The 215,325-nt window shown below is 42.9% G+C and overlaps 16 protein-coding genes and 1 long non-coding RNA gene across 30 annotated transcripts; 9 read left to right on the top strand and 8 right to left on the bottom strand.

Moving 5' to 3' along the window:
- The first annotated feature begins 28,722 nt into the window (after window positions 1–28,722).
- Window positions 28,723–30,564, top strand: LOC120741558 (golgin subfamily A member 6-like protein 22). The gene has a single exon (XM_040044542.1). It carries the CDS (start codon window positions 28,794–28,796, stop codon window positions 30,462–30,464), a length of 1,671 nt encoding a protein of 556 aa, XP_039900476.1. The 5' UTR covers window positions 28,723–28,793; the 3' UTR covers window positions 30,465–30,564.
- A 2,686-nt stretch (window positions 30,565–33,250) lies between these two features.
- spice1 (spindle and centriole associated protein 1) lies at window positions 33,251–38,736 on the bottom strand. 2 transcript variants are annotated; one of them, XM_040043907.1, is made up of 18 exons: window positions 38,594–38,736; window positions 38,260–38,355; window positions 37,890–37,937; window positions 37,658–37,798; window positions 37,420–37,522; window positions 37,104–37,222; window positions 36,761–36,849; window positions 36,531–36,673; window positions 36,269–36,394; window positions 35,901–36,175; window positions 35,279–35,410; window positions 35,078–35,204; window positions 34,892–34,987; window positions 34,358–34,791; window positions 33,935–34,124; window positions 33,779–33,857; window positions 33,552–33,615; window positions 33,251–33,410 (listed from the first exon to the last, which is right to left on the bottom strand). In XM_040043907.1, exons 2-18 carry the CDS (start codon window positions 38,353–38,355, stop codon window positions 33,354–33,356), a joined length of 2,319 nt encoding a protein of 772 aa, XP_039899841.1. In that variant the 5' UTR covers window positions 38,594–38,736; the 3' UTR covers window positions 33,251–33,353. The 2 variants fall into 2 exon arrangements, with proteins under 2 accessions (XP_039899841.1, XP_039899840.1); XM_040043906.1 differs by having other exon boundaries at window positions 38,551–38,735.
- Window positions 38,737–39,997: 1,261 nt separating this feature from the next.
- On the top strand, window positions 39,998–47,344 carry LOC120741184 (protein shisa-2). The gene is made up of 2 exons (XM_040043908.1): window positions 39,998–41,148; window positions 45,720–47,344. Exons 1-2 carry the CDS (start codon window positions 40,845–40,847, stop codon window positions 46,286–46,288), a joined length of 873 nt encoding a protein of 290 aa, XP_039899842.1. The 5' UTR covers window positions 39,998–40,844; the 3' UTR covers window positions 46,289–47,344.
- A 1,261-nt stretch (window positions 47,345–48,605) lies between these two features.
- atp8a2 (ATPase phospholipid transporting 8A2) lies at window positions 48,606–97,854 on the bottom strand. 6 transcript variants are annotated; one of them, XM_040043902.1, is made up of 37 exons: window positions 97,576–97,854; window positions 95,237–95,344; window positions 90,651–90,795; window positions 87,080–87,179; window positions 86,760–86,858; window positions 86,609–86,654; window positions 86,338–86,378; window positions 84,680–84,753; window positions 84,231–84,300; window positions 83,851–83,978; window positions 83,483–83,594; window positions 82,975–83,143; window positions 82,745–82,872; window positions 82,578–82,655; window positions 82,406–82,494; window positions 82,146–82,190; window positions 81,858–81,933; window positions 81,578–81,766; window positions 81,450–81,499; window positions 81,289–81,358; window positions 81,117–81,201; window positions 80,812–80,951; window positions 78,604–78,742; window positions 77,945–78,009; window positions 69,048–69,220; window positions 63,107–63,290; window positions 61,781–61,891; window positions 60,411–60,485; window positions 59,913–60,035; window positions 59,374–59,452; window positions 59,238–59,299; window positions 58,714–58,770; window positions 57,207–57,314; window positions 55,455–55,543; window positions 55,174–55,278; window positions 51,300–51,391; window positions 48,606–50,090 (listed from the first exon to the last, which is right to left on the bottom strand). In XM_040043902.1, the coding sequence occupies exons 1-37, from the start codon at window positions 97,616–97,618 to the stop codon at window positions 49,996–49,998; spliced, it is 3,642 nt and encodes a 1,213-aa protein (XP_039899836.1). In that variant the 5' UTR covers window positions 97,619–97,854; the 3' UTR covers window positions 48,606–49,995. The 6 variants fall into 6 exon arrangements, with proteins under 6 accessions (XP_039899836.1, XP_039899837.1, XP_039899838.1 ...); XM_040043903.1 differs by lacking the exon at window positions 95,237–95,344 and having other exon boundaries at window positions 90,651–90,828; XM_040043904.1 differs by lacking the exon at window positions 95,237–95,344.
- Window positions 95,301–98,157, top strand: LOC120741185. Its single transcript, XR_005697569.1, has 2 exons — window positions 95,301–95,409; window positions 95,496–98,157. It is a non-coding gene; the product is annotated as an uncharacterized LOC120741185 (long non-coding RNA).
- A 1,809-nt stretch (window positions 98,158–99,966) lies between these two features.
- On the bottom strand, window positions 99,967–106,665 carry rnf6 (ring finger protein (C3H2C3 type) 6). Of its 2 annotated transcripts, none has more exons than XM_040043717.1 (4): window positions 106,545–106,665; window positions 105,356–105,511; window positions 105,086–105,250; window positions 99,967–103,623 (listed from the first exon to the last, which is right to left on the bottom strand). In XM_040043717.1, the coding sequence occupies exons 2-4, from the start codon at window positions 105,495–105,497 to the stop codon at window positions 101,777–101,779; spliced, it is 2,154 nt and encodes a 717-aa protein (XP_039899651.1). In that variant the 5' UTR covers window positions 105,498–105,511; window positions 106,545–106,665; the 3' UTR covers window positions 99,967–101,776. The 2 variants fall into 2 exon arrangements, with proteins under 2 accessions (XP_039899651.1, XP_039899652.1); XM_040043718.1 differs by lacking the exon at window positions 106,545–106,665 and adding an exon at window positions 105,923–106,531.
- A 1,118-nt stretch (window positions 106,666–107,783) lies between these two features.
- Window positions 107,784–117,328, top strand: cdk8 (cyclin-dependent kinase 8). Its single transcript, XM_040043722.1, has 13 exons — window positions 107,784–108,306; window positions 109,648–109,723; window positions 110,184–110,294; window positions 110,973–111,113; window positions 111,554–111,611; window positions 111,694–111,825; window positions 111,913–112,056; window positions 112,756–112,825; window positions 113,005–113,077; window positions 114,760–114,857; window positions 115,066–115,144; window positions 115,339–115,497; window positions 116,260–117,328. The coding sequence occupies exons 1-13, from the start codon at window positions 108,179–108,181 to the stop codon at window positions 116,383–116,385; spliced, it is 1,395 nt and encodes a 464-aa protein (XP_039899656.1). The 5' UTR covers window positions 107,784–108,178; the 3' UTR covers window positions 116,386–117,328.
- A 1,809-nt stretch (window positions 117,329–119,137) lies between these two features.
- Window positions 119,138–130,773, top strand: wasf3b (WASP family member 3b). 2 transcript variants are annotated; one of them, XM_040043719.1, is made up of 9 exons: window positions 119,138–119,259; window positions 123,248–123,406; window positions 127,203–127,337; window positions 127,506–127,659; window positions 128,300–128,417; window positions 128,692–128,873; window positions 128,959–129,234; window positions 130,110–130,423; window positions 130,593–130,750. In XM_040043719.1, exons 2-9 carry the CDS (start codon window positions 123,274–123,276, stop codon window positions 130,748–130,750), a joined length of 1,470 nt encoding a protein of 489 aa, XP_039899653.1. In that variant the 5' UTR covers window positions 119,138–119,259; window positions 123,248–123,273. The 2 variants fall into 2 exon arrangements, with proteins under 2 accessions (XP_039899653.1, XP_039899655.1); XM_040043721.1 differs by lacking the exon at window positions 119,138–119,259 and having other exon boundaries at window positions 123,274–123,406; window positions 130,593–130,773.
- A 4,197-nt stretch (window positions 130,774–134,970) lies between these two features.
- On the bottom strand, window positions 134,971–140,016 carry gpr12 (G protein-coupled receptor 12). The gene is made up of 2 exons (XM_040043724.1): window positions 139,152–140,016; window positions 134,971–138,323 (listed from the first exon to the last, which is right to left on the bottom strand). The coding sequence occupies exon 2, from the start codon at window positions 138,309–138,311 to the stop codon at window positions 137,283–137,285; it is 1,029 nt and encodes a 342-aa protein (XP_039899658.1). The 5' UTR covers window positions 138,312–138,323; window positions 139,152–140,016; the 3' UTR covers window positions 134,971–137,282.
- A 190-nt stretch (window positions 140,017–140,206) lies between these two features.
- usp12a (ubiquitin specific peptidase 12a) lies at window positions 140,207–148,406 on the bottom strand. Its single transcript, XM_040043723.1, has 9 exons — window positions 148,044–148,406; window positions 146,981–147,061; window positions 146,690–146,903; window positions 145,122–145,357; window positions 144,812–144,888; window positions 144,254–144,337; window positions 143,964–144,161; window positions 141,112–141,190; window positions 140,207–141,019 (listed from the first exon to the last, which is right to left on the bottom strand). Exons 1-9 carry the CDS (start codon window positions 148,089–148,091, stop codon window positions 140,918–140,920), a joined length of 1,119 nt encoding a protein of 372 aa, XP_039899657.1. The 5' UTR covers window positions 148,092–148,406; the 3' UTR covers window positions 140,207–140,917.
- A 1,036-nt stretch (window positions 148,407–149,442) lies between these two features.
- rpl21 (ribosomal protein L21) lies at window positions 149,443–151,782 on the top strand. Its single transcript, XM_040043725.1, has 6 exons — window positions 149,443–149,541; window positions 150,276–150,354; window positions 150,438–150,499; window positions 150,752–150,864; window positions 151,348–151,498; window positions 151,657–151,782. Exons 2-6 carry the CDS (start codon window positions 150,288–150,290, stop codon window positions 151,744–151,746), a joined length of 483 nt encoding a protein of 160 aa, XP_039899659.1. The 5' UTR covers window positions 149,443–149,541; window positions 150,276–150,287; the 3' UTR covers window positions 151,747–151,782.
- A 7,258-nt stretch (window positions 151,783–159,040) lies between these two features.
- Window positions 159,041–160,980, top strand: gtf3ab (general transcription factor IIIA, b). Its single transcript, XM_040044298.1, has 9 exons — window positions 159,041–159,242; window positions 159,355–159,449; window positions 159,552–159,648; window positions 159,723–159,811; window positions 159,900–159,973; window positions 160,047–160,127; window positions 160,210–160,442; window positions 160,619–160,672; window positions 160,766–160,980. Exons 1-9 carry the CDS (start codon window positions 159,129–159,131, stop codon window positions 160,892–160,894), a joined length of 966 nt encoding a protein of 321 aa, XP_039900232.1. The 5' UTR covers window positions 159,041–159,128; the 3' UTR covers window positions 160,895–160,980.
- A 341-nt stretch (window positions 160,981–161,321) lies between these two features.
- Window positions 161,322–172,133, bottom strand: lnx2a (ligand of numb-protein X 2a). Of its 2 annotated transcripts, XM_040044297.1 has the most exons (12): window positions 171,888–172,133; window positions 170,460–170,900; window positions 169,109–169,670; window positions 166,308–166,543; window positions 166,087–166,224; window positions 165,683–165,882; window positions 164,533–164,946; window positions 164,239–164,412; window positions 163,888–164,065; window positions 163,579–163,804; window positions 163,058–163,216; window positions 161,322–161,866 (listed from the first exon to the last, which is right to left on the bottom strand). In XM_040044297.1, the coding sequence occupies exons 3-12, from the start codon at window positions 169,510–169,512 to the stop codon at window positions 161,731–161,733; spliced, it is 2,265 nt and encodes a 754-aa protein (XP_039900231.1). In that variant the 5' UTR covers window positions 169,513–169,670; window positions 170,460–170,900; window positions 171,888–172,133; the 3' UTR covers window positions 161,322–161,730. The 2 variants fall into 2 exon arrangements, with proteins under 2 accessions (XP_039900231.1, XP_039900230.1); XM_040044296.1 differs by lacking the exon at window positions 170,460–170,900.
- A 977-nt stretch (window positions 172,134–173,110) lies between these two features.
- si:ch211-140b10.6 (protein POLR1D-like) lies at window positions 173,111–178,704 on the top strand. 2 transcript variants are annotated; one of them, XM_040043851.1, is made up of 3 exons: window positions 173,111–173,158; window positions 173,699–173,773; window positions 178,170–178,704. In XM_040043851.1, exons 2-3 carry the CDS (start codon window positions 173,757–173,759, stop codon window positions 178,516–178,518), a joined length of 366 nt encoding a protein of 121 aa, XP_039899785.1. In that variant the 5' UTR covers window positions 173,111–173,158; window positions 173,699–173,756; the 3' UTR covers window positions 178,519–178,704. The 2 variants fall into 2 exon arrangements, with proteins under 2 accessions (XP_039899785.1, XP_039899784.1); XM_040043850.1 differs by having other exon boundaries at window positions 173,120–173,257.
- Window positions 178,705–179,372: 668 nt separating this feature from the next.
- Window positions 179,373–183,379, top strand: pdx1 (pancreatic and duodenal homeobox 1). The gene is made up of 2 exons (XM_040043848.1): window positions 179,373–180,992; window positions 182,973–183,379. The coding sequence occupies exons 1-2, from the start codon at window positions 180,602–180,604 to the stop codon at window positions 183,350–183,352; spliced, it is 771 nt and encodes a 256-aa protein (XP_039899782.1). The 5' UTR covers window positions 179,373–180,601; the 3' UTR covers window positions 183,353–183,379.
- Window positions 183,380–183,911: 532 nt separating this feature from the next.
- Window positions 183,912–185,181, bottom strand: urad (ureidoimidazoline (2-oxo-4-hydroxy-4-carboxy-5-) decarboxylase). Its single transcript, XM_040043849.1, has 2 exons — window positions 184,420–185,181; window positions 183,912–184,289 (listed from the first exon to the last, which is right to left on the bottom strand). Exons 1-2 carry the CDS (start codon window positions 184,592–184,594, stop codon window positions 183,940–183,942), a joined length of 525 nt encoding a protein of 174 aa, XP_039899783.1. The 5' UTR covers window positions 184,595–185,181; the 3' UTR covers window positions 183,912–183,939.
- A 4,551-nt stretch (window positions 185,182–189,732) lies between these two features.
- LOC120741153 (receptor-type tyrosine-protein kinase FLT3-like) lies at window positions 189,733–204,013 on the bottom strand. 4 transcript variants are annotated; one of them, XM_040043843.1, is made up of 25 exons: window positions 203,820–204,013; window positions 203,276–203,359; window positions 203,024–203,162; window positions 202,525–202,601; window positions 202,303–202,369; window positions 201,778–202,119; window positions 201,574–201,695; window positions 201,351–201,462; window positions 200,463–200,611; window positions 194,299–194,326; window positions 194,108–194,149; window positions 193,673–193,749; window positions 193,311–193,387; window positions 192,561–192,712; window positions 192,355–192,482; window positions 192,132–192,243; window positions 191,781–191,923; window positions 191,400–191,581; window positions 191,101–191,239; window positions 190,842–191,019; window positions 190,594–190,694; window positions 190,378–190,492; window positions 190,092–190,297; window positions 189,916–190,000; window positions 189,733–189,821 (listed from the first exon to the last, which is right to left on the bottom strand). In XM_040043843.1, the coding sequence occupies exons 6-24, from the start codon at window positions 201,783–201,785 to the stop codon at window positions 189,918–189,920; spliced, it is 2,154 nt and encodes a 717-aa protein (XP_039899777.1). In that variant the 5' UTR covers window positions 201,786–202,119; window positions 202,303–202,369; window positions 202,525–202,601; window positions 203,024–203,162; window positions 203,276–203,359; window positions 203,820–204,013; the 3' UTR covers window positions 189,733–189,821; window positions 189,916–189,917. The 4 variants fall into 4 exon arrangements, with proteins under 4 accessions (XP_039899777.1, XP_039899778.1, XP_039899780.1 ...); XM_040043844.1 differs by having other exon boundaries at window positions 203,276–203,356; XM_040043846.1 differs by having other exon boundaries at window positions 201,778–202,116; window positions 203,276–204,013.
- Window positions 204,014–215,325: the final 11,312 nt, after the last annotated feature.

Here is a 215,325-nt window from a genome sequence, read left to right as displayed (position 1 = left end):
TGTATAAAACTGTAACAACAGCGTAAAAAACACGGAGCGCACGAAGCGGTCAAACTTACCAAAACTGCACTGCTCGGCGCTCGCACCTCGTTTTAACCAGGCGATCCTCTCTTCGAGTCTCTCCTGCGTTTAAGTCCCCCAAGGAAAAAAACACAACAGTTTTCGCTTCTCTTTTCCCTCTAAAGCCTTTGCTGCTTTAGTAATTTACTGCGATGCCACCGACATTTTCTTCGGCTCCCCCAAGTTCTCACATTGAAAGGCCGTTTTTGGATGACTGAGCTCTCAAACAATTCTCCCTTTTGCGACGCCTTTTCGGGTCCTCCCACTTCCCAAGCAGGAGGAGGGATCTGAACAATAGGGACTGGCTCCCAAACTCACAGAGCTGGGTAGGTACTGCACCGCCGTTTGCCCCTACAGAGCGTATGCACAGCGTATGAGGACTTTGCAGAGATTGTGCTTAAAAGTAAAATGTGTAGGGGTGTTTTTAAAATGCAGATGGAGATAACTGTGAATAGAAAATATTTTTAAAAAATGAAGTTTTCTTTAAACTTTGGTGATCTTTAGGAGGAAAGTGCGCCCCCTCCCCCTCCTCCTGCTCTGTTCCCCCTGATTTGCTATGCCTCGGTCCCCACAGGGTTTGTATTGACCCCCGTCCATTGAGGCCTGTAGGCCCTCCAGTGCAGCTGTGTAAGTGCTGTGCTGTTGTTGTGTTGTTGTGGACGGGACAAGTGTAGTCAGGTCTGTGCAGCACTCACACACACACACTCACTCTCATACTACAGTGATCACAGCTCGAACCCCCCCTGTGCTCACTCTGGAATTCTCTTCTTCACTTCAGTCAGCACACTTTGAAACGAGGGGAACCATTCCTGTCCAGTTCATTAATAACTGGGTATTCCCAGATCACAGGGTTTGATAGAGGGGTCTGCTGGTGGGAAGCCTTGCCTCTCTGAATCCAGGAACTCCCACCATGATGTACCTGAGGAGTTGCCGCATCCCTGCAGGCCTTCACTGTCTGACAGCCTGTGGTATTTCATGACACCTGTTGTTCTTGTTCAGGTGAGAGTATGTATGTGTGCACACCCGGTTTGTCTCATTTGGAGATGCTGTGTGTTAAACTTTTATTGGATGCCCAAAAATAAATAAATAAATAAATAAATAAATAATCACAAATCCCAGCAGAATGTTTCAGGTCCAGGATGTCTTCAAGGAGTCATTAATCGTGGGTGTTTTCCAGTGTTGTGCTGCAGTTTGCCAGCACTTTGCAGGTCCTGCCAATGTTTTGCTGTTGTTGCTACTGAGCAAGGCTCTGTTTGTATGTGGTTCCTTCACACTAGCGCCACCCTGCACTACAAGGCAGAGAAGAGAGAGAGAGTAGAAAAAGGGGGGGACTCCCATCGCCTCAAAAACCCCTCCATGTTCTCCCCCCCTCCATCTCTCCATGCTGGGCAGGATGAATTAGCCCAGGGACAAAAGGCTTTGTGGGCTGGCCATGAAAGGCCTATTAACCATACTGCATCCCCCAGAGGCCCTGCCCGCAGGACACCGCCTCCCAGAATGCCACTCTCTCAGCAGGCCGCAATCCCAGCATGCACCGCTTCCCTTCAGCACTAACCCCTGTCACCCCTGAGCCTCGCTGTAGAGCCCCACATAGATTGTCATGTAGATGATAATAAATGCTGTTATGAAAGTAATGGAGGGTGAGAAGCAGAGAAGGGGGCTGTCAGCGGTGGGTGAGCATGCGGTGTGATTTGTGCAGTTTACCCACAAAGACTCTGTGCTGGATGGAGCAAGAGCACCGGGTGAGTTTTGGGTGTCGGCTGTCAGGTGTGAATCCATCCAGTGTCATTACTGAAAGGTGCATTGTTCATTAGCGAGGGGATTTTTCTTTTTCCTCAAGGGTCTCAGCTTTGCAGTGGCTCCTCTTCGCCCTATTGTTTACCCGGGATCCATGACAACGACCCGCTCTCTCCCTCCGTCTCTGTATCCTGCTGACCTTAGCAGCTGTGTCACTTCCTTGGTTTGACAAAACCGGAATGAATCGCACACACTTGTGCTTTGTGGTGCAAAGGTGTACTAAATCAATGCACTTAATCTCACATTAATGGGGAAAAAAAGCAGAAGAGGACTCACGTCTGCTCTCTTTTTTTCACTCTTAGTGGGTGGTTATCGATTAGCTGTCATCAACAGAACTTTGCTCACGTCAAAAATGGCGATGAGGCTCTCTGCTCTCCTCACCTTTGGTCTCTGTTATAAGCCATTAACCTCTCCTCGTTTCTTTCTCAAGATTTCCTCACTGTCTCCTTCTTTTAGAGTTGTGTGTTTGCTAATCCTTTCGATCATGCCAAGTGTGTTTTGTTGTATTAGATGTTGTGTTGTTTCATCTCTCTACGCCTGTCTGTCTCTCTATACTTTCCCCTTAGTCCTACCTGTAATACCGGAAAATAAAGCTGACTGTTCCGTTTCTGAAACAACATAAGCGCCATGACATGACCATGGGTGCAAATTGTGGGGGAAATCATTAATTTATTCCATGGCGAATTCCTAAGCTTGCTCACTTAAAAACAAACAAACAGTCTCCAGTTTTTATGGTAGTTTCATTTCAATGGCGAGAGACAGAATATCAACTGAAAGTCCAGAAAAAACACATTACATAAAAGTTATGAAACGATGTGAATGTCATTGAGTGTCATTGAGTGAAATAAGTATTTGATCCCCTACAACCAAACCCGAATTCTGGTGCTTATTGGCTTTGTGCCCATGTGGCACACAGATTACTATCAGTCAAGTCAATCAATTACAGATTCTCCTCATTTTAAATCAGTATGTGTATAAAGCTCAAATCAGTTTCTCCCATTCCGACCTCTCCAACACCATGGGCGAAATCAAAGAGCTGTCAAAGGTCGGAAGGTTGGTTGGACTGAGATACAAGACCATCAGCAAGAAGTTTGGAACGTTCCCATTACTCCAACCAGTAAGGCCGATTGCAAGACTCCCTGCCGGAAGTTCCTTCTTAACAAAAACGAGACATTTTTACCTCCAAGTGGGATCATTTGATTATTTGTTTTCTCTTTGTAACAACATAAATTCTTATAAATTCCCATCCCTACTGAATCCAGAGAAGCTTCTGGATCCACTCAGTTTTCTCATATCCAATTTGATGTCTCTTCCAAAAGGTGGGCAAAGCCACACAATTCCATCCATAACTTCTAACAAACCAACCGACACACAGGCTAACCAAACCAATCACATAAATCCACATAAAAACAATCCTTGGCAGACATAGAAAGAGACAAAAACACCAAAAACAAAACCTAAAATGGGGAATATAATAACATGTGTTCAATAATATTTAATCTGTTTAAGCTAAGATCTAATAAAATTCTAGGATCCATTAAGTCCATCATGCCTATCCTCAGCTTGGAGAATTAAAGCAGACTGGTGCACTGATAGCGAGTCCATCAAATCTTGATGCAGTTCTCCATGCTGAAAGCGTTTGGCTTGCATTGTTTCGGTCTGGTTTGTTGTTTGTTCCATTTGGCTGAGGGTAAGGCCAACATTATAAATGCAGACTCTGTATTAATTTCAAATGGGCCATTGCACGAGCGCAGCCGAGGTGCTGGTGCAGGGGTGAAACAAAACAAATGCACCATTGTCCGCGCTCCAAACAAACCAGTTTGTACGGCAAGTTGTCCGACCCTGTCTGGAGGCTAAAGGGTTTCTGTATGAATTGAAAAGCCGCCCTCATAAGGCAAGTCCTCAGGGAGAAGAGAGATGTGATGGGGATAACAGCTCGGGCTTTCAGTCCCACTGCGAAAACATTCAGTGTCTAGCACAGAGACATGCATAGTGGATGAAATGGGAAGCAAGGATACTAGTGCATTAAATCTGCCATGCAGTGTATTCTTTAGTGTATTCTGCTCAAGTCTGCCAATCAGAATATGAAATGAGAGGCTGGAGAAAACAACGGCGCACAAATGTTGTCTTCATTATTCAAATAATCTTAAAAAAGGGAATAATTTTTACTCGTGCCGCTGTGGGAACTCTCTCGTGTCTATCAGCCAAAGCTTGTTTTTCATTTTACTGCAGTGTAAAAACATGACAGCGGGGCAGACGTATGATGCGGGTTGATGGCATGTTTCTGCTTGCAAATAACCTTTTTGCACCACAGTTTAATCATTCCTCCAGATTCAGCGAGATCACTGTTATTGCACAGTGTAAGATTCAAAGGTTCACCGTTTCATGTCTGTTAAAGAAACGGGGAGCGATAACGCGGACCGCAGATTTGTTATCGTGCATGCGGATACTGTATTAAGATATATTTGAAAGTAATCCATTCCTTTTCAGTGAAAACAGCAACGAGCCAGAGCTCAGCCGGAGTTTCGGGGCTCATCTGAGCTTCACAGGACCAACTGGTGTCTGCGTGAGCGCCCTCGGTCATGGTTCATATCGTTACAATAACCCTCACATTCAAACAACAGGTGCTTCTGTGCAGTCCAGTGTCATCATAAAAGGCCTTTCTGTCCATGACACATTATCCCATTACAGTGCCCAAATAAAAGATTTGATGAAGCACGACGGGAGGTAAAGTCAACAGTACAGTGACAGCAGTTGTACTTTCCGGCATTTTCTTCATATATAGGGCTAAAAATAAACTCATGCGAGCTGAAAAACTGCAGACTGCATGTCAGAGCTGTCTGAGAGGGAGTTTTTTTTCCACGAGTACTTTTTCTAACTTTCATTCCTCTGCTCCTAAATTAAAAAAGAAAAAAAAAAAAATCACAGACAGAGCTCATGGGAACATGTCTTCATGGAGAAGTAAATGATGTTATTTTATGACCTTTCAACTGTAACTCTATGCATGTGATTTATTCAAAATCCTGAGGAGGATAAAGTGCACAAATCCTTTATGTAAGAGTCATATTTTGGCAGAGAGCCGGTAATGATATTAATACCACTGTTACATCCGTTAGTCTGCTTTAGTATAAAAAAAGAAATTCTTCCTCCTCCATTCATCTGCAGCCGAAGAAAACATATTAAAACAGTAAATGTCTCACAAACTTCGACAGGTGTGGTTAGATTTGGTGTATGCGTAAACACATTTGGGGCTAGTTTACATAATGTAAACACCTTCAAAGTGCCCTGTAGCCGCCACAATGTGAGTGAGGAACAGCATGATGAATGTGAACTGAAAACTTTATTTTCACCTGGACGATGAGGAGTCTCAGAGACATAATCAGCCTTAAATAAACCAGCACATAAAATGTCTTCATGTCTCCTCCATCATCACTGACCTCATTCAGTCTTTCAGGCCCCTTAAAAATGGCTGCACATCACACTCTGAAGTTATCATGCAGTCTCTCTCTAAATAAGGGGTGTCAACATAAGGCCAGGGGGCCTGGATCAGCTCGGCAGAGACTCAAATCTGGCCCACGGGATGGTTCAGTAAAAAACCATTTTGATTGCAGGAGGCAATTTTCACATCATATGATTGTCATCCGTCCTCAGTATAGCATCTAAATATTTCTTCGCAGAACAGGTATTTGGCCCGGTGCCACTGTGATGCGTATCCACAGCCACACAAAGGAAGCAATCAGTTGTTAATATTCAGCCGCTCACCGCACTCGCATAAATCAGACATGAGGTTTCACTCTCCCACATCATTCGCGCATTTTAGTTCGTTTGCAGTCACTGATGTTACAAAGCAAACATTTAGTTTGTTTGGTTTAGTTAATTTGTGTCATTCGTCTCAACGCACTTTATGACACCACAGTGTTTTCTAAATGATGGTGTGCACATTTGTCTGCCTCAGTCCGTCCTGGTTTGAGGAAATGAGGACGCTGAAGGAGGAGGTGGGTGAAATACAGAGACCAACCAACTGGACTGAACCATCTGCTGTGATGGAAAAGAAAGACTACTATCCCTGTGGTTCCCCCTATGGCCACTTAAAATAGCTTACTCCACTACCATATAGCCTGAGTCTTATTTGTCCAGGTCAGTTTATTGAGTTAGCTGCTTGTTTTTGTGTGTAGAGTTCTGTTTAGCTGACCTCTTTTATGGGCCCAGCTATTTCTTAAAATTGCCTATTTTCATTGCTGTGCACTTTAGAGATCATTTTACTTTTTTGGGTACACCCTTTGCAAATTAAAATCACCTGTGCCTGTTTGTCTTTTGAGTGCTTGTTCTCTTGCAGCTGCCTTTCATGCAATACCATCTGTAAGGCCAGTGTTTTCTAAGCTAATTATCAACATTATGGTTTAGTTCTGATCAGCTTTTATTTCTCATGAGGGCCTCCTGCCTGTTTTTTTGGGAGGGGGGTGTCTCACCTCCTATTTAAAACAGCCAAAATATAAGGAATTGTATGTATCAGCATGTAGTTGTTGACTTTTTTTACTGGAAATAATAAAAAGGAGACAGCGGGACTCTCCCAAATGGGAACAAAAATCTGTACAATATGATATTTTATGACTTTCTTTGTTTTGCATGAAATTTGATTGTGCAAAAGTTTACTTTCATCTGTCGGTAACCACAGCTGCCAATTAAATGTAATGAAGCGCAATAAAACTGAAAATATAACAGTACCAGTACACGAGCGGGACAAACACACTCCCCTGTTTCTGAGCTTGCCTCAGCCTTTCAGAAACATGCTGAAGTGTGCCTTTCGGCTTCTTCTCCAGACGTTCAGTCAAACTTCTCATCAAAACTGAGAGAGAATAGATTTATGGTGTCTCTTGTTTTCTTTTTTAGACATCTCCTCCGCACAGATGGAGCATCTTATAGTTTAGATGTGCATTGCCGCCTCGAGTGTTTTTCATATCCGGAGATTTTACTGTTCTTTTCCATTCTTTCTAACCCAAAGCTTACCCTTTTGGGGTGTGTGTGTGTGTGTGGATGAGGAGGTTAACAGGCTGTTATTGGGTCTCATTCCAGTGCGATTGTGCTGTTGAGACGGAGATCCAGGCTCAGGTGGGGTCGGACCTCAGGCTGTCTGTGTGTCATGATGTGGAATGTGCTGTGTGACTGCTCTGATTGGATATTGGTTTTCTTCACAGAGGTAACTCATATCTGCACTGAGACTAAAACACTATAATTTTCTGCAACTGTTTTTTTTTTTTTTAAATAGTACCAAGCCAATAGTGATGACATTTGTTTGCCGAGTCTAATTTGGTTTATTTTATTTACCGTGTTTACTTATTTGTTCCAGAGTTTGAAACCTTTTCCAATCTGTAAGTCATTTCCACAGTGGAAAAGTTTATGAAGCAGTTTTCTTTCTTCTATTTAAGTCATTTTAAGTTTGATTATTGCTTACTTCCTGGCATTGATTTGTAAAAAAAAACAAAAAAAAAAAAACAAATCTGGGATTTTCGGATGCAGGAAGGCTTTGCTTTCCTTCATTCTAAATGGGAACTGTGAGCAAAGAAAGTGTGAAATAATGAGGTGAATTTAATATAAAAGTCACAAGCTGCTAAGATAAATGAACGAAAAACCAACCTAATAGAGTTTTACAGTGCAACCGTATCTGCCTTTTGCCCGTGTCAGTACATTTAATAGATGTTTGAATTAAAACTCTGAGCTTTGTTAGTCCAGAGATTTTGATCTTGCGATTTTTCCAGTAATTGTTTTCCCTCAACAAACCCTCAAACATAACCAGTGTTGCAACACGGAAAGAATCCTCTTACTGACACAATCTGACAGCAGCACGCCGGGCTCTCGCCGTCTCACACTGCCGTCCCCTCTCTCGAGTTTTATCAGCGTGGCTGTGCAGTGACTGGTTCAGGGCTGTAAATATCGGCCCGGCTCTTTGTGGTATTAAAGCTTAAGTGGCCTGTAGTCTCAAAGTTGTGACTTTATATCCCTATTGGAGTGAAGTGTGAGTTTTGACTCGAACTCTTAACTGTGTCCAGATGCGGCAGACACTCCTAATTGGACCTGGAGCCAGTTAAATCCAAGAGCCTCTCGGCTCTGCTCAGCTCATATAACTGCTTGGCCCAAGGTTGGCCTGAGCTGCCCCTGCCATACTTCTCTTTTTGAACAACAAACATTAATGTCTGAATAGGCGTGCTATTCTGTTGCTCCATCTGCCTCTTCTTCTTTTTGCTCTCTGGTTTTGTCTTGAGAGACTCAGATGAATAACAGCCCATCGGAGGAGCTTCGTGGTACAGAAGCTTGAATAGTAAAGTTAAGTTATAGGCACAAGCGGTGCTGCTGGAAAGGTCAAAAGGTTGAGTGGCAGCCAGGGTCAGAGAGTGTACGGTGTATATCGGAGGTTGGGGAGCAAAGAGCAAAGCAGGGAGGAGAAAACCCTGACGTGGGTGAAAGTCTGACATTCCACCTTTTATCAAGCACCTGGTTTAATCATCCAAATCCTCCCTGCATATGGTTTTATTTGAATTCGTCTCTCTGTCACTCCCCCATCGTTTCTTAGACGTCTCTCATTCCTCCCATCATCCATCTTGGCTTTTGCTTCTCCTCCCTTATTTTGACTCACTCCCTCCCTCATCCCCTCCCCCCTGCCTCCTATCATCTATCTGCCATACCTCCCTCTTTCCATCGCTCCCTCTCTCTGACTTCCTGCCTTCCAGTCTGCCAGACGGTCATAATTAACGAGGAAAGCGATAGTCCCCCTGGCCCTCGGGAGCCCTCTCCACTCACTGCCCTTAGAGAGAGAAATGCTTGGTGTGTGTGTGCGCGGGTACACACATACACACACACACACACACACACACAGATCCCTGTTTCACCCCGTACCTCCAGACTTGGCCTATAGTCCCACTCCACTCAATGCGTCTTTATGTTCAGCGTCAGCAGTGAAGCATGATCTCACCCCCTCCAAAAGACACACCAAATGACTTACAGAGACTCCCAAACACAGGCCGCAAACATGGAATGACCTACTATCCAAGAGCAATAACACACACACACACACACACACACACACTCACAATCACAAGCTGTCCACTGGCAGCTGCTCTTATTATGACTAATTCTGATGAGGAAGCTGGAAAAAGTAAAGAAAATTAACTAAGGCTGCCTGGTTCACTGTGCTTTTTCTCAGCGTTAAGTGATTTTGTGTGTCTGACTCACGTGTTGCAATAAATCACAAGACAGACTTTCCTTTATAGCCCTACCTGTGCATACATTTATATTACTGCATGTGTATGTGTGTGTCTATTTATGCGCCACTGCCCTCTTGCCTTGGCATGTCCCCCCACCCCTCCACCCTCAGTTCTTGGAGGCAGATCCCAGATCAGAGGGCAGGGAGCTGATAAGGAGCAGCACTGATGCTATCTGTCAGTCACCGCTGGAGGGCGGGGCCCAGAGCCAGGCGGTCAGGGCTCTCCGTCCCTCTGCTCTCCCCTCCTTTCTTATCTAAACAAACAAGATGCTTTCACATACTGGCACACAGGGGGTGGACACAATAACAGGAACACCTTGTACATTAGGTCAGCACAACAAGCTGCACGATGCTAACAAGCCGATGAAGATCATTACACTCTTATGCTTTTGTGGTGGTTTGAGTGAGACAGCAATTTATAGGTTTGATTTTCTGACTCTCATCTGCTGTGGAGCAAAAACTGGCTGTAAAGTTTTATCTCCACAAACCACAGTTCACTCAACAACTGCACAGATTTAAGGTTTCGCCTCTGTTTCCACTCCTCAGACCCAAATCTGCATTAATTTTAAAGGTAAATGGCAGAAAAACAAGTTTCATAATCAAACGTTGCATGAATTATTTTGAAGATTAAAATGAATAAAGGCTGTCATATAATAAATAAAAGGAACAGAGGCAGGTGGATCCATATTCTTCGGACATCACAGTGAGTAAACTACACACAATCTCTATTGTTTGCACAGCTACAATTACGTTTTTCAAATACTGTTTTCATCCTAGCACCTGTTTCCTCTCTGAGCATGTATATGCACACACACCTCAGTGTTTGTTCAGCCCTAAATGTGTGCAGGTACATGTGCCGGCGAGTGTCTGTGTGTGTGTTGGTCCAAGAGTGTAAATATTGTGTTGTGCTCTAGTAACAGCTCTTCCTCTGACTCTCCAGTAGCAGCACGCTCTGCTGTTTATTTTCCTTCCTGACGGACGACTTCTTATCAAATAAGCAGACACTGCCTTCTAGCCTGCTGTCCAACCATGCGCTCCCAGAGGATATCCCGCCCCCCTTTTTCCTCCAGGCTGTCGTACAGTGGAGCCTCTGCTCACTCATGATGACTGACAACCAGATGAACCACTCACACCGCTGTCAGGCCGTGTGAGCTGTACCAGCAGTGACTGGTGGTCTCTCAGCTCACCTTGCGTGAGGGGGATGTGCCTGATGCTGTGTGATGAGCAGATCCAGGGCTCACATATGTGTTTCTCCAGAGATACCCACGTAATCACATCCAGAGCAGATGTGACTGTGTTTTCTCTCTGTTCCCATGGCAGCCCCCTCAGTTATGACAGAGAGATAAGGGCTGATGGTGGCTCCCACAATGTGGGCTTTTGTGAGTCAATATGGGTCTGGAGAGTCACTGCAGATGCTTGAAGCAGAGCTGCAGAGTGAGTAAATGACTCTTTCACAAGATAACAAATATGTAGGGTTGAATTTTGCTTGTAAAAACAGCTGTAACTGTCTTTTATAGCTCTCTATAAAAATCCCCAGTAGACAGTATATAAGGGCTGGATGTAGCAACAATGATATCACCCAGTAGTTTGTGGACTGCCATTCTGGATTCTCAGGTTTGGCTTTTCTGGCTGTTGTTGCCTTGTTTCTTTTAATACAAATGAACACTGAACAGACAAGCCGTGGCTCTGGCTGACAACTCATGTAAACTCTATGCCATTGTAGTAGCTACTTATAAATCCCCCACCTTAATGCATTCTCTTAGTTATTATATTTTACTCTAAATGGGACCACAGGAAATGCATATTGTGCAATACTAATGAGCTTGAAACAAGCAATTTAGGCCTTAAAAATATTAGAAAATGTGTTTGCCAAGGTCGTAAATGAAGAGAGAAGTATGGTCATTTTCTCGTAGACTTCTATGCAATCTGACATATTGCTGCAACCACAGGAGTTGCCCCCTGCTGGCTATAAGGAAGAATACACTTAACACTTACTTTCTTTTTCGGACTCAAAGAACGCAGGTCTATGAACCAGACACAGAGGATCCAACAAATGGCATCTGGTAGCATTTTTGTTTAGTTTAGTTTTTTAACATATGGTGTAGGGGAAAGGTTACAGGTGTGCTGATTTGTACTAGAAACAAAAAGTTGGGATTTCTCAAGAATTTTTTGAGCTTTCCTTTTACGTCTTTCTCGACTTTATGCACAGTAATAAACCCCCGAGAACCCCTTTAAAGGGCATAGAAGTTAGTACTCCATCTCTAAAATCTGGACTATGAACCTTACTTTTTCCAATTTTTCATAATTTTTTACTGTAACACATGAGAACCACCCACGTTGAATATTTTGGAAACTTACATAGCCAAGAAAACTAATTCACTGTCTTTTTCTTTACACTCTCAGGTAGAACACATCCTAACTGAAACCACCTGGCTATTATGAGCCCCCTCTCCCCCGTCAAGCCTCCTCCCACCTGCATGCATACGTGTGTGTGTGTGTGTGTGTCAGGAAAAACAGGAGTGAGTAACCACTGGCCGTATGAACGATGCATGGTTGTGATTACATGTTTATGTCCATATTTGTAAGTTTGCTGGAAGGCGTCTGTGTGTGTGTGTGTGTGTGTGTGTGTGTGTGTGTGTGTGTGTGTGTGTGTGTAGGGGCTGACGACAGAGTTTGTGTACATGTGTATGTGTGAGAATGAAAGTGTGTACACTGCAAGTTGTGAGAGTAAATAAACGCAGTGCAGCGGGGGCTCACGTGGCGTTATTATCAGAGCTCAGAGAAAAGACAAACTGTTTTTTCACTCCGGTTTAATTCACACCACCTTCTGCTGCCTTCTCCCTTTCCCCACGACCCACCACAGTATACACATGCACACATGCATGCGCGCAATCGCAGCCCCCACCACCCCAAATTCAACACATGGCTCCAATCAGGGAATTATTTTTAGCACCTCATGTTTCCGTGCAAGAATTCTAATCACTTGTATTGTGATTTTTTTTTTTTTGTCAGTTTGTACTCTCGCAGGCTGTGTGTATGAATGAACTTCACAGTCCGAATTCCATAAACGGACCCTTTATAGCCTCACTGAGGTGAAGCCGGGAGTGTTTGAGCACTTTGGCTTTTTCCTTTTTCTGCATATGCCTGCCGCTTGATTGCAATTGTATCCCAGCAGCTTTGTGAGTGGGGAATTTTTCAAAATGGCCCAGAAAAAGGCCAGTCTTCTGCGGAATCGCTTACTTTGATGATTGCAAAAAAAAAAATTCCACAAAATAAAGTTTGGCTTGGAAACCACAGATCAAACACGCACACACACAAGGACTAGTACAGTATGCAAACTCACACACTCACAATTTGCGGTACACTGAGGCATTCTTTCTCCCTCGTTCTCTCTCACACACACATGCACACACACTGACTTACACTCATTAATCTGGGTAGACTCAGGAAACCACTCCAGCGAGCTGGCTGGAGGCCCCGGGAGAGGTGGAGGGGTGGAAGGGGGAGAAAGGGGGGGGGATCAAAGTGAGGACGAGAGGAGCAGGCTCGCTGAAAAGAAACAGCAGAAGAGGGAAGAAAGGAGAAAAGAAAGTTTGGAGAGGGAAGAAAAGAGAAAGGAAAATTTCCTTTGCTCTTGAGCTATGAGAATACAGGAAGGAGAGAGGATCTGAAACCCCTCGATTTAATGAACTAGGAAGGTAGTGACTGTGTTTGTGTGTGCGAGATCGTGTGTATGTGTCCATCCATACCTTGGGGATGTGACTGAGGTGCACGTGAAAGTATGTAAGACAAGAAACGGGCAGTGTTTTAAACATAAAATGAACTTTCGAACAAAAAAGTAAAAACCGTGAAATAAAAAAACACACTCCGTTTTACTCATACACACACACTGTACACACACACACTGTACACACAGGTCAAGACATAAGTGTACGTGCACACACTCGCACACATGTGTGCACGCTTCTCCCCCCTAAAAGCTCCACAGGGAGGGTCGACAGTCCTTAAGAAAATATTCCCCAAAGCACTAATTAGAAAAACGATGGTGCTCGTTAATAGCCAGTCCCCCCTCAGACACGCACACACACACACTCATGCACACATCCCCCTACATCTAAACACTATCCTGGCTGCTCCCCTCCCCTCTCCACCCTACCTCACCCCCCAAGTCTGGCAGAAGAAGAAGAAAAAAACAGAAAATACAAAAACAAAACAAAAAAGATTCTGGCAGAAGGAGAAGAGAGCGTTCCACTGGCAGGCCTGGGTCAGGGCCCTATTTACCTACCGCAGCACTGCTCCTTCTCCCTCACAGCACCGAGCACCTCCCCTCGACACAGAAACCTGACCCTCTGTCTCCTTCTGAATCACACACGAACATATATCCATACACATAAACCAGCCCAGAAGTAAAGTGGCACATGGTCTTCGTTAAAAGGTTCTGGGCTTCCAGTGAAACTCAATCTCACGTCAGAATTATTCCTCCTCATTTCTTAAACTTGACTTCAGTAAATGTAAAAAGAGGAGGAGTTGTATTTTTTCCCCCCCTTTTCTGTCCTCCTCGATCATTCCCTTTTCTCCCCCTCCGTTCTCTTATCCTGATTAAGTTGCGGAGTGGAAAAAAAGACGCTGAGTGAAACAGCCAAAGGATTTCTCGAGCCTTTATTATCCATCACTGGAACCAGTTCAGGAAAACTGAGAGCAAGGGAGAAGAACAATAGCTTGGACTTTCTCAGACGAAGCAGGGCAGTGTAGTTACACACACGCACGATACATACAAAGCTTCCTCACCCATGGCTCAATAAAAGCAGGTGAGGTTGCAATTTCAGGGAATCAATTTGTTTTCTCTCCGCTCTCTTAGCTCTCTATCTGTTGCTGACATTTCCTCCCCGTACCATAGCGGAGCCCAACCGCCTATTACCACACCACACAGGCCCTTATTAAATGTATATATAGTCACGCTTCAGACCAGGAGACACTTTCTCACACAAAGACTGAGAAGAGAGAACACAGGGTCATACAACAAACTCCTCTCATGAAAGAATACAGGCGCAGGCAGGGAGGGAAACTGAAGCTTGACCAAGATCCAAAATGGCCTCAGCTTGTGTGGGCGGATGAAGACAGTCAAATCCAACACGCCTGCGTCTTGTTTCATGGTGTGTGCCCCCCCCAAAAAAGTGTGTGCCTCTCTGTCACGCACCTCTCCAGCACTCATTAGAAACATCTCACTTAGGGTAACAGTGTTATTTCAGTGTTTGTAGCTCGTTATGGGAGTGTTTTTCCTGTGGCGTGTGTGTGTGTGTGTGTGTGTGTGTGTGTGTGTGTGTGTGTGTGTGTGTGTGTGTGTGAGAGAGAGAGAGAGAGAGGAGAAAGGGAAGGGAGGAGGGTGAGGTAGGGGGAGAGAAGGGGAGACTTCTAAAACATGGGGTGAGAGCATAGGAACGTAGAGTGTGATTCCAGATGTGTTTTTTACTGCTCTGGCTGGGATGACAGGGCTGTAAAGAAACTCTCTCGAGTAGCCTGAAGGGGGAGAGAGAAGGGGGGAGAAGGAGGAGTGAAATGCTCGGTGGCTTAAGGCCCTCGGGGGCGAAGTCTGAGAAGATTTGGGGAACAGGAGAAAGGTTGAGGAGAGGGTGATGGTGAACATTGAGGGGTTTGGAAGAAGTTAAGTGTGGGGCAGTTTTTAGGGCCTCTGGGACTCAAATGGTGGAGGCTCAGGAAGGGGGAGGAAAGGGGGCAGGCGAGAGGGCGAGCGCAAAGACCGAGTGTAATATGTTTTCCTGGCAAAAACGATATACTTTATTGGCTCAGGTGTGCAGAGCCAAGAGTCTGGAACTGCACACGGTGACTGGGGAGTAGTGGATGTCATAGTGAGCTGTGTAGTTGTGTGTTCATATTCAAATGCAGTGTGTCTATGAGTAAAGAAAATGGAGAAGGACCAAGAAAAACAGAGAGAAGGGAAAGAAAGGAGAAGGCCTGGTAGGTAGCGTCTGCTTGTGTGGAAAATGGATAGGAAAAAACATAAGAATTTCCTGTTCCCTGTAGTAAATGTTTATGATTTCTGAATAACTAAAAAAAAAAACTGAAAAACTGAAACAGACCAAAGAGCTGAATCTCAGGCCTCAGTTAGCATGTTAAATGTTAAAGGTCATGACAGTACAATTAGAAAAACAGTGAATAAGTATGGCTTGTTTGGAAGGATTGCCAAGAGAAAGCCTGAAACATGGCAGCACAGCTTAAAATTTAAAAAGACTTCTGGGGCAATGTCCTCTGGACAGATGAGGCCAAAGTGGAGATGTTTGGTCATAATGCACAGCACCAAATCTGATGAAAACCAAACAGCACATCAGCACAAACACCTCATGCCAGCTGTCAGTCACAGTGGCGGAGGGGTCATAATATGGTCTTGTTTTACAGCCAGAGAATCGAAGCACCTTGCAGTCACTGAGTCGACCATAAACTCCTTTGTACACCAAATTATTCTACAGTCAAATATGAGGCCATCTGTTTGATTTGTGCCTGAAGTTTGGCCCAAACTGAATCATGCAACAGGACAATGATCCCACAATGAAGTGCCACACCACTCCCATGTTAGGAAAGAATAGTAAGAAACTGGGGAAACTGGAACAGGGGGAGGCAAGTTAGCGATGGCTGTAATAAAAATAATAAAATTTTAACCCCATTGACTAAGAAAAAGGTTTAGCACATAACCCCGCTACACCACAACACATCACTTTTCATTGTTTTTGTACGTATCAAACTAATTAGAAATGCTCCGTTAGTGAGCCGTGGAGGCGCTCGGGTTTTTTGACTTTTGAACAGAGCCGGGCTGTTTCCCCGTTACACTTTTCTAATCTAACAATTAAAGACGTCTGACTACTGTACTAGCATTAAAGTGATATACCACACTACCAGCTAAGTCTATGTCCAAAATGTCTAAATATTGCTTTAAGTCGGAGCCCTGAGAAGGACTTTAATCTAGACTACATAACTTCATCTGAACAGAAGCCAGTGTGGCCTCAAGTGACAATTATGGGATAAGAGTAAAAGCAAAAACATGTTGCAACAGTAGCAAAGAAGAAAGGAGCCATAAAGACATAGTAGTCGCCTACTATCTGAAAGGGGGGGATGATTAACTGAGTCAGTAGCATAACAGTATCTAACATCAGCCCCCATAAACTACTGGCCATGCCAAACCTAGTAGGGGTAGAAGTCCTGAAAGGAGTTGAGTTTAGGCCTCAACTTTTTAGCTGAAAGAGGAAGACTGGAGAAGAGTGTCATCTTCTACTTCTTCTTTTAAAAGTAGTTAAAGAGTCTCACATTAAGACTTAGTAAACTGTCTGCTGTTTCAGCTTTCACCTCTCATACTTACTGTTCAATCCTGATCACTGTCAAATAATTTTGTGAGCTCACTTTCGGTTTCAAATAAAGCAGTTTAGATCATTTCGCTTGTTTATACCCGGCGTAATCGTCTGACCAATCATCTTTCTCGCAAGACTCCATTGTTGACTCAGTGCTCCCAAATCTCAGTAATTACTTCGGTGAGTCACCTAAAATCTTTTCGCAACTGAGACAAACTATGGCCACGACTGCAAAAATAAGACCCAGGTTGAATTATCCTCTGACACAACTTTGAAAGAAAAAAAAAAAAAAATCACATGATTTAAAAACAGGTCTGGTTTATTTCAAGCATGAAATGGGTGTGGAAAAAAGGAAAAAGGTGTGACTGAGAAACAAAAAAGGAAGACTTGAAAGGAAGGGAAACGGTATCACGATGGAGAAATGTGTGCAGTGTGTGTGTTTAGTGTGATCCAGTGCAGCTATTCCTGCAGCTTGTTAGTCATGCTCGTTAATACACGCCTGTTTTATGGGATCTCTTCAAAGGCTGATGTGGTGTTTCATCTCAACCTTACCTTTTCCACGCAGACGCGGACAGAGTGGGGATGAGGAAGAAAGGAGGTGGAAGGGCCCGGGATTAACGGAAGAAGACATTTTCATGAGTTGTGGCTTCAGAAAATAGTGTAAAAAAAAAACAAAACAAAGGAAGAGAAGAAGAAAATACAAGAATTAAAAAGATAAAGAGACAGAAAGAGAAAATGCAGAGTACCTGAAGGTTTAACAAAAGGCGACTAATTACACGGACTTACCATTTTATTTGGTACACACTTTCAACTGTTCCTTAACGCAAATCTCTAATCAACCAATCAAATGATAGCAACTCAATCCACTTAGGCATAGATACATGGTGAAGACGACCTGCTGAAGCACCAGAATGGGGAAGAAAAGTCATTCAAGTGATTTTGAATGTTCATGGTTGTCATTGCCAGACAGGCTGGTCTGAATACTCTGAATCTGATCAAATAACAACCTGTTACAACTGAGAACGCAGAAGACCACCTTCGAACGCACAAATGTTGAAGCATGAAGCAGACGGGCTATGGTAGCAGAAGACAATGGGTCTCTTAGTATTAACTGAGCACTGCCTTTATGACCGTGGAACAGGAAAGTCACCTCATGGATGTACCGCTGACAAACCTGCAGCAACTGTGTGATGCTATCATGTCCGTATGGACCAAAATCTCTAAGAAATTATTCCAGCGCCTTGGTGAATCTATGCTGGTGAATTAAAGCAGTTCTGAGGACAAAAAGGGGTCCAACCTGGTACTAGCAAGATGTACCTAATAAAGTGTCCAGTGAGTGTAGAAGAGCTACTGTCCTCAATTCCCAGGACAAGCAGCAATGGGAAGATTTGACCCTTGTGCTGTTCAGCCAAACACACATCAAACTTTATTTTAAATAAGAAAACTTGCCTTTATGGGGGTGTTGTTTTAGAATATATGCATCTTCCAGAATAGTGCAGCTTTAAAAATCATCTTGGTTTTTGGATGATTATATTTAACCCAAACAGCCAGGGGTTAAAAAAAGAAATAAAGAAAGCTACGGCAAAAGAGTGAAAACCAGGTGAGCAGTGGAATATTTAGCAACTTCTTGCTCACAGTTATGAAAAAAATACCACAAATAACCGCATAAAAGCACAACATATCGGTTAGTAACACCTTAGCTTTAGTACAAATAACACGAACAAGATTTAGCATTTGAATTTACAGATACAGGAGAGGGTGTACATTTTATGCTGAGCTAAGTCAGCCGTTTTCTAGCTTTATACCTAAAAATAAAAAGACATGAGTGTATTTTAAGTTTTCCTCCTTCATGCAAGTTTCATGCGAGTTTTTAAGACTTTGGACGTAGAATTTAAGTCTTAAAGTGGTTCAGCTGTGCATATATATTTAAATCGATATAAGCTCTGTAACATGTAGGGATATTTCAGGTCTCGCAGGCATTCTGAAAATATAAAAAGAGGCCGCAGGGTAAGAAAGTGAAGGAAGAGTTGGTGGTAAAACAGGCCACATCGCACCACGTTGTACCCGACACATACTGTGTGACCGCTCACTTGCCCCCCCGCTCCCGCTCCGTGCTCCACAGGCACGCCAGCACCTCCAGGTCCGGAGAGCAAAGCTTTCTGTGGGGATCAGAAACAGATGTGCCTTCTGCCCTCTTCTCTTAACTCACACAAAAACACACATGCTGTCTTGTACACACACACACATGCTGGCGGCAATTCAGAACCGGCACCAGGACCCAGCCGGAGCACCGGGCCAGCGTGACCCCAGGCTTGACCCCGGCCCGCAGCGCCTCAGACAGGAAAGGGATGCAATTGGCTTCAGCTGTGACCCTCCGCCCCCTCTATTCTGCGTACATCCCCCCTTCTCATTAAGACAAACTATTTTTAAAGGCAAAGCAGCTTTCATTACCACTAAAGCCAGCACCCTGGAGCACGGAGAAAAGGATGGAGGAGTGGAAATATGGAGGAAAGGTATAAAGAACAAGAAACAAATGGAGGCTGGGACACCAGGGGCACAAAGGAGATATTAAAAAAAAAAAAAAAAAAAGCGGGATGAAAGAAAACGAGAGAAAAAGGGCAGAGTGTAAGAAAATCCAGACTTAGGGGAGACGGGAAAGTCAGGCATATCACTTGCAGCTGTTGCAAGCTAATGTTCCCAGAATCCACTGCAACTTGGCATGGCTTTTCTAATAAGAAAGGGTGGTGTCATGGTTACATTCATATCAAAACATCCAAAACAACTGCTCTGAATGGGGGGGGGAAAGACGCAGAGAGAAAAGAAAAGGAGATGAAGTCACTTGATAATAATGACAATTAAAGCGCAGTAATTATAAACAGCAGCGAGACACATTTGTCTTAGAGACAGGCTGCTAAAGCGAACAAACAACATATTTATTTGTTTAGGGATGTACAGCAAAGACATATGGAAGAAATTGGACTGCTTTCACTCACATTTGAAAAAAAATCTACTCTTTATTTTGCTTGCCTCTGATTTTTTTCTGTCCTTTGTAACCCATAAACCAACAAAACACCAACATGTCTCTGCTATTTTCCTCCATAAGAGAGCCCTTTGTTCAGACTAGCTGGGAACTGTGCATGTGTCAGATTACCTACTCCAGGTTTTAATGTCTGCAAAACTGCTGAAAACATTTGAATATTTCATGTTTGGCGACCTGCAATGGCCAAAACCTGGAGTAAAGAAAACAAACTCTCCAGATCTGTGTTGAGTGTGGGCGTATGTAAGTGAGAGTGGCAGGGCATGCTGAGGTAGATTAATACCGCTCCACAGAGGAGGAGGAGGGGGTGTTCTTCTTCTATTCAGGGCTGACTGATGTGCGTCCCAAATTGATTTATGAAAACGGGACCTTAATCAATTATGTGTGGAGAAAGAGGGAAAGAGAGAGAAAAGGAGAGAAGAAGAAAGAGAGGATCTGGTGATGGTGGGGGGGAGAAGAGTGGGAATTAAAGAGGATGAAGCTGCAGAGGGGATAGGGTATGAATGCCGCTGCTCTGCTGAGGAATGCGTCTAGTAGACGTCAGTGTATGCCACAGGTGTCCAGCATGGTGGACGTGATGGTTTGTCAAGGAGAATAATGCGCCGAGGCTGATCCTGATGTATGCGGCCAATTCCTCAGGCAACACACTGAGCGTGCTGCATCTATAACATTCATGTCCATCTATGGCATTCATAAAATCTGCAAAGGATCTGACGGATATCAAGGGGTGGGGTGGGGGGTGGATGCACACACGCTCAGTCACTAGCAGAAGTGGTAAAGGTTGTATTTGTGCAGCAGTATAATGTGGTTTTTGTGGTAATAATAGCCCAGTTTTTGGACCGGGGAGGGGAGCAGTGGAGGAGAGTGAAGCTGCAGTTGTTTAAAAAGTCCTTCCCCTGCTTTGCCCATTGTGCCGAAGACAGGGGTGTGTGGTGGGGGGGAAGAGAAGAGGGTCACGCTGGGAGCTCGTTTCTCCTGCCTGTCAGAACTCTATCTGGGATCCAGCCGGAACTAATCAACTCCAATAGGCCTCCCCATTACCCAGGGTGCAATGGGCCACGGGCCGGGGGCTGGCCGGTGGGAAACACAGGAGGAGGAGAAGGGGGGAAAATATCCTCCCGACCCCTTACCCCCTCAGTCCTTTCCTACCACTACTCCTCCACACACACACACACACAAACACACACACACACACACACACACACACACACACTCCGTACTCCACCAACCCGTGCAGCACACACAACACTCCCACTGTTTCACACTGAAGCAATAATAAACACTTGCAATAATATTTTCACAGCAAGCAATAGCCTGCTTCAGATCAGGACCTCGCACAGCTGTGGAGTACTTTCCTGCACACGTGGGCATCCACTCACATGCACACACACACACACACAAACACTCACACACACATATACACATGCAGTTTCCTCGTCACGCTGTGCTGATAAGCTTTGAGACATGTTTAAAAGCACTCTGGGTGACAAAGCAGTAAAAAGTATTCAGATAATATTTTCTAAACACAACTAAATATCTGCATCAAAACAGACTAACTGTGAAAATTGGATTCTTCTTCCTTTGTTATTTGCGTGTTTAGAAAGTTGGAAAAACAGATTCTTTGCTACTATTACATTTCTTTAAAGAATAAAACCATTGTTTTCTGCTTCTTTAAATATTTTCCCAACTGTATTTTTTTTTAATTCATAAAACTCTGTGTGAGAAAGTCAGAAGGTTTGAGAAGTAATTCCACATAAACTCCCCAAATATGATCTGTAGCAACACAACTATATTGCCCTCTAGTGGCCATTTAAATACACTGCGACAGTTAAGGGGATTTACAGAATTTTAAAAAACAGAAAGTTTCCTTAACTTCTGAGAAGTCCTGTTACTGTGAGAAGCTTTCATAGGCTTACTAAAGAAAAAAATATTTTTTTAAAGGAGATCAATCTTAACATTTGAAAAGAAATCTAATCTATATAATTACACAAAATTATATTTTTTTAAATAAATCAGTGCCTGTACTCTAGAGTCCATGTTACAATTAGATAACACTTTGTGGTTTAAGGGCAACATCAAAGCCAACCCTACGAGTGTGTGCACCAGCTTTAGTGTGCATGTTTTTATGAATGACTTCAAACTCCTTCATGAAGCTGAAGTGGGGGCAGATTTAAATTGAGTGAAGAAAACACCAAACACCCCCACTTTACATGCCCTGATGCACCCCTCAACTATGTATGTGTATTTGCCAGTTTCTTGTTCCAGCCTTATTGCATACACTTTTTTTTTTTTACTGAATACCCCTCTAATTAATTGCAATCGAACTCTCTCTATCCCCCTGCTACAACTTGCTGCATGCATGTGTGAATATATGTTTGTGAAGAGCTGAAGAGGTGATCCGAGCACTGCTGAGAGGCCCGGATAAAGGCGGTTGTCACATGGGAACCTTCCCCGAGGCCTTGTGGTGGAGGAGGGGGTATTGATGGGCACTGGGGTGGGGTTAATCCCCATTCACCTCGTCATTCACTCATCCAGGCCACTCACAATGAGCCCTGCCCGCCTCCCCCTTCGTCCCCACCGTGACATCTGACCCCACGTTTACGGCTGCTGTTCCCGTAGCCTTTATGCTTCCATCCTGTTATTATCTGCAATATTTACTCCTTTTGATTTCTCTGCTGACCGCTGCCGTCGCCCACACAGCTCTCTTGACTGAGTGAAAAAAACTCAAGTGCTCTTTTTACTCCTTCAGTGTCACCCCAGAAACCTTAAAACCAACAGCAAACACTACCTGAAGTGGAAGTAAGTCAGCTTACAACCATTTATTTATGACTATCTGATTTAGGGCACAGGAAGCAGCACTGCCACTTGAGTGGATGGGGTCAAAGAAGAGGGCTCTTCATAAGTAAATTAAGTGAGTGTAGTTATTATAAAATGACTGAACATTGATGTTATTAATAAGGCATAAACTGTATTAAAAATGATGATATAATATAAGTACAATCAAAAATATCAACACAATCCAAGTATTTAGGAGGAGGTGACACTGTCTTAAACGAAATCATATTTTTGAAAAAATGTGTAATTTTAAACTATTACAAAAATATTACAAATACAGAATAATTGAAACTACATAAGGATGCAATACATAACCCATGAAACCATTAAATTATCATTCGAACACTACGGCAAATTCAATAGAATATCCACCCATCTCTCCCCTCGCAGTCTAAACAGAGAGCACAACTCCCTCTCCCCAGCCACCTCTTCCGGCTCTTCCAGGGGTACACCAAGGTGCTTACAAGCCATCTGAGATCTGTAATCTCTACAGCATGTCCTGAGTCTGCCCGGGCCTCCTCAGCAAAACCAAATCCCCTGGGAGGTGCCCAGGAGGCAAACTGGTCAGATGCCTCCTGTTTCCAGGGAGGTCCTTGCCTAATCTTGTTGATGATTAGCTGAGATGGGAGGGTTGTCAGCTGAAGCAGTTTGCCTGGGCCTTCAAGGCTATAAAAGGTGGCCCAGAAGAACTGCTCAGTCCTTTGTAGTGTTTAATAAAACTATTTTTGAGTGAACACCCTTCTTGTAACGTGGCTTGTTCCAGTTTGTGCCAAACTGTGGCAAATCTGGGATGTGCTGGAAAAGAAACAACTATTTGGTTGTGAACAAATCAAAACTCGGGACCAACACTGTTCTCTTCTAACATCAGTCAAAGTCAGCAAAAGCAGATAAAAACAGTCCAACCAAAACACCACCCTGTGTGGTACTCCCAAAAAAATCTTGGCCGCAGTATTACATCTCAAAATTCAGCTCTGAGCAAACCGCAGGCTAAGTTGGCCATCAACAATGACTAAATCTCTACCACGCACCAAACTGGTTTGAATATCCCAGTGGCGTCACTCTCGTCCGGGGGAGACTTTGATAGTTCTTTACTCTAAAAGGCCTTAAAGAAAAAGCACAGATGTTATCATGGCTCACTTATATTAAGTCCCACCCACAATGACCACTAATAATTACACACGTGCTTTCCCTACTTTGATCACTCAAAACATGTGCTTTAAAAAGAAGAGACTATCAGCCGTAACCAGTGTTGGGTAAGTTGCTTTAAATTAGTAACTTAGTTACATTGCTAGTTACTTCTATCAAAAGTAACTCAGTTATTTCAAGTTACTCGTTACTTTCAAAGTAACTAGTTACTAGGGAAAATAACTTTGGTTTTACTCAGAATTCTCCTATTAATGTGTTGCTTCCCTAACTGGATACCAGCAAGGATGCCAGTCTTCTATCTTGCTTACATGTTAGCACTATCCTCCCACAAGTGCACTGTGCCACCTAATGGCCTGAACCTAAAATGGCAGTGTAGTAGTGTGAGTGCAAGTTAATGATGAAATGAATAAAACTAAATTAGAAATGAACAATGTTTGTTTTATGCGTCACTTTTTTATGTGTCTGTTTCAATCTATTTCTCAGTGCCAACATTAAACTGTGCCTCAGACCATTTAGGAGCTGTAGGTATCAAAATAGTACAAAAAATGTAGTGCAAAAATGGTTCAACATAAACACAGTGAGGTTTGTCCATTCTTAACTGAAAACAGCTGAACTGCAGAAACTGTAGACAACATGTTAAGTAAACTTAAAAGTATTTTCAGCCTCACAAAGAAAAATAAAATAAATAATAAGTATTTTCAGCCTCTTAAATAGTCAATATTTAACCAAAATAATATTTTGGGCCAATCAGGATTTGGCCCTGATTGATCCAGCATGCCACAGAGAGTTGCAAACATTTCAAATAAGAAGGATCAACACTATAAATACAGACTCTCTGGATAAATTTGATGAAATGACTCTTTTTGTGGACAAGGACTGAAGCTGTCTGAGGAGGAGAAGTCAAGAGGGATGGGATATCTAATAAGTTAAAATGTTACTGCTGTAAATATAAAGGCCACAGAGAGAGCTTCTGTACCTTGTGTGAATGTGGTAATGGGGTTCCCAGGTTTCAGCTTGCTCTCCAGGAAGCCGTGCTTTGGTTCTGTGGTGATTTCATAAACCAGCTGTCCATCATCTGTGTCCGGGTCCATGGTCAGCAGCTCCTTCTTGGTGATCAGATTGGTGGCCTGACAGACATCAGAAATCATCTTTGCTTTAAAGCGGGACTCTCACAGTGCAAGAATTCATTACTGGGTATTTCATTCACAATGTCACACTATGATTCAGCTGAGCAGGAAGTTTTTCTTTTCAATTTCAGCGTCCCTGATGAAGCCATCATAGCAAAAATACAGCTGTTAAGAAGCATCGCCTCACTACTGGCTCAAAACACAGAAATCAGCATATCCAACATCACAGCGCCAACTAAAAAAAACGTGTTTACCTCTGTATCTCATCTCGACATTGAGATTCAGCCAACAAAAGTAAGGGAAAGTAGTTAACTTGTCTATTCTGTTAATGGACAGCATCAGTTTTCCAAAGTTTAAAACCACCACCTTTCACATCTGGAACATGTGAAAAATAAATCCACTGGTGTTGAGAACCGTTTGTTTCTCAAACAGATAAATTCACCACAGAAGGTGATGCGATGGCTTAAAATGTTTTTTGGTGTGTCTTGTATATTTTAAAGATGATTCATTTATGATTATTTCAAATAAGTTTCAATGTATCCAACAAAAAAAGTTCATATCAGCTGTGTTTTTTAAGCTGTTTCTTCTGCAAACCACTTTGCAACCAACCTTCTTTTTCAATTTGCCAATAACTTCTATGTGGACGCTGGGTTAGAAACTACAGTTCTGGGAATCCTTGATTTGAACATTTTAAGGTTCAGGTATTTTATTTGTAACTGTAGGTAGATTTAGATCAGGACATCACGTCTGACACTGTGGTCAGCAGCACAGGAGCACCACAGGGAACTGTGCTGTCCCCTCTTCTCTTCACCCTGTACACCTCTGACTTCTGCTACATCTCTGAATTATGCCACATTCAGAAGTTTGCAGATGACACAGCCATCATGGGGTGTATCTGGGATGATCAGGAAGAGGAGTACAGAAGTCTGGTGAGGAACTTTGTCGCATGGAGTCACACAAACCACCTGCAACTCAACACCTCAAAGACTAAGGAACTGGTTGTGGACTTCGGGAGGTCCAGAGAAGGTCCACTGCCGGTTCAGATAGAGGGGGAGGAGGTGGAGGTGGTCAACAAGTACAAGTACCTCGGGCTGTGGGTGGACAATAAACTGGACTGGTCATGCAACACAGAGCACCTGTATAAAAAAAAGCCCAAAGCCGACTGTACTTCCTCAGGAGGCTGAGGTCTTTTAACATCTGCAGGAAGCTCCTGAGGGTGTTTTACCAGTCAGTGGTTGCTGGAGTACTTTTCTATGCTGTGGTGTGCTGGGGGAGCAGCACAGCAAAGGAGGACTCATCCAGGCTGGAGAAACTGATCAGGAAGGCTAGCTCTGTGGTCGGCATGAAGCTGGACACTCTGGTGACAGTGGCAGAGAAAAGGACACTAAAAAAACTGCTGGACATTATGAACAATGCTGGGCATCCTCTGCACACGGCCATTAACAACCAGAAGAGTCTGTTCAGTGACAGGTTGCTTCTCCCCAAGACAAGAACTAACAGACTTAAAAACTCCTTTGTCCCACACGCCATCAGACTGTTTAACTCCTCTCTGGAGGGGAGAGGGAGGGGAAACAGGAGGACAAAGGAGGGGGGAACAACTAAGCTGTAGTGCCTCTTCACTTCACTGTGCAATACCTTTTGTGCAATACTTTTGTTAATAGTCAATGGTGCAATAGACCTCAATACTTGAAATGTGCAATTCACTTGTATTTTTATTTTTATTCCTATTTATCCCCTTCGTATATTTTATTATAATATTATATATAATCTTATATATATATATATATATGTATATGTAGTATATGTATATATATAGTAGTATAGTATAGTAGTATATATATGTGTGTGTGTGTGTGTGTGTGTGTGTGTGTGTGTGTGTATATAATATTCTGTAACTCTGTAACTTCTGTCGGTGCTATGCTTTTGGAAACCGAATTTCCCAGAGGAACCCACCCGAGGGATTAATAAAGTTTTATCTTATCTTATCTCTTATTTGTTCTCGTGAATTGAAGAAACAACAGAAAACAAAACCTTGTCGTTTTACAGTTTGGGACCAGAAACCTTTGTCCGGGAGGAAGAAAACGATTCTCACTATGTAAAGGATCATCAAGAAAAATTAAACCAGCTGACCGCTGTAACTGTCTGGTGCACAGGAAAATTCAGTTGTGGTTCTCCAATCAGCCTGTTAGACCACTTAACAATCTGAGAGAGTTTCTGCTCTTTTCAGATAACTATCCAAACCACAACACCAAGAAAAAGGACAAAACAGATTCAATAAAAGCATGATAACCATCATGGTTTTATCAACGTGGAAACAAGAAAGCCTTCTTAAACACAAGAGCCGCTGGGGCCCCTTTCTGCACACAGCTTCAGTGTTTGCTTTGAAATTCAGCTTTGAATCAAAAGGGAGATATTTATTACACTGAACACTTTCCACATTTTGACTGCACACTCCTAAGTTAGAGGCAGGGTAACGATGCTGTAAGGCATGGCCCACTTTACCTAAATAACTAAAAAAAAAAGACCACAATTAGTGACCGAAACATAGTGTTGTAATAAATGAAACTCAGTAAGAAATTGTTTGGAAATTGCCTCCCCCTGCAGGCCATAACAAAAACTGCACTATCATGGGACCACCGTCTTGCTCCTTTCTTAACCTCAGGCTATCCATGTTTGCGCATGGAAGTGTAGGATATCCCAGGACACAGCTGTACCTCCAAATATTAATGAGTTCAGATGGATTAATAATTGTCTTTGACCAAAGGTCTCCTGCCTATATGATAAATTGGTAATGGTCAGGTTTTGCTTTCCCCTCCAGCACTCAGGAGAAGATACAGGAGTGTAACAGTATGATAATTTGGCTCAATGATAAAACACCCAGGACTTAATTACCTGCAGCGCAAACACATATGCGACGGACACCAGGTTTTATGAGTGCAGTGTGTCCAATACCAAATCAAATGCCTGCGTCAGTGCATCACTACATGCTGCATTTCGGTTTGCTGGCTAGTAGCAGCAGCAGCTACACTCAGATGATCAAGCTAAATTTCTGACACTATCACAGTGTTATTCCACACCACACACTGTGATGCAGGACCAGGACTAAATTATAGGAGAGATGACAAAGCTTTGAGAGCAGCTCCATGAAAATATAAAAATATCAGTGTTATCCTTCAGCCTCTTAGTAGCTGCACATATAGAATAAATTTCAAAATCCTGCATCACCTCAATCTCCAGTGACAAGACTTGGCATCAGACCTTGAGGTCAAGGTCACGAAGATTCAAACTTTTTCGAGTCTTGTGCTAGATGTATCTATGGTATCAATTTGAAAATACAACATTGCTTCGTTTTCAAGTTACTGTATTTGCAAAAGTCCTCATTCAAAAGTCATGTAAGAACCTCATTGGCTCACGGAATGTTGATGTTATTTTAAAAAATTCATACAAAACTATAACCTCATTCAAAAATGTCATGTGACAACCTCATTGGCTTATGGAATTCTGATGTCACAGGCTTCTAAAGCATTAATCCTTTGAAGCTTTGATCCTCATGAATTCTTAAGTAGGGGTGAGGATGTAGAACTTTCAGTCCGTTATTTGCAGCACTTGTGTTAGCAGCATTCAAACGTTCACCAGTAAAGCATTTTCAAACATTTGGATCCTTCTCGTACTCACGGTATACAGACTCCAACATGTCTCAGAAACAGCAAGAAAGACAAGAAGTTGACCCCAGCTCTATTCCATGGTATGAGTCCCTAGACCCTTATATCAGCTCTCTTCCTTGGGATGAACAGGTAGAGTTAGAGGAAAAGCGACTGGAAGAAATGGAGAAAGAAAATCTCATGAACAGAGAGAAGATTAAGATCCTGACGGAAGAAAATGAGAGAAAGAGCGCTGAATTAGAAGAATTATCCTACCAGCTTCAAGAAAAACAGGGTATTATTGAGGAGAAACAATGGGCTCTCCAAGACGAGAAGAATCAGGAGCTCCAAGAAAAGCTTGATGGAGCTCTGGAAAAAATTAAAGAGCTGCTCCAAAATGAGACAAAACAGAGCATTAAAGGGGATCAAATGCTCAAGAAGAATCAGGAGCTCCAAGAGAAGCTTGACGAAGCTCTGGAAAAAAATAAAGATCTGCTCCAAAAGGAGAAAAAAGAGAGCATAAAACAGGAAAACATGCTCAAGAAGAATCAGGAGCTCCAAGAGAAGCTTGACGAAGCTCTGGAAAAACTGAAAGAAATCCACCAAGAACAGAAACAACAGTCCACACAGCAGAGAGACATGCAGCGCAAACTCCAAGCCATGGAGGAAAAATACAAAGCGCTGCAGGTGAAACATGATAAAACTCTGCACAAAAATCAACAGTTGCTTCAAGACAAGAAGCAAATGGAAATGGAAAAGAAAGAAATGGACTCCAATGTTGACGAGATGGAGGAAAAACACAGATTGCTCCAAATCAGGCTCGAGAAAACAATGCACAGAAATAAAGAGTTCATTCAAGAGAGAGAGCAACAAGAAATGCTCGAGAAAGAAACGGACTCCAAGCTTGAAGTCTTGGAGGAAGAACTGAAAATGCTGCAAATGACTCTTGAGGAAACACTCATCAAAAATAAAGAGTTGCTTCATGAGAAAGACCAACAGCAAATACATCAGGAAGAAATGTATTGCAAGCTGAGGAACATCGAGAAACAAAATGAAGGCTTGCAAGTTATGTTTGATGAAGCTCTGGAAAGAAATAAAGAGTTGGTTCACGAGAAAGACCAACAGAAAATACAAAAGGAAGAAATGGATTGCAAGCTGAAGAACATCAAGACACAGAATGAAGGCTTGCAAGTTATGTTTGATGAAGCTCTGGAAAGAAATAAAGAGTTGGTTCACGAGAAAGACCAACAGAAAATACAAAAGGAAGAAATGTATTGCAAGCTGAAGAACATCAAGACACAAAATGAAGGCTTGAAAGTTATGCTTGATGAAGCTCTGGAAAGAAATAAGGAGATCCTCCAAGACAAGAAACAAGAGCCCGTAGAGCAGAGAGACCTGCAGAGCAAACTCCAAGCCATGGAGAAAAAATACAAAGCTCTGCAGGTGAAACATGACAAAACTCTGCACAAAAATCAACAGTTGCATCAAGACAAGAAGCAAATGGAAATTAAACTTAAACAAATGGGCTCCAATGTTGACGAGATGGAGGAAAAACACAGATTGCTCCAAATCAGGCTCGATAAAAAAGTGCACGGAAATAACCAGCTGCTTCAAGAAAAAGACCAACAGAAAATACAACTGGAAGAAGAAAAACTTACTCTTCAGAGGAAAAATGAAGAACTCCAAGAACTGTATAATGAAACGAAGTACAAAACAACTGTACTGGAAGGAGAAAAGAAAGAACTGGAAAATCAATGCTCAGCGATGCAGAGTAGCATCAATGAAATGCTGAGAAAAAATACAGAACTTGAAGAACTTTCTAAGACCTTGAAGCACAAAAACACTGAAATCCAGGCACAAAAGCAAGAACAACAGAAAACACATAAAGACCTGCAGTGTAGACTTCAAGATATCCAGAAGAGAAACCAGCAGCTGGAAGACATGCACACAGATGTGCACAAGGCAAAGCAAATAGAGGAGGCAACAGTTAAAGAACTGAAAGACCATCTTAAAGAAAAACAAGAACAATTAGAAGACATGGTGAAAAGATGCAACAAACTTGAGAAAGAAAACACAGAAACAATGGATGAGCTGAAAACCCTCATCATTGAGAAAAAAGTGCTGGTGGAAGAATATCTAAAAAAGAAGAGAAAACGTTTCCACTGGTTCTGGAGGAGGGACACTGCTGCTTCTCACCTGATGTAACCTCGTCTTCCTCCACCTCTATTCCATCTTCATTTTCCCCCTTCCCCTCCCTCCTTTTTCTTTTTTCACCCTCACCCCCCGACCAGTCCCGGCAGTTGACTGCCCCCTCCTGAGCCTGGTTCTGCCATAGGTTTCTCCTTTAGGTTTCTTTCACTTTAAAAGGAGTTTTTCCTATCCACTGTCGCCTGGTGCTTGCTCAGAGGGGATTGTTGGGGTTTTCTCTCCTCTCTCTTTCCTTCTTTCTATCCTCCCTTTTCCTTTACCCAATAAATACAATTGGCCACATTTTACATGTGTTTGAAAAATGTCTTCATTCAACAATAATTCATCTTAGGTATAAAAACAAGAAATGGGTAATAGCAGCATGTGTGTTTGTGTGTGTGCATAATATACATACTTGTATCCCAGAAGGAATTAATACTAGATGGGTAGAGAGAGGTTTTAAAGACTAGAAATGAAAACATGTGAGTCCTGTCTTTAAATAAAAATATAGAATTCCCTATATTCCTATCTATTCCAAACAACGGTAGTAAGTAACAAAGTTTCAAATTTGTCTTTCCCTTTGACTCTTAATTTATTAACCATGAACAAGAGGTCAGAGGTCAAATGTGGCACGATACCTTAAATCTTTCTATGATACTTTCTGTATTTGGACCAGAGATGGGCAACACCGCATAGTCTGATTACTTTTTTCAAGTAACGAGTAAAGTAAGGGATTACTATTGCAAAAAAAGGTAATTAGATTACTGTTACTTTCCCATAAGCAGGCTACATTACTGCGTTACTAATCCTCATCATTTTCTTCGCGAGAGTGTCTCATGACAATGACGTACAAGCGTGCGACGTCCGTGGCAACAACAGACGTGTGTAGATCAACAAAGGATAATATGGAGTGCAGGAGAGAGTACGACCATGCAGGGTTTAAAGCTTGGAAGTACTGACATTACTTTGACTTTGATTCTGTAAAAAGTGACAAAAACATTGAAAACATACGGTAGTGAAGTCAAGTTTTTGTGATTAAGTTCTTAGCTCCCTGTTTTAGTTTTGTTGTCGTCCTCCCCGGTGTTCCCCTGACACTCTTGGTATTTGATGCATGAAGGCTTCCTCGGCTCAGCTCCCGTCTCCACACCCTGCTGTCACTTTTTTAAATACTTCCATCACACCAACAGGCACTTTAGAATCACCAATTGACAAGCATGTCTTTGGACAGGCTCAAACCGGAGAGGTGATCAATCGACCACAGCGCTGCACACCCCTGGCAACTTTGGGGGTAAAGCCACTGGTTTGTGGTGGTTGCCAGGTGAAATCAGGGTCTGCTGCACCAAAAACATAATTGTGATTGCTTTGGTTGCAATCAGATTGCCATAGTCATCTGCAGTTTGCATGTAGGATGCCAACTACTCACCAAGCGGTGGGAAAAGTTTGGTTTGGTTTAGTTTGGCGTTCATCTTTACTTTTCCGTCCTTTCTAAAAACACTGACATATAGGTCTGGTCTACCTGGACTGGCAGCATGCTCGAGGTGTCCCAGGCTCGTCTGTTTGGTGACGCGGTAGATGAGCTCGCCCGGCTCGCTGTCCTGGTTGCTGGCTGACAGCTGCAGCGTGGTCAGCTTCTGAAAAATTACATTTTCTTATGTTGCAAGTCTCAAATCTTGATTGCCTAGATCCATTTAGTGTTTTATCATATGTGCTTTAAGCGGTAAATCTCAGGTAAAATGAACTGTTCTATCTGCCAGGAAGGACTCAAACACAGACCCAAGATAAACAAAGACTGGATACAGTCTCTATATTATCTGCATGTCGTTTGAAATCTACAAGACATGCTGACTCCATGTCTGTGTAGGTTCCTAGTCAATCAGGTCATGGTCGTCTTAAGAGAGGCAGCTGGACTCCTTTAAAACATTTCACTTCTCATCCAAGAGGTTTGTTCAGCTTGAAAAACAAAAAGGTGGAGAGTCCCAGCTATTTAAACCCTAGTGGAGGTTGTTCTCTATGGAGGTGGTAGCTGACCTACCTACTATTAATCATGAGCTAAGGTTTGAAAAACCGCACGTGTCATTACCAACAGGGGTTCCAAGTAAAACCACTGGCATCATGGGAGAGTGTCTGCATCTAAATTTCACTCTTTCATGGATTCCAGCATATGCTTGTCAAATAAAGCCTGATTTTAGTTTAGTTTTCCTTCTATAAACAGAGATATTTCTAAACTGGAAATGTTCAAACTTTCAAACTGGCGCAGAAAAAAAAATTCAAAGGGTATTAAGTGTCTGATGGTTCAAATTTCCTGGAAGGACGATCATTACAGTATACTGTAAAATGAAACAGTGCATGTACATATTATACTAGAGACTACATAACCACCGCACCAGAGGTGTAAGCACATTTTGCAAGGCACTCATTATACATTAAGACAGTTTTATAAACCTTCGTATATGCGAGATAAGGAAACCAATGAACAGCCTCAAACATAAACAAACAGATGGAGATGCAGACTGTATTTGCAGATTACAGCTCCACCACAAATCAAACTTCCATATTAAAGCGAGACTGCTCAGCAAGGAAAAACAGTCAAGTAAGTAAGACTGAATGAAGACAGATTAAAAATTAATTGAATCTGCTCACACATTACTCAGTTGTAGGGTTTTCTAAGTACTCAGATGTGACACTGAGGAGGAAAACCCAAAGAAATGGCAAACAGAAGTTCATTCTAATAAATTGGAAATGTGGGTCACGTCCGTCAAATGGAGAAAGAAACTTGTCACAGTGAAGACCAAAAAAACAATGTATAAAAGTAAAAACATTTTAATTCAATCATTAATAAAACAGATAAAAATAGTAGGAACATTCTGCGTAATAAACATCTTCAGGTATGCTGGGTTGTCCTTCTTGTCACCTCACGTGAGCAGACAATGCAAACCAGCCTTCTCGAGCTCTCTCCTTGTCCATCTATTGACAATGAAGAAAGTTTTTTTCAAATCCAAGCAACGACATGTAAATAATGCACATTGTGTGTGTGTGTGTGTGTGTGTGTGTGTGTGTGTGTGTGTGTGTGTGTGTGTGTGTGTGTGTGTGTGTGTGTGTGTGTACCTGTGTTTTGCCATCCCTGGTTTCTCTTTCAAAACTGTGAGAAGATGCATCAGAGCCAGCAAACCTGCAGCAAAGATAATTAATCATCTACATCATGTGATCTTCAGTCAGTTCTTCTTCCTGACATCATCACTTTGTGTCTGTTTAAGGTGCTGGAAAAGAAATGGTAAAAAGAACCTTGCTGTTATTTGTCATAACATCCCTCTCTGAGCCGATCTGATACTCACCTCCTCTCACCCTCACCGCCACCACTGTGTGACCGGAGCTCCCGCTCGGGCAGCAGCTCTGATGCCTCCAGGCGTTTCGCTGCAAAAGATGAGGTGTAATGATTTTAAACTGTCATGTGTGCGCCAAACAGACAGCGACATGTTGCTTTTACCCACTGGATTCTGGATTCGGGCTGAAGGCAGAAGCTGGGATCGGGGAGATAGAGGGAGAGACTCTGGCTGAAACACTTTGCTTCTGTTGCTCAATTATTTCCAGCAGTCGACCTCGGGCTGCAGCGCTCTGCCTGTTCAGCTCCAGGAGGCGTTGCTCCACGCTGTTTGCACTGAAAGTGTTGGGTGATGTTGCCTAAGCAAAAAAAAAACCCCAACAAAGAACGAGACACACACCGCATGTGAATCATTACTAAATCTGAATGAGGAGGCCACCTAAAGGCTCAGCGCAGTTCATTCCTCGACACACCTGTCCCATCACGCTATGAAGGGAGGGTCAGAAAGTTAGGCGGAGTCAGGGGAGCCACTACTCCACCTCTAAAAGGTGAGCTGCTCTCAGAGAGCTTCAAACAACCTCTTAAATCTCACCTGTTGAGTCAGCTGTTGTTCTTCAGGAGTCCACACATGCTGGCTCCGCCTCTCTTTACAGCTGGACCCAGACATCCTGCTCTCTGCAGCGCTCTGAGGTGTTACTCTCCCGGTGCTGCTGCAGCTCGACCCTCTTCTCTCATTGCCACTGTCGAGCGATTCTCTGACCCCTGACCCGAGGCCCTTTGCCTGGTTGAGTTGAGCCCTGATAAGATCGGTCTCTCTGCTCAGCTGAGCAATCTCAGCTAGCACTGTGCCCGGAGACCTCTGTGAGCGAAGAGGGTCAGAGGTCAGCGATAGCGAGGAAGCAGAGGGAAGCTGAACTAGGGGCAGACTGCTGAGACTAGAGTCTGAGCTGTGAGCGCGGAGGTCCCCATAGGAGCGCAGGAGATCCGCAGCAGGAAGCTGCTGGTGCGGTGGCGCAGGACAAGTTGCTGTGGAAGAACGAGAAACAAAAATTAGCTGCCTCAAGGTGAATCATTTCTGGTCTGAATATTTGAAATCAGATAATAATTTTGGAAGTGAGAAAGTTACCAGGAACATGCTGAAAGTGGTCCCGCTGTTGAGGTGGTGAGAGGAGGACGGCAGAAGAAACAGGTACTCGCTCAGCACCCGTCGCAGACTGACAGCCTGTATACCAACAGTTCACCAAAATATAAACCATTTTCACCATTTACCAAATTCCTCTGGACAGAATATACACAGACAGACTGCACAAACCTGCAACTTTAACCTCAGAGTGTGGGGTTTGGCCACTGTGTTCACTCAGCAGTCCGAGCCCTCCCATCGCCAACACCACTGTGTCCAACTTCCGCTCCAGCTCTGCTGTCCGCTGCTGTAACCCTGCCTGAGAGGCACATCGTCATCAACTCATGATTTATCAGCATAGATGGAGTAACAATAACCTAAGCCCAGTCCCACCTGCAGGGCTGTAGCCTCCTCTCTCAGAGTCATGGTTTCAGCAGTGAGAGCATCAATGAGCCTCTGCTGCTCTTTCAGCTCCTCCTCCAGTTTTCTCCTCTCCTGTGCCGCCTCCTGAGCTTCATCTCCCCTCTAACACATTACAGGCAGACAGTGATTTAAACACATATAGCAGACTGCAAATATTTGCATCAAAGCAAACCTGCCCTACAATTTAAAAACTAATTCTATTTATTAATGTGAAGACCCCTGAAAAAGATAAGAACTGTGCTTCAGCATATTTACATGAGACTTTCAGCATTAGTGATGCTAAATCAGTAATAGTAACAAACATTTTACAGATCAAGCATTTCTAAAATGTGGTTTTGCTGCTATCTAAAGATTTCAAACTAGGAATTCATGTCTCCTTGCATCCCCATCGATGACATGACTTTTTAAATAAAACCAACATTTAATAAGAAATGAATGTATCCTATATCCTATAAACTAAAAGATGCAGTGACAATGGTACCACGCTCTTATTTTTTGTTTATGCGAGTAAAGCCTGCATGGATTATCTTTAGTTTGAATAATAATCTCCACAAGCTTGTGTGACAAAACCTTTTTTGATATCCGGCAGTACCTTTTTAAGGAGGTGCACCAAACGTCCCAGTGTAGAGACCAAGGCCACAGAAAATCCAGTAAGGCTTTGTGTTCTGTGCTTTTTGGGACTCTGTGCAGATGTTGGTGCTGTATCAGGGCTCAGTGCGTCCAAATCCGACTCCACCTGACCCAACATGGCCTGCAGCAGGCCCAGACTGGACTGATCCCCGCTGAGAGAGGCAACAGAGGAGCCGTCCAGCTCTGAACCCTGGGAAACACACTTCCTGCCTCTGCTGGTGTGATTACCGATCCAGTCTGTTCAGCATATAAAAGAAGAACAACAGACATGATCTCATCTCCAAACAGAGTATTTCATTTTGGAGAAAATCCATCCCTTGCAGATATTACCTGACTTGCTCTGAGGCGGTTCAGAATTAAGAACCTGAGAAACCAGGACTGATGTTTCCTCTCTGGCGTCCTCCGACTGACTCTGTCTGGACCGAACACGCTGAACAGCCACGGTGGCATTGAGAGCTGAAATGACATTAGATAAGTGTTTATGTTGACCTCTAATGCCAGATTGTAATAAATGATTTCTTGATTACTACCTAAAATAAATATAACACACTTCTAATGGCACTAAGACCTTCTGATTATCTGTTTATCTTACCTGTCTGAGCTGGTGCCCTGTCTGATGTACAGGGTGTCATGGGACTATTATCCTTGTCTCCACGGTGACGGCTGTGATGATGACCTTTGTGTTGCTGTGACACTCTAGCCCGAGGCTGCGCCTTCATTTTTTGTACATTGACCCTGCAAAAAAGCGTTATGAGCAATCTAATAGTGACAGCAGCATCTCTGTCACTGTTGTAGTGTATAACAGTTAGCAGGGATTAGCACCTTCGGATTACATGATACTCTGAACTGGTTGAAGGACGGGCATCATCGTCTCTGTGGTCGTCCTCTGAAGCTTCCAGTTCATTAAGAGCCTGAAATAAATCATTGTAATTGTGTAAAATGCAAATAAAAACTCAAAATGGTGTATAGTATTTAAAAATACACTTTTTTTAATCAGTGTAAGCATTGGATATGTTACCTCTGGAGTGTTTTCTGTTAAATATAGGGTTTAGATCATTAAAAGAAATAAAATAAACTAATAAGCATAGTTGTTGTTCTTTAGATTATACACTGCACATGCTGTATTATGAAGCTAATAATGACAGTCTCAATAACACATACACACCTCTTGATCCATCATTGACTGGCTGAGGAGAGACAGATGAGTTGGACGATCTGGTCTTTGAAGAACAGGCAGTTCTGAGTCAGAGTCACAGTTTGGAGCCACAGTCACTCTGGGGTGTCCTGAGGAAAAACATTTAGACATAAAGCAATACTTCTGCAACCATCAGAGAGAATTTGTGGCTCTTCAAAATGAAAATACTGGGACAAACACCCAATGTTCAACAATCGGGTATCTCAATGACAAAGCAATGGACAAGAAGTTATTCTATCTAGTCACTGCATCTGTTTATCTGCACACAAAACAAGTTGCCAGATACCGGTGTGCCTGCGTGGAGCATCTCCAAACAGGTCTTTGACCACAGCCAGGGCTTTGTCAGAACGGGCCAACACATCCTGCAGCAGCAGCTGATCAGAGAAAACCTGCAGCAACGCCACACAACTGAGTTTAACTCAACACTGTAAGAGCCACTAAAAAGATACAGATACACGTGCAATGCTGAAACTGAAAAATCAGGAACACAGCAAATATATATATTCTCACAGCACTGTACTTACCTCCCTGATGATGCTGAGACTGGCCTGGTCCAGGGGTGCAGGGCTCCCTGCGTGCCTGAGACGTCGTTTCAGGGCTTTCTCTTTCAGCTCCCACTGAGCTGCTGCTTTGTTGTGAGACTTGTGGAGCTCATGCCGATGACTCTGAACCAGAAGAACAATCAGACAATCTTGAGACCAAGGTACAGTAAATAACACTTAAAAAATAAAAAGTGCAAATGTTCTTGCACCTTACCAGCTCCGCAGGTGTCAGCTTGTGCACAGAGAGGTCGTTGACAGTGCTCTGAAACCAAAACGCTGAGAAGTTAGACAGGCTAAATAAAGGAACTTATAAAAGGTTAGCTTGAATGTTTGTTTTTTTACACCATGAACATGTTTCTTTAGTTTAGCAAGAAATTAGATTCCTTGATGATCTGAGTAACCTCTAGAAAACAAATAATCTCTCCTCATACCTTTCTATTTCAGATTATGGTAGAGAAGATTCACAGCAAGCAAGAGTAGACTGTCTTCTAATTGCACAGAAATATGTACAAGTACAAGACTGCCTGCTTAGTTGTGACTGGCCTTCATATGTCTCTAGTATTTGTTCAGCTGTCAATACTCACCACCCACTCTCTTCTTTGAGCTGCTGCCTTCTTGGGGCGAACAGGCCTTTTTCCTTTGGCGTGCTGCTGTGGACGCCCCACTCTCACAAACGACATCTGCTCACAAACAATACGACAAGGAGACTTCGTTAAGGCTGCACACGTTTCATTTACCAAAAGTGTCTAGTATGTAACAACAAGCTAGCTGTTAACTCTCATTCCCATGGCGAAGCTTCTGTAACTTTCACTAAACTAGGATGTACGGCTGAGCTATCTTAGGCTAAAAGGCAAGTTAAAACTGAAAAAACATACTTTTTACAACGTGGAGCTCCGGTTAATAAAGAGAAACGCCCACCAAGCTGTCTTTAGACGCCGTTTTAAAGGCTGGTGACAAATAATGGCATCAAAACCACCTCTTCAGTTTGTTGTGAGACATTTTTCAACAGTTGCGCGCCACTTCCTGTGCCGTTTCCACGGATACCGCTTCAAACAGTGGAGCATGACGGGAAATGAAGTGCTGCTGGGAAAGGTGGCGAATCCTTTTCATTAGGCGGCAAAAAATGCCCCCTGTCGGTGATTTAGGGTCAATGTGAGATACTTTATCATTATTACTGGTTAGTTTATATCTGAGGTTTTTATTTTGAGTGATAAAATTGCTTTTACATCGTAAATCCCTGAGACTAATTTCCACCCATTTACCCTGTTTGCACTCTCTTCTTCACCTCTCGTGTGTTCTCGCTGTTGCTTTGGATGATTGATCGTAAGTATTTAAACTCATCCACCTTCACTACCTCTGCTCCCCACTCACACATACAGATTACAATGTCGTTTGTGAACATCATGGTTCGGAGCAGATCCCCGATGCAATCCCAGAAATAAGCTTTAAAGAAGACCACAACAATTTTCTTTGAATGTTCCAGACATGCTGGTAAAATAAAAATTAAAAACTAGGCTAAAAATATACATATGAAATTATATCGTGCACTTTTAAAACAGTTAAAATTCAATCAGAAATATTGATGTGATTTTAATTTCTTTGTCAGTCTGATCAAAAAAAATTGCCTTTGATAAATACGTTCATATCGCAATAAAAATACAATGATAGTAAACTGAATTTTAAAAAACTCATTCAAAATTAAATAGAAATAAAAATCTTAGAGATGTTTTCTGAATGAAGGTGAGGTTCTTGAAAAATCTTGTCTAAGGCTATTTGTCTCGGCCTTATGAGAACATCCCCGCTCTTCAAATGTTATTTAAATTAACCTTCAGAGAAAAAAAAAAACTTATGGGAACTTTCACTAGTTGTTGCTAACTTTCCCAAATAACCGCCATACAAAAAATAAAAACTTTGCATTAATATCTGGAATCACCACTAGATGGCAATGTCACTATTTAAATGTCTGCTGGTGTTGGCACAGACGTGTCCAACTGTCAAATGTTTCATCTGCTCTTAACCAGAGAGGAACTGATAGGGTTTATTTATTTATTTTTATATCGCACAAGGCTCAGACTGAACTGGTTTAGGTTGCACTGTGGGGTAAGTTCACTCAAAAAATTAACGCTGTAGGATAGCCTGACAATTGCGACAAACCAACAACAATATTTAACTGGACACATGGTGTCTTTCCTTCAAGGTAGTAGCATTTTAATAGTAGTTTATAGTATAATAATAATAACAACAAATTCAAATAGTCTATCTGTATACCTGGAAATCGGTGTAACATATGAATAATGTATTTTAAGCCAAACTGTACATTTGTTTTTCACTGAGAAAAATCCCTCTGACCTCAAGTTAAAAATTTAAGATCCAATCTGGACGACTGTTGCCAAAAAAGACGGTCGGATGATATATCTTCTTATTTTACTTTTTTAAAAATATCAACTAAATTGCAGCATTTTGACCAGTGGTATGTAGTTTGTTGGTATTCCCTGTATATCTACTCTGGTTGTTACAGTGAGGTGTGGATTTGCATCTGACTTTTTACACGCCCCTCTCACTCTGACACAGGGTGGGTTAGACTCTGTGGGCTTCAGTTCAAGACTGACACAGATTTGGTTGACTGACTTCTGACACTCAACAATGCAAGCCAAGCCACAAAAGTTTGAAACGTTATCTTTACGCACGGAGCTGGCTGTGAGAGGACTCGAGGGTGACAGCAGCTGCGCGCCCATGGATCAGGCTACAAGTGTTAGTTTCTCTGGATCCCCGAGGAAAGTCATTTGAAGAGTTCAGCCTCGCTGCAGTGCCAAAGGAAATCCATTAGTTTCTCTACACTGGATTTACCAGACCTCCGAGGGTTTGCAACTGGAATATCAGTCAAACTTATAAATTCATATATTTTCTGACTTTTTTTTTAGTAGTAGTATCCATTTGGTTTTTGTGCATCTCCTGAATAACCGGAGTCACTTTTGGAGAATTACGCACGCGATTTCTCTAACAAATGACAGCCTCTAAGTGGTTTGTGGCTCCTGCATTGCATCCCCTCTGCTCCCTTCATCGGACCGACCCAGCGTATCACCCCCCTCACCAGCTTAGACGCGGGGAGTAAAAGCCTCTCAGTCTCTTCCAGTGCGCCAGCGTGCGGCCGCGGGCCACCTGGCCGAGAATGTGGGGAGGAGGTTTTCCGATGTCTGTCACCGCGATTGTGACTCTGCTGTTGGTCATTATTGACGTGAAAGCGAGCGGGGAGTTTTGCCACGGCTGGCGGGACTCCCAGGGTGTCTGGAAAGAGGGCTTTCAGTGCCCGGAGAAGATAGACGGAGTGGACGCGATAATCTGCTGCGGGAAATGCGAGCTGCGCTACTGCTGCTCCAGCACGGATGCGCGGCTTGATCAGGGGAGCTGCGATAACGACCGACAGTCACCAGAACCCGGGACAAACAACAAGGAGAACAAGGACTCCGGTGCAGGTACAAGCCCATAACTTGCACTCACTCTCGCTTCTGATAATCCCACTAATATTATGAGTAGTACTGAAAGAAGAGCGCTTAAACATGTGAAGAGCAAAGCGCAAACAGAATAAAAACTAAATGTTTGGGGGGGGGTTCTTTAAGTTAAACTCTTGTATAGGAAGTTTCATAGTTAAATCCCCTGTGTTCTGTAGACTTACGTGTGATTCATATGAGAGAGACACTGAGATAACGTCGGTGCACTAAAACTGCCTGACCTGTTGCTTCAGTGGGGAGAGTGCAGTCTTTGTTCACTTCAGAATTTACAGTCTCAGTAAAACCTTTTTGATTTTATTCATTCCATATAAATCTTACCATACTGTATCCCATAAGCCAACCTCATACACACCCCACTGCTTATGTACAGGATGCCTTGAATTTGATATTGTAAATATCATTTAATATGACCTGCTGGGAGCTTTGGTTTCCTCTCATAAACCCAGCAGACTCACAGTATCTCCCTGTTAAAAGCTGCATCTGCTGGCTGGCAAGCGACAGCTGCACGGACACAGCAGACTCCTCCAAAAAAACGGTTAACTGCCCTCACAAATGGCAAACTGTGCCGTGCTGCTGCACTTTATAAATAGCCGTGTTTGTTCTTTAACAGTGCAAGAGAGGGGCCGGGCTCAGATCACGCCGTCCCCACGGGGATCAAGTTTGGACTTGACCGGATCTTGGACAGTGTAGCTCACGAAGGGTGCTGACAGCTCTGTTCATTAAAAAGAAGAAAAAACACACGCAATTTGCGTTATTTCCTCTCAGCAGGCTCGTGGAGTCTCTTTCTGTTGGCCAAGCTGCTACTGTAATCTAACCACTCCATGTCTCTGTGGTATCTGTGGGCTTTGAGGCCCTCACACTCAGGCCATGCTTCAAACTAGAAGCTCACATATAAGAGGCATCATTGCCAAAACCAGAGGCAAAGTATGACCCACATTTTCCAACTTTTACCGTGGATTGGGTGACAGACCTCTCCCCCTCTGGCCCCTCATTCATCACTGCTTACATTCCCATAAGTTAATCTACTGTAAAGTCTCTTGAAAGTGCACCATATCACGAAAGAAACATACTAGACATGAGAGAAAAGTGCAATACATGTTTCCTCAGAGGATACCCTGCCCTCTCCAGCTACAATCTGTCATTTGCTAATACTGTCACAGCTTATCACTACAGGAAGCAATATATACATTTCATTCATAGGCCTCCAGCCAAAATTACTTAAAGGAAAACCTTTTTTTCTTACAAAAAGAAGAAGTGTTTTTATTCATCCACAGCCCAGTTCACTTTGTGCATTTTACACATTTTTCATGTGCGTGCAGCCTATTCATCATCTCAAAGAGATACACATAGTGCAGTGTTGGGGGAATAACACGCAGGAAATTATTAATGTGCTGAACATGAAGGAACATATGGTATTTGGGAACAGGAGAAAGCCCATGGGATAGGCTGAAGGAGGGGTCCAATCAGCCAGCCAGCCACGAAGAATCTGCCCAAAACAAGAGCTTAGCAGAGGGGGCTGCCACAGCTCGACTACAGCAACAGGTGTGGACGAATGACAGGGAACAATAGGAGGATGGGGGACAACTGCCATGTGCACAAAAAAATGCCTCAAAAGAAAGAAGTAAAGAATAAAGTTAGTTTTTTTCAAATTTATGTGAGTACTAGGTGGGGTTTAGTGCTCAGTGTCCACATGAAGTGGCTTAAAATTAAAAGTGTTTCAGCAGGAAATACTTGTAAATATTACAACCAGTAAGGAGGCTCTGTGGATCCTCTATCAAATGTTATTTAGTAACTGGTGAATTCTTAGCTTTTTTATTTAACCGCCTAAGACCCGAACTCTTCCATGGCATGCATTTTTAATTTCTCTTTGATATTTGGGCTGATTGGGACCTGATGAATGTAAAAACAAAGAATTGCCAGATTTATTTTTTTTACCTGATTTTTGTTTCTGACAAAAATGAGATGCACATATGAGGATATTTGTTTAAAATTTTAATTGAACAGTGGCAGTATAATGGCCTCATAAGTGGATATCAGGCCCTTGTAGAGCGAAATTTAGTACTTTGGTCAAGACAACACAAAATGTGATGTCCACATATGTGGTCGCCTGGTCCTAGGAGGTTAAAGCTGCACTTCACTTTATCTGTTGCTTTGGATATCTGCAAAGCCAATCACACACAGCCTCTGCTGCACTTTGTGTCAACTGGTATGCTAAGAAGCTAAAGTAACATTAGTTAACTCTATACCTGACAAAAATCACCATGTGGCCATGTCAGCATCACGAAATCAGCCTTTAGCTCAATGCTCAAAGCACAGCTGTGCCTCTGCACCGACTGACTGAGCTGCAAGCATGGAAACATGCTCTCAGTCTTGTTTCTTCTTTTCCACTCCATTAATCATCTCTTGACCTTCCAGATTTATCTTGTGACCCCCTTCAGGGGGTAACGACCCCTATGATAGGACCCAAAGGCCTAAACTCCCTGACTCTACAGATTCAGTTTCAGCAGCTACAACAACCACAAGATTCAAACTGATCCATTACCAGCGATGTAATAATGAAATATACAAAAAGTGAGGCTCATATGGTAGCTGATTTTTTGATTGCTGTGTACAGTAAAGAGCTTATTTACTACTGTGCATTAACTTTTTAGGACCTTTATTCACTCCATTAATGATTTACCATATAGTGTTTGGGAAAGTAGCTCTAATAGCAGTGAAGTCAGGGGTAAAGCAACACAAGGAGAAAGTCCTTGAAATGACTGCTCCTCATTAGCATTGCATAAAAAGGGAGTGGAGGTAGAGATGTTGAGGTGGAGGCCATATAAGTACAGGAAAGATGGCACAGAGAGGCTCCCTGGTACATTTCTGCTCTTGTAACTTATACTGTAAATGTTCCTTTTACAACCTGTTTACTGTAAGGTGTGCAGCTGTGTGGTGCAGAAGCCTCTTAAGTTAACACCACTTCTTGTCGAAAGGAAATGGGTCAAGGTCCTGGTTTGTTTCATGTCGGCGTGCCTCTGCCTCTGCTCTTGTTACCAAGACCTTGCTGCCTCTGTCCATGAGTGATCTCCTGCTCTTAACAGCTTCCATGCAGTAATCCTTTTAATACCTTGCCACGTTTGATGAGCATTTTGGAAAAAAAAAATCAAAGTCCCATGGATGCATTTCAAAGAGCTCACAGACAAAAGGAAACTAGAGCCAGTTTGCCACCTCTCTCCCTCTCTTTCTCTCTCTCTCCGGCATACAGTTACACCTCGTAATACACGGACACATTCAAAGTGAAAAATAACTACACCCAGTGGGAACAATAAAACACAACTAATCACTTGTAATGTAACATGGTCGTTATTGTGCTTTGAAAGGTGTTTGTGGTAGTGAGCATGGGAATGAGCAACTGAGGGAAACACCTCATCGGCGGTGACCTCATCTTGAATGTCGCCCTGTTTCAGCCTTCAATGCTTTACCGAAAACGAAGAGTCAGGAAAAACTGTTCCTACTGTTGATCGCGCTTTAGGCTTGTTTTTGGAGCTTTTCCTGCTCACTTCACAAAATTTACAGACTGACACTGAGTCCTTCTCGCATAATAACGTGCCAAAGCTTCTACCTGCTCACACAGACATCTCCTATTTGACCCAGCAATTTATAGTCTGATTGGTGGAACTGTGAGAGTTACACAAATACGTAGTTGTTGAGAGTATGATTTGCTGCGTTAAGCACAAACAAAGAAAAGGTCAGTGAGAAGGAGCTGGTTTATTCCTCTGATTTAAAGAGCTGAATAACCTCCCATTCAGCTACATTAACTCAGTCCACTTTAATACCTTTCTTTAAGCAGATGCCAAGTACTGTACTTCAACTTGAGTAACTTATTTTCAGAGGATTAGTAAAAAAAAAAAAAAAAAAATAAGGGTAAGAGGAAAAAAATGAGAGAGCGAGAAAAGGGTCACAAATGTTGGCTGGCAGCGAGGCTTAAGAATGTCACCAGTACAAATGCACACAGGTCTGTGGGGTTGAAGAGGCCGGGGACACAGTGGGGTGTGCAGGATTAAAACAGATCAAAACAAAGTTAATAACTGCTAATGAGACTCTGGGACTCCCTGGGGACTCAAATCCAGTGTACCTTCTATTTTTCTGCTCCAGTCCTTTGTTTCACTGTCTCATTCAATCACCACTCACATCAAGGAGCCCCTGTGCAGATAAGCAAGACATGTGAGCATGCAAGGCAGCACAGCTTAACAGGCAATAGTTTTTTTCACTAATCGAATGTTTTACAGCTGTTTTACATCTGCTCCGATGGCCGCCCCTCCCTGAGCCTGGTTCTGCCGGAGTTTTCTTCCTGTTAAAAGGGAGTTTTTCCTTCCCACCGTTGCCAAAGTGCTTGCTCATAGGGGGTCATATGATTGTTGGGTTTTTCTCTGTATGTATTATTGTAGGGTCTACCTTACAATATAAAGTGACAAATTGGTGCTGTAGAAATAAAAACGAATTGGATTAATGTCAGTTTAATGGCAATGTCTCTTCTTCTTTTCTGTCTGTAGTTCCCATCTACGTGCCATTCCTCATCGTGGGCTCAGTGTTCGTGGCTTTCATCGTGGTGGGCTCTGTGGTCGCTGTGTGCTGCTGCCGGTGTCTCCGACCCAAGCAGGAACTGTCCTCTGGAGGCACGACAGGAGGTGGGGCCGGCGGTGGTGGGCGCCTCCTGGAAACCATCCCTATGATGGCGAGCACCTCCAGGGGTTCCTCATCCCGCCAGTCCAGCACAGCCACCTCATCCAGCTCGTCCGCTCCAGCCGCTGTCCCCCGCACTGGCCTTCCTCCAGTCATGCGGGCTCAGGCCTCCTGCTGCCTGCCCCCTGATGCCAGCGTCTTTGTCAACATGCCCACCAACTTCTCCGTACTCAACTGTCAGCAGGCCACCCAAATCATGCCTCACCAGGGACAGTTCCTGCATCCGCAGTACATCGGCTATGCCCACCCCATGTCCTCTACCGCAGCCTACTTGGACCCCACTCAGGGGGGCTACAGACCCCTCCAGTCACCCTGCCCTCCTCCCACTGCTGGCTCCAGTGTCACCAGTGATCAGAAACACCCTCCAGTGACAGTGTGACGAGGGCCCAACCAGCAGACCACTCTACCACTTTATTTTCAAAGATTAACTTGTGAAGTTTAACCTGTGAGGGCTGCGGCAGACAGACCTTTGGGCACACTGCCAGAGTGGGGGGGGTTAAAAAAAAAAAAAAAAAAAAGAAGGCAAGGAGTCAGACTCACATGAAGGACTCATAAAGCTGTTCCTGGTAGCTGGACCTGCCCTGTAACTGTGTGTGGTTTGTGTCTGTTTTGTATGAAAGGTGGAACGAGCTAGGCTCAGCCTGCGATGCGTAAGGCAGATGCATAAATATCCTATCACTGGATGCAAAGACAAAACTGCATCTCGGAGGATTGTGCAGCCCTGATGAGTAATAATGCACAGTTCACTGCAGCCCGGAGATCAAGTAAAGGCTGCATGTGTTTGTGTTTGCATGGATGTGTGTGAGAAAAAGATTTGCAGGCTTATATGTACAGGAATGAGCGATGACTGGATGATTTATAGCAGCGGACTGTATGAAAAATGGACATTCAAGCAAAAACAATATATGACCACATGCTGTGTTTATGCCATGTGCACATCTGTGCTTGTGAATGATTGTGAGTGGTTTATATAATACAGTATATTTTTGTTTGCGCTGAAAGTACGAGGAAAGAAAGCATGTGGATAGATATTTGTACTGTTCGTGTGCGAGTCCGAGAGAGTGTGAAGTGTGGAGGGATGCGGTGGCCTTGTGAGTAACTGTGAGTGTAACTGTGTGTAATGGGAAATGCAGGTGGTGTGATGTGAAAGGCAGTCGCGATCTCCCTGTAGGCCATTTAAAATCTAATGAAGTGAGCACAGGACACAGACTGTGACGCTCCACCCTACTATCCAACCCCCCCGCCTGCCACCCAGAAAGCAAAAAAAAGAAACAAAGAAATACAAAACCCCCAGAAACACATTCAGAAATCCCCCCAAAATTAGATCTATTCACAAGGCAGGCCGTTAATGTTCCTTGGACGTGTGAGTGTGCGACAGAGAAGTGAGAGGAAGTTCTCTGAGCATTACAGTTAATTATATAGCAAACCCCCCCCCAAAAAAACCCCAAAAATGCCAGCTGCCCCCTTCACTTCTCTCCCGCGAGGTGTGTGTGTACTTCACACCACCACAGTTCAGTGCATTAGCACGGGCAGCTCCGGGGCAGCTCTGAGTCATTATTTTCCACTTAGGAAGGGCAAGGAAGTGGCCGCTTTGGTTGTTAATCTGTAAAAATAAGCGAAAGTTGCTGAATTTTCTGCCGCTCTGTGTAGCGGTGTAAAGCTGTGCCACTGTAACCGAGGAACGTGCAGCTCGAGGAATGTGCTGCTCCACCGAGCGTGCAGCCCGACATGTCCTTTAGTACCGAAACTGGTTTGCTTGCGCACCTCATCTGTACTCCAAGCACAATGTCTGTAAGATTCATTGGGGAAATTGTGGAATTATTTTAGATCAAATGCATTTGCTCCACCTGAAATACAGTGATTTAATGCAGGAGAGACACTTTTTCATATGAAACTGAAAAAAATAAACATATTTTAAAACTGAAAATAGGCTTGCTGTGAGTTTTCTAATAACCGGGAAGGTGAGTGATACTCAAAGCACAGACGCACACATTTGGAAACAAAGCCCTGGCTAACAAAAACAAATATGACTGGTCGACTGGGTTGTTTTAATCTCCTTAAAACACTCACGCACTTAAACTACTAGAAACACATTCACAGACTGGTCTACCTCCCACAGAGGACGTCATCCGACACACACACACACACGCACACACACACAGGAGAAATAATAAACCACAACAATGGACAGTTTAAGAATATGATGATGTGAAAGTGCAGTTTTGGCAAGCTCCTCCAGAAACTCAGCTACAGTAATGTGGAAAGCATATCGTCCCGTTGGAGAGTCACTGGGGAGGAGTTGAAAAGCATAAAGCAGCACCCCGATGGATTCTCCATACTGTAGCAGCTGTAGTTTTTCGGGCTGGGCCACATCCAGGAAGGTGGGTGGGAAAGGGATCTCCAGTTGGGGAGGGTGGTGGTGGGGAATTAATCGGCTAATGGTCTGTCTACAGTCACTCCCTTGGGATTAAAGAAGGAGCGTGGGAGAGGTTTGATTTGGCCAATTTATAAAATGCTAAGCTTTTAATGTTCACATTGACATTTTCTATATTTTCCTTTCCTTTCCATCCTCTGTGTGAAATGTAAACCAAGACTCCTCCAGCTTCCCGGGAGCTACAGTTGGACTCAAAAACCCCTCGCTTTGATTGCAAGAGCACACAGCGCGCAGCCAAAACACAAAGACATTTAGTCAGGCCATGGATTGATTAGATTTAATGATTAGGACAACCCCTCTCGCCCATCCCCTTTCAGTTTTGCATTCCTGAACCAGAGTGTCCTCAACACAGAGCTCACAGACAATGGACTCTACATTCAGACAAACCCCAAAGCTAGAAAAAACAAAACAAAACATGTGAGCGTCTCAATCAAATCCCTTCTGGTTGGGTGCCTTTTAGGGCAACTTCAAGTAAAATACTCCCGCTAAGACATGTTTTCACATATGAGTACAAAAGAAACAGGCATTAATGAAAAGAGAAAAAAATAGAAACAAATACACATTGATGTTTGCTTTAATTTAAAAAAGAGAGAGAGACAGAGAGAAAGAAACAGTCCAGTAAAGAGTGGAAATGCAACAGAAATAAAAGAGGAAGCGCTAATGCAGGTCATGCTGCTTCCACATCAGCTGACGGTGGTAGACGGGCGGCGTCTGGAGTCACGGGAGAGGTCAGAAAATAAAACAAAATGGATTTCTTTAAACTTGTGAAAAGGAGGAGAGGGACACGGAGGCTGCAAAGCGGCTATGAGATGGAGAGATAAGGAAGGAATGAAGGGAGAGCTAAAGCAAGAGGAGGTCTCAGTGGGGTAGGAGGGGCTGTGGCAGGGTTGTGGTCCGGTTTGGTGAGCGTTCTGCCTCAGTGGCATCTCTATGGTGTTTGGCAGTGAGGCTCGATGCTGAGATGTTACGAGAGAGAGAGAGGGGGGCCTGTAGCTGGGGGTGCAGGGCTCTGGCGGGTCCTCGGTATATGCTTCCCACCCTCTAATTTTAAGGAATTCTTCGCGCCTGTATGCGTGTGAGCGAGCGAGCGAGTGCGACTATTTTGACGTCCCCTTCCACATCGGCGCGTGATGACAGACGGGAAATGAGAGGGAACCGTGGATGCGAACGCACATGGATCGACACACGCATGCACACGAACACGGGAGCGCCAATGCGTGCAGACACACATGCACAGGCAGACAGAGACGCACTGGAACGCGCACACACACACACACGCTTGCGTGCACACACGTAGGCATAAAGCAAACTCAGTCTGAGGGATATACAGATATGAGTAGCAGTCTCTGAGTTTGACTTGTCACGTCTGTGCATGGATATGATTGCTCATGCCTGTGCAGCCTTTGTGAGTTATAACAATGGTTAGTCCGTATATCCGGCCTGGTCCCTTCTCCCGAGTCAGTCCTCCAAGCGCCAGCGACGGCCTCCATGCCTGACCATGACTTCCGTCCCCGGCAAGGGGTCAGGTCACTGTCCAGTAAGGCCACAGCAGGGGTCGGTCACCCGGCGTGAGGGTGTCACTTAAGTCTATCTCCGCTGTCACCTTGACAAATTCTTGCTTCAGTGAGCCAAAGCTTTGATCCGGGATGGGGCTAGAGGCTGGGGCGCTGGCGGGTGGTGTCATAAGAGCGCACTACCTGGGATTGAGACACCACACCATGCTCCTCCTGAGAGAAGGCATAGCCATCTGCAGAGAGACAGAGGAGGAGAAGTCTTACTTGTTAAGCCTGTGTGCTGAGTGACAACAAAACTGTGAACACAGAGATGACACAGTGAGACTGTTGGCTTCTATCAGTCTTATGGCTCAGTCACATAAACTCCTTACAACTAGGAAAAATTGAGATTTTTTTCCTGTGATTTTTTTTGCATTTAAAAACAACCTCAAGTAGTGCTGGTGATAAACTGGTAGCCCAGAGGCTGAGCATGCATCACCCTCAACCTCTGGGCTACCACTTTTGATTGCAGTGCAAATACGTATGTTACATAGCACTTTTCTACTCTGCTGGAGCACTCACAGTGCTTTATACAATATTCATTCAGCCATTTACACAAGCACTGTGATCTTCTATTCAAACTCCAACACATACATCAGAGAGCAACTCGGTTCAGTATCTTTGGCATGCAAACAGGAGCAACAGGACCAAACATCCAACCTTTGAATTAGTGAATGATCTGCTCTAACTGCTGAGCTGCAGTGATCGTACGGGAAACCTGTCTTCAAACAATTGCAGACCAATTCAGACTGACCACCATCTAATTTGCCATCTAATTAATAAACAGACACAGGTTGCCAACACGTTGCAATCAATCGCTGTTTGCACTGATAAGCACAACTCGTTTGCAACAGGGAACTTAGCTGTTTGTTTTCTGGTTATTTGCCTATATAAATGCATATAAAAGTAGCTGAGGGGTTATGGCACTTAGGCATCCTGCAGCAACTCTGTCACTATTTTTGGAGGAATTTCTGCTTTATATCTATGAGGTTCTTGCTGGTACTTAATCTTGTGAGTACTTAATCGTTAAGCCGTTACAAAGCCTTCCTTGCCAAGGATTTGCAACAGATTTGCAATTTTTGCTCTTTATCACAGTTAATTGCTGGATTATCGCAAACAGGTTGCACATAATTGCCACCTTGATCCCAATCAACAGTAAACTGATAGCAGACTGACTCTGTCTTACTGGTGTTTTATCACCATTTTGACGCACTGAAGTTGCTTTGAAGACAGCAGCTGGTTGTTTTGTCTTTGAACCATTTCAAAAGTCAACAAGATCACAAATCAGTTGCGCACAGTCGCAATAACTTTGGCCTCCAGCCACCGTTCGCCTTACTGTGACTGGAGCATTAAAGCAAGACTTGGTTTACATGATAGCATCTCTTATTGGAAAGAGCACTCACGTGACACAGTCTGCTGCACAGAGTTTGAGCGTCCTACACTTGAAGGTGTTTTCCTAAAGACTCTTGTCAGCAGATGGGCCCGTTCGTTTAGACTGCAAGATAAAAAGAAGGAAAGGTAAGGAAGAACATTTACTCCAAAGCAGCACAACATAATCACTATAATAACACATAATTATACAAATGAGAGAATCTCTGCTACTCCCACAACTACATAACACCCTTACTAACAACCAGTCTACAGACTTTCAGGATCTTTGCCTCTAATTTTTCTATGACTATGATTTTTAATCTTAGCTGCTCTTCAGTAAAACACTGCAGCATAACAGAAAAGCAAAGCACTTGTTTAGGGTGTAACATAGAAACACACAGATCAATAAGTAAACAAAATCTCAGCAGATTTAGGACCAGAAAGTTTGTTAGAGGTGGATTAGACAGCGACTGCTTTTCACATTCACTTTAACAGTAAGTCATAAACTGCCTGCAGGGTAACAGGACATCCACAGTAAACTGTTCCTCATCCCCACTCCACTCCACTCTCCCCCCCATTCCAAGAAGAAGACTGGACCCTCTGTTCTGAGACCACACGCCGTCACGGCTCCTCTCCTCCGGTGACCAAAAATAACCAAGCCCATTCCAGATACTGCGCACTAACACAGGCCGGCTCGAATGCATACATACACACATATATTCATACATTTGTCTCCCGTGTCATCGCCATTATTACAGCCAATAAAGTGCAGACGTCGAATGTAAACGTAAGGGGCGCCTCGGGAAGTTAACTTCTGCCATATTTATTTGAAGGAATACGTTTTGTGCAGTTATCTTCCAGTGGAGCATTAAATTCACACACAAGGGTTTTCCCTGGCACTTAGAGTACACAGAGGTGATGATGATCAGTGGAGTAATTATGGAGTCGACCCAGCCTTCCCAAGGCTAACATTTGGAACAAGCGGTTAGGAAATTTTCATAACTGTCTAAGACCGCTGGGAATCTTTCACTGGTGTGAAAAAAAGAGAGCTCTCGAGCTTGCTCAAAGACTTTCTGTTATGTCTGTTAAAATAATGTCTGTTACAAGGATGACGGCACTGTGAGGTCGATAAAATTACTAAACAGTGGCTGGACAAATAAATGAACGGCTTGTGCATCAGTATGACTTAAGCTGTCCTCGCTCCTGCCGTGAAGTTTCTCTGTGGGTACTTTCTGATTCAAAAGGGCCTGAGGATGTACGCTATTTGAACTCTTCCCCCCGAGACACTCCCGTACTGTACCTTTCCACCTTTTCCCATGCCTACCCTCCCCAAAAACTACAAACACAGATGTGCTCTTTTCCATTTTGCTCCATTGCTTCTCAGCTCACCCTTACTTTCTTTCTCTTATTCTGAATGGAAAGCACTCAAGGATGTGTTCCTGCCTCCCGGCGTTTAAAAGCAGGGTCAGTCAAGGACGGAGCTCTGTTTAAGGGTCAAGAGGAGCAATGTGGTTTTACACTCACCCCCCCCCAGACTTCTTCTGCTCACTTCAAGAAACAAGAACCACCTCTAATGTACTTTCTCTTGGTGAAACCTTTAACTCAACCTCCTCATAAAATGAGAAAACTGTGGAACTCACTGTAACACAGGGAGATAAGTATTCACACTCCTCATGTGAGTATACGTTATGCAAACTTAACTTCTAATTTAAGTTGTCAAATATGAAGTAAAAGTAGAATACTTGTGTTGTTCTTGGTATTGTTCTTTATCATCTAACACCGCACTGTATGTTATAAGCTTATAGTGAGTTTTTACAATAAAAGCTAGCAGCCACAGTATAGCCGTCAAATAATAAATATGGAGATATAGTCAGATGTGTCCTACAGAGATGTTTGGGGGCATTAAACTAAAGTAGCAAAATGGAAATTTCCTGAATCTCTTTGTGCCACAGCTAGTAAATCACTAAACGTCTACAAACTAGGTTTTCCAAAATACTTTGGATGCTGTATCAAATGTAATTATATGAACTATGTTTGATTTATTTCAAATTAATTAAAAAAATCAACATACCATATCTTAGAACGGAGAAATATTGGGTTTTTTTTGGACAAATATAAGGTTGTTTCTAAATTGTTTCCAGCATAACACTCCAACAAAGATGAGACAAGGGCAACATTAGACTGTTAAAGTTGTGGACTTGCTAAAAATAACACCTACAGTTAGGGGAACATCTCACAGCTGACTAGGGTTAATTGGACAGACACCGTTACATGGACAAAAGTACCGGGACACTTACACGAGCTGCCCATGCCATGAAGCTCCCAGCACACAGCTTTGGTGCTGATGTTAAAGCCAGAGGAGGTTTTTAGGGCAGTTATTGAGTCAGCAGAGCGTTGGCAACTTTTACGCACCTCAGGAGTCAGCAACCACGCTCTGTAACTTTCTGTAGTCTGAGTTCCTGTGGCTTCTAAACACTTGCACTTTGCAATAATACCACAGACATTTCTGGAAAAATTACCTCTTGGTTCAAAATCTCTGCACCTCCAGAATGGATGAAAGGGGCGTCGGAGGAAAAAGCTCAAGAAACAAATACAACAAACCTGCATGGTGAGGTGTTTGATTTTATCCAGCTAGACTGAAAACACCTAAATTTAAAGATTAAGAGGTTTGGCCCAATACTTTTGTCCATACAGGTAAGAATAAAGCTTCAAGTTGGGGATTGAAATCGTGTGCAGTGCAAAAAAAATATTCATAATTTAGACAATCCAAGACTGGCAACCAAATCTAAATGGCTGAGATCTTTGGCCTCTTAGCCGTCATTGGTGAGCACAGTTTGTCACTACATCCACACATGCAACCCCCCCCCGTCACCCATAAAACACAAATAAACATCATTAAATTGAGTGATGTTGAAAGCTGTCATTGGGTTTGCCCAATCAAAACCTTAAATTCTTTTTGGAAGTCATGGACATCAACATTCACGTTGGTATTAGGGTGCATTAGGCACATGGGTTGGGTAACTTAGTAGCTTAGCCCCCAGTGATGCTGGATGACGTGTGCAACATTTGAAGCAATATATGCTGTCAGGTGATGGAAAACTGTTCATGTTGAAACTTTTATAAATCATTTTGTTGGCATCAAATTCAAAAATATGTAAATGTCTCTGTTTCGATGTTATTTTTACAGTTTCCAGTGAAATACAGACTTTAAATGATTTTCAACTCCCTGCTTTTTGTTAGTTCATTTACATTTTAACCAGCATCCCAGTGATTTTGGAAAAGGGGTCGTGTACTGAATCTATAATTTGTACAATTTCCCTCAAAATTAGCCAAAGATCTTTATTCTAATGCAATACTGAGCACAACACTAAGTCACAGCCTTTGAAGCTACAGGCAAACGTTAAACACACCAGATCAGTACAGCAGTTTAAATTGGTCCACCTATGAAGAAAAAGAACGATCGCATTTAAAGAAATAAGGAGAGGAAAAAAACGTGAGAACAATACAACATTAAAAGATACAAAGAGAGGGAGATGTGAACTTGGTTAATGGAAAACAAGCAGGAGTCACTCCAAAGCAGCTTGCAATGGGGCACACAGGTCATTTGAGGTCACAGGTCACACAGTGGGACAGTGCAAACCCAGAAACTACCTCTGTGAGCAGTTCTGGCTCTACGGGACCTCAGCCTTGGCCTCAGCCCTGTGGACGTTGCCACAGGGGGGACAGAAATAGTTTATTTTCACACATAAAAAATATAATAAAGACACTAGCAGGCCGTTATTAAAACTGCAGACATTTGGGACATGGTAGCACAGGACAAATATAATTTTTGAAAAATCTACTTGATGATAAAAAGATGTATATGTATGATGTGATATCCCAAGATGCTTTGTAGCGTTTCAATACCTGCGGCTGCTGGCATCTCTAAGGACAGCTGCGCCTGGGTCAACGGACCGCGCCTCCAGCTCCTGCACCTCCTCGAGAAGAGACTTCCTCACAGAGCGGCGTGCGCTGCACGGCAGAAAAAAAGCTCATCAGCCCAATGAAGGAAACTGAGCGTTTCACCTCGTAGACACGTGTAATTCATTGTAAGAAGTGCTCAGTACGGGTTATGTAAACGCTTCAGTTAAGTTGAATAACGTCTGTATGGATCCCCCAAGTATTTATATTAAACGGATACTACTTACGCCGTCCAAGCGAAGTCTTTGAGTAAACACGCAGCAGGCACCAAGACCAGGCCCAGCCAGAAGTGCCAGCACTGCATCACCTTGCCAGCCTGAGGTGACAACACACAGGGCCCATTTATTTCCACTCATATATGAATCCACGTTGAGCATTAAGTCATTTTTCTCAGCAGCGAGCACACGGGTGGAGGTGGAGGAGAGGGGGGAGGACGCATACGGTAACGGCTGGAGGAAATGTGACTCAAAAGTCATAAAGAGCATAAAGGGAGTTAGCCAAAGTTGAACATCTCGAATGTTAGGCAGAAATATTTAACAGCTTTCTCACCGCTTTTAACTACAACTCAAACAACATCACAGAAGCTGTGTGAACGTGCTAAGTGGCAGAGATGCTGGCGTCCCACCCCTCCACCCACTACCTGTCTATCCAGTCCAGCCTCAGTGACCTTTGCCTCCCTTCTTACTCTGTCTCCCAGGATTAATCACGCATCTGACTACTGTCTCCATTTGTCAGCCTGTATGTCTCTCTGATACTTACTCCCACACAACTCTTACTCCTCTGATTCCCTCCAATCTCACTCTTTCACAACTTCCTTTCATTATTAGTGACTGCATCGTTTGTTGCCTGTCCTCACTCGTTTTGGTAAATCCCTGCAGTTTCTCTCCGCTTCGGTTATCTCACTGCACGAGCTTGTGTTTTGCTTTGCACGTCTTTGTCTCTAGGTGTCAAAATCGCATGCACCGTGTCCTCTTTAGCTTTGAATACTTTATTGCCCGTATCACATGTTTCTTGCGTCTTGTTTTTGCATTTGTAAGGACGATTTGGGTTCCCACAGAAAGATGATAAACTGGGAAAATGAATCAGAGAGCAGCTGGAATCCCAACCAAGGCACGGACGATCCAAATGGACTCACACATAATCAGCGTTTCTGTCTGTGACAAATGCCTCCACACAAAGACTCACAGTATATCACATAATCTCTGTGGACGGCGAGGATGCAGGCATGAAAACATGAATTTCTCTGCTTTGTTATATCCATAGAAACAGACTGTTGGTCTGAGCCGCTACATGGATCTGGACACACATGTCACACGTAACTATTCTGAGCAGACGTACAAAACTCTTTTTTTCATCCTGTGTCCCACATGGACAGATCGAAATATAGATAGAGCGAGCGAGGGAAATAAGAGAGGCAATAGTGCAGTTGGGTGGGGGGGCTGTCTTTGACCATTCCCCAGTTAGGCTGAGCAGCTGCAGAGATATTTGACCGCATTCCTGATTTCTGACACAAATTGAATTAATGGGCTGCGGGGAGTTGAGAAGGCCCTATTCCCTTCCCCTGCCACTCAGCGGGGCACCTCATCTCACCCATGCCTTCATGCCCAGACTCTAAAATGAGTCTCTTAATTAAGGGGTCCCACACATCACATCACCCCCCACTGGACCCTCATCACCACCACCAGCAGCGGCAGCGGCAGCAGCCCACCCTGTTGAGTCAACACCTCCACAGAGGGCAGTAAAAGACTGGAGCTCGGGTGACACGCAGCAGGTGTGGGAAGCCAGGGGGGCTCCAGCAGTGTCGCCGTGGAACACCCAAGAGGTGAGTCTTTTAGGCGCCATGTAACAGCAACCAAAACGGAAGGGAGGGGCAGGTGATTTTGCAGAGAAGAGATGTAGTAGGAAGGGCCTTTTTCTAACCTCCACAATTGCACCTTGTTATAAAAATGAATGACGCGTGTTTATGGCGAGAGACTTGCCTGGCCCAGCATGTCAGGAGCAATAGGGATGGTGGGCCAGATGGCGGAGTAGACACCGAAGAAGACGATCCAGAGCACCATGCTTCCCCATACCGCCAGGTGGGAGAACTACAATAGAGAGACGGGGAGATAGAGAGAAGAAAGAAGGGCGGTGAGAGTTAAGGAGAGATTAAGAGAGAGAAAAGAGAGACAGCATGAGGTCAAATGCTTTATATGCAGCTCATCCCAATATAGACAACCTTCCCCTCCCTCCTTTCCCTGTGTGTGATCCACTGTAAGGGGACTCTGTGTGAATTCCAGTGGGACCCGGGCTTCATTACCGCCACACTGTTGTGCGGACAGCTGAATGGACAGAGGTGTCAGTCCCTTTCTGTCCATCCTGCCAGTCTCTCCTTCCTCTCCAACCACAGGAAAAAAAGAAAGCAAACGATGTGGCTGTCATGGCTGGAGCTGCTGTTATCCTAAACTCCATCTCCACTTTGGCTTCTGTTATTTTAGAACTGAAAGTTGAAGCCACATGCTCAGCTTTCTCTATGTCTTTTTTCAGAATTTCCCCTCTTTAAGCCCACTTGTTTCTTTCCTTTGTTTTATGTCTATTTACTAAGGCAGAGTTCAGGAACAGTCTTTGGAGCAGTGCTCCAAGTTTTGCCTGTGTAGAATACTGTTGTGTAATGTCACGAGCTGCTGCATTCTCTTATGACAGCTGGTATATTTTGACGATCAACAGCAGGATTATTTTTTTAAATCACGTTAACACGACTATTATCAGTCCCTTTCACCACCCTGCCTGTCAGTGACCTGTGAAGTAAATCAGTTAATGTCTCACGAATGGCAAGACCTTACTTTGTTTTGCATCATCACTGCCGTATTTCATTGGTATTCCAGCTAAGAATTGCTCGACAGCCACGCTTCCACTGAGACCGCTTCTGATGAGGCTTCAGTAGATGGATCAACTGAAAGGCATAATGCATCTTTCAGGTATGCATCATGTATCAGATTTCTGATGAACTTTTTAATATCTGTACGCCTCACTATGCACGGCCTGAGCTCCATTTGTTGCTTACAAGCTGAACGTCTTCAAGCACATTTGGCTGTTCCTGCAGCTGCTCTGCAGTTAAGTATCTCTGCTTGAGTTGAATGCTTAGTAGTGATTTCTTTGTCAAGATCTGGCACTTTCCAGACCTTTTTGTTTGTTTTTTTAAACGGCTACATCTGAAAAACCGAGTAAAGGAAAAAGCTGCAGAGGAACTAGTTGGAAGAAAAGGTGCAAGCAACTGCAGTTTGAGAAACCTCCACCACAACATCAAGGTAGACCACATCTTCTGCCATGCTTTTCCTGACTATGAAGCATTTAGACCAGGTCGTATGGAAAACTTACACTGAAAGGCTCACAGAGTACCCCATCCCCCCACCCCACCCTACCCCAACCCTCCCCTTTATTTGTCAACACTGGAGTAAAATACAGCACATGTTGTGTGGTGTATTAAGAGTGTGTTAATGCTCCTACCCTGGTCCAAGCTGTGGTCTCCATTCCAGCTTTCAGACACACTGTAACGACCACATACTGCACGCACACACACACACACACGCACAGAGGAGCGGGTGGGCAAATAAAAAAAAAAGAAACAGGATTAGTTGACTGGCGACTGTGGAGATAATAAACAATAATGTTATACGGTAAACTCAGCAATGTCTGTTAAAATACTCTGGAGTCCCACAATCCCTCGCAGTCCACACACACACACAACAAATAAACACCACCGACATCCACATGAGACTCCAAGGGAGTAAAATGATAGAGAGTGTGTGACGCCGAAGCGAAAAGAGAAAATAGACGGACGAATGTCAGGGGAGACAGGCTGGCTAGACGGGACTAGATTGACTGGAGACTCATAAGGGCTCTGAGGAAGCAGCAACACTGTGCTGTGTACACAAACACTGTGCAGGTGAAAAAAAAAAGCACAAATCTGCGCCAAAAAGCAGAAATCAAAACAAAAGCAGACACGTATAAATTTCCAGTACGACACTTACTGTGTAGACCATGTTTCCTGCAAACAGGTAGTCGTTTCCCTGACCGTTACTGAAGGGAGAGTCTGCGGAGAGCATGCGAGTGTCAGCAAACCAAACTCATCGCTTGCAGAAGGATGATCTGGGCAGGCTTACTTACCGTGCTCTAACATTTTGAGTGGAAACCAAAAGAGAATAATTGAATGAATCAGTGCATTGATGCAGTGTCCCCAGAACACCTGAAAGAAGGAGAAAGACACAGAAAGAGAGGAGGTGGAGGTGGAGGAGAGGGACAGTGGAAAACAAGTCAGTGTAAATTAATGCCAAAACACATAAATGCTCCATCCCCCTAAACTTCTAAACACACAAAAACATACAAAAACAGCAATTCCTCACAAGAGCACACAACTCCCACTGTTCTAGTGCCATCAAAAGTGAGCTCTGGTACACACACACACACGCACACAGAGTAGGTTAAGCTGCTGGTGTACCCTGTAAAATGAAAGACTTCCTTATTCTCGCATTATGAATCTCATTATGGTTTGCAATGGAAACATCCCAGACTCCATAGCCCCCCCCCCCCCCCCCCCGTTTACTTGCCAAAGTCCCAAACAAACAGCTGGCATCACTCATCGAATCCTGAAGCCAAAAGGACAGATCTAAATGTGCGTGTGTGTCTGCGAACATCTGCGCACGTACTTTGGTGTTGAAGCCCTCGGCATTCTGGGTTATTCGGTAGAGCTGCGGGAAGCGGAGCATGTTCTGCTGGCTGCACGGCCGGTCAAATATCCCCAGAGTGAACGGAGGCAGAGCGGTAAATATCTGCAGCACACAGAGGTCACACATGCGCAGCCTTTAAAACGCTTAATGACAAATACAGTGCCTGCACATATTCTTTATTTATATCAGACTATGAGCATCAAAACGGCTTCACCTCTGCACACAACACCTGCTTTGTAAGTAAAAGTGCTCTGCATTTCCCCTGAAGTAATTCGCAGTCACCAGAACACATGCATACACTTTCAAACCAAATGCATGCAAGAAAGAGCTGTGAGGAGAAGACAAAGCAGAGTGCTACTCATACTGAGAGATAGAGTGAAAGATAACAATCGATATCCAGCAAGTGGAAAGTGTAACAGCGAAGGAGGGTGAGTGGGGTAATGGAAAATTGTCAGATAGTGAAGGGTGGATACTCACCACGTTGTAGAGGCCTATGCACCAGCGTTCAAAGAGGATCTGGCCAGAGAACCCGTTCACAAAGGCAAACCAGAGCTGGGACACAAAGAGAGGGATGAGAGGAACAATAGTGAAGGGTAAAACTGCCTTAGGGAGGTCCTCACAGTGAAAGCAGCAGGGGGAAAATGACAAAATGAGGTAGTGGTGTTAGAAAAACGTCCTTTTTTAAGACTTAATTATTCAGATGGCAACAGTATGTTTTTATATGTATATAATAAAAATCCTCGTACAACAGTTAAACTTGCTTTGCCGCTAACAAGCATTAAAACCCCCTCTTAATGCCGGTTTTGTCTGGACCTCAAAATCAATTTCAGCTAATTCACCGAAACACTGTAACTGAATGCGCCTCGGGTAAACCCTCATTAGCTCTTTAATACACACACACACACACACACACACACACACACACCGACAGCAGACACAGGCAGATCTGTGGACAGATAAAGAAAATGTTTGGGGCCGCTGGTGGGAGTTGTGGCATTCCTGGGGCATACAGTGGAGAATACAGCCTAAGGGTGAGGCCTGATACACAAAAACCTCTCTCTTATACATACACACACACACACACACACACACACACGCACACACGCACACGCATGTGCGCACCATCCCCCTATGCTGTCTCCACTAAGTGGACAGAGACAGTCTATAACCTTTGGCCTAAAGAGCTCTGCTGGAAGCCAGCTATGTGAGATAATTGTGGAAACACACAAACGCACACACAGAGTGGTGGTGTGAGTGGGACCGTGGGCTACATGAGGACCTGCACCTGCTGGCATCCTTAATGTCAGACAGAGGGGTAAGAGGGGTTGGAGAGAGCACAGCTGTCAAATACCCCTCATAGCAGCCCCTTCATCACTCACACGCAAACGCAGTCATGTTTCACATCTGATGACAACAAACTGATTTAAGTTCATTTCCTTAAGACTTTTACTATAACAACAACTACACCTTTCAACCCTTAAACCAAGTCTTCATTGTGAAATTTAATGATTTATTAGGATTTTCTGTCCTCAAAAGGCCCTGTGGCCCCAGCTATGTGACTGTGTAAATAGATACGTGTCCCAACTTCATGAGCAATACAAGTACACACACAGAGAGACAACAGTCGACCTTTGGAGCCAAGGTCTCGTCAGTGCTACACAGTTTTTTAAGTGTGTGTGTTTGTGTGTGTTTGTGTGTGTTCGCAAACGCAAGCAGGACAGAAAGCAGACACCAGAAGGGCACCTCGTTCATCACTGTCAGCCGTGTCGACAAACAGCTGCAAAATGTCTCTGTTAATGTAACTGTGTGTGTGTAAAAGAGACAGGGTGTGGTGGCGACGCTCTTACCTCTATTATGTAGAGGACCACATTCTTGTAGAAACAGTAGAGGATGCACTTTGTGACGCGGTTATAGCTCCACGCCCCGTGGACCAGCAGAAGCTTCTCCAAGTAGGAGAACTACCGAATCAGAGAGGAGACAAAGACAGACACTCGTCTATCACTCGGAGGGAAAACAAAACGCTAGAAAGCAAAAACTTGAGGCAGTAATGGAGCACAGGGTATGTATCAAGAATGCGACCGGGAGAAAGGAAAGCTGAGGCAAGAGGAGGCCTGCTGATAAAGATAAGCAAAGAGACAGGCAACGCAGACAGTGAAAGTGGCAGAATGTGTCTGTGTGAGAGATACAGATACAAAGAAGACTCCAGAGTAACTAGGACACAGAGAGAGTTTTTTCATCCTTCAAAGGGAACAACGGATACACATAACAGAGGTTTTATTTACACAAAAGAGAGATTTGGGGAATTATATCTAGGAAAGCCTGAATTTATGCAGGTTAAAGTCTCACTGAGATTAAAGCTCTCTCTTAGCCAGGAGGGTGGCACTTATGGTAACAGCTGCTGGCATAAACAATCGCAGTAAAGTACGAGTGGGTGAACAGAACCAGATCCAGATCATACGCCACAAAATATCAACACAAAAGGGTCCAATTTCAAATGAATATAAGTGCAACTTTTAGAGCAATCACACCGACCATGAGAGCTATTTTCACAATCCTTTAAAACTGAACTACCCTCCATAGCTTCAACTCCTTCTTGACAATTTTAAGCAAATAATTAAAAGTATAATAACAGATACTTATGCCTTCCTCTAACATTCCTTTAGAGTTTTTGTAAGGTTTTAAGACTGCGACATCAACAGTGATTTTTTTTCCTCCATGAAAAACTTACATGAATTGCACAATAAATAAATAAAATGTTGTATGTAGCAAATATGATACAAATAAAACTTTACAGGGCTAAACAATGTGCATACAAGTGGACAATGAAACCTTCTCTGAAATGAAAAAGCATCAAAAACAGAAAAAAAAGAGGAATTTCAGCTCATAGTTTGACTAGGTTTTATTTTAGGACGCAGATGTTTGTGATGAGCAGCGTTCGGATCGATAACATGATCCTACACAGATCCGTGTAAGTCAGCTGTCCCCTGAGGGAAGGTTAAAGATCAACACGAGCTGAACGGTGAGCGGGTCAGCAGTCAGCGCCTTTCCCTTTGCAGGGGTTTCAAGCCGAACGAGCGTCCCTTCCTTATCTGTGTTCGAGTAAAGCCTGTAAACATTTTCATAAGAACCTAGCCGTGCACGTCTGTTTGTCTCCGCGCTACGTTTCTACCCACCTGTGCGATGGAGTAGTCGGAGGAGTTGGTGGCCTGCATGCCCTCGTTGCCGCTGATCCCCACTCCAACGTGAGCCGTCTGAATCATCCCCACGTCGTTCGCGCCGTCGCCGATCGCCAGCGTGATGGCTTTCACGTGTTTCTTCACCATATCCACGATCTCAGACTTCTGCAGCGGAGACACCCTGCAGACGCAACAAGAAAAAAAAAAGAGGCGATATTAAATGTGTTGGAGGAAACTGGAGGCAGGGCGATGGAAAGATTAAAGTGTGTTTTGAGGAGAAAGCAAAGAAGCGAGCCACTGCGTAAGAAGAATAAAGCCTGGGAAGCACAGGTTGGGAAACAGTTGGAAGGGAAGAAGAAAGAGATGGATGAGAGGCTGAAACACACACACACACACACACACACACAGACATGCACAAACCCATGTAAGTGCACATTTGTATAAACAGATCAAAAGCAAGTTACCCCACATCTTATTAGCAGCACAGTGAATCATTGTTTCCTAATACCTGTTAAAGTGCAGTAAACACAGCACTGCAAAGTGCTCTAAAGTGTGTGTGTGTGTGTGTGTGTGTGTGTGTGTGTGTGTGTGTGTGTGTGTGTGTGTGTGTGTGTGTGTGTGTGTGTGCAGGGAGCTTCCAGCAGTACTCCACCCTCTTGACCTGTATCACTGATCCTCAGTCTACAACCGGTTCTGTCTCCTCAGTGACAATGGAGACGTGCAGAGATCCGATTACAGACGCCTCCCTCAGGGCCACAGAGAGTGGATAAGTGTCATGCTGCATTTGCTAAAGAGATGGGTATATTTTGTCAAATTTTATGGTGCCGTGTAATTCATCTGCAGACAAATAAGAAGAAGCCCCATCCAGGGCCGTGGCTAATTTTCCTTCTGTTGTGCTGGATTTCTGTTTGGCTTTAATAAAAAACTTTGGGATCTGATGGGGGTTTTTTTTGTTTTGTTTTTACCCCTAGTAATCATTTGTTTTCCCTACCAGTGAAAGAAACTGTGAACGCTTTAAATCAGAAAGCACAAACTAGCATGTGAATTTAACCCGCTGAAGAAGATGAGGATACTTCCCTTTCTGACAAAGATCAGATCTATTAATGTGTGAAGAAAGATGTTGGGAGATCTTCTACCAGTCTGCGGTAGCATCGGTGCCAGCAGGATCAACAAACTCATTCACAAGGCTGGGACCATCAGTTTCCAGAATCAGGAGGCCTTTGAGTGAGTGACGGACAGGAGGTCGCTGAACAAACTGCTCTCCATCATGGACAGTCTACCTCACCCGCTCCAGGCAGCAGAGCTCCTTCTCCCTCAGACTTTATTCAGCACAGCTGCCGAAACAACGCCTCAGGAAATCATTCCTGCAGTTCTCTGTGAAACTGTACAATAACTCCTCTTTCTGTGACAGGTGAGCACACTTGTCGGGCATTCGATTCCACACACATATATTTCTGTATTAAACCTTCTTGCAGCTGTTTCTCAGATTTATAGCGCACATATTATTTATTACTGCAATTTGCACTACTCTCTTTTACAGTCTCACTCTTCTTTTTTTACTTTAACTTAACATCATTTTATTTTAATAAAATAAATGTAATCACCGTTCTACATATCAAATGTTGTATTTCTCTCAGTTTCAGGCTCTTACTATCCGCCTGTGTCACTTTTACTTTAACTGTGTCGGTTTTTTATTGTAGACTACTGTTAATCTTTAACCTGCTGCTGTAGCAGAGTAATTACCCTTGCAGGGGTCAATAAAGTATTTATGTTATGTGTAGTATGAATGTGTGCGAATGTCAGATAGAAAAAGCACTTAAATGTGGAAAAAAAGTGGTGATGAGGGTGAATGATGGATGTTGTATAATAAGCCTAAAGATTTCTATTAGAACGTGATTATTAGAATGTTTAGAGGAAATTATTATCTTTAGCTAATTTAAAGGGGGATATTCTAAGAAAAACACAAGTAACAGTTCAGTTTTATAAACATATATTCAGCTGCTGTTCTGATGCAGTTTTCCCCTTTAAAGTCAGAGAAATACGATATTCCTTCGTTTCTGGTGGGGTACTGGTTATGCCAGGACTTAATACACGTGGTGAATTATGCATTTAGATATGTAAGAGGAGTTTCTTTTTTCTGGGCCATTTAAAGAATTCAATACTAGCAGGACGGTGTAACGAGGGACAGAGCGTGCCTCATGGCTGGCGAGCTTAGACGGAGATTGTGTGGGAAAGCAATCCAGCCACACACACACACTGTTTACATTTTCAGTGCTTGCATTCTGGACACAGCAGCTAAGACTGAATTTGTCTTCTGTTTGCAAAACCTGCTTCGTATGAGGAGGCATTCCCACTGCGTGCCGTTCACATGCACGCTGCTTACACGAGTCTTGTCATTACTACCTGCATGTCGTACGGTGAAAGCAAATATGTCTCCAAAGGACGAGACGTGGGAGAAAAGTGATACTGGGGCTGGGATTAAAGCCACTCCCTACAGTACAGTATGAAACAAAAACATCGTACAGCATCTTAAGACAGGATGTTTGTGTTTTTTATAAAAAACGTGGCACTGTTCTAAGTACAGATTCATCCAATAAATCATCCTCACTTGGAGTTAAAAAGTGGCTTTGAGAGTTATCAGGCAGCAGAAAGTAGCTACTGGCTGCATTACAAGAGATTAGTCCAAATCCAGTTATTAAATATTTATATTACATTTCACTGATTATAGTTATTACCTGAGCCTCTGTGATGCATTAGGTGATGGGAATTTGAGAATCAACACTGGACTTAAAAGTGTGCCCAATACTTTTCCTAGAAAGAGGAGGAGTCACCCTCACAATGACTGTTTGTATGGTACGAACAGGCCTAACTCCTGGGAGCTCAGCACAAGCAGTGACTCACCACCTCATTCATCAGTGCTGCAGTAATCATATTAGAAAAAATGAAGTTATGTGCAGCTGTATGAGCCATCACATGGAAGCAGAGCAAAATATGATGCTTTTATAAGGGTATGGGAAAATGAAATTACGTGCGCGTGCATGCACGCATCCGGCTGAGGTCTGCAGGTCATAAAGACGGTCTGTCCTCTATGAATATGTAAAGAGCATGTCCCAGTCGAGCTGGAATCACAGAACCGGGAGGTCTGCTTGGCATGCTTATGAAGCAAAAATCAGACCAGCGCACACACACGCCTCACACCCTGCACCACAGGATATTTGAGGGGGGAAACCTCAAAGAGAGCTACTGCTGAATGATGGGATCAACCTCTGCTCTTTGTTTTTTCCTGTTTCTGCATCCAAAGTGTGTGTGTGTGTGTGTGTGCGCACAAGTCCGCCTTTGCGTCTCTTGGCCTCAAACCGCAAATCTCTCCTCGTCGCGCTCTCTGTCTCACTCTACCTTTCCCCTAAACACCGCTAACAGTGTCTGCGATTGTGTAAAGTGAAGTCGGGGGAGATGAAAGGCTCCCAGCGCTCTTCAAGGTGGAACTGAGCAGAAAATAAGCAGCCACCGAGTCCTCCTATAAACAAACGCGCAGTGGAGTCGGGAACCCAAGCGTATGAGTGCGCTCGGCTCCTCGGGCCCCTGAGACGCGCACGCATTCCCGCGTGGTGAAACATCGCACACATACAGTAGGTGAGAAACAACTTAACTGACAATCCGGCTCTTTAACGTCAAAGCTATGGCACTCGGTGCAGCAACCTCACCGTAACCACTCATTAAAGGAGTATTGGTTCTCAGCATAGGACCTCCCAGGGGGACATAAGATAAATGGCGTCATGGTAAGATTACAAGACAACAAAACAGGACAAAGTGAGCTGCGTTTTTGCCTTTGAACGTTTTCTAATCTATGTTGTTTTTGTGATATCCAGGAACCTTGAAATTAGACACTATTACACCAAAGCAGTTGGCAAACCTACCATGTTTTTTGTTTTGTTAAAAAAAACAACCCAACAACACCCAAATATTGATCAGAATCAGTCATTTCTTTGCAGTTTTTGGATAAATTATAATATATTTTCAGTGCAGCTGTTTTCAAAGAGGGCCTGCTTATTCAAATGTGTTTTAAAACCAGACAAGGGCTCAGCAGATGTGCTTAAACTAATTATGATGCTGTTCAGTCTAGTCTGCTAACGTTTAACATGTCTTAGCCAGAGGAAGAAGGAGTCGAGAAACCGAACGAGGGAGGGAGGAAGGTAGAGAGAGATGCAGGGAGAGAGGCAAGGGTATAGCAAGTAAAGGATGCAGGAAAGGAAGCTTGAGGCTGTTTGCAAGGCCTGTGAGACCTGAGTCCGGATATGGCTTGTAAGTGCAAGGAAGAGTCAATTACGTGCCTCCCGGCTAACACATGCTCACACGCACACGCACGTCTGCACTCACACACACACATGCAGAGAGACAAAAAGACGAGTGGAAACTCTTTTTTTAAACATCACAGCTGCTGCTGAGTGAAACATACCCAAAAAAGGGAACATGCTGTAAACATTCATTGAACAGACCACACTTTGTATCAATGGAAATATATAACGGTCATGACTAGGTGTGTGTGTGTCTGTGTGTGTGTTGGTGCCCATTCCAGGGGTACCGGCAGTAAGTGAGTCATGACTTTGACATTTCCAAGCAGCCTAGTGTATTACATCGTCCCTGCTGTGCAACAGGACAGGCTTTTATCGTCCTCATTCATTTGCTGACTGTGGGCAACCGGTAACCTTTGCAAACTGGCACATGTGCAGGTAATGAAGTCCTCCACATGGACACTTTATCCACAACTTAAAAACCCGCCTGTGTGAAGTGGATCTTTTTCTTAAGTGCTTGTGTATATTTTTTTTCTTTCACAGATGATTGAATTCTAATGAAGTTCATTAGATTCAAAGGAGCTGTTTGGGCATTTAAAACGTCACAGATTAATGTGTCTTTACAGCACGCAGCCTCAGAAATCACCTGAGGAGGAACAGCTGTGTTCACGCAGGTATCGACCCTGCGAACCAAATAAATCTGCGAGCACGTGTTTTAACATCTCTGGCACGAAGCGTCTGGCCTGCTTAAACAGATTTTCACTCGACCGTGCCCGTGCCAGGCCGGGCCGGGCCGGGCCAGGCCAATCACAGCTGTTTAATATCAGCCGGCTGCAGCACGACGATTGACGTCTCTGCACGCTGTAGTGTGTTTACATTTTTCTGTCTGTTCAGCTGTGGCCAGATGCATTCAGACTGATTCACATTTCCACACTAGGCAATGCAACACTAGTTGTGTCTAAGTAGAAAAGATAATGAGGTAGAAGCCTGTCTTTATATTTAGTTTTTTTCTTTTGTTGCTGCCTTTGTGTTTGGATAGTCTACATATTTGACCCCAGCTGAGTAGAGGTATTGAAATAAAGAAAACCAAAGACTTCAGGTAGAAACTTTTGCATTAAAGCAAATATAAGTTTGTGGAAAAGCTTTCATTTTTCATTCTCACACTGGGACTTTCCCATAGCAGCACAATGACGTTGTGTATCTGTAAAACAGTTTGGTACAGAGCGTCATTGTTTTCCTCACAGAAAAAAATGACTTTTTGCAGAGTAATTTGTAAACTTTGTCCAAAGTGTTACGGACAAAGCGCTGTTGAAACACACGTTTCAACAGGATTATCAGCGATCATGCCCTTTTTATGAGAAACCCATTTTTTCTAAGATTTAAACAAAGACAATCTGGCATTTCGCTTTCCATTTCTTTGATTATTTCTTTGGGCTTTTTCTGTTTGTTAGATTGGGCAGTGAAGCAGAGACAGGGAGAGATTGGGGAAAGATACACAGGTCAGAGTCAAACCCAGGCTGCTGCATTTAGAGATGAATACCTGTGATTTTATTTGTAAATTACTTCAGGCATTTATGAGTAATTGCAGATAACCAATAATACCTGTGTGTATATGTATATGCATTTGATAAATGAGCTTTCCCTACCGGCAGCAGATGACGGCTTTGCAGGACAATGCCAAATCAAGGAAGGCCTGGCGGAGCTCAAAGGACAGGGCGTATTTCAATGTCTGGCCATCGATGATCAACGCCAGCTCGTTTTCCTTCTTCAGAGACTCGCCGAGGGAGGAGCAGTGAGCTGTCAGCGTGTCACGAGTAGCCTGCAAGAGGGCAAACACACAGAAGGGAGGACTGAGTTTGCCATTAAAGTCAGCAACTAACTCATAGCTACCCTGTAACCATGAACTCACTACTAATCGCCAAACATCTTGGATCTTTATCTGCGCCATAACCAGTAATAGCTCTAAATCAGACTCGGTGTTACGCGATCTTGCTGCAGAGCTTTCAAACAACCGCATTTCCAGGTTTTTTACGTTTTTGTGGCCTCGCAAAGTAGTAAAAAAATGTAAATCGCACACATCAAAAAACACAGAGACCAATTTGTTGAAAGGTCAAAACCGCTGGCAGTAAATTGAAGACATACGCTGCATGCGCTGGTCGCGCAGTTCGCTTTCATCTGGAGAAACTATTTGCTTCTGTGTACACCAAACAATTAACAACGCCAATATAAAGTTCACAGTTGCTCTAGACTTCATCACTACATGCTGATGGTATGAAGTCCTGGAGGCATTTTCATCGTGTAATTAAATCCTAAAGCTTCTCCTCACAAAGCAGCAACAAAAGAGAGAGAGAAAGAGAGAGAGAGGCACATAACAAGAGGGGAAAAGGTAACAAAGACAGATGAGGTAAACTAATGTCGAGACGGGGCTAAATGCTTCACATGTATGTGTACATGTGTTTGTGTTAATGCCAGCTCGCCTGCAGGCCAGTAGTTTGGGGCAGTTTTGATGGAGCTCCTGATAATAGAGGAACAGGGATTAATAGAGAAAATAAACATCCCACCGGGATGTAATGAATTCCATGTGGAGAGGCAGACGTGCTACAAGCCTTCCTGCTCGCCACCACACGCACACATCCTATTGTTAACTGCGCCTTTAGCTTCCAAATAGAAGCTGATTAACCGGTGAGAAATGAATCCATAATCATCCAACAAACAGAGACGGCTAAGACAAATCAGAGTCGCAGCTCTGACTTTGTGGCGACTTGTTTTACATTCAGGATTTTGCCAGGTGGACTCGGAAAAGCGGAAAGCCAATCAAAACCACTCCAGCGTTAAACAGATGGAGCTTGAATGTTTTATCCATCAAGTGGAGCAAACAGCTCGCTAGCTCTACCTGGGGACAGTTTTGGTAGTTTTACATGTGGAATTCAGATTATTCCCGTAATAAACGAGGAATGACGTAAAATGAAATGACCTATAACAAGAAGTGTTTGTGGAAACATGAGTAACAGAGCTGAATACATGGCGAGCTGCTACACAAGACAAAAACTCTAGACACAAAAGTGCGCAAACACTTGAAGATTTGGCGCCGGTAAGAATCCGCTCGGGCCCTCGCAGCGGGTTATTGGCACCCGTCTGACCTCAGAGGATCCCGTGACTGACAGAGAGACGACCCCTCTGTCCACTGATCAGCATGCGCTAGAGACGACGCAGATAACACGCTCACATATACATGCATGTAACGCAATCATCTGAACAATGCCGCCTCTCTTCTTCTCGCCAAATAGCGATGCACACGTGCGTACCCTCGGCACACAAGCGTCCCTCCTCTCCCCAAAAATTCCCTGCTCTTGTTTTCTCAGCCTGAGGCTGTGTGTTTTTCTTTGTATGCCGGAATTCCTGTTTGCATTCACCTTTTTTTTCCCCAAACAGGGGGAAAGGAAAACAAAAGCATAATGAAAGGATTAAAGGAGATTATAGGTTGTCTGAGTTCTGAATCTAAAAGGTGGCTCTCGTGTGTGTCTGGCTGTGTGTGTGTTTGTGTGTCTGGCTGTGTCTTTGCATCTTGTTTTTAGGGGAGAAAACCATGTGTATGCATGCATGAGAGTATATGATTGCATGTAGGCACGTGTACGCATGCAGTCTGTGAAAAAGAGATGGAGACTGGACAAAAACGTTTCCCTCAGCTCATCACAGCATGAGGACAGGAAGTAAACCCCCTCTCCCTACTTCTAATGTTATATTAAAATAATTTATTACTGTTATTAAAAAAAAAGCACAACAGTCATTTATTTTTATTTTAAAAAGTCAACAATGTCTGTTTCTGATGAAAAAAAGTGACTAATTACAGCACTGTGGAAAAAATCTTGAGCCACTCCCTCATTTCTTTACGTTTTGCTTCCAAGGATCTCGGATGGAATTTTATGAAGTGGTCTTGAGCAACAGCTCTCCTGCCATGTTTTTCTTTGGACACTGGCTGCTTTTTCACTCACTTTCAGTCCAGTCCTTGAACCTAATCATTTTCTTGGGAATCGTTTTTGTTTGTTTAAGCCACTTAACACTGACCACTGACCTGTGAATCACTCAACCATAAAAAAAAGACACCCAACTCAAGGGATGAACCAGTGTTCTGTCTGCACATTTGTTCCAATTTCTTTCTTTGAATCTCTGAAAAATAACAAAATAACACACTTTGACAGGCACAAAATAGCATTTTTAAACAAACAAGGTGATTCACAGGTCAGGACAGTACAACAGTGTGTGTTTACAGGCCAGCGGGGATGGAGATCTTATTAAAAACTACTGAAGTTACGAACACAGAAAACTACCATCAGAATTTGATCTACCATGTAATATCATCTGGAAAACATCTGATCTACAACAACTTCATTTTAATGATCACAAACACACTGCCAATGCAGTTAAACCATGCCTTGATATAAAAAACACAATGAAACACTATCAGTCATGGATCGGCCTCCCCAGAACTCAGCATTATTGAAGCAGTGTTGGATCATTTTCACAGAAAACAAAAGGCAGCCAAAATCCAAAGCAGAGCTTTGAAGGTCCTTTAAAAAACCTGGAGAACTATTCCTGAAGTCTACATGAAGAAATGACGAGAAAGCTTCCAAAGACAGTTCAGGCTGCGTTGGAAAATAAAGGTGGTCATAGCAAATATCGACTTTCAAGCTCATTAGAATTGTACAACCTCTAGTTTTGCCTTATATACTGTGTCTCCATGTATGTTTGCATGTTTCAATAAATCACTGCGCGTCTCTCCTGTTTCCTCTCCCTGAGCCACCCCTCAAAACGTTTGCACAGTTCTGTCACTATATTAGATATAAATTGCACAGATTTCTGTCTAATCAGCACTATCAGACTCACTGCCTTTGCTGTACATATGGATCATGCTTACTGCACGAGGTCCATTCTGAGCCAGGGGTGGACAGGCACAATGCAAAGTAAAACACCAACCAATGACGTCTTGCAGAACGGTTTGTGGGCTTGATTTTTGAGGATTTCCTCAACATGACATGATCGAATGTGTTTGGAGACAGTCTACATTTTCTCATTCATGTTCCAGTTTACTTAGTGGAAGCAAAAACATCCAGATTATACACCGTATCTGACATTTATCATTGCCTTAACCAGATTAAGTATCAGATCATGAAGGTGGGAGGGATGGGAGGTGGTGGGGTGGGGGTGTTAAGCGTTACTAGTACAGCACATTGACTTGTCACAGCAGGTTTAGCCAACATTTCACTGGCAGTTAAAACAGGACATAATGAACAGACAGGTCCTGCAAAGAGTCGTAGAAGTTTAAAAAGGCGACTAAGGTACGGTAGCTAGCTTCTAAAGCTAAAAAGTATCCGTTTCCAGAACAGAAAGCTACAATAAAAATGTTTTCTTCCTGACTAAACATTGTTATGGATCCTTTTGAGCTGTTTTTGTGTTAAGACAATCTTCTAACACTTTCCCAAAGGAAAGAAAAAATCCTGGAGGAAAAATAATGCAATATGTTGTAGTTTCTCTATTTCTCACGCTAAAATGTTCTATCTTTGGAGACCCTGGAGGAAAAAAAGTGTAATTCTTTGATTGCACCACTTGCAAAATGACAGATCTCATTAGCAAGCATTTTAGATTCCAAACTAAATGTTTATTTTTCATATGCATCTGGTCTGGAAGAAACCAGACACTCTCTAACCTCTAAACACACACACACACTCCATGCGCACACTCTTTGCACACTATGCTCACAGGCCCTTCTGCGTGGAATTTTATCAGGTTTATATTTGGATCGCAAAATGAGCAGAATCATAGAGGCGGTTTGAGATATCGCAGGTCGCCTTCCCTTATTGCACACTTTACCGCAGACAGCGCACGCAGAAACAAACGTGCACGTCTCTCCCTTTATATAAATGAACGCAAGGAGGACGCTTGAATTTGATTCATTCCAGGCCACCTACTCCAAAGATGGCGTAATCACTCGCCCCGTCATGATAAATGTCCTTCGAGTGTAAAATATACAAAACAAAGGCGACTAAAGAGAGAAGAAGTTTAAAAAAAAAAAATACAAGGAAAGAAGGAAAGACAGAAGGCGAGGAGTGTGAAGCAGACGCAGGGGAAAACTCAAACACAGAGAGCCGCTGAGTGAAAAGAAGGCGGAGAAGGATGTGCTCGTTTTTGCAGTGCACAGTCTGTCACCGGTAAGATTTAATACACCGTTTAATTATCATATTGTGCATCTGTGCAAACATCCACATCCTCTGCTGCTGGAGCTGGAAGCACACACACACACGGGAACACATGTTAGGCTTTAACAAAAAGGCGCCTGCTGTTTAAAAACTTCTACAACCTTAAAAAAAAAAGTAAAAAACATTTAAAAGAAATGTCGGAACGACAGAGAATGCAAGTTGAGGCACAACAAAATGTGCGTGTCTGCATTTGCACGCGTGCATAAAAATGATGAATGAGCAGAAGACAGGCGTTGTTTGTTTAGGAGTTGTACTGCGGGCAGTGTGACGAGGGCCTGGGGATTGTGGGAAAGCTGGATGAAATTTATGTTCAGGACTAACAAGGTGATGAGGGCAACATGTGCCACTGCTTCTTGGGTAGACTGTGCAAAGTATGTGTGTGGATTCAAAGTCAGATGTATGGAGGTAATAAGAACGAGACTTCTCTAATGACTGCACAGAAACAGCCAGGGCAAAGATGTGTGTCAGGCTGTGTGTGTGTGGCATGTGATTTTAAGGTGACAGATGGCGCTTGTCACAGCTTCAGTGCTCGCAAACCGTTTACCCAGGAGGCATTGCTCACAGGGTTTGTTTTGATGAGGAGGAGGACCAAAAGGAGATCGCGTTACCACTCACTCATCGCCCTCACATGGTTCAAGCCAAACTCCTCGCCCCCTCTTTTTTTTCTAAGTCTCGTCCTCCGGTCGCTTCCAGATTGTCTATATCATACATAAAGTACAATAAACACACTCTCATGTTTGCGCAAAGATGGACACAGATTTTGCCGCTCTTCTTGACTCTCTGTCTAAAACACACGCACATATTTGCTGTTACAAAATCACACAGGGTGTGTGGTCAAATCCTGTGCGAAGAGAGAGCGCTGACAGATGTGGAGGCAGCAGCGCGAAGCAGACGAAACGGAGAACGGGGCTCGGTGGGGAAGAAGGGGAGAGGAGAGGGTGTCGCATCTGCTGGCCTAGATCCACTGCAAAGATCATCCTGCCTACGGATAAGAGAGGGTGTGAAAGACGTGAGACTTTTTAAAAAAAAAATGAGAATAAGCGACACAGCTTCTGCATTCACTCATGTCCAAGTCGCACTTTTGAGTTATTTTAAGTGTCAGAGAAGTGTCGCCGAAGACGGCGGTGCTTTCATCTGCGTCATTCACGACCAGAGCTCTCTGAGGCTGTCCCGATAAGAAGGCACGACTGTCATCAGCGCGCGCACTCGCATGTTTCTCGTCTTGCAAACATGTGAAGATTAATTAGATGTTTACGGGATGAGTAAACAGCGATGACAAAGGGATGTCATCCTGTGTCGTTTTTTTGCTGCGTTGCATTTACAACCACTTTAAAGTGCGTCCGTCCTGCAAACACCGCAAGCTTGAAGGCATATTTTATATCGCTACACGTGGCGCTTCATTTATGTTTCACGTCAGCCAGCTGTGACTCTTCCTGCCTATGTGTGTAAGTTGCATTTTTGACCTGCAGCCAAATGAAATGTGTTTGTTCAACCAACAAACAAGTCCATCTGAATCAAAACAGTATCTTTTTCCTTTTTTAAACTCAGACTTATGAGATTCTGCCTTTTGTCCTGACCCTGCTGCACAAGAAAGTTGGAACAAACTACAGAAGAGCCTCCCCAGAGCTGGTGAACATTTGAAATCTTGCTCAAGGACACATCAGCAGGGTGAATTGTCCCCATTAAAGTGAACGGAGGCCAAACTTTGAAGCTGAAAAATAGATTTCCTGCTATGTTGTTTTAATTTATTATCAAAAGAAAAACACTGAATCATATTGAAGATCACTTCCTGGCATGTTTCAGGTTTTACTTTGAAATATATCCAGTGGCTGCTTACGTGTTTATATCAGACTTTTTCTCCTTAGTTTTAGCTGCAATGTGATTTTATTTAATAATAATAATGGATTGGATTTATATAGCGTTTTTCAAGGCACCCAAAGCGCTTTACAATGCCACTATTCATTCACTCTCACATTCATACACTGGTGGAGGCAGCTACAGTTGTAGCCACAGCTGCCCTGGGGCAGACTGACAGAAGCGAGGCTGCCATATCGCGCCATCGGCCCCTCTGGCCAACACCAGTAGGCAAGTAGGGTAAAGTGTCTTGCCCAAGGACACAACGACCAGGACAGAGAGCCCGGGGATTGAACCGGCGACCTTCCGGTTACAGATACACTTCCCAACCCCCTGAGCCACGGTCGCCACGACCGTGGCGCCACGTTAACTCTCATGTATAGAAAAATTTAACTTCTGTATGAATACAAAGTTTTCTTTTCTGACCTGCAGCCCCACATAAAATGAACCTTTAACTTAGATGATACTGAGCCTACCTCAGCCTATTCATTATTTGTGTAGAGCAATTTTATAAGGAAGATGGGCTTAAAATTCCACTGAAAATCAGTTGCAACGGGTCTTACAGAGTGGCAGAAGGTTGATTCTCTTAATCTGGACTTCTTCTGTCTCAGCTGACTTACAGGTTTCCCCAATCCTATAAACATTACATTTGCACAATGACTGAAACCAGCCCACTGAATGAACAATGGGCTGTGAGGCCAGTTCCTTGATCATTAAAATGTAAAAATGTTCTTACGGAGTAATTAATCCAAATTTAAAGCTTTTTGGTTTGAATCATCGTCAGTATGTAGCCATAGATCGGCCTCCCCAGAGCAGAGACCTCAGCATTATTAAAGCAGTGTGGGATCATCTTGACAGAAAACAGAACGAAAGGCAGCCAACATCTGAAGAAGAGCTTTGAATGTCCTTCAAGAAGCCTGGAGAACTATTCCTGAAGACTACTTAAAGAATTTACAAGAAAGCTGTTTAAGAGAGTTCAGACTGTGTTGAAAAATTAAGGTGGTCACACCAAATATTAACCTTTAAGCTTGTTAGAACTGTACAAACTCCTTCCTTTATTTACTATATTTCCATGTATAAATGCACATGTTTTAAGAAATCGCTGCACTAATTTCCAATTTTCCTAGCCCTAAAAAACCTTTTGATAATTACATTTAGTCCAAGTGAAAGTTCAGTTCTCTAAGATGGAGTACCACAAACCCATCAGGCTTGAAACTGTACACGATCAGCGTGGGAGACAGTCTGCTAAAATATATTTTACAAACCAGTTTAGGATTGATCCGCTTACAGCGCTAAGATTAGTTTTCACCCTTTTGTCCTAATAGGCAATTCCCAGTGTAGAGTACCCTCGTTACCTTAACGTTAAATGCTTACCCCATCAAATTCAATTGATTTAGCATCTAAGTGGCCTGCATGTTATCTGACCAGCAGTTCCCCCAAATCTAAGAGCTTTCAGACATCACTTTGCTAATTTTGACAGAGTAAAGTTTACCAGTCAGAGCTTTACAATTCAGCATAATGCAAGAATCCAAAACAATTAAAAGTGCACAGCTTTACACTTAAATTCATAATCGTCACCAACAATAAAATCCATTCAGACCAGTAAACCATATTATGGAGGGATCATGCCGGAGACAAATCCAATTACTCTACAAACCCACAGTCCAGGAAACACACCATCTGCACACTGACTTATATGAGGCTAGAAAATTCTGAATGTAAACACAGAGATCTCTTTATGAATGTTTACCACACAATACACACATATAAACAAATAAACTAATACAAGGGCACACACAGATTGCTTAAACTTGAAATTTACGAGTCATAATCTCCCGTGTCTTCCATAAAAACAAACCGAGTAATGGTGATTATATTTGTGCGAGCGCACACGTGGGACTCAGGGAGACTGTCTGAAAGACAGGGACACATGACAGCAATCAAGCCACTTAGGTGAAGCAGTCACACAAGGAGGTTGAATGCAAAGAACACATAACTGGGGTTAGAAAATCTAATCGAGAGTAAAGGAACGTCTCAGATCTCAAAATAGCAACAGGATCATAAAGTGACTGAACACATCAGCTTTGTTCATTCTTCTGGGATTTAGCTTGAAATAGGAAATGATAAAAGAAGGAGAGACCACTGTAAGAGCACTGAAAGCGCTGTATGTGGAAGAGACCGAGGGGCAAAGAAGCGATAGCGCAGTGTTCGTCTCTTTTCATCCCTTTCTCCAAAGAGGACACCAGAGACTTTAATTACCTGCACCTGTGAACACACAAAGAGCCCCACCCACCGATCTTGGCTGCAGACCACACCCTTGTTCCCACGGTAACCTTCTTAAGACCCCCACTATCTCCTAAAAGTCAACAAAAAGTCTCAACGCTGTACAAAGTATCCAGAGGCACGAAGGAGGAGGAAGAGGCCTGCCTACTCACGTCCAGCGAGTCCTCGTTGACGATGATGAGGGACATGCCGTGTGTCACCAGGCGACAGGAGTAACCTGAGAAACAGAAACAGATAAGTGGAGGGTAGAGGAGGAGGAGGAGGGGAGGAAAAGAGATTAAGTTTTCTCAAACCCAAAACACAGGTGAAAAACTCGACACAGTCCTGGCTCACACACACACACACCAATAGGAGTTCCTTCACCAGCCTGTGACCAGCCTTATTTCCCTGCAGTAAATCAGGAAATCAACGCTCATACACACTTTGACAAGATGATCTGCGCCATCTCTGAGGATGCCCCAGCTTTTAAACTTGGAGCGACAAGTGTCAGCTCACATTTTCCTCTTCCCGTCATTGTTTTTTTGGACGTCTGCCACCAACTTCCTCCGCGACTGCCAAGACACTAAACCCACTCATGTCACCGCAGTCCCCCAGACGGTGGCTACACTGGTCGCAGGCACTTTCCACTTAGAGATTGGAGGCATCTCAGGCATCTCACAGCCCGCATAATGCCTGCTATTCTTCCAGCCATGATTTCATTAACTCCACAATACATTCAGTTTGCTACGCTGTTGCACATGAAACTGCAGCAGCAAGTTTACTTGCTAAAAGCAACATTTTACCCTCACATTGTTATTTAAGCGTCTCTCACCTATATTGATGGCAGTCTCCTGCTTGTCTCCAGTGAGGACCCAGATCTTGATATCAGCCCTCATCAGAGTGGCAATTGTTTCTGGCACGCCAGCCTGGAGACGGTCCTCGATGGCTGTGGCACCCAACAGCATTAAGTTCTGTTAGAGGAGCAGAGGAGCGTGAAAGAGATGCAGACATATTCTGTTAAAAAGAAATAAAGTTAGACTAAAAGAGAGGGAACAAAACATAGCACAGAATACTTAACGAGGTTTTAAAAACAATCATATTTAGGCCAGAAATAGACATCACCAGAGTGTATGTGAGGGCTCTTTTTCCCCAGACGGCATCATCCACGTCTAATTTGAGGGCGAGCGCGATGCCAGCGGATTCGGTTCAGCTCACTTTAGATTTCTGTACCAACTTTGTTTCTCCATGCCAAGACATAACCCTCCCCCCGCTTTAATTTGTTCAGCATTTATATGCACGTGTACCCTCATTAGACACACTCGGACATACACAAACACATGCACAGACACACAAGTTAACACTAATGTGTTGTTGACTCCAGTTTTATGGGGCTTTTGGCATGCTGGTGAAGGTAATTACCCTTGCGGTCTTCCAGTCAAACCTAACCCCCTCCTCTTGCTTCCTCTTTCTTTCTTTCTTTTAATTTCTTCACTTACTTTTCTCACCTTGCCTCTCTCCTCTAAAACCTTGATTTCCCCACCAAACAATTCACTGCTCTACTGTTAATCCCCATATCCTCTTATTTATCCTTTTTTTTAAACCAAAACAGCAATTCACTTTCACTATGTTCTACCTGTGAGCACAGACTATCACATCAGACTAAATCATGATTATTTTTTAAATGCCTTAAGAGGCGACTTCAACTGTGTTTTCCAAATTAAAAAAAAACAACAAACATAATGAATACCTAAAGAAATGGCACCAGCTCCAGTCCCAAGCGTGGCCCTAAATGGAGCCACTCTGCCACCTGCTGGCCACCAAGCAGCATTTCGTTCTCTGCATGAGTGAATCACACTGTGCATTTATCAGATCAATACTTCCATGTCTCCTCAATCTGACTGTATTTTTATTCTGTTTATTGTTAGCTTACCTCAGTTTTTCAGCCTTTTCCAAATATTTTGCTTACAATCTTTCAGCCACGGTGCAACTAAAAGGATCAAAGCCTCAGAGTTTGTTCAGACGAGCAACACTTCAAGCTGCACTGTGTCATACGGACTAGCGTGCCTCACTCTCCTCACGTCATATCCCAAACATGCCCTCCCAAATTAGCAGTCTATTTAAGCTTCAAAATGTGTCATCTCTCCCTCTGACATGTCAGCACCACTGCTGCTGCCCTGCATTGCTGCCTGCTGTTTTGACCACTCCACCACGCCAACATCCATCTGTAGGCTCCGGGCGGGTGGGGGTGGGGGTGGGGGGATTGCTCATCAGTCTCCAGTTTTACGTGTAGCATATTTGTGGAGAGTGATAACCACAACCATGCTTACCAACCAGACACAAAAATACCTCGGAAAATGCAGCAGGGTGAATAACTGAGAGACAGCTGTGGTCTGAAGTTTACACACTCATCTTGGGCTTGAATGTCGTGATAATCCGGGGCTTTTAATGACTTCTTTGAACTGTTGTTTTTCCAGGGTGGAATGACTGTACACCAGACATTTTTAATGACTAAAAAAACAATAACTGGGTGTATAACCTTGAATTCATTTTGGATTTTCTCAGATCCACACAGGGTCAGAAGTAGACTGTCTTTTAACTTGACGAGACCAAGGCCCATTAACTTCTCATTAGTGATCATGACTGACTGCAACTGGTATTTTCTCTTTGGCAGCATAATTTTTTTTGTTTGACAGCACTCACTGGACTGATCAATACTCAAAGCAATGGGGAAATCCAAGGAACCTGTACATTTACATAAACTTGGAAGATCTTTGGGAGCCATTTCTAATCAACTGAGGATTCCAAGATCATCAGTTCAGACAATTGTACATAATTACAATGTACAATCTATTTAATGCCACAACTTTAACCCTACCAGTTCTGCCAAGATGATTGGTCCAATATTCAGCCAGAAGGTGAAGAAGTTTAATGTCAAAAAATATTTTCCCGGCCTTTAAGGTGTCGCGGATAAATACAACAGAATAAACCAATAGGAGGTCACCAACACACATCATTTTAGACAAAGAGATGTTGTGTTTACCTTTTCCAGCAGCTCATAACACTCCTCAAGCTTCTGAGCGCGGTCTTTGATTATGGTGCTGACACGATTATATTCCTTTAACCACTCCTGATACGCTTCTTCCTCCAGGTCCACGTACGCAAAGCACAGTGTCCTCAAGCCTGAGTGGATGGAAGGAAGATAAGCTGGTCAAAGCCTTGTTACTGAGCTGAAATAGTTGCTGTTAGCTGCAAGACATCCACCAAATGCCAACAAATTTGTGACTTAAGTCTGACTTACAGAGGAAAAGCCTTAAAAATCAAAAACTACAAAATCTACCTTCTTACCTTCAGTAGCAAACTGTTCCAAATGAGCAATTGTTAAGTCTTTGTACTGAGAAGCTTCGGTCAGACGTTCAAAAATAACATTATCCTACAAAAAAAGGAATTGACCATTAAATTAAAACCATTACCTTACATTCATTAACATCTGAATTTACTGATAATGGGATAAACGCACCGCTCCTTTGCAGTACAGCCGGAGCTTCCCATTGGGTGTCCTGACCACCACAGACATCCGTTTACGGTTACTGTAAAGACAATTTCGTTTAGTCTCAACCCAAAGCAGTCTCATATCAGCATTTTATCACTGGTTAAGAAAAACATCAACTTCAAGCTCACCTGGAAAACTCCAGCACATTCAGTAGCTCATAGCTCTTCTCTTCCCCCATCTGAAACCCACAAAAAAATGTCAGCTCCTGTCCAAAAAGTAGCTGCGACTCCAGAGACGTGTGCGGTTACACACTTACAGCTTCAATGATGACTGAATCAGGGGTCCTGGCAGTGAAGACAAAGCCCAGCCCTTTGGCTCCTTTGACCAGTGCTCCTTCGTCAGGGGACGAGGCCTGGTAGATGATCTGGTCGTCCTCCCTCTCTGGAACCACCGTGTGGCACACCGCCATCATCGTCAAGAACTCGCAGATCTGAGGTGATGTAGGCTGAACGCCCGCGAGCAAACAGAGTGAACGTGGTTATTAGCAACAGCCTCCAAGACAGCTGGCTTCAAAGAAAGAAAGAGAAAAGCCTCACATGGTCCTTCTCGATGTTCTGAATCAGAGTTGGGTCGTCAAACTCTGTGGAGTTGTGGCTGCTGGATGGCAGATTACTAAAAGACAAAAAAAAAGAATCCAAATGTATTTTATTTATTTTGTGTGTGTGTGTGTGTTGGGGGGGGGGAGGGGGGTGTCTTTGCAGGCTACAAGACATAATTTTCTGATAAAAAGCAGGTAAACATTTAGGAAAGAGTCCAACGCACAAAATGAGGAAAAAACCACTAAAAAGAGAAAGGCTGATGTTGAGGGGGAGGTGGTCACTAACCTGAAGTCGTCCATTGAACGCTCACAGTCAAGATCAGGGAAGTGGCTGCAGTAATGAATGCAGTGGAAATGCAAAAGGAATTAGTTTGAAATCAGTTGATGAATTTGATTAGTTCATCTAATTAAGCATGCACGAGATTAATCAACTGAGCAGCAGCTAATGCTAATTAAGTTTATCTAACACAGGCCGATAAGGAAATATCAGTAAGACGATCTGAGAGAAAAAGAGGTGAGAATTTATTTACAGATGCGATAACTGACCCATACGTTATCCCGGCTATGGTACACTTCTTAAAGTGCATGATGTTACAGGTCAGAGTTCCGGTCTTGTCGGAAAACAGATACTTGACCTAGAAAAAGACAGACGGTGAGTAACGAGAACAAAAGCAGGATGTTTTAGAGCAGCTCATTACGAAGAGGGCGAGGAACCGACCTGGCCCAGTTCCTCATTAAGATTAGACGTTCGCGCCATGGCTGGCGTGTCCGTTTCTGAGTAGTACATCTCCACATCCTGAGGACAAGAGCAAAAAAAACAACAAAGTGTGTAATCGACCAGTTGTAGTTTATAAGCACGCATTAAAAATGATGCACGGGTCATACCCAGTTAATAAAGAGAGCCTGTGTGAACTTCACCACCTCCAGAGTGACCAGCAGGCTGATGGGGATCAGGTTATTGTACAGGATGATGAACGTCAGTAGGTTATATGCAAAGTTCAGGGAGATGTCGCCTGAAGTCGCAGACAAAATTCCTTCATGTAATAACCCAGATTTACCCAAACATGCAAGTAATATAATGAGACTTAAGCAATCTTGACGCATTATGGTCTCACCGGCCCGGGACAGGTACCAGCAGGCTTCGTCTGTGTGTTCTCTGTTCCAGATGGCTGCGCCCACAGAGCTGACCAGTGCCATGACCAGCAGGATGCCAAACAGAACCAGGATCTGCATGTTGGTCACCCGCTCCACATTAGAGCGCTTCAGTGGCGCCTTGGTGGAGTTCTGGGAGTTGGAAAGGCTTTTGTTAGGAGCTACGTTTTACTCAATTAATTATTGTGCACAAACAGTAACAGAAATGCATAATTCAGATGACCGATTTTCAGCCATTTTTAGCAGGAGAATGCACGAGCAATCCAAAGACTGTAGCTGAAGATTAGTAACTCAATGTCTGGATGCAGTCCCGGTTAAGAATGTGTCACGGTTAACTGAAAGCTCTAAACTCGCCCAGGCAAGGATGACGAAGAGATCCTAATTAATAAACAGTTTGAAATTTGGCTTCAAATGCCGGATTTTTCATGCTTATTCACAGTTTGCTGACTTAGAACACGGCAGAGGATTTACCTGCATCAGTTTGGAGTCATGGCCAGTGTAGACAACAATTCCCACAACCCACTGCGTGTTCCTGAGCTGGGCGCCACGCAGCAGCACCTGGTCTGGACCCAGAGGGACTGGACTGAATGAAAGAGAGGTTTTTAGCCCCAAATCAGGTAAATAAATGTCGATTTCTGCAGTTTATGCAATTAATTTTTCTACTTTTAAGTTGCTTCTCAATTTTTACTTCCTAATTGTTTTTTTAATCCACAAAAAATGCGAATCACTGCATGTCTTCCGTAAGAAACCAGTGCTGGGCAAGTTTAAAAGTTCATTAAGAACAGAGCATTTGCTAGAGCTCAAACCTAAGTGACGAGGAAAAAATGTATGTCTCTCACTTCTGGTTTTCCAGCCGTAGAGTGCCAGTGAAGTCATACAGGTGTCTGTTGGGGCCTTCGCACTCCAGACGACCAGACAGTGCCATCAAATCCTCCAGGGTCTGAAACCCAGCCGTGAGTGGGAGACCCTGGAAAGCAAAGGCATGACAAATAAAGTCAAGGAGCGCTTACTGAGGCAACGGTTTATTCAGACAAAGTATGAAAAAGCAACTGCACTACTGGACTTTGTACAAAATTCTTTAAAAAATTACAAATTTGCTTTGTTTTTGCCTTTGAAAATTTAATCGGTCAATTTTCAAGTCGTCCTTTGGGGCAAAATGAGGGACATTTGAAGAGACGTCACATCCACGAGACGTACGAACGACAGACAGACAACCCACCTGTCTGATCTTCAGGTTGGTTTCTCCATCCAGGTTAGAGGTCTCAATGTAACACATGGCCTGTGGTTCACTGCAGAGAAGAGGGCAGGTTTGGATTAAAAACACTATAAAGATAAACAACAACAACAACAACAACAACAACAACAACAACAATGCACAGAAAACCATAAACTGTTATTTCTGAACATTAAACATTGCCTGCAAAGATCTGTAAATAACTATAATATTTTAAATTTAGAGTTGATAAATAATAAGCTAAATTTTTAGGAAGTAATTAAGATAAAAATGACTGATTATTATTTTTATCCATTTAACAAAAATAATAAATGAACCACAAATAAAAATAAACATTAGCAGCAGCCCTTAAAAGCAGCTTAACAGATGTTTAGAATATATTAATGAGGTACATGCAGCATGCTCACACAGACAGAGAGACACAGGACTCTGACCTGGAGGACACTATAACCATGTCAGCTGGGAGGTGCTGGCCATTAGTCACCTTCACTATATCTCCTACTGCCACCTTGTGGCCAGGACGCAGCAGTGCAACAGCATGAGGCAGGGAAGAAGAGGGGCATTGAGGCAGAGGGTAACAGAGAACAGGAGGGGTAAGAGATGAAGACAGAGAGGAAACAATGGGCAGGTTAATAATATGTGACCAGCAGAGGATGCAGCCAAATAAAAAAGACGAGTTTGAAGTTTTATGCGATTCATGAGCAAGAAAGAAGAAAAGAGAAGGAACACTTTTGTCTTGTTAAGTGTTCCAGTAAATTCTGCAGCTGATTTAAAAGTATATACACATTACAATTCCTAAAGAAAGTCCTCGTGTAGCTGAGAAGTTTCCCCAAATGACCCAATTCCAAAAAAAGGAATGCATGATAACTTCAGAGAACCAAGGTCAGAGCAAAGCATGTGGAGCTGACTTTATAACTGTAGACAGTCATGCTAAAACACTGCCAGTTTGCTACATCAGGCACTGCAGAAACTACGCAAGTGTTTCAGGCTGTCGGTTCCCCTCGGATCAGCGGCCGGAAACTTGTTTTCCAAGTACACAGGAAGGGGGGAGGTAAGCTTCGCTTCAAGAAATGTGACAATCTTGGGTAGGATGTAAACTGTGACACTGCCAATTCCTACACAATCAAAAAAACAAAACTACTGTACTGACCCTGCATCTTATTATAATCACGTATGAAGGGCAAGGTCGACTTTTTTAAAGAATCCCTCGGACTTTCATTAATAGAAAGAAAAGCAAAAACTCTTCCAAAAACAGATTTTATGATCTAGCGAACCCAAAGTTGCTGAAAAGTTATTTAAGGGCTTGAAGGGCGACTGAATCAAATTCCTGCACCTGTCGTGTCACTGTGAAACAATGGGGCTTAATTTCTGCTGTAGACGTCTGTCATCCGCATAACGAGGGCTCAAATTTGATTTGACTTGACCTGCTGAAGAAAGACTGTGCACAGCTGGACTCAGTTAATGGGCATGTCCGCTAAGAACATTCACAACCCTGCAGAAATGACAAAAAAGACTGGAAGGAAAAAGCTTTGTGTGAGCGGGTTATACACTCACTCGGTTCAATGAACTGCAAACCACCGGAGAAAACGCAACTATTCAACAAAAAAGATGCGCCTGTTTGAAATACTGGACAAATTAATCCCCTGAAGAACAATTAGATGCGCTTGTTATCTGATCATGAAACGTGACTACTAATAGGACAAGCATGTTTTGCCTGTCAAGGATCCAAAGTACTCATAGGACAGTCTATTGAACAAATAAAGAATAGGTGTGGGAAACGGTGGAATAAGTCCACATTAAAAGCCATCTCTTAGCTCTAACGGACATAATCAGATGTACTAACTGTTATTTTTTATCATCTCATGAGGGTTACTGCTCTTGCTTTGAAGTATTTCATTCCGAAGCGTTCACTTTTTGTTTCTTTTGCATGCTTTTCTACAATACCTGAAATTCATTCAGTACAGTAAGAGAGTTTCTCATACTTCTTTCAACGTTATTTGACGTCGCTCGTGGCAATGAAACAGGCTAATCAGTGTCGTGAAACAGCAAGAGAGATAAGTCAGAGCACGAGAGTCGAAGAATGTGACGATACCTGTTTCCAGATAAATGTCTGCCAGGCTCCGCTCCGCAGCACTGAGAGACAAGGACAACACAGCCATCAGTCAGCCTATAGAGCAGCTCTCATGCAGTATTCATAGCCACTAAACATTTGTCTGGGGCACGGCGGCCTGCGCTATAATGACTGATAGACAACAGCCATTCACCCTGACATGAAAGGAAAACAAAGCCCACGCAAATACACACACACACACGAGCACTCTCATGAAAAACTGAAAGCACATTAACAAGCACATGCGTGATACCTGTTGTCTTCTTCTTGTTGACCGTGTTGTCTGCTTTATGCCTTTTCTGTGGCGAGATGAACGACGATTAAGTTAGCCCCACAACGCATCACTTTTCCAGTTTATGAATGAGTTAAAAGCTGGCTTCTACCCACGCTATGGTGATACTCACATAGTCCTCTATGATCTCTTTGATCCCAGCCACTGTGAGAATGAAGATAAGCGGGACGAGCGTGGTGTAGCGACCGGTCGGTGACACATCGGGGATTTGCTAATGAGGGAGAAAGAGAGAAATTGATGCTGATAGAGCTGATCGCAAAGAGAAGAAATGCCATTTCATAACACCGCATTTCCCTTAAAGGTGGACTTTTGCACACTCTGACATGCGATGAAATAGGCTTTGCAGGACGGAGCATCTAAAGGCTGGGCTGAGTGCAGAAATCAAACAAACAGTTCGCTGAGCAAACAGCGCTGGCAGCTGCTGGGGTTTACCTGCATGAGTGCGATGAACAGGAAGAAGGCATTGGCAGCACGTCGGATCTGCTCGTACAGAAAGCGCGGCAGAAAGGTGAGAATCCCATACTTTGTGGTGCTGTAGAAGAAGACAGTGAGAACAAAAGAAAGACAAAAAGAGAAAGTTGTTTACGTTCAAAGAGATGCCGGAAAAGTCAGGTAAAGGTTTAGCAAAGCTGGGACTTCATGCATAAATTGTGAGCTAATGATTTTTTTTTTCCTCACTCAGGGAATGCTTGAGTAGCATTACCTTAAAGGCTGAATAACAAAGAAGTCCATTTGGGTTTTAATATTGCAGCACTTGAAAATCTCTTACAAACACTAAATTGTGCTCAGAGAGTGCAAAACAGAGCCATTACGTCCTGCAGACACACAACCCTCTCTATAAATAGGCCAAGACGTTTAATCCAACACTAAATTTAGACCCCAAAATACCCCAAAACAGCGCAAAGAAGCCTTGGCAACCTTTTTGTCAGTCATCTGTATTGATCAGACACCTGTATCGATTAGTGTTGTTATAGCCAGGAGCTACAGTAAGAGCTTTCAGATGAGCTAAAAATAAGAAGTCAACCTTCAAGTCAAGGCCTGCCTTGTTTTTGTGTTGTTTTCTTTTTTCCCCCCGTGCAGCCTGAGTGAACAGTAAGAGCCTCCGCTTCCGACTGCATAATGGACAGTGTGCGTTAGCGTGCGTGAGGGCATAGATTGCATGCAGCAAATGGCAAAACACACTCCTCTATCACAATTCAGAATCTCCTTGGAGATGAACCCAAAACTGCTTTCGCCATCTGCCTTACACTCAGACACAGAACGATAAAGGCCGGGATGTTACACACACACCAAAAAACTAAAAAGACAGAAGCCCAACAGATGCTTTTCAGTCACACTGTTACACACTGTCCTCCGGGTACAGCCACACTAATGCATTTTTGCGTAACTTTTGTAGTGTTTTGCAACTTCTAAAACACCCAAAAGGGTAGTAGAGACATTTGAAAATCCTGTTTATCCAGTTTTAACTTAAACAAAATTAAAACTGCGTCTTAGTTTGGACAGAAATGGAGACTTTTTGGATGCAAACACCTACAGTCGCGTTTTAATTGGATTCTATCCATCGCCATAATTAAGTCAAAACACATCTAGCTAAGCCCACATGTGATCCTTTTCACGTGGGTACTCCTTTTTCCACTGCGCTACGATCCTTTGGCGATGGATAACGCCCCCCAGTACCTCTCTTAAAAATGTCGCCATACTTGCTTTGCAATTACTTTTTTTCCCCCTGCTGTCATGACAACCATATACTCGCTTGATACTTTCAGTAAGAGTACCACCTGATGGTCGATCCAAGTAAAGAAGTCTTGTTGGCACTGTAGTTCTTCTCCTGCAGTTTTGTGTACAAGCAACCAACTGTCTGCTTTCTGTTTTCACTGTGACTCACATGCCCAGTGTACGTGACTGTTTCTGAACCTGCACTAAAACAACTTTGATTTTATAATATGAAAACCTGTTTGTGTGACATATTCAGAACTTGAGTCTAACCCAGATGCTCTGGTTACATCAGAGTCAATGAAGCTACACCGATGATCGAGCAGATAAGGTAGCCTCAATCTAACCACAGACAAGTGATACCAGATGCCACAAAGAGCAAGACCCCGGCTTCCAGTGCTTTAACAAAAAAAAAAAAAAGGAAAAAAAAAGATAGAAAACAACCCAAAACTTCTGCCGGTGTTATTTTTTTATAGCATAAATGTCCAACTTGCTGGTGGGGTTAACAGCTGTCAGCTGCAGGGGTGATGCTCTCCTGCAGTTGTGTGGCTTTGACATGTTTTTATAAAAAACAGACTGAGTTCTTCATGCATTAAGAACTGGGCCGAGGTCAGAGAAGAGTCATTGATATAATGGGAAGAACATGAGTTATGCACATGTTACTTTGTGCTTAATGGCAATGTGCTATGAAAACAACAACATGTACAAAAAGGAAGCGATGGATCTGGGAAATTGGAGAAGAGATGAGTTGAGTATATAGATAAAAGCTACAAGGCTTTAATCTCCGCCCCCGTAAAAAAAAAAATCAATAGTGCTATTGAACTTTTAAAACACAAACTGAAGATTTACAGGAACACGGAGACATCAAAGGCCATGCCTCTGGAGCCAGAGTGCTCCCGCCTCTCCAATCACCATGCAGTGGGGGCAACACGCCATGCATGATCCAATCAGAGGAGCAAGGGAGCAACCACCTTAATCTTCTTTGTAGAGCTGAATTGGGCTCTTTTTAAAAGTGGAGCTGACTCTCCCGACAATGACGGCAAGTCCACTGAATGCTCGCTGCGCAGCGTCGAGCCTTTCGCTCACAGACCGCGAACCCTGGTCTCCTCATGGCACCGGCCTCAGTTACAACATGCAAACAGCAACAAGAGCCAAATTTCACTGGTGTCTGCCTGAATCAGACTTGACTGAGTTTCTATTTATTACCACAGCTGAGCCAGTAAAGTATTCTAATGACAGCTGGGACAATAAGAGATTGATAAAAGAGACTCTTTGTCGCAGCACATGCTGTTTGGCTCGGCCCGTGAACCTTACTTACGACAGATTATTACATATGTTGGCCGCAGAAGCACCGGGGACCACCAAAACACTAGGTGAATCTTTTGTAGTCCCCACAGCTACGATCTTTGACTGAGTCATGAGAGATAAGAGTGGACAGCTTTGATCCTCAGTGAAATCTAATCAGCACAAGCACAGTAGACACTGTGACAACAGTGGAACAGAAAAAGAAATCTTCTTCTAAATTTTCTTTCTAACACGTATCTTTATTTTGATTAACATCCAAAATTATTCATGAGGACGTATACTGATTAAATCTTTTTCCACTGAGATCTTCCTGCGTCCTTTAGGCAGTGGACATATGTTCAGCCTTTAGACTGCTGCAGAGATACAAACAAGCTTTTTAATAGGTGAGTTATTAAACTGGCTTGTCAATAGATGTCCACCCCTAATAGTATTCTAAAAAAGTAAAACATTCAGTGTGATTTCATCAAAACTAAAACAAAGAGAGCTATTACAAGAGGACAATAAACTAAGTCTCACTTGTCCAAAGACTACTCTGCAGAAGAAGAGAGGGTACTTCACCCTGACAATGTTGGTCTAAAGCCCCTGTGAGCAAATGGTGTCCTTTAGTACGACACCAGATATCTACACTCTGGTTGTGTGCTTTCACTTGAAATGGTACATGCACAAAAAAAATGTAGGCGTACTAAAGATGGGTCAGCAATAATAAGATGAGTGCAAACAAACAATTAAAAATCTGCACAAAAGTCAGTCTGACCGACTTATGAGGTGTGCAACGGTTTGAAGTGCTTTTTTTTTTTTTTTTACAGCAACAAAAAAAAGTTTTCAATTATTTTGGGTAAAATCCTCCCGCCTCTCTCTCTCTCTGCTGACAGCTAGTCAGGAAGCACAGTCCTCTATTCCTAAAAAAAAAAAGCAGTGCGTAAAACCACAGGGCACGCAAGGCATGCTTTGTAGCAAAAGTTAAAAGCTCGGGAGTGACGCCTACCTGACATGGTTGTCGCAGAACTTGGTATTCTGAGGCCGGTTGAGAAGCACCGTCCGCGCCGAGGCGTCTACGGGATCCGCATGGGAAGTGGTCCCGGACATCTCATCATCTGCCTTGCGGTAACCGGCGGACGAGCAAGCAGGTCCTGCACCGTTGGATTGATGGGAGAGAGGCGAGGCTGAGTGAGTGCGAGAGAGAATGAGAGGCAGAGAGAGCGAGAGAGAGAAAGAGAGATAGGGAGGGAAGGGGAGAGAGAGAGCGAGCGAGAGAGACAGAGACTGGAGACGTGGTTTAGGTTCAAAAGCGAGGGCGACTAATTAGTACTAGAGGCTACTGTATGCTGATGTATGCTGAAGCCGGCGGGGTTGATTCAATGACGTTTCCCGTTATAAACACCCCCCTCTTGTCTTTCAGGTACCGTCAATGCACACACGCGCGTTTCCCGACGCCCACGGGACCCCCCGCGTATAATGGATGTGCTGAGGGATGCACAATGGCGAACAAACACACCGGGTCGGTTTGGTTTTTTGTTGTTGTTGTTGTTGTTTTTTTAAATCAGCACTTCAACTTGCTCAAATGTAAAACTGAGAAACCTCCTCGCGCATCGCGACCATCATTAAGCACAAATTATCAACAAAAGAAAAAAGAGGGGGGAAAAAGTGGCAGAGTAGGATGCACCACGCTTTTCTTCCTGCAGACTCGCTGCTTCCCCGCCCGCCCTCCCGGCTTTGTCGTCTCCAACCGTTTTAAAGCGTCGTGATCTCCGCTCATTCACCCCCGCATGAGCTCCGGGAGCCGGGCAGTTTTTCATCATCAAGCGTGCGCATTAACGCGGAGCAAGTGCGGTTCTGTGGAGCCGTTAGGGGAGTGACGGACACCCAAACAGGTCGGGACGCCACAGTTTACTCAGCTGGAACAACGGCGAACCTGGGCGAGGACAGATGCAGCAGCACGCCCGTCCTCCCTCTGCCCTCCTTCGGCTCTGCTGAGCAGGAAACTCCCAGCCCCGGTGCTGAAAGATACTGGCCCGAGAAGCTCCGCCGCCGTGTCATCTGGCCACCTGCCGCCTCTTGAAGCCTTTATCCGTCTCTTTTTTGGACGATCTCCTCCCTCTGGTGTGGTATCGAGCCGCTCGCTGTTACCAGCTCAGACAAGGAGAGGAAGCCATATGGAGCTCCTTCAGTGCTGCGGAGGGGCAAAGCCGGGGTTTCGTCTTTAAAGGGCCAGAAGCCTGATATCGCCTTAAGGTCTAGTGGCACTTTACCAGATGGGTCAAATAACATCCATGAAGCTGGAGCTATCCATCGGATCACTTCGTGTTGCTTCCCTCCACTGTGATGCCTCTGCAACAGCAGCAACAGTCACTTCTTGCAGGTTGTATAGATTATATAGTTGTTTGTGTTTCTGCATGTCCAAAATTGCAATGTATAATAGGCCAAATGTACGCGCTGTGTCATTGTAATACTATTCCCTAAAAGCTGTTGCAAATATAACGCATAATGAAATCATATGCATCACAATGCTCTGAGTTTGTTGGGATCTGTGTACTCTCTGTCAGTGAATCTGTAAGTGAAAACAACAACAGGCTAATTGCAAGATTGAATTTCCACAGTCCTGAAACTCTATTTCTGCAGCACTACCGAACCCCAACAATAGACGAGTCATCTTCTCCCCTCATCAATAACCAAACAGTTTAATACTATTATATTCCACTCAAGCTTGCGGCTCTAAAGTAGCCAATAAACTGTAAAATTACCCAGAAGTAAGCGAGCCAGGCTTACTCGATCAAATCTGTTGGCCCATCAGACTTTTTCCACTGAAAGAGACATCAGGTTACGTGTGCTTACAGGAAACGGCTACACCTATTTAATAGTTTACCAGGGAGTTATGTGAACCCAACGTATTTCCGTGGTATTATATTTGTGAGTTTTTCGTGTTTTCTGCTTTTTACCTCAAAACTGCTCGACATTTCAAGAGTTTGCGCACTCCAACCGCTCCACACAAGCCCGCGACGTGTCCGCACATGACACAGAGGAAGGGTCAAAGTCTAACCAAGCCCACAGAACATGAACAGCCTCTTATCTCTATATCTCCATTAGCTATTACCTCTGGACCACACGGAGATTTAAGACCCAATCACAGCTCAGCTCTCCACAGTGCAAACTGCAACAAGGTCAACTGAGATAGTAAAGAGCTGAGGAAGTGATCAAGGAACATTCGAAGGTAAAGGTAATAAACGGCAATGCATGCCAACTATAATGCCATCAAGCACCTCTGATGTTTTCAGCCTTTTTTTAGTCATTTCTATACAGGCAGACATTTTTATTGAACAAACCTCATCCTTCCACTTCACTTTTTAAAACCCCTGTAGACACCTTTCCAAGGAGATCAATACTGGCTTTTTCAGCAACCCACTCGAGCTATAATTCATTTCTGAGGAGATTAATGCCTCAGTAACTCATCTCTGATGGAGCAGAAATGCCACCACCTCCGTAACTCATTACCGAACAGGCCAGCGATGACTCAGCAGCAAACCCCATTCAGAGAGCAGCCAGGTCAATTACACGTGAAGCGCCCAAGACAGACACACAGGTAGCGCAGGTCTGATGACCTGCAGCCACAACAGGTAAGACTAGACTGATCCCAATTCAATTAACACGCTGATCTCTTACTCTGCTTGCAGGATGCTACCAGCCACCCATTCTGTTGGTGAGTCTTAAACAAAAACACGTCTCCTTTCCTCAGAGCAATCATACGCTCTGAGGAAAACGTACATCCATTATGCAATGATGCTTGATAATCTTTTACGCACCTCTCTGCTGAGAATACATGTGTCATGAGAAGGCGATTAAGCCAAACACATTTAGCACAGCTAGCAGGGAAAATGTGATGTTTCAGCATTTGCAAAGGGCCTCAGATGGGAAAACAAAGCATATTACTTATCATAAGCTTCATAATATCTTAATACACGGTGTTAATTTGTTGTGGGTTTGTGTTGAATCCAATCTGATCTGGCCTCGTGCCAAAATTTCACAGTTTAAAAAGCTGGCCAGGCTATAAATAATGCATAGATGGGAGCTGCATAATTCATCAACATTTTCCAGTATGGCAGAGCATATTTCACCAGACACTCCGCCCCGGTGCTGCGCCCACAGCTTTCCACTGTCAAGCGGTGTCCCTCACTGCCTGTCAGAATAGAGTTTGAAATGGCACGAATGTAGCTTCAGAGATACTTGGGCATTTAATCCAATCATGCCTGGTGCAGACACAATTCTCAGCTCAGAAATGAAATTAGCCAAAAAGATAATAGCTACTAATTAACAGCAGTTATAGCAGAATACAATTATCCTCGGTTGGCGAAGAACTTCCACTCCAAACAAGCCACACTTAGGACAGATCCTCTGGCTCATTCTATGTTTTCATTATCGGAACAACTATCTGAATGTACAATGCAAATGAAAGTACTCTATTTCTGTGTTTGGTATCCCTGCCTCAAAGAATGGCAGGAAAGTGTCTTAGCTCATCCCTTAACAGCAAAACCTCCATTTGTCATCCTCTACAGCAAGAAGGCCTGTCAAAGTGTTCTTGAGCTAAACACCAACTCCCCCCTCCCCATTTAACGTTAATGAAGTTCAGAAAAAAGAAACACCCAAAAAACCCCACATCTTCGCCTACATGCTTTGAATCCAGCCAACAATAAAATGGCGGTGTAGTCAAGAAAGCATTACCGACAGAGCGTCTGCCTTGGCGACCCCTGCGTCCCATGGCTGTCGTTGCTCTCTTAGGTGACCTGCACGCCCTATCTGCAGGTCTCGGGAGACCTGGCGTCTATCATTCCCAGTGGGTCCATTGGCCGCTCTGACAGAGTAGGAAGTAAGGCGAGCAAGCCTCTTACGGCCCAAGTGAGCAAGCGTGATAATCCCCTCTGTGTCTGCTCTGCAACTTCACCTGCTGCTCATCCATAACCTAATAATCCCACAGGTGCGATTGCAACACGCTCATACACCTTAAACTAATGTATGCAAATGCACACACACACACTGACACTGCATTATGGACACACACACACAAACAGGTGAAAGTAAATCTTTTAAAGCCATAAAACATAAAAAAGACCCATCGACATGCAGCTACTCCCATGCCCCTCTCTATACCCAGAGTCGTACCTACATGCATGCAGTAGTGTTCTTGTACATGCTGTTCAGGCATGCCATATCTATGCGTGCATGTGCTGAGTTCTACAGCATGCAGATGCACTTGCTTAAAAACCCCATATAGCTTTGTCTTCACCAGCATGAACTGCTACAGGTATGCCACCAATATCTACAAGCACATGCAGTGAGAGGGTCCTGTTCAGCATTCATCGCACTCCAGGCCCCAAGGAGCTACAGATGATCAGTCCACAACAGTGATAACGTGTCATAACATTTTCTGCAAAGACCCTGAGATCCTAATGTGAGTAACTCAATGTTGTAGCTCTTGAGGGCCGGGGGTTGAGACACGCCTGCCCCTAGCTGTTGGTACATGCACCTTGGGACTCCGGACACAGATGGGGGCATCATCCAGTCTAATTCGAGCAAACTCACTTTTGTCAAACCTGTCTGCGAGGCGGGCACGCATGGTAGCACCGGCGCCCTGGCCTGGGTCCTGCAGCTCAGGAGACTCCTGCCTAATGGTGGTCAACACTAACTGCTCTGTGGACGCCAAGAGAGAGAGGCCACGCCGAGAGAGGACAGCACACACACACACAAGACAACAAGTCAGTACACACAGACTGTACCTCACACAGCACATCCACGTGTCAGTGACTACCCAGATGATTTGTTTGTTATGTGCCTTTCACAGGAAGCATCAAAAGCTGAGATGAGACTCATGCCAGCATATGATGGATGCAAGCCTGAACAGCTGCTCAGAAATCGCTTTGACCAAACCCCTCATAGCTTGCCCAGGAGTGCCTCCTCCTGGCTACTTCATGTAAATGCCTTGTTTCAGCAGCTTACTGGGCCTCCCTGTTATCTCCTAAATGGTATCTTAGGTAGCTTGGCAGCCATGACAACCAGTCATTATCTTCCCTAAACAGATGTATTGTTGACAGTTGGCTGAGCTGCATGACTCACATTAAGAAAGCACATCAACACTAGTAGAAAATGTGGCCTTACACTGATATTCAAATGGAGCAGAATGCTTTTACTCAGCACTCACTACTACACACATGCTTTATATTTCTAAGGCTCCTCTTAAATACAAACAGTTAAAACTATAACTCTCTTTGCAAATGTGTGTAAATAAATGTGACAGACTGGCAGCTGCAGACGTCATTGCCAGGCATGTGGCAGCTCGCTAATTGGAGCAAAGAATCAAGCGGTCAGGCTTCAAGAGATTACAGTAAAAGCACCGTGAGGAACCCAAGCGGAAACATGCAGACGTTGACTAGACTACCATCCTGTGCTTAAAGTGTAAAAGCTTTAAAGCAACTTTTAGACCCCACGAAACCAAAAAAAGCTGCAGGATTATATCTGAAAATCACAGTGTAAATAAGGTAACAAATTCATCATGAGACCACCTGATATTCAGTTTAAAACATATTTATATATACAAATAATAAATGGGTGGGAGGGATCTACAAAACAGGAACAATGTCACTTTCTTAACCATTTGACCTTCTGCTTGTAAAAAGTGGGAATGCATTTTTTTTTAACAACAAATAAATATGTGGAACTTCTGGCCTGAAGATAGTATGGCCCAGTTGGCGCTCACAATTTACCCTGCTTTCTATTTCTGGAAGCTGCAAGAGGCATGCAGCCACACTCACACACAGATACACACACACACACACACACACACACACACAACAGCAGAGCAGCCTGACAATATGTGCCGGTCACTATTAAAAGCCACTGGATGAGGCGAACACGTGCTCTTCTTTTCCAGGACAATCCAATCCAGCGTCTGCTTGCCATGTGTGAAATCATCTGATGCAGCAGGTTGTTTCAGCATCCTCACCTTCTGGCCAGCTTGTTAGCTGATGAGGACATTTTCCTGCTAAAAACTGAGACAGTGCAGGTTCTTGCATGAACGGGGGTTCAATGCATCCTGTTGCATGAGGCAGATTCACGCGTGAGCAACAGACTGAAACATCCCTTTATTCAACATAAGGGTGTGAAGCACTTTAAAACTGAACACGCTGTGGATGTGGATGCTCTTAAGGTTGAGATAAAGGTGAGATAAGGAGAGCGCTTTAGAGAGTCACGTGGTATTTAAGTCGGCGAGGTAATAGGCTGTTCTTGGACAGATCTGCAGGCCTGGGGGTAAATTTGTCACCTTATATTGCTAATATTTCGCTTTCAATCACAGCAAAAGTAGGTTAATACATTGTCTTTTTTTCTAAGAGTCATTCGCGGACACTATGATGCAGCACAGGAGGAACACAAATCTGTTACAGCATAATTATATAACACCATAACAAGGCCATAGGTCATATTTACACAAGGCAGTCAATATTTATTGATAAGGTCACACATTTAACCCGTGGAAGATAAATACTATTGAGGTCATCAGAAATTCCTTCACTTGGCTCCTCCATAATGATGCCAGGCTATTCCAAATGAGACCTGAAGCAGACTGCAGGCACCTGCAGTCTGCTTGCCCTTTGCATTCCCATCCGGTGCCAAGAAATGAGCCAGGCTGGAGGATAAACACCGGCATGTCCCTCTGTGTGGATGCCGCAGTCCCGAATAAAACGGTTCCCCGTTATTATGCCAAGCACATATCAAAAGCGCACGATTTTCTACACAGGCCGCTGTATGCAGAAAAAGGACAGGCCCGTTAGTGGGATTCACTTCACAGTGATGTGTGACAGCAGAGAGCGGCGGGCGGAACCCGGGTCGTGCAAAGATTAAATAACACGTTTCTTCGTGCTGCTTACCTCCCTCGCTGTGGATCTTCTTGGCTCTCCGGTTGAAATACATCTTGCGAGCGGTGAACGAGAGTCGGTGCGGCTAGAACGAGGAGGCCGGAGCGGTGTCATGCTCACGGAGAGGGGAGCAGGGGAGCAACGCTCTGCATGGGCCCGGGCTGCGGTCGCCGTTGCCGCCGATGCTGCTGCTGCTTCTCAGCGATCATTATTTCTCGGTCAAACCGCGGAGATGTGGTGTAGAGGGCAGCCTGCTCCAGCGTCGCGTCAGACTAGACACAATAGTTGCTTCCGGTCAGTGTTTTCAAAATAAAATTACGTTAGACTATAATAAACTGGATTCATGACATCGGCCGGTCAATTAACGCTTAAGTTTGCGGTTAAACGGTGACCTGCCTCTGCTTTCGGTGCACTCAGTTTTATTTATGAAGCATATTTAAACCTACAAAGTCCAGTATAGGAGAAAAACGGGTTATTTAACCCCATAACTCTATTTGATTCTGATTCTGTAAAGACGACTGTATCGTATTTCCGCCACCTTTTTTTGAGACGTCATCCGTGTGATTTTTCCCTAATGAAAAACCGAAATAAAAATTTGAGCAATAAAATGAAAAATAAAAATAAATATATTAGAAATTAATATTTATTTTTAATTTTTTAATTTAATCAGATGGTTCAATAAACCCTCCATTTTCAAAATATATATATATATATAATATTCTGGCAATTGTTTTATTCCTCGGGCTTTAAGAGGATAGAAAATAAATTAATTGATTTTTTTTTAAAGTGAAAAAAAAAAACACAGTACAAACACTAATAACTGTCACGCTACATAACCTGCTAATAGCAAAATGTAGTTTCAAGTTTCAAAGCTTTATTGTCACAAGGATATAATAAAAGTCTTCCTTTTATATACACACACACAAAACACTTGAAATTATTTAAATCTTTTTTTTTTCACTATATTAATTCTATATTAAAAGCCAACTATCATTTGGCTGCCTTTCTGTGTCTAAAATATAAAGTATAGAGGCATAAAAGGGGCATAAAATAAATAAATGAAAAATATATATCTTATATATTATAACATATATATATTTATATACAGTATATCTATACTGTAAATGTTTGTTATATTGTGAAAACAGCCACTTTTTCACAATATATTTTCTTTTCTTTTTTTAAATCTTATTTTATTTTACTTGGAAATGGTTTTAGTGAACGCTTAATAGGCTCATATTTTGAAGGAAAGGCGAGACATTTTTGCTCGTATTCGGTTTTGCTTTATGACACTGCTTCAGACAAGCCACGGGAGCGCGCATGGGATGAGGATAAGACGCGTAAGCGCTCCCGGTCTCTAGAGGCTCAGTGTGAGATAAATACATAAAGATACAGCCAGAAACATTTTACTGAACAAACAGCTAAGTCTTTTAGAAGATTTCCCTTGTTATTAGAAATTCTCAGCAACTTTGTTTTCAAAGTACTTTTTAAAAAGTTTATATATTATTATATAATTGTTTATGCTTTTATCGCTTAGGTCAATTAAAAGTGCTGAGTGGAAGTTTAGATTTAACAAGGTCTTTAAAAATAGATCCGATTATTGGTAGCCAGTGCTGCTGTTTACATCTGCCACGTTTCCCGGAGGACCGAGGGTCGTTCTGGCCTGCTTGGGAACCTGGAAGAAGCGCACGTCACGGAGACAGAGTCTCTGGGTATCCATGGCGCGCTGGTGCGCACGCCAAAGACGCGCATAATTAAGCGCGTGTAATCTCTATTTCGCTTTCTGTCGCTAAGGCAACCAGGTAAACAGGTCTATCAAACAAAATGAAAACACGGAGAAGAGAAGTAGGTACCTAATAGAAAAATAAATACGATGAAATATAAATGTAAAAATTGCTACAAGTTGAAAACTTGCCCAAAGTGCCAATCAAATATATGGTTTACATCGATGTAGCTCATGATCATTTTCGCTGAATGTGAGTGAAATTTGATACTTTTGCTTGATTTTTCAGTATAAAAACATTGGGACGTTTGAGCTTATTGTATATTACTGTTTAATAATTATGCAAATGATCTCGTATAGATGGGTGTGTGTTCATAGTACATTTTAATGACATAGCTTTGAAAACTGAGAACTAACAATGTCCAAACTTTGTTTTTCATATCTTAACACAGATTATTTCAATAACTGTTCTTTTTGTGTGTGTGTTTTTTAAAGTTACTCTCCTCATTACACTTGTAAGATCACAATAATAAAATTAAAGTGAATTCTTTTGGTGGTGGTTGTTTGATTTAAAGTGTGATGATTAATCTATTATATCCTCTAAAGAGCGGCATGGGATGATGCCCTGGCCTGAATCACTGCGCAGACAGTTTCAACCATATACATCCATACAGTAGAAATTCCAGCATAACAAAGCGGCATTTTATTACACTGTTAAGGAGCAGAGAAGAAAACCGTCTTCATTTTATTACATAGTAACATGTTCATCATAGCCATTTCATTTACTCTCATCACATTGTAACATTTCATATTTCAGAGGTTGATTTCCATCTTATTAAATACAAACAGAATAAATAGTTACTCCTGAACTGCCCACAATTTTATCTAAGGTGAACATGCACCAGAGAGAAGCCTTCTGAGAACCAGGTTTGATTGGTACACCGGACCTTCCCCCCCCCCCCTCACACACATATAATTATACCAAACACACACACACGCACGCACATACCACACGCTCAGACATTCTTACAGACTAAACTGCACAAATCCTGCAGCTTTGTTAGTGATGTGTTAACTGCACAGGCAGAGTAGCTCTTGTGCAATCACCGATGTACAAAGTGACACTGGTGGGGAAAATGCTGACTGGGTGGCTCAGCTAAATATCCCACCTGTTTTACACTAGAAATGCAACATTTGTCCATGTTATGTAAAAACAAACAAAGAGCAAAGAGAAATATATTACTAGCACGGCCTTATTCACACGTGTGCACTTGCAATGAAACTTTAACAGATAGCTATCATTGCACAGACCCAATCAGGGGGGGGCAAAAAATGAGTAAACAGGTTCTCATTAGCAGAACATTTCTGGACAAGTTCATTATCGAAAAAACATTTTTCCTGCACCAGTCTCATGAATAAAGACTTATGAGTTAGCCAGAGAACCACAAAAACTGAAAATCACTTTCTTTCTTTTTGTTTTTAATTCCATGTGAGAGGCTAACTACGCAACCTCGTGACAAAGGTCCTGTCAGGTGTGGACCTAAAAACAGGAACCGAGAACAAACATCAATTTCTTAACAAGACTTTAAGTGGAGATGATATTCAGGCGTTACAATGTAAACAACAATGAACAGCAAAACAAACAATACTGTTTTTTCCCCTCTGCATTGCACAACTCATACTGACAAGTCTGAATTCCTGATTATCACATTTTGCATTTCATTGAAACTGTGCTGCTCATATGGCTAATGATTTCAAAGTGGCTGTTTTTAGCAGGTTACTTTAATGGATGACTAGTATGTTGTGACTATATGGGACTTAAGGGCTTAAACAAATACTACTAGATGGACAGAGTATAGTTTCAAAATTAAAGACATTCCTCATTTATACCCAACAAATCAAACAATTCTTAACCAATTGTAATGGGACACTTTAAAATGGATGTTGAAAAATGAAGCTAAAATAAGCTAAGCTTCCTGCTTCCATTCTGAATAAATCGCATGTGAAGAGCAGCTTTCTTCAAAACCCTTAAATATAAGCAGTGGTGAGTTATTTACATCCTATACTGGAAGAGAAATCGAGCCTAGAAGTGATTTGTATAGTCCAGCCGTGACAGAGACGTTGCCGCGTGTCAGACATCAAAGATTTAAAGTGAGACTATTCAGCAGCAGCTACAGGAGCTCCTTAATAAGCATCAATGCCTTCTATAGACAAGTTTCTGAAGCGTCATCGCAGAGTCAAGCGAACTAGGTCACAGGAAGAAGAAAAGAAAATAATGAGTTGTTGAAAACCAAAGGTCTAAAAAAATAAAGTTTTGTTTATTCTCTGCATTTATAGTTTCTTATTCCACACTTTTGGTTCAACCTTCTTCAACACAATGAACAATCAAAGAAATTAAACCATGAAAGCGCTATGTACATGCAAAGCCCACTTGGATCTGCTCAGTTCAGGGAGCCAGGAGCGGGATAGTTGTGTTTGTGAGATAATAGGTCAGTCATGATGCACTGAAAGTATAGGCTGCCTGCAGATGGGGCAGGTGTTATTTTCAGAGAGCCAGCGGTCGATGCAGTGGACATGGAATTCGTGAGAGCAGGGCAGGCGGCGCAGCTTGTTGCCTTGGACATACTCGTTTATGCAGACGCTGCAGGCTCGACCAATCTCCCCCTCCAGGCTGGCCTGACCATACGTACGCGTTGATAGATTGTCAATCTGCTCTTTGGTCAGGCCCCTCGGATGTTCATCATCCTCTTCGTCATTGAGCAGGAAGAAATGTGCCAGCCGCAAGATGGGTAGAGTACCGTTCTCTACTAGGTTGTTGGTGTCTCTGCTGGTAGGCCGTCCATCTGTGGTGCTCACTACTCCTCCGAGCCTAGCCTGCCCATTCTGGTCCTCATCACTTCCCACCAGCCCCACCCTCTCGTGAACTACTCCACCTGTACTAACCTGGCCAGGTGCACTGTCATTTGTATTCAGGCGACTGCCTGGGCTGTTGTTACCGTTTGTACCATTAGGATCTGAATGGTTAGGTGCAACAGTTTCGGAATCGGCCTCTGTCTCCATTAGGGAGCTAAGCTCTCCAAATCCAGTCATGATCTGGCGCAAGATTGAACGTAGGGCAGTGGAGTTGGGTTCACCCAGGCCTGTCTCACTGATACGCCTCAGAGGAATCCGAATAGTGCTGACGTAGGTGCGAATCCCAGCTCGCTCAGAGCGAGAAATGGTGCGTCGAAATCCACCACTGTCGCTTTCAAATGTCACTGTATTTTCAGCAACGCGAGCACGAGATCGTGTTCTGCTGGCGATGCTGTCTCTATCGCGGTTTTCACCAGGTCGAATCCTTCTCACCTGCAGGTCCAACATGATGGTCGGATGTCTTCGCACTGCTGAACTTCCTGCTCCTATTACTTGTGATTCACTTTCACGTTCAACCATCTCTACAGCTGGCTCCGTTGGAACAACGGGTTCTGACACAGCCTCTCCAGTCTCCATTGACACAGAGGCTGTGCCACTGCCTGATTCAACAGTATTAATGGATGAGCTGCTGGAATCACTACTGGATGGCAGAGTGGTACTAGCAGCACTAACTCTGTGTAAAGGGGAACGACTTCGCCTTGACACGCGCGATGAAAGCCCACTTCCATACGCAGCTCTGCGTGTGCGACCATGCGATCGAGTCCTACTGCCACGGGATTCGTGTCCCGCTGCTGGAGCCTGTGTCGCAGACTGGGATGACACCCGGGGGCAGTCTATAGAAGCAGGCGCATCATTACGCCCCTGCTCTCCTTCTACATTCAAGGCTTGCTGTTGTACAGGTATAGTTTGATCAGGAGGAGGGTTTGGAACGTTGGGAGGAGGTGTTAAAGAGTGCAAAGTGCCACCTCTCCTTTGAATAGCAGCTGAGGACGCCACTGGTGGAGGAAGTGCAGGGGGGCTCATAGAAAGTGTGGTAGTGCTGCTGCGTGTACGCCGTGTCTGCACCCGCCTACTGATGGCTGGGCGGGGGGTAGGGTACGGGGCAGGCCTTGGCGTGGTTGAAGGGCGAGAGGTTGAAAAGGAGGAAGCAGTTCGTATTGAGGGTGATGTATTTGGGGCAGTCACTGGTGGGTCTGAGGCATCCACAGTCTCATTATGCTCCCCTGGCTCTGGCTGGTCATGGTTGATGTTGATCTCCAGGCTAAAGCGGAATTCTCCACTGTTCGGGTTGGTCCGGCTGACAGCACGCCATGTCTGATTGCCACTCTGTCCGCTGCGAGTAGCATTACCAGTGCGTCTGAAAGTATTCAGCCACTCCAGTAATGAGTCACCATTAGAAGTTTCTGCTCCGGGTTCTGCGCCCCCTGTAGGAAGAAGTAGAAGAGAAAAAAAAAGGTTACGACTAGGTAAAATAAATCATTAAATCTACTTCTCTTTACACAGGTCTCTAGCAGAAATCTTGCTTTTGTTCTCTTGCAACAATATGAAAGCCATTTTAAACTATTCAAAACCAGTACTTAGACTGCATTTACTGTCAGGCTAAAACATAAATACAAACACGGTTCTACAAAGCACGCTGTCTTGTTTGGTACCAGCTTAGGCAAGGCTTAAAATAAATACAAGACCTTCACAGGACATATTGTGAAGCCTGTCTTTTGTCATCCTTTTTTTTCCTTTTTCTTTTTATTGCTGCCAAAGTCAAGTCCTTAAAGATTATTTTGTGTTTTTCCTGTCACATTTTTTTTAAATCAAAAATTAAGTAACTTTTGGCTGTGTTACAACTGTTGTCGTTATTTTGTGTAATATGTAAATCTGAGTGTGCAGGTGCCTCTCCGTGATTGGTGCATCCAGGCGGGGAACAACATATAAGAAGACACCGCCATGGATGATTCGTTCACTGGACATTGCTTTGAAGCTGATGGCCAGTCATTTGTGGACATTCTAAGCTCCACTTCCCTCGGTAACCCCCTAATAAGTTTACTACCAGGTCATATGTCAATCATGGGTAGTTTTCAATCTCATTACTAGTCTGTTCATTTACTGCTCTGAAAGTTGACAAAGGTTTATCATGAGTGACACCTACTTCCTTTCCCCTGCAGTCATTTTGTCTTTATTCACTTGAATTTTGATGACTTTCTAGGGCCTCTAGTCGCCACATTTCTGTGAATTGCTTTCAGTGTGTACGCAGCTTTAGGGGTCACCACAGCAGATGGATCCCTAAAGACCCCGGTATACCCCTTTGTTTGTGACTTCACACGTCACCAGTGCTTGTCACATAGCCACTTCTATTTGCTCTCATTGGACAGGCGCAGGTAGCTGCTGTATTCTGATGAATGACAGGTGCCGCGACTCAGACAATACCACCACATTAGCGCTGATATAGGAAGAGAAGTAGACAAAACTGAAAGTAAAGACATTTGAAATAAATCCAGAGCAAATTTTTTTCCATCTCTTCAAACTGCTGCAGCATCTCCCTAAGTATAATCTGCGAATCTCTGACCTTCTCTACTGATACACTTTAAAACTGCAGCGAAAACTGACATGATTGTAAACTCTTATCTTAAACCCTGCTGCAGCGCTAGCAGCACAATCTGCCAGGTTACAAAAGTCACGAGGTGCACAACCAGCCAAAACGACAGCTAATGGTGAACAGCTGGGTCTGCTTCTCACCCCAGAATCAAACCACAGATCTTTTGCATGAAAGGTGAATGTTCTACCACTATACCACAGAGCCATTTAACTCAAAAGTGACTTTGGGGCTTAACATAACAAAACAAAATCACGAAAGCCAGATCTGGAAAGATTAAGGGAAGTCGTCCTTCCTACCTGCTCCTCGTCTCCCTCCAGCACCTCTCTCTTCTCCCTCACCGCTGCTGCTCTGCTGCTCTCCAGACTCAGAAGTCTGCGAGTGCTGCTCGGTAGAAGGCTGAGATGACAAACGCTCTTTTGCTCCATCCAGACGCTGGCGGAGCTCTTCAGCAGTCACCTCCCCTATAAAACAAAATTTCATGGGCTTTTTGTTTTTTTGTACAATAAAAATAACTGTGGGTACAGATCCAACAACACTGTGCAAAAGCATCAAGTGCCCCTCCTTACCAGGAGTGCCCAGCAGGTTGCCATCTCTCATTAGACGGTACTCTTCTTCACTCAGTTCATTAATGAAGTGATAGTACGCCTCCTCCCTTCGAAGACGCTCTGCCTGCCTCCTCCGTTCATCTCCCCCACCAGGAGGGTCCATCACCGTATAAAGTGCTGGCAGACAAATAAGCAAGAGTCAGTCACGGATGATCTGTCACTTAAATTTACCCTCTGTAGATATTCGTCTTTCTAATATGTTGCAGATGAACAAGTCATGTGTTAGCTAATGGTCATCCGATTCGGTTATGGACAGGCAAAGATCAAACTGTTATAAAGCGAGCAGTTGCTATAAATAAGACCAGCGCAAAACACAGTGCAAATATGAGCTGTTTGCTCAACGTTGTCTTTGGGTGACCATTTCTACCCAAGGGCAACAGTTAAATCAACGCCATCCATTTTCTGTCGAAACACTTACAGCAAAAGAATGGAAATGGCTACGTTAATCTTGCTAACGTTTAGCCTAGAGGCTAGCGCCGAAAATTCATCAAATTTAATATGTATGCACATGCTCAGTTAAATCCCTACCACGGTAAATCTAAGGGGTAGTGTAACAATGAAGCAGTCATCACGAAACCTAACATTAACGCAGTGACAACAGTATCCACGGAAGGCCATGTTGAAGGCAGCGGAATAAAGCAACAAAACTGGCGTTGTCATCCTGGTTAGCCACCAATCAGCGGCGTAATCTCAAAGACGGACACGCCAGGCGTCCAATCAGTGTTGAACATAGGCGGGCCGTGATAAACCGAAAGGGAGGCTTCCTCCATGTAAACGCAGGGCAAACAGTGAAAGACAAAGAATCTCGTCAGCGCTATTAGAGAATTACAAAATCAAGATGTTGACACATAGTAGCGATTAACGACAACATTGGCTCAACATTACAATTAGAATTGTGGATATTTTAAAAGCCATTTAAGTGCGCAATGCTTCAGCTGCTAACTCAGCGCTAGCTCGTTAGCACAACCAGCGTTAGCGACTATCACTTAGCTCCGCTAGCCGACCCACCAGCGAGCTGCGAGGCTCATTAACTTATCATAATTTATTATGACAGAACATTTTCTCAAGCAGTGGGAGTACACGGAACCTATCACTTAACCCTAACACACTTTTATAAGAGTTGACAGTGGCATGTAAAAGAATTTCGTACCTGACGAGGCAGCTGTAATATGGACGGTTCGCTTTGCTCCCTCTGCTCTCTCAAATCAAGATGGGACCAGCGGTGCTGCACTACAGCGTCGGTCAAAAACAAGATGCCCGGCTATAATAGTTCCTACCTAACATAACATCAAAGCTAAGCTCAAGGTTTGGCTGACCTAGGTGACAGCAGTGAATGTCAGTGTAAAAGCATCATTTATAAAGTTGGTATACTTTTATTCAGCTATACTATACTATCAAATATACTATCTAAAACTTCAAAGTTATTTTCTCAGAAATGTGAGTTAGTAAGATGAAATTTTGAGATTAAAACCCAGAAATCTTGACTTTTTTTAGTGGTGGGAACAAGCTTCCATACCACATTAGGGTTCTTGTTTGCCTTCGTTTAAATTATTTTAAATATTCTAAATATTCAGCTAATCATATATTGTATCTCAGTCATAACTGCCATTCTTTATTGGAAATTATATAGGTTGCTGGCTGCAGAAACTAAAATAGCTCTTCCAACATCTCAGGGTATGGTGATGAGTCGATAGGTTCTTGGACCAATCATAGCAGTTTTCCACTTTTAAAATACTTTAAGATGATTCCCTTAGATTTCCAATGGGAGTGGGACCAGGAGGGTCAGGATTAGAAATTAGCATATCAGAGGCACACCTCAAGAGTGCTGAACATGTGCAGAGCAGGGATAGTGGATATATTGAACAAAGGTACTGAAGATGGAGCTGCCAGGGAGGAGGAAAAGAGGAAGACCACAGAGGAGGTTCATGGACGTAGTGAAGGTGGACATGCAGAGGGTTGGTGTAACAGAGGAGGATGCTAGAGATATGGTGAGATGGAGGGAGATGATCCACTGTGGTGACCACTAAAAGGAGCAGCAAAAAGAAGATGATAAAAAGAGTTTAAAAGTATATTGTTTCATTATTTTATCCCGTGCTTGCCCATTCAACATTAATCTGTTTGGACAGTCTTTTTCTTTTCATAATATAGTGCTATTTAAACCATACTTTACTTATTCTCTTGAATTTAAATCAAACGCATGTCTGCTTTCTTTGTGGTGGACAGAATATGCAGATATTTGTTTGCACGGCCCTTTTATAGCCACGTAATAACCCACAATACGGAAAAGAATAAGCTAACTTCTCCTTAGCATAAAGACGATATGATGAAATCAAGTCATATCTCAGCTATATTTGAGTGAGACTGAGAATTTCCACGTGGTGTAGTCAGTCTAGCGATTTTTTCTTTGGCTCTTTCTCTGCTGCAGGGCTGTCTTCACGACGTTTTACGACAATGCCGTGCGCGAATACGCCGTCGTTACCGAGTGAAGTGCGTCCCTTTGGAGCAGATACCGGCTGAAGAGAAACGCAGCAACAAGATAAAGGAATATATTTGGGGCTCCGTTTGCACCTGGACTATCTCGGAGCACCGCATATCTCCTCCGGAGCTTTAATTTTAAGACGAGAACTCGATGTGAAAGCCGGGCTGGAGGAAGGAAAGAGCCACGCTGGAGAAGGCAACTAGCTGAATTACCAAACCGAGCTCGGTGGAGGAGCCTAGTTGCCTCCCAAGCGACGCTTTAAAAAAAGGAAGGAGCAGATACATTCAGGCCAGACGGTGGTGAAAATGGACTATGATTTTAAAGTGAAGCTGACCGGCGAAAGAGAGCGTGTCGAGGACCTGTTTGAGTACGAAGGATGCAAAGTGGGTAGAGGCACCTACGGCCATGTATACAAGGCGAAGAGAAAAGATGGGTGAGTTGATGAGCAGCAAGGCCTTTTAGCCAGTGAACCCTTAGCCAGCTTACCCCCCCGCCTCCTGCCTGTCTTCTCATCTTCCAAATAAATGTTACCTCTCTCCTCTTCCTCCCCCTTTCAAGGCCACTTGCAGATGTGGGAGTGTTGCATTGGGTTTGTGTAGAGACAAAAGAGAGCAGTGTGAGCAGTTTCAGCTCGCACTGTTGGGATGCTGATGGAGCTTTGTGTCGCGCACAAAAAACACCGACATACGGTTTACCACCGGGATTGGAGCTTTCCCTTTTCATGCATCTGTTTTGTCACTTATATGCCTAACTCTAGGTACTATTTTTTTTATTTATTTAAGCTAAAGTATTTTTTTAATTCCCTCTCCCATGTGATGTTGTAAATGTAATACAGCAGGTGCATGTGGAAGCACTTGTTGATGTCTTCTTTTTTTTTTAAAGTCGTTCTTATACATGAGCTACATGGCTGCAAAGAGACTTATACAAGATTTTGTGTGAATTCAAAAAATAATCTTTAGTTATGCCCAGTTTTTGCACTCTTTAGTGTTTTTTTTGTTTGTTTGTTTGTTTGTTTGTTTTTTTGTTTTTTTTACCCAATTTTAACATTTTTGCGGGTTTTTTTTTTATGCTTTTAGCCTTTGCATGAAGTAAAGTAAGGGAACTAGCTGAACCCAAACTGTAGACTCATGTGGTGCATGGTTAGTGTGCTAATCCCTCAGGATGCCAGGGCACCACCCACCTTTCTTCCTAAAACTTTCCTGCTGTTTCTAATGCCAGCCTTGTAACAGCCTTAACTGTGTCTGGACCAGAGCTGGGGGAGAGCTCAAGATGGTTTAAGCTACTAGTCCCGTTATTACAGCCCGGACATACTGGCAGCAGGAACCACACAAAAGAGCCCTAAAGTGTTTAAAGATGTCTGTATTTTGCTTTAGGAGCCTGCTTTTTTATTAGACTTTTTAGCAGAGTTGCGCTGCTGCTTTTGGACGAGGCCTGAGGAGGCACAAAGCTTGGGTTTATGAGATGATTTAGGCCCGGCAGAGGGAGGGGTTCTAACCAATTCGTTCAAGTAAGCGCCAGTGCCAGTGCTCTGTTTGTCCCTTGCCAGCTGCCAGACAGGCCCTGTTTCCTTTCCCTCTCTATTGTTTTGACCCTCAGAGGTGAGCTTGATTACACAAATTTGGAGGTAATGCAACTCGGCCTCTTCTCAGAGTCCCACTGGCAGCTGCCAAGTGCCCCCCTTTATGTTGCTGTGCAAACGGCTCTCAGGGGGCCCTCAGTCTGGACTGGTCTGGTGTTGATGTTGCTCTACCTTTCTGTGTGTGTGTGTTTGTAGGAAGGATGATAAGGACTACGCCCTCAAGCAGATTGAAGGCACTGGCATCTCCATGTCAGCCTGCAGAGAGATTGCAGTAAGAGCTGCTTGGCTTACTCTGTTCCTTTTGTTTGGTCTGTGATTAAACACCTTTGTGCCATTCCAGGCACTTTATGTAACGTCTGAATGACATTCACATGCTAGTTTTTGTCAAGAAAATGAAAACTGTGAAATACAAGCAATCGTAAAATTGAAAAGTCAGGAAGCAGATGTTAATGCAGTGCATATAGAGAGTAGACACAGAATTAGTGATATAAAGTATTGCCTCACAAGCATTTAAAAAAACAAACAAAAAAAAAGCATCTTACTGCCAAAGATTGAAAGTGTTCAGTTGAGGAGATGATATCGTGTCCACCCCCCTGCTTAAGTATAATCTCTGGTAATCAATACAGTCACAAAAATAAGCGCAAAGTTTCTCTTTTGTTACGTCATTTTCATTCATGATGTCTGTAATGAGATTGTGTGGTTGGCTTTCTGAGTGGGTTTGTACGTTGCAGCTGCTGCGGGAGCTGAAGCACCCCAATGTCATCTCACTGCAGAAGGTTTTCCTGTCACATGCTGACCGTAAAGTATGGCTGCTCTTTGACTATGCTGAACATGATCTCTGGGTAAAATGCAAACACACAACACACACATATACACACACTTGACCTGCATGACATGACTTACCACACATATTATGGGGGTAATGCATGTTGGGTGTTTTTAAATTGTTTGTTTTAAGCATTTCTTTATTAGTTTATATTCATATGCATGCATGGGTTGCAGATTTCCACCTATCTTTATGAGCACAAAGACATGACTTAAAATAGGCCTCTCTTCATAATTAGGTCATAAATGTGCATGCAATTTGATAGCTGTTTTTTGTTTATTTGTTTTTTATTTTTTGCATGTCCTTTTAATGCCAATGCATTCACATTCGCCTTCAACCAGTAATAAGGAATGAGACTTGAAATAGTGCTAATTATGCACTGGTAAGTCTCATTAAAGCACACGCATCCACCAAGAAGTATTCCACGTTGAGCAGTTAAACCTCTGCTGCATTACAGTTGACAGAAACAGCTGGCAGAGAATCACAACTGAGTTAGATGCAGTTTTCTGCCACAGAGCTCCAACAATTGCATTCCCCTCCCAAGGAAGTGGAAACACATGCCACAAACATTAGGCTCTCTCAACTCGCCTGCAGCACACTTACATTCTTGTGATCATCTGTAGCAAAAGAACATGCATTTCAGTCAGTCTGTACGTGCAAAGCCCTGCTCACTGTTTACCCTTTCTTTCCATAGCACATTATTAAGTTCCACAGAGCATCTAAGGCCAACAAGAAGCCGCTTCAGTTGCCTAGAGGAATGGTGAAGTCTCTGCTCTATCAGATTCTGGATGGCATCCATTACCTTCACGCTAACTGGGTCCTTCATAGAGATCTTGTAAGAGGATTGGGGGGAGAGGAGGGTGTTTGGCTACAAGGGAAAATTAGGTTAAACTGTTAATGAGAGACGTAAAGATTGCTATTGGGCTGAGAATATGTGGAGTGCATGTGTCAGTCTGTATGTGTTCAGATGAATATGTAAATGAACAGTATTCTTAGGTTGTTTGGTGAGTAACTAACTTGTTAACACATGAACAGGATGTCAGTTTTCTGCCGTAAGTGAGATCGAAATGTGGTAGACTTTCTCTCTCCTGTTGGGGAAATTGCAGTTATTTGTCCACTAGAGGGCAGCAAGAAAGAGTATGCATTACACATGCAGGGCTGTAGTTCAGAAACTGGGCCAAACAAAGCTGAATTAATTACTGGGAAGTTTTCCTGTCAGATGTCTGGAGTGTGGAAACATTTTTATCTGTGTTTGTGTGTCTTTGTCTCCATCAGAAACCAGCGAACATTTTAGTGATGGGGGAAGGGCCAGAGAGGGGTAGAGTAAAGATTGGTATGTATAGTGTTTGGTTTTTAAAACTTATTTGCTGCTTAGTTTATCTGTCGGTTCATTGACACACATACCCATTGTGCAGCGGACATGGGGTTTGCTCGTCTCTTCAATTCACCGCTGAAGCCTTTAGCCGATCTCGACCCTGTGGTGGTCACCTTCTGGTACAGAGCACCTGAACTGCTCCTGGGAGCTCGGCACTACACCAAAGCCATCGGTGAGATTGTGCGGCACCATCTGTCTTTCTGTCCTCCTTGTGTGTACATGTGCAACCAGTTGAGCTGAAATTAGTGCGTGCTTACAGACATCTGGGCGATTGGCTGCATTTTTGCGGAGCTGCTGACGTCTGAGCCCATATTCCACTGTCGCCAGGAGGATATCAAGACCAGTAACCCTTACCATCATGACCAGCTGGACCGCATCTTTAATGTCATGGGCTTCCCTGCCGGTGAGTCTTGACTGACCCGATTTAAAACATGCATGAAATGATTTACCGGATTTTCCACAGTATTTCTATTAATGGGGTTAACCTGCTATTATACAAAGTGTGTTGCATATTCAGTGGAGAAATTGTGTGGAAAGAAAAGCCTTTTCCATTCCTTGGTCTTTTTCAGGCTTCTCTTTTTTAAAGGCAGTAATGTGGTCTAAGTGCTCTGCACATCAATCCTCTGACATGTTTGATGAAGCCAAGTCACAAACACAGAAACTTGTACTTCTAGGGCTACATTTGGGCCTATTTTTTCCAGCTCACTTAAGCTGTTCCTGCTCTTTTTCCTTCTACTATCACTCCTGCTCTTGCTGTATAATTCACCAGTGTATTTGATGGACTTTGTTTAGATTCTGCAGAAAATGGGGGGAAGTCTTACAGTCTCCTTGCCATGTTTGGCAAGTATATTTATGGGGTTATGCTGAAAAGGTTAGAGATGATGGATGTGAATGCTTACCAGATAAGCAAGTTCATGTCAGTTTTGTAGGAAATAGATCTTATAATGTTTGCCAGAATGCAGATTGATTATGCACTGTATAAACAATGGGGCGTTGTGTGGAAATTATGAGCGTTTTTGCTTAAAATAAAAACAACCTACATAATATGTCCTTCGTGAGAGGGTGTGGCACGCTGTAATCTTGTGTTTTCCTCATTTGACAGATAAAGACTGGGAGGACATCAAAAAGATGCCAGAACACTCCACGCTGATGAAAGACTTTAGGAGGAACACGTGAGTCTGCAGAGCAACACTGCCCTATTTTTTTTCTTTTCTTTTTTTTTAAGATCAGAGCAAAGCAGGTCTGCTGGTTAAGACATTTTGGGTGCTTTGTGTGATTTTTACTCATTTAATAATTGTTATGCAGGATAAATCCACTGAAGGCATGCCATTAATATAATTTTCTCCCACAGATACACAAACTGCAGCCTTATAAAGTACATGGAAAAACATAAAGTTAAACCAGACAGCAAAGCATTCCACTTGGTAAGTTAAAATGTGTCAGTATAGGAGCAGTAGGATGATTACTTGCAAGAGTTTACAGTCATCTGCCATTTTGTTGCTTATACCTGACGTTACTTTTGCTTTTAGAGCTTCCTTTATTCTTCAGATGCTGGGAACATATTTACATGTTAGCATCATGCAGTTGTGGGTAGCATCTCAATGATGTGATTTTCTCCCTCCCAGAGGTGCTTTATTGCATTAATATCTGTTGACTGGAGGCAAGAAAATATGAGATGATATGAGATTTGGGACATGATGCGTTATTGTGCTGAAAGTAGCCTTGAGAAGACTGTACACTGTTATCATAAAGGGGTGACATTTAAATGAATAAAGCGTGTGAACCCGCCCCCCAAACACTGGTGCACCAGCAGCAGCCTGAATAGTTATTTCCTTCTACACTGAGAAAACACTCCAGTGTGTGTGCTAGCTGACAGCAGACCTAACAGTTAGTTACACTTTCACTCTGTTTGCTTGTTTGTATGGCGGCTCGGCCACATTATGTGCCAATCCAAAACCTAAGTAACCTTAAGTACATATTGGGCTGCACCTATCTGTAATATCGGATATGGATGACTTATGTGGGATTATTTCAGGACTGTTGCAGTAACATTAGGGGATAGGGCTGCTAAATTTTACTACTTTTATTTTCATTGGTACAAATGCTAATAAAGAACAAGAGAGAAGAATATAGAAGGTTAAAGTTGGGGAATTATAGAACTGTTGTTGTAAAAACTTGAATGAAGCTGAAACAAACTGAGGTGCGCCTCCACTAAGTTACGGACATAATGTCTGATTACAGTGTAAATCACCAAGGATGCTGATTACAAGCTGCAAAGAACTTGCACGGCATTTCCACCCTACCCCTTAATCATGAGACCCTTCGGCAGCTGCAGATGTGACACTCGTCACAGAGTAGGAGGACATAGGAGATGTATTGGAATCGGGTCTCAACTGCTGTCTTACAGGAACAACGATGTGGCCCCCTTATTCGGTTGCTGACCTTTTGCACAGAACAGTGAAATACAGGCACAGCCCTGTGTGAAAGAAGCTGGCGATAGGGATGCTGGATGGATCAATATACTCATCAGATTAGGAATTGTTTTTCCGAACCTCCACTGGGCAGTTTTGGCAAGCCTGTCTTCACTGGCCTTAATTTACTGTTCAAAACTCACTGTAGTGCCTTTCAGTGTGGTCTTCTCTTGCTGTGACATGTTGCAAATTTGGCAGTGCTCCACTGGACACCTTGTGGTGACAAGTGACTCTGCCATCATTTTTTTTTTTTTTTGGCCCCAGAGATTCACTCGTTATGGGATATGACTATCTCTGTAAACTCTACAGATTGCTTTTCAGTTTATGTTTTTCATAAACACTGAAATCAGCCTACCAGGCACTAACAGCCAGCCAGAGTCACTTAAACCGCCTTTCTTCTTCAATCTGATGTTCAGTTTGAGCTTCAGCAGATCCATGTGACCAGGACTGTATGTCTAAATGCACTGACTTTGTGTCAAGTGATTGGCTTACTTAGAAATTTTCCCTAACAAGCATTTGATTGGGTGTGACTTGCAAAGTGCCCAGTGTGGTTAGTTAGCAAACAAAGTGTGCATCTTCATTGTATGAATTTGTGTCATGTTTGAGACTAACTCTGGGTGCACTGTATGTTACAGCTGCAAAAGCTATTGACCATGGACCCCATCCGTAGAATCACATCCGAGCAGGCCATGCAGGACCCCTACTTTTTAGAGGAGCCTTTACCCACCTCTGAGTGAGTTACACCGAACACACTTCCACACACTCCCACACACACACAGACTACATTCAACTCACAAGATAGTTTCTTTGTCTTGTGTTCGTCCTTAGCTTAAGTCACATGATCTACGGATGCCTTGAGCAGGTCTCTTAGCTAATTAGCTCAGAGTCATGGGAATTAATGTTTGAAGATGACAAGCCTCTTTGCCTTTTTTTTTCTCTAGTGTGTTTGCAGGTTGCCAGATTCCCTACCCCAAGAGGGAGTTTCTGACAGAGGAGGAGCCAGAGGACAAGGCAGACAAAGTAAATATTACATATCCATACGCCACATGCTGTATTACTACAGTCATTAAACATTAATTGATTGGTATATAGATGGGTGTAATATAGAAAAGTAAAATGAGAAATATAGATAATTCACAATAAAGCTGAGTAACATGTAGTGAAACTTCATACAGTCCAGGGTGTAATTTAAGTGATATTTTTGTGCCCTTTAGAAAAACCAGCAGCAGCAACAGGGAAATAACCACACAAATGGGGCGGGGCACACAGGCAACCCAGATAACAGCCACGCCCAGGGCCCGCCTCTAAAGAAAGTGCGAGTTGTCCCGCCCACCACTACCTCAGGTGGCCTCATTATGACCTCAGACTACCAGGTAAATCCGTCTTTCTCATATGTTCACTGTCACTGTTTCTGGATTGTCATCTATGTTGTTGTTTATTAAATCAGTGAGCGACTTTAATAGAATACATATACAGTGAAATAGCATAGCTTTGTTTTGTACACGAAACGCTCCATTCACAGGCTAGACAAGTTTAGAAATCTCTCGACAGCATAAGATGTTGTGGGCTAGGGTCAAAAATATTATAGCAACCACTCTGAAAAGAATGTTACATGAGATGTAAGTATTGGTAATATACTATGTGATATAATATACTATAAGATTTATACTTTTAATATTCTTCGCAGTGGCAGAACTGAACATGTTAAATACCCTCTCATGCTTGACATATGTATTATTTTACTTTCTGGATGATGGGGAAATGGCTTTTTAGCTGCACACATAACCAGAAATGGCAACAAATACCATTTTTGATCTGCAACATGAGGCGGATGTGAATGTTGGATCATCGTGTTTCAGATGTGACACACATGCTCAGACACAAATCCATCTAATCTGACTGGAAACGTGGAGTGATGGTGTTTTTGCATAATAAAAGTGACTTTGCTTAACATGACAGTGAAGTTTCCATGTGTCCAACTGTTCTTGCATGCAGAATTTAAGATGTCACCACACTAAAAGTGTGATCATTTTACTGGAATATGTTGTTCATTGAGTTTAAATGCAAATTAAACCATTACACAAAGAAGATTTTGTGAATATGTCACTGCTTTCTTTGTTGTTTTCTTCCTGTAGCGCTCCAATCCACATGCTGCCTACCAGAACCCTGGACCAAGCACATCACTGCCCCAGAGCAGCATGGGATATTCCTCTACCTCCCAACAGCCGCCCCAGTACTCCCACCAGACGCACCGCTACTGAAACATCCCTCCCACACACACATACACACGTTAATAGACACATGTACACATACAGCCCTCACCACGCCCACCTGAACGAATGTACCGAGGGATGTGGGGGGCGTCCAAGGCAACAAAACCCACCCTGCCTCACCCCACTTCACCTCACAGAGGGCACCATCTCTACAGCAGTGCGTTAGGCCTGAAAGAAATGGTCTTCACTTTGTTCCAGATAAAGATAACACACCGCAGTATTAGAAACACAGTTATAGAGAAAACGTGATAGGTGAGACACAAAGTGGGAGGAAGGTTTTAAAAAAAAAATAATAATAATAATAAAAAAGGAAAAAAAAAAAAAAGGAAATTTTGATTGAATCCAATCTTTTTCTGTTACTCGGATCTAAGAGAAGATGGCGTGGTTTAAAGGAAATGTTAATCTGTTCCGTCATATCCTCCCCCTTTCTTCTTAACCTGTCTCCTTTACCTACAGCCTACCCCGGCCGGTTTACCCTTTTCCTGTCGAAGCTCGGACGAAACTGAAAGCTGCTATGTGACTGCCAGCGTTGACAGATTTCCTGTCCTCCTGTCTGTCTGTTTATTTTGTGCAAGCGGCCCTACGAGGGCCTCAGCTGAGGACTTTACTGAGCTGCTGTGAAACATGCTGGGAGGATGTGGAGCCACTCGCAGCTGTGGCTTTGAGGGGTTTTTGTTCAGAGAGGACAAAAAAAAAAAAAAGATTTTAGTAGTTTCTAATTTAATCTGTTTTCATGGTTCTGTTTTCATGGCGAGAGCAGCAAAGCAGCTTGCAATAGCTGACTGCTCATGTGCTGTGGTTAAGCCTTACAACATGATGACAAAACCAACCAATCGCATGGAGGATGGCAGGCGGAACATGCATTGTACTGTAATGTATTGAAATATTTTACATGAAGCAAGTATCCCGACAATAAAAGTGGAAACATCAACATTGTCACTCTTATTTGTGAAGCAATTTTAAGTAAAATCTTTCATCCTATTTATTCTTTTTCTGGGAACAACTGACATCTGCCCCTAATGTGAGCTTCACAAAATTTTTGAGACAAAATTCAGTTTGGGAAAGAAGAGAAGACGAGTTTTGCTGATGATATTTGATGCATCGTGGTAGCACGAGGCATTCACAAAGTACTGCTGTTTGAAACGACAAAAAAAAAACTTAACCACCCAAATGTTAATATGTGCACTTGACATTACCACAGTGAGAGAAAATCAAATCAGTCCTGAATTTTATTTATTTAATAAGGCCTATATGAAATCTTGCTCAATAATGGGTTATTATAGTAGAGATCTAGCTGAATCATGTTTAAAAAGGCCGTCAACTAACCACTGTTTTCATTGTTAAATTCTCAGATTATTAAATTTTTAAATTAATGTACAAAATGTATAAAAAGAAAATAGGACCCATTAAAAGTCAACCAACTGCAATTTTGTGGCCCCAAAAATTCAGATATTTAAATCACAGATGTGCAGCTAAATTCATGTTAAATTGTTTGATGCTTTGATGTGAAGTGGGTGTGACACCAATGAAACATGATAAACATGTAATGTTCAAGAAAATGTTCTAGTAGATCGTTGCTCCTGTAATTATCATTTTAGAGTATAGAGTTTTCATTCATTCACAGAAAGTGCCCTCGTACTTTGGTGTGGTATGGATGGCCATGGGCGGTGGTCTTAATCAGTAGGGAAAGCTCTAACACTTGTAAAATCACATGTGCACAGTCACATTTTATGAAGCTGTCAAGTGGGTTGGAGTGTAGTCTTCTACGGACCACAATCCCTTGGCCCTGGGCCTAATGTTTTGTACCCTTGATTTAAATGATAATATACACTCTTAGGACATTTCATTAATTACACTTTGCCATGTGACTAAGGTCTGTCTGAGTTGGACTCACTTTTACCTTTAGAACTATCTTAATTCTTGTGTGGTCCATGTTGATATGATAGCCTCACACAGTTACTAAACATTCAAATTAAATAAGAGTTCTTTTGCCTCAGAGGTCCATATGAACTAGCATAAATTCCCATATTTGGTCACATATTTGTCTAAATTATGTGTTTATTACAAAGTAGCAGCTGCTTAATAAATTTAGGCTTTATCCAGGAATAGATGTGCAGTTTATATACTGAAACTCCCCTTTTTAGTTTACCAAATCCTGTCTACAGAAAAGAGACAGTTCTCTGCATCCTTGTTTTTCTTTTGCTTTGATGGCTGTTTTTCTCCACAAACATACCTGAGAGACTGAACCACTGATCTAAGTATAGCCAGTCCTCACTGAACCGCTTCCTGCAGGATGCTGGCCTAGCTATTTTGTTCTGTTATACAATACTCTCCATCCTCAGCATCAATCTGAGAATCTCACTAACCCCGAAAAGGATGCTTTATCTCGTTGTTTTTTTTTAAATACATTTTTTAAAAAGTTTTTTCGTTTTTAGGTGTTATTTTAGGTTATTTACATGTCTACACATCACCGAGAGAGTCCAAGATAAATTACAGCACCTCTAATTTTGACAAGTATCAGACCCGGATAGGTGAAAGGGAGGAAAAAATGCTCGTTAAGCTGTTTAGCAACGCCCAACCTTAGCCCCGCCCTCTTCCATCTCAACACGGCTATCTAGCGGGGAGTCTCCCTGTCACTCATTATATATCAAAGAAGCCATTGGTTGGCTTTAACGTCTATCAAACGCTAAATCCTATTCTTGGACATCTGATTGGTGAATATGGTCCGTGGGCGTGCCCCCGTCCTCAAAGGATTTTACCCGGAGTGGCCAGACGGGCTGGGGGACACAGGATGGCAGAGCTAATAGGAGTATCTAACGGGACATGCGGACGGGCTGATTTCTTCTAATATTTCAAGTGCTGGTGAGGGCCTTATGATACTTTTTACAGCGAATAATAACACCCTTTATCATAATGGTGAAATCTGTGCGGGTATTTCTGCTTATTTTTGTCTCATTAGTCCAAACTAAGAAGTCGACCACTGGACATGAGCTAGCTAAGTGGTCAGTTGGAGCGGACCCCGATTTGAGGATAATAAACGGACTTAAAGCCTCAAACACTGAATATTATAAAACAATTACAGGGTAACTTTAATGTTTTTTTAAGCATATGATTGATGCTGGCGGTACACCGGCGTTTTGTTCAGTGTATTAGGCGCCTGGACAAAAAACAGCTATTTAAATTTCACATTAGAACCGGTGCAAAAACTCACAGGGACGGAGGTAGATGAACAGATGTGGGTCAGCCCATCGGTAACGGGAAGCGATGGTGCGGAACACTGATTGATCGCGGTTGCCATCAGTTTACGCCTGCGCGCGTGTGAGCGTGTGTGAATGTGCGCTTATCCGTCTGTGGAGAAAAGGAGTGTGTGTGTGTGTGTGTGTGTGTGTGTGTGTGTGTGTGTGTGTGTGTGTGTGTGTGTTGTGTGGGTGGATTTTAATCCATAAATCATCAAAATAGCGCATTTAATCCAGTCCAGCGTGACATCCACGTGATTCTTTCAATCTGTAATCCAAATAAAGTGTTAGAGATGAAATAATGAATGACATGATGACAGTTTGGTTTTCTGTGACCCGATCTATAAAACACTCTGAAATCAAAGTGAGAAATGCTTAGTTAATATAAAGTGCTAACCCACAGCCTCTAAAAGCCATTAAATCTCGCATAATGAAGTAGTCCTCACAGATTTCCGTATATTCCTGATAAAATCTAAATTGTTTAATTGACAGATAAGTTAGCCTCTTTGCTCATTGGGTTATTATCCCTTTGGATTATACTGACTTGCGTTCAAGTAAGAAGTAAGAAGAAGTAAGAAGTAAGTAAGAATGATCCCGTGGGTGGTTAACCTGAAGTATTGAGAATCACATGTGAATTATTAAGTAAAAAAATATGTACAAAACAAACACTCTCAAGGGTTAAATGGGCCTCTGAGGGTTGATTCTCTTGCCATGGATCTGTGTTTTCCTGTTATGTCTGGTCATTTAATTACAGGAGAAATGTATTTCATATGTGAGTAAATGAAATCCCACTTTAAATAAAATAATACTGCTTCAAAATATATTTTTTAATCACAGTACTGATGGTTTTTCTTTGATGGGTGCCAGCATGTTTCATATGCTGGGAAAACTTTTAATATTTCAGTAACATGTCAAAATTAATTTAGACAACTCTGTGTGATGTCATCAGATTATATTAAACAGTAAATGAATGAAAAATGAAAGAAAACCTTATGTTCTGGCCTTTTATTCACCCAGTAGGATTCACTGTATCCAAGGCACGGCACCACCAATGTTTCACCATGAGTGCCTCTGAGAAATACTAAAACAGGAATATATATATATTTTTATATATATATTTATTCATATTTAGGGCAGTGTGACCTGACGTAATCCAAGTTGCATTATTCAGAACAGCCTCCAACACAAGAAGCTACTCGGTTCATAAATTGGTAATGACTCTCCCTTTCAGCTCTTAATGGAGTTCGCACGTCTGTAGTAAAGTCCTCTGGAAGCTCTGTGTGTACAGTTGTGGGCATGTAGCAGGAGGAAAGTGTGCCGGATCAAGGGATCAGAGGCATTTTTACAGCTGATGGGACTGTTTACATGCAGCTAATGGGACATTTGAGAGCCTACCTGGTGTGTTTGTACCCATTTGTGTGACTGACTTACTGTGCATGGGGTTTTGTAATAATTTAAGAAGATGCAGACACTGGATGTGGGAGTGAGATGTGTTCTTCTCTGCAGCTGTGAGCAGGCTTTACTCTCCATTTCTCACTCCTATCTTCCTCCCTGAGTGAGAGGAAGATGAAGGAGGAGCGCTCGCTTGCTACTCTTTCACCACATGAGCACAGGGGCTCTTAAAGAACGTTGAAGAGGAGGAGGAGGTGGAAGGGGGAGGATGCATGGGAGAGCTAGTGCTGTTGCCCTGTGAACGGAGCTCTATTGTCCCGGGAACCTTTCAGCAGCTTCCCCGAGGTCCCTGTTCCTTCCCCTCCCCCTACTCGATACACTCTTTCTCCCTCAGAAACACAAACACATAAACACACACACACACTTTTTGTCTGCCTCTGCTGTGTCACATCTCTCTCTTTTACACTTAGTCTCATTCACTCGATCTTTTCGGTCACACTCTTGTCCCGCTCGGTGTCTCTCTCATGTCTCTCTCATGCTTTTGCTTCTGCCCCCCCCCCCCATTTCCCACAAGCAGCACAAGGCCTTATCCCTCCTCCTGTCCCCTCCACCCTCCTCCCTCCCGGTCCCTCATTATTTCGCTTCATCAGTATGATTGTCATGCTGGTCAGACAGTAAAAGCAAAAACATGCAATCTTCTAATTTGCATCACCTCATTTTTAAGCAGCAGACAGCGCCGCGTTTCCAAAATGTTTATGCACAAAGCTAAACCTAAGCTGGGCCTTTCTGTGCCAAACCAGCCCTTGCTGACTATTCAGGGTCCTTTTGTGGGAACACATGATGGTGTAATTTTACCCTTTTGTTTTCTCTTGTTGGTGCGAGGCTGTCAGGGGTTTGCAGGGGGTCGCTGGCTAAAAAAACGGGGGCAAATGAGCGGTCTGCTGATGGGAATTGGCTTTCATGAACACAAGTGGTCCTTGTCTTTGTGAACAGCTGTAATTACACAATCTGCAATTACAGTAGTCTCCTGCCGGGACACTGATAGCACTCCTGCTCGTATTTTTGGCAATTTATTGTATTAAAGGTATGAGGAGTGCAAGCAAAGCAGTGACATAAGTATTGACAAAGAATAGGATGTCTATGTTTTATAGTTTTAATGGTTTAATGAGTTTTTGAAAATCTACTTTCCAGTATGCTGTCTTTATTAAATTTTAGTGGGGCTCCCTTTATCTTTTGCTATTATTAGTCTTCTGACTGGCCTCCTGTGTCTTTTCAACCTGCTTTTTTTGGCATATCTGCAAAGTAAAAACTCTGGAATCAAAATTAATCATTTGTTTCCTTTTTTTTTTTTTGCAAATCTGAAACAAAAATATTTCATTGGAAACAAGTGTTTGTGCACGTTTCCATCCGTCTCCCCTGTTTGTCCTCCTTGAAGCTTCTTCCCATAGCTGTATTGTTCTAGCCAAGTGTTTGGACAGGATGGAGAGATGTGACACAGGGAGGAGGACCAGGAAACAGGAGCCAGGCTCAGACCTCAAAAACAGGAAGCAGGAGGAGACAACGATAAGATGGCTGCTCTGGGATTTCTCCTCTTTTGAACTACAGAGGGCTCGGAGTGTCTGATCAGAGGCAATCAGAGTTCAATTAAAGTTCAGAGTAGCGGTGGGTGTAAGCAAAATGAGAAAGCAGTGTATCTGGAGAAAGATATGCGGGTGTGTTTGTTTGCTGCAGGTTTTCTGTTAGGATTTGTTGTTTTTGGTCTTGACCACATCCACGAATCTCTGGTTGTGTCAGATTTCCAGCTGGGCCGGTGACAAGCTGGCGCTGGGATTAGCTGGCACGCCGTATCTTCCTATCCCTAATGCTTTAATCTCCGTGCTGGTCGACAGAAGTCTCCTGGCTTTGGCACACTCTTGGTCATCGCTCTCTGGTCAACAGCCCAGCCACACTTTGTTTGTTTTTCATCTCAAAATGCTGCATTTTTAGAGCAAGAATAGGAAAAACAGGGACAGTTTACAACAAAATACAATCTCTTACCGCCACGCATGCGTAAAAATTATACCCTGAATTTAAGGTTCGTTGCAGGCTTATGGCTCTATTCTAACTTCTGATGTTTTTAGACCAAAGTAGTAATCAATAAAGTGATCAGCATTTTATTTGATGTCCTCACTTGGGACACTTCACCTGCGTTTGTGTCTAAAACCGTTCTGTTTCTCTTGCAGTCTGCGTGCCGGCGTGAAGCCTCACCATGCCGCTGGTGAAGAGAAACATCGAGCCGCGCCACCTCTGCCGAGGGGCGCTCCCCGAGGGCATCGGCAGCGAGCTGGAGTGTGTGATGAACAACACGCTTTCCGCCATCATCCGTCAGCTCAGCAGCCTGAGTAAGACACACATTCACCAACACTAGCACGCCCGTCCTGGTAAACAAAAGGCTGCTAAAAGGGTCTAGTAGAAAAAAGCATACAAGTATTTTTTTTTGGGAACATGAAAAGCATCCTCAGGCTGTAACCCCGTAAATTTCAGCGTGACGATGGTACACACTGTGTGTAGCCTCTTTGTATACGGGCCAAGATCACATGCTTTCATCGTTAATCCCGAAGCTGTGATTGATTTGGCCGTTGTCATGGTTATAGAGCCTGAGGTCACTGGGCTCACAGCGGCCTTGCAGCAGCCTCACATTGGAACACGGAGGGTCGAAATGTAATCCTTTTAGACAGGCGCGCAAAAAATGAACTTATCTATAGCTGTGGACATGTGACTGTAAGTGTGTGTGTGTGTATAGAAGTGTTTCATATCGATTATATGCTGGCTTTCTATTGCATTACATTATAACAGCACAAAGGGCAGCTATTTTCCCATTTGCCCCCGTTATCCACAGTTGCCTTCTGCTTTCATGGCAACTGTGTTTAAGGTTTGTTTCGAAACTCAGCAGCATAAATTTAAACTGTCCTTTCTGACGTTAACACCTCATCTGTTTGACCTCAAATCCATTCTCTGTCTCTTATTGTGTCAAGTTCCTGCACAGGGAGTGGGTATTTCAACAGCAGCTGTGCGGGTTAAATATAAATGCTCTAACAGGCCTGGTGGGGGGATATCTGCAGACACTGCGTGTGTGTTTGTGAGCACATGTGTATAAGTGTCCATAGGAATCCCCTGAAGGGGTCAGAGTTGACCGGGGCTCTACATGCCAGATCTGCGATTCTTCCTTCCTTTAAATGTTTTTCTTGCAGCCCATCCTGTCAGCGGGAAGGACAGAAATAGCCCTCAGTCTGTGTTTGTCATACCACACATTGTATGTTACAAAGTGTTTATGTTTAAATATTTTTATTGGAATTGTACCGGAGGTGCTCTGTTTTGTTTTGTGCTGTAATATGTTTCTGTTTCACTACTGCCCAGATCCACAGTCTTGTAGTGAAGGGCCTTTTGCAGCCATTAGTTCTGTGCTAAGATTAGGCAGTTTTCCATCAGGCGGTTTGTGGGTGTGTCCCGTACCTTTATGTGCATTCCCACAGTGAGAACCTCCCCTGTCAGACTTCTTCAGGGCCATATATGTGGCAGGAGGAAGTATCTGCTCTGGGGTAAGACCTTGAGAGTGACCCTGGAAACTCATGGGTGGGGCTCAAGTTGAACAACACAACCAGAACAAGTGCCTTTAAAAGAAACTCAGAAATTGATCAAGTATAGGTGATGCAGGCTTTTTTATTATTGTTGCTAAGTGAACTAGAACGTGAATAAAGTCAGGGAGTGAAAACAAAGCAGGGAACCCGAGAAATGACCTCTGTTTTCTGAGCCTGTTCCTCTGCACATCCTTGATGGAAGGTGGTGCTCATAGCTGAAAAGCTGATACAACCGTCTCCTGTAGCAGCTCTTACATAGACAGAAAACAGTAAAACACGATAGAGGCAGCAAAGATGTAACCTTGTAGTATTTTTTTTAAGTCCTAAAATCAGCTTTTGCCATGTAGGCAGGCTAATTTGCCTAATCTCTGCTGCTCTTCTCTGCCGTTGGTGGTTTAAAGGAACCTTTTAGCTCCCTGAGGTGCTGAGAGAAAATGTTTTGGGTTCTTTAAATTGAATTGAAGTGAATTGAGGTTAGAACATAAACAACAAAAATGTTTTGATCCAGTCGCATCTCAAAAAGAGCTGTGGGCTTCAGTGAAGCTGTGACTCATTAAATGGGGGCTGACCACCCTTTTTCACACCATGGATTTATTAAAACAACATCAACCAGTTGCATTGATTTTACTGCCAGCAGTCCCACATTGCATCCCACTGGTGACTTCTAAATCCGCACGTGTCCGTGGCCAGCAAGACTTTGTGACACTTCTCAACTTTGAAACAATCAACTGAAGCACCAGCCAAAAGGAGCAAAAGACACTGCTGACTCACTGTGGGGCTGTGGATTTGACATAGACTGTATGTAAAAGATGGACATAGTCACCGCATCATTGGTTTCTATTCTTTTTTCTTCCAAAATGACTATATTTGGATGAGGTGTAGTCATGAGTTATGAGCTTGCAATCTTGGGTTGCAAGTGGCACCTCCATCCATCCATTCACTTCCGCTTATCCTTTTCAGGGTCGCGGGGGGCACTGGAGCCTATCCTAAGCTGTCATAGGGCGAGAGGCAGGGTACACCCTGGACAGGTCGCCAGTCTAACACACAGGGACAGACAACCATTTGCGCTCACATTCACTCCCGCATTCACACCTATGGGCAATTTGGATTAACCAGTTAACTTATCCCCACTAACTGCATATCTTTGGACGGTGGGGGGAAGCCGGAGTACCCGGAGGGAACCCACGCAAACACAGGGAGAACATGCAAACTCCACACAGAAAGATGGTGGAATTGAACTCAGGACCTTCTTGCTGTGTGGCCACCAAGTGGCACCTATAAACTATAAATATTGAACAGACAGGGCTAATTAACATATGAATAAAATACTAGAATTGAATTCATTAAACATACCACAAACACACTAAAGAGGTCCAGTTGAGTTGGTCACGGTGAAATGGTTGGTCATTTTTGCTCAAAATCCATCCTCAAAAACACACTGTCAAAAAATTAAAGTCGGCATTAAGAGATGATGAGCAGTTCCTGATGTTTCTAAACAAGAAAAGGAAGATATTAAGATTTTGAGTTCATCCACTTCTCAGGAGAAGGCTCAGTAGGGGCACTTTTATGGTTTGATCCAGGAGATGAAGCTGTATCACTGCCGCTTTTGTACATATTTCAGGATGTCGCTGGCACAGTTTGAGTTCTTGTTGGCAGAGTTGGGACCACATCTAAGAAGGCGGAGAAATAATTTCAGAGTGCTGATTAACCTCAAGCGACGTCTAGCTCTGCGACGTCTGTTGGTGCCAAAACCGTATTATCCTACTATTCATTTTGCTGGTCATATCATTGTACATCCAGTACCTTGGTGTGGTTTTAGCTATGAGCACACCGGATTGGTCTGATCGGTCAGTTTTGTTTATACATATGTGAAAATCTGAAAAATCAAACTTGATCCAAAAAAACAAATGCCGCAAATTTGCTATAGAGACCAAAAGTTTTTTTAAGAGTCATGGGAGTCCATGGGGATTTTTGAGTCAGCCTGAGTTGGTCATTTAAGGTACTGCAGTTTTTGGAACTTCCTTGTTTGCCCCATTTTTGAGCCAGGGAGTGTGCTGCATGGAAATAAAGAGGAGGGTTATGTGTACAGCGAGAGCCTGGATATTCATCTGCAGCAGTGACCTGTTAAAATCAAATGGGTGACGACAAGCAAACTGCTTTATATTTAGATGGAGCATTATCAGTACTCAACTTTTACTTAAAACATTGACAATGAGGCTTATTTATTACGTAACAGCAGTTGTTGAGGCAGGAGAGAATGTGTTATTTACTATCCTGGTTAGCTGCTTTAGTCACTGTACCGTCTGTATCCACACAGACGAATTCATATTATGGTTTGGATTGTGTGTTTTCAGCTAACAATCAATTATTCATGAGGATTGTTGCTATATGGAGTTGTATGAGACACCATTTCCTGCAGACTCCTGTTTCACGTTGTGTCACATTACCGGTGTATTGATTGGACTTTGGTCTCTGAGGGGTTTCTCTTGGCTCCAGGTAACGATTAAAAGTCTCTCCCTCATATTTCTCTTTCTCCTTCTGTTGTTTTTTCTTTTCCCAGGCAAACATGCGGAGGACATATTTGGCGAGCTGTTTAATGAGGCCAACACCTTCTACCTGCGTGCCAACTCTCTCCAGGATCGCATTGATCGGCTGGCTGTCAAGGTCACACAGCTGGACTCCACTGTAGAGGAAGGTGAGTCACAGGGTTGAAGTCTGGTGTGGGGGGGATGCACACTAAGCTATCGTTCATTGGTGAAGTCCTGCTGATCTCATGTTCTGCGTACTGAATGGCTTTTGTAAACTATTTTTGTCCTTCCAATGATGAATCATTTGTCCTCTTTTCCTCTTTTTGTGTTCTTAGTTTCCTTGCAAGATATCAACATGAGGAAGGCCTTCAAGAGCTCCACCACTCAGGACCAGCAGGTGGTGTCCAAGAGCAGCGTTCCCACTCCGGTCAAAGAGATGTACAACCTGAGCGACAAGCCTCCACCTCTCAACATACTAACACCTTACAGGTTGGTGTTGCTGAGGCACAACACACCCAAACAGCTGGATGGGCTTAAGCGATAATAAATGACTCTTATTTTTCTTACTTTGGTTAGTGTCAGTCCAACAAAGATTTTAATTCAGTGGTTTTAAAAAGGGCTTAAATCTTAAAACATTTTCAGGAGGTTTTCATTGGCTTTTTCTTGCTTCTACATGAAGAGTGAAAAACCAGAATTGGTACTATTTCGTACCATGTTTGGTCACTGCCTTTATGCAGTGTGCTTTTTAGTACTTGTGTGCATTACATATTTAGCATGTCTTGCTCCAGTGGGAATCCTAACTCCTAATCCTGACTACATGACACACTTTGCTCACTTTTTTCCATTCTCTCAGCATCGCTCTGCCTTATCCTGTCGTTTCCTGTTATGTTCTCTTTGTGATAAAAAAGCTGGAGCTCTATTAGTAGTTTCACTCCTTTTCTTCCATTAGCCTCAGAATCTGTTGTATTCCTAGCTTTGCATGTCTCATTTCCAGCAAATGATGCTGTCACTGTGTCCATCATCTCTTTGTATCTTAAGGATCAATACACTTACTGATTCTACTTAACGTGGCTTTGCATAAGGAGGCGGTTGTTTATCGTCATAACTTTCTCGGGGTTCGTCTCTGTAGGGATGACCACAAGGAGGCACTTAAGTTCTACACAGACCCCTCCTACTTCTTTGACCTGTGGAAAGAAAAGATGCTGCAGGACACGGAGGACAAGAGGAAAGAGAAAAGGAAGCAGAAGGTACCATATTGACTTAGAGGATATTATACAGTGTGCAAGGACAGGTCTAATATTAAGCATTTATTTGGGTGTCAAACACAGGTGCTTGCATTTTACATTTTGAGGTGCTCTTGGGCAGATAACCAAACATACCACATAAAATTGTATTTTTAGTCCAACTCATTCTGATGGATAGAGAAATGTACATTTTTCATATCTTAAACAACTCTTAATAAAGAGTGCTGCTTATTTTAACCTAATATCACCTAAAACCTATTGGCTTACTCTCTTCCAGGAGCAGAGGCGCTGTGTGGATGGGACACTACAGAGGGAGGTCAAGAAGGTCCGCAAAGCGAGGAACCGTCGGCAGGAGTGGAATATGATGGCTTTGGATAAGGAGCTGCGGCCAGACCATCGACACACCATACACCGGGACAGAGGCGCTTCCTCTGAGGGCTCGATGTCACCAGAGAACAGGTAGATGAGCAAACACCAGTGTGCTCTTAGTTTTCATCACATTTTATTCTTACGCATGAGGCTGCATTTATATTTTCCTCATCAGGGGACACGGGCTGGATCAGCACCACTACCCCAACAGTATGAACCATGCTGGTCACGCCCACACCTACTCCGGCCCTCCACCCAGCGCCCTAGTTGCCCAGATGACTGCCGGACACGCACCACGTGGAGGAGGGGAACACGACAACAGAGGCAGGACCATGATGGCCTATCAGGGTGGCACACTGGGCCGCTCTCACCACCACCACGTTCCACTGCCTCCTCCACCCACTGAGGTTATGAACGGTGGCTCTATGTCTCTCCCACCAGTGGACTACAGGTAAATGGATTCGTCTGCTTATTAGTTTTCTCGCTTTTTCCAGCAATAAGCAAAGCAAAAAAGCTTCACAAAATATTCTGCATACATACCGGTATGTTTAAACAGTGCATATGCAGGAACCTCATCCCAATCACTACTGACGCTGTACAGTAGGCCAGACAGTTTATTTTGCCATAAGCTGTATTTAATTATCCACTGTATCACTAATAGTTCAGTATTTTCTTCACATTTCTGCCCAATGCTAATGCTTTTGCATTATTTTACATTTAAAAAAATGTAAATTTAAACATGCTGATACACTTAGACTTTGAACAAACAAAAACATTCAGGGCCCATGGGCAGGTGCAGTCTTTAAATATGAGAAAACAAATCAGAAACATGAGACATAAATATCAAATCCCAGCACAACTCAGCTCCTTATTTAGCTTCGGGTCCCAGAGGAGCTGGAAGCTATCCCAGCAGTCATTAGGCAGGTTCAGGTTCCTGCACAGGTCGCCAGTGAAAGTGATTTTGCTGCTTCAGAAGACTTTGACCCTATTTTATTTTATAAAGTAAAACTTTCTTCTTATAATTTCTTCTTATATTTTAGGTTGTATCAAATACTTAAAAAAAGCCAGCACAAATCTCTTACTTGAGTCTACTCTTGTAAAGTTTGAGCTAATGCTGCCACCTAGTGAGTTAGTATTTTTTGGTCTTCAAACTGTGGACTTCCCACCAGAAGATATGAACTGATACGGAGCTGAATACATTTGATTTACATCAACGTTATCATGCTCATCTTTACTTTTAAGGAGGGAAATGTAAGAAAAAGTCACAGAAGTGTCAGAAAACAAAATTATTGTTAACTCTATTCACTCTCTTGTTCTTCCTCGCAGTATGGACGGCTATGCCAACACTGGTCCTCCTCCCCCTCCTCCTGCTCCTGTCATCCCTTCTGCTCAGACGGCCTTTGCCTCACCTCCTGGAGGTCCGATGCCTCCCGGACCAATGGCTGGTGCTGTCGGCTATGCTCCGCCTCCACCACCTGTATCTGGAGCCCAGGCTGCTCCACCTCCTCCTGGTCCTCCACCTCCTCCACTTCCAGCTGGTGCCTCCCACTCCACAACGCACAAGATGTCCTCCGCCGTATCCGCCGAGACCACAGCGGTCAACGACGCCCGCAGCGATCTGCTGGCTGCGATACGTATGGGTAAGAACTGTGCCTGTGTGTCCTTTTGATGTAAATTTGTCCTCTTTGGACATGTTTACATTTATTTTAATGTATTTATTTTTAACGATGCCTTTTATGAGTTTTCACGTTGTCTTATAACTTGTGTAATAATTGTGTAGTTAAAAAAACACTTCATATTTTTCTGCAGGCATACAGCTGAAGAAAGTACAGGAGCAGCAGGAGCAGCAAGCAAAGAGAGAGCCGGTTGGAAATGACGTGGCCACCATCCTGTCGCGACGCATCGCTGTGGAATACTCCGACTCGGAGGATGACTCCGAGTTGGAGGAGAATGATTGGTCAGATTAACACGAAGACGTAAACAACCACACCAAAAGACACGCAGTCGATCGCTCTCACGCACACCTGAAAAACGCCCACTATTCCACGTTCACAGGTCGTCACAGACTTAGTTGCTGGAAACACACACATTACACCTACACACAGTCACATGCTGTGGGTTGATATAAGCTGAATGGTCCAAGACTGAAAATCTGGGGTTGTATTTGGGATGCATAAACACTGTAAAGAGACAAGTAATATAATGTAATGCTGACCACCCTGTGAAACACTAACACTGAGAACTGATGACTACATTACAAGCATTGTGAATACACCCCAGTGGATGTTTCTCTACCTGTTATTACACTATAGACACCCTGTGAAGGTGCTTATTTTCAACACATTCTCATCCCTGGGCGTCAAATACAAGCATCCTGTCAGATATCACCGTATCACACAGATGCACACAAATTGGCCTTTGGCATCCTATCTGTGGCAATATCACAGGCCAAGAGATACCCGTCCTCTATTTTGCAGCATTTTTGCATTTATTAAATCTTAATAGAATAGATGACAAAAAGATAGACAGATAGATAAAAGACGCTGGTGTAAGGCCTCAGCCACGGTACATGGCACCCACGCACTCCTAACTAAAATGTGCGCTGTACTTTCTGCAAGTCCGCTAGCGTCTGAGTGATGTCAGTTGTCATTTTTAAAAGAAGATCGATGGAGACTCCCAGCTGTTAACCTCTGGTGGGGTTGTCACCGTGGAGGTGGTGCTGAGGGTATTTAACCTACTTTTAATCATGCAAGTTACTTTAGACAAGGTGTGAAAAAGCGTGTGGGTCATTACCACGTGGGCTGAAGTCTGTGCCTTAGGCGGCAGATGTCAAAGAAATATAACAGGAATGTTTACCCTGCTGTCGTGTCCGTATCTGCAGACGAGTGTAATGGAGGCTTAGGCGTTTTATACTTGAGCGGGGGCAGCGCGAAAGCAGTCCGGACTGCCCGTCTGCCTGCGGAGAGTGTTTGTTGTCAGATGGAGGCAGTGTGCAGAAATATGCGGTACAACCGGTCTGTGGGTCACACACATACATATAACTTCTAACAGACAAAGAGCTAAAGAGGAACCAATTGTCAAAAACAATGAGCTCCAGCGTATGTTTTGTGCTCTTGAAGTTTTGATCTTTAATGTTAATTTCATGCTTTTCTTGTTCCCAATGAACTCCGCTGTCACTCACCTCCCTATTCCAGCCCACTCGTCAAACCTTGTCATTAGCATTTGACCTACGCGTGCATCCAGCAGCGTGCAGTTTGGGATTTCGGAGGATTGGACAGGAGCACGTTTTTTAGTACGGCGTTCAAACAGAAACACATATGCAGACAGACGCATTTGCAGGACCATAAATTATGCTTTAAGCTCTGGTCACACCTATAACAGTCGTCTCTAAAACCCTCATTAGGGAGATGGATGGGTGGCTTTGTGTTCTGTGATTCTTTCACGTTTCAATTGAGGTGCTAAAAAGCACTCGATTATGTCGAGATACAGGCCTTCTCAACATGAATCCTGCATTTTGAAAAATGCTGATTACGCCGTGTGTTTAAATGTGCTGCCAAGTGGTCTTTTATTAGCACCATGAGATAGATCCTCCGTCGCAACACACATGCCACCTTGTGCGTGCCTGTGAGGCCCAGCGGCTCAGACAAACAGGAGTGTTTAACGTCCATTACGGCAAAGCTGGGATGGTCAAGAAAAAAAAGAAAAAAAAAAAGGAGTGTTTAACGTCCTGGGAATGAGAACAGGTTGTTATTTTATGTATAGTTAAAGCTTGAGAGTGTTAGAATTATTAGAAACTTTCCTCTTGAGCTAACCAATGTACCTTTTTTTTAAAAACTATTTTTACTGAAACACTTATGATGTAGATCACCAAGCGAGACTTTAATGTGTAGACAATAACTGGAATTTATGGAGGAGCTGGCTGCAGAACAGATGACCAGAACGAGCATCTGAAATACTTTGGGGATGGACGGATGGATGAGAGACTTACTGATGAAGAGTATGATAGGCTATTGAGCCGCCTGCTGTCGCTCACTGCTGTGAGGGAGGGATATCGGGATTGGGGAGGGCGGGGGCATGTATATGCTAGTGTCAGCTGTGTAACCTTTGACCCAGAGAAAAATAAAATGATGAATGAACAAAAAATACTGGGTTTCTGTGTCTCTTCCCTGTTGTCATAGGAACGACAAATACCTGGCCCTTTAGTTTCCATGGGAACAGTACAGCTAAGAAGGGAGTTGCCAGGGAAACAGAAGAGTGCGAAAAGGGAGGGGCAAGGATGAACAAAGGGAGTCCAGGCAGGAGTTTTATGCACAGCACATGTTTGGTTTTAATACAAAATTAACAAGATCTCTCAGTTGAGTGAACTAACCAAAGCAATAAAAAGTACAACTAACACCTTGGAAAAATAGACAGCACGGTCACACAAATGTGTTTTTTTTTCTTTTTACAATATCTCAGTTAAGTTAGTGCATGTTGATTATCGTTTATATTTTGCAGATACTTAAATTGTTGTGCCATTTTCATCCCCCCAAAAATAAAGTGCATTTCACATTGAGAACTACGCATACGTTTACACAAGATGCTCTTACCGTTTCCGTGGTGTCGCCCCTATCTCCAAACCCAACCCTAAAACACACACGCACACACACATACCCACACATTCGCGGACCCTTGAGCAAGGCTGGGCAATTACCTTTCCTAAGGGATCACATGAGTAACTGGGACTGTTGTTGAAGCTTGAACCAATTTGCTGAATTCTGCTCAAATAATATCACTAAGCTGGACCATATCCTCATTTAGATTTGACAGCATTTCTAGTAGATAACGGTATATGGCGTAAGCATGAATTGAGGATATGGTCCGGGAAGGCCACAAAGGGCACTGGCGGTGGCTCCCGAGCCAGGCAGAACCCCATGTACAAATGAGCGACGAATTAATTGAAAAAGAGAGGAGAGGTGGGGCGCAGAAACAAGAACAAACTGCTTGTAGTGGGGCGGTGGGATTCATATATAGATGGAAAACTCTGAAATTCAGGTAATTTATCTCCAATTTATCCTTTGACGTTGACATGTCCAGGGTGTACCCTGGCAGCAGGGTGGGGCCCTCCACAACAGTCTCAGTTTCTCAGGTTTCCCCTTGGGAGCATTAATTGCCCATCCCTACCCTTGAGTGTTTTGATATTTAGCTCTAAATTAGGTCTTCTCCTGCTTAACTAAGCGCCCATTACTGGCAACATTACCCACCAAAAATAACCGCTGTTTAGTACACAACCTTAAGTACTATGACACCGTGAAACCTTTGGGTACATTAACAGGTGCGTCTACAGGTTAGTATTACATCCAACATCACAGTCGTTTGCCTTTCTTGGATACAAAGCCCTTTTTCACATGTTCAACAATGAAAATCTCAACAATACTGTTGGCTGCACACAAGAGATTCACATTCACCAATGAGAGAAAGTCACGTACCACCAAAACATCTCCCATACGCTTAGCCAAGCCTTCCTAATCATCCTGTAACCAGCCTTGACAAACTGGTGCATATTGAAGCGAGGAAAGTAAAGTCTTAACTGAACAAAGAGTCCACGTTAACAGCCAAAGTGGAGAAATGTCACTGAAAATATGGTGCAACCTTAACTCATCCTGTAGTTTGACTGGCTTTGGTAGCACCATGCACGGTGGGTATAAAGTCCCTCCTCTTCGGCATGCCTTATTTACAGAAACACACAAGTCGAGAGAGTCGGTTAAACAAGTTGATAAATACTACATTCAGAAAAAGGCTTTACAGCGCGGTTAATATATCAAGACAACATCAGAATCCGAAAGAAGTCAAGCCAGACTGAAGTGGAAAAAAATAGAACTTCTCAATGAATATAACAAAATAGACTTTTCTCCAAAGGTAAAGTAACAAGAGTTTGTGATGGTTTGTGGTGTGCCAGTCTGACCTGTCGGTGCTAATCAAATGACTACAGGGTGCAGTCTGACACTGTGCACAAGTTCACATACAAGGGCTACACTCCAATGCTTGGAAATGCTGTCCTTTAACTTTCCTCACTGATCCCACCTGGTCTGAGGCCAGAAAGATTAATACTGGGAGCCCCACAAATCAGGCTCTCTGAGAGTTGGGGGAAGCAGCAAGAAAGGAAAGAAGAGACATTATCTTTTTATTTGGAAGTAGCCTTTTTTTAGCTCATAGGATCATTCAGAGGTCACTTAACGGACACCTGCCTCAACCAGACTAAACTGTTTAACGTAGAGTAAAATATTAGTGATAGAGGAGACAGAAGACACCAGCAGGACTAGGATCCCAGTTCATTTAGAGTCCGTTTCACTTTGGCTTGAGGTGCTGGAGCTCCCTCCAGCCACTGCACCCACCTCCTAGTCCCATCTCCTTCCAAGAAGCTCTACAAACATATAACGAGGCCACTTATTTCAGAATTGACAGGAAGACTTACATCATATTCCTATAAGGTCAGAGGTCAACAGGACTTGATATGTCTCAGACCTACATTATTCCCCCTCTGACCCACACAAGGAGACAGATTCTGGTCTGCTGAGCTGATGGATCACACTCACACACATGCACACACCCAGAGACCATGCAAAACAGTCCCAAATCACACATTTGAGATTACAAAACTCAGGACGGACAGTTCGTATGCTCACAAAAGGCAGAGGCAACAGGAAAAGAAAGTTCACATTTTCACCCCGGTGTGATAAATGATTGAAGACCGATGTAGGGTTGTGGAGAAATGAGGCAGTGGTGTCACTGTGATGAATGAGTAGTTTCATCCTCTTTTTTTTTTTTTTCCCCTCAGCCATGGGAGTGATTATGTGTCTATCATCCATTTGAAGATGTATCTCTGAAGCATCACTCGTAGTTCGCTGAGCCTGTTCTCTGCAACACATCGCCAAGATGGTACTTGACTCTGTAGGAAGAAGTCGCGGTGGGATGCGGATGTTATTGCTGTCTGAGTATTGCTTCGCGTCTAAAAAATAACTACCAATCACAGGCTAGTTATTGCTGAATAGAAAATAAGGACTTGACGATTTCGAGAAGGTTGCAGACCAGTTTTTAAACCAAAATATTCTGGAGAACTAACTCAGAGCAGCTGAGGAGTGATGTGGAATGATCATTATCAGAGCATCTGAAGCAAAATGCTGAAACAAAAACCTCTCCTGTGACCTTGGTGCAATGATTTTAGCTCTTTCAATGTGAGGTACATTATACATAAACACAATTATTTGGGTCATGGCGACATCAGGAAACCACGGCACATTGCCTGCAGCGACCTGTGTGACCTACCACACTGAACTCGGGAAGAGCAATGAGGGACCTGCATGCAAATTAAACCGGGCCATTACATGCACACCTATTAATGAGGTTGAGGCTCTTCGGGAGGGAAACATGATCAAATAAAATAAGTAGTATAATTTTGCTACTCTGGTTCCATTTATTTGATCAGCTGTGTTAATTTCACCACCCATGTTATTCCTCAGCTGTTTTTCTTTTATATGTTTGAAATGTAAATCTCCCCTCAGGAGGTGGAGGAGGAGAGGAGTCATGTTATTTAATCCAACAGGCCTCTATATGGTTTGATGCCTCCATCCATATAATAAAAAATGAAAGAGGGGGCTAATGGGGAAAGTCTCTCAAGTGCTTTGTCTTGGCCCTCAGAGATGCGAGCTGAACTAAAATACCTCCAGAAAGGGTGGAAAAAAGGGATGAGAACATGAGAGAGGGGAGAAAAGAAAGAGGGAGCGGCTTGATTTCTTTCCGTTGAGAACGCAGGGCGCAGATCAGAGAGCTCCGGGTCTATTTATAGCTCTCCGCGGCTGTTTAGCTTTCGACGCACGTTCAGAGTGCAGCAGCAGAGCTGCCGGGTTGCTGCTGCTCCAGACGGGCTTTGCTGTGGAAATGCCTGCGTACTGAGCCGCGGTCGGCTCCCTCCCTCCTTCCTTCTCCGCTCATCACAAACTAATGCGCCGTGAGGTTTTTACACAAACACACACGCAGACACACATGCACACACGCAGGCGCAAACTAACAATTCCTCCCTGTTGGTGGAAAATAAGCACATGTCCTCAAGTGGTCCGGTTCCGCTTAGTGTATGCATGTCTTATATATACAGCTGCTGCCTTTAACATGTGATGCACTCAGTGCTCTCTGCAGACATGAGGAAGGGTGTGGCATGGGTTGAACGGGAGGAAGTCCTGATAGTGGTCTTTATTGGGGAAGACAGTGAGATACTTTGCCCTGTGGTACGTGTATCAAAGAAAAAAATGCCATCTAGCCATCCATCCATGCATCCATTTGGCTGTGGATGATTAACCAATCTGCGTCTGCCACTGACATCTCCAGGCCAGAGCTCAAGCCACAGCCCTCCACTACTGCCCCAGACCTCCTCTGCTGCTGCTCTCTCTTTGGCACTGGTAAGATCCAGTGAGGAGCAGAGCTGACCCAGGTTGCCTCTCTTTCTTCCCACCTGGGTCTGCTTGGTCAGACATCACTCGGAGTCCGTGCACGGTGGGCCACACTGGTGGGAACACAGCCGCAGCACACCAGCCACAGCGCCTTCTGAATCTCCTGGTTCCTGAAGGCATAGATGACCGGGTTTATGACCGAATTGTAGGTGGCAGGCACCAGCGTGGCGTAGGTATAGAGCGGCGGGTACGTGTAGTCAGCGATGAGCGAGTAGACAGTGAATGGCATCCAGCAGGCGGCAAAGGTACCCAGGATGATGGCTAGGGTGGACACGCCCTTTCGGGTTGTGACGTAGTGGGGTGTGGCAGCCAGGAAGTGGTGCTGCAGGGCGATTTGGTGAGCGTGGCGCATCACGATCTTGCAGATCTGGACGTAGAGTTGCAGCATGAGACCGAAGAGCAGCAAGAAGGAGACAGACAGCACGGCGATGTTATTTTTTGTCAGCGGCCGCACCACGCTGCATGTAGCCGCCTCCGCTAGGCAGTTGACCCCTGTGACGGGCAGCAGGCCTAGACAAAGGGACAGGCCCCACAGCAGCACAAGCATGGTGTAGGTGAAGGCCGCTGTCCGCTCTGAGTTGTAGGTGAGGGCGTAATACAATGATAGGTACCGGTCAATAGTGATAGCCAGCAAGCTAAAGACAGAAGCAGAGAATGAGGCCACTATCAAGCCCACAGTCAGCAACTGGGCTGAATCAGAGCGAAGCAAGTAGGCACAGGTGAAGTGCAGTACGAGGCCCAGGCCGGCCAGCAGGTCAGCCAATGCCAGGCTGCCAATCAGCAGGAACATGGGAGCTCTGAGCGCCGGGTTCTGCCAGATCACAAGCACCACCAGAGCATTCTCACAGGCTATCAGAGTCCCAGATGAGCACAGCACAATGTCCCAGGGGTTGACCAGCAGCGGCAGCTGGCTGGGCCGCAGGGAGTCTTCCGGTGGAAGCGTCCCCAGGGTGGTGCTGTTGTCCATTGGTCCACCACCTCCACTGGCCCAAGCTGTGGAATCAGGAGCCAGCCAGCTGGGGGTGACTGGTGGCTCTTCACTCATTGTGCCCCCCGTCTGAAATTGACAAAAACAAATACAGGTCACCCTGATGTTATGCATACTTTGATGGCCAAAAAGAGCACAAGAAGCATCATATAAACCGGCCACAAGTGCCTCTTTTTCTATGTTTTGGGCTTTTTACACGGGAAGACAAAAACAGGGGCTGTTTCATCAGTACTGTCTGCATCATACATCTCAATCCATGCTGTTAAGACCCAGGGTAACTCATTCCACAGACAGTCAAGGTTATATACAGTGCAGGTGGTGCACAGAACTTTAAGAGCAAATTAGCAAACCCTCACATTACCTCAGTGTTGCTTGAATTAAATAAAAGAAAAATCTGTATTTTTCATTTCCATCCTTTTAAAACAATAAAAGCCTGCGCTGAAGAAATACGCTGCTCCATACGGCTAACTGGTATTTTCCTTTGGGAATTTAACCCATGGCTGCTAAGGAGATTATAACACTTTTTTAATGTGGCAAGAGAAAAAAATCCCAAGAGGATAACATAAAGCAGAGCATGCTTTGCAGAAAAAAATCCCAGGCCAAGACAGCCAAATATCGATAAACTACCAGAGGCGATAGCAGTAAGTTAATTCACAGACAAGTCCCGCTCTCCACAACAGAAGACACCGCACCCGTTATTTCAGGAATTGCTTGTTTCTTCCTCTCATACCATAAGTGCCGTTTTATCTTGTGCACCTTGCATAAGAAACACACTGGCTGCTCCACGTCAGCAAAAGGATGCTGTAGGGGGAGGAAAAAAACACACGCACACACACAGGCGGCATCTTTCCATGCATGTCAAGGATGCTCAATAATGCGCCTCCACACCCAGCCTACCTTGACTCTGTGAGCTGAGACGTCCCGGTCTAGATTGAAGAACGACAGCCTGACATTTCCACGGTATCTCACTGTGGACGGAGACGCAGCTCGGGAGAGGGGGATAAATGGAAGCAGAAAAAGAGCGCGGAGCGGCTCAGCCGTTAACGGCGCATCGCTGTGGACTGCGGCTGTGCAGGGAGCAGCGAGCGGAGCAGCGGCGGAAGAGATGAAGAGGAGGTGTGAGTGCGAGGGGGGTGGAGGGGTGATGAAGGAGGAGGAGTCCCAAATGGGCCAGATTGCCAGAGACCGGCTAAACTCAGTTAAAGAGCTAAATGTGTCTAGTCCGTGGCGTCTCAAGGACAAAGACAGGTGTGAAGCGCGCGTACAGGTGTCTGCGCTCTAGTACGGCACGGTTCGCTTTTTCTGACACGATTTCCGTGCAAAGAGCACACATATGATAGTGCAACACTGGATCCTAATCTCATGAGGTTTGATCACCTGATCTGCAGGGTTTTGTTAGTTTCTATGACCCCTACCCCCACCCGGCTTTTTTCTCCTTTTTGCTACCCGACTCGTTTCACGCGTGAAGGTGCTGGATGCAGAGGCTCGGTTTCCTCCCGCGACGCCCTGCTATTCTGGTCCCGTCTGTGCTATTAACAGCTACCCAGATGTGTGTCACCCAACCTCCTCCCGTTCCCGCTGTCCTCCATCTTCTTTGTCACATCCCCTTGCACCTCTGCCTCAGAGACACCTCGTGTGAAGTGAATCGGGTGGGGAGGTGAATACACCTGACTACACTTAACTGACCATGCAGGGGGTAACAACGGCTGTGCGCGTTTCTTTAAAGGGACCTGTCTTTTTGGGCCTGAATGGATTAAAAATAGCTCCTGTTGTAGCGGGAAAGCTGGAATACCAAATAACACCACTAAGGGGCGATGTTGAGTTCCCCATATGAGTCATCAGTGTGCACCTGTGGGACTCGAAAAAGGGAGCACACCCAGCCTCATTCTTACTGGCTTTATTTCTTTTTCTTTAAAACAGAAAATGATCGCTTCACAACAGGCCTTTTTTTCCAAGCAAACCCTCACATTAAGCTTGCCAACACCTACAAAACGGTATCAAAAGTGCACCATAGTGTTAATACGTCTTCTCAAGGTCTAACATTTTCCTATGATAATATTATCTTCTTGTAATATTTATACAAATACCATTCTGTACACTGTAGAAATACACAGCCTGGTGTGTCCTCTATGTGGGACACCCACCCACTCCCCCCAACAATTGATCTTCCTTTACATCCATGATCCTCTCTCAGTACGTTCCAGGTCACAATGTGGGGGGTGAAGACACCAGGCCAATGTTACATCATATGAATTATTAAATACCCATTCAACCCACACCCAAAGCTAAAACTAAAACGCCACTCATACAACCAACAAACATCTGTACAACCCTCATTCAAAGTCTTTTTCTTTTTTAAAAACAATCTTGACACAGTTTGCATTCAGTATCGTCTTATTGTCCGAGCAGCAGCAGCAGCAGCGGATGATGGGCGGGGGGCTGTGGAAGGGGCAGGAAGGACGGGGTCAGGCTGGTACGTATGGGGAATTTCCACGGCTGAGCTGCACTGCTGAGTGTGTAAAAAGCACAGGTATGGATTACAGCTGTGCAGGCAGGTATGACACCGTGCAGGCTGCTGTGGTGCGTTTAAAGTCTGCCGCCGTCCACAGAGAGGAAACAGAGCATTTCTCTTGGGTTATGCAGTAACACACAAGGATCCAAATTTAGTCTCTGGACTGATAAAAGAGGATGTAGCCCGACTCAGAGTTCTTGGAGATTTCAGAAGTGAGACCGTAGAATTCTTCTATGGCCTGTGCATCGATTTTCTGTGGAACAGAAATGGAGAATGATTTTTCTTTAGAAATAGAGGCTTACAGTGAACTCTAAATCACACAAACACACAAATAAACTCGCTCACCTCTACAATATCGTCATCAAACAGCAACCAGAAGTCGTGACTTTTCACAATGGCAATGTAGTGACCCCTGTTTGGACCACTGAAGAGAAATAAAACAGCACATTAGCTCAGCAAAGTCACTTTTAACCATTAAGCCTGACAGCAGATTTATATTTCGGTGTTAAAACTACACCCTACACCCTTATCTGACATCCAACTCCCTGGAAATGTAACAAAACCACGTGATTAGCCTGTTCGGTACTGTTAATTCTTCCTGTGCATTTCCAGCTACTTTTCCACTGCAGTTTTTGAATGAATCAGTAAGAATAACAATCATCACCTCAATAGGAGGACAGAGACGTCAGCAAACTGATGGAGGGAGATTTGCCAAAACGACTCGAGTTTTTCCCCCAACAAGCACTTACTCAGGTCCACTCAGTTTGAGCCATTTTCCCCATTACGACTGATTACCACTTTAATATGGGTGGGGCTGTCATAGAAAGGTGGCCCGAAAGCCCAATGACATAATTTGTATGCAACACAAACCCAAGAGAACAATGGAGGACATCGAGGCTATGGCGTACATCTACCACTTACATACGTTAGTTACATTGTATACTCTGCAAAGATTCACTGCACAAATCTAAAATCAACAGTGACCATCTAAACGTGGAGGTTTGTAATAATACAACAGATTCAGCAGCAAGTGAGAGAAAGGGTAAGAAATGACTTCTACATTACCAATTTATAAGCATTAATGGATTAAAACACTCTGTATATAAAACACTCAATATAAATCAACACTCTTCACTTGAAGTGAGTCATCTGCATTTGTTTGGTTTTCAGACACTTCTCTACTGCTAAGTGCCAAGACCGGTACAATCAAAGCTTTAACTATTAATTATGAAAATGTTAACACGACTGCAAGTAAGTCCGGTAAGTACAACAATATGCCAGGAAGCGCCTCAAGCCCTTTTTTGTATAAAACTGAAATCGAAAGCAGTTATTAATTCTGTCTAACTCGACTAACCTCAGCTTCACCTGTGCAGCTTTGATGTAACACTTTCTATTCTTATGATGCAATAAGCCTGACGAAATGATAGGAAAGGGTTAGAAAACATATCATAATTTGATGTTTCTTAATGTTGCCGAGTTTAAGCAGGCAAGCTTAACAATGCGAGCTTTGAATCATCATTATGAGACCAGTTATTAAAAGTGCCAGCCTGATTGTTATTGTTTAGGTCTCCTTTGTGCCTCTGAAACAGCTGTGACCTGTCAGAGAGCGGACATTGGAGTACACAGTGTCCTGTGGGTTGTGAGGCCAAGATTTATCACATTGAGGGTTAGAGTTTCCCAGGAATACTCTGGGTATAGGTACATCGCAGCTACCAGAGCTGATGGAGCATTTCAGAAGCGGCTCCCCGTGTTGCATCTTTCAAAAACGGTACGGGGTCCGTTTTTTATGTTAGCTGTGTCACAGAGCAAGTGATGAGGACAAGAAATCAGAGAATCCACACACCCACTGTATTCCTGGTTTTAGTCTGTTAGTTAGTTAGTTTTTGTGGTAAGGAGGGCACGCTGACTTGCTGGGGGAAGACTCTTGGTGTACCTTGTTTCTGGTCTTCGGTGAGCATAATGCATAAAAGTAAAATCTAGCAACTAATGTGCTGAAATCTGAAAAGTGGGATAGAGCCTGGGGCTTCCATTACAGAGAATGATTGGCAGACTATGTGGCTGATGCAGTTGCTTCTACCAACTCAGGTTCCTGGAAAGTTTTGCAGTAAAAGCCTGTTAAGATATTTTATGACCCCTAAATATAAGTATGTCCAGACAGGTGGAAAAACAAGTGGCGGATGTGCGGTGAACAGCTGGCAGACCACTACCATATATTTTAGAGTTGCTGTTTATTTTGCTTTTCTGGGAAGAGATAAAGGGCAATATAAACTGTACTTGGAAGACAGACGTTTTTTTTTTTTTTTTGGTACGGTTCATCTCTGTAACATCATGAGCAGTTCACCTGTCAAAGGTAAACACTGAAGTATTTCACTTGCACCCAGTAAGAAGGCAATAAGGAGTAGAAAAGTGAACCCCCAATTAAGAATGACTTGATAGTGTCATTCTTCATTCTCAATAGTGAGTAACGTTCATTAAATGGAAATATTTACTTTCTCTTTACATTTACGGACTAACCAATTTACAAAAAATTGAGAGAAATTGCTGCATGATATAATTGTCGGTTTTATTTCTGTGACTAATCAGCGGCTTTAGCCTTGACCATCAATGTCATGCTACGAATTCATCCCTGGAATTTAGCTCGACAGGAGACAGAAAAACTCAAGTGTAATCTATTATTCCTAAAACAGCTGTGGAAAACTGGACTCTGTTTCAGCATCCATTTGCTGAAAAGCAGTGAAACACCTTGAATAAACACAGACAGACTAACTCCCAGTGACACTGGGTCAAAGGCAGCACAGACATAAAGGAGAACACAGCTGAGCATTGATGGAAACTTAAATGAGCTAAACTTTGTCATATCTACTTTATCTACCTCATTTCCACTTCTACAGCCAGATTAGAATCAGCAGTTAACCTACTAACATGCACGCCTTTGGACCATGGGAGGAAACCGGAGTAGCTAGAAGAAAGGTAGTAACACATAGCAAGCTAACACCACAGGCGCCTCAGGAAGGTTCAAACTAAGGTAACTGTGCTAACCACTGCACCACCCATGCACAAGAGTCTACATGTTGCCCTATGAGATTCAGATGTAATGCAACTTTACTCTTGAGCCTACGGGTTCAAATGTATTTTAATATTAAAACAAAGAATTAAGTGTTTATCTCTCTATACCGGTTATGTGTTCACATACACACCTCCCACAATGCACCACCACGGCGACCAAGTCATACAGCCTCTCAGGATTGGTGGCGTCCCCGGAGGTGTTGAAGAGGCGGAGTTCCAGGGGGAAGACGACGCGATAGGACAGCTTGGTGTAGCGTTGCAGCTGCTCCATGTATTTAAAGCGCTTCAGGTGCAGAGCTAGGATCATCGGCAGCTTCTTTACACGCATCCTACATTAAAAGAACAATGACGAGTGCAACGCTGGATATAAATGTCCAACCACAAACAAAATCATACATTAAAAATGAACCTATACACTGACCTCTTGTGTGCCTCCTGTTTGCTTCTACATTCTTCACAGTAGTATTTGTACTCACTGCACAGTGTCTCTGTGTTACTAAAACCTCTGAGAGGAATCAAAAGAGAAAATCGGTCAATTTTAACTCCACATTTAAAAATACAACAAAATGCAGGGTGTGACTCACTTCCAGTTAATAACAGGCCTTTTTGCAGGAGCTATTCTGACATGAAATGGCCGGTAACAAAAATGTTAATAATAACTTCAGTCTGACTTAAGTGGGCTTCAACAAGATGTGTTAGGAAAGATCTAAAATGGTTGCAGTTACTTGATCTTTTCAATCGAAAGACAGTGAAAATGATCCATTTCAGTTTCCAGGAGCCCAGCCTGTTGTCTCCAGATGGCTTTGTTTTGTCTAACCAACAGTCCAAAACCCAAAGAAACGAAGTGTAAGAAGAAAACAGGCAGCAAATGCTATCTTTTAAGAGCCTGGAACCATCAAATAGGTGTCATTTTTCACAATCGTTGCACGGAGCTACTAATCCTGTTCCTTCAATTGCTGATGCAGCAGTGTTGCTTTACCTGAGGCAGTGTGTGATGGAGGTATTCTGTTCTACATCAACAGAGAGGTCCAGAAAATCCTCATCTTTGCTGCTTATCTGAAAAAAAAAAAAAAAAAAAAAAGACTTGTAAAGGTTAGAATAACTGTTAAACTACACGGTCAGGTCTTAGGTTTTAATTCCTTAAGTTAAACAATGTTTGCACAAAAACTAAGCTCTGTGGTGCCACTGCAGCTTTATCCTTGCAAGCATATTGAACAAATCTGTTTAAGCAACCGTCTTGTTAAGATGATATGACACCTTATGTGTCAGAATGAAGTGAAGAATCTCACCGTTTCACAGGTGAGGCAGCGCGTCTCATTGGTCAGAGTGCCTTGGAAGATCTCATGGACCCAAGTGGGGGCAGGTGTGGCATTGCTGTTGTTGTTCTGCGAGTCCAAAGTGCCATTGGCCAGGCGGCCGTTTGTCTTCTCCTGCTTCCTCTCTTCTTGAAGCAGATCAGCAATAGTATTCAGCAGGTAGTTTAGGAACTCGTGAGCATCCTGCTGCATGTAGTTGTCAAAGAGCTCTGAGGAATAAAAATCGCAACAAAAAGCAGCATTTTTAGCGTTTCTCCAAGTTCAGAAGCAACAACAACAACAAGATGTCTTGCTGTCAGGGGTGGGCGGTATAAACGGTATATTGTTTTGGTCGAAAGCATTGCAGCTACAAACAACATCATCTGCAAATTATGCCGGGCTGCAGTAATAGCAAAGAGAAGAAGCACTTTTGGAATATGGGGAAAGCCAAAACCTGAGCTTCCTCCACTTTCAGCATTAATGTTGAATTCTCTCGCAGCTGCTCTATTCCCATGTTGGTGCAGTATATTAATGACTAACCTCTTATTGTGGATGGATGGATTATCTCAGCTGTTCTCCTGACTGAAGTTTGGTCCGTTTTTAGGATCCTGCCATGTGATTGCATTTGTCCCTAACCACCAGAAACTCTCACGTTAGCTTTCATCGAGTGGAAAAAAGTTAGCGTTCATCCTCGGGCTTCACTGTGCTAATGTTATGCTAACGTAGCTGTGTAGCTAGCGATCACGTAGCACAACATTATATACCAGCTAGTCCAACTTCAGTAACCCTACAAACATCACTGCTGTTTAGTTTTCTGTCTTCATTTATGTTGGAAGTGATAGCAGAGCTGTAGGTTTGAATTTTTTCAGACATCTCTCAGTCAGAACATGCTATATCATGTTTAGGTGGAAACTAGCGAGCTAACTTCCTGCTAACTTCTAACTCTGTTAAATGTAATAAATTCTGTTTTCATGGATGCCTGGATGTTAAACTTAATTGTTACACCTGGTAAAGCAGCAACGCTGATCATTTTATTAAAGATGCAAGAATTTAGACAGTTTTTAACTCTCAGTGATGCCGCAGTGTTCCTTTGACTTTGGGACCTGAAGCAGACGGAGTTTTGGACCCAGATTACTCTGCAAGGCTCCTGACTACGGTAGCTGTAATGCTCTGGCAGTCCATCAAACGGTGCAGCTTCATAGCTTACCAAAGTTGTACTAAAACATTTTTTGACAGATTTCTGTGCACCTTTACTACATAAAATCTGTTCGAGGTCAGTAAGCACAACCACAATTCATACATAAAGCACACTGTCAAATTTTGAGAAAATTAAAGGATTTTAAGTGTGCCTTATAGTTTGTAAAATACGTTATACAGAAGGAAAGAATATATCGCAATATATATCGTTACCGCACATGCTTCAAATTATACTGTGATATGGATTTTAGGCCATATCGCCCAGCCCTACTTGCTGTCTCTGCAGGTCAGCAAATTATAGTTTCACCCTCTGCAATGTCTTTTTTTGTTCCACCAATCTCCCTGTCTGGATCAGTTCCTCTCACCATTCTCTTTGCGCAGTCGTGTGATAAACTTCTTGGGTGGTATGACTCCCACTTTCCTTTTCTGGTTGGCAATGCTGTGAAACAGATCAGCCAGACAGGTAAGCAGGTTCTCCTTCCGTCGAGGCTGACTCCGGTACGCCAAGATCTTCTCCCGAAAAGGCCGGCAGAAGTACAGAGCCTGCAGCACTGAGTTGCAATAGCAAGTGTTTCCAAACTACAAACAAGAGGAAAACCCAATGTGAGCACTTGTCAGGTACAGATGCAACACAGGTAGTGTTACTGCTCACTTACATTGACCAGACCAAAGTAGTGCTCATTGACTGGAAACTGCTCAGATCCAATCTCTTTCTCCAGAGCAGAGGCATTGGCGCCCTGTAAACACAGCAGACAGACAAATATTTTACTGTCCTCAAACAAGACAGATAATTTTCTTCAACACTGCATCCGAATCCCAATGCAAATCCTGTCTTAGCTTCACATTCTCAAGGTCATGTATGCTGCTATAAATGAAAAAACAGTGGGTGCTTAAAGCTCCAAGACCAGCTTTTTTCATATTAAACCTTTTTTTGCCAGGAGTCATAATTCCTTAACTGTTCTTAGACACAACTCAAGTCAACACGAGAAGCAAAACTGAACAAAACTGCATGTTTCAGAACAGAAAACGTTCAATTTCAAAGGTTTCTGAAGTTTACAATGACTCGGTGGCTGCATATGTATCCCTTTGGTATTATTTAGTACGGGTGAAAGGCTAGGACGCGCCGTGCAGACAGCAACAAACTGTGCAGAGTAGATCTGGACCTGGAATGGGTCCACAACTGCGCAGCTAATGTTAAACAATGTCGTCATTGCCCGCGTTAATATTATCTGGCAGATTCCCACGACAACTTGTCTGTTCTCCTCATTGTTTTCCCGTCACATACCGCAGATTAATCCTCGGAAGTCACCCATTATCCAGCTGTGTTTCAGTTGCTGGCAAGCAGAAACACTGGTTTAGCTTTAGTTACCTTCACGTTAGCTAGTTAGCTGTAAATCACAGGTGCAGCAGGTGCACTGTCACCGGGGAAGCTGTGAGAAATGTTAACCAAATAAGTCGTCAAGCTATGAGTAATAAAGCAGCAAGCATTCCCGTGTGCCCGTCAACTGTCGTTAACAAAAAGCGGGGAGCGGAGAAGGCGGTGGGTGGCTGCTTGCTTGGCTGGGCTATAGACGAAAAACTGCTTGGCTAGCACTGGCAGCAAAATTTACTGCTTTCATTTCTAATTCCACGGCTTAAAACGCCAATAGCAGCACAGCCGCGGTTTCCGTACCACCCTATAGTCTGACTAATAACAGTATGAGACTGCCGCGCACTTACCATGGTACAAAAAGAGGCAAATTTGGAGACTGTCATTAGGATTTCCATTCGGCTAGCGCCATCTTCCACCACACCGCAGCGCGCTGACAAGACTGGGCTGGCTCCCCTCGTGAGGGTAGATTCTGCTGAGCTCGCGACGGAAGGTCCAATTGCTCAAGAACGCGAGAGCGTTCTCTGTCGGGTGCTTCCGTTTTAGCTTTAATCACGGAAGTGAGTAGCTTCAATACAGCGTATATAAAAAAGCTTGTGGCTATTGTATTCACACATTATGACATTTCTTCGATGCCTACTCAGATGCAGTTATCTGGCGAATAAAAATCAAGCAATATCACGTGACGTGTTGTTGAGGCCCATGTCACTGAAGAAATTAAAGGTTGACTGAAGTCAAGTGTTGCGCATGCTTACATTGCATCCAGGGCCATTGAGTAAGTCCTCATTGCGTTGCACACAACTGTTCTTCTATCTTCATTTTTTCTTTTTTCAAATAATTTATTTTAAGACTGCCATTCTAGGACAAAATTTAATCAAATTTAATTAAGTAAATACCTAGCGTTAAAATTACCGGAACAAATAATAAATTTGCGAGAAAACACATATGACAGACGTGTCAAACATATAATTCTGGGACCTGAACAGGCCCGCAAAGGGGTTCAGTCTTGCACACTGATGGCTTTTCAAAATGTGAAAATTAGAGGAAGGAGGGTATCAACTAAATTCAATCAGTTCAATAGATAGATAGATGTGTAGTTAAACATCCCTACAGTGAAAGAACGTGAAAAAGATGATATTATCTATATAAAGTTAGTTTCACTGATCCACCCTGCTAATGAACACAATACAGATCTATTTTTACATTTGTTATTATAACCTATATAGGCATTTCAGGTTATGAATTTAAAAATTTGGCTAAAATAATTTAAAAAAATGAATGACACATTGTTCAGTACTAGGAAAATTTGGATTTTTGTATTTTAATATTAAAAAATATACCACAGTCCTAAAATATGCCCCAAAACCCATTTTGTAGTGTTTCCACCAATGTTACTATAGCTAACTAAAGTTAAACATTCATTTGGAAAATATTTTATTTAGGTGAATTAAAATTAAAAACTAGACTTATAGAATAAACACGGAAACAATATCATGCGTTTTAAAAACTATCTAGGCTTATAGTAAAATATAATCAGGAAATATCATATTTGTCCACAGAGCCAACCTGATGATGTCTACTTGAGCGTCTGGAAAGTGTTTTTTTGTTGTATTATATTATTGTATTATTCAGCACTTCATAAATGTGAAAGTCTGACAATTGCCATCCATGTACTACAAAACCAAGACTTCTTCATTCGTCTTCAACCTAGGCGTTACCGCTTGCTCTCTCTCGGTCGTTTTTTCGTTCAGGCAATCTCACGGGCTTCCTGAATCAGCTTCACAAGGCGGAGTTTCGGGGCCATTGCTCTCTCTTTCCGCCGTACCCGCCATCTTGTAGAGACCGGGGGTAAGATGTTCTCTGTTTAAAAGTAGATTTTCATCTATATTATCCCTTCTTACATGCACAGTTTCACTTATATATCCACCGCAGTTGTTCCCTCGTGCGCCACGGTGTTGTTAATGGTTGAAAAGGCGTCACTGGGAGTAGTTTTCTCCGTTTACAGCCCTCCGGTTCAGTAGCGTGGCTCTCCATGTGGGCCTGCCAGGCAGAGGAGCGTTTAATAGAGGCAGTTTTTTGCTCCCTCCGAAACCCTTTTATTCCTACTGAAAGACACGAAACACCGATATTTTACATTTTCATTAAAGCGTTTTTCATGACGTGGCTCTAAAATGTTAGTTACCGCTCAGTATAGCGGACTGAATTGTCCCTGCTAGGCTGTGCATTGCTATGTTTCGTGATGCGCTGGCTATGTATAGTAGTTTTGTAGGCTAATGCACCTCTGTTGTTGAAAGTGAGGGATATTTGGGGTCGTGTATTTTATTTATCGGCTGTTTGTGTAGAAAGAGCTCATTCAGCAGGTTTGTAGTCATGTGATGAATATGAACTTCCACGTGTTTGTTACAATGTTGAAAACAATGTTTTCTCTAAGTGACAGTCGGTCTAATTTCCCATCTGGCGCAGTTAGATGTAAATAAACTCCTTTATTGACTTATATTATTACACACCTGCTAAAATTACGTGTTTGCATTAGTAGGCAATGGTCACACTTACGTGTGTCTAATCTAAGTGTTTTCTCTCAGTAATCAGGCATCATGACGAACACCAGAGGCAAGAGGAGGGGGACCAGGTACATGTTCAGCAGGCCATTCCGCAAGCATGGTGAGTCAAAGTTTGAAGTGCAGGTAAACTGCTCACAAGTGTGTGTATAAAGTCTGTAACGTGCCTTTCCTTCTCTTTCACAGGCCCAATCCCTCTGTCCACTTACATGCGTATCTACAAGAAGGGAGACATTGTTGACATCAAGGTAAGCAAGATCAAAGCACTACCTGACTGAGACACCCCAGTGGTTATGAAGTAAATGTGCTGAGTTCTTTATAAAGTGCTTTGGGAAATGTGCATGTCTTAAAATGTGTTTTAATGACCAAGTGTGCCTAATTCAAATCAGACCTAATTTAAATAAAAGCATCACATGTTGAGCAGCTACTCCCCATGAGAAAGAATTTGACAAGTGGTTTGTGGAAATGCAATTTATAAAACTATTATGATTTTGTTTCAGGGCACAGGAACCGTTCAGAAAGGTATGCCTCATAAATGCTACCACGGCAAGACAGGACGCATCTACAATGTAACCCAACATGCTGTCGGCATCATTGTCAACAAGCAGGTCAAGTAAGTAAGATCCTTTATTTTTGGATGTTTAGATTTGTGCACTTTGAGCTAGCACACACCAGATGACTTAGAACATCTACAAATAAAAGAATCTAATACCTAATCAGAGAAACTGTTGATCAACTTGGCATGGCCGGGTTAAGTCTTGATTCCAACTATGTGATCATTATTGCATTAAATGTCTGCTGTCACTGGTGTGTGTTGGCTCATGCACTTTACCTAGTGAGAGGAAAGATGACCCCATCTTCACTTTGCTACCATGAACCGTTCTGTCCATGGTGGCCATTCATGTGGGGGAAAGCATTTCATCCTTAAGAATCCCAGCATACCTTCCTCTGTGTTGACCTGGGATTTTATGCAGGAGACATTTGGACATTGAAAGACCATTTTCGCAACACAATTAAAGGAAACGTTACCATTGCCCAGTTTCTTTTTTTTCTTTTTTTTATATAAACTGTTAATTGAAATTGTTCACACTCACAGAGGCAAGATCCTGGCCAAGAGGATTAATGTGCGTATTGAGCACGTGAAGCACTCAAAGAGCAGGGACAGCTTCCTGCAGCGCGTTAAGGAAAATGAGCGCAAGAAGCTGGAGGCCAAGCAGAAGGGCACCTGGGTGGAACTGAAGCGCCAGGTATGAGCCGAGTTTATTGTAACACGTGAATAGAGAATTGTTAAAGCCTGAAATATTCAAAAAGTAAAAAGACCACCCAGATGTGTAATTTGAATATAATTAGATTTATTAAAGGAGTATTTTTGTGCTTCATTGTATTCATTTTCCTGTCTCCTCAGCCTGCTCCTCCTCGTGAGGCTCACTTTGTCACCACTAAGAGAAATGAGCCACAGCTGCTGGAGCCCATCCCATACGAGTTCATGGCATAAAGTGCTTGATTAAAATAAAAGATATTTGTACACACACTCCTTGCAGTTGTGTCATCTGTTCACACATTTGATAATGTATTTCTGTGTCATGATGAGCCATCACTCAGTGATGATTCTCCTCCTTTGATTGCTCTAAATGAAATAAAGAGAATTTCATTTCACCGGCGAACTGAGAGTGACTGGCACACATGTCACAAGCATTTCACATCTGCACAGCTGTAGCTGACAGGTTTCTACTAGTTTATATTTCCCCTGTGAGTACACAGAAGGGTAAAGACAATATGGGCGTTTACACCTAAATGCAATAGTGAGAATAATCTTAAATATCGTAAACTTGCTTTCTGAAGAAAGCTGTATGTCTGGATTTGTACACGATCTCAGTTAGATCTGTGAAAACCAGACAAACTTCCCCTGTTCTGGATCATGTGTATCCATATCTTCTCAGTAATGCCAAACAAAAGTAATAAATTACAATTTGTATAAAAAGGGGTGCAGGGTAGCACTGTTGTGTCACCGCAAGAAGGTCCTATGAGCAGGGTTTGACTCCACCATCTGTCCGGGGATTTTCTGTGTGGAGTTTTCATGTTCTCCCCATGTTTGGTGGGTTCTCTCTGGGTACTCTGGTTTCCTCCCACAGTCCAAAGAAATGCACTTAGTGGGGTTAGGTTAATTGGTAATTCTAAATTGTCCATATGTGAGTGTAAATGATTGGCTCTGTAACAGGGCAGCAACCTGTAAAGGGTTGCCACCCCACTTCTTGCTCTGTGGGTAGCTGTTTCCCTGATAAGTGGAAGGGCATTGATAAAAGGGGGAATGACTTTAAATGAGTAAAAGCGATGGCACTGATTATACAACAGAGAAAAGCTCAGTTTTCTGGAGGTTTTTAAGAGCTAAATTTATTATTGTCATAACGATTGCTCAATTACAGTGTCTGGCAACACCAACACTACGTTAACACTCCAGACCTTAAAAAAAAAAAGAAGCAACTTTTGGTTTGAAAAGGTGAACTCGGAATGCTGAGCATTTCTGTATATAAAATTAGCAAATAAATAAATAATGACATTTTCAGCTATCAGTTAATCTATAGTGTTGTTTTTTTAAATTATATTTACCACTTATCTAATTATTTATGATATTATTATTATTATGTTATTTATCATTCACTGGTTTGTCACTACAGACCCATTCACTCCTGCAAAGCGTGAAAGCAAGCCTCGGTTTCAGAGTCTAAATTGTTGTCACGTGCTTATTAAATGAGACAAAACAGCTTTGAATCTTGCAGTTTAATTTAGTGATACAGAAACAGAATGCATGTATCACTCATTAAATATCATCAAAGTGGAGAAAATGAAGCCAGAGAGTTCCCTGGGAGAATTAAAAAATAAAAATGGTGATTAGGTGTGTGCAAGTTAGATCGGGCAGGCAAATGAAAATGCATATCAGGTCTCAGTCAGGTAGCTGGGTTTCTACTGTTTAGACAGTAGGTGGCAGTGTGCACCAGGGTGTGTGCTGAGCTCAGCCTGAAGGCATCAAGCGTGTGGCTGGACAGATGAACTAAAGTGTGCTGATGTATCATATTTGGTGAATGTGAATTTTAAGTTTTCGTTAACTTATAATTTAGACTTTAGCCTTTTTTTTTTATCTTATTACTCACTTAATAGATAAAATCTGTGGTTTAGAAGCCTTTGAATAGCAGTTTAAATTCTTAGCATCTATTAACAAGATAATACTCTAACAATAGTTACTGTATTTGTTCCTGTTGGAAGCCAATGAAGTCTTTTTTACACAAGTAAAAATGAAATAAAGCAGGATATAACATTTTCAATATTATATTAGATAATACTAGATTCTAGTACACTTGGATGAATCTACAGGGAGTTCATAATTATGATGTTATCTGTTGAATTCATCTCAAATCTAAAGTATTGACCTGTGAGAAAGATTTTTTTTGTATTATTAGATTAATTACTAACAAGCCAAATCAATAAATTTAAACTTCACTTAAAAGATTCAGAATACCATATATTTATGTTTTGCAATATCCGGGCTGGACTTTGGGCCATTACAACATCTTGATTCTTAATTTTCAGCCATTTTATTGTAGATTTGCTGGCGTACCTATGAGTTGCATGAATCGGTCTCGACCCAGCTTTAGCTGCGGGACCGATGGCCTTGATGTGGAACAATAATTCAGAGTCAGGGTAAAACACTGGATTAGGTCCTGTGGGTGGAAGCCCAAAGCATCACCCCTCCACCACCATGCTTGACAGTCGGTATGAGGTGTTTGTGCTGATAAGCTACCAGCATTATGTTATCAGCATTATGGCCAAACATCTCCAATTCGGTCTCATCTGCTCAAAGGACATTGTTCCAGAAGTCTTGTGGCTCCTTCAGAAGCAACTTTGTTGGAAAAGTGCACTTAGTTTGTGACAGGACTGCATAAAGTCACATGAAAACTTTTTTTTTCCCCACACTGTATGTTAAGTTATGTGGTTCATAAAAAAAAAGGATATTTTAAACAATCATAAAGTTTCACTGTTTGGCAGCTGACATATGACCCCCCCCCTGCCCGGCTGAATACAAGAATGTGTACACAGGGTCATGCCTATGTAAGTGTTTGTGTGTCTGTGTGTGGACCGCTTGATGTGGGCTGTTTAATCAGTGGAGGCTGAATGGCTGGCTGGTTACGTGACAAATAGGTTATCTCATCCCACCTCAGTGCTCTACCTAATATTTACACAAATTAGGACCAGTTTACAGAGATATCGCCCGCAAGGAGGAATGAGTTCAAGGGACTTTAAAAAAAAAATTACTTCTGTAGTTGTATTATCCGAGTTTGTATTTTTTTTTTTAAAAAGAGAAAAAATACTTGTAGAAGAATTTGTAAATAAAGTGTATACTTCTAAAAGGGTCATTTCTGCCTATCCATAACCCTGCAGACCTGAGGTCATGATATTCATGCATGGACGTTATCAGGCCATTGTAATACGTGTCCAACAACCTGAAAAACAAAATGTAATCAGTCAATAAGCAGGCTGGCAGCCAAAGCCTTTGGTATTGATTGGAAAGGTCTGGAATTGACTTGGAGTGTCTAGATAAGAGAAATGGCATCTATGCAGATATTGGCTGAACATTTGAATTAAAAATTAAATATTGGTCCTCTGACAAAGGCCACCCCAGGTTTTTATGAATCAGATTCATGCTTTTTGGTGTTTTTTTATTCTCAGCAAAGGAGACGATGCAAAAGCTGACAGAGCAAATTCAATAAGACTTTGTGGTCACTAACCAAAGAGGGATGTCTGTGATTTTTTGGCTGTCCGCTTCTATTTCATTCTGTGATTTTCACCTCAAATACAGAGCCTGTGTGTGTGTGCTTGTTCTCACAGACACACACGGAGTGTCATGTGTGGCCCTGACTCATAGAAGTTACTGATTGAGGAAACAGAGTGTAAATAGGAGAGAGAAAGCAAGCGAGAGGGAGGAGGGCAGAAAGACGAGGCCTGTGGATAAAAGCCGCGGAGCACTATGAACTCCTTAATCACACATTTGACACACACAGATTGAGTCTGTCAGCTCAGCCAGCAGCTCGGAGCAGCTGTATCGACCCAGGACGTTACATATTAACCACACACACACATACACACACACAAACAGCAGATAGTTGGTCATGGACACAGACAAGAGTTTTATGCGGAGAACTTACATGGCAAGATATGCAGATATGACATTTCACAAGTATCTGCTTTCCCACTTTACCTGAATAACAAAGAGTTAGTATTATCTTTGAGATTTATTTGGTTAATCTGCCCAGGGTTTGAAATCTCTCAAAAAAAGTAAAAATGTCCCAATAAGCTCTATTCCCATTGTGATTTATTCTCTGAAAAGTGGTAGCTGTGACTGAAGGGAAGTACTGGAAGAAAAAAAAATCAAAAGAGAAACAATTGTAATAAACAAAACACACCGTTACTGCTTCAATGGGAATTGAGAGGATAAGTAGCACTTAATAAGTGTGACTGGCTCTAGAAAAACAGATGAAGTTTTACTAGTTTGTTGGTGTGGAGCATTCAGGTGCATGTTAGTACAATGCCAAGAAAAACATCTGGAATGATTTTGGAAAACAGCTTTTGCTGCCCATCAATCTGGTAGCTGTTATAAGGCCATTTCCAAACAATCTGAAATCCATCGTTCCACTTGTTTTTCAACATTTGCCATGATTTCCAGTCTTCCCAGAAGAGGACAAATGTTAAAGTTCATGACAGCACAATTAGAAAAACACTGAACGACAATGGCTTGTTTGGAACGGTTGCCAGGAGGGAGCCTCTAATACCTAAAAGAACATGCTTAACAAGATTAAGTTTGCATAGCCACATCTAAACAAACCACAAAGACTTCTTAAGTGTTTTATACAGACAAGACCAAAGTGGAGATGTTTGACTGTAATGCACAGCACCACATTTGGAGAAAGTCAAACAGCACGTCAGCACGAACACTTCATACCAGCTGTGAGCACAGTGGTGGAGGGGTCATGATTTGAACTTGTTTTGGACCCACATCTGTTTAATAGTTAAAGAATAAAAATAAAAAACTTAAAGCACAATGATCCCAAGCAAAACAGCAAATCTAAAACAGAGCGGCTGAAAAAGAAAAGAATCAAGATGTTTCAATGACCCAGTCAAAGTCCAGACATCAACCTGATTGAAATGCTGTGGCGGGACCTGAAAAAAAAAGACAACATTCCACAATGGCGACGTGAGAGACAGGATAAAGTAATACAGAAGAAAAGCCCTGAAGTTGTTGCTGCTAACTGTGATTCTACAAGCTCCTGAGTCACGGGGCACACTTAGTTATTTGTAGCACTGCAGTCTTTTTTTTTTAAAGGGCACCTTTCTGTGTGTTGTTGGCTTTTATCTGGATTCACCCTGATGATTCAGAGTATTTCCTAACAGATTCAGCGATGGGTAGATCCTCCTTGCATGTGCTCTATGCTGCTTCTCAAAAAAATAAATAAATCAAAAACAGGTAGCTAAGGAAAAATGAAGGAGTTCTTCCATTTTCATGATTGCGATTGAGTAAATGTAAAAAAGATTCATAAGAGAATATTTAACTATACGTGCAGTAGACTGTATTGCTGCTGAAACGTTGATGTTAGGGGTATTTCATGTTCCAGCTGCTTTATTTATTTATTTTTTGTAACTATTTTTTCTACTTATCTGTAACATTATTAAACTTGCTTAAAAATCTTATGTAAAAATGGAAGTTAGCTACAGTTACTTCAACCTTCTGCTTTAGCCCAGAGTTCTGAAATAACTGAGTTAGCTACTTTAGTTGCTGTGCTGTGAGGAGCCCATGTGAAATTCCAGTGAAAACCAACAAAGGATATGTATTTTTGCCATATGGGTGAACTGGCGGTTTTCATTGTGATCTTATTCCCATCTGAGGCCTCATCATCCCTCTTATTCTCCCTGTTCTTGGTTGGAAAAAAAGACCCTCGGAGATTGTGAGACTAATATCAGAGAATGTGATGCAAGTGTGAGTGTGACGGAGTGTTTGGGATAGGCCTGAAGGGCTTACAAAAGCACAAGAAAATCCCACTGCAGGTCAAACATGCAGTATCTGTGGGTGTGATAGGTGGGGTGAGAGTCTGTGTGGTTATCAGAGACAGGTGTAGGCACGGCCATACATGTAGGTATTGGGCCAGCTGTATTGATTCCGTCCCTGACAGCACAGGTGGCGGTGGTGTTGGTAGTCGGGGGAGGAGCCGGAAGAAAAGAGGGGGACATTGATAACAGTGTCAACTGACCCCAGCATGCTTGCCTGAAGCGTGGGAGGGCATTGAGGTAACGCCCAACAGGCTCTCAATAGGCCTTATTCACAAAAATCAGTCAAAGGTTTCACATGAGAGCACGGCATGGGCGCACAGGGCGATCTGTAATGTTTAGACAAGCAGATAATGTCACTGGATTGTCAGTGAATGATTTTTTTTAAAGCCTTAAAATTTGGGCTCAATTTATTTAAGGCTTAAAAATGTGTGAAAGAACACTTTTGTTCTATTGCAACACTGGATTTATAAAATATCAAACATCCTGGGTTTATTAAGTACAGTTTGTTGATATAGTGTCTCTATATTATTTGGATACTGCTGTATAATTTGGTTGGGACTTCTGGTAAAAACTGCTAGCAAAATTTCAGGGCGCTGGCAAGATGAACTTTTGGCCATTTACAATAGAAATGTGCTTAGAAAGGCTCATTCTATTATTAATTGTGTGAACCATCCACTTCACAGTGAGTTTGAGTTGTTGCCTTCCGGCCGCTGTTTTAGAGTACCTCCGAGGAGGACTAAAAGACTCCAGGTCTCTTTTATCCCTACTGCGTCTTGTCTCCTTAATGGCAAATAATTGTCCTTGAACTTTCTATCATTATTATTGTTATTATTATTTTATAGTATTGTTCTGTTTATTTTTATCCTCCTGCTGCTAAACTAATTTCCCCTTGTGGGACAATAAAGAAATTGAATTGAATTGAATTTAGCAATTATATATATATATATATATATATATATATATATATATACACACACACACACAACTTAAGTTACATGTTTTTACAAATGCTAACACTTAAACCACCAAAATGAGAAATTCATATGTTAAAAATATTTTTAAAATTAAAGTGTGACTAATTTTATTGAATACACACACACACACACACACACACACACACACACACACACACACACACACATATATATATATATATATATATATATATATATATATATATATATATATATATATATTTATTTGCACTAATGTCTTCTTTTCAAAGGTGATTTGATTTAGTTTCAGGTGTGCTGCTTACAAAGGAGCTCACTGAAGAAATATTTCAGACAACCATAAATCACACCAATCACAGAGCCTTATTGGAGGGTTGATAAGAGTAAGATTAGTGGAGTAAATTCAATGTGTGTGTGTGATTAATGGAGACAGGCAGTCGCCTCTCTCTGGGGCTGTGTGCCACACAGCAGATCAGCTGATAGAGAAACCTACTGCAAGGACTGCGGGTGACATTTTTAAAGCCTGTATCAATCATTGCAGAGGAAAGACTCTTGGACTTTTATAATGTTTGAGTATCATTGGGTCTAAATCATTTTCTAGCATCTTACATGCTAAATTAAGTAACCCGTAAATGTAGGTGAGTACAGAATGCTTAACATTTTATCATTTCATTGAGGCACGACACCCCCTTTTGCCTCAATTGGTACATTCCAATCATATAAATTAAATACACCAGATGTTCTGGAAGTAGGTCACTCAGTGTCCTGCACCTACGAAAAGAAAAACAAAAGTTTACTCCTCGGCCACACCTGACATCTCTTATTTAAGATGGGGGAGAGGTTGCAAAGTCAAAAAACTTATGTTTGCTCATTTTTTGATTGTAAAGCTACATTCAGTAAACCGTGGAGGCTTGATGCTCACCTTTGCAAACACACAGGATTGGTAAGTGGCTCAGAAATGCTAGAAGCATGAAACAATAAATAGCTGATGTGAGAATTGAATGCGGCGGATTGAATGGCTGCTAAGTGCTCCCTGGCCTTATGTTAAATCTTAGAAACCATTCTCCTGTGAGAGCTGTGACAAGAGCTTCTGCACCCGCTACCAACTCACCAGACATGAGCTCAGTCACAGTGGGGAAAAGCCACACAAGTAAGCAAGCAGTTTGTGCCTAAATGTCAAGTCATTATGTTAAAAAAACAAAACAAAAAGGACTTTTGATTGCTCTGAACAGTTACCTTCTTTGCGCTCCAGGTGTCCGGCTGATGGTTGCTCCGAGGCCTTTGTCAGGAACGCCAGCCTGAAGAACCACATGGCCCGAGTCCATCAGCAACAGGAAAAGCGATTTCAAGTATGGCTAGGCTTATTTTCTCTTAAGTTGTCCTGTGATTTTGTTATATTTGTTTAATTCTGCTGCTTTTTCAGTGTGATCATCAGGGCTGTGAAAAGGAATTCAACAAGAGGAACCAGCTGAAAGCTCATCAGTGTGAGCACCAAGAGAGTCTGCCTTTTCAGTGAGTGGCTGATGCAAGGACTTGTTTTTTGTTTTGTTTTTTCCATGTATTTGACCATTTCAAATTTAACCTCGTATTTCTTTTCAAGTTGTTCCTTGACTGGATGCACGAGAGAATTTCTCACTCTTAAAAAACTGAAGCATCATGAGAAAATACATGAAGGTAAGTTGGTACCAGAGCAGTGAATTTCTCTTAAAGCGTGTGCTCAAGTAAAACCTCTGTCTTTCTGCGGCAGGCTACCCTTGTGAGACTGAAGGGTGTCCTTTTCAGGGAAAAACTTGGTCAAATTATCTGAAGCACAGAAAAGAACACAAAGGTATAAATGAAACTCTAGGAAGCACTGATGCCATGTGACTCTCATGCCAGCTGTAAAACGCTAACTACTCCTCTGGTCTCAGACAAGGTGCTGTGTGGACGGTGCAACAAGCTGTTCAGCAACTTCTGGTTCTTGCGCCTGCATGAGCTTCGCGTCCACTCCGGGGAAAGGAGAATGTTTCCGTGCCCCAAAGAAGGTTGTGAGAAAAAGTTCACTCGCCGCTTCAACTTGGAGAGCCATGTGCTGGGAGACCATGAGGGGAAGAAGCCCTTCAGCTGTGCTGTTCCTGGCTGTAACAAGAGCTTTGCCATGAAGGTGAACCTGCACTTCAGTGTATAGAATTAAATGTATAACTTTCAAGCCAGTGTTGTCCTACATTGTTTTCAGTGATGAACAACTTCCTGTAACCTTCATTATATATGGCAGGGCTTTTCTTTTTCTTCCCCAATCCAGAAACTAAATTATTTTCTCCTTGCTTTGCTGTTAATTAGGAAAGCCTGTGGCGACATGGAGTGGTGCATGACCCAGCAAAGAAAAAGCTTAAGGTACTATTGACCTTAAAATGGATTTGGGGTGATGGCTTTTCCCCACATTGTCCTTGAATATGTTACAGCATTGGTTCTTTACTCCTCTTCCAGAAACTGCATCCTAAAAAGAATCGGCCCATGGCACAGCGGGCTGGACCGGCAGCTGCAGCTAATCAAGCGGAGGCCAACGAGCTTGCTGCAAAGCTACACAGCACAACTCTGGAGAATAACAGACCTTGAGGCTGCGTTAAGATCTGGATGTGTTCTTTAATGATGAAACATCACGTTTCTGTTTTTGTTTGAATAAAAGCCTCATCAATGCACTATTACTGCAGCAATGCTTCTATAGCTGTTGGTGTAATATGCCAAAATGGCTTTCAGCATTTGCTTACAAAGTGGAAAATGACACTGTAGAGTCATGAATCCTTTGCAGGAAGTGTTTATTAAACAAACAGCACACATTCAAACACATGTATAAAACTCCAGCTGCTATTGCAGCTGGTTTATCATGGTGATGAGGCCTAAGGGCAGTTGAGCCCCCAAGGGTGCGGCAGGTTTCTAATAAGGCCTGAGGCTCATTCAGCTGGATACAGCACTGGTCTTGCAGAACATCTCGATTAAACTGATTAACTGTCATTATCCTAGATCACAGCAGATCGCAGACTACTCCTCAAAAATATTTAATCTCTACCTGCATCGATGCATCCACCTGAATATAGCCCTGGATTCTACAACTGCCTGGTGAGGTGACTACAGCACAGATTGCCTGTTAACAGTTGCAGTACTATTCTCCCCGTGGGAGTGAAGACAACATGACCATATGATCACAGCAGTGTGTGTGAGAGTGCAGTCTGTCGCGTGACGTGGCACGATCTGGATCAGTTCCCACCTGGTCAGGACAGGCTTGGGTCCTGCTGGGTCTTCAGTAGTTCTGAATGCGTTTGGTCCTGGATTAAGCCCGATATGGAGCGATGTACAGTAGCACGTACCAGTTCACTTTGGCCAAGGTCGTTCCCAATATAGAACATTCTGGGTGGACTCTATGGAGTGCGCAGCCTGCTCATGATCTGGCCCAGCTATACCAGGCTGCCAGGCCAGGAGACTACAGTAAGCGCCACCCGGCTGCGCTGCTCTTTCAGCATGGGCACCAGGGCCGAGTGGCTCATTCCTGCTGTCGACAGGCCGTTGACTGCCACTATCATGTCACCACACCTGAGATGACAAAGAGAGACATGTTATCATAGGCTTAGAAACAGGACCTGATAGCTTTGGGCTCAAACAGCACTACATACATGAAGACGAGCCTTTTGAGATGACTGTGATCATCAGCATATTAATTTGCAATTAAAATAATTGCAGGGTACAATTTGAACTCCAACATCTTTAATGGCACTTGTGAATTTCCCACAATAAGCTGTGCAGCTGTATTTTAGTAACATGTAACCTTGTGTAACAGAGTGGCTAGGGGAGGTGTTTTTAATAGGTTTTAGAAAACAAAGCTCTGTGGCATACAGATTATACTTATTAGGATTATTTCATTGTTTGCTTTTTTTTTCCTCCCAAAAAGACTTTTTGGCAAAAGGAAAAAAAAAAAATCGCTACCTTTATTCTTCAATCACTGAGGAAAGATTAGCCTTTATTCTGAATATTTTTTGTAGTACTGACACAAAAAGGGTACAGAGAAAGGAAGGAAAATACTCACAGAGAAGACATATCTACTGTAACTTTTTAAAACCTACAATAGATGTTATTCGTTTTGATATATGGACAGATGAGCTACAGAACTGAATTATTTTATTGCTTGCTAGCTGCATTATGACAATAGATAAGACAGTTATGCCTCTAAATATTAGCATAAAAAATAAGCGCACACTACAAATGTGGGCCTTTTGAGCCTTTACAACTGTTAAATAAGTTCAGTCAGGACCACTACAATCAAAAGAATAGTTATTTCTGTAGTAATTTATATTTCACAGGGAGATCAGGTATGAAAACACTGATTAGGTCAGACACAATGTGAAAAGGAGGAGCCAGGGTGGTGATGGGTTGCAAAGTGGACAGCAGTTGTGCAACAACTTTGGGCAGGCTAAAGCAGCTTAAACAGAGTGCCCTATCTGAGATTTACCAATTGGATGAAAGGTATCAGATGAGCCACTGTCCAATTTAGGCTGGCACAGAGCTCAGCTGATCTGCCAGGATTACAGCAGAGCTTGAACTAACCCTTTGCTCTGTACTTGCTGAAGCCTCAAAAGCCTCAAGCAGACAGCCTGGATTATAATGATCATTATACACATATTTCTTCTTAAAGCCTGAAGTAAAAATCACACAAAGTTATTTATTTATTCCCCCCCCCCTGTTTTTGTAAGCCACAGATTATCATATAAAGCACAACTGATCACTCACTTGAGGCGGCCGTCATAGTATGCGGGTGTGCCGAGGACGATGGTCTTGATAAAGAACGCCTGGTTGCCATGGCTTTCCTCATATCCCCCGACGATGCTAAATCCCCAGCTGCCAGGATGGCTCCTGCGCAGAACAATCTCATGGCTACTGTGCAGGTAGCTGCAAGGAGAGGGTGGAGAGCAGAGTGAAGGAGGGCTGGACAGACAGATGGACAGACAGATAGATTGATTATGATCCCACGAACAGATTCAGGACGCTCATGTTGATATTTTTAATACATAGTAAAAAAAAAAAATCCCTGCGAAAATGTGACAAATAACCAACCAATCAGCACAAAGCCCACAAATCAGAAAGTTAATATATAATTAGTTAAGATAAAAACAAGAAAAACATGACATTTAATGAAGATACAAGCTTTTCTTTCTTGTATAATGTCCTGTTTGAAGCTGCTGACAACACCACCATATCACAAAACACAATCACACATCCAGAACTATATTGTATTTCCTCTGTGTGCTCACCTGGGCAGGCCCAGCCACATGACCCACGAGGGGGACCAGTTGGCATCAAAGTCACTGTCGTGAGTGTGAGGCAGCAGCTCATCATGGTCCTGCTCTTCCACCATGCTGACCTCGAGCACTCGCAGCTGGACCGAGGGCGACGCAGCGCTGGCCTTCAAGGTGCCCACGGCCTCACTGTGGCTCAGGTAGGTCAAATCCTGCCCGTTGATGCTCAGCAGCACATCACCTGAGAGAGGAAGCGAGAAGATGCAGTGGTTTTCTGATGTGATGTTTGGGTTGTGGCTCAATCGGTCCAGAGGAAGCGTTCACCTCTTTTGATTCGCCCATCCCTCGACAAGCAGCCGTGCGGTTGGACGCTCGTCACAAAGATCGGCAGCTCCCCGCTCTTGCTGCCCCGCCCTCCTGCAACAGTCATGCCCAGAGACTCGTGTGGTTCCTTCTTCACAGTGATGTGTTTCTCCTTACAGGTCACACACTGGGACAGGTCCTGGGAGCAATCGAAACACAGGCTTGATTTCAATACGGCAAAAAAAAAAAAAAAAAAAAAAGTATACTCTTTTTATTGTATTACTTTTAAACCTCAGTTTAGATTTTGATCTCATAAAATCTAATTTTATAACGAAGTAAAGGTGAAACAAAAAGGGCAAGTCATGTCCTCACTCTGTGGGTGCTGGTGCGGGACAGGTGTATGGCCACAGGACTCGGGGTAGAGCTGTGGTTAGGCAGGAAGTGATCAAGGCAGTAAAGGTCTCTGGTGGAGCTTGATTTTGGCGGCGGCGGTGGAGTTGGTTTGCTGGGTCGGCCAATCAGCAGGTGGACTCGTTCTCCACTGGCCTGAAAGGGCAGAATCTGTGCTTTAGAGACAAATCTGAAGTAGCAAAATTATTTTTCAGCCCCTGTCTGTAAAACCAAAAGGGAAATCCAGGATTGTAGACCCAAATGAACAAACTGCACCTGTATGATCTGAGCAGCTTGCTCTGGGGTGCCGTGTCGCAAGTCCTGTTCATTGACTGCCAGCACGCGGTCGTTACTCCGCAGTCTGCCATCCTTGGCAGCCAGGCCTCCCTCCAGGAGATCTAACACAAACACCCCTGACTCATCCGTTCGCCGTACCAGCTTGATTCCAAGCTGCTCTGTGGAGTCTCGCTTATGCAGGGTGATTCTCAGAGTGGCTGGGCTGGGTGGGGTGACTTCGGGAGTGGAGCAGGGGGCATGGGGGACTGCTGGGGTGGAGGAGGAAGAGGAGGGAGGTGCCCGGGAGGCACAGCGACGCTCCCGGAGTACAGTCAGCTGCAGGGTGGTGCAGGGGCGGGCCAGGGTGGAGCGAGCAAAACTGTGTGGCACGTTACTGATGTCCACATTGTTCACCTTGGAGTGGAGAGGAATGGAAAATAAAAACTAGATGAGCAAGCTAGCTTTGAAACATGACCAGATTCTTAGCTATCTGACGCATTTAAGTCGCACACTCATTTTCTTTTAGCTCTGTTTTGGTCAACACCAAAAACAACTGAGAAAGAAATACAGCATTTATAGCTTCCCCTGTCTGAAAGGTAACTGTCTGCTCTCTGGAGCTTTCTCATGGAAATGGACCGTAAATAGAACCGTAAAACCACAACAGTGTGCCAAAGGGTGCTAACATCTACAGATCTTGACTATTAGTGAACTGCTCACTAAGGGTTATCCCTTTCAACTACAAGTACTCGTCTGATGACCGTTAACAGAAGACTATTGATTAGAGGAGCTTTTAATAGTAGACCAAAAATAGAAAGTTGACTAAGACGAAAGTAAATGTGGTGCTGAGAGAAAACAACTGGCTAATTTCTAAGTGAAGCTCTAAACTATCCAAAAATATATACATAGATATTTTTCCTCAAAACACAATGTCGAAACTGACAGTCAGGATAATTTAGAAATGTTGCAGTCACACAGCATATCCAGAACAATGTGCCCTACTCCACTGTTTACAATATTCTCAGCGCTGCACTATCTGCAGCACATCTCCCACAGACTCCTAATAAAATGTTTATTAAGCTCTTGTCTTCAACAAATCTTCCAAACACTCTCTGAAAACACTGAAAATTTACACCTGAAACTGATCTCTCACCTGGAGTATCTGATCCCCGGCCAGCAGCCTCCCGTCCCTTGCAATGACCCCGTCTCGGTAAACTTCCTGAATCACGATGTTGATGAGAGGCGTCTCATTTCCACCAACAATGCTGATTCCCAGCTCTACATATGGGTTTGCACGGTGGACCTCTATGGCAGTTATCTCTCCTTCAGGAAGGGAGGGGAGCTTCACACAGCCTAGAGGAGACACCAGTGACATTATCAAAAAAAAGCTTCACTTAAGAAAGTAATTTCCACATCTTTCCAACCTTTAGTACAAAGCTGACTGGATGTGATTATCCATTTTTTCTATAAGACTACAGCTCGCAAGGAAGTAAGGTATTTCATTATCCAAGGTCCCTTTGAGAAGATCCTCAGTGAAAGGAACAGATGATGTCATACCCTCCTCAGCAGACAGAGGCGGGGATTCAGGGCAGTCCCAGCCAGAGGAGGTGGAGCTAACGGAGCGCAGGAGATGGATACAGGGATTACTGAGGGGCCGCTTCACCCTGGGGACCACACACTCCAACCCTACTACACCTACAGGCAGAAGGACACGAAGAGATGGATGACAGCTATATTATTAACTTTACTGACAATCCAAGGCCGATAGATCAACTTACTGTCTTCTTCGGTGCTTTCCTCAAAGGCTGGGTTGTCAAGGCCGGCATCATCTGTCCACACAGGCCCATTACCGCAGCTGTTATTGGGTCCAGAGGGCGGTGACGGCGTGCGGTCCCTCAGGTCTGTCTGTGGTGTATGCGGTGACCTGGGAGGGCTGGTCACCATTGCTCGCTCATCCCCGCTCTCACATCGTGGACCGTCCCCATTTGTCTGCTGACTCTGCATCCCTGGACACCTTTCATCAAGCAACAGGTGTCAGCGTATCACCCCATCCGACATGTAAAGAAAACCAAGCTCAGTTAACTTGATGCGGTGCTCGCTCACAAGAGAAGAAAACTTGAGAGATTTGTTTTCTTACGCTGCTGAAGTTTACAATGACTTTAGTTAACAGGTTCTTTCTAAAATTCCAAAATTAAATCAGTGAAGCACAAGTGAAGCTCCAGAAACATGCTGACACTTTGAATAGTGCAATAGTGAGGTTTTTTTTTAACCCTAACTACTATGCAAATTCATATTTAAGGTTTTTGATTTTTAAAATTTGTTAGAAGGTTGAATAAACACTAAAAATGACAATTTTCTGGCGATTTTGTCCTGGTTCAGGCTTTACAAGGATAAAATCCCAGGAAAAAGAAGTAAAAAAAAGAAAAAGTCTGTTTTTGTGGTTGTGATTTTCAGTTGTAAATTAGCCTTGACCCTTCAAACTGGCTTGAATTAATAACATCATCTAATTTTTCAAGCAACATGAAGATCTTAAAGCTCTGGGAAGAATGGGAATTCTATGGTAGGAAGCACTTCAAAGCCATAAAACAGCAAAAAAAGACGTCTTTCCCAAATTCCCAAAGGCAAAGGCTAGCAAGTACTCACATCTGAGAAGCTGAAAACAGAGAAAACTGCTGATTTGTTGTATGAATAGCTCTGAGATCAGATAATGAGCTACCAGTTAATTATAAAATGTTTCCTTAAAAAAGAAACACGGGACGACGTGTCCCTTCTTCGCCTACAAAAATAGAAACACTTCACTTAGAAACAATTTAAAAATAAACGCACAACGACTCCCTCAAAGGGTCAGTATGGTGTCAGCCTTAATTTCCTTTATTACTGTAAGTGGTAGCTTAGAGGTGACAGGTGTTTAATCCCTTGTGACACAGAGTAATTTTGTTTTCTTTAATGAATTTCCTTCCTTGTCTAATCTTTCGTTTTTGCAAAGAACAAATAATTTTGACAGGAAAACTGGTAAATGCTAAAAACAAAGACTTCTGCTCACATAGATGTAGTCATTTGGTTCCTTTGTTTTTTTCCCAGGGACAGTGAAAGTTCATTCCTCACACGTACATGGGCAACAAAATGAAGCAGCCCACCGTAATCATCGTGGAACACCGTGTCCTCCTCTTTGAATCTAATGTCTGATCCCTAATCTTCAACAAAAACAATGTTGACTTTTAAAGTCACACAAACACAACGGCAGGCTGTTGGCTGCTATCTTAAACCGAAGTCTGCAGGGGAGCGGTGAGTTCGCATGAGGCCGAGATTTAAGCTTTGCTAAAGAATGTCGCGTTAGTCCTCGTGGTGACCTTGTGTGAACTGTTAGACCATCTTTCCTTATCTTGTCAACACAACCTTACGCGTGTATTCTTTCCCGAGGTAAGACCGGGATGCAGATACTTTTAAGAATAAATGTTTAAAGGGGATACACTCAAGAGATTTTGCCCTTACAGCCTCACTAGAAGACGACAACTGGTGTTGTTACGCAACATTTGACCATTTACCGTTATCTTGTTGACTTTCGGCTTCACCGGCTGGCACTTTGCTACACAGCGTTTCTTTAAAAGGGATTCTTTTATAGAAAAACAGCTGACTCAGAAAAGCTTTTAAAGGACTGTAAGTGATAGTCTGTTACCCTGATCTTGTTAAGGAAAATCTCCTCAACTTAATCGAGGTGTTAGGAGGACAGTGAAAAACCAGTCAACAAACCAACGTCAAAATTCAACTAGAAAGGAGTCTGCTTAAAGATCAAGAGCACTGGTTTTAATGCCTTAACCAGGCACAAACACATCATCACATACTGCACGAATTACATCCTTGAAGCAGCAATGACAGCCTGACACCCATGCACGCACACGTAATCGTGCACTTCAGTGCAAGACATGGCAACAGAGGAAGCAGGACAGAGAAAGTAAGAGGCAAAGCAAACCGAGATACAGACTGAAATAACAAAAACAGTGGAAACCAGCGAGTAAATAATGTCTTTTTGTCATTCTGAGTCACGCTGACCTCACACCCCACTGCGTTCGACTCACCACAGGCCGGGGTTGCCCTTGGCTGTCTCACAGAAGAAGTGGTTGAAAAGATCTCTGGTGTTGAAGTTGCTCAGCATGGTTGCAGAATGAGAACACGAAGGCTCCTGGTCAGCCAACCCATGACTGTCGAAAGGGAATCACTAATCCCCCGTCACATGACCTACAGCCCAATAATCCCTGCAGGGTCTCACAGCACCTGGTCCAAACGGGCCAAAAGCCAAAGCGTGTGCACGGAATGGGGGAGACCTTTAAGGTTAAGAATGGTGGGTAAGTCTATGTGATGCGGACTCTGATTTGTGATATCTCCACTGGTTCAGCTGAAAAACAAGCCAATCACAAGGACGGATTGGCCCTGAATGCTGCTTGTGGTTATTACTAAAGGATGTTCAACCGATCGCCTGGTGGCTTTGTTAGTTGAGAAGCTAAGCTCATGAAATCCTGACTGCATGCACGGCGTCATAATGATCTCATGCATTCATCTGTCTGCATAAAAGCTTTATTACCTGTGTTTAAGGTGCGCCTCCAGGTCACAGCGAGGCATGCTGAGGGAGCAGACAGGGGTCAAAGGGCAGGACACAGACAGCTTGTCCAGCAGCTTGTGCACCAGGATGCTGGACCTGCGGCATGCCTGCAGCTGCAGCCGGGTCCTGTCCAGAGGGCAGAAGTCCCTCTCCTGGAGGAAGCTACGCAGGCAGCGGGCGCAGAAGGTGTGTCCGCATGGCGTATCGAGAGGCTGCACCAGCGGTTGCAGGCAGATGTGGCACACCAGATCGTCGTCCACTTCCAGACGGTAGTTGTAAAGGTGGTTTTCCCAGCTGCGGTGGATCTGGCCACACTCGGGACACAGAGCCTCCAGAGCTGGCTCCACGGACCCAGCCAGACCCACCTCGGAGCCCGGGCTGCCCATGTCTTCTCCTTCAACGCAATTCAGCTTTGGCACGACTGAGTCCAGCTGGGATGCAGAGCGGTTGGGAAGGGGCGCACACACTCCTATCCCATAAGCTTCAGAGGCTGAACAGGTGGCGGAGAGGACAAATGCCCCCCAGTGGCTGATGGCACATCACCCTGTGGGTCAGAGGCCAAAACAAGAGAGTTAAACAGCTGTTTCAGAAAGAAAACAAGACAACAAGTGTTGGGCATTTATTCATGTGGCAAATGCTTTGTGCACGTGTGCCCACGTGTTTGCATGAGACCGAGGGTGACACAGCGTGTGTGTGTGTGTGCACGTTTATGTCACTGCTGAGATTATGTATTGCTGCTTCTGTCCACTAATCTGGCAGTATAATCTCTCTTTTGCTCTCGCCTGCTCCAATCTTCCAATTCCACAGAGAGGGAATTATCTGGGATTGAGGCAGAGAGAGGGCACAGATCAGAGAAAGTGAGCTTGGGAAAGCAGCAGAAAAGGAAAGTGGTGCCGGCAAGATACGGAAGGGAGCGTAGACAGGTGGAAGAAGAAAAAGAAGAAGAGATCAATGGGATGTGAAAACAGGTACAAGGGAAGAATAAGAATATGGAATGGAAGAGAGGATGAAAGGAAGGGGGGCGAAGCCAAGGAAAGCGCTTGATATTTTTGGTTCAGGCTGAGTACAGTAGATGAACTCAGTCTCCTCTACAACGGAAAGAGAACACGCCCAAAGCAAAGTCTTGAAATATAGCACTCCAGCGAGCAGAGCGTGTCCCCAGAGCTAATGCACCACAGTGTGCGCTGATCATTTCCACAGCGTTTCACATCCAAAGCCCCTCAGACCCCCTCGGCCCTTCTATTAGCCCAGCCTCCGAGGGGCCAGATGCTATCAGCCGACAGCAGAGGGCGTGCCTCTACGCTCAGCGGGCCAGCCAAGATACAGTGACTACCTGCCTCTGTTCCAGCGAGGGTCTGCTCCTGTCTCCATGACGACCTGGATCCCGTTCTGCTCAGTGGGGCTTGACATTCAGAGTGTAGCCAGAGAAGGATGCAGAGGAGCCACACAACAGATGCACTCCTCTCAGCAGGATGCTCTGCTCCTCCTCGGTACAGCCTGAAAGCTTGTCAGACAGCGCAGACGATGATGATGAGAGTCCCCTTGAGTCGTTTTTTTTTCTGCTCTTTTCATCTCGTCTGGGTCTTTTTTTTTTTTCCTTGTGACAACCTGTCCCTCCTGTCTCCTTGGCCACCCCACCGGTAGTTACTTATTTCAGCCTCCTTTAAGTACGTGCTCCTCTTGTCTGCGTGTGACTGGCTGCTTCTGTCTCTATCCCGCAGCTGGACATGAATTAATCATGAGGACACAAGGCTTCTCTGTTTCTATAACAAAGCTGTGACATCACCACATCACACACACACACAAACAAACACACATATAAACACACATATACGTGTAGACATGCGAGCGTAAGTCTACACAACCAAAAGCAAACACGCACGTCGAGCACAAGGGCGTTTTTAGGTACCTGTGAATGGTCTTTATCAATAAGTAAAGTCTTCGTGTTTTCACTGTGACGGCACTTCAGAGCAGTGAAAAGCACTTAAATGTGTTTTAAACAGAGCTGTTGCAACGGATTCCTTTATACAAGCAATATGAAGACTGGCAAATGCTTGTAGAATATCTCTTTTAATCCCACCACACAGTGTGTGTGTACATGTGTGTATGAGAGTCCAAGGCCGGGCTGTTATTGTCATTGCACTGCTTTCCATTTCAGTAAATAACACTCTTGTCTCTCTGGTTATTGTTCGAAATGACAATCTAATCTTACAGGACACGACAGTCCAGTGTGCAGGAATTACATTTTCAAAGAAGATGAAATGATGTTTTAGGCCACAGATTTAAAATCTCAGGTCCTCTCGGCTTAGCCTACATTTTCATAAAACCCCATCTCTCTTATCTTAAAAAAAAGGCTCTGGTAGCCACTTGCAGGAACAGGCCTGCTGCTGCTGCTGTTCTGCAAGGTCTGTTGCAATAGGCTGCCTTTTTTTCTTAAACCACCCCCCTCCACACCACCCAGACACACAAAGATAACAAAAAAATGACACTGATTTAATTTAAATGTACAATAATTTTTTTCTGGCATAGACCTGATCTACCTTGGGAGCGCTCCCACTGCAGTGTCATGATCAAATACGCAAGCCCGACACACTTACATATATCAGAATTTTTTTTCAATCATTGCCCCCCATCTGTCTGACTCCATCCCACCCTCCCCACAAGCGGAAAAACCTGGGACCGATGAGGCGACAGCAGCATAGAAAGCAAAGCCAGCCACACACTGACACCGCTCGCGCAGGCAGATGTGATGTGACGTTACCTTTTCCGGCGGCTCCTCCGCGCCGTGCACTCCGGCCCCAAAAAGGGGGGTGATTATTAGCCGCGGGACCTCAATCACGCATCCACCGCAACGGACCGTTCCGCAAAACCCGCACGAAAACGCCCCCGTGCCTTTGGCAGCGCTGACCCCGCCCACTGCTGTCCGTCAAAACCGAGTGGGCGGGGCATACGGTTGTCAATCCAGAGGAGAGCTAGGGGTTGGCTTTAAGACCGCCTTTTCGTAAATACATAATTAAAAAACAAATAGACAAATAAATAAATAAGAAAACAAATAATATAAAATAAATAAGAAAACAAAATGTGTTTAAATATATTTATGTATAAAAAAAATTCTAATAAGTCAGCAAACACATCAAAATAAATAGATAACTGTATACATTTGTAACGCAGACAAACATAGGTAAATCGATACACGAATAAACACATATAACTATATATATATATATATATATATATATATATATATATATATATGCAAGATTTAACTACAGTAAGTAACTACATATACATACATAAATAAATAAATACATGGAACAAACATAAAAACGTAAATAAATAAAAGTATTCATACTGTAAGTTATTCTTTTTGAAGATTACTGGTTACATTGTAGACTACTGTTATAAAGGCTTAAAGGGGGCGTGAGATTAAAACTTATTAACATGACTTAGTTTTATTTTAAATAATAAGTGAAACTTAATATTACAGCTTTCAGTTTTGGATAAATGCCGCTTTAAAAGATGAGAGTGTCTCCCTTTCTCAACAAGTTTTGAGAGATGTTAATAGTTAATTAGCACAAAAAAAAACACCTTTCCACTGACGTATAACATTCACCAAGCAGTGCAATGAAATAAAGAAACCTCACCAGAATTTAGGTCGGTTGATGGTCAGAAATAATGACGACAAAAACACTGCCAACTTCTTAAGTTAAGCTAATATTTTTGATGCACACATCAGCTTTATACCAGTTTACCGTAAAATGGGGAATTAAAAATAACCACTACGGCATCGCTTTCGTTTTCCTAAACGGGTACATTTTGTTAACTGTGTGATAAAATGAGCCCAAACTGAAATATCATGATTTCTTTTTTTTTATTATAACGATTTAGTCGGTTACTGACCAAGAAAGTTATTTGGGAGATGGTAGAAAACAGAAAAAGAGAAAAGGGTGGAAGGTGAAGCTAAAAATGATCTGGCATTATTCAGGGCAGCAAAAATCATCGGGGTCCTCGGTCGGAGGACCTCGCGAGGAGGTAAACAAGCGATGTTGGGTTAATTAACGACCATCCATCGATTTTATCGCAATTAAGTTTGCGTGTGATCGCGATGGCAGAAGATAATGAGCTGGAAAAGTATGTAGCGTGTTAATATTTGTCCTCACTTGGTATTTGCGCACTGGTGAACGCAGGTTTCCTCTAAATCTGTAACAGCGCTCCGTCGGTAAAAAAAAGAGGCTCATTTATTGTGTTGTTAGACGAGCTTGTGATTGTATGGAAAGCCTGCCTTCGTGGTGGCACACACCATGAGCTCCCTGTCCTGTATAAAAGTAGATCAGCGGGTCTCCTCTGCTGGGATTGTGCCGATTCAGCAGCTCGTGTCAAACCAGGACACTTTGCTCCTGATGATTCACTTTCTCTTCCGCATCACTCCGTTTTCTCTCACTTAATTAGATTATTCTCCCCTTGGCTCCCCCTTGAGGATTTGCGCCATCTTTGTCCTCGGCTTCTCCTCATTTTTCCTCCCCTTCACGTGAACAGTGTTTGACGGTTTTTCCTCTTTATTTATCCATCTAGGCGTGCAGTGGAGGAGCTCCTCAGGGAGACTGACAGAGCCCGCGTGAGAGCAGAGACCATGGGCCCTGCAGGATGGTGAGCACAGTGTCTGACATGCCATCTGTCTGACTCTTACTTATCTGCTTTAGTAAGAAGGCTTGGTAGTTGAGCCTCACATAATGTGTGCATTGCACTTGAACTAATGAAAATGGCTGCAGTAGTGTGCGATACTGCAGATTTTTGGTATCGATCTGATACCAAGTACATAGACGGCGAGTATTGCCGATACCAATACCTAGGGCTGCACGATTTTTTGGCTTAGAATTGAGATCACGATTCTCTCACGATTTTCTTTTCCAGTATAAATATTTATTGTATACAGTATAAATTCCAGTATTAATTCCAGTATAATAATTCCAGTATACAGTAAAAATTCCAGTATAAATATTTATTGCACTTATTAACTGCACATCAACTTCGTAACAGTTGAGACTGAACATAAAAACAATAAATAAACATAAAAACAACAAATGTCTCACGTTTTGTCGTTGCCGCAAAATGTTGTACTGCTTGAAATTCCGTCTCCACCTTTGCTCGACGCTGCGTGTATAGAGCAGGTAGTGCAACAATAGAAAAATAGTTGCGGGACGGCACTGTGTAGCGTTTGTCTAGGGCGTTGATCACTTTCCTAAATCCCTCGTTTTGCACAGTGTTGATGGGAGCCATATCTTTGGTCAGGTGATAAGTGATAGCCTCCGTAATTTCTTTGTGCCTGCGGGAGTTCGACGTGTATAGGGAAGCGCTGTATAAGGTTCCCGTTATTGATGTTTGGGTGGTTGACCGGGACGGATTTTCTCCTGTCACTTTCTCGTCATCCCTGACGTGCTCTCCGTTGTTTTTTCCCTGCTAATTTTAGCATCACATGGCACAGCTTCTGCTCAAGAAACTACCTGGTACCAGACCCACCTGGCCTTTTTGACGGCCACGTCTGGCCCATGTACCTGAAACATAAGAACATCATGTTCGCCCTTGTCATTTGTTGAGCAGGAAGAGCGAGTGCTTGTTTTCATGCAGATTACGTCCCGGATCAAAATGCGGTACAATCGTCGTCATCTTTTTTTTTTTTTTTTTTTTTTAAATCGTTGTCATTTGGAAATGAGATCGCACATAAGTATGAATCGAGATCGCGATTTTCTAATGATTAATCGTGCAGCCCTACCAATACCGTTAATTTTAACTTGTAAAGGAAAATGAATGAATCGTCATTCATTTGCAACAGATTTAATCAGCATTAAATCGCTGTGATTGTTACTTTTCACTACAATTAGTTAACACATAAAAATGCATCTTTCAGCTTTTTGTGGCATTGGGTTTTTTGGAGACTTGCAGTGTAAATGTGCCTGTCTCTGCAGCACGCTAGGTTAGATTCTCTAGCTTAAATGTGTTATAAGCTATAAATAAAATTGATGTGGAGGTTAACACTAAAAAATATTCCTGTAATTTTTTCATAGTGCATGCCTGAAATATATTTTTCACTAAAAAATGATTTAAAGCAATTCCCTGGGCTACATACTGAACTTGGAGGATAGAAGCAAAGCATCGTTCCTATTGTGCTAGTATGTGTCTAAACCAGTGTTGGTATCAATACTATCGATACTATCTTTGGATTGATCCACCCACCTCAAATTTTAATCCAGTGTGAACAGGGAGGACAAATAAAAATGACTGAAGGTCGAAGGTGCACCACAATTACTTATCACTACATGTTAAGTAATTGGCATCCATAACATGTAGGAAAATCCTAGGCAGGTCCTGCTGATTCAGATTGTGTTCTAAGTAATGGGATAATGGGAAAAAGTATCTATGTGACAGTCACACAACTCCTGGTGTTTCAGCAGGAGGAGTGAGTAAAGTGAGAGCAGAGCCATTCCATACTAAAACAACAAAATACACACACACACACACGTGTGTATGTATATATATATATATATTTTTTTTTATTTAGTGTGGTTAATAAAGCCAAAATGTTACCTTCAGAATGAAAATTTTGAGTGTTGCAGTCCCTCAAAGAGGACATGAGTGGGTCAGATTTTGGCACTTTTTAATTTGGCTTATTTCTTCTACCGTCTTAAGCCCTCATAACTTCTTCTACAAAATATATCTACGTAAAATGAACCTTTAATTTCATTTATACTCCGTTTAAAAAGTGCAACCATATAAACTTTACACCTGCTCAAAATGTCACATCCTACAATAGGAGAGAATGCATGTATTTGTCTCTGTACAGGTGCACAGTGACATTTGGAGCATCTCCCTGAGCAGTGCATACAAATAAGATGCATCAAATACAAACTTATTTTAACTTGAAGTGAAAGTTAAAATAGACACACATACCCATTACGCTGTCCTTAATGATCTTAGACAGGATGTTCATAGTAGAGGCAGTGTAATGTGTTTTTCTATAGCCCCTGAGCAAACTTTGAGCATCAATATTATGGGATATATCCGAGCTTCAATAGCAAAACTGCACAAATTTAAAATCTGTGAGAGTGAAAGTAGTATTAAATCATGACTGTGTTAGAAAATGATTTTGATTTCAAAGGAGAAGGTGGCCCCAGTGTAAAAATGTAGGTAAATGATATATCTTGTTTTGACCTGCCTCCAATCTGACATTTAAAATTGACCCAAATGCTTTTTTTTTTTTTTTTTTTTTTTTTTTTTGGACCAAAAAACAGATAAAGAAAAAAAAAAAAAAACAGGGTATAAAGGCCTGCTTGTGTTATCCTATGGCACAGATATTAAATTAATGCAGTTTTGCTTTTGAAACTCTAATATATCCTTTTTAAAACTTCAGATCCTGACAGTTGCAGTAGGCGTTACATCGGTTTGGTTGCCGCTTTTAACAAAGCTCCAATTTGTTTTTCACCTCCTAAGTTGTGAGTATTCAAAAATGCTGGAGAAATACTGTAGACTATAGAAAAGCGTACTCGGAGGGCCTGTAACTCATTTTGAAGGAGGAAGCATGGATTCATTACATACAATAAAGTTATTGTACTAAAAAAAGAATATCTGATACTGATAGGACGACAGATGGAAGGCACTGATTGATTTTTCATTGAATGTGTTTAGATTTATGGTCCCATGCTGCTCTCTGCTATTTAGATCAATGGGAAAGGCATCAGTAAAACGGGGTTGGAAGCTGTGGTCGACTGCACACATTTGATAAAAGTGATGGTCGTGCATTAGTGCACCCAGTAAAAGTAAAGAGCAACTCCTTCTCAGATGAATGAGGATGTCAGTGCAGGATGTAATCAGACTGTCACCAAGAACCGCCCTACTGTAAAACAATTACAGTAGAGCTGCACTGCATTCATCCCTCATTACAATGAACAGTGCACATTTGAGAGCAAGTGGTCGTATTCTCGACTGGTGGATAAGCGCCTGAGTGGCAGAGAGCAGTCTCCTAGCATGGTTTGTCCCCTCATTGAAAGTCAATATGAAGATTTTAAACGATGGCCTTTCTCCTGTGATGGAAAAGTTCTATCCCGGTGGTAGTCGTCTCTTCCAGGAGCCATCCTCAGGGAACTAAATGGTTTAAATATGAATGTAAATGTAAATTTTATGTCATGGCTTTCACAGTCACTAGATCTCTTACTAAAATGCTTTATATTGGGGGTTTATTTCCATTAATTTGCCTGTAGTTAAATGTTTGGTATTGTGTGACAATTAATTTCTTGTTAGCAAAAATACAGTTTTAAAAACGTTTGCTTTGCTTTTGGCTTTTCTCTGCACTGAGTTCATGCTTTAAGGCCATTAATAAGGTTCTCTAACTAATCTAGGGTCATATATAACCAGTTTGGTAATATGTAAAAACACCATGATGTCCTGGCAAATCCTGGAATGTTTGATCTTGTCTGCATTGTGTAGTTATTGCTACTTTTTATCTCACTGATATTTACATTTAAAGTAGTCAAACTTGAAACTAAAATTGTCATTTTTTTCCATCAAGTTTTTGCTGTAAAACATTTTGATCTCAATTAGACCTGTATGACAATCTGACACTGAGGTCATGAATCCAAATCACCCAGTTTAAGCCACTGAGTGTGAGTTTTTAAGTTTTAAAAAATATATATTTGAAATACCACAAAGAGATGTCTAATGTCTATTTCTGAGGATAAAATCTGTGTGGAAAATCACAGAACTGTTTATTGATTTTGAGGGAGGCTTAATGCTGGAGTCAGCCCATAAAATACTGCCAGCTTTTAATCAGTTTCATGAGGATTCAAAGGCGGAAAGAGCAGAAACACTCAGTATCCTCAGTGGTGGCTGCAGCTCTGTCTGCGAGGACTTTTAAAGATGAATCTGTCCTGTGAGTCCTGTGTGGCGGTTATTAGCTCTGACCTCAGTGACGACCATCCATCTGTCTCTCTAATGGTCGCAGGGGTAAGTGTAACACGTCTAACTAACCTCATGTCCTTCACTTCTCTTTCAGGTTGAAATGTCCTCTGCGAAGCACCAACAAACGCTTCCTCCTCAACACTCTGCGCTCCACCGGCCTGCAGCGCCGCACTGGCGAGCCCGGAGCCGGACACTCCACCGCAAGGGGGCGCCTGAGGAGCGATTCCCCAGACAGAGGCCGCAGCAGGACGCCTCCCAGAGATCACAAGAGTAATGGAGGCCACATTGATCATAAACATCATCACAGGGACGGCCGCAGAGACAGAGATAAGAAGCTGGATAGAGACAAAGACAGACGCCACGGAGGCGACAGAGAACGGAGACGCACTGATAGACCGAGCCGAGACAAAGACGCGCACACACACACAAACTCCACGAGTTAAAATAGCCCAACTGTGTGTGTGTGTGTGGACTTAAACCTGAGAGGATCTGCTGACTTTGCTCAGAATGAGCTACACGAAACTTTAAGTTCTTGTTACACCGGATTGTAAAGGTGGACAATTGTCTCTCATGATGGGTTCAGTTGCTGCCCCCCCCCCCCCCCAGTAAACTTTTGTCTGAATAACACATCCCACACGTTTATGTTCTTCATTCTCTTCATCATAGTTTGATGCAGTTATGCTTCGCCCATAAGAGCAGGCTTTGTTTCAATCATAATGTCATTACCATTTTTCTGTTATTATTCACTAGCCATGATGTTTACATAGGCCACGCTGCAGTCGCCACTGGGTAAGCACATGTTATCGCCTGTCCAACTTTTTGACATGTATACACCAGCTATCACAAAAGGTTTTGTTTGTCAAAGGAGAGAGGAAAAAAAACTTTGTTTTCCCGACACTCCTACATGCGCCTGTGCTTGTGGTTCAGTGGTCTCCAGAGGATTATGTGTGGCAGTGAAGTATTTTAACCCTTTAACACATACAGTGTTTTCACCTTTTGTAAGGTTTGAGGATGGGTGGACGTTTGCCGAAGCCTTCAGTGTCCTCTCCATTTAGCCTCCTTTTTATTTTTTACTGTTTCACAGCATTATATAAACGTGACAAATGTCAAGCTCTTTGGCCCTGATTACACACGGCTCAATTACAGCCGTGTGTCACTCCTCGCTTAGGCCATTACATAAGGGGGAAAAAAAATCTGCAGCTTGAAAGTTGGCTAAAGTGCATCTGAGGCGCATCATGCTTCATAAATCACGTTGTCTCCACTGTAGAGGAGAATGGCTCTGGTTAACTGTTTCCTTCCTCTTTGAAACAATAATCAAATATAAACACCATTAAGCCATAGTGCAGGCGGTGTTTTGTGTAGAATTGGTTTACTTGAACTTTATTGCATCGCTGAGTGCCCCATTAAGATACAGTCGAAAGTGGCATAATTGCTTCTGAAGAACTCCGGGCAAATACGGTCTATTGATACACACCAGCGAGTTAAAAGCCCGATCTTCCTGTAATTTTTCCTGAAAAATAAGTAAATCGCGTTCGTCTCCGCGTTGCGTAAAGGCGACACCGGAGAGCTCGAGGGCTGTGGAGACACGCTCCACGCGCACGGCTGTTAATTGAGTTCAGTCCAGTCACTCCAGCCTAATTGATTTAATGGCGCGAGCACACGCCGCCGCTGAAGCCTAATGACCAGCAAACACCGGCGAGAGTGCAGCGAGCGAAGTGGCCGCATGAGCTCTTGTTTGTTGTCGCCAAGATACCTGCGTGCGGAGATCGTGGGTCCATGCGTGCGAAATGGTGTTAAATGATGCATTTACAAAAGTATAATGGGCGCGTTTTAAACGTTAGAGGGGGGAAAAGCAGATAAATGAAAAAAGTGGGCTGTGTGTGGTGTTTGAGCTTTTCGCCAGAGTTTCCAAGACAACTGTTTCTCCATCCACGTCTCTTATCTGGCGGGTCAACCAATGTTTGCGCCCATACGTATCGATTTATCAACCTCAGTGTGCACACGAGAGATATATCCATATAAAATGTCGATGGCTGTGCTGTTTGAGGACAATCCAGCTTGCCTTGCGTGAGATTCGTGCTCCTTCCAGACGCTCTTGATTAATAACTCCCTCTTTTGCCCCACATGTGGAAGGAGCAGTTGCACGGTCACCTGTTTTTGTTGTTGTTGCTGCTGCTGTTGGGGTCAGACACAGGTGGATGCCAGGTAAACCTTGCGGTATTTACAGAGTAGCATTGATTTACGCGCTCTTGTTCAGTTGGCTGGAAAAAAAAAAACTCACAGAGCTGCAGAATATCCTGGAAACTGGGAGCTATCGGCCTGCCGTTTTTGAGCAAATAGTGAAACCAATGGCTTGGGCGCTACAGGATCACATGGTGGCAGAGTGACACACCTGTGTGGAGCAGTAAGGGCCTCGCAGTTGCGCCTGAGGCAGGTAGGGCTGAAGGTTTACGCCGAGGTAGGGCGCAGGTTACGGTGCGTGTGTGCGCGCAAACGGCCCCCTGCAGACACGGGTCCTCGCCAGCCATGAATCGGGAAGATCACTTTTATCCCTCTCAGGTTTTTAAAGACTCCTGCGCGTACCAGAGATCACAGGGTGATGACTACAGCCACAGCAGCCCGCCACCCTGCCTCTACATGAGCAGGCAGGTCCACTCAGTCTACACACCGCCGTCCATGGGAGCCTTGGAGCAGGCCGGCCTTCCTGACATTGCTACCACTTACAGTTTGCCGAGTATGCGGGAGGATCCTGGCGTACCCCAGCTCCTCCACCACCACCAGCACCAGCAGCAACAGCAGACGCTCCAGCCGCCTCCAGGCTACAGTGACCCCGTGGAACAGAGCAGATATCACCTGCCATTCCCCTGGATGAAAACCACTAAATCCCACTCACACACCTGGAAAGGACAGTGGGCAGGTAAACACTCAAACAAATCAGATTATGAGCGTACAGTGTGATTATGAGCGTACTACAGAATCTGACTGAGGGGGGTTAAAGTTCTTAATTTGAGTTCAAAGAGGGCTTCAAATTAAAATATGGGACAGTCATGTTTGCACAATTTAGATACATAACAAGTAACTTTCAACTAACTCCTTCTGAGGCCTTTAATGACATCATGGCCCCAACAATACGATCCTGGGTGTTTCAGTTTACCTGTCAGTCATTTTTGTAAAAGGCCCGGGAGGTGAGCGGTTGCTTCATATGAGGTATTATCGTCACAAAAATGTGAGTTTTGTTTGTACAAAAACATTTTCACAAATCACGCTATCTTTAGCCACGAGCAGCCTAATAATAGTCTTTTATATTGCCAAGTCGTTTGTAATTCTAATGTGGTCTTGATAACGTGGAACAAAAAAAGAAACTCTAACATGTAATGAACTTTTTAAGGAAAGTATTTTTTAGGGAAGAGTTTTCAGTGGACTGAATTTCAACAAACTTGGAGAGGCTTTACGTGCAGCGAGTTTGCGTAAAAGCAGTGTCGTCGTTAGGAAAAAAATATTTTCCTAAAATAAAAAGAGCAAATAAATTTCTCGTACTTTTCTTACATCAGAATGAAATTCCCAGAAAACATTTCTTCTGATTCTCTCTCCTAAATAACTCTCAATAGAAGCGTCATGTATGAACGAGCCACTCTCATAAAGTCGAAACTGAATAACTTACACTCTGATATAGCAGGCCCACGTTGTTTTATTATTCTGAGATACTTAATGGACAGTGTAAACTTATTATATATGACATTTTGAAACAGTTACTATGAACTTAAAAAAAACAAAAGTTTTTAAAATCAGCATGAACGACGGTAACGGGAATGATGCCCAGAATCGAAACTATAAATTAGTGCCTTACAAATAGGCAATAATTATAATTAGTGGCTTCACATGATTCATATTAATTTCTAACAACTTGACTATGTAAATCTATTTAAAAATAGTCTGCATGATGGCGTATTTCAGTTTCACTTTGAAAATAAATGTATATTAAATGCAGTATTGTTTTTTTATTATTATTATTATTTGGACCGTATTAAATACAAATTTAGCTGCACATTCAACGTCATAAATGAATGAATAGTCTTTCTTGTATTGATGTTCAAAATGAGCTAATTATATGAGGGAATTTAGGGTCCTCAGGTAAAATAAAACTCTCTGCTCTTCAAACTAACTGATGCGTGACTGATAACGTGCAAATAAAGACAAGAATTACTTTTCTATAATATTTTAAATCTTTGTTTTTTACTTGACTGTTTTAAATATAAAAAAATATAATTGAAAATGGAAGAGATCATTTTTTAACAGTCAGTTCATTAAAACGTGGATCTCATCGAGTTGTGGACGTAATTAATTAATTCATTTATTTTAAAGAAGCGGTCAATGGATTCTTCTAAGGCGTCTAAAAACTTCTATTGTTTCGGTCTTTATCTTCAACAATATGAAAATACTTTAAAAAAAAATTAAAACTTATATACAGCTTTCAGTGACTGTAGCAAATACTTCCTGGTTGTGGTTTATGATATGCACAGTAATTAATCTGCTTGAATTTCAGCTCTGGGTGATCACGTGCACTGGGAAATATGTTTTGTCCTTGAAGGAAATGTTAATTTAATCTCTAAAACAAGAGATCTATAATAATCTTCACCCCTAAAATCTAAATTAAACCTGACCGTAATAATCACCTGTTTTTTGGCCAAGTATTTGGTTAGTACTGGTTAAAGAGTGGCTGGAGATTCTTCTTTACATTCATTTTCAAGATTTATTTTTTACATGAATAAAAAACACTTTTCATAGTTTACAATTAAAAATGTAAATTTACACTTGAAGTGCTTCAGATTTTAATAAAAATTCATTTTTATTACATATTCTTGTTTTTAAAGGGCGCTAATTCTCCGTGTGGTTTTAGGGTCATACGTGATGACTGAGAATGAAGAAAACAAACGCACGAGGACTGCGTACACGCGCGCCCAGCTGCTGGAGCTCGAGAAGGAGTTCCTTTTCAACCGCTACATCTCGAGGCCGAGGCGCGTGGAGCTGGCGCTGACCCTCAGCCTCACCGAGCGCCACATCAAGATCTGGTTCCAGAACAGGCGCATGAAATGGAAGAAGGAGGAGGACCGGAGGAGGGCGAGGGGGGCCGACCCCGACCAGGACTCCTCCATCACCTCTGGGGACCAGGGGGAGGCCGCTGGAGGGGTTTCCTCCTCAAACGGACCACACCCCACCACACCCCCCGTGTCCCCTCTGCACGGTCTGTCTGCCTCCGGCTCCAGAGAGAGCGCATAGATCCAGCGGATATATTTTTAAGACTTTAAGATTTTTAAGACTCAGACCTGAACTCATATTTAAGGGATCATTTTAACTTTGACTGAAACTCAAATCCAAGTTTTAGGAAACATGTACATATATTTTTTTTCTGAAAAGATTGATGGTATTTAGGGGTGGGGGGATATTTCTGTAAAGTGCTCGTTTACAGGGACCCTTCAGAAATTTCTCTTGGACCACCATAAGCCCCCTGACTGGAGTCCACAGTCTGTTGATTCAGGACTTATTTACTGACGTTTCTTCATCGCCAAACATCCTCTGAGATAGGTTCAACACCAGATGGCACGCGGAGACAACAAATTCACGAACTCCTTTCCCGACAGCGGACCACAGACATGATTATCAGTGCTGTTGTTTTCCATACATCAGTGTACACTTGTATATACACTAAGCTGTATTATGGAGATTGTTAATTAGAATCAATGATCCACATGTTTTATTGATTGAGATTTTATGGATACATTCAGAATTAAAATATACCACAGCCTTTGAGCCTGGGAGTGATGAGGTTTAGAGGCAAACTGGCGCAAAACTCAACCTCCGGCACTTCATAATTTGTTCGCGCCATCAGTAAGCAGCAGACTTTGGAGGCGCAAGCGGCAGATCTTCTTCACCTCCTCGATGCCGCGCGCTCTCTCCACTGCGCGCTCGTTCTGGCAGCGCTCGGACAGCTGCAGCAAGATGTTCGCTTTGTCGTTCATCCGGGCGCAGATGACAAATGGAAAGCCGAAGCGCTTTTTATACTCCTCGTTGAGACTGGCCATGCGCTCGGCTTCCCCCGAGGTCAGCGCGTCCATTCCGGCTCCCGCCTGCTCCTGGCGCGACTCCCGGGTCAAGGTGCCTCTCTGCAGGTCCCTGCCGGCCAGATCGGGGTGACACCTTAGGATCCCCTCTTTACCTGCACATACAACCGATCATTTCTGCCAGTTTAGAGCATTAAACTGATACAAGCCTACTTATTAAACAAACGCGTAAAAATTAACCCGAGCAGAGGGTAGAAATGTTAATAAACTAATTCCGTGGATCACCTGATTCTGGGAGCTCGTCGATGAAGTCACTGATAGCAGCCTCCAGAGCATTTAAACTCACAAACGGACGCCTCGACCACACAGCGGCTGTTATAACAGGACATTTCTCCACCACGTTACCGAAAGTGTTCACAAAATCCTCGTAAGAAAGAGCATTTACAGCTGAAATGTCCATGACTTATGGGAACAGTCTTCAGTGGTGCCACAGGCAGTGTTTGTTGACCTTTACGCAACACTTTGCAACAAGGGTTAACGCACCGCTGGACACACAGAACACCCCCCACCCTCCCCGGATAGTCTGGCAGTGGTTAATATTTTCTTATGGAAACTATCATCTGACACTGGAAAGAACAGTTGGCTGAGTGTAAAATAGGAGGAAAACAGTGATTTAAATTTTAGCTGCAGGGTCCTTATTCAGCATTACAATTCTGAGCTCTGGCGTCCCCTAGCGCTGAACAAAGGTCAGCAAAGAATATAAATCAGACGGCTATCCATTAAAACAGCGCGACGCCGGTATTGAGATCATGATAAGGCTTCAGTGGTGGAAGAAGCAGACAGATCCTACATGAGAATAGCCTGTAGCGATAGAGCTGCAGGAAAATTTTACGTAAGCTAAAAGACCTGCACTGAAAATGATGGCATTTTCAGACAAATTCCGGGGATCACATTTCCTGAACGAGGCTCTTTAAGTCTGAATGGCTAAAACTAATTGTGTAAACCTACCTACAATCTTTGTTTTCTTAGAACCGATAATGACGATAATGATACAATAAATAGTTTTGTGGATATTTTGTTGACTCTATTTACATATTTTCACATGCTTTACTGAACAGGTATGTGCCACCCTGCCTGGACCTCTTGCCCCTCATTTGCCCCCATTTAAAGTTTTCTAGTTCCGCCACTTTAAAAAAGGAAACATTAAAAAAATGTATTTCATTACTGTCATTTAGTAAAATCTACTTTTAAGTAGAACACAACTTTTCTCCCAGTGGCATCATATACTGCATCACATTGTACGAAAATCTTCATTTAAAATTTGTGATTGCCATTAATTCTGCAGGATCCTGAAATACTCACATACCTGCAATCATGTTTCTCTGCCTCCAAATGTTCATTCTCCTGGTATGCAGGGGGAAATGTTCTTACTGCAACTCCACTACTCCACCTACATGGCAATTTAACCCGCAGGGAATTAGGAAGGCTGATCACTATGATGCTGTATTAACATGGCTGGCAGGACACCTAATTCCTACACAGATTTACTACTGCACAAAATCACATGGGCAAAAACTGCCTCAGTCCAAAAAAAGAAAAAAAAGTTTTATTAGTGACCACCACACTCTCACTGGAAATAAGATACACAAGACTTATTTTTCTTTCAAGGCAGGCTAGTGGGCTGGGGGTGTAATTCTGGCCAGCAGCCCGAGGACATAACGTTTAGCATTATCAGCCTGTCAGCCAATCAAAAATTAGTTCAGCATCTTCCTGAGAAAGAGTTTTCATCTACCTTAATGGGCCTTGAGTTAATGGGGAGGGAGTTTTCACACAAGATCCTGGGAATGCAACTCTCAGTCTCTTTAATGAGGTTGGCCACCTCCTCATTACAGGGTAGGCTATTCCTCCTAAAGCTGCACAGGTTACTTCTAGCAGTTTTCAGTCCAATTCTTTTTTTAAAGCAACACATAAGCCCTGAAATGAATCTTCCTTCTGGTAAAACTAAAGCATTTTTAAAACAAAACCAGCCAAATAAAAAGAAAAAAAGGCTTTCCTCCAACTGTGGGCTTCAGTTCAAAAGTATTCTACAACCCTTTCCCATCCAGTCTCTCTGCATGCATATTTCCTCCTTTCTATCCCCTTTAAAGAGAAGGGCCCCAAACCCACCAATCAATTACTTCTGGGACTCAACAGCAAATAGCTGGACTAGAGTGGATCTCCACTCCCACACTGGTGCGGCCTAACCTGACATTTAGTAGGAGATCACACAATTACCTAAATTAAACAACAATTCAGCCGAGGTAAGGAAAATTAGGACGTATCACCAGGCAAGCAGGGAATGTTGAAGATCACGTCCTCACACTGATACACCAGTTTCAAAGAAACGCATGCAAAATCTGGGTCTGTTAACAGTGACAGCAACTTTCCATTAGAGAGGAGGAGACTCAGCACATTCTGGAGCCAGGGGTTGTTATTGAAACAGGCTTAAGATCAAATGCTGCTTATCTGCACAACCAAAGTGGCTCAAATTGCCTCACCTATACAAAGGAGGTCATGTCACATGGGAGCTCATGCTTACTCCATACATCTAAGAGAGGCTTTACAGATGGAATACAGCACCTCTAACTAGAAACACAGGAAAAGAGCAGACTCATTTAGGTGTGCACAGATGTTTATTTATTTATTTGTTTGTTTTAGATACAATGTTATAGCAGAGAAAGTATTATACAGTCAGGCAAACATTTCATTTGTGAGTAAAGGAGAGACTGGTTTCATGATAAGCAGACTTTCCGTGGGTAGAAATATTTTGAGCATGAGGATAAAAATCTGTGGTCACATAGCTTCTCTCTCTCTCTCTCTCTTTCTTTTTTTCCATTCACTTTAAACTTTCAATGCTCATTGCCAGGAGCAAGAAGAAAACAACATCACTGTTATGGCAACGAAGAAGTGGGGGGCTTCCCTGCACTGACAATGTGCTCAGAGCAGGTCTGGCTTGTACAGGATAACAACGTGGCCACCATGAAACCAAAAAAAAGCATAATACAGCAGCCATGGGTGTAAGAGCCATTTATTGTTTTTGTTTTGTGTTGTTGCACATTTGGACACTGGGGGCAGTGACATTTGCGGTTACTGCATTTATACAGGAAGAGTTGATCTTACAATGAGTAATGGTTGAACAGCTTAATGCTACGGATTGAATGAGGAGGCAGGGGAAGCATTGCCTTGGAGGCCTCAAAACATTTACACTGAGTTTTTCAAGTAGCACTCAGAACCTGTCTCGACCCCCTCTTTGACTTAATAACTGCAACCAAACTCCACCAGCATGTGTAGAAATCTCTTCACAAAGCTGTCAGAGTAGCTGTAAATGTCTTGATGCATGCTCAATCATCCAGGTAAGTAAATCTCCAAAACTTGATTCTGTTTATCTGAACGTAGCTTTTTGTGGGAGAAATGTTTCGTCCATGGAAGAAGTGGAAAAAGAGGGCTTTGCTACCCTACCCTGGAACACCACCAATCCATTGGTTCAGATATGTGGATGAAACCTGGGTGAAAATCAAATCTCAGGGGTCACATTAACTCGGTGGACCGACACATCAAATTCACAAGGGAGGATATAATAAGTGGCAGGTTAGCCTTCTTAGACTGTGAGATTTCCATGACTAATGGGGGACATCTAAAAGCTGATGTGTACCGTAAACCTACGCATACGGATCAGTATTTAAGGTTTGACTCTTATCATCCATGGAGCACAAACTGGGCGTCATCAGGACGCTACAAAACAGAGCGAACGCCATCCCCACAGACACAGCGGCCAGGGAGGCAGAAGAACAGCACATCAAGAAGGCCCTGAGTCAATGTGGTTATCCCAGCTGGACTTTTGTCAAAGCTGGAAAGGCACCTAAAGAAAGCTCCAGCCGATCCAGGAGAGAAGGACAACCGCTGCCCAAGCGAAAACCTGTAGAGATCCCGTATGTGTCAGGAGTATCGGAGCAGTTGAGACGCATTTTTTCTAAACACCGGGTCTCTGTGGCTTTTAAACCCCAAAACACGCTGCGCCAAAAATTGGTCCACCCCAAGGATCGGGTCCCCCGACACAAACAGAGTAACATAGTGTACGCTGTTAAGTACCAGGAGGATTGCCAGAATTTATACATCGGGGAAACCAAACAACCTGTGGCGAAGCGGATGGCACAACACAGAAGAGCTACTTCGTCAGGCCAGGACTCTGCAGTCTATTTACACCTACAGGCCAGTGGACACTCTTTCAAGGATGAGGATGTACACAACCTGGATAGGGAGGAACGCTGGTTTGAGCGTGGAGTAACGGAGTAACGGAGTCAAGGAAGCCATTTACGTGAAAAGGGAAAGACCATGTCTGAATCGAGGAGGGGGACTAAGGGTACATCTTTCACCATCTTACAATGCTGTGATTGCAGCCATTCCCCAACTCTCTGTGAATGGTACTCATGGCCATTGATCAGTGGGTTTTGATCAGTGGGTTTTGATCAGTGGGTTTTGATCAATGGTCATGAGAATTTGCATAATTAAGACTAAGGAACTGACCTCCCAGCCCATCGTTCCTTCAGTGAGCTGGTTTCAATCATTATGCAAATATGCTGTTTATAAGATTTGGGGAAACCTGCAGTCAGCTGAGACTGAAGAAGTCACTTGGATGAGTGACGAAATGTTTCTCCCACAAAACGCTACGTCCAGATGAGCAGAATCAACTTTTGAAGAGTAGCTGTAAATACACAGAAATGAGTGCAGTTCTGATACATGAGAGGAATTTTGTGGGTTGACAGGGTGTGCCTGTAACTTTTCCTGACTGGAGCTTATTGACACAAGAATGCGGTTTCTACAGCCCAAGTACACTTATATGATGGTGCATGAGTACTGCACAAGGCTGCATGGTGGTGCAGTGATTAGCACTATCAAGTCATCGCAAGACAGTTCAGGGTATAAATGTCTTGATTTGTTACGACATGTCTTTTTGGAATTTAAATGCTCTCCTTGTAAATTTCTGAGTTTCTTGGCATCTTTCACATTTAGACCTTCTTTATTTTGTACAGTTTGCTTAAGCTGTAGTATATAGTTGAACTCTTTGTGGTAGATAATGAAAAGTGTTAGGTTAAATATGATTTATCCAATTCCAGCAATAAGTATAAAATGCTCACTATATTTGATTTAAAGATAAAGACACTCGATTTTACTCTAAATGATTGTGAGAAGACTATCAAGTAACATGCTGTATGGATAAAATGATATATGGGTGATAACTGTATCTGATGGTTACAGAAGATCCTTCTCAGATATTGAAATGTCTGACTACACAGACATCGTTCAGAAATGTCCACAGAGGTGAGTGGATCATGGCAGTTGCTGAAATTCTGGTGGTTATATCTTTATAACCAAGCTGAAAAAAAAAACAGAGAGTGAGACTGAGTGATAATGGTTATTCATCCAGTTGTGGAGGTGAACAGGCCGACCCTCTGCCCTCAGTCTACAAGCTGGTCAAACAGTGATGATGAGCTATGCTCTTTATTTTGTTCATAAAAAGATGTTTATAAAAAGACCAAATATATACCTTATTTTTGATGAGGTACATGAGCTCTTTATTGACTACAGCCAAGCCAGAAGCAAACTGCCTACTTTCAGCACCATCATGTTGTTATAAGTAGGTACACCATCTATAATATAGAAATACAAGGACAATAATAAGAATTGATTAATTAATAATTGACATTTTATTAAAAAGTAATGTAAATAAAAAGTTCTTTGTACCTTTAGAGAATACTGAGTAATGGGTTTTGCAGAACCAGAACCAAACATACTGTCAGCAGGAAGGAGTTCTCCTCAGGTGGATTACCTAAAAAACAAAACAATGTGAGCATGACAACGTTTAGATTTTTTTTTCATCAAATATTTTCAGTAAATATATTCATTAGACTTGTTATTACCAATAGAGGGCTGAGGTGTAGGTGGGATGATCATGTAATGGGTTTTGCACCAGGAGCCAACTGAGTTTGTCAGACAAAACCTGAATTGGTCTCCTTTTAACACGTCTTTGCTCACTAAGCTCTTGATCGTCTTGTTGCAGGAAACATCAGAATCTATTTGAAATGCATTTGGGACCTCATCCCAGGATGAGTCCGTTTCACTGCAGCTGTGAAACAAAGTAAAAGTAGTTTAAATAATCAGAGCTAAAATGCTCTCTGAGCTGAACGGCTGTGCAGGTAATCATACCTGTCATTGGACTTAGAGCAAAACATCCAGGTATAGTTTGCTGGCACCAGACTGACAGTCTCAAGGTCGAGGGTACCATCATCCTTATTAAACAAGAAGTTGAACTTTGGTTCATCTGGAACAAAAATCAGATGTCAAACAATCTCACATTTTAAATATAAATGATAATTAAATTTAAGTAATAATACAACTGTAACAAAGGTTACATTAACCCACCTACAACACACACTGATATGGTCTTTGTTTCCTTTTGTCCTCCAGCCTCCAGGTGTAACTTATAATCTCCTGATATGAGTGGATCACAAAGCTTCACAGTCCTGAGAAACAGTTCATTACAGTCCTCATATCACATGACTACACTGGACAGCAGCAGTTCTCTGTTGTTGCTCATGAAAAACATGAATGAATGGATAATTTTACACTTCTACATGATGACAGTTTGCTTCATTGCTTCATTGAAGTACCTGTGCTGTGTTACCCATGTCTCCCTGACACATTTAGTCCCGTTTTTGTCAGGAGTCTCCCAGGAACAGTGCTGGAGAACAGGATGGTAGGAAACAGTGGCCTGCAAGCAGGTGCTGGATGCCTCCTGAGCTGATATGATCTTGGTCTCATCCAGCTGTGCAGAGAGGAAACCTTCATCTGAGGAAACACAAGAATAAACCAGATTTATTCAGTGGGAACAGTTTCAAATAATAATGACATGAAATGAAGTCTACTGACCTGAGACGTGAACATGAACAGACTTTGAGTTTTTATTTGCACTCGTGCAGGTGTATGTGCCGCTGTGCTCCTCTCTCACTGATCTGATGGACAGGTAGGCCATCTGAACACCAAAATGTGAGTCATTTTTAATGCACATCTGGAAGAAAAACCCCATAATAATGATCATTTGCAGGATGATTATCAGTGAAGTACTTTGTGTCTCAGACTGAGGAATATTAAAAAGGTCGGTCAGTTTTTAGACAAACATAACAAGAAAGTTTAAGGAAACTTTCACTGATTACAGGACATTACTGTACCTCCTCCTCCTCCTCCTCTGGTTTACGTGACAGTGTCCTGGCATTGAGCTGTTTTCCTCCTTTCTCCCACACAGGTGATCTCAGACTGTATCCCTTTACTCTGCAGCGAAGCAGCAGAGACTGACCTTCGCTCAGGGTGACATTAGATACCGCATCTTTGTTCATTACACTGCTCTGTAAGTCTGAAACACACATCAGGGCCTCAAGTAAGAAACATATACCATGGTCAACATTTGTGATTTGCTTCTCTGAGATTAGTTAGTGAATCTCTGGGTAAACATTGTGTTTTCACTTTCACTATATGTATTTGAAGAAAGAACTTATGGATAAATTCATTATGGATGTATTAAATTTGTTATGAATTAATTTAAATCCAGTTACCGTAGTCATACAGTTGGGAGCACTCTTGTCCTTCAGCATTGGTTGCACAGCACATCATTCCTCTATTATAATATTCAGTGCTTGATATTGTGCTCTCTGTCCTTCCATCGCTTCCCTTAAAACTCTGTTGTCCATCCTTGTTACTGGTCAAAAAGAGAGAAAAAAAAAACATTTTGATATTTGATATTTTTCAGAAAGCTGTGTCTATGAAAAACATTATTACCAAAGCTTGTCTGATACCTATCTAAAATCAAAATAAAGCATCTCTCTAAATGATTCAGTCTAAAATCAGATATTAAGAAGTGCTGCTATTCTGAAGTTTGCATACAAATGTAAAGGACAACATCTTACCCAGACCATTTGATTGTGGGTTTGGGGAAACCCTCAGAGACGCACTTAAAAAGGGGAGAAGTATCTGACATGTCAACACCATCGAGCATCAGCTGTGGTTTTGTTGGACATTCTAAACAACATCAAAGAAAACAGTTAAATTAATTGTATTATCACTCATTGATCATCAAACAGAGATTGTGTGAGTATTGTAGAAGAAAGAAGGTGAGAAGCTGTTACTCACTCATTACTACATGAAGAATCACAGTCGTGGAGAACATGGTGACATTGTTGGATTCACAGGTCAGAGTGTACTCCCCTGAATCTGTCTCAGAAAGCTGTGATGTGACCATGGACTGACTCCCATTTCTGCTGAGGTTAAAGGAAACATCTCAGTTTAAATACATAGAAATATAAAGCACCCAAACAGAAACACAGACGGTCACTTACGCTGTCATTACTCGTTCTTCTCCTCTGATCCAGTGGCAGACAAGAGATCCAGAGAGGCCCTCCAGGGAGATGATGAGTTTCTTACCCACTGCTAACACTTTGGTGATGGGACCAGATGGATTCAGATAATCAGCTGGTGTCAAACATGCTGCCTGAAAAACAAGAGCCAACATTTAATCCTCCTTCATTTTGCAGCAGTAAAATCATCACCACTGGCAAGATCTGAATTAGATTTTCCCGAAAACACATAAAAAAAAAAAAGTTGATTTCCTGATTAAATGTTTCCTTTAAAAAAAACAAAACAAACGAAGCTTATATTTTGTACCTGAACAAAACTTTTACTAAAACCTCTTCAAAATGTATTAGAGTGACACAAAGTGATTACAGGAAATTACAGAAAGAGCAGCTAGCACTATTTCCCTCTCTGTTGCTGTGTGCTTTTTGCTGCCCTGTACACCATAACACACACACACTGCCATTTGCGAAGGTAAGCTGGAGCTACACAAACATTAAAGAGTCGATGCACAGCATGAAAATGGGTGTTCACTTCTGTCTTATCTAGACTATAGGTGTCTTGTTTACCCAGATATGTATATGTGCAATTAATGCATATTTCAGACTGGTCAAGAGGGGTTTATTAAAGAATAATAGTTCATTTTATGTCATCTCAGAACTATTCCCTGCTTTAAGACTTCATTGTCAGTATCACTTTCAGTTATTTGATCAGAGTTTAGTTAAAACAGCTCGTACCTCATGACTGGGTACACAGACTGGAGTCTTCACATCATCAGAGCAGAGCACTCCGACAGCACACAGCAGCAGAACAGCTGGAGACAGAAAACTGAATCTTTAGTTTAAATATTACTGAAAATCAAAACAAAAGTATATACACCAGTGGGGAAAAAACAAAACCAAAAAAAAGCAACATAAATGCATCATTAAGAAGAAGTTATTGCTCTTCTAAGTCAGACTGTATTTATGAACTACAACTGTGTCATTAACAAAATGCTTCATAACTCAAAATTTAGCTCTGGCCAACTACAAAAACCTTGACTGCATGTCTGTGATTACCTTCGATTGTTGTTGTGCAGGAACGAATAACTCTCACTCACCTGCAATCATGTTTCTCTGCCGCCAAGTTTTCATTCTCGTATTCTGAAAGGAAAATTTGTTGCTGCAACAGCGCCACCTATATGGGAATTTCATACCAAGGAAATGAAAAGGGCTAGTCTCTATGATGGTGGAAAAACAGGACAAGAAGCGAGGATATTGCGCACCAGACGGGCAGGATTTGAGAGGGGTCCTCGCACACTCACAGTGCACCAGCAATATCCACGAACAAGACAAAACAGTTAATAATATCTTAATAATATCAAAGGAAAAAACACAAGTAATTAATCACAGCTAGATCATAACGGGACGCTTTCTCCATACATCCGATAGATAAACTAGCTTCACAGACGGAATACAGCATCTCTAACTAGAAACACAGGAAAAGAGCAAAGATGAGTACAAACAAGGTTGAAACGTTGAAAGTATCTGCTCACCCAAAGCTGCCTAATCTGGAGAAGTCTGCCTCACTGCCCCTCCTACATGGAAATGGTACAGTTTCGCTTTGTGTTATTTGTTTTTCTCAATCCTTTTGTAGAAATCGACGAGTGGCTTCACATGTAAACGACATCATGTTTCACACATTCTGATGTGAAGTACTTTGACTTGAATAAAAGTCACTTCTTACCTTCTCATAAAAGTTAGATTGCTTCTCTCTTGGGACCAAAATAAAATAGACACATACACATGATTAACACAAATATATGATTACAAGCTTTTCTTTTAATGAATAAAACATATTGTACTTCAGGTAACACACAGTTAAATTACAATATTATTTTATGCCATGTTATACCCCTAATTAAAGGTTGTGAATTATTATGTAGTTTTAGTTTGCATTATTCTCCTGAATTAGAAGGTGATAACTATTGCATTTGTTAAACTGATTTGCATTACATTAGACTGCTGATTTATTGTGGATGAATGATATTGTTTTATGATGTTATAAGAAATACTGTTTGTAGAAAGTCATCGCCTTATTTGTCTGATTAGAAGAGAACGGAACATGCTGGAGTTTTCTGCCCCATCTCAGCAGGAGCAGATAAAGGGGGAGCCAAGGTCGTAGCTTAGGCGCCGTGTGAGAGAAAAGCATGTGAATGTTTAGGCTTTTATGATAAGGTGGGGGCACCAGAGGCTATAAGAGTTTGATCAGTGCTCCACCATTTTGAGATCTGAGGCTGTCTGCATACAGTGTCCATCTCCCACGCGTGTGACTATTAAAATCATCGTTTGACTCAACCTGGCTGGACCAGTGTTGTTATTGTGGTTTTTCTCTTGTCTCCATCCCCAATTTTGAACTCGTAACTATATAAATATATATATATATATATATAAATATATATATATAAATAAATAAATAAATATATATATATATTTATATATATTTATATCCGCACCGCGGATGACGTCAGTGCGCACACTGTGTCTGAGGAGGATGTGCGGAAGTGCTTCAGGAAGGTGAACGCACGCAAAGCTACTGGTCCGGACGGGATTCCCGGCCGCGTCCTCAGGTCATGCGCGGCTCAGCTGGCTGGAGTGTTCACGCACATCTTCAACCTTTCCCTCTCTCTGTCTGTAGTCCCAGCCTGCTTCAAAATGGCCACCATCGTCCCTGTACCCAAATCCTCCACCATCTCCTCATTGAACGACTGGCGACCTGTAGCCCTGACCCCCATCGTAAGCAAATGCTTCGAGAAGCTGGTCAGGGACTTCATCTGCTCTGCACTACCCGACTCACTGGACCCTCTACAGTTCGCATACTGCCACAACAGGTCCACTGATGATGCCATAGCCCTGACACTACACACTGCCCTGTCACACCTGGAGAAGAGAGACACGTATGTGAGGATGCTGTTTGTAGATTACAGCTCAGCATTCAATACCATCGTTCCCTCGAAGCTGGACAGGAAACTGCAGGATCTAGGCCTGAGCAGCTCCCTCTGCAGCTGGATCCTTAGCTTCCTGTCTGACAGACGCCAGGTGGTCAGACTGGGCAGCATCACCTCATCCCCCATCACACTGAACACTGGTGCTCCACAGGGGTGTGTACTGAGCCCTCTCCTGTACTCACTCTACACCTACGACTGCACGGCCACTAACAGCTCCAACATCATTGTGAAGTTTGCGGACGACACTACAGTGGTGGGTCTTATCACCAACGGTGATGAGACGGCTTACAGGGAGGAGGTCAGCGCCCTGACCCACTGGTGTCAAGACAACCATCTCACCCTCAACGTCGCAAAGACAAAGGAGTTGATAGTGGACTTCCGGAGGTGCAGAGAAGTACACACCCCCATCACCATCAGCGGCGCTGCTGTGGAGAGAGTGAGCAGCTTCCGGTTCCTTGGTGTACATCTGGCTGAGGATCTTACGTGGTCAGTACACACAAACAAAACAGTGAAGAAGGTGCAGCAGTGCCTCTTCTTTCTCAGGAGACTGAAAAGATTCGGCATGAGCCCCCGCATCCTCAGGACCTTCTATCACTGTGCCATTGAGAGCATCCTCACTGGATGCATCACCACCTGGTATGGCAACAGCACCGCCTACAACTGCAAAGCTCTCCAGCGAGTAGTGCGGTGCTCTGAACGGATAATTGGAGGTGAGCTTCCCTCCCTCCAAGACATCTACAGGAAGCGCTGCCTGAGGAAAGCGGGGAGGATCATCAAGGACTCCAGTCACCCCAGCCATAAACTGTTCAGACTGCTTCCATCAGGAAGGAGGTTCTGCAGCATCCGGTCCCGTACCAGCAGACTGAGAGACAGCTTCTTCCATCAGGCCATCAGACTGCTGAACACGTCATAGACACCTCAGCTTCACTACTGGAACTTTAACATTATGCACTCCACACTGTATATAAATGCCACTTGTTTTGCACATATTCAACTCTGTATATTTTATATATTTTATTATTATTATTATTATTATTATTATTATTATTGTTTTTTTTTTTTTTTTTTTACTATTTAATTTGTAAAAATGTGTATACACACACACACACACACACACACACACACACACACACACACGTAGGAAAATATTTAGTATACACATCCAGAAATGCATACACTATTATATATTGTACATATATTTATTAGTTTCAGGTTGGCCATTCTTGTATTTTGCTCGTTTGTGTTGTTGTGTTTGCACATCTCTGTTGCCTGTGGGGCTCGCACACAAGAATTTCACTCGCATGTGCTGTGCCAGTGTGCCTGCACATGTGATGTGACAATAAAAGTGATTTGATTTGATTTGATTTATATATATATATTTATATATATATATATATAAAAAAAAAAAAACACCCAGCACGCCCCTGCGGGCGGTTTATCCTTCAAGCTCGGGTCCTCTACCAGAGGCCTGGGAGCTTGAGGGTCCTGCGCAGTATCTTAGCTGTTCCCAGGACTGCGCTCTTCTGGACAGAGATCTCCGATGTTATTCCCGGGATCTGCTGGAGCCACTCGCCTAGCTTGGGAGTCACTGCACCTAGTGCTCCGATTACCACGGGGACCACCGTTACCTTCACCCTCCACATCCTCTCGAGCTCTTCTCTGAGCCCTTGGTATTTCTCCAGCTTCTCGTGTTCCTTCTTCCTGATATTGCTGTCATTCGGAAGCGCTACATCGATCACTACGGCCGTCTTCTTCTGTTTGTCTACCACCAAACATATATATATATATATATATATATATATATATATAAACCCAGTTGTATTATGTATATTTATATTTTGAATATTTACAACCCTGTTAAAGAAAACTACATCTTATGAAACTTACATACAAAAATTATTTTGTTCACATTCAGACCTCACTTCCTTCATGCATTTTGCTCAAGTTGGAGTATATAGATAAAGACTGTAATACATTATGGAAAGTATGATAAACGTAGGCTAAATATGTTTTCCCCAGTTCCACCTGAAATGATAAAATGCTTATTATATTTGAATAAAATGCAAAGCAAATCCATTCTTCTCTAAATTTTAAGAGATTATTATTGTGTAACATTTTGCATAAAATGTTATATAGGTGATCACTCTGTATCTGATGGTTGCAGATCGTCCTCAGCTGCTTAAATGTCTGACTCAGATGTGTAAGTAAAGACCAGCCAGCAGTGTCTTTTCTCTGTTTTATCCCTCAGAAATGTTCACAGTGGTCGATGCATTCCTGTAGCGGCAGGAGGTCTGGTTGAGAGCTGGATGATGGAGCTGAAAAACAAAAGAGGCAGTATGACTCAATGATAATGGTGCTTTTGACCATAGTTTATATCTAACGAGTGTAGTGTCTCCTCTTTCCTCTGCTTTTAGGTGGAGACTAGGTTGGCACTGCTGTAGCCAACACACCTGTTTCACATCAGTTTATTACCTCCATGTATTTAAGCAGCAGCTCAAGCCTACTCTCCTTGTCAGGTTCTTGTGGCATTGGCTGCAGTAAACTATCTCTGTAATTTTTGTTTGAATCCTTAGTGAATCCTTAGACTCTGACCTTCTACTTACTCCTCCAGCTACTCTGGAAAAATATTCAAGTAAAACCTCAAATCCTCATCCCAATAAAATATCTCTCATCTGTTTTTCTCTAGCAGAAGACCGTTCTCGTTCGGTGAACACACACTCACCCGAGACTCTTGTAGCTCCAGACTCTCCCCCGTTGATCTGAAATTCTGTAAAATAAACCTTTTAAAAACTGAACACAGTCTTCTGAAAACATGACCATTGTTGGATATGACAGCTTTATCCTGAGTGTGAAACACTTTATAACTGTGTTTTAAAAAGTGCTACACAAATACATTACTGTGACAGAGATACCAAACTCTTATGAAACAAACAAAAACCATGAAAGATTAAATTAATCTCCCTCGAAGGCTGATACTGAGGTTTATATTGCAAAGACAAATGACTTGGTGCCCTCTTCTATTTGTGTTTGTTAAAAAAGCTGAATATATTTACCTTCTTTTTGATGAAGAATATGAGCACTGTGCTGACTACTACCAGAGCCAGAAAGAGAGTTATATTGCCTGCTTTCAGCAGGAATATGATATCCTGAGGTTGTTTACCTACAAACAACAATGTGAGCATGACAGCTTTAAATGAATTTCATCAAATATTTTCTGATGCAAATACTCTTTATTACCTATAGAGTACTGGACTGTAGGTGGGATGATTATGTGGTAACTTTGGCACCAGGAGCCAACTGAGTTTGTCAGACAAAACTTTAAATGATGTCCATCCCCGAGGTCTCGTCTCACTGAGCTCTTGATTGGCTTGTTGCAGGAAACATCAGAGTCTGCTTTAAATGCATTTGGGACCTCATCCCAGGATGAGTCTGTTTCACAGCTGCAGTGAAACAAAATAAAAGGAGTTTAAATAATCAGAGCTAAAATGCTCTCTGAGCTGAACGGCTGTGCAGGTAATCATACCTGTGATTGAACTCAGAGCAAAACATCCAGGTATAGTTTGCTGGCACCAGACTGACAGTCTCAAGGTTGAGGGTACTATTAGCCTTATTAAACAAGAAGTTGAACTTTGGTTCATCTGGAACAAAAATCAGATGATCTCAAACAATCTCACATTTTAAATATAAATGATAATTAAATTTAAGTAATAATACAACTGTAACAAAGGTTACATTAACCCACCTACAACACACACTGATATGGTCTTTGTTTCCTTTTGTCCTCCAGCCTCCAGGTGTAACTTATAATCTCCTGATATGAGTGGATCACAAAGCTTCACAGTCCTGAGAAACAGTTCATTACAGTCCTCATATCACATGATTACACTGGACAGCAGCAGTTCTCTGTTGCTGCTCATGAAAAACATGAATGAATGGATAATTTTACACTTCTACATGATGACAGTTTGCTTCATTGAAGTACCTGTGCTGTGCTACCCATGTCTCCCTGACACATTTAGTCCTGTTTTTGTCAGGAGTCTCCCAGGAACAGTGCTGGAGAACAGGATGGTAGGAAACAGTGGCCTGCAAGCAGGTGCTGGATGCCTCCTGAGCTGATATGATCTTGGTCTCATCCAGCTGTGCAGAGAGGAAACCTTCATCTGAGGAAACACAAGAATAAACCAGATTTATTCAGTGGGAACAGTTTCAAATAATAATGACATGAAGTCTACTGACCCGAGACAGTGAACATGAACAGACTTTGAGTTTTTATTTGCACTCGTGCAGGTGTATGTGCCGCTGTGCTCCTCTCTCACTGATCTGATGGACAGGTAGGCCATCTGAACACCGAAATGTGAGTCATTTTTAATGCACATCTGGAAGAAAAACCCCATAATAATGATCATTTGCAGGATGATTATCAGTGAAGTACTTTGTGTCTCAGACTGAGGAATATTAAAGAGGTCGGTCAGTTTTCAGACAAACATAACAAGAAAGTTTAAGGAAACTCTCCCTGATTACAGGACATTACTGTACCTCCTCCTCCTCCTCTGGTGTACATGATAATGTCCTGGCATTGAGCTGTTTTCCTCCTTTCTCCCACACAGGTGATCGCAGACTGTATCCCTTTACTCTGCAGCGAAGCAGCAGAGACTGACCTTCGCTCAGGGTGATATTAGATACCGCATCTTTGTTCATTACACTGCTCTGTAAGTCTGAAACACACATCAGGGCCTCAAGTAAGAAATATTTGCTTTTCAGAGATTAGTTAGTGAATCTCTGGATCTTCTTGAAGTGAAGTTATTTGAACCATATTTTACTCAAATTAACTCCTGTAACAATATATGGACACGTTCTTTGTGGAGTTATTTAACATCTTATTAATTAATTTCTAACCAGTTACCATAGTCATACAGTTGGGAGCACTCTTGTCCTTCAGCATTGGTTGCACAGCACATCATTCCTGTATTATAATATTCAGTGCTTGATACTTTGCTCTCTTTCCTTCCGTCACTTCCCTTAAACATCTTTGCCTCATCACTATTCTTGTTTCTGTTCAAACAGAGAAAAATCACATTATTAGTGGTGGGAAACTGTCATAGTCCCTCAGTCTTGACCACTTTCTTTCTTCTTGCACACTCACTCTCTCTTCTTAACTATCTGTACGTGTGTGGTGGTGGGAGTTGGGTTTGGGGGTGGTGGTGGTTTTTTTTGCAGGTGTGGTACTCGTCTCGTGTTGCTGCCCTCTGTGTGAAAAATCACATACATGTTCCTGATATCCTCATTTGTAGCCGTACGTAAGATAGTGGCAGACTCTTTTGCTGGATAGTTGAACTACAGACAGTGAAGCCTGGCTCCTTTGCTTATGTGAATGTTCCACTTTTCCATGAGAAACCCCCCTCCCCCAACTTACCTGCTGTTTTCTTGTGCTGTCTGATACCCTATCCTAACCACAGATCCCAACAAAGTGTCCCTCTAAATCAGGGGTGCCCAATCCCAGTCCTCGAGAGCTACCGTCCTGCAGCTTTTAGATGCATCCTTGTTCCCACACACCCGAATCAAATGAATGGCTTGTTATCAGGCCTTTGCCAAACACGATGGCATGCTGAAGAGGTAATCAAACCATTTGATTCAGCTGTGTTGGAGTAGGGATGCATCTAAAAGCTGCAGGATAGTAGCTCTTGAGGACTGGGATTGGGCAGCCCTGCTCTAAATGATCCAGTCTAAAATGAGACAGAAGAAGTGCTGCTATTCTAAAGTTTGCATACAAATGTAAAAGACAACATCTTACCCAGACCAGGTAATTCTGGGATTTGGGAAACCCACAGAGACACACTTAAAAAGGGGAGAAGTATCAGACATGTCAACACCATCAAGCATCAGCTGTGGTTTTGTTGGACGTTCTAAACAACATCAAAGAAAACAGTTAAATTAATTGTATTATCACTCATTGATCATCAAACAGAGATTGTTTGAGTATTGTAGAAGAAATAAGGTGAGAAGCTGTTACTCACTCATTACATGAAGAATCACAGTCGTGGAGAACATGGTGACATTGTTAGATTCACAGGTCAGAGTGTACTCCCCTGAATCTGTCTCAGAAAGCTGTGATGTGACCATGGACTGACTCCCATTTCTTGGTGAGGTAAAAGGAAACATCTCAGTTTAAATACATAGAAATATAAAGCACCCAAACAGAAACACAGACGGTCACTTACGCTGTCATTACTCGGTCTTCTCCTCTGATCCAGTGGCAGACAAGAGATCCAGAGAGGCCCTCCAGGGAGATGATGAGTTTCTTACTGTTAGAGATTCTTTTATCAAGCACTCAGATGTAATGAAATAACACTCAGACACTTCAGCAGTTTAACGTGCACGGGTGAAACCTCAACAGAGATTCACACCCGTGGAGCAGCTCGCTGCCTTTATTTATACACAGCAGGAAGCATACAAAAAAGGAAATATCATGCTTATCTTGTCAAGCAAGCAGGTGTGATTTCTCAAGAACTTTGTATCCTCCACAAGGTCGTTTCTTACTCTTGGGTGGCGGTTTCCTGCTGCTGACATTTAATAAGAAGGCAAACAGTTTCCGTTATAGAGTAGAGAGCCAGCAGTTAAAATATGCAGCTGTTTGAGTACAAGAATATGCAGCTGTTTGAGTACAAGACAGAAATATAAACACTCTTAGCTGATTATTATATGAATAATAAAACCTTTAAAAACAAAAATCCTCTGACACTTACCCACAGCCAAAACTTTACTGATGGGACCAGATGGATTCAGATAATCAGCTGGTAGCAAACATGCTGCCTGAAAAACAAGAGCCAACATTTAATTCTTCTTTATTAGGAAACTGTAAAATAATCACTGATTACTAGATCAATCCCATACTATATCAATGTGAGTTATGACTGTTCAACAGGGGCTTATCAAAGAAGTCAGTGTTTAGTTAAAACAGCTCTTACCTCATGACTGGATACACAGACTGGAGTCTTCACATCATCAGAGCAGAGCAGCCCAACAGCACACAGCAGCAGAACAGCTGGAGAGATAGAAAACTGAATCTTTAGTTTAAACAATTATTCAAACTATTATTAAAAAGAAAAAAAAAGGTCAGGGAAAAAGAGGAAACTCAACATAAATGTGTCCTTAAGAAAAGAAGTATTTTCACTGAGCTCCTTAATATAAAATAGAAATATTATGGCACATTTTAGTTTTAAACTAAAAGAAAGAAATGTAAGTTCAAATACAAACTGTGTCATTATTGGGACACACATGTTATTTCTTACATTTATTTTCTCCCGCAAGTCAGTTAAACATGATAGGCCTATCTGAGGTTCCTCAGACTGTATTTCTGAACTGTGCTTCATAACTCAACATTTAGCTCTGACCAACTACAAAAATCTTGATTGCAAGTCTGTGATTACCACCAATGTTGCAGGACCTTGAAATACTCTCACTTACCTGTAATCATGTTTAGTTGCGGCCAAATATTTGTTTTGATGGTATTTGGGGAAATTTTGTCACTGCAACAGCGCCACATACATGGTTAAGGTTAATCACTATGATGCTGTGCAAACATCCTCGGCAGGCGGCTTAATACCTAAACAGAGATTCAATTTTAAATTGACGAGTTAGAGTGAAACCAATGTGATAAACACATAATCATATAGGCTTCAGAGGTAATGAGGATTAAAAAGCAAGGATATAGCTCACCAGCTGAGCAGGAACTGAGGAAGATGAAAAGGCGATCCTCACACACTCACAACACAACGCGATGCTGCAAACAACACACCACTGCTGTACAACAAAGGAGGACCACCGCCAGCAGCATTCAAGACAAAAAAATAAAAGCAAAATGCAAGTACGTAATCACAGCTGGATCTTACAAATAAACCTTTGATCACCTGAGACCAGCATCAAACAAAACAAAAAGAACGTTTGCATATGATCACAGTGACAACAGACTTTAAGCAAGATTGCTCTGGCGGTGCACAGACTTGGGAGTCAGGAGAGCGAAACTGGCTTGAGAAAGAATGCTCCTTATCTGCACAAAGTGATCCACACACAAGCAGAATAACAGGACTCAACTTACCTTTAGCTATAAAAGTGAGGTCATGTTAAGAAAGTACTGGTAATGTAACTTACTCCATACATCGAATAGGTAAACTGCCTTCACGGGTGAAATACAGCACCTCCAACTAGAAACACAGGAAAAGACCACAGATGAATGCAAACAGGGTTGAAATATTGGCCTTACCTGATCACACAAAACTGTCTGCCGGGCGATGGGGAATTATCCCAGGGTGCCTCTCTGTCCCTCCTAAATGGAACTGTTTTTCTTCCTGTTGGAATCCTCAATCAGGAAGATCTTTCTGAGGTAACATAGGAAAATGCATAGATGCTGCCAATAGGCTTCCTGACTGAAATCTTGTAATTCAAGCAATATCCCAGCAGTGAGCACATAGTGTGCTGGACTTCAACTGAATTGCTCATGAAAAGGTTTACACTTATCTAGTTGTACAGACTTTTTTTTTTTTTTGGAGATAAATGTTACAGGAGAGATAACATGATACACTTTGGCCCAGATTTTATTTGTGAGGAAAGGAGAGATTAGTTTCAATACAAATAGTTTTTTTTTCTCTAAGTCAAAGAAGTAATATTACATTTTGTTCTTCTTTTCAAAATATTCACTTTAATCTCTCAGGCCTGGCTGCCAGCAACAAGAAGAAAACAACACGAGGCTTCTTTGTTAGGGCAGCTGCATGGATAAGTAATAGATCATTGCCCTGACTAGTCCTGCAGAGGATTCAAGAATGACCGGGAAGCAGGAAATAGTGTATATCCACCCCCCACATTTGTACTATCACCTCAACTGTGATTCAAGAAGAAGAGAAGGCAAGCACGTAGGCTATGAAAATGGCTGACTGGATTAGTTACAGGTCCTGGAGAATATTTACCAGCAGTAAAAGACACGGTCTGCTGCACAGCCAACTTGCCGGAACTGGGTTGATCCAATGAGGGAAGAAGCAGTGGCAAACCTCCCTGCACTGTAGATGCACTCAGAGAAGGACTGGATTGTACAGCAGCCTTAGTTTACTGTTGCTTAAACTGTAGCTCTGATAGGTGGAGATGCAACCCTGTGATGACAAATGGGTTATTGGGACCGAACTGATTTGACGGGATGTGGTTTTATTAAAAAAAAGATTTGCTGAGGAGACCCAATCCTCTTTCAGCAGCACTGGGAGAGAGTGAATGGTTTAGGAAGGGTTCCATTGAACTGCTTGCCCTCACCATTTCCTACAGGGGTGTGCAGGGTAGTACAAGACTCTCCTAGTTTGTGCACATTACAGAGATTGCTGATTAAGCACCTCTCCAAGGCCTTTCTTTGTTGAATTTGAAAGTGCTCGTTGTAAATGTGAGCTTCCTCCATATATTTCAGCCTTTACTCACAGACCAAAACCAGTGATCAACAGAACTAGACCTCACCTTTACTGAGCTAGTGTGTACCTGGGAAGAAACAGTAAGACCAACATCTATGACACATGGAGGTAGAGTAAGAATCTGCAAGACGCGTACCAAGCCTAAATGCAGTTAGAGAAGACTCCAGTCATGCCTATATAAACCACAACCTGAACAGCTTGAGCAAATCATGGGAAAGCTACGAGTCTACCTTCACTAGTACACTTTCTCAGACTAGCAGACCAATGCCATTACTGCCACACTCAGTAACTTGGCCTCAAGATTTAAGCCAGAAATGCATCAAAAAGCGAGAGGTCATGCCCTCTATTAGCCGTAACTGTGATGAATTAATTCCCAAGATCCCAACACACAGTAGTGAGGATCTGTGAGTAGGTTCAAGCTTTGGACTTAGTTGTTTAGTCACCTCAGCAAGTATAGACAACAGTCATATTTATGAATGTGTGTATACATCAGTGTCCACTTGCAGCAGCCCCTAAAACAGATGTGTAAAACCTCATCACAGCAGATTCATTGTATTACTTGATTCTGGGAGCTCATGGATGAAGTCACTGATGACAGCCTCCAGAGCATTTAAACTTACAATAGGACGCATCGACCACACAGCAGCTGTTATAACAGGACATTTCTCCACCACGTTACCCAAAGTATTCACAAAATCCTCGCAAAGAAGAGCATTTACTGCTCAAATGTCTATGATGTATGTGGGGTGTGCTGTATTTTACTGCATATGTTTATTTGTAGCTAGAGTGTGTAGGGGGAATCTCTTAAATGTTCATGTTAAGATGTGCTGCTGGTGAAAGTGTTGAACCTTTGTATCTGAAAGAGAAAGCCATCCAGAGCTCTGGAAAACGACTGAAGTCTGTTGTGGTTGTTTTTTTCCATCATCTGGTTGTCTTCATGTTAGCTAGCGACGGCTACAAACACGCACTGAAAATGGCGCTATATTCAGAAAGATTTAGGGGATACACAAAACTGCGGGGGTCAGGTCAGTACACTGGACAGCAGGTTTTTTTTTCTTTATTGAATAAAACTGATTGTACTTCAGGTATAACACTGCAACATGTCACAATACAATCCAGTGTAAAAGAAAAATCCATTAACATGTACTGAGAAAACCCAAGAAAAAAAAATCTTGACGTGTCTAAAAAAGTTTTACTTAAGGAAGAAGTTTTTTTCCATGTAACAATGTTATACATCGAATAAATCTAGAGCGGGTAGATCTACACCTTATACAACTATAAAAACTTTGTTTTTTAAACATTTTGCTGTGTTCTGTTGTCTCAAACATAGGCTTATTACGTTTTCCAATGCTACCTATAAGTATAAGTATAAGTCTCTTCCTATATTTAAATAAAATATAAAGACTGTCCATTTTACTCTAAATTATCAAGTGACATGTTGTATGGATAAAATGTTATATAGGTGATCACTGTGTATCTGATGGTTACAGAAGTTTCCAAAATATCGGAGTCAGATGTTTTTTGTTTTTGGTGTTCTGGTTTGGGCTGTCTGGAAGCCAGCCCTTAAGGGGGCAGGGGGGGGTACTGTTAGGGTCCCTGGGTTGTTGACCCAGTGTTTTGTGTTTTTGGTTCTTTGATTTTGTTATTTCATTATATTCTAGCTTTGCTTTATGGGTTTTAGGGTTATTCTTAGTTTAGGTTCTCTGGGTGGGGTTTGGTTAGAGTTTTAGTGTTCTGGTTTTCTGTCTGTGTTCCATAGTTTCTGTCTCCCCTGTCTGCTGTATCCCCACGTCCAGTCAGTGTCTGTGTCTGCCCTGGTCCCACGTCTCTGTTCCCTTTGTTATAGTGCCTGCCTGTGAGTCTGTGTTATGTTTCCTGTTTTACTTTGAAAGTCCATGTCTGATGTTAATGTGTCTGGTTTTGCTTCCCCTTGTCTCGTTAGGCCTGATTTGCCCCAGCTGTGTTTCCCTCCTGTTACCCATTCCCTGATTGCTCCCTCTGTGTATTTGAGCCCTGTGTTTCTTTGTGTCTGTGTTGTGATCTACTCTCATTTATGCTGTGTGGTCTGTCTGCCTGGTCATGTAAGTTTATTTGGATTTTTTTTTTGTTTTGTTAGTGATGGGCAGATGAAGCTTCATGAAGCACTGAAGCTTTCCATCCAATTGGTTCACCCCAGCGCAAAGCTTCTTGAAGCTTCATTTGCTCTAGTAGAACACCTACTGGACGTAAAAATATTAGTTGGCATGAATTTGAAGAGTGTGGCCTTTTGCACACAGCCTGTAAATGTCAACAACAAAAGAAGTGTGTAAAACATGTATATTGTAGTGATGCAGTATACTGTGTATATTTATACTGGCAGTATGGAAAATGATTATTTGGAAATGCTTAAAATGGAAATGATCATTTACTGTGAGGTGAGGTGTGGACGGGGTGTGGACAGTGGTTGTGCTTTTGTAACGTTGAGGTATGGACAGCTACACACTGAGGCGTCAGTCCTGCCCATATTTTATTCAGTAAAAAATAAATTTTCACTGCTTCTATAACCTTCAGTGGGGAGAACATAGCTAGGATTTAATGATTTAACAAATCTTTTGAATCCTTTGTCCTCCACAATGCTAAATGGCTGGGAGTCCTCAATCACCATGCTAACCAGGTCTTCATTTGAGATTGTTCTCCTGAGGAAAGACAATAAAGACAAAGCACAAATATAAATATCACACACGTAACTTATTACAGTTGTATAATATTGTTATATCATTTAGTAACATTACTGCATGCTATATTATCATGGCATTTGATGGCTCATCTGGTCTTGCTCCACAATCGGTGTTACCCTTATTCTCATGCAAAGCTCTGTAGTGCCTAAGCATGGATGAGGTGTTGTTGTTATATCCCAGCTCCCTGGCACATAGCAAACACTTCACCTTGTACAAAAGTAAAGCTGCTTAACATAAATTGTATTGCACCATCAGTATTATGAAAATACATCTTCTGTAGAAATTTACATACCTTGTTGGGAGGAATAAGATCAAAATTTTCCCACACAGGGGAGGACATCCTCCTCTTCTTAGCTGGCTCCATTCTCTCCTGACAAACTCTCACTAACCGCAACTCTCCATCAAACACCCACATTTTGATTGAAGTCTGAGGGTTTATATCTCTGTCATAGCTCACGGCAAAGTTCGAACCACTTCATGAACCAGTCACGTGGTACAGCCGGGCAGCGAGGCTTCGGATGTCATCATTTTCAGCTCCTCCCATAAATGAAGCAAGCCTCGATACGCGCATCGCGGAAACTCCCCCTCCATTACTCGACACAAGCTTCGAAGCCTCGATACAGAACGTCACATCACTACTTTTTGTTACTTTTTGCCATCCAGCAATAAAAGCTGAATTTTGAGTTACTTTCTGCCTCCTTCTACTTCCACTCCTGCCTGCACACAGCCTTAACCTGACATTGACCTTCACTCAGAGTGACAGTAGATACCTCATCTTTGTTCATTACACTGCTCTGTACAGTGGGGCAAAAAAGTATTTAGTCAGCCACCGATTGTGCAAGTTCCCCCACTTAAAATGATGACAGAGGTCAGTAATTTGCACCAGAGGTACACTTCAACTGTGAGAGACAGAATGTGAAAAAAAAAAAAATCCATGAATCCACATGGTAGGATTTGTAAAGAATTTATACGTAAATTAGGGTGGAAAATAAGTATTTGGTCACCTCAAACAAGGAAAATCTCTGGCTCTCACAGACCTGTAACGTCTTCTGTACGAAGCTTTTCTGTCCCCCACTCGTTACCTGTATGAATGGCACCTGTTTGAACTCATCATCTGTATAAAAGACACCTGTCCACAGCCTCAAACAGTCAGACTCCAAACTCCGCCATGGCCAAGACCAAAGAGCTTTCGAAGGACACCAGGAAAAGTATTGTAGACCTGCACCAGACTGGGAAGAGTGAATCTACAATAGGCAAGCAGCTTGGTGTGAAAAAATCAACTGTGGGAGCAATCATCAGAAAACGGAAGACATACAAGACCACTGATAATCTCCCTCGATCTGGGGCTCCACGCAAGATCTCATCCCGTGGGGTCAAAATGATCATGAGAACGGTGAGCAAAGATCCCAGAACCACACGGGGGGACCTGGTGAATGACCTGCAGAGAGCTGGGACCAAAGTAACAAAGGTCACCATCAGTAACACACTACAACGGCAGGGAATCAAATCCCGCAGTGCCAGACGTGTTCCGCTGCTGAAGCCAGTGCATGTCCAGGCCCGTCTGAAGTTTGCCAGAGAGCACATGGATGATACAGCAGAGGATTGGGAGAATGTCATGTGGTCAGATGAAACCAAAGTAGAACTTTTTGGTATAAACTCAACTCGTCATGTTTGAAGGAAGAAGAATACTGAGTTGCATCCCAAGAACACCATACCTACTGTGAAGCATGGGGGTGGAAACATCATGCTATGGGGCTGTTTTTCTGCCAAGGGGACAGGACGACTGATCCGTGTTAAGGACAGAATGAATGGGGCCATGTATCGTGAGATTTTGAGCCAAAACCTCCTTCCATCAGTGAGAACTTTGAAGATGAAACGAGGCTGGGTCTTCCAACATGACAATGATCCAAAATACACCGCCCGGGCAACAAAGGAGTGGCTCCGTAAGAAGCATTTGAAAGTCCTGGAGTGGCCTAGCGAGTCTCCAGACCTCAACCCCATAGAAAATCTGTGGCGGGAGTTGAAAGTCCGTGTTGCTCGGCGACAGCCCCAAAACATCACTGCTCTCGAGAAGATCTGCATGGAGGAATGGGCCAAAATACCAGCTACTGTGTGTGCAAACCTGGTAAAGACCTATAGTAAACGTTTGACCTCTGTTATTGCCAACAAAGGTTATGTTACAAAGTATTGAGTTGTATTTTTGTTATTGACCAAATACTTATTTTCCACCCTGATTTACGAATAAATTCTTTACAAATCCTACCATGTGGATTCATGGATTTTTTTTTTTTTTTTTTTTTTTTTTTCACACATTCTGTCTCTCACAGTTGAAGTGTACCTCTGGTGCAAATTACTGACCTCTGTCATCATTTTAGGTGGGGGAACTTGCACAATTGGTGGCTGACTAAATACTTTTTTGCCCCACTGTACATTATTTCTAATGTTTAAGCATCATATACTGCATGACATTGTATGAAGAATGAAGAACACAAACCAGTTCGTCACAATAGGCCTATCTCAGGTTCTTAGACTGTATTTCTGAAGGACAGCTGAGTGTTATTGACAAAATGCTTCATAACTCAACATTTAGCTCCGACCAACTATGAAAATCTTGATTGCAAGTCTGTGATTACCATCAATTCTGAGGAACATTTAAATACTCTGACTTACCTGCAGTCATGTTTCTCTGCCTCCAAATTTTCATTCTCGCATACCGAAGGGAAAATTTGTTGCTGCCACAGCGCCACCTACAGGGGAATTTAACCCCGAGGAGATTAAATAGGTTAATCACCATGATGGTGTCCAGACACGCCAGGCAGGAGACTTAATTCCCAAATGTTTGAATATAAAAACATCATGTTAACCATATAGTAAACACAATATTTTTTTTTTTAAAACAAATATATGTGAAGTATTACTCAAAGTCTGAGCATTCAAAGGTCATTTACACTCCCACCAAATCACAAGTGTTCTAACAAAAAAGAGAAATATAACACTAATGATTTTAAACACAAAATGACCTTTAACCACAAGGCTTTTTACACACTGGAAATAGAATTATTTATGCAGATAAAGTCTTCATACAGTAAAAACTATAGTCATTGCGTTAAACAGCCTCTAAGAGCAAGATCAGTCTTCAGCTTGCCAGAATGTTGTCCCTCCTTTCTCATTTTCTGTTCCACAAGACGAATCTTAACTTTCCTCACAAGTCTATCTTAATCAGCCACCGTTTCTACAACTATGGCTAATCTCCACTCAGTCCGTGAAAGATCATCTCCCCTTTTGATGACCAGCTTTCAGATCACTTCTAGAAACACGCCAGCATTGTCTAGTTGCAATAATAGAGAGATATTCTCCTCCAGCAGGGCCAGAATTGCTCTGCTACTGAATGTGACACCACCTCTTAGAACTATGCATGTGAGCCTTCAGTTTTCAGGCCCCTCTTCTGTGGAACCAGCTTCCAGTTTGGATTTGGGAGACAGACACTATCTCTACTTTTAAGATTAGGCTTAAAACTTTCCTTTTTGGTAAAGCATGTAGTTAGGGCTGGATCAGGTGACCCTGAATCCTCCCTTAGTTATGCTGCAATAGACGTAGGCTGCTAAGGGATTCCCATGATGCATTGAGTTTTTCCTTTCCAGTCACCTTTCTCACTCACTATGTGCTAATAGACCTCTCTGCATTGAATCATATCTGTTATCAATCTCTGTCTCTCTTCCATAGGATGTCTTTATCCTGTTTTCCTTCTCTCACCCCAACCGGTCGCAGCAGATGGCCCCGCCCCTCCCTGAGCCTGGTTCTGCTGGAGGTTTCTTCCTCTTAAAAGGGAGTTTTTCCTTCCCACTGTCACCAAAGTGCTTGCTCATAGAGGGGCCATATGATTGTTGGGTTTTACTCTGTATCTATTATTGTATGATCTACTGTCCAATATAAAGCACCTTGAGGCGACTGTTGTTGTGATTTGGCGCAATATAAATAAAATTGAATTGAATGTCCTCTCTGATGGTGTTGGATTCCAGGTGGTAAGACTAAGTGTGTTTCATGGTTTCATGGTATGTGATTGGGAGTAAGTGGTTCAGGACCATCTGCATCATTTAGGCTATCCACAGTGAGTAGACGACTGTCCACAATAGACACTGTCATCATCCAATCTTTCACGTGAGGGTGGAAGATTGGACCGAAGTACATTCCTTCCTGTTCTGATCTGTCTCTCCCACACACCTCCTACATGGCTTGAATGGAGAACATTCATAATGAAGTTAATCTGATCTGGATGAGAGAGACAGAAATGTGCAGTCTGCACATTTAGTGTTTGAACCTTTTTAACTTCAGGTCACCCAAGTGAGATTTCTGGGATTACCTCTGCAGGTGGAGGCACTGTTTTCTCCCATAGGAACTTGGGTCCAGTAAACCAGTTTTATGTGAGAAGCTTGCTTGCACTTGAACCTCCGGAAGCAAGGTCTGCAGGATTCTTGTTAGTGGAGACATATCACCTTTGCTGAGTAGTTGTATTGAGATGAGTTTTCTGAATCCTATTCAATACAAATATGTGAAAACAACATGGTTTGTTGTTGCTGTACCCTAGTACAACCTTGGAGTCTGTAAAGAAATATTAATCAATCCCTGAAATTCCACGTTCTTCCTTTAGAGCAGTGCTTGCTGCGATGGACACAACAGTCAGCTCTAACCTGGGGATTGTCACAGCCTTGAATGTAGCTCCAGTGGACTTTGACACGACCAGATCACAATTAAGAGATCCATTTTCATTCACGTGTCTCAAATATTAACACTGGCCATAACCATTTGATCTTTCCAAAGTCAGTTGATACATAGCAGTGAGGCATGTGATTTTCTCCAAATGCCAGATCACTCTTCCAGCATCTTCATACTGGTTGAGGTTAACTGATGAGTGGGACATCCCAGCCTGTGAAATGCCTACAATTTCTTGAAACACCCTCTTCCCAGTTAGCAGGAAAGGAGCAACGAGCCTTAATGATTCATGAAGTGAGGCAGCTGTGGAGAGTATGCCACGTCGGGTTTCTGGTTGATCCTTCAGAAAGGTATGGAAACTGAAACTGTCTGATTCAATGTCCAAGTGGGTTCTTAAGGCTCTTCACAGTGATGGATCATTAAAGATGAGATCAAGAGCCTTTGGTTCAGTTGCACGCTCAGATGGTTTTACTCTCAAGCACTACGACTATGCACAACTTTGCGTAGTCACAGTAAACCCACAGCACAGAACTTTTGGGCTTCTTTTGCAAGCTGAACAGCTTCATCTACATCTGCTATGCTTGTGACAACGTCATCAACATAGAAGTCTCTCATAATGAATTGTGAGCCTGGAGGACACACTCTCACTCTCCTTAGCAAGATGATTTAAGACGTAGTTAGCACATCCAGTTGAAGATGCAGCACTGAAAAGGTGAACTTTCACGCAGAATTCTTTTACATCTTTATTTCCATCTTCACACACTCACAGTGAACACCACAAAGGAAAATACAAGTAATTACTTACAGCTTAATCTTAGAAATAAATGTTTGATTACAAGACAGAGTCTGAAAGAAAAAAAAATGTAATCTAGTTAATCAGCTTAAAAGATCCTGATAGAACTAGCTGGCCACAAAGCAAAACAAAACATACTCAAGGTCATATTGTACACATCTGAGTAACACTGACTGTGCCATTTCCAAATTAAATGATCTGCAAAAGATGGGAAATTATCCCAGTGTGCCTCTCTGTCGTAAATGAACACTACACTGTTTCACTTCCCATAGGAATCCTCAATCAGGAGGATCTTTCTGAGGTAACATAAGAAAATGCACAGATCCTGCCCATAGGCTGCCTGACTGAATTCTTGTAATTCAAGAAATATTCCAACACTGAGCACATAGTGGCTGTCCTGGCTGTCCAACGACAGGAAATAGTGTCAGAGTGTGTAGCTGTCCCTCCTAAATGGAAGTAACATTGTTTTGCTTCGTGTTGCAATACTGATCAAATTTCAGCTGTTCAGTCGGGAGCATCTATGTGAATGTTAATATGGAAATCCTGTCCAGAGCCTGTCAACAGTCAAGAGTGGAAATATTTCTGCTTGCTAAAAATGTCTATGCTCGCCTAGTTATTTATTTATTTATTTAAAAATAAACTGAATGAATGAGTCGCTCTTCATGCTAGAGTCACTTTTATGGTTTGCCTTTTAATGTGGGGCAAGGCTCATTTTGAGTGATGGGTTTATGGTTTGTTGATACTGAGTTGATGGTTTCACTAAGAGCTTCTCTTCAGACCTGCTTGCACACTTGGGATACCCACACATTTAAAGTTAGAACATTCAATAAAAAGACATTTCCTTCAATCCCACACTGTGGAAACTCACTGGTTACAACAGCACAATAAATAAGAAAAATAGTGTTTAAAAAGCCAAAAATATTATACGATGCACAAATGGTTACTACATACAGTAAAATACACCGAGATTTATATGCTTATAATATAATATAATATAATAATTTAAAAAATATAATATAATTATTAACAATTATTTTCTTTTTTTTCTTCTCTTTTGTGAACCCAGATGTTTTCCATGTGTGTGACTGATGTTCCTGTATGTGTTTTCTTTGTTTTGTAATCAGAAGAATCTGATCCTTTTGCAAATTCTATTGAATTTTATAGTGTCTGTTAGGCCAAGCTCATCTTGACTAGGAGTCATTATTCATTTGTTCTACTGTGATTTTATGATTGATTTATTCCTTTGTTTTGCTGCGTAGGAGCGATGGGCTGAGCCAGCATATCCTTCCCTTTGTGATGAGTCTGTCAGGATCTGCTGCCCTGGTGAGCCGTATCGCTTCGCCTTTATCCCCTGTCATCACAGGCAGCAGCTTCGACCTTTAGCATTATATGAAACACTTACAAATATTTTAAACTTTAACTGAAATTCATCCTGACTTGTCATCTTTAAAGTGAATAAGGTGGTATATATTTTTGGAATTACATCTCCTGGTTAACTTTTGGATTTCCTGAAATTCCCCAAGGTGGCGCTGTGGCAACACAAACCTCCATGTTTGTGTCTTCCACGTAGTGGTGCTTTGAGCAGTGGACTCCTGTCTATAGCTGCTGTGCTTGAGGATTCACATTCAGCTTTATTGTAACATTACAGATTTTAAAAAGTAAAAAGTGTCTGAAAAAACTTTTGTTACAGAGCTCCACAAAATAAGATACCATATTTTAGATATGTGTAAAATTCGAAAATAAAAGTGCATATGTCTGGCAAAAGAGCAAATAAATAAATAAGTAAACTCTCTGATGAGCGTTGCATTCCTCTACAGTGCAGCTTCCAAACCTGATGATACAGCAGGATACTTTGAATGGAGCTGCTGTGCAAGGACCTCAGAAAGCTGGGGCTCTTAAACTCGCTGACCTGCTCCACTGGAGCTCAGTTGATGTAAAAACGGGCATGCTCTTCCCTATTCACCCTGAAACCCACAGTCAGCTCCTCAGTCTTGTTTACAATCAGGGCAAGGTTGTTAAGAAAAACACTATTCTGTCAGAAGGCTGATGATCATGCTCATCACATATTTAATGATGACACTGGAGCTGCGCTTGGCCTCACAG

Source organism: Simochromis diagramma, unplaced genomic scaffold (assembly GCF_900408965.1).
Source record: "Simochromis diagramma unplaced genomic scaffold, fSimDia1.1 OVJJ01000602.1, whole genome shotgun sequence".
Classification (NCBI taxonomy): Eukaryota; Metazoa; Chordata; class Actinopteri; order Cichliformes; family Cichlidae; genus Simochromis; species Simochromis diagramma.
This window is presented reverse-complemented; position numbering and strand designations above follow the sequence as displayed.

Excerpts from the sequence above, each read along its gene's own strand:
- spice1 (XM_040043907.1), bottom strand. The coding sequence starts at position 38,355 with ATGTCGTTTGTGAGAGTGGGGCGTCCACAGCAGCACGCCAAAGGAAAA. Across the intron at positions 36,850-37,103 it reads AGTCAATGATGGATCAAGAG|GCTCTTAATGAACTGGAAGC; the intron begins GTGTGTATGTGT and ends GATTTATTTCAG. Across the intron at positions 33,616-33,778 it reads GGCGGTGAGGGTGAGAGGAG|GTTTGCTGGCTCTGATGCAT; the intron begins GTGAGTATCAGA and ends TCTTTGCTGCAG.
- atp8a2 (XM_040043900.1), bottom strand. The coding sequence starts at position 95,444 with ATGTGCTGTGTGAGGTACAGTCTGTGTGTACTGACTTGTTGTCTTGTG. Across the intron at positions 80,952-81,116 it reads GGAACAGTTTGCTACTGAAG|GCTTGAGGACACTGTGCTTT; the intron begins GTAAGAAGGTAG and ends CCATCCACTCAG. Across the intron at positions 60,486-61,780 it reads TGGTCCTCTACATAATAGAG|CTCTGGTTTGCCTTTGTGAA; the intron begins GTAAGAGCGTCG and ends TTTGTGTCCCAG.
- pdx1 (XM_040043848.1), top strand. The coding sequence starts at position 180,602 with ATGAATCGGGAAGATCACTTTTATCCCTCTCAGGTTTTTAAAGACTCC. Across the intron at positions 180,993-182,972 it reads CTGGAAAGGACAGTGGGCAG|GGTCATACGTGATGACTGAG; the intron begins GTAAACACTCAA and ends GTGTGGTTTTAG.
- gtf3ab (XM_040044298.1), top strand. The coding sequence starts at position 159,129 with ATGGGGGAGAGGTTGCAAAGTCAAAAAACTTATGTTTGCTCATTTTTT. Across the intron at positions 159,450-159,551 it reads AGTGGGGAAAAGCCACACAA|GTGTCCGGCTGATGGTTGCT; the intron begins GTAAGCAAGCAG and ends TTTGCGCTCCAG. Across the intron at positions 159,974-160,046 it reads TCATGAGAAAATACATGAAG|GCTACCCTTGTGAGACTGAA; the intron begins GTAAGTTGGTAC and ends TTTCTGCGGCAG.
- lnx2a (XM_040044297.1), bottom strand. The coding sequence starts at position 169,512 with ATGGGCAGCCCGGGCTCCGAGGTGGGTCTGGCTGGGTCCGTGGAGCCA. Across the intron at positions 165,883-166,086 it reads GCCTCTGTCTGCTGAGGAGG|GCTGTGTGAAGCTCCCCTCC; the intron begins GTATGACATCAT and ends TGTCTCCTCTAG. Across the intron at positions 161,867-163,057 it reads TACTATGACGGCCGCCTCAA|GTGTGGTGACATGATAGTGG; the intron begins GTGAGTGATCAG and ends TTGTCATCTCAG.
- rnf6 (XM_040043717.1), bottom strand. The coding sequence starts at position 105,497 with ATGGACCCTCCTGGTGGGGGAGATGAACGGAGGAGGCAGGCAGAGCGT. Across the intron at positions 105,251-105,355 it reads CAACCTGCTGGGCACTCCTG|GGGAGGTGACTGCTGAAGAG; the intron begins GTAAGGAGGGGC and ends TTTGTTTTATAG. Across the intron at positions 103,624-105,085 it reads TGGAGGGAGACGAGGAGCAG|GGGGCGCAGAACCCGGAGCA; the intron begins GTAGGAAGGACG and ends TTCTTCCTACAG.
- gpr12 (XM_040043724.1), bottom strand. The coding sequence starts at position 138,311 with ATGAGTGAAGAGCCACCAGTCACCCCCAGCTGGCTGGCTCCTGATTCC.
- si:ch211-140b10.6 (XM_040043850.1), top strand. The coding sequence starts at position 173,232 with ATGGCAGAAGATAATGAGCTGGAAAA. Across the intron at positions 173,258-173,698 it reads GAAGATAATGAGCTGGAAAA|GCGTGCAGTGGAGGAGCTCC; the intron begins GTATGTAGCGTG and ends TTATCCATCTAG. Across the intron at positions 173,774-178,169 it reads ACCATGGGCCCTGCAGGATG|GTTGAAATGTCCTCTGCGAA; the intron begins GTGAGCACAGTG and ends CTTCTCTTTCAG.
- wasf3b (XM_040043721.1), top strand. The coding sequence starts at position 123,274 with ATGCCGCTGGTGAAGAGAAACATCGAGCCGCGCCACCTCTGCCGAGGG. Across the intron at positions 128,418-128,691 it reads AAGAGAAAAGGAAGCAGAAG|GAGCAGAGGCGCTGTGTGGA; the intron begins GTACCATATTGA and ends ACTCTCTTCCAG. Across the intron at positions 129,235-130,109 it reads CTCCCACCAGTGGACTACAG|TATGGACGGCTATGCCAACA; the intron begins GTAAATGGATTC and ends TCTTCCTCGCAG.
- urad (XM_040043849.1), bottom strand. The coding sequence starts at position 184,594 with ATGGACATTTCAGCTGTAAATGCTCTTTCTTACGAGGATTTTGTGAAC. Across the intron at positions 184,290-184,419 it reads CGACGAGCTCCCAGAATCAG|GTAAAGAGGGGATCCTAAGG; the intron begins GTGATCCACGGA and ends TTGTATGTGCAG.
- usp12a (XM_040043723.1), bottom strand. The coding sequence starts at position 148,091 with ATGGAAATCCTAATGACAGTCTCCAAATTTGCCTCTTTTTGTACCATG. Across the intron at positions 144,162-144,253 it reads AAACAGGAGGCACACAAGAG|GATGCGTGTAAAGAAGCTGC; the intron begins GTCAGTGTATAG and ends CTTTTAATGTAG. Across the intron at positions 141,191-143,963 it reads GTGGTGGTGCATTGTGGGAG|TGGTCCAAACAGGGGTCACT; the intron begins GTGTGTATGTGA and ends ATTTCTCTTCAG.
- LOC120741153 (XM_040043846.1), bottom strand. Across the intron at positions 192,713-193,310 it reads TCTGTGTACCCAGTCATGAG|GCAGCATGTTTGACACCAGC; the intron begins GTACGAGCTGTT and ends CTTGTTTTTCAG. Across the intron at positions 192,244-192,354 it reads GATTCTTCATGTAGTAATGA|AATGTCCAACAAAACCACAG; the intron begins GTGAGTAACAGC and ends GATGTTGTTTAG.
- cdk8 (XM_040043722.1), top strand. The coding sequence starts at position 108,179 with ATGGACTATGATTTTAAAGTGAAGCTGACCGGCGAAAGAGAGCGTGTC. Across the intron at positions 111,114-111,553 it reads GGGTCCTTCATAGAGATCTT|AAACCAGCGAACATTTTAGT; the intron begins GTAAGAGGATTG and ends TGTCTCCATCAG. Across the intron at positions 111,826-111,912 it reads GCACTACACCAAAGCCATCG|ACATCTGGGCGATTGGCTGC; the intron begins GTGAGATTGTGC and ends GCGTGCTTACAG.
- rpl21 (XM_040043725.1), top strand. The coding sequence starts at position 150,288 with ATGACGAACACCAGAGGCAAGAGGAGGGGGACCAGGTACATGTTCAGC. Across the intron at positions 150,500-150,751 it reads GAGACATTGTTGACATCAAG|GGCACAGGAACCGTTCAGAA; the intron begins GTAAGCAAGATC and ends ATTTTGTTTCAG. Across the intron at positions 150,865-151,347 it reads ATTGTCAACAAGCAGGTCAA|AGGCAAGATCCTGGCCAAGA; the intron begins GTAAGTAAGATC and ends TCACACTCACAG.
- LOC120741184 (XM_040043908.1), top strand. The coding sequence starts at position 40,845 with ATGTGGGGAGGAGGTTTTCCGATGTCTGTCACCGCGATTGTGACTCTG. Across the intron at positions 41,149-45,719 it reads GAACAAGGACTCCGGTGCAG|TTCCCATCTACGTGCCATTC; the intron begins GTACAAGCCCAT and ends TTCTGTCTGTAG.
- LOC120741558 (XM_040044542.1), top strand. The coding sequence starts at position 28,794 with ATGCTCAAGAAGAATCAGGAGCTCCAAGAGAAGCTTGACGAAGCTCTG.